Source organism: Aphelocoma coerulescens, unplaced genomic scaffold (assembly GCF_041296385.1).
Source record: "Aphelocoma coerulescens isolate FSJ_1873_10779 unplaced genomic scaffold, UR_Acoe_1.0 HiC_scaffold_123, whole genome shotgun sequence".
NCBI lineage: Eukaryota > Metazoa > Chordata > Aves > Passeriformes > Corvidae > Aphelocoma > Aphelocoma coerulescens.
In genome coordinates, this window is record NW_027183480.1 from 1 (window position 1) to 284,117 (window position 284,117).

The 284,117-nt window shown below is 46.4% G+C and overlaps 6 protein-coding genes and 5 long non-coding RNA genes across 28 annotated transcripts; 3 read left to right on the plus strand and 8 right to left on the minus strand.

The window, feature by feature from the left end:
* Positions 1–321: 321 nt before the first annotated feature.
* LOC138100635 (nucleolar pre-ribosomal-associated protein 1-like) lies at positions 322–42,488 on the minus strand. 2 transcript variants are annotated; one of them, XM_068998511.1, is made up of 39 exons: positions 42,327–42,488; positions 41,987–42,126; positions 40,630–40,781; positions 38,992–39,124; positions 36,921–37,017; positions 35,686–35,771; positions 33,698–33,823; positions 32,920–33,050; positions 32,432–32,627; positions 31,835–31,972; positions 31,288–31,461; positions 30,585–30,732; positions 28,074–28,196; positions 25,230–25,342; positions 24,272–24,391; positions 21,865–21,981; positions 21,083–21,221; positions 20,211–20,381; positions 19,067–19,263; positions 18,296–18,520; positions 17,589–17,768; positions 16,081–16,942; positions 15,013–15,214; positions 14,644–14,821; positions 13,454–13,512; positions 13,120–13,313; positions 11,320–11,430; positions 11,167–11,230; positions 10,194–10,365; positions 9,561–9,663; positions 6,606–6,766; positions 6,125–6,236; positions 5,724–5,830; positions 5,047–5,190; positions 4,298–4,407; positions 3,551–3,727; positions 2,974–3,215; positions 1,615–2,211; positions 322–1,023 (listed from the first exon to the last, which is right to left on the minus strand). In XM_068998511.1, exons 1-39 carry the CDS (start codon positions 42,463–42,465, stop codon positions 812–814), a joined length of 6,852 nt encoding a protein of 2,283 aa, XP_068854612.1. In that variant the 5' UTR covers positions 42,466–42,488; the 3' UTR covers positions 322–811. The 2 variants fall into 2 exon arrangements, with proteins under 2 accessions (XP_068854612.1, XP_068854611.1); XM_068998510.1 differs by lacking the exon at positions 42,327–42,488 and having other exon boundaries at positions 41,905–42,079.
* Positions 42,489–51,562: 9,074 nt separating this feature from the next.
* Positions 51,563–88,544, plus strand: LOC138100656 (protein eva-1 homolog C-like). Of its 4 annotated transcripts, none has more exons than XM_068998540.1 (8): positions 51,563–51,982; positions 64,664–64,887; positions 68,208–68,331; positions 71,250–71,402; positions 78,670–78,813; positions 82,109–82,180; positions 82,823–82,915; positions 83,795–88,544. In XM_068998540.1, the coding sequence occupies exons 1-8, from the start codon at positions 51,856–51,858 to the stop codon at positions 84,190–84,192; spliced, it is 1,335 nt and encodes a 444-aa protein (XP_068854641.1). In that variant the 5' UTR covers positions 51,563–51,855; the 3' UTR covers positions 84,193–88,544. The 4 variants fall into 4 exon arrangements, with proteins under 4 accessions (XP_068854641.1, XP_068854644.1, XP_068854645.1 ...); XM_068998542.1 differs by having other exon boundaries at positions 51,565–51,982; positions 64,664–64,860; XM_068998543.1 differs by lacking the exon at positions 78,670–78,813.
* Positions 88,545–88,644: 100 nt separating this feature from the next.
* Positions 88,645–95,571, minus strand: LOC138100657 (cilia- and flagella-associated protein 298-like). The gene is made up of 7 exons (XM_068998545.1): positions 95,213–95,571; positions 93,935–94,102; positions 92,682–92,749; positions 91,002–91,160; positions 90,536–90,667; positions 89,133–89,228; positions 88,645–89,043 (listed from the first exon to the last, which is right to left on the minus strand). The coding sequence occupies exons 1-7, from the start codon at positions 95,349–95,351 to the stop codon at positions 88,933–88,935; spliced, it is 873 nt and encodes a 290-aa protein (XP_068854646.1). The 5' UTR covers positions 95,352–95,571; the 3' UTR covers positions 88,645–88,932.
* A 1,069-nt stretch (positions 95,572–96,640) lies between these two features.
* On the minus strand, positions 96,641–151,736 carry LOC138100655 (synaptojanin-1-like). Of its 5 annotated transcripts, XM_068998535.1 has the most exons (33): positions 151,725–151,736; positions 147,306–148,385; positions 147,021–147,103; positions 143,907–144,052; positions 137,176–137,262; positions 136,515–136,782; positions 135,178–135,403; positions 133,863–133,946; positions 133,251–133,312; positions 132,865–132,961; positions 131,422–131,591; positions 129,596–129,677; positions 128,279–128,431; positions 125,064–125,229; positions 120,609–120,800; positions 120,148–120,232; positions 118,983–119,123; positions 118,445–118,637; positions 117,466–117,624; positions 115,485–115,641; positions 115,024–115,141; positions 114,701–114,916; positions 114,022–114,100; positions 112,858–113,020; positions 112,061–112,267; positions 111,295–111,423; positions 110,679–110,717; positions 107,575–107,622; positions 106,003–106,041; positions 105,870–105,910; positions 103,027–103,135; positions 101,881–102,092; positions 96,641–98,754 (listed from the first exon to the last, which is right to left on the minus strand). In XM_068998535.1, exons 4-33 carry the CDS (start codon positions 144,028–144,030, stop codon positions 97,903–97,905), a joined length of 4,698 nt encoding a protein of 1,565 aa, XP_068854636.1. In that variant the 5' UTR covers positions 144,031–144,052; positions 147,021–147,103; positions 147,306–148,385; positions 151,725–151,736; the 3' UTR covers positions 96,641–97,902. The 5 variants fall into 5 exon arrangements, with proteins under 5 accessions (XP_068854636.1, XP_068854635.1, XP_068854639.1 ...); XM_068998534.1 differs by lacking the exon at positions 151,725–151,736 and having other exon boundaries at positions 147,306–148,889; XM_068998538.1 differs by lacking the exons at positions 110,679–110,717; positions 151,725–151,736 and having other exon boundaries at positions 147,306–148,889.
* Positions 151,737–177,286: 25,550 nt separating this feature from the next.
* On the plus strand, positions 177,287–183,746 carry LOC138100641 (uncharacterized). 2 transcript variants are annotated; one of them, XR_011146864.1, is made up of 3 exons: positions 177,287–177,669; positions 178,523–182,447; positions 183,042–183,746. It is a non-coding gene; the product is annotated as an uncharacterized lncRNA (long non-coding RNA). The 2 variants fall into 2 exon arrangements; XR_011146865.1 differs by lacking the exon at positions 177,287–177,669 and adding an exon at positions 178,295–178,407.
* Positions 183,747–186,745: 2,999 nt separating this feature from the next.
* LOC138100654 (uncharacterized) lies at positions 186,746–192,480 on the minus strand. 2 transcript variants are annotated; one of them, XR_011146883.1, is made up of 3 exons: positions 192,173–192,480; positions 189,647–189,769; positions 186,746–187,667 (listed from the first exon to the last, which is right to left on the minus strand). It is a non-coding gene; the product is annotated as an uncharacterized lncRNA (long non-coding RNA). The 2 variants fall into 2 exon arrangements; XR_011146882.1 differs by having other exon boundaries at positions 189,643–189,769.
* Positions 192,481–194,216: 1,736 nt separating this feature from the next.
* Positions 194,217–209,515, minus strand: LOC138100634 (uncharacterized). The gene is made up of 5 exons (XR_011146863.1): positions 209,330–209,515; positions 202,686–202,748; positions 200,922–201,041; positions 199,350–199,458; positions 194,217–196,546 (listed from the first exon to the last, which is right to left on the minus strand). It is a non-coding gene; the product is annotated as an uncharacterized lncRNA (long non-coding RNA).
* Positions 209,516–215,542: 6,027 nt separating this feature from the next.
* LOC138100636 (uncharacterized) lies at positions 215,543–226,009 on the minus strand. Its single transcript, XM_068998512.1, has 2 exons — positions 225,520–226,009; positions 215,543–218,585 (listed from the first exon to the last, which is right to left on the minus strand). Exon 2 carries the CDS (start codon positions 218,580–218,582, stop codon positions 216,249–216,251), a length of 2,334 nt encoding a protein of 777 aa, XP_068854613.1. The 5' UTR covers positions 218,583–218,585; positions 225,520–226,009; the 3' UTR covers positions 215,543–216,248.
* A 16,019-nt stretch (positions 226,010–242,028) lies between these two features.
* On the minus strand, positions 242,029–243,645 carry LOC138100649 (uncharacterized). Its single transcript, XR_011146878.1, has 3 exons — positions 243,288–243,645; positions 242,174–243,207; positions 242,029–242,073 (listed from the first exon to the last, which is right to left on the minus strand). It is a non-coding gene; the product is annotated as an uncharacterized lncRNA (long non-coding RNA).
* Positions 243,646–244,240: 595 nt separating this feature from the next.
* On the minus strand, positions 244,241–245,848 carry LOC138100646 (uncharacterized). Its single transcript, XR_011146876.1, has 3 exons — positions 245,580–245,848; positions 245,372–245,456; positions 244,241–244,301 (listed from the first exon to the last, which is right to left on the minus strand). It is a non-coding gene; the product is annotated as an uncharacterized lncRNA (long non-coding RNA).
* A 140-nt stretch (positions 245,849–245,988) lies between these two features.
* LOC138100652 (thyroid hormone receptor alpha-like) lies at positions 245,989–262,551 on the plus strand. Of its 8 annotated transcripts, none has more exons than XM_068998526.1 (7): positions 245,989–246,092; positions 247,913–248,106; positions 249,471–249,532; positions 251,243–251,542; positions 251,900–252,099; positions 253,715–253,842; positions 255,151–258,110. In XM_068998526.1, the coding sequence occupies exons 2-6, from the start codon at positions 248,054–248,056 to the stop codon at positions 253,718–253,720; spliced, it is 621 nt and encodes a 206-aa protein (XP_068854627.1). In that variant the 5' UTR covers positions 245,989–246,092; positions 247,913–248,053; the 3' UTR covers positions 253,721–253,842; positions 255,151–258,110. The 8 variants fall into 8 exon arrangements, with proteins under 8 accessions (XP_068854627.1, XP_068854629.1, XP_068854630.1 ...); XM_068998528.1 differs by lacking the exon at positions 245,989–246,092 and adding an exon at positions 247,549–247,726; XM_068998529.1 differs by lacking the exon at positions 245,989–246,092 and having other exon boundaries at positions 247,859–248,106; positions 255,151–255,426; positions 256,306–258,110.
* Positions 262,552–284,117: the final 21,566 nt, after the last annotated feature.

The window sequence follows — 284,117 nt, forward strand, 5'->3', positions numbered from 1 at the left end:
TTGTGAGTCAATTTAATAAATCCTGGTTTACATTTCAAATGTTCACATTCTGGCACTGCATGGGTGCCAATCTGGACGAGCATGTTCAACTACCCTCAAGGCCACATTCATGAACAATGGATCAGAGTTCACAGGCAATTAATAAGACTCATACATAATCAATGAGCAGCAAGCAAATCCTTGCAGTTTAGTTCCATCTCTCACCTGTTCCAGGTGGAGGGAAGATAGGCACTGGTTGCACATTGCAGCAGCAGTGATGGGTCAGGGCTTTTTAATTTTTTTAATTTAAAAAAAAAGGGAAATAATATGTTCTGATATAAATGTTTTTAAAAGCCATTTAATTTAAACCCAAGATGACCACCACGATTCCCAAGTTCAGTCTTCTATTCTTACTGGTTTTGGTATCATGAAATCAACCCAGTTCTTCAAGAAATAGTAAATCATCATGACTAAACCTCTGGCTCCTCCTTAATTGCACTTACACCTCACTGTAGGAAGCTCTGGAGCCTTTGTTTCCCATCCTATATTGGAGAGAAGATGGATTTTAACAACACATGTACACAGTCTTTCTGGTTCTTCAAAAAGTTAAAAATGCCTGTAATAAAAATGATATAAGTAATATTGTGTCTCAGCCTCTTCAAGAAAAGAGAAATTGGAGCTTTAATGTCCCACTGAGAGATGTTGAATAAAATCTTCCCCGAGTTTGCACACATTAATAAAATATTGATCTTTATGACTGTATGAGAACAGCTCAGGAGGCTTTCATGGCTCAGTGATGATTGGCAGAGCACAGAACGTTAAAGATGAAGGGTTAGTTCCCGGAATTAATGCCCTGGTGTAGCCAGACACTTTTGCAAAGAGACGTAATAGTTTCTTCTCCTCCTGTCTGAGTTTCCAAGTCATCCTGTAATTCATAAGCTGCACTCTTGCAGACCAATCTGACATGGGTAAGTAACATATCTGGCTCCTGTGCTCCAAGCCACATGTCCCCGATGTAAACAGAAGTCAGGAATACAGAAACAGCTGTGGAAGAGAGACGAGAGAAAAATCAGAGCAGATATTCTTCTATTTCCACACAGTAATACCAAACCAAGCCATGTACCTCCAGGCCTATGTTTTCAAAGAGTTCCCTAACTCTTTTCCTAGATGGACAATCTGGGGTGGCTTTGCCCATGCCAAGCCAATGATCCTCCTCACAAGAAGGAACAAACCAGTTTTCTGTTAAATAAAACAGCTTGAAACTGACCTGTCATCTGCTACCATTGACCAGCACATGGATCAGCATCCAGGCCCATGCAGACTTGTTCCTTGCAGACTATCTTCCCTCTTGGAGTTCTACTTTTTTTTATACCTTTTGTTCCATTTTAGTCCTTGAAAGGGAAGTTTCTTTGAGGGAGTGTGAATGTTGTACTGTCAGAAAACCACACAGTGTGACCATGCTCTGTGCTGCTCACCCCTGTCCCCATCCCACCAAAGAAACAGCTTCTCCTTTGGGAAGCTATGAGCCTGGGTGGGTATGGGAAAACTAGTTTAATGGATTAAAAAAGCCATAGAACTTCCTACTTCCCCCCACCACTGCCTCGTCACACGAGGGATAAGAACAAGTCAAGTCACCTGTCTTGTTCGCATCCTCTTCTGTTGCTGCTGACAGGCACAGGGATTTCACAAGCTCGTGGAAGGTGCTGGCCAGGCCCTGTTCCTCCATGAGCTGGAGCATGATGGAACTGAACGCACCAAGTTCCTTGGAGAGCCCAGCTGAGGTGCTGCTGGCCTGGCAGAGCCGGGTGTAAAGCTTGAAGAGGTTGTTCCTCAGCGACTCATCCCTGAGCACCTCCCGCACGGCTGCCGGGTGCGGCAGGACGCGGCTCCGCAGCCACCGCAGCACTGGTGACACATCCTGCTCCCTGAGGAGGCTCTGCTCAGCCAGGGACCTCACCAGCCACTTAGTGACGACATGAGTGGACGCACAAGTGACAGCCACTGCTTCCCCCCCAGGCTCGCCAGGTCTCAGGGTCTCCCCTCCCTGTTTGGAGGGTGGTGCTGGGAAAGCAGGCTCCCAATGGGCAAGGATGGAATTCAGATGTTCTCTGCATTTCTCCAGCTCAGACACTTCCAGGTCTGCAGCAGTGTCATCTTCCTCCACCTTGTTCTTCTGAGTGTGATGATATACGCGAGATGAGACTTGAGGTTTGTTCTTGTCTTTAATATTTTCTGTAAGAAGAAAACCACCACCAAAACACACATCAGATACTCCAAAGGTCTTTCTGAGAAGTTTCAAAGGGTGAGAGAAACTTTAGAAAAGCTAAAGCTTTTACAGTATTCCTTAAATGCATGATACTTTCTTAGCTGATCCAGAACATTTAAACACACCTACAGAAGCTTTAATGTGCACCAAAAGCAGTTGTTGCTGCAGGAAACCAGTGTTGTTTTAAGACCTCCCACTCCCAAGCTCCTTGCACTTTTTGTTCACAGAGAGAATGAGAGAAGTCACACAAGTCCTGGTATATTTTTCCTTTCTTCAAACACTGATGACAACAAGAAAAGTCAACTATTCAGTTTTCACTTGCTTTATCTATTTATTGCTGTTACTCACACATCACTTTCAGATCCCCATCCACATGAAGAATGATTCAAACCTTTGAGCACAAAGCCTCCAGGCATGGCCTTTTGTTTCAAGATTTCATTAAAGAATACCATTTTTCAAAGCCCGACACAAGATTTGCAACTGTTTCATTTAAAGCTCTTTCCCGTTTTAAACTGTGTTTCTCCACAGCTTCCAGAGTGTGTTAAGGTTAGCAATCACCACAAGGAAGATCTGAAAAATGGCTTTCCATTTCCTTTCCTCCTCCCTCAAGCTACATCAGTCTGACACAAGGTATTAGTACTACTTCCAGAGAAGTTTGCCTCACTTGTACTGCTAGTTTGTAACAGCTGCAACAAAATATGCCTTCCTTGAAGTATTTTAGCACTTACTGAGCAATTCTTTGTTTTGGTACTTCTGAGCCAGGGCCTGCAGGTCCTCCTGCAGCTGCAGGTCTTTGCTGACAAGGCTCCACTTATGCAGCAGCAGCAGCAGCTCCCTGCTGGAGAGGACGCTGTCGTTCACCGTGAAACGCCTCATCTCCCTAAAAGCCTCAACAACCACAGCACGGTATTCCAGCACAGAGCTGAGGGTGTTGAAGAACTCAGTCAGCTTGGCCAGATCTACATTAGTCCTGTCAAAAGACAACACAAGTGCCATGTAATTTCCTGCGTGCTAATTAATAAGCATAGTTTTTAATCCTTACTGTCAGAAAGGCCAGGAATTAAGGACATAGGACTTGACAGCAACTGTGCATCAAAGTTTACTTTATTCCCCATGTACACAAACACCTAAACCCTCCTGTCAAAAAAATCTCATCCAAATTCACTACTCAACATTCAAACTGAAGGTGACAAAAGGTATTAATCTACCAGAGATAAAGAAATCCTTCTGGCCTTAAAAAAGTTCAAACTGGACAGAGGATGAAATGCAAACTGACTAAAATAAAAAGCAAAACAAGGAACTTACTGAATATGTTTGATTAACGTGACCAAAACATATAGAAATTCATTTACAAGCTGAATAGGAAGAAGTTTCCTGTTTTCCTGGGATTGACTCCTGTTTTCTCTCTTGTCTCCTAAATTTGTTAGCCACAGAGTATGGAGTAAGGAAATAATTTTATTTATCACCTTGTTTTCCAGAAACCTGAAAAACAAAACAAAACAAAAAAAGGAAAAACACATTTGGAAGGCAGATCCTCACCAGGAGCTGGTCCATCACCTACAGGGGGCCATATTCTAGTGCACTTTTGGTGCACCTGCCACAACGTGTCAGGGCACTCTATGCAGAAGAGGTTTTGTGTGTGTGTCAGGGAGAGGCAAGGAGAGAAGGAATGTTCTAGACTGCTCAAATCCATTACTGTGCCACCTCCTGTGCCGCAGGTCCTGTCACAGGATGCGAACTGAGGGTGCTTGAAATTTAAAAGGTGAAGACACCAATACAAGGTGCCATTTTGCTTTCTCGGTTTTTCAAGGAAGTGTTTTCTAAACCATGAAGCCCCTCCACCATCATCCCTCCCACCACAACCTGAAAGCATCTTGATTCTATTCTCAAAAACACAAGGGACATCTCAGAGTTCAGCAAATTCTGCCAGCACAGTCCTTGGTGCCCCCGGCTGTCTCCTTGTCTGTCACCCTTGTTTTCATACTCAGTCACATAATTATTCTACTGTGGGCAGTAAAATTGTTCCCATCTCTCCTGTACTTCTCTGGTTACCTTTTCTCTAAGCTGTGCAAGACCCACGTGAGGAGGCTATGATCCTGTATCAGCTCATAGGCAGCTCTGGTGACACGGGCAGCACTCTGTAATATCTCCAGAATACGACCCTGAAACAGAAAATGTAACTTGTTCTTTTACAGAACCAGAAATAGTCAGGATCTAACTATCAAACTTAGAACTGGCAATTTGACCGGTATCTGATCAACTTCCAGGCAAAATGAACACCACCTGTTCTCAGCAACCCCAAGGAAGAAAAGATATTCTCCTTTCAAAGCTTCATACCACAGGTGCTACTCTTACAAGAAGTCTTCAGGCAGCAAGACAATTTTATCTTTTTATTCAAGGCTTTGATACCTGAAATACTCAGGGTGGATGCCCCCAAACCTGAGAGCTCCTGGCATGTGAGTTTCCCTCCTGCTGAAGCACTGTTCAGGTAACAAATGTGCTTGTTGGGGAACAGAGATCCCCAAAAAAGAAAAGGTCCTGACTGTAGGAGCAAAACCACGGTACTCACACGAGGCTCCATGATGGCAGGAACCTGTTCCAGTTTCAGGGGATAAGGATGTGACTGGTTTAGACATAAGCAATTATTTCCCCCTCCACACATACACAAAATCAACAAGGAAGAGATTCTCAAGAGGGCAAAGGCGGAGTCAGCTGCTCCTTTCTGCTTTGTACTTGAGATCTCCAAGCTATGCAAACTGCTGTGGTTTGGGGTTTTGTGTGCTTTCTTTTTAAATTCTTACCTGGGAGCCCTCATCACACAAAGGACTGTTGAAAAAGGAAAGAATGATCTGGAAAATCCTCTGGTAGTCATAAAGCTCATAGCAGTGTTTGTCACGCAGCCCTTCCCCAAGAAATCTGAGGATCCACTCACGCTCTGTTTTGTACTGGAAGCCACAGAGAAAAATACCACTATTACACATTTAGACATTCCCAAATAATACCTGCTCCTAAGAGCACAAAACCCTAGTTCCCTGTGAGTGCCAGCTCAGGGCTTACCACAGCTTGTTCTGGACTTCTCCATTTCCATTCCTATCAAATTTAATCACTAACATCCATCAGGAACAGTCAGTCTGCAGCCCAAACATGCAGTGGAAATGGAATTTTAAATGTTGCTGTTACTAAAACACTTGAGTTGAAGTCAACGTTACTAATCTAACCTCAAAGACGAACGTAAACTAGCTGGAGCAGAACATTCTGCTTATTGTGCTCACAGAGCACACACAGCACAACTCATTGTGTGTTAGTATTAAGAAAACAACAAAAACCCCGCAGAAATAACATTTTTAATTCCAACATGAAACAAAACAAAGATGCCTCTAATTAACCACCTGTGGGAGAATGAGATTTCATTATATTTTTATGGTGTTTTACTATAAATTTCTGAAGAATTGCTGGATACCTAAAATGGGACTCTTACCTCAAAATCAAAACTGTAGAAAAGCTGGAAAAAACCTGGTACTTTCCTCAGGTCCAAATACTGGTGTGACAGAAGGAATCTGTTTACCTTTATATACATGTGCTCCTCTGTGAAGAGAAAAAGCTGTTATTGTGGAGGAGGATAACGTTCCAAATCCACAACCATGGACAACAACAAATGGAAGCTGTACTGTGCTGTAGTGTTCCAAGCTAGGAGAACAGCCCAGGAACTGCAGAAGGCCTTTGCTCTGAGGCTCATGATATTGCTGCCCATCCCTCCCCTTTTCTTCCCCAGAGTGAAAAGCTCAGTCAAGAGTGAATGAGCACAAAGCAGGTGAGATCAGCATTCCTCATGGCTTTGTCTTTCACCCTCGCAGTGACACGCGCAGGAAGTTCCAGTACCTGGCTTCAGGATCTGCTGTGCCACACGAGCAATGTAGAGGGTCAGGGAGAAGGTGAACCTGAGGTTTGGCTGCCTGATTCCATTCTGCACAGCATCCAAGAGATACAACAACTGCAAGAGCCCAGGGAGAGAAGCCTGAACCATAGCCCAAATGAACACAACAGGAGCATGAATACATAAATCAGCTTCTGGGACATTTCACAGGCCATAGGTCAAATATCAATTCCATCAAGATTTCCATTCCTACAAACAAAATTCCTAAGAATTTCTAAAACACATTTCCCACTTTCTCTCTCCATTGATTGTAACAGGAGGAAACACAAAGCACTAGAGGAGAAACAATGGGAGAGAGGATAAAAAGCTTCTTTTAGCTCTCTCACCACATGCATGTAGATGGATGAGCAAGGCAACATGTCTCCCACACACGTCCATGACCTACAAGGTCTCACCTGCCAAACTGGCAACGGAGCTGAGCCTTACCTGGCTCTTCTCTCGAAAGCGAGCCCCTTCCAGATGGGAGCGGAAGGAAGCCAGGACAAAATACGCAGCCGCTCTCATGTTGGAGTCGTAGCTGCTGAGGGCAGCCACTGTGAGACCCAGGGCATTAACTTCCACAAACTTGTGACATGCCACCACACACTCTGTGGGGGGACAGGGGGAAAAGAGACAGAAAGCACCTGGTGTGTTAGTACTGACATGTCCCAGTGTAACAGCACTATAATCCTTAACATTTCTGTTCATGAGCACCCATTTCTGGCTCTGCCCTCACAAACTACGACCTCGGTAGATGCTGAAGGCTCCTCCAGCTGATAAAAGGCTTTGGCAATTCACTCTGAACAGGAATTCTTTACCTGAGCTGAAATTCATGGGGCTGTTCTCATTTATGTAAGACAGAGATGATCCTGCCTGCTAGGCCATGCAAAGTTAGGGGTAAATTCTATAAAGACATCTTGTATCTCACTGTTTCAGGAAAGCCGAGTACAAAGAGCAACAAGAGGGAAAATTCATCTCTCCAGAGCACTTTTGGGTGCCTGAAAGACCAGCACTAAAAAGCTTCTCTAACAGAAAGGGCAGGAGAATAACACATAAATAGCCCATAAACCGCAGCAGCTGTCCCTGTGCAGGCACAAATGACTCTGATGGTAGGGCCTGTTCTGAGCCAAGTACGCAGCTGTACCCCGAGCCCTTCTGGGCAAAACAAAATCCAGCAATGGCCAGAAAACAGCCCAACAGGAAACACACCCTCCAATGTAACACTTATCTTCCACAGCACTTTGCCACCAGGATTTGGAGTTTCTCCTTTCAGGGCTTCTGTCCTGTGTGTTTTGAAGGGTTTGTGCCGTTTCTACCCACTGATGGCTAGAAATGACTTGGTACGAAACTTCCACCTTATCTCCAGGAATGGCACCTCAGTGGTATTTCACCAGCTACAAATGTACTGTGAGTTTAGAAATAATATTAATGTATTTTCTTGCAACCCACACTGAAGGTCACTGAGGAAGTTTCTAGAAACAAATATTCCTATTTAAGAAGGGGCTGCAATCTTACTGCCAAATACCTACATTTGGTCCACCGATTTCCTCCCCTATCACTGCACACACAAACTAGGGTGCATGTGTATATACATATCTATATATATATGTATGTTAAAAAAATCACAGATTATTTCTGTCTCTGCACCAGCACCTGGGCTGTTTCTCTCTTTTCTCAACTGCTAAAACTTCTAAAACTCAACTGCATGCCTGGCAGTTTCTTACACAGCTCTGCTGGTTATGGGCATGGTAAAGCAGGGTCTTCGCTTCCCTACCAGCCACTGCCATTTCTCCCAGAGTCACCACTCTGGCTCTCCTTCAGGCTGCAGGTCTGGGGAACTGCTGATGTGCACTAACCATTCACACCATGGAGTAGGGCCACAGAAAGAAATCCAAGGTTCTCACTTCAGCAGTCCACAGGAAGATTTATTTGGAAAACTTTTTTTTACTTAAAACATGCAGTGGTAATATTTTCCATCCTGCTGACCCTGGAGAGTGCATTCAACAACTAACATAAAATAACAAGCTGTTATTAAAAAAAAATCCCAATTTAATTATATGTCTGACATACAGCTTGTTTCAGGGACCTTGAGAACCAGGATGGAAAAGCTTTTCACAAGATGCTTATCAGAGCTAAAGATAGATAGAACTTGCTATCTGCCCAACTCCAGACTTAGTTTTTCCTCAGCGAGCATTAAACACCATGCAAGAAGTCCATGTTTATAAATTCAGACGGCACTGTGCAGCCAGTACAAAGAGCAAATAAATAAAGAACTGGGAATTCCAAGAGCAGCTGACATGGTTTATGAGCACCATGGGACTTGGACTCCTAAATCACTTGGGCCCTTTAAAAATGCCCCTCTTAGGACACAGACTCACACCCTCTGTGGAGCAGCTAAGAGGGCTATTTTTCTCCTCTCCAGGTTCAGATTCAGGATAGCCTCTGTCTTTCCAGCTCCACAAGAACATGATGTGCAGCAGTTCCCTCAACCTTGGTGCTTCCCACACTAGCAGCCACCACCTGGCTGCAGTGCTGCTGGGGCTGCCACAGACACCAAATCCCTCTCTCCACAGGGTGGGTGGTGCTGGCAGAGCATCCTTTTTCCAGCTATCAACACTAGGTTCCAAAGACACCAGTTGTCCATGTTCTTCATCCCTGTGCCCCTCAAAGGCCCAGCATTAACTGGATTGCCTAAGAATCCTTCAACTGCAAAATGTCAAATAGCTCTGGTTCCTTTTCTCCTCTGAGGACTTAAAGACAGTTCTTTTCCTGCTGCCAGGATTATACAGAGCAGTTCAAACCTTAGCTAAGGACAGGCTAAGTACACCCAAACAGGTGCTGTACTTGCAGGGGTCTGGGTGAACAAAGGACTGTGTGATTTCACTGACAGACACTAACAGCCTGCCAATTGCTTCCTAAATTATTGCTGTGGAAAGCCAAATCTAGCTGTAACTACACAGTGCTTAAGCATAACCCACACAGGGAGAGAGCTGGTTAGGAAATCCCTTAGGGTTCTTGTCTCCCTGTGACCTGAGGGCTCTCTCCAGGGACAGTGTGTCTGTGGAGCACAGCAGGGACGTACACGTGCAAAGCAGAGTCATGTCGGACAAGAAACTTGCTGACACTTCAGAGCCTATTTATGACACACATTGGCCTCATGCCCATCTGTCTGGTGGAAAATGAGTTGACTGAAGTTTCCCTGTTCTATAACCACAGCCTGTAACAGGCCAGATCTCCAGCCAATTCAGTCACAGCCCTCACAATAGTTCGTTTCTTTCCTCTAAAGTCAGGCACAAATTCCTTGCAGTATTAGCTCTTGGATCAGGGATAACAGAGTTTCAGGTGCAGCTCCTGAAGCAGAGCAACCTGACACTAAATACCAAAGAGAAACACTCACTTTACCTGGTCTGGTGAGTTCACTGAAGAGCTGAAGTAGAAAACAAGGATCATAGAAGTCATCAAGGCTCTTGACTGTTTCATCTTTGTATAGTGACTCTTGTATCCCCTGAGACCAAATCCAAACCAGTATTTGTAAGGAACAACATCAGTTTCCAGCTTGGTTTCAAACTTCCAAAACCACCTCATCCCATTATAAACCACTTGATACTACACCTTGTAAAATATGATGTAACACAGGGTGAGACTTGCTTGTGTTTAAACCCAGCTTTCACTATGAGGGTACATCCACAACTATTTCCCCTGACCAGCACCAACAGGTACAGAACCATGTCAGCAAACTGTAAGAAAGGCTGGAGAGCCCACTGACAGCGGATCCTTGGGCTGTCCAATCCTGGTCTCACATACATGACAACCTTTGCAGTGCACAATCACCCCTGCTGACAAGATGTGGCCCATATCTTGCAATTAATTTGAAAAGGCTCCTAAAGAACTAATTCCAGTCCTCCTATGAATTGAAATAACTCTCCTGACGGAAACAAACTGCAATGTATTACATGGATGCAAGAAATGAATGGCTCAAGGCTCTTTGTGCACATCCAAAGAAGGGTAACCATGGATAGGCTGAATCAAAAGCACCTGTGATGGCAGCAGCCGGCGATGCTGAGGGAACAACAGAATTGTCTTCATCATCTTCTCTCGATCCAGCAGACACAGAATCTCCTCCATGCTTGGCTGCTGCCACAGGGACTTGCCCAAACTCTTGCAAGTCTTGTGATGCTCCACAGCGGCTGGACCCCACAGAAGGATCCTAAAACATTGATAAAGGCATTAGGCAACAGAGCCAAAAGCAATTACAGAGGAGATCAATTAGTACTGAAATTTTGTCTTCACTTGTAGTTACTACCCTGTGGGACTTGAAACTAGAACTCGTTTCCCTGGCAACACCTTTTCCATCCATCCCAAAGCTTTTCAAATTCAGTCTGAGCATAACTCTGCCCTCCTCGCCCCCCCTGTCCATCCAAGTCAGAATGTACCTGTTCAGAAGTACCTATGGATTTAAGCTGTAAGTGCAGGTAAGAATGACAGCAACTGCATGAAGGGACATGGATGGATCCAGACCTGCCTCAGCTGCCTGAGCCAGTGCTCTTGCACTGCTGGTGATATTTCAGCCCCTACCTCCAGGACAGAAAAGGGCACGGAGGAAGGCAGACCAAACCAGAACTGTTGGCAACAGACTTTCCTGTGGACGCTTGGGCACAGGAAAGGGGAAAAGTCCACTAGGGACTTACGTTTCAGCCTCCCAACTGCAAGGAGACCCCTATAGTGGGGTCCCAATTATGGAGAATGAGGGACTCCAGAAATGAGACATCCCTTCATCTAACCCACAGACACCCAAAACAACACAAGAGAATCCTCTTGTTTAGGCAACACAAGAGAATTACACTAAGAATAGGAAATACATAGGAAAAAATGTTTCCAAAAGCAACATTCACCTTTAGGTTTGACCTTGTTCACCTTCTCCTTCATTTAAAAATGAGAGCCTGGAAAAACAGCAGTTGTGAGACTATCTGTGTGTAGTTTGCCCAAGAAAGCAAGGTGCTCACCTTACCTGGAGTTTATAAGACTTTGATTATTCTTCTCATACAACTGAAGCAGCAGCAGTATCTTCTGATCTAAAACCCAAGATTGAACCCAAAGTTAGTGACCTGTGGAGACAAGTACAAGATGCAGAAGGAAGTGCCTTTGCCAGGCTGCCACTCACCCACAGCGCTCAGTGTGGCCCCGTAGGCTCCCAGCAGCACGGGGAGGTGACTGCTCCCACAGAGAGAGGGGCTGAGCTGCACAGCTGTCAGCAGAACGTCCACCAGCGCCTCTGGAACAAGTACAGCCTGAGCCCTGCAGCTCTCAGTCGCGCAGAACACAAATAAACACTCCCAGACCCACTCCCAATGGATGCACACACGACACTGGGCGTTTTACATCAATATCTATCTCTAGAGATACCACAGCCCATTTCTCCAATACACTAAAGGGTGATTATGATGCATTTAATTCAAGAGAACATCTTAAAACAGTATTCCCAAGCTCAACACACAAGTCCCACGGCCAGGTGAGGTCCCCAGGGTGGAACACACTACTCTGCAGAAGCTTTCCATGTGTACACACCCACTCTCTGGTTAAAAAGGAGTGCTGTACCCTATCCTGCCACAGCTCCACTCCTTCCTCCCCCACAAGGGCATCTGGAATGAGCTCAGGAATTGCACAAAGGCAGACATCCCAGCAACCTCCTCAAGGACTCGAGAATTCACAGCAAAAACTTGTAAGTCCCCACTGCAGCTGCAGTAACTACCAGAATGCTTCTGCACTGTGCATTCCTGCAGGGCTCAGCACTCAGTTTGTGAGCCACAGGAACTCTGTCCTCAATTATCCACCTTTGCTCTCTAACTAACCGAGAAGCAGAGAACACAAGTGATCAGGTTCCTCAAAAGCACACAGGCTGGCTGTAACATGCTCAAGACACGACTCCAGATTTCTCTACTCTCAGTATCTGAAAAGGCCTGAGCTTTGACCCTAGTTATGTGCAGAAATATAAAATGCATGTCAAAACTGAAGAGCTCCTAAAGTATTGGCCTGAGTGAATGCACTTGTGACACTAAGCTTCTGGAATACTGCAGCTGGCCTCAAGAGAATCCATCCTGCTGATCTACACAAATACAGTCTAAAGGTAAGACACATATGTACAGCAAGCAGCAAAATCTATTCCTTATTTTTAATTTCACTAAACTGTTGACTTCACAAGAGCTTTTTTCTCTTTTCAGTTTTTAAAACTTAAAAGCTTGTTTACATGTTGCTCGCCAATAAACACGAAATTTGATACCAACATGCTGCCCTGAGAATTTTTCCCCCCCTTTTCTTACACAGCTCCTTCAATCACTGAATCTCAAACCCCTGTACAGTGGGGAAAAGCTGAGGTCTACGTAGATTAATGCGGTTCAAGTTCAGGCAGGATTTCAGTTGCCAGCAAAGAAGAAACAAAGCCAATCCTACACAGGAACTAGCATCCAATTTATATTCCCCTGGAAGGATAGTCCTCATTAAAGGCTGCAATACGAAATACACGTAATTTAAATCACCATTTTTAATAAAACTTGCAAAATCAACTTTAAATCTCCTGTATCAATCTATTTTAAAGCAGGTTTAAACATCACAGGACCTATGTGCACCTTAGTGATCTTACACTAACTGCCTCACAGAAACCAAAAGAATCAATCCAAGACTTCAACTGGGTTAAAAATACCAGAAAAACAAACAAACAAACCAAAATAAAAACCCAAACACATCTTTCCAGTAGTTTTAAAGACAGAAGTGTTTTAAACCAGCATAAGATGAATGTAACATTTGGATCCAAGCAGAGGTACAATGCAAAGGCAAATGTCAATATTCTGGAACTGTTAATAACTCTGCAAGTATTTACATAGGTGGCTGTGCTGGATGGAGAGAATATAATGCAAGAAAGGCAAGATTAACTATTTAGTACGGGAAGAAGATTATTAAAAAATACCTCTTATCTTCATGTTCTTGCCATCTTCTTCTCTTGACCTCAGGATGGCTGACAAAAATAGAGAGTGCTGTGTGACCATCATGTGGAGTTTGGAGAGCTTGACTAAGCTCTGACTAAGCAAGGATTCTTTCTTGTATAGTAACTGGATGGCAGCATTCAGGACCCTCAGGAATGTTTCATCTCTGTAACGGTACCTTTGGGAGAAGGATCACAGAGAAGTCAGATCCCAACCAAACCCAAGGAAACCTGCTTGAAATACAAAGCTGTTTAAGAAATGAGAACTTGGCAAAGAAAACTTTGTAAAACCCAAACAAGTTAAAATGAAAACACTTACTTGAGTCCTGTCTTCACAAGGCTGCACCAGTCATTTGGGTCCACCTCTTCAACCACGTACTGTGTGTAGCGAGTAAAAACAAGTGTTGGTTTACATTGGCACACAGAGCTTCTACAGCAATTTCTGTTCAAGGGACACACTATAAACATACAAACCAAAGACTCAGATGGGATGATCAGAGGCTAACAGGGGAAAAAAGCTCTTGGATCCAACAATCCTACCTCCTGGTTCAAAGGAAACTGCAAGTGTTGTTTTGTTGGTCTGGGAACAGAGGAACATATGGGCTGCATGGAACTAAAAAGCAAGCTGGGCTGTAAGTTCCAAAAACCCAGCGGCTCAAAACTCTTCAAACTCCTGAAGTGTGAAAGGAACCACAACTTGGCAAGTCAAAGCAAGAGATGGGTACCAGGCTTTCGTGTGGTTTAACTAACCAAGCTTGGCCCAGGCAGTGGCTGGGTGTATGTGCTCCTTACAACTGATGTGCCCTGAGGAGCTGGGAACCACAACAAACCCGTCAGTGCGGAGAAGACTGACAGCTGCACATACAAGCAGTCCTGAGAATGCAGGTACCAACCTCACCAGGCTGGAAACACCCTCAGGATGGACACTGTGAGGTGGCCCCAGGGCCTGCAGAGTCAGCCAGGTCCTACAAGGGAGTCTCAGCAAAAGCCAGTGAGAGGGCAAAGGCATTCACTGCTCACAGAGACCTTCAGTGTTGTGTTACAGGGATCGGTGTTTACTGAACTCAAACCAAGGGAATACTACAGAGGGAGTGATCAACCAGTGTTCTTCAGGATCAAAGTCCGTATTTCTACTTATGATCAACCAGATTTTTGCCCCAGACTTCAGATGGCATGGCAGGTGGATCTTGGCAGAAGTGTCTCTATCGCCTTTTTTTTAATAAAAAAAATAAAAACCACTGGTGACCTTTGATCTCTTACTCCTAAATACCTCATACACCTGTCTTCAAAGGGGATTCTTAGCAGAAAGCCATCATCAAGAACATAAAACTGCTTCATATAAAGGATTATCAGGGCTAAGTTAAGTCTACAAAAGCTATTAAAAGCCCATGGAAACCAGATTACATAAAACAGGAAGTCAGGTCCAATCTGTATTTACAAAATCTACAAAGTGCCCAATCACACATCTGCATGCAGTCCCACTGTGGCAAAGCAGGTAAGAAGTCTCACCAGTAATTCCTCTAGCCTCAGCAGCATGGACCTCTCCACTTCCTGCTTGCTTTCATCTTTACTGCTGCTGTACATGGCAACTAACCCCTTCATGCAGGCTGACAACAAATGTCTCCTCCAGGAATGCAGCTCCTCCGAGTTTTTAAGCACTCTGGATATGGCATCTGCCACAGCCCAACTGCAGAGAGATAGTTATTGATTTTTTTTTTTTTTAATATTTTAACTTTTTTTTTTGTGTATGTACTTTTTGCTGCCAAAGTGCAAAGCGACAGATTGTCTGAGGATACGATGCTGTTACTGCTCCCATTCCAATCAGAGTGCTTCCCAGGACAAACTGAGCCCTGAGTAAGGCACACACACACTGCCCACCTCTCTTCATTCCCTGCTCTCTCCAGAGCAGCAGGAAGCTGGTCCATCAGGCTGTGCAGCCCTTTGCTTTCTGAAGGTGGCAACAACTTTGAAAGAATTTGCAGTTTCACAGTGGCCTCAGGAGATGCTTCTGTGTCCAGAATCCCAGCGCAGAGCTCCTTCCACAGGGCTTTCCTCAGGACAGGCGTGACAGCAGACACAACTGTTGGGAGAGCAGAGGGCACAGGTTCCACCACCTGCAGGTGTTCAACAACAACACACTAATCCCAAATAGACTTTCTAATCCAGGCCCAGATTACTCAATTTAAAAGAAATTATGCGACAGCAGCTGCTAATCTGCTACAGAGAGGCTCGCTTCTTTACCCATCCTCTACTTCCAGGCTGCTGACAAGGTCTTTTCACTGCTTGACCTTGTAGGTAGAGCTACAGCCTGCTTCCTTTCCTATTTACATTTCTGGGCAATAAGAGGAATGAAAGCAAAGTGATCCTGTTCTACCGACTTGAATTCTAACTCATCGTTTTGGTGATAGAGAATTCAACACACTAGTCCATAGATGTAATGCTGCTGTGGGTTTGGAAAGTTCTGGACTGCCAGCTTAGGAGGGCATTACTGTACCCAGCCTACAGCTGGAGATTTGTTTTAGAGGAAATTTTTTGACTCTGTAAAAGTGAAAGCTCAGGTTCTGCAAAAACCATGTGTCTGTGGCATTGCACACTCCAGACACTGTTCTATCCGTGCCCGAGCAAAACGTTTTACCTCCTATACAAACCAAGAGAAGCACAATGACAGATCTTCACATGCACTAAGCATTAAATAAGGGCTTCAAAAGAGAAATCCTGGGCAGCAGTAACTGTAAGAGCACTTGGCTTCAGTCTCACAGCCAACCCTCAGCACAGCCCTTCACCTTTAGTGCTGCAGAGGTACTTACAAGAAGTCATTAGAGATCAGACATCTAAGTTTTATCACCTCTATCTGTTGTGTGGATATTGCAGTACCTTAAGGCCAGCAGACCCTAAACAGGGAATTTGGCCTCCTGAATCAAAAGCAAGGCTCAGTGGTGCCTTTACCTGCAGAAGGTCGGCTGAAACCATACTGGTCTCTGCATTGCAAATACACGTTAATGAGTGGAAGAAAGCTCTCCATGTGTTTCCTGAGGTACTTCCCAGTGGCACTGCTCAGACACCAGAGCTCGAACTGCAGCAGGTGAGTCCTGGAGTGCTGGATCAGCATGGCCACAATGGCCAGAGAGGTGCATGAGTGCTGGGCAAGGCAGTGAGCCTGCACCTCGACACCAACTGCAAGAGCCAGGACTGGCTCACTGTGAAGAGCCTGGAGGAAAACTTTCTCCAAATCTTTGCTGGCTGATGCTGACATCAATATCCCCAAAGCTTTAATGTGTTCTGTGGATAGCAGAAGTTCTCCTTGCTGGGGATGCCTTTGGTAGCTGTCTGTGAGGAGCTGCACCAAAATTTGTCCATAGAAGCTTAACTGTTTCCCTTTCTTAGGGGATTTTTCAGATTTCTGAGCAGTCAAGCTCATCTCAGGAAGTCGCAGCATGGTTAAAGTGATCTCCTTCAGCTGAGCTGCAGTCATGTACATGTGCAGCTCCTCCAGAGCCTGCAGCTGATGAGACTTCCTGGGACAGACCCGGCTTCTGCCCTTCCCCACAGCCTGCAGCTCTTCCAGGACACTTTTTTTGATAGCTTCGAAATACTTGGACAACACATGTCTGTGATCTGCTGTGATGCTCTGCAGGATGGGGGCACATGTTTTCAGCAGCTGGAGCACCCCGGAATTGAGGTGAGCTGACAGGAGCTTCACGGTGACAGGGTTCAAACCAGGCTGAGGAATAGAGCGCAATTCCAATGCCAGGAACCAGCTCTCCAGTGTAGGATGTCTGAAAATCAAGATGAGCATATCTTCCAGTGTCTGTAACAAACAGATGTAACAATATCACTGAATGGATAATCATAGTCCAGGGTAAAAAATGAACTCATCCATCTGCCTATTTTCCACAGCTTGTCAATTATAATTTTTGAACATGAAATCGTCTACTAGCTGGCCAGAGGATAAAAATATTAATGAATTACAAGCTCATAAATATCATTCTTCCAACTTTTATGCTGTGGGATTTATGCTGTTCTACTGAACATTCTAGACATGTCTAAGCACATCTCCAGAGGAAAACTGAATATTCTGGGGTTCATCAATACAATTCCATTCTAATCTCCACAAATTAATGGAACAGATGAAACGGGAAAAAATTCACTCCTCAAGTATATAATTTTCATAACAAGGCTTTACACAGGGCTGAGAGAATGTATTTTTTTCTGCAAAAGTGATCTCTTTCAGGACGTCTCCTGACTGTGTTCCAGCTCAGGGGTGAGACTGTGGGTGATGCAGCTCGGTCACATCTCCAGACAGTAGTTTTGCAACTGCTGGCCCACATGCTCTATGTTCCTAAGTTTTCCTCCAAGACCTTAACAGCATCTCTCTGTTCAGCAGAACTACTCCCTAGAGAATCAATTAAATCAAAGTTTACTAACAGGTGTCTCTGTATCAAGGGATCTGGTACCTTGTCATTTGAAGACTCTTCTGTCATCAGCGACTCCTCATCCATAAAGAGATCCGACTCAGCCTGATGCTCTTCCCGTTTCTGCTGATGATCCAGCCTTATTTGATTGCCCCGGCACAACAAGCTGCTCAGCATGTCCACATAGAGGTCAACGAGCTGAGGACCCAAAGCTTTACCAAGCTATGAAAATAAAGACATCTTGGAAGTGGAGAAAAGAGGAGGATGGGAGCAGAGGGATAATTATCCAACAGGAATGGGAGTTAACTAAGAACTACTTAAGATTACAGCCTCTTGTGGGGGAAGGAATCGCTCCCCTATGTAGAATCCTGATAAATAAATAATAATAAATATTGATAGATTTTCATTTATACAGTGACATTTGGTGTTACACAGGCCAGTGAATTTTACTCTCTGGAAAGGCTTCTTAAGGACACCCAGGAGCTGGATTAAAATCCCGAGCTTATTTGCACTCACACGGATCAGTAAGGTAACCCATGCAAAGTAAATCCAAGACTCCTCAACAGTCAGAAGAATTGACATTTGTTTACAAATTAGGTGCAGTTTTGTCTTGTGCTCTGTAGCCTCAGAGCCAAGTACAGGGAAAAGCTGCAGAACTGGAACCTAAGTTTTAACAGCCAAGTCATTTGTACCTTCTACATTAAAATAAACCAAACATAACTACAATATTATTACAATACTGCTCTTACACTGCTGAAGTTCTCCACTGTGGATTTCAGGTATAGCAGCACATGCTTTACTCCCAACAAAAGCTGTTCAGGTGGGAGCCAGGAAGCCAATTCTCTCAGTTTTGTCTGAACACCATCTTCCAGTAAGGTATTGCTCCCTCTCTCATAAGCTCTCTTTAGCAAAGTGGTGAATACAGAATCCAGTGTCACATTAGGTTCTTCGCTTACCTCCTTGTGGTTTTTAAACTGTTTAAAGTGAAAAAAAGCGTAAGAGAAAAATAATGATGACTATGGATCAAAAACCACTTCAGCCACCTTTGTTTTGAGATGAGCTCTGAGCTGAACCCAGGCTGAAGCTCCAGGAGCACAACTGTGCAGTCCTGCTAGAATAGAGCTGTCCAGCAGTGTTCCCAGGGGAATGTGTAGTGCTCACTCCTGGCCTTGCAGAAAAACTCACCAAACCCAGCCCAAGGGGCCTCTGATCCCCAACCCACCTGGGGGGAACTCCAGGCACCGTGAACTCAGGCCATGGCACACACTAGGCTCTGCTGTGCCTGGTGAGGGGTCTGTGTACAACCCCTGAGCCCTTGCACCACCTCCCAACCACCACAAAGCTCTCTTGTGTCATCGGAGGAAAGCCCTGGAGCAAATTTGTGTCCCAACGTGATCAAGAAGAAATACAGAATTAGCTCAATAAAAATGCTCCTTCTGATGGAAATGTAACCTCTATAAACTGTGAGGTTTTTATAGGAATACTGGCTCAAGAATTCAGTGACTTCAGGTATTCCATACCACAGGTTCCTGAGATTGCTGGGGTATCCAGAGTTTATAGTATTGGTTAAACTGGTAGAGCTGAGGATACTTAGCAACTTTCAGAGACTTGAGATCTTTATCATACAGCTGGAACATCAAGCAGAGGGCAAGGGGTTCTCTCTGAGAGTGTAGGAGGTCAGTGAAAACAGCAACAAGGTACTCCACAATGTGTGCTCCTAGAAAAGCAAAAATAAATGAAACTATTGACATGAGCACAGGCACTGGGGCAACCCTTCTTACTTCCGAGGCATCAGCCCACAGAGCATCACTCAGAAAAGTACTGAATAAGATCAAAAGGTGTTTATAGTGACCTAGACAAGTGTTCCTGACCCACTGAGGCACCTGAAAAATCCTCCACACATTAGTTCTTGCTGAAGTGAATAATCCACCTTCACTGTGTTGAGCTAAACATGCCTATATTTTAATAGGAAAAGACCCCTGCCAAGCACCACCTCAGAGAAGAACTGATTTGTACTGGGGGGGCTCACACCCCAGTTAACATGTGCAAGTTAAATAGAGAGAATTTTCTTTCAGAACTGGGACTTTCAGTCCACCCCACGTGCCACTCGACCGCCAAATACACAGAGGACTTAGTGAGGTGCTGTGGGGTTGGCAAATCCTGCTCCAAGCCCACCTGATGCCCCTGTGACTCCAACACTTTCCTCAAGGAGGCGGTAGAACTTTGCAATATTTGCCACCATAGCTTTATTCTGAAGAAGTTTTCTTTGGAAAATGCATCCATTTCTTACTTAAGAGTGCAGTCCTCTCTCCCTGACCTCGGGAAGAGCTGCCATGGAAACCACTTCCCTCTCATGATCTCCACACTCTGTTCTTAAAAAACTGTGTTACTGAAGCCAACTACTTCCAGACCAAGACTGCCCGCGCAGGGACAGTGTCTCTTCTTTTAAGGTCAGGGAAAAAGGGCAGAAGCACCCACTGAGCTTTAATGTCTCCCTTACGCAGGAAACACCATGGATCTGCACCTCCGTCTGCTTACGGGGAAGATAACAAAATGTCTCAAGGTAAAAAATGATAAATGGTAAAAATTATGAAAAATGGGTAAAAATGATGCCACTTTCACTCCACTGGCAGAGATGACAGATAAAACCAAAAAAGTCTGTACCTGTTCCATTTTCAGACTGAAGCAACAGTACATTCCTGGCTTCTAATGCAGCAGGTACAACAGCACTGAAGGGGAATGTTTGGATAATCGTGTCTTCATTTAAAGAGAAGCCAATTTCTTCATCTAAGCCATCACTGCCCTCGATCAGGACATCCACCATATCCAAGACATCTAATAAGTGAAGAAAAAATCTAAGCAGAGGATCCAGACTAACCGGAAAAAGAACAGAAGTAGAACACAACACTACAGGAATAAAAGACATCTTTGTAATTCCTCCAAAAAAAATCAAAAAAAGGATGAGAGCCAGATTTGTCAAGTAATAGAATATTAAGTGCAACACAAAAATCACAGCTGAACTTCACTCTGCCTTTCAATGCTGCTGTCCAGCACAGGTTTCCCAGAGAAGCTGTGGCTGCCCCTGGATCCCTGGAAGTGTCCAAGGCCAGGTTGGACAGGGCTTGGAGCAATCTGGGCTAGTGGAAAGTGTCCCTGCCCATGGCAGGGGGTGGAACTGGAGGAGCTTTAAGATACCTTCCCACCCAAACCATTCTGGGATTCCACAATTCTAAAAACAGCCCCAGAGAGAAAGACTAAATTTCCATTTTAGTTAAAAAATGCTGCTGCAAGAGCCTGAAGACAGATTTCAAATACTGTTAAAGTGGCACAACCACATCAGAAATTACTTTTGGGGATAAAGTGGTTACTTTGCAATTCTGACTTCTACTTCTGATACCAAGCACATGTGGAGGGCTGAATCCTGAAGGTTCTTACTTAACAGGATTTCTATAGTTACCCATCCCAAGTTTGCTGATTAGGGCTAGAGAATGTAGCCCCAAGTCCTGGCATTCTGTTGTTGAGGGGTTACCACATACCATCAATGTGAGAGACAGGGATGCTGATGTTATCAGAGTCTTGTTTAAACATAGTGACCTGAAGCATGCTGGCTTCCTGAACCAGGTCTGCTGCCTTGTCTGTGTAGGGATAGGGGTTTGTCACCAGCTTCAGCAGGATCTGTCAGCAAAGGTAGAGAGAAAGGTCAGTGCACAAGCTGTGGAGTGTAGGGGAACCGTATGTTGCTAAGAAAGACCATGTGCTAAAAATGGTTGGAAGCTGGGCAGGCTTTAGGAGGACAACTTCCATATCACTTCTGCAGGATTCTGTCTACAGGTTCCTGCTCTACAGGGGACACTGATGGGAAAAAAAAAGTCCACTGCAATTTGGCATCTAAATTGCTACCACAGACTGAGTCCCTGGGGAGACTGCGCTGGAAAGGAAGCACTGGGCATTCAACATCCTGAAGAGTAAACAGGAACTGTCAGCTTTTCTCGTAAAAGATCACAATTTACTGAAGTCCAATAATTCTGGCACCGAAAGAGGAGATAAAAGCTACCCACAGATACAACACTCTACCTTTATACCAACAATGCCATAATAACAACTGATCTTTTTGGATTTCATTTTCCTCCAGATCAATTTGCTGTCCTCCCATCCAAGACAAGAACGATGTCACCTTGGAAAAAGAATCCCAAACACTGCTCTTCTCCAAATTCATTCACTGATCTTTGACAGGTTTCTCAACAATAGCAACAATATCTCTAGTTTCCACTAATACTATTCTTTGCATTGTTTATCCAGCTAATTTGAACATTGTTACCCTTTCCAAAAACTGAATCACTGCTTCCTTTTGGTCTTCTTTTGTATTATCCAAGTGTTCCAGCCAAATTGAAAGTTCCTTCCATGTGTACTCAAACACTCCACTGTCACGTAAAACCTGTCCAGGAAACAAAGGGGGAGGTGTGTAAATAAACCTCAAAACACCTGAAACACAAAACCCCAAGAGACACAGATCTTTTTGTATAGTAACTTCATGACTCCTCCTTCTGGGAAAGAAAAAAAGAAGAGCATGTTGATGGAAAGAAGTGTATGTTACGCTCCTCACCCTATCAGGTCAAGAGGCCTTATTCCCACTCACTGGGTGGACTTTAACTGTACAGTGGAGAATACTTCTATCATTTTTGGAGAGCAGGTTATACTGCTTTCAGAGGGTTGTACATCTTTACACCATCACAGGCAGGGTAAAAAAAAAAAAAGGCACCTTAAAAATAGCCTGTAGGGGAGTTTTAGAAAACTACTGATCTAACATAATGGAAAATCATTGCTAAATTAAATCTAAATCAGGCTATTTGTAAATTGAATTAATCTAAAAAATTAGGCAGATGGATAAGCAGTCACATAAATGAGCAGTGGGTTGTGACCACAGCAAGGTCCAGAGAGAAGTGCAAGTTGCTGGGCGTGGTGAGGTAGACCCAGATATACCGCAACCAGGAAACAGGCTGTAACATACCTAGAAATTTTCCCTCACTTCCATGTTCTCTAAATTCAGGCCCTGACCTCAGGCACCCCAACTAGGAGCTTGGTGACCATGTGCTCCAGCTCTACAAGGAAGAAAGGAGGAGGGAGAAGAGGAGAGGAAGGAATCAGAGTGACACCACGGTTAAACTCCCTATCCCTCACTCTCAACAAGAGAGGAAACCGTGCCCAGCCTCCTGACACAGGCACCTACATTAAATGACTGCAATTACACAGGATGAATCTGTGCCTTTGCTCCTCTCCACACACAAAATACAAATGAAGCTATCACAACTCATTTGTTCTGTGTTTACTCTGTACAACACCAGCATCTCTAAAAATAACTGCTGCTTACACAAATCTGACGGGGTAATTAATTGAAATAAAGAAAAAATGAAGGAAAAAGGATTCATTTTAACATAATTGACTATTTTTGGCAGAGTCTTGAAATAGAAATGCACTTGCAGCTCTCACGAAAACACGCAGGAACAGAATGTGAAATCCAAAAACAAGCCTTCAACTCCATGGCACTGTGTAGAAAAATAAGTCCTTACCATCTATTTTTAGCAGCTTTTCTGCTGACGTAACTGCCTTAACTTCCCTGCTCCTGCATTTCCTTTAGAGAAAATGCCATGGACTGAAGTGGAAAGTGGACACAAGAACAAGTCAGGCAGTCCATGTTCCCACTTGGCAAAAGAATCTAAAACCACCAGGAAAACAACACATTTTGAGCAGTTTTTTGTTGAGACATTCATTACTGGGAGGCAGAGTGAACCTGCCTTTGATCCCTTGCAAGGATCAAGGGCAACTAAACCCTAATTCAATCACTGTAACTTTGGTCTGCTTGACTGAATATTACAATGGCACTCTGTGATTGGAGCTAAATGCAAAGATTAAATGCACAAAGCTGGGTACAAATTTGTGTGCCATGAATACTGCAGGACACTGCACGAGAAGCCCTGTTCGGGGCCAGAACAGCCTCCTGGATTTTCTCCTGGCAGGATAGTTTGGTTGCATTTCTTACTAATGTAAATCTTTACCCCTACTTAGATAACTAAAAGACATCCTCTTTTAACAAGGTGCTGAAAACAACAGCCACTGGTGTCTTGTGGACTTGTTGGCCAGTTTTTCTGAAAAGTCAAATAACTCATTTAAATTGAATGATGCCTTAGGTTTTAGGAGGATTTTAACACCAGGGGATTTCAATTTTTAAGACAAAAAGTACTCCTTGCATCAAAGCTTGTATCAGACAGTAACAGAGAGGCCTGTTCTGCAAGACCTAAAGCTGAAGCTTTAGGAAGGCTGGAGTGCTGAAGTACAGATTAAATAAACAGTGACAAAAATCAAAATCAAAAGTAATCTCTTTTTGATCAATGTCAAGACCTTTGCAGGCACAAAATACATTGACTTATTACAGTGTCAGAATTAATTCAGCCTAGGGGGTGGGCAAACATTAAAGACATTATCCTGAGTCTTTCATCAAGTGCTGCAGGAAAGTCAGTTCACAGCATTTATTTTCATAAAATATCTAGCTAATAGCCAGTTATGTGACAGCAAATTCCAACAGCAGTCACAGGAAACAGAAAAGGAGACTCTGTTGACCACACAACCATGCAGTAAAGGTATCTGCTTTAAGGAAAAATTTTACAATCCTGAAATTTCAGACCAGTGGGATGTAGTGAGTATACTGATAATTCAATTCAAATTCTTACCTTAATGATTAATTTTTTGGTGGAAATTTTCAGATGAGAATGGGTACTTGTAACAAACATTTTCATCAGTAAATAGAAGACTGATTTTTCACCAGGTATCTTCTCTGACTCAGAGATGTCCTACAAGAAAAATATATTAAAATTCCCCTGCTACAGCAACACTGCACAGGACTATGTTGCACTGAGACTGATATGTAAGGTAAGTATATTATTTTATAGACCTGCCCAAAAATCCCAAGGCCAGAAATGAATGGGATCATTTGCACTCCTTTGCATTCAACGAGCCAGGATCATTGTACCCACTTGTAAAATGCTTTCCTGGAAAGCGGAAGAAGACAGAAGTAACAGACACCGTAACTACTACAAGGACCCCAGACAAAGCCACCTCCCTCATCAATCATCTTTTACTCCCCAGTCATCCCACTTCTATCCCCGTTACCACACTCCATGGGTGTCTCTGCTTCCCCTCAAAGTCAGGTCCACTCCTTTCTCCTGACATGGCAAGCAAACTCTAGACAGAGTTCTTATTTTACAAGCCTGAAGTAAAAAAGAGAGCTGGGGCCCTGATGGTTTCCACTAATTGTGGAGAGCATTAAAAAATGTTGGAATCTTCCTTGGGAAAGGGTGGGATGGCTCCAATCAGTGGTTCATTTCCCTGGTCTGCAACCTCAGGCTTTCCAGGCAAGTGGAAACCAGCACATTCTCACTTGTGCTCCTTTCCAGAGACACAAAGAGCTACAGGAACTTCTCCAGTGTTCATCAGGGAGGCAAAAAATGATGTCCTTGTAAAAAACCTTTCAGCTCAGAAGGGATTTTTCACTCCTGCTAAGACTGTAATTCCTGTTGGTCTTATAAAAGGTCACCTCCTAAAATGACTGGACTAATTTAAAACAAGGCAATGACGGATAGATTTGAGAACAAGAGTCCAAGGAAACATAAATTTGCATCAGCCTCTTACCTGTACTCTGAACCAGGCAAATTTGTTTGCAGGAAGTTCCAAAGCCACTTTCAGTATATGGTGCTGGAGAAGAGGAGGGACCTCCTCCCGCAGGCCCTTTTCAGTGACTATACCTGAGGTGTGAAAGCAAGAAACCAACTTCAGTTTGGTCCATCTTCCTGAGATCTCAGAACACTCATCTTCTAGGGTTTAAAACACCTGGCAATTGGCAGATCTTCATATCAAAGGATCCCCAGACATACTGCAACTATGTTTGGCCAGCCCAAGGTGGGAATCCAGTGCTCAGAGGGAGACTCCATCACTTGACCCCAGCACAAACCATTGGTCCTACATGGGAGTATAAAATCTCTTATCAATCTCAGCAACCCTGAAAAGCTGTGACCTACAGGATGGATAAACTGGAGAGCAAACTACAGAATTTAAGTCAACAGGAAATCTTAACACTCATACCATGACAATATTTGCTTCAGACAATGGGACTTCACACTCATGTCTCTCCCTACATCACTTTTATCACCAGCAAAGGCATAACCTCACTTCCTCTGTCACAGGTCAGGCAGCTCCTGCAGTGTGATCAAAACCTGAGCTGCTCACACCTGACCTGCAGGTAAGTTACACGGGGACATCAGCTGTACAAAGCACTGGTGCCTGTGCCTCTCAGAGCCCATGTAGGATCTTTGTGGCCCACATTAGAGAGACAACAATACTTTTAAACAGTTGCCACCAAGGCAATCCAACAGTAAGATCAAACAATAAAACTCCACCAGCTATTTAAAGAACATATTGCTACAAGGTAGAAAAATATGCTGCCTTTGGTGTGAATGTTTCCATCAGGGTGATCAGAAAGAGCAACCGAACGCTCACACTGACACATCTGAGAAAACATGGTCTCGTGATTCATTTACACCATTTTCTACCATACCATCTCTCTTCAAAATCAATATCCAGGCTCACTTCATTACATTTGTTTGAGAATGACACTTTATTTTCCAGCCGGTTTAACTTTGTTATTTCATAATGTACCCAAACAGACCCGCAAAGAGATTTCTGCCTCACAAAAAGGCGTCCTGCCTTTTGTCCAGTTTGAAGTAAGCAGACCAGTGCAAGAAATAAAGGGCTAAACAGGGTTATGTGATCTGGTGAGTCATCAAGCACAAAAATCAATTAAACATGCTTTGACAGAGGGAGGAAAAACCTCACGCAGGAGACAGTTTATTTAGAGAGGGATTTTGTTTGAAGTCCCTTTTTCTCTGACAGGTTAATTAAGGCATTTACATAACTCCCATCCTTACACATCCCAGGCCCTGCCTAACACACAGATCGTTGCTTGAGCTGTGTGGCCCACAAACCCTGGTGGCCCACAGATGGTGGCAGTGATGCCCAACCAACCCTTTGCTCTCTCTCCCAGTCTCAGCTGTATGTGGCTGTATCGACTGTACCACGAGCAGTACTGGAGGACCTTCCCAAACTTGTCAGGCATTATCTGCCCTTAGTGAAGTCATGCTGGTTGTCACCAACCACCTCTGTGTTTTCCATGTGCCTCAGCAGAGTTTCCAGGAGAATCTGCTCCATGATCTTGCCTGGCACAAAGGTGAGACTGACTGGTCTGTAGTTCCTTGGGTCTTCCACTTTCTTCTTTTTAAAAATGAGGGTTGTATATCCCCTTTTCCAGTCAGTGGGAACTTAATCAGACTGCCACAAATTCTCAAATACAATGGGCAGTTGGTTAGCCACTTTGTCTGTCAGTTCCCTCAGGACCCATGGATGGATCTCATCAGTCCCATGGACTTGAGCACATTCAGGTTCCTCAGAGGGGCTTGAACCTGACCCTCTCTGACAGCAGCCTCAGGATCTTCACTCTCCCAGTCCCAGCATTTGCCTTTCCCAACTTGGGAGGCTTGGCTGGAGAACTTGCCATTGATGGCCAAGGCACAGAACTCATTGAGAACCTCAGCCTTCTTCATGTCCAGGGTAATCAGGTCTCCCATTTCCTTTCAGAGAGGGCTCACATCATCCCTGGGCTTTCTTTTGTTGGCAATATACCTATAGAAGCCCTTCCCATTGTCCTTGACAGCCCTGGCCAGACTCAGTTCTAACTGAGCCTGAGTCTCCCAAGCCCTACCCCTAGCTTCCCATACAATTTCCATATATTCCTCCCAGGCCACCTGTCCTCACTTCTACCTCCTGAAAGCTTTTTTTTTTTTTTTCCCTGTGATTTTGCTCATCATCTCCTTATCCATCCATGGAAGCCTCCTAGCATTTTTGCCCAATTTCTTCCTCGTCAGGACCCCCAGCTTGGAGAAGGTGATCCTTGGGGTCCTTGGGCTCTGTCCTATTGGACTCTACCAAGGCTGAATATCTATTACAAGATTTTTCAGAGGACACTGGCAAACTGGGAGGTGCTTCTCCCCCACCCCAAACTTTCTGTGAACTATCCCATTCAAAAAATTCGTTATCGTCACAGCTAATCAGAGTTTGGAAATAACTTACTGATAGTGGATTGTTGACACAGGGCTAGAAGAAACCTCATTAAGAGCTGAAGATATGTCTTCCTCAGAAAGATTAGAATTCAAAGCCCACGAAGACCAAACACTTCCAAGAATATGACACATGGAGAGGAAGACTGGAGTGCAACATAGTGCTGACAGCTGACTGTGGAATTTAACAGTGCCAGAGCACTGCAGAAACAGCAACAATAAATGCCAACACAGTGGAGAAACTAAAATGGGCTACTTTTAGAAAACAGTTTTTTATCTCCACAGAAAAGCAAACACTCCCTTCTGCTGTGGACTTTGTAAACAGCCAGAGAAAACAGTGGAGGAAATAGAAATATCCATCACATACCTTTTAGTAGCTTGCTAAAATCAAAGCTGCTCCGCGCTACCAAGTGGGGCACAACCTTCTGGTAAAGACATATGACCTGAAGCAGCGCAGCTTTCAGAAGCAGTGTCTCAGCATCATGTGAACCTAAACAAAGTGTTTCCATAATTAGTTTCTTCTTCCTTCGTAGCAAGAGAGCACAGTGTGGCACCTCCATAACCCAGCATGAGAATTACTAATTGTATTTCCAGCAGACTTGCCTAGGGAATGACCTGCTATCTTCCCAACAAGAAGAACAAGAAAAACACCCATGGAATCTCCAGTTTCCTTCCCCAGAATTCCTGTGTGAATACTTTCAAAATGAAATCTGCTTATTCAGTGCTTAGATTGAGAGCTGCGATTTCTAACTGGCCTCAGAAGTGCTCACACGTATAAAACACAACCTTGAACACTTGAACGCTCACTGTAAGAATCCCACCGGCCCTGTTGCTGTTTAATTTAAGGCTGAACAACAGGAAAAAAGTGAAGGAAAGGATATGGTCATGCTGCTGATTTCTGGCTACACTACTTTTAACTAATGTCAGGTAGGTTTGGCTGGGGAAGTGCAGGAGACCATACACTACCATTTGTTGCAAATTTATTATTTCAGTTAAAGACTTCTTTCTTTCTTTTTCCCCTTTCAGAATAATACTTTCTCAATGTGAGCTCTTGGCAAGAGGCAGACAACAAATACCTGTATGAGAGAAACACCAACAGCACTTAAGGCAACTGTTTACTTCCTAGGAAAAGCCATCTCAGGTTTTAGTTGTAACATGAGGAGGCATAAAAGCTACTTGTCATCCCATATTAATGAAAGGAAACAAAGTACGTGAAGGACGGCCAAAACATTTAACACCTAATTTTTTTCCTGTTAATTTGGTCTTCCTCAGAGAGGTAGGAAGAACTGGATGAATGCCATGGATAAACTTTCTTTGCCTGAGTCTCAGCTCCCATTAGAATCCTGCAGTGGCCACAATGCAAATAAAGCTGTAAAAAACGAGCTAGGAGTAAGTGACACAGCATTACTACCTCAGAATGCAGAGGAACTACAGTTACAGTTCTGCAGAAATTAGCTGCTCCGCCGGTTTTCACAAGCACTCTGCCAACCAAGCCTTGGAGTGTCAGTGCTGACAACTATTTTTCTGCCCAAAGGGATGCACAGAAGGACATCCACTGAAAAACCCTTTGCTCCAGGAAGTCTCTCTGTGGAATATGCCCTGTGAAGGGCAAAAGTGGCTGCAGATTCATCTCCAACCCTACAAGGAAAACTTCACAGGCCGTTGGCCAAGATGCAGACAATTCTGAGACTTCCTGCTCCCTGCAATGGGACTGTGGAAGCAAGCCCTTCAGGAGGGACTGGGTTTGAGAGAGGAAACCTGAAGCCTTCACTCCAACCTTTCTCCCTCTTACAACACTCATAATGCCACTCCTGTGTTACATCAATACAAGCGTTCGTGTAGCCACAGCAACTAACTGCTAAAAAAAAATTACCTCCCAGTAAAATAACTTGGACAAAGAAAAATTTCTCCAAAAACTATTTTTCAGGCATATAAGTCTCCCTGCCAGTTTTATTTTGTGGCTGTGAAACAACTACTAGCATGGAAAGGTCAAGGGCAGGAGGGCTGAGTTCAACAAGAGGAGCAGCAGAGCCCTGCACCTGAGAAGGAAAAGCCCCATTCACCAGTACATTCTGGAGGCCACCCAACAGGAGAGCAGGTTGCCTGGGAAGGATCCAAAGGCTCTGGTGTCAGGGCGCTGGTTCCTTCCTCTCAGCACTGGGGAGGCCAAACCAGCAGCATTGTGTCCAGGTCTGGACTCCCCGGAACATGGTGACACTGGGGAGAGCCCAGAAAAGGCTCACAAAGATTGTGAAGGAACTGGAACATCTTTCCTGTGAGGAATGGCTGGGAGAGCTGGGACTGTTCAGCCTGAAGAGAAGGCTCAGGGGCATCTCAACAATGCATGTTAACACCTGAAGTGAGGGTGCAAAGGTGACAGGGCCAGGCTCTTCCCAGAAGCACCCAGTGGCAGGAGCAGAGGCACTGGGCACAAAGTGAAACATGGAAACACTCCAAGTGTCAGGAAACACTTTCTGACTATGAGGGTGATCAAGCACCCACACAGGTTGCCCAGAGAGGTTCAGGAGTCTTCATCCTTGGGGGTGCTCAAAAGCTGTGTGAACACGGACCTGGGTAACCAGGTTTAGGCAGAGATGTTGGGCAAGATGATTTACAGAGATCCCTTCCAACCTCAACCATTCTGTGATCCTGGGACAGCAGAAAGCCAAACTGCTTAGCCTTCTAGTAGCAGTGGCAGCCTCTATGTTAAACTGTGTTCTCAGGCAATTCTAATGGCCTGAAGAGCTGAACAAAGAAAAGGCGAGTAGTAAAGGCACAAGCAAGATCTGGATTCTGCTGAAGTTAAGGCTGGGATGAGGGTTTCAAAACACCCATTCCCACAGAGGTAAGAAGGGGTAACTCCACCTGCTTTGCCTACCATGCTGCTCAGCAACTTCTGTCTCAGTCATTGCCTTCACAGTGGAGACGTCACCTTCCTTTTTCTCTGCTGGGCCATCACAGTGTTCTCTCTCTTGCTTCAGAAGGGACTGCCAGACAGCCACTATATTATTCATGTCCGGTAAAACCTAAAAGCAAAAAGGGTAAATTGCAACAGCTCTCCTTTTTAAGGCAAAGCTCCTGTGACAAAGGTTGGAACTGACCCTGCGTGCAATCAGGGAATGATCTGAAATCAAGCACTGTACTTTCACTTCTGCAGAATATGAGCACTGGAAAGAACATTTTATTGAAAAGCTTTCCTGTGAAAAATTTATGTTTGGTTCTTCTTCCTCATGGTATATTTTCAACTCAAGTGCTCTCTTGTCTAGTAACTACTCAGTAACCTCTGCTGGCTACATTGACTTGAACCAGGAGAACTTGCTTCCTTCTCTTGGAAGTCATTTGCTGCACAACAGCTATTGATGTTACAAATCTGTCTCACCAGAATTTTATTTGCATTCCCATCAGACAGCTGTGTCAGGAAACATAGGCTCCTACCTCACCATTTAATCCACAGCCTCCCCCAGGGTACCATCTCCTGGCTCCTAGGCTGCAACCACTTGAGAAGACAGTACAGAGGAGAGCAGTTGTCTGCAGCGTGCAAAACGCCTCCTGTCAGCCCCCAAGTGTCTCTTTCTTTCTACCTTGCCGACAGCTTCTCTGTAGAGCTGCACAAACTCCTGCGCTGCCGGCAGCGTGTAGATTTGTGACCTTTGCCAAGTTTCTTCAGATAAACAGTGCTCAATGTTCCTCAGGGCTCTTCTCAGCACCATGGATACCAGTGACAGGATGCTGTGCTTTACCACCGTGCTGGGCAACTAAAAGAAGGAAGCGAATTAGTGACATTTCGGTGATTATGCTTTGCACAGAATCTGTAATGTGTGCTAAAATTTGTCAATGAATTAATTATTTCCGAAATCTTGGCTAGCAGTAAAGAATCCATAGATGTTCAGATTCCCAGCCTAAACCACTAGCGGGCAGTGGCAGAACTGGTGCTTGTCAAAGGTACCTGGAATCATTATCTGTGGTTTTAATTAATTTTCCAGTGCTTCCCCAAGCCATATTTATGCTGGGGTAGACAATACAAAACACACATAATTAACCAACTTCAGAAATTTCTTGAATGATCACACACTTAAACAGTACTAACTGAGACAGAAAAATCACTGAAATACTATAGACTGCTCTTACATTTAACCCTTGGGTGAACATTATTTTATTGCACACTGCAGGGACTGTTGTTACCATCACCATAGAAAGCAACCTGGGAAGAGGAATAAATTCTGAAGTCTTAAAAGAATTGGAGATCTCTGGTTGAGCCTCATAGATCTGAAAGAAAAAAAACCAAAAATTTAGTATCTCTGATACTGTCCCAGAGATGACAGCTTCTTCTGGGGAGCATTCTACAGATGGATTTTGACTTGTCGAAAGTAATGGCAACATTAAATATCAATTTTTATGCAAAGATGTTACAGAGCATCCTCCAGATTCCTACTCAACTAAATGGACCCTCTGTAGGCAACCAGCATCCCTGCTAAAGGCCATCTCTTTTCAATAGATTCCAGATCTTACTTGCCCGTTTTAAGCTAAACAAAAAGGCAGCAGAACACTCACAAAGGACAATAGGTTTTTTTAGCTGAGCTTTGATGTTGCTGCATCTCAAAATATATCACTGACGTGACATTTTCCACTACTTTTTATACCAATTCCTTCTTTCCCAGTTCAGTTTAAATGTTTATAGAGCCTCCTGCTCCAAGCATGGCTTTTTACCATCACCCATACTCCTACCTTCTTGAGTAACTTCATGTTGTCCATCCAAGCAGACTTCACTCTAGGAACAAAGGAATACTGGGTCTCCTTGAAGTATCTATTCAACAAATCTGGGCATACTTTGAGAATATTCACCATGAGATCAGCAACCATTTCGTCTTCTGTTGCAGTTTTTAAACCAAGCAGGAAGTGAAGAAGTACCACATTTCCTCCCCTGTTGAAGATTTAAAAAATTATTTTAAGTAAGAAACCCTTATTTTGACACTTTATATGGGATGTGAACTCTGCAGCTCCTCTAACTGTTAATTGAAGGCACGACCTCTCACCCTCCTGGTGTAATTTCTGAGCTTAGAGAAGTAAGAACTGAATTTACCTCCATGTTTTCTGCATGACAGTCATTACTTTGAAATAATACCACATATTTCAGGGCACACACGGTAACTAGTAAGGTCTCTTTTGCTTCTAGCAAAAAATCCACGCACAATCCCAGCTGCCCAGTGACTTACTTGCCAGAAGTTCCAAGACTTGGATCATAGAACGTTATGCCATGTTTCAGAGAGCAGCAGAGGTCCATTAAGAAACTATGCACAAGTTCTCGTACCACTGCTTTTCCCACCTCTTCAGAACCTTGAGCCACCTATAAAAACCAAAATGGAGTACAGGAGGCATATGAGATTTGGCATCACAGATATCAGCTTCACTCTACATTTTATACAGCTCCTCTTAGAGAAATGCCAAAAGAAAATCTAGCGTTTGTTCAGACAAGAAGAGAAGCTTCAGGACTGTGATTCTATGATTCCATTAACCTTCTACATCCAGAACAACTCAAGATCTCTAAGGATGAGAAGACTCTTGACAACTGTGGCTGGGAAATCGTGAACCATATGACTTACAAGGACTGCCAGGAATTGTAAGAACTTAAAATTATTCAGAACTGAAATGCCCCATTATGAATGGGGTCAAAGATCTGCACAGCTCCAAGCAGACACCTACTAGAAACAGATCCCCTCCAAAGGGTGTTTACAGTATATCAGGATGGGAGTGGCAGGGTCATGAGCATCTGGTAGAGGAAATACAAGAGGGCAGACACAAAGGCAAAAAATCTGTAGCCAGAACCCAGCGAGAAGCAGCAGAAATCTTTTAAAATAGGCTCAGTAGATTACTCTTTTTGAGCTCATCAAGCTCAGAGCAACTGGGAGCTGTTTCAAAACATGAGCGCTGTAAGAGTGGGGAAAGAAAAGGCAGTACAAGGACTAAGAGTAACAAAGAAATAAATTACCAGACCTTTAAATCCCCAGGGCTGACATCAGTAATCCCATTCCAACGGTACAATGAAGCGATGTGAAGCAACACTTCTGCAGTGAAAAAACGCACCTTCTGCGTTTTGGTGATATTTTTGTTATGAACCACCTGAAAACAGTGAGAAAAAACAAAACTCTTCTATTTATTGCAAGTTATCACAAAATCATGGTAAAATAGCAACACACTTCATTCTTCTAGTACACACAGAGCTGGCTCTCCTCACTAGGGCAGAAAAAAGGTTCTGCCTGTCCTGTCAACACTTTCCTCACATGCTCCTGCTCCACCTTGACCCTACACCAACCTCTGCAAACCCTGCACATGCTGGACAGGACAGGCATTCACGTTCAGCTGAAGAGCACAGACCATGTTTAAGGCATCACAGCCACAGATTAGAACCACAGGAACCCAGGGGTAGACATGGTAAAGCCTACTACAGATAAAGTTTGAATGAAAGGGAATACAGAGTGGAAGAGCTTTCTCAAAAGTTCTTCTGCTGTGTTTTAATGCTGGCATTGTTTTAATTCTGATTTTTCTTGCTAAGCTGAATGAGTCATACAGTGTGCTGGGGTCCACCAATAATGTAGCAGCTCATGATGTATGACTCCCATACAGGAAAAGCTTCATTTGGAAAACAAAGTTTCAAGGAGGTTTATTTTACACTTAAATGGTAGCTTTTTTATTCTCCTTCTTTTTCGTGTTATTGCAACAGCAAAATGAAAGAACATTTTTGGCTTTAATTGGCCAGTTGTGAAAAGTCTGAGTCTGAGGCGGGCTCTTATGGTTACACTCTAAATTTGGAACTATTTTTTTCTTCATTCTCTCAACTGTTTATACAACAGCTTATGTAACATTGCTACAGTAGTTCAGAATAGATATTAAAAAGTAATAGATACTGGAGCTAAAAACATTTTTAAATAAATAAAATACATCTCAGGTGCAGCTGTTCTACAAGCAACAAGTGCATCCCAGGGAAGAGGCAGGCACATGCTCAGAAGGTAACAGCACAGGAAAGGCAGCCACCACTAAACCAACTCTCACACCTTTCAGCAATTCCTGCTTCCCTCTTTGCTGTCTCATCCTTGATACAGCACGAGGTAATTTCTGTCTCCCATGAGAGAACCAGAAAAACCAACATCAAAGGGGAGCAGCCTTACCTTTCCAGCAGTACTTTTTGACAGCGGGTGGAACGTACCCTTTCTTTTTTGCAACAAATTCTCTGTTCTCAGGAAGACAGTTTTACAAGACTTCCCTTCTCCTCCACCCCACCAAGAAATATGTGACAGAATTTATCTCCTGCAGCAGAAACCCTGTCATCCCAGCAGTGAGTCCAAAACTCAGCTAACCAGGACCACAGGATGTGGCTTCAATGGCAAGACTGGAGGGGGAACAGTACCACACACCCTTCAACTGCAACCAGCAGCTCCTGGACACCCCTTTCACATCTCAGCCCCTGTACTAATACCACACAAAATCCTTTTTCTCCCGAAAGACGACTGTACATTGTTACCCAGATCAGAGCTAACAAACCCACTCAAGTCTAGCTGAGCTCCCAATTTCAACATGAGGCTAATTAACTGAAAGACCAATCTTACTGTCACTGGAAGTGCCAAAAATACTCCAGTTCTTTTGACATTCAGGCTTGGCACTGATGCAGTCCCAACCCACAAAAAGGTGAGAATATGTTGGACACCACACTCTGAAGATGAGCTGAAATTAGCATTCAAGCACAAGCTATTGCAGTGACTTCCTTAAAACAGGGTATTGGAAAAGGAGAACGAACTTCCATCCTGCGACAGTAATAAATCCAAGCCACCAACCTCCAACACATGTGATAAGTCACAGACACTGCAGCTGCACACTGCAGGCAGCCCTAAGAACTAAACATTGTGTGAGAAATCACCGCAGAACCGTTTCCAGCAGTGAGGAAAACAGAAAACACGGGACAACACAGTTTCAAGGGTGCATCGTACCTTAGTTCTCAGCGTGGAGAGCAGAAGATTGACAGTAGAAACTCTGTCTTCCTTTATTTCAGAGCGAAGAATATCTGGAATGAAATCTAAGAGAACATGTCAAATGTTAAGTCAGAATGTGAAAGCTCCTTTCATACTAAAATGCTGCAGGGAATTCATACCCATTCCTCTTCCATGTTATCTCGCTGTTATATCCCAGGATCAACCAAAAGGCAGCAATCAGAGCTCAGAAGAACGATGTGTCTATGACTACAGTGATGAGCAAGTGCTGCTGACAAACCTACTCTCATCTTGACTGGCTAGTTTGCTAATTTGCTGATTAACACTGCTACAGCATCTGTCAACTTTAAATACATTTTGGGCCCTGAAATGCCATACTAAAATTTAAGTAAATTCATATTCTTTCCATTGAAGCACTGGCAATTGTTTCACTGCATGATTCTCAAATGTTTGGAGGTTCCACCTCCAACCACATGCCTCATCTTTTGGCTCACCGGTGCATCCCAAAGTCGGACAACTTCAGTTTATCGAGAACCTGGGGCTCTTACAGGGGAATGAAAGCCAGCTGTACTGACTGGGCCGAGGTGTGCAATCCCCAGCCTGAAAGAACTGAACAACTGCCAGCACCTAAAGGAAATCAGCAGCCCTGGGGTAGCAGGAGCAAGAGAAGTAGATAATTACAGCCAGTTCTCAGTCCCTTGCCATACGAGAAATGACCGGCTGCCAGCTAATGGCTTAAGGACTTTTTTTCAAACAGTATTTCTAGATCCCTTCTGAATTATCTCATAACTTTACCAAGGGTCACAGTTCACAGGGCAGAAAGGCAAATCAAGTACACACAGTCCTTAACACTTTTTAAAAAGAAAGTTAGTGCAGCATATGCACTGTTACTGTCTTACGAGCAAGGCCGGAGGCCATGAATTTTTTTTCTGTTTATTGACTCTATGACCTCCAAGTTTTATATTAGATTTACCTTTTTTTTCCATCTGTGTCACCAAAGACTTTATATTTTTGCAAAGCTTTAGCAGATAGGATATTGTTCTCAAGCAGAAGAGGCCTATTTGCTAGACTACCAAAGAAGTTTCAAGCTTTTTAGGTAATAAGATTAAAAATATATATTTTGCTTCTTATTAGTGCTCTCTACCTGGTTCACGTTTTTAATTAGGTCATATTTATTATCACCTATAAATGAGTGTGCCTTGAAAACAAAAACCCAACAAGCAATTATGAAGTACCTTTTAATTCCAGCACCTGTGCCAAGATTGCATTGTCACCAGCAATGAGAAAGGAGAGAGCAAACTGAATATAGGCCATGCGGACATCTGTTCTCCCCTGGAAACATAAAGATATAAAATTAAAAAATACTGTTAGCACACAGATTGTTCCCAGCTGCAAAATTGATACTGCAGCTGCTGATTATCCCTAGAAGTGCCACAAATGGGTAAATGAAACAACTTCTATAAATGCATCGCATGTAGCCTTAGACATATATTTACATGCAATTCATCCACAGCGTATTCAGCTAAAAAACTTCTTGCATTAAGCAGTTCACCTTAACATAAAAAGGAAAATGTACTAGTTCACGTGCTTTTCAATTCTCAATATATCAGACCAGGTCACAAATTTAAAGAAGAAGGAAATATTAACAGCAGTTTCATGCCAAACCCTGCATCACTGAACTTCCTCACTTGTGCACTGCTCAGTCAGTTCACAAGAATGCCCATGAAAAGGGGCTAATATAAAACTACCAATTCAGGCACAGTGGAATCAGTGAAATCTTGGCCTGTAACAGCATCATCGGATATGAACATTGAATCACAGAATGGTTTGACTTGAAAGAGACCGTAAGGATCACCTCATTCCACCCCCATGCCATGGGCAATATCTCACATGGCAATACCTCACAATATCCCAGGCTGCTCCAAGACCCATCCAACCCAGTCTTGGACGCTTCCAGGGATGGGGCAGTGACAGCTTCTCTGGGCAACCTGTACTGGAGAGTGTCTCATCACCCTCACAGCCAAGAATCTCTTCCCAATATCTAATGTAAATCTACTCTCTTTCAAATAAAAAGTCACCCCTCGTCCTATCACTCTATCACTTCCTGACAGAGCACCGCCATGATTTACAATTCTTTCAAAACCTGCTGTGCAAAATTAAGCTGTGTGTAAAGAAGCCTGAAAGAAGATTCCAAGTAGGCTAAAGATAAGGCAGCAGGGACTCCTGAAAGGGTTGAAAGAAGAAATAAAGAGAAAGAAACAAGATTTTGCTGTAAGCTTTGGGCCGAGTATTTTTGTGTTAAAAACTCACCTCTGACAGCCAGTTGTGACATAATTTCACTGAAAGCTGCGCAAGAGGAAGACCTGTTGGATGCTTGTTTCCTCGTATCTTACTCGCGTATCTAACAAGCTTGTGATCAACAGCCTCCACCCAAGCATTTAAAATAAAGGGTGCAGATACTCCTGCAGACAGCTTCTGCAGTGAGCTCAAAACCCATGGAATGCGACAGCTCCAGAACTATAAAAGGTGGTTCCAGGGAAAAAGGGATGTGTTTGGTTTTTTGCCTTCCACTTGATTGCTTTATAAAGAAAAGGTCTGAATTTTCATCTCAGATGGCACAAACCCAACATAAACGTACACATTCACTCTGCAAGTGTGAATCTGCAATCTTTAAAATCCAGAAACAGTATGTCAGCATTGAAAGTAATACTGGATTTGTTATGTGCTAACATTTGGAAGGACACATTAATATTCTGTTCTAAAGCACTGGTTTGGGTCAATCCTGACTATTTTTAATAAACCGGGAGGAAACAAGAGATAGTTTATTCTGGAAAAATGGGAGTGACTTTTTCTCCTCACTCATGTATTCTTCTTAAGGATTTCCAGCTACAGATTATTCAGAACTCTTGTTTATGCTTTCAAATGCAATTACTCTGTATTAGTACTGGGCAATATCCCCTCTCCGACTTCCACTGACTTCAGTGGGACCAAACCACAAAAAGACTGACTAGTTTTCAGGAGTTTACCATCACTTCAACTCTGTTTTAGACACTAGAAGGGCAGTTCATAGAAACCGTACATTTATATTTCTCCAAAGCTTCTTGGAAACACACAAGGCACTTCCATATGTCCAGTCAGGCACAATCAAGGACTTCAGCCTGACACAGGACGGGACGGGAGAGTTAAGTTCTTGCAGATGAAAATACAGCAAAGAAACGTTGGCAACAGCTTTGTTCTAAATAGTTGGCTAAAAAAGCTGATGGAGCCATAGTATAGCATTCCATGGCAGACAGCACCTTAACCTACCTTCTTACACCTTTTTTTCAACAATCCAGGCAGGTATTTGTTATTGAAATCAAAATGACTATATACATCCCTTGCTGAATCCGGGCCCTGAGCCACCATTGCCGACAACAACGTGAGGCACCCTCGGCTCATCCTAAAAAAAAAAAGCAGAGGTAAACCTGCAGGTTATTTCTGGGATGATGGCTATACAAACCACCAAACCAAGAGATTAAAACTTAAAGGGAAAATAGAAGGGAAGTTAAACAAACGAAATAATTCTTTTAGGCAGTAATAGCAGCAGCTGGGAAAGAGAGGAGAAGGAAGAAGGGAGAAGGAAACACCTTTTTACACTCTTCCCCAAAATTAAACCCTAACGTGGGGCTGGATATTCCCTTTATAAAGTAGTTTAAAGGGAGAAAGTGCCAAAAATAACAGCTTGAACATGACCTCTCATGGCAGTGGGGTTGGACTAGACAACCCTTAATTATTCTATGATTCTACGGACTACTAAATTCATAGAGGTTTGCCATTTATTTCAATGGGAATATGTCAGGGCCACTGGGTACAAGACTGCAGACCTCCATCATCTGAACAGCCACTATCCATGAACAGGCTTGTAACCTGTCCATCATGTTTCTGTCATGGACAATCTGTAAAAAGCCATGTGATTCAAGCAGAGATCCCATGCAGACATACAGTAAAGAAAATCCCTCTGCACATCAAAGAGGTCGCACAGAAAATGCAGAGCATCTCCCATCAGAAATCTGCAGCCTCCTCTGTGCAGGTTCTAGAAGGATTTCTCCAGAAGCTGAAATCTTTAAACATTTAATCAGAAGTGCAGATCTTGCACAGCTTCAAAATTTGTTTCCAGCATACCTATCTGAGATTGTCTATCCAGCTAAAATGCCTGCTTGCAACAAGATCAACTGTGCAGAGCAGGAAGCACAGTTGTGTCTATGAACTGGGAAAGCAGAGAAAGCTTCTCCAGTTCTGCTCAAAGACTGAAAGATGAGTCATTGGACAAGCCAATTTCAGTCTGCTCTTTTCTCTCCTCTTCCTCCCAGGTTTGCATTGAAATGTCTCGGGCGTTTGCAACGTCTTTCACCCTGTCCAAATGTGCATGAGAAATTGTTTGGTCTGGACTAGATAACACAGTTAGTTATTAAACAGAAACGACCTCAGATTTAAGAGGCTGGAAAAACTACAGAAGAAAAGCCAGCCTGAAAGAGAAAAATCCACTACAAACATGGAAACCTGACTCAAAAAAACACGGGGAAATAAACCACTCAAGAGCAGCTCTTTTTGCCATCACAAGAACACTGCCCAGCCCTGTTCCACACAGTACATTTCACCCCACAAATCAAGTAGCATTAAAATAACAAGACCCAAGGTACCACCCATGTTAGCTTTCACTAGGACAGGCCCAACCGACGAAAACTACAGCTTCAGGAAAGCAACCTACGGCACTGGATTGTTTGCTGTATCAGAGCTTGCACTTTGCAAAGACTTCCACAGGCAATTACTTTATGACAAGTGAAATAGGATTTTTAAATAAGGGTGGATTATTAGCAATAAGTCAAGATGAATTTTGCAATGTCTAGTACAGTTCCTCCAGATCAACTGACAGAGATTCTCCACCAGAGAACCAGGAAGACTTACCTGTGATTTTCAGAATACAAAGCAGCATAGACCAGTTTCATATAGGAATGAATCAACTTTTTGACAATGTTCATTCCCACAACAGAAAAATGGGAGAGGTCACTGGCTGTCCTCAGTAAAATGGCTTCTAGAGCTTGAAAGATTAACAGCATCTGCAGGATAAAGAAGTATGTTGATATCTGACAATATCATGTAGGACTTGAAATTATTAGCTGAGCAAACAGTAATAACCACCATTAATAAAAGGAATAACGCTACTCCAAGAGGAAAGCTTCCACATATGAAAGTGACATTAACGTCTAGATTGTCTCCCAAATTAATGCTTCCTCTTCGAAAAGATTACTTCTGAGAGCATGTAGTTTCAAGGAATCAATGCTTCAAGAGACAACAGCTCCTAAGTGGATGATGAAAAATGAAATGTGCCAGAGAAAAACATCTGGGCTGTTCCAGTGTTGCAATTTATACCTTCCAGAAGAATCCAAAATCCATACAGCTCTGGGGCTGTGCCCATTACAAACATCAGCCCCTGTAAGCAAAAGGATGTTGACGAAAGCCCGTCACTAAACACGACACAGGTTGTCATTACACAGACAAAAATGATACTGTAAGGCAAAGAGCAGCAAGTGATGGTTAAAAAGAACACAATACAATGTTACATTGTAAGCAGTTAGCAATGCTGCACCAGCATTCACAGTGAAAAGTTATTGAACTTTTTGTTCATTCATCATATTCTGATGAGGATAAATTGTGTCCAGCTGAGATGAGAAAAATTAGGTCAATTTTACCAGTGGCTTCCCAAAAATACTGATGTATCAGGGAGATATCTAAAAACATTTACTTTAACCTGGACCACTTTTGTTTTGCTTTCTTAACTGCTTCTATCGATCCCCTTATTTCCTGAAAGGTCTTTTGATAACATTTAAAGAACCTGAACAGCTTGATTTGGACGGGACTATTGATTGTGTGTATCATTAAATCCAGGAACATCTATGAACTGAAAAGAGCATCTCCCACTTGGCAGGTGCTTCTGCCACTGCTACTTCCAGAAAAAAAAACAAACCAAACCCATATTAAATTATCAGAGTTGTTTACACCACAAAGCATTTATTCCTAGAATCATAGAATATCCCGAGCTGGAAGGGACCCATAAGGATCATCCAGTCCAACTCCTGGTCCTGCACAGACACCCCAACAATCCCACCCTGTGCCTGAGGGCTTTGTCCAAATGCTCTTTGAGTTCTGGCAGCCATAGGGCCGTGACGATTCCCTGGTTACCTTCTGTTGGTTCTTCTCCAGGGTGGGATTGTTGGGATTGCAGCCGTCAGGCAGTGACTTTCAACCCCCACGCCCAACTCACTTCACTTTCAGGCTTCCTTTCTCCATCGAGAAGCTTGAATATCTCAGCACACTCCATGGAAATTTTCACGTATCCCTCCACGACATCGTACACTTGGGGCGATGGCAGCGTCTTGGCGACGGCCACGAAGGTCTCCAGCCCTGCAAAGCCACAGAGTCACCGGGGCACCAGCGCCACGTGTGGGACCCGCTGCGGGGGCCGGGCCCTGCCCATCAGCGCCATCACCACCGCCGCCACCACCACCAGCATTGGTGCCATCCCCGCGACGTCCCCTGGGCCGGCTGCAGCCCGGGGCCGCCGCCTCAGCACGCGCCTTTCCCGCGCAGCAGAGCCCCCTCACCCTTGGCGGCGGCCGCGGGGTCCCGCAGCAGCGCCTTGAAGCGGGTGCCATTGAACTCCTCGTCCCGCGGGCCACAGGCGCGCTTGGCCGCGGGCTCCCCGCTCCGCTCCTCGGCCTCGCCGCTCCGCTTCCCGGCCATGCCCGAGCCCAGCACCGCCCCGGAACCGCCGCCTCTCCCGCAGGAAGGGGCGGGCGGAGCGGCAGCGGCCCGGGCCCGTCCCGCCCCCGGGAGGTGGGGTGCTGCCGGCAGCCCCTGCCCGGCCTGGCCGAGCCTTCGTGTTAGGGCTTTCCGAGCCGTCAGTGCTCAAGTGGACAAAAAGAGTTAAAAATAGTTATCGCGGAGTGGTTTGGAGGGGGCCGTAACGATCATCTCGTTTCACCATCCATCCCAACCCCCTGCCACGGGCAGGGACACCTTCCACTAGCCCAGGCTGCTCCAAGCCCCGTCCAGCCTGGCCTTGGACACTTCCAGGGATCCAGGGGCAGCCACAGCTGCTCTGGGCACCCTGTGCCAGGGCCTCCCCACCCTCGCAGCCGAGAATTCCTTCCCAATATCCCATCTGCGGCAGTCTCTCATCCATCGCTGCTTGCAAGGCCAGGCAGGCTTTTGTCATCCCAGTTTCCCAGGACTGCAGCCGCCTGCGATCCTGAACCAACACGGATTAAATTTAGAGTGCAAGGGAAACACACGGCGTGCCGGGAAGCAGGGAGAGAACTTCCTCAGATATTCCTCTATTTGAGGGAAAGGGAAAGGCTTCGGGGTGACCTATCTGTGGCTTTCCAGTACCTGAAGGGGCCCATGGGAAAGAGAGAGAGGGACTATTTACAAGGGAGGGAGTGACACAACAAGGGGGAACGGCTTCCCACTGCGAGACGGCAGGGTTAGAGATTAACAAAAATCTAAACTCTTCCCTTGATTTCAGCAAGAGTTATTCCAGGACAAGCACAGTGATAAGGAGGAATGGTAAAAGCCTTGTTCCAATAAACTGTTACGTATGGAATGACAGCAGCTGAAACAGTAGTGGAAGATAAAGGAGATTGTTTCAGTAAGAAAAAATGAAAATAAAGATCTATCCAAATCCAAACTTTTTTACTTTTTTTTCCCCCATATGTGCAAGTAATAAAGGCAACATTAGTATCTTTCTGGGGTTTTTCAAACTGTTATTTTTTTAGCAAAATACTGTAAAAAAAAAAGTGATCCAGAAGAGGGCAACATTCACAGTCATTCTAAGATTTAGGATGAACAAATGCTTTCACGTTGATGGAGGGTGCTGTGATGTTTTGAGAGCAGAGGGTGGAACAAAATAAAAGAAGGTGCAGTTAGAAGACAAAAGGGTAAAATAAAAGGAGTACATGAAACTGGGGAGAAAAAGGAAATGGGAAAATAGGAATTGCTAGACACTAGATACAAGGGCTTTTTACAAGTAACTTAGGAGAACAAAGCTAAAAGCATCTTACTGCTGCTAGTGACGACATGCTCCAAGCTCTGCTAATAATTCTTGTTTCCAGGAATACTTAAATTTAACTCACTACATTCCAACTCTTTTTCTGCTTGTTTAGATGGCAGTTCCATTTGGAATTTACCATAGTATAGCAAATTCTATGCAAAAGTACAGTACAGACTTCTCACTTCTTCCATAAAACATTTTTGGTGGCTTCTTCTGGATGATTGGAATCCTATTTCAACCTTAAGGTTTTCTTGAAACTTAAATTTATGCAGGTATCCAAATACATTTGCAATTCCAGAAATTGGTAGGCACATAATACAGAAAGTAAATAACATTCTCAAGAGGGAGTTGATTTGTTATTGAGGGGATGAAAAGGAAGGCTGGAGCTAGTAGAACTAGGAAAAAATATTTGATTTCACACAGCTTTTAAAAGGCTCAAAGTACCCATACTGAGATCTTCAAGGTAAAAGTCCCAGTGACCGGACTTACTTACAATCCTGATAGTTATTACGCCATATTTCATAGGAGTTCTAGTATTTTAAGGAGTACTGAAAAATGCTACTGAAAATTATTTTTATTTCACCTTGAAGTTCCGTTATTCTCTCCCCTCACTGCCTGTGTAGAGGCTTCCAGGAGGCTGGAGAAGCAGACTGCTGGTTTCACTTCCGTCCAGGTCACGTCCATGTTCTGCTGGAGTGCACTTTGAAGCCTGTGTCCTTGTCTTTCTCTATTCTATCTGACAACTTTCCTCCCCCAAGTCTGTTTTTTTGGCAAGCTGCATTTATGGAGGGCCAGTCAAAGAGGTCAGGCTCAGACAAAATGCATCTGCTCTGTTGTGCTTACGTGTGCAACAGATGGAAGCAGCGAATGAGTCAAGTAGTAACTTCTGAGCTGCCCAGTTTTCAGAAAATCGAAATTCTTGCCAGATGAACATATCATCATATCCAAGTTACACACTGCCCCTCTGGCATTTTCTAGTCTGAAAAACAATTCCTGGTCCCTTGCATGAACCTCAGCTCTCCATCTTGTTCAAGGAACAGTTCTAGATATGAGACTAATTGAGCCAAGCGACCCTTTCCTGCCTCAGCCACAACACGACCTCTGAAGACTTTACTGCCCTGAACAGTATGTAAACAGCCAAGCTCCAGCCCTGCAGTCCTGCCTAACTTGCCTTTGCCTCCCAAACCAGAACCTTTTTCTTCTCTGCAGGATCCTCACTCATGCAACCCTGAACACAAAAATCTGATTTGGCAGATAAGGCCATTTCTTATGCAAAGGCTTCACCAAGGTTTCTGTTCTGATTTCAGCCTTAAACACTCCTGTCCTGCTTAGCCAGTCCCTATCTCCAGCCTTTAGCTGTAGATGCTTGCTGTTCTATAGCTAATACTTGCCACCCCTCCAGATTAAGTCTCTTGATATGCATTTACATCATTCCCTAAATACGTCCTCATGACCCTTCCCAAATTCAGCCTGATCTCCGGACCTACAACCTCTCCCTACAGATGAGGGACTACCTCTGAGTCAGAGTGCTGACACGCCTCTGCCTGAGCACAGCTGTACAGCCCATGCTAATCCCAGCCCAAACCTGTTCTTTAAACCCACTGGTATTTGGGCACTGGAGCCCCAGTTACAGTAACCCCTGTGGTGGTTTCACTTCAAGGCCATATGTGAGTTGTGGTCCCCTACCTTACACTACTTCGGTAGGAAATGCATTCGTTTCTTAAAATAATTTTTTCATTATATGTATAAATTAACTATAGAAAGCATTCAGAGGGAATGGATTTAATCCAAAATCACATCTTTAAAACTGTAGTTCTCAATGTTCACTCTTAGTTTACACAATTATTCCACAGAAAACTTTCCTTTCGTTTTTCCCAAAATTTCAAGTGTGAAATAGAGCTCTTTGTCAAATCTTCCTGCTTTCCTGAGGCATGGGGTCACAGAAGGAGAGAGGGTGGATGCTGCCAAGAGATGGGATACCAGGACCACTTCCTCAGCACAGCCTCCTGAGAAGGGGATGTTCCCAACACTATCACTTCTTTGTCATCACATGTCCAAATGCCCTGTGCCCCATACTCCCATGATCCTTGCTCGGATCAGCCCAGTGCTAGCTCACACACTTGGAGACAGTCATTGCAGAGCCTGAATTCCACAAGTTTGGCGTCGAGGAGTCCAGGTGATGTGCAGGTACAGTGTGTGAACCCAGGAGATGAGAGCCGGTAAGGCTGAAGTAAAACCACAACTTTTTTCACTCTTGATGCTGTAAAACAAAATCACCCCTCCTCCTTTTCCTCTTCCTCCCCCAGTCCCATGGTTATTTTAGCTGGAGTGCAAGGAGTGCATTTTAAAGGCTGACTAATGGCAGTTTATCTTCCTCCCACAAGGAATACTAGAGCCTGTCGATATGGAAGGACCTGTCCACAAGGCATTATGAGCACCAGGGGTTTGAGTCAGAGCATGATGTGAGTCTGGAATTGGGCTGTGTGCCCAGGTGCTGAAGATGGGTGGAAAGATCAGAAAAGAAGGGGAGAGAAAAGTGTGGAGGTCAATGAGCAGGCTGTGAAGAGCTAGAGGAGGTATGTGCTGAAAGCAGCTCTGAGTATCTATTGCGATGCTTGAGATATCTTCTGTGGACTGAAATCCTTCCCACCTTCTACACATGGAATAATCTTCAAGCATCATCCAGTCTGAGCTAGTTTGACACAGTCACTGAGTCACAGAATTTACCAGGAAGCCCTTACAGTCCTGATAGGAAAAGCAGGCACTTAGAATCGCTGCAATATTATTGTCAAATTCTGTTATTTGGTTCTAATTTCACAGTGCTCAGGTTGAATTAGCCTGAGGTCTGGATCTCAAAACTATTAACTTTCACTGATTAGATATTGATATGAGCTACTCTTTTCTGAAACACTACCAGTTTTCCATGCCTTTGCATACCTAACTCGAGAGACCTTGAAGCCTGATGTTTTCAAGGCTCTTGGAAAAGCCACAGCTTTTTCAGTGTTTTGACATTGATTCTGTGGCTTTAAAAAGCTTCAGTCTTGAATTTCAACTACATAACCATTAGTCATTTTGGAAAATCTTAGCTTAAATACTTATTAAAGGGGAACAGTGACAACAACCCATCAAAGGCAGGCTCATACACCCATAATAAAGCACTTTCACAAAGGAGTTGATTTCCAAGGCTGTGATCCACCCAGCCACTCTGTCCTAATGTCCTTCCTAAACTGAGAGGCAAGACACATAGTCTTTCCCATGTGTCTTTGAAGTGCCATGTCAGGAGTTTACCAGGGATGACTTGGGTGCTTTAAGAGGGCAAGAACAACAAAGCCAGGACCTTTCCCTTGGAGCATTTGTTCTGCCTCCACCTTAGGTCATGTTTTCTCTTGTTTCCAGCAGTAAGCTCTGTAAGATGGGGCATGCCTCTTACTTCGTGTCTATACAAGTGCCAGGTGCACTGCTAGAAAAAATAATCTGTGTACAGGAGAAGTGCCAGCAAGACTGGCAGCATTCAGAAGGATGAGGAGTGGGGACTTTCTGCTGCAAGTGGTGAGGAAATGGAGTGAGGTTTCATTCCAAATGAAATGTGAGGAGATTGGCTTTACAGACTTCATAGGTCACATCTTCTGTCTTGGTCTTTAAGATGTTATGACCAGTGTCATGACTGGTGTTATGACCCTTGGTCAGGGTCTCTATGGTGTTATGACTAGTTTGGTCAAGGAGCAGCTCATGAACACAAAACTCAAAACTTGTTCAGGTGAGTTTGCTCTCTCTGAAGCGAGTCAAAAAACAGCAGAAAACAGCAAATATTTCCCCTCCTTCTAAACCTGCTGGGTTAAGTACAGCACTCAATATTCATTCAAACTTCTACTTACACGCACAAGAAAGTTTCCTAACTCTGGCTCACAGAACTGGTCCTCTCAAGTTCAAATTACAGCACACTTGAAGATCTTGTTAGATCTTATTATCCATAGCACCTTGTGACAACTTACAGCCTCCAAAACACATTTAGAATTATAAAAAAACTATGGAACATGCTTCTCTACAATTATTTTCAGCTTGTATCCATAGAAGTAGAGCCTGGATTGGGAAAAATGTGCTGTTATTTTAAATAATCACCATATAGTGATTACTGTAATGTGCTATGTTTTAACTGGTCTGACACTCATTTCCATAGAAACAGAGAGGATAGCAACCCACTTGTTTGAACTGTCCTGTAGATTCTGTCTGTGTCAGAATGCAGGAATATAAAGCTTTTAAAAATGTGGGAAAAGTCTGGGGTTTTGTTCTTTGATTTTATTTTTTTGTTTTAATCCTCAAAAGCCAAAAAGAACGTCAGAGAACTCCTTTGAAACTTTATTCTGGGAGAATAGAATGAAAACTACATATATCAGCTCCTAAAAAAATTATAGGGGAGAAAGCAGGAAGAAAAAGCAGTAAGGGATATAGTGGGGAGAAGTGTACATACACACAGACATGTGCGTGTTTGTGTGTGTGTATATGTGTGTGTGAAAAAGTATTTCTGAGATATTTTTCTGACAATTTTTGTTATTGTACAATGGATCTAGTGATTTTTTTCACTAACAGAAAATTTTAGGCCATCTAACTCAACTGTCTATTTTATTCTGCATTCTTTTTCTCCCATTCACTTTCTTTTATTTCACATTGTTTACTTCTTAACTGACAGCACTAATTTTATTGGAATTTCCATACACTAAGCCATGATATGAATTCCAAATTGGCAGTTTGGCTGAAGTTCAGGGAAAAATTAATAATATGGAGAAAAAGAAGTTAAGTGCTCAGATTTTGGCTTTGCCTTTGCAAAGCTTCCATGCAACAACACAATTCCTGCATTTCTGACACTGTGAAATTATTTCTTTTCTCCCCACGTTCAGAAGAGGGAAACTGTCTGAAGCAGACATGATATCTCTCCTGGATTCTAACTTATGGGCTAACTTATGTGATATTTTTCTTTGGGGAAAAAAAGGAACCTAATTCCTGTTGCTTGTGAGGAAAGGACAAGGCTGAGATTCTGTAATTCTACATGCTGAGCATGTCTGGATTAGTTGTATTGTCTTCCAGCTACTGAGCATTGCCAGCTTTTAGGAGCTGCTTTCCAGGCTGTGGCAAAGAGACACATTCTGCACATCACGGTAAACACTTTCTCCCTTCCTGCCTTTGTGTTTCACACTGCTGTCTCCAAGTTTACTATTTAAGCACTACCCATCACAGGGAATAGTAGAGATTCGCAGGAATACTTTTTACACTTTAGGTTTATTGGGCTTAGGTTAATGTTGAATAGCAAAGTAGCCCCCATTCAGAGGGGAAAAAATATATGTTAAACAATGTCAGTGCCATTCTACTGAAAGCATGTCTTGAATTCCTGTCAGCCAGTGTCCGAAGGTTTTCCTCCTCCATAGGAAGGCTTCCCTAAAAAGCAGATTTCTACAAGCAGGAGCACCCAGCTGCCTCTTGTGCTGTCATTCAACCCTCACTGCTTCACCTCCCTGGAGGTTACCTACATTTTGAACTTCTCCCAGTTCAGTCATTCCACTTGGAAACTGCCCTTGCCTTTGAGTTATACCTGCACAGTGCCAAGAGCATACCAAGCTCATTCCTGCACTTTGGGACGGTCTTTTGCTTACAGCACCACCCGGCTAGAAAAAGCTATATTATCTTACCGTGAAGAGAAGATTCACAAGTTCTCATCTGCAGACCTTCTGATTCAAAGTCTTTCAAGCACAAGTACGGGATACTTCCCAGTTATTTTTGATGCTTTATATATTCTGCATTGATGGTGTACTTGTCACAGACCCATGAACTCAGTCACTCATAACAGAGTGAATTGTCATTATTGACATCTACATTCCAAGGATCAATGAGCAGATCTGAGAGAAGGAGGTGAAACACTTCTTGTTAGAGCTGTAGCAGGTGGCCTGAATATGAGATATCTCTCCATTGGCTGTATAGGGAGTGGAGGTTTGGCATCCTGAAGCCACAGATGGTCTGACTGCACTCACCTAAAATTATGGCAGATACGTAGTTATGGCACGTAGGAAGTTGGGATAGACAGGTAAGTTCACCCTAATCATCTAAACACCTTTCTAGAGGATCCAAGTATGGCCTCCAAATGCTTTCTTTATAAAAATCTGTGCTACTTGTTCCCCAGCATTCATTTCTGCCTTTGGCAGGACTGACCTGAGACAGCAAATGCAGGAAGTGTCAGATTGAATGATCAGGTATGGCAAGGTCAAGGGGAAAAAGTAGGGGAGTAGGGGGAGGCTCCCACAAGTCTCCTTCCAGTTACCCAGCTGGAAGGCAGAGGGTTGAGTTCAGAGGCAAACACTGTCCTTATCTGAAGCGACCAGAAGCAACGGCTTCACCTGCAGAGCTACTGTTTCTCTCTCCCCATCTGTGTTTGCAGTTGCAGATGTTTCAGGGTGATTTTATAATGCTATTTCGGCATCTTTGATCCCATTTATCTGAGCTCAGTAAAAGTTGACGAAATGCCCCTGACCTCAGACAGGTTCATGTGAAACCTGTTTTGCTCTTATCTGCCCAAGACTAAGGAAACATACTCTAATATATGTGCTACCCAGTTGTTTTTTTTGTGTCTGAAGAGGGAGAGGGTCAGGAACAAAAGTGGATTCAGATTCAAACATGAAGACCAAGTTGGTCAAAGTTCAGTGTAACCTCTGAAAAGAGGTGCCAAAGTTTGGAAATTCAAATCTGGATGCATTCCAACTTCAGTTGGAACAGGAGATGAATAGATCTAACACAATTAGTTTGGTTCCATCATCTTTCACCTACTCACTCGTGAGGTTTTTCTTCCGGAGAAAGATCAGTATGAACATGCATGGCAGGATGTAAACAGCTGGATATTTATGTTTACCCACTTTATACCCCAGCACAGCCCCGGGAAAAAAAGATGCTTTCATGCCCCATTTTCGGTGTTAGTTCTAAGCTCTCTTTCCTGGGGAGAGCTCTTATAGGAACTAGGAAATGAGTGTCCTGATATATTCCCTTGAGTCTCTCATATCATAAAAAAAGCACCAAATTATATTTGAAGGTAGTTTAGCAGGTTGCAATGACAATTAGTTTGAACTTCTCACTGGTTCACTTTTCCATATCACAAAAGATTTCAGGGAACAACTTGAACTCTCTCAAAGTTTAACTTCAAGATGTTTCCTCACTTTGCAGTGAAAACTTTAAGCCAAGCCTACACACTTCAAACTCAAGGCATGCTGAAGTAGAGTCGTAAAACTGCGGGGCTGCAGTAAGATGGTGTCACACACCATCAGAGTGAGGAAACAGAGAGAGTCCTTTTGCAACATGGAAGAGTCAGTGCTGCTTGCCCACTGAAATCCCTCATCCAGAGATCCTGCCCGGCCTAGCTCCCACCGGGGTTCCCTCAGAGACCCGTGAGCCGAGGTGTAAGAAGGGCAGGAACGGCACAAGGGTCTGGCAGGAGGGGCGACGACGTCTGCAGTAGGGAAAGCAGGGAAGTTGGGCTGCGGGGACAGGGAGTGATGGGGAGCACCTTGCACCTGTCTGGGGAAAAACACAAGCGGGGAAATGTGGCCACATGAGTCGCGGTGTGTGTGTTAAGTCCGTGACAGTCCTCCAACCATTGCCAAGCAAGAATGAGGGGGGAGACGGTGAAATCCAGCCTCTTGACCAGGAGGGAGGCGCGAACTGCCCGGAGAGGGGTGGGGAGAGCCGGGGAGGGCGGGCGAGGTGCAGCCGGGTCTGAGTCAGCCCGGCCGCACGATGTGCGCCGAGGGCAGTGCCCGCCACGGCGCCGCCGGGAGCCCGCGTCCCTTCCCGTCCCTTCCCCGCCGCCCCCGCGTCCCGAGTGCCCGCGCCGGCTGGACCCGCTCCCGCCGCGGCCGCTGGCAGGGCTGCTCCGCCCTCGCCCTCCTTCTCCCCCTTCTCCTCCTCCTCCTTCTTCTCCCGCGCGGGGCAAGGGCAGCCCCGAGGGCGCCCGGCGGCCCGGGGGGGCCGCACCGCCAGCCGGGAGCGGCTGCACCATGTGAAGCGGCGGGGCTGCCCCCCCGCCCCGAGCCGCCCTCTCCCGCACCATGAGGGACGGGGATGCGGGGCAGCTCTCACGCCGCGCACAGGTAGAGCCCGGGCGGCTCCTCCGCCTCCTGTCCTGCGTGGTCCTTGTGTGCGGAGCGGAGGTCGCGGCGCTCGCCGACTTCTCAGGTACGGGGCGGGCACCGAGTGACGGGCTCCGGGCTGCGGGCGGCTGCGGGGCTCCGAGGGGCCGGGCGGAGGCGGGCACGCCGCGGGCAGGGTCTGGCGGGGGCTGCCAGCTCCCCGCGATGCCCCGCGGGGACCCGCCACATCCAGGGCAGGGGCCGCGGGCTCCCGGCCGGAGCGCCGCACGGAGCCGCGCATTCCCCGGAGCGCTCCGTGTTCCGTATCCCCTCTGCGGGGCCGTGTCCCGGGCCTGCACCCCGGGGAGCGCAGGTCGGATGAGCCCTGAAGAAGGCAGGGAGGAGGAGAGGTTTAAGGCTTTCCAGAGGGGCCAGGTGGGAAGGGACACGAGGAGCTGAGCAGTCGCTGCGCGGTGAGAACGCTGTGCGTGGATCGGCCAGGGCCTGACCAAAAGTGCGTGGAAGTCCCTGGAAAGGTTCCCACTTTCTCCTGGAGACTTGGAGTCGGGCCCTGAGGGAGCGAACAAGTGCTGCACTTCCCTCTGCTAGGAGGGAAGCCTCGTAGCACCGGTATGAGGGGAGTCCCTTCGCAGCGAGCACAGGCACCAGCTGTCACCCAGAAATCACAGACGTGATCCTTGGGAGGGTGCTGCGTCAGCGCAAAGTGAAGTGACTGGAGGAACTGGGAAAATATCCTCGTTTCCATCAAGATGAGGAAGCAATCTCTGTTCTTTGTTTGTGAAAACTGCACTCTTGTACCTTTTCTAGTGCTCCAGGGCATCCCACTGCTGTTAGAAAGTTATTTAGAAGAGCTGCTTCTCTCCTTCCTATGTATCACAGTGAGCACAGCATATTCCTGGCAGTTGGAAGCTTAAGGAACTGCCTCTAGGGCAGAAAGCAAACCTTACCCGTATTGAACAGAGCAGAACTTCCCAAAAGCCAGTTGAGTGCACTGCAACAAAGTTAATATATAATTAATAGCCAAAATGTGTTGTTATGCATTTTAATGTAGTTCATGTTGATACAGTTCAAAATGCTGGTCATAGCTCTGTAGAAACTATTTTCCCAGCAACAGAAAAATACAGTTTGTAATTTTTAAAATTGTGTTTGGCTCCACAAGCCTGAAAATTTCTAAGCAAGCAGCCATGAAATGTAAAGACCAGAATTACGTACTTGGATAAGCTACATTTCTCATATTCAATTCCTTTCACATGTAAAAGGCTTTTAAATGCTTGCTGTCTCATTCTTTGGTGTGGTTTGTGGTTTTTTGGTTTTTTTTTTTTTTTTTTTTTTTTTTTTTGCTTAACTGCTGGTTTGGGATGTTAGTTTTGGAATCACATGGTGGTTCTCCACAATAACATAAAACAAATGTTGAAATTTTCCCTTTCAACTAGCCACTGAGTTAAAAATTATTCCCTTATCTAGGAAAGTTCCTCTCACAAAAGTCTGTTCATTTTTCAAATGATGTTATTTAGATAAGGTTATCCAAGATTAATTTCAGAAGTACAGCTGTCTTCAGTATTCATTGTGCACTGAGCTTTCCAAATAGGTAAAATGATCAGAGAAAAAAAGCTACCTCACCCCAGAGACCAATATTAAGCATGACATGCAGACATTTCAGTAAATAAGACATAGAAAAGAAAAGCAGATTCCAGAGTTCTTACCAGACTGGGAAGTTCCCAGGCCTGAACAAATTCTGCTCGCATTTTACTTTTAACATGGAGATCTAATCCAGAATAACAGAAGAGATCAAAATGTTACTGGAACCTTTAAAAAAAATGTATCCAGAGCATAGGGAGAAGTTTTTAGCTGCTTCAAAAGCAGGTACTGTGGACCAGGAGCAGCCAGAGGCGAGACGACACCCTGCAGTGCCATCCCCAGGCTGTTTAATACTGTGGAAGACCTACAAGCTCCTTAACAGCAGCTTCGAGATGAATTTGTAGAGTTGCTTGTTTCCCGTATTTGCTCCCTCCCTCGGCAGGAACAGCGACTCGATTTTCCTAAACTCTGCTGAATATTCGTGGCCACAAATCTGTCTCGTTTAAAGGGGCAGTGCCCTGCAGCTGCCAAGTGCAATCAGGCCTCTACCCCACAGCCCAAACTCTTTTCCTCTCTCCTCCTCTGCCCACCATTCTGACAGCTTTCCAGAGTTCCTTCCTAGACTGCTGCCAGGTTCCAACACCTGCCCATGTAATCTCTGTTGTTCCCTTAATGCAAGTGTTAAATCGTGCCAGCAGTTCCACCCTGCTCAGAGCCCATTTGTTCATCACCAGACCTCACTGTTGGCTTGTAACAACCCAAAGATGCACCCTCGTGGGATCTGTTTGATGTTTGGGAAAGGGGAGCTGGGAGCAGTGTATAGTGAAGGGTTATTATTACTCTATTTATAAGTTTGACTTGTATTTGTGGTCTATATCCTTTCTTCTGTCTAGAGCTGCAGGTTCTTGCTCTCATCTGTCCAGCTTTTAACTGTGAGAAAAAAATTTCTTGCTCTATTTCTTTTTTTTTTTAGAGAGGCATTTCTTCACTGTGCAATAAATTTTGTGGATTGGTATTTGCTAGGGAAGAAAAATGTTCTGAAATAAAGACACCACCAGCAGTTCAAAATTTAACTCTGTGAGAACAACTCAGTCGTGTCTCTTATTGGAAGTAATGCTGACACGATAAAAATCTGCATAATCTATGTTTCTCTAGAAGTTTGGAGAAACAAACAAGGAATTTAAAGGTTGGACTTGATGATCTTGCAGGTCTTTTCCAACCTTAATGATTCTATGAATCTATACTTATTAGTTTCATTGGTTACTGAAAGCGGAGGTGTGCTCTGAGGTCTGCAGTCCTCTGTGTAAATAATTTTTCAAAGTGGAATCCAAGTATTCATGCCCAAATTTAAACTGCAAGCTGAAGGTTTGGAAGAAGAGAGATTTAATCCACAGTCCTTTCCTTACATCTTCATGAATATAAGAGTGATCCTACAACTAGAGAATTTTCTTCCCCTCATGCCCGTTCTTCAAAACACATCTTTTAACTAAAATATATCTTTATTTTCTCAGTGATCACTTGCAGCTTTCATGTTTTGGATCAGGTCCCGTTCCAGGGGGCTGCTGTGAATTTTGCTAGTTCTCCAGTCTCTGGGAACTAAAATCCTGAATACTCTGGGCTCCCAGGAGACTGTCAGAAGGGCCGTTTTTCAGGACATCAGGGCCTCATGACAGCCATTTCCTCACAACTCCTCTATGTTCAAGGACTGGTTCTCAAAACAGGTGAAATAAGAGCTGGCAAAATCAGCAAACTTCTTTACAGTATTTCACACTGTAGGTGTTCCGGTGCCATAGAAAGCCCAGCTGCTGAGGGAGAGCTGGCTTGGCTGGAGATGGTGGCATTTTGAGGGTACCTTTCCCACAGCAGGGATCACTGCTCCTCATCCCCTCTCATCCTCTTGCTCTCCATGCTGGCAGTGGGAAAAGGCCTCAGCTCTCCATCCTATCCCCACAGCTCCTCCCACCTCTTCCCTGTCTGTTGACAAAGTCAACTGACCCCTTCTCCATCTGGGAACAAACTCCTTCTCTCTGGCAACACTGAGGAACACCCATTCACCCTTTTTTTATGCCTCCTTCTTTTTCTGTTCTCCTTGCTGCTCTGAGCTCAGGCTTGACCGCACCTCCTTGGCTCACCCACCAGTCAGTCTTCCTTTCTTTACCTGAGTCCCAGCCAGGTTTTCTGGGCAGCTTCCAAGAAATGTGGCTATAACTGAAGACTAAAAATGAAGTAATTGTGATTGCATAACTGGGGTGAGGAATGACTTTCTGGATGTGAACAGAAAGCAGCCGCTGCTTAGGGAGAACCTTTTAATCTCTGTCCTCTGGTGTCAACTTTTCTGTCTTTTCTTCCAAAACAGTTCAGACAGAACTGTGCATCACCTTAACTCCATAGACTTGGTCTCCTGACCCAACCATAGAAACAAGTGGATCTAATGAAAAAGCAAACCAGTTCACCCAAGAAATATAATCTGCTCCTGTGACCTTTCTGCATTAAAAGTTTCCATTAAGTTCTGTGGCATTCACCCATCCCAGATTCCCCCAGGTAAACGGAAAGCAAACAAACGCTTTGAGCAAATGCTTTGTTTGTAGTAACGTGGCAGGATCAATCACTACCAACCACAATGATGCAGAGGTTTTTTTGTTGGCCTTGTGTTGGCGAGATAAAAGCCTATATAAATTTCCTTGAGTCATTTCTTTTGACTCACTGTGGCAATTGCAGCGTGTCCTTCAACCAGGATATTTAAAGAAGTGCTAGCAGGAGTGATGCAATAATGCATCTTCTCTATACTGCCTTGTAAAAGTCAAGTGAAAGTGTTCATTGCTTTATTTAAAGAAAAACATTTAATTTTAGAAATGTGTTTCATTTCAGTAATATGTGAGTTAAACCTCAAAGTCAGGTTCAAAGTTTCTCCGAGTGAAGAGGGCTCTGGTCTGGGATTTGTTCTGTGGAACAAAGAGGCATGTGTCAGAACTGAGATTTTAGCTTAGATCATGGTGCTGAGACCCAAGGTTTTGTTTCAGGCCTGTCCCTGCAGTTCTTTTTGCCTTTCTGAGGAAGTTTGACTTATGAAACCACATTTTAGATTTGCTAATATTTTTTGTTAAATCCTCTGATGAGATTTAGTTATCCTTGTTAGAGAAGCAAAAGCTTTGCTCCTGTCAAGTTCTTACAGATTTTGTGAGACCTTTACAGTTACAGTAAGCTAGGTCTTCATATCCTCAAGAAGGGATGCTGCCCCCAAAGCTCTCCCGAAATGAGTTAAGGGGTAGCGTGACGCTCTTGCCCCTACAGATGTTGGGGAATTCAGACACAAGACACAAAACTTGTCCCTGGGCTCCACCACTCAGAGACCACCATGTTTGAGTCTGTCAGATTCTCACAGCTTTGGGGCAGGAAGTTTGGGGCAGAACTCTCTCTGTCCTCTCTGGGCAGATTGCTGGCACCTGACACACCATATGCTATTTTTATTAAAAATAAATAGCAGGGATTAGCTCCCCCCTGCCTTCCTGTTCCATCTGCTGCTGCTATCCTTCCCAGTAAGGCAGAGCTTCCAGCCTAAACTTTATTAAAGAAAGGGGTTACAGACTTGTTCCAAATAAATACTCAGCTTTTGTTGGAAGTGTCCCCAGACAGAGAAGGCACTGTCTGATCAGTCACCACTTACCACAATTCTGTCATCTGCCAGCCATAATCTACAACTAAAATTGAAATATTTTGATATATTACCCAACACAGAGAAAATAGTGTCTTAAGGGAACCGAAGAGCAGAAGGAGGCGTGGTTGTGCCTTATTTGTCCAACATTGGTGAGTCATTTAATATGAATTTCTAGGCATTTCAAGAGTTTGCTTCAAAGGTCTATTGTGTGGCTTCTGGCAAAAAATTAAATACCAGTGAGGTTTGGCTCTTAATTTAGAATTAATTTTAAAACATCACTCACTATATAAGACCTAATTGAAAGCCTATGGTCACTGGAAGGATTCCCAAGGATTTCACTGGGCTTTGGATGAGGGTCTCAACCCACAAATATCTGTTTATTTTTCTTCATTGTATTTAATCTTGGATGGGAAGACAAGAATTATTCTTTCAGAATTTTTGCAGGTTTTTGACTTTTCATTTCTTCAGTCTAGAACTGAGTTGAAGACAAAGAAACGTTGTTGTAAAGAAAATCATCAAGCGCTGAGAGTGAAGTGGGGAGTGTATTTGTGCTTTTCTAGCTTGGACTTACTGTACTATAAACCATCATAGCACTGCAGATGTGAGCTGCCAGATTTCTGATTTTTACTGATTTTTTCTGATTTTTTCAGATTTTCTGATTGTTTTCTGAATGTCAAATATAAGTGGGCTTACCAAAAAAAAAAAAAAAAAAAAGCAGAGTTTGAGTCAAAGTTCTGTTTGCAAAACAAAACCTGTGTTTTGTTTTCTGAGCTGGCAATGAACAGCCCCGTGGCTCTCTTGGGGAACATGAACATGGAGGTTCATGTTCATAAATCTGAGTTTTCAGAGAAATATTTTCCTCTAGTCACCAGGGTTCTCCTACTTGCAGTCTTTGGGAACATTACAAGTGTTTTGTCTTAGGGCATAAAGAGTCTCTCATTCGGTCTCCAGAAACAGTTGCTGCCCACAGAGCCTTTCTCTTGTTACTTCTTGTTAATGGCACTAGAAGAGGCTACTCTGTCTCCAGTTAAACGGAGGATTTTTGGCAAGGGCAGAAAAGAGCCTTAAAGTCACCCGTAACCCATGCCTCTTGTCAGCTTCTTTAGATGGGATGGAGAAAATCTTCCTTTTCTACTGCAGTAGTTCCATATTAGGTCCTGGGACACATGTTCGCCCTTCTGACTTCATGGAACAGCTGAGAGAAGCATAACTGACTGTAGGGTGGTGTTTACTGCAGACCCAAGATTTCGGGGATCAAGAACAACTTGCCTCTTCCTGACACAAGAAGGAAATAAAAACAGAAAGCGAGTGAGAAAACAGTAGTGCATAGGGATCTCTCCAGTTTCCTCAGAAAGCCATTGGGATACAATAAACCAGGCATCACTCCTAGGAGACAACACAAGGGAATGTGGAAGCGTAGATCTGAAGGACAGAGAACGCCCGTGGGAGGATGTGAGGAACAGAGAACAGGCATGTGGTGTGTGAGTGCAGGATTCATGGGCTTTCCCACTCTGCAAAAATGTAACTCACTTAACTGCAAGTCTGAGCCGAGTAGCACAGGGAGGAAGAGGTTGTGTGCTTCCTGGAGAAACTGTAACCAAAAAGTTACAGGCCTGTTCTTTATTCATGACGGCTTGGCTTTGTTTTTCTAGGAAGAGTTCACGACTTGGCTTCCTGTGTGTGCTGCTGCTCTCTGAAGAAACCCTGCCTAAACTGGGTGTGAATGAGGTTTTGCGTTGAATTATCTGCTGGTTACCTGGCCTTCTCTCTGGCTTAGGTGGAACCAAACTCTTGCTTAATTTGACCCTCAGATTTAAGACACAGTGATAATTAGATTCAGTAAGACGGTTATGATTCATGTTACGATCCACGAGGGGAAAAAAATGAAGACAACCTCCTCAGGAAAGCATACATGTGGATAAAGCAGTTCATGAAAAACCTGACGATGTCTCAATCACTGCTTTGATTGCCATACTATCCCAAAAGCATCCTCACTACTAAATGAAGCATTTTCTTTCAGACTTAATCCTTTGTCTCTCAGTAAGGCCAGTGGTAACAAATTGCTGCATTGGCATCAGGCTGATGGCTCTCCAGGATAACCATCCTGTCTCTCCAGCTGCCAATTCACTTGCAGCATTAGCCATTGAGACTGAGTTGAAAGTGGCAGCTCAGGCTTCAATTTCCATGAAACTTGTAGGAACTTTATTTCTTCGAGCCCCGCGCCCTTCAGGTTTGAAACCGGCCATTAAGCTTAAAAGGTGTTGAATTGAATAAGGGAATGGCAGATGGACAGAGGTCAGGATCTCATAAGCTTCATCTCCTTTAGAAATGGGCAACTGACAGCTCTCAAGGACTGAAAAAAGAAGAAGAAAAGCAACAGCTTTGGGTGCTCTGAAACCAAAGTAGGCATTTGGAAATGGAATGGGGTTTTGTGGTCACTATCTTATTAGAGAAATTAGATTATCCCTAGTTTTTCCAAGTAAACAGCTATCCTCGCATAAAAAAAGATTTAGATAATACAAAAAATAGAGTGATTATATGAAAAACATTTTCCTTGCACAGAAAACCAACCTTTTATGCTATCTCTGCAGTACAAGTGAAAGGTTGAAGTCAGTAGGATGGTAGTCACTAGCAAAGAGAGCAAGGGTTGAGAGGAACAGTGGAAAAAAGCACACTGAAAAAAACAAGCCATGGAGGGAAATTAAATCAGATTGGTGACTATGCAAGAAAGCATATATTAAGGAGTTACAGATTTTAATGTGCATCTGCTGAGTAAAACTGTTGTGCTAATTTCTGAACAGCAAAAAGAATAAACAATGCTTCTGCCTAAGTGTATTTTTTACTGATCAAAGACATGGAGTGTGGCTAGAATGAGTCAAACAGGATATTTACAAGGCACTTAGATAAAAAAGAATAAAATGATGAAGCAAGTAACATAGTGTCATGAATTTTAGAAACAGTGTCTTTCCTGGGTAACATTTTGCCCTCCGCGATTACTAGTCCTAAAAACCAGCTGCCACAGGCAGAATTTGCAGACAGCCAAGGTGAAGAGGCAGATCCTAGTCCCTGTGGACAGAATAACTCTGGCATAGCATGATCTGTGGCATAGCTGCCTCTGGAGACCACCAGAGGGTATGGCAGATGGGATGGGGATTGAAACTCAGGAGTTAATTTCTCAATGCTTCCTTCACAAAACAACGGAGAAAATATTGCTGGAGAAGTACTGCAGCTGGATCCCCAACACCAATCAATATCAGAGTTGTGCTTCTAATGGTGTTTATAGTAGAGTTTATTAACAATTCTGTTATCACTGCATGAAATCTCTTCCTTCAAACTCACCAATCTGGCTTGTGTATTTTTAATGAGTGTTGGCACAATTCTTCACATCACTGTGGGAGCTGATGGAGATTTACCAGATGGACTAGCCTTTTGGGACTCCCACAACAATACGCGTGCTATTTGGATTTATTTTGATCTAAAATAGATTGGTATGTCTTTAAAGTGATCCAGCAAATTTCTATGCTAATTAAACTAAATTGAACAATGCACAGGAACTGATGTTACTAAATCTGTGTATGAAGGCCCAATTCTGAGGACCCTCATACCTTGTGGACTACGCAGCCTCAGCCTCTAAAAATACTGCATTGCAAAGCTGCTCTCTTACCCAAAAGACATTACCTGAGCCAATGCTGAGATTGCTTTTAGTGTGTGCTGGGCATTGGGCTCACAGCCTGAAATGCTCTTCTTCTTGATCCTTCCATCTGGGGACCTCGTGCCAGGGCAGACAAGCTGAACTGAACATATACAGAACTTTCCAAGTTCCCAGATTTTCAGAGGTTTTGAGTGAAAAAAAATTCTTTCTGTACCTTCAGGTCCACTGCTACCCTTATTGCTGCTATTCAAAGTGATTGTGCCAGGAGCAAGTGGTTACATATGAGACGCTATAACCTCTTAAAGAATTCTTTTTCACACAAAGAAGTATCTGTTTATTCTCCTATGCCAGTTATTTTTGTCAGTAATTTTTTTGATTGTTTATCAGTCCTCCTTTTCAGTAAAAACTAAAGCTTAAAGCTTTGTTCAGCTGCTCAGCCTCAGTGTTTTGTGTGGTTCTCTGGTGCTATGGTTTTTTTAGCTGAAGTTCTTTGTCAACAGAGTGGATGCTGTGACTAATTTGGCTAATTCTGGAAGAAAGGATTATGCTTGGATTCTGCACTGGTGTTTTGAGTCTCAGTAAAAGATTACAATGAGTGAGTAGTCTGGGTTAGGCAGACAGTTGGGTGGGATGATACCTTCTGGCCTCCAAATCAATGGGATCTTTTTGTTCCTGTGTGCTTTAGGCTTAACTTCTGAGCCAGTCTCTAACGTCTCATACATGATTCCATATGCAGAGCACCCTATACATTGCTTATGAATGTGTGCCCTAGATAAATGGGAAAGTGCCTAGAGGGGCTTTCACACAGAGGTGTAGAGATGTTGTTGGGACATGGCAGTATTGCCAAGGTTTTCTAATTTAGACAATTCTCATGGTAGTTAACTTTTTTAGTATAGTTTCATATTGTTTTAAAGAGTGATATTTATTATTTCTGGAAAAAGAGAAACGTTACAGTCCTCCTCATTGCAGAATGACACTTGGAAAAGTGACTGCTGCAGCTGGACACCATCTCCCCCTCCATTACCCAACTCAAAAAACAATGAAAGAAAAACAACATTAGGTTTAAAACATTAAGTCATCTAAGGTTCTTATAGGGTCTGGTTATGATTCTCTTTGCTCAGGGTAAGAAACCCCGTTAACTCACAAGTCTTCTGATTGCCCAGCCCAAGTGCACACAGAACTGTGACCTCACTCCATCCATGCTGGCTGTGCTCCAGCCATCCCTCTGCCCTGCTCTTCAGGGAAAGGGAATCGCCTTGGCCATCAAGGAGCTTGTGAGGGCTTCCCTGACAGGCAGGGGACCAGGACTTGGAGGTCTGCTGTAGTCCAGGAACAGCCTCCAGCTCCCATGTTTAGACACTAAAAAATGTTTTCCCCAAATTCACAACTAACAGATACTGATGAAGTAAACACAAAAGGAAAAGACAGGAAGCTGCCCTAGGAAGAGTCCAACCCTCACAATGCCCTCACTCCTGATCATTATGGCTGTCATTACTTGTAGAGATCACACTGGATTTCCCCCCAACTTTACACTCTTGTTTGGCTGAACTTGCTCCATCTGGGAAAATGTGTTTCTGGACAGAAGTCAGTACACAACAGAGAGATACTCACGGTCTCAAGAAGGTGAAGCTTCTACCAGGGTGACTACAAGGTCAGACTGCTCAGGAAAGGAGGAGAAGCAGCAGCTGCTGAGAAAACTGCTGAGTGCAGGGCAGGCAGTGCCCCATTACGAGGAGAGGGCCAGCATGAGGACAGGAAAGAACCTGGAGTTTTTCAGAGAAGGATAAGAGGAAATTATGACTTTTGGAGTGGGAATTGTTCCTCAGCATGGGCTGTGAGCTGCAAAGGACTGACTGCTCCACGTGTGTCTGTGTGTGCAGTAATGAAAAATGCAGGTGTACGTGGTCTACCATGTGAGATGAGCAATTTAGATACTACGTCACCACTCCTGTTATCAGAGAACATTAGGTTTCAGCAATTTCCATTACTATTTTTATCCTTTATTGTGTGCAAATACACAAGGATTTTAGTAACAGCAGAGTCATGTTTAAGCTGCTTGGAAGGCTGGAGAGCAAGATGTCTTATTTTCACCAGTCCATTTAATGTCATTTTTACAAGTGAACCCTATTGCTCGTACAGAACCAGAGCAAGCTTTTTATAAAGACATTTTTTTAAAGGATTGAATAGTTGCAATTGTTGAAGAAAGGTGCTTAGATGCTGGATTAGGAATTTGCAGGATCAAAGTAGCAGTTAAGATGCCAGGGAACTCATCCAAATCGCAGCATAGCTGATATTCTTTAGGGAATACTGGACTGTTTTGTATACAGCACTCTTGGCCCCACGTAACTTAAAACCTGAAGAACTGAAATGATTAAAAACATTGGGTCCTATCTTTGAGGGTGTTGAGTGCCCACAACTCATGTAGGGCTGAATACTCTGACACTGTGGCCCTTTATGCCACAATGGTGATGGCAAGGCGTTCAGCAAATGCCACAGGAGGCCCCTCTGCAGCACTGGCCATAGCGAAGTCACTTGGGTGCAACTGGGCATCTGGCCCATTTTTCTGGCAGCACTCAGCATGTCTCAGGAGCAGGCTGAGAGGAGGGGCTCTGGCAGGGAACTTCAATTATTTGTGATCTCAATTACACAGAAAATGTAGGGGATGGATTTGGTAGTGGGTTTGGTTATTCTTTTTAACCTGTGAGAAGCTGTGGGGATTGCTGCTGGACTGGTCTCCTTGAGATCCAGACTGCAAATGCAAGGCATGAAACTTCTTCCATCCCAGCTCCAGTGCCAGTGCTCAGACTGAGGTCAGTGAGGTGGGGAACTCGCCTACAGCTCTGCTGTGCTGGAAGGTGCATCCGCCTGACTCCCGTCCTCCCCTGGGCTCTGGACCTAGGTAACAATGGAGCCGGCTTCTCCTTCCTCCAGACTTAATAACTGATAGGGAACCTGATTTTCGTTATCCAGATGCACAGCTGGAGCTGGAAAAGATGCCAGAGAACTGAAATATTTGACCCATCCCTGGAAGTGTTCAAGGCCAGACTGGATGGAGCTCTGAGCAACCTGTTCTAGTGGAAGGTGGCAGGCGGGTTGGAACTGGGTGATCTTTAAGGAACTCTCCAACCCAAACCATTCTATGATTCTATGATTTTCCTATCTTTTGCTTGGAGTACTAAAGTTTCTATTTAAAAACCTTTTTGAAAATTGCTTGTCTTTGGGGAAAGTTTATGAAAGGCAGAAGTGTGAAAATTAAATGGCACATTTTATTTAAAGGGTAAATTTTAATTAATTAAAAGGAGTGAACTCTTTCTCAGTATTTTCTTTGAGAAAATGAATTTTTGTTTTAATGATACAAAAAAGCGCCTGATTCAGCCACAATAAGAAAATGTTCCCACAAGAAAATGTGAGAGGTTTTTGTTCTCCTTTTTACTTAAGAGTTTGTGAAACACAACTGCCCACGAGCCCAAAAGTGCAGCACAACCTTTTAACAAGAGGTATAAGGAGTACCTTAGGCAGATGGAATACAAGAACCTGGCCCACAAAACCCAGTAATACCCTTCTGACTGCTGCAGACATGCCCTGGGATCGTGAGCAGCCATGACTGGCAAGGGCCTGAGCCCACGTATTGTCCGTACAACACATCCTGCTGCTGCTGGAGTGCTGGGAGGGCTCGGACTCCCTGCCACGAGACCTCGTGTTTTCCAGCCCGGAGTGCTAAGAGCATGTAAGGGGTGACCCATTCAGAGAACCGGGTGGCTGCGGGCCAGATGTATAACCTTGATTACAATGCCCTTTCCGGAAACTGATTGTGGTTTTCTTATTATCTAACGAGCTTGTAATTTCCTGTGCTAGTTGTAACAGAGCTGAATATTTTCTAGGTTACCTAACGAAGCTCCTGCAGAATCACACCGCCTATGCCTGCGATGGGCAGCACCTGAGCCTGCACTGCCCTCGGCACTCAACCATCAGTGTTCAGTCAGCATTTTATGGGCAGGACCCCCACATGTGCAGTACTTGGGAGCCTGAAACCAGGATGACAGAACCCAGGAACTGCGTGGCACCCACCTCTTTGCAGGTACCACACGTTGTAAAGGTTCTCAAGGTACAGAATGTTTTTGACAGTTTCCCTGCCGTTTCTGTGCAAGTATTCTCAACCTTGAATGAGATGACACTGTACCTATGGCAGTTTACCACCAAAAAAGCTACAGCTGGAAGGATTTGTCTGGACAGCAGAGTATTACCATAGGATTGTGAGAGCTTTGAAGATTGCCTTCCGTTGTGATGAGCCTTGCTTTGGAAACCCCATTTTTAAAGTTCCCTAAAATAGTCAGCTCCTTTCCATTCAAGGGCTGGTCATAACTGAGTTGACCAGTCTTAATCTATCACACAGGCTCTGCTTGACCCCAGGGGAGGACACAAGCATTGGACAGAGCTGGGTTACAAATCCAGTGAATAAGATGACATCCCTGGTTGGCACTGTTCCATGCCTGTCCTCCCTCACTGAAAAGGCACAGCAACAGCTAAACAGCAAATCCCAAGCATTTCTGCAGATGCCTGCATTTCTGTGACTACCTGATTTGTATCAGCAACACCCTACAGTTTGTTTGCTGGGCCTGCTTCAGTATAGCTTAAAATGATTTATACTTCATCAATTATTACTTTCTGCTGTAGAAACTATTGTAACAAGGTCTGACTTAAACTGCTGTCAAAGGCTTGTTTCATCATAGTGAAAAATACCCAGTGTTGTTCCAAATTCAGTAAATCATTGCAAAAATGAGCAGTCAGTGGAATCTGAATATGTTCTGTCGGCTAAACTGTTGTAAATGCTCTACAGAAGCTCTGATGAAGTTTGCAACATTTGTGTCTGTAGACTACACGTTCCTTCTTGGCATCAGGGAATGTCTGTTTCCACCCTTTCTGAGCTGAAGGGTATTATGAAGTGGTTTGGCAGTAATATCCTCTCTCCAGAAACAGTATTAGGGCAATTTTAGAAGTGTGGCTCATCCATGATGTACTGCAATTTTTGAGGACATTCCAGACATGACCTATGGGCCATGTGAAAGTACATCTCTCCACCAAAACCAGCAGGCCAGATGCGTCCTTGATGTTATATTACTGTCTGCAGCAAAGTGGCACCAATGATTATTTTGGGCTTGTGAGTGCCTTTGTGAGGCAGTTTTCCCCCCTGAATATAATAAACACAGCATGGGGTAACTCTTGTATGAACTACCATCATCATTCGGGCACTGTGGCTGGTCAAAGGCATGAAAGCATTTTGTCAGGGCCATCAGTGTGTGAGATACAAATGCTGTGCATCTCAGGAAGTTCCAGTTCTGTTAAGGAGAAGGGACACATCTTGTAAACTGATTTCTTAGAAAAGAGCACCAGTGACCTCATCCCTCCTCCCCTTCCCTTTGGAAGTGGATCTGCAGTCTGCACAGGCAGGCAAGATGATGCCCTGTAGCTAGGAGGAAGCATCATAGGCACGTATTACAGAGACCTCCTGTTAGAGGGACCACTGCAAAGCTGGATCTGGCTAGAGACAGTAACTGCCCGGTACTATTTTGAGTATCATTGTATGCTTTTGTGGCTGCGTGCTTTTGCACAGCAACGTGAGAGAAAATGGGACTGCTGTTTACATTAGGCAGGAGAAAACACAAACAGATGCTCAGGAGATGATTCAGCTCAGGTGCAAACAGAAGGTGACTCAGTAGGGGACAGCTATCTCCATTTACTTAAGATGTAATTGTTTCACTGGTCCCTTCCAGAACTATCCCAACTTAGGAGGAGTTATTTGTTTGACTTGCAACTCTGTAAAAGGAGAATTGACTGATAAAATTAAGTCTGCTGTACTTTCCTTCCCTTTTAAACCCTTCAGAGTGCATTTAATGCTCAAAAAGTGTTGGATGCATGTCCTTTTCCTCTGACAATGGGAGCTGTAGGATCACTGCAGTGTGCTGCCAATGTGTGTCATTGCTGCTTGGGAGGGAAGGTTTCCAGTGATGACAACAGAGATCCGGCCACTGCCAACTCTCTCAGCCTGGAAATAGGAATGCAGCTTGTGCCATTGCAGTGGTAAATTTGTGATTTGGTCTCTTGGTATGACTAAGACCTCTTCTGATGAGAAACAAAGCAAAAATTCCCACAGATTTTGAGGGACTACCTAAAACTATCAGAATAGTATATTAGTTACTCCTGTTAAGAGTGGAGTAACTGGAGAAAACACCCTCCTTGTTACAGCCTGCTGTGATTTTAAACATCATGAATCCTGTGCACAACCACACAGACTATCCAAAAACAATGACAGAAACGCCCTCTCTTAACTGAGTTTTGGAGGTGAACAAGAATTTCCTAAATACACTGCTGCATTTAAACTGGGTGTTTTTAGGTGCTTTGGCTTGTGACTGTGTTAAAAACTGGACACAGACTTGCCCTGGCAATGTCTTAATATTTTCTGCAGCTACAGTTCCAAGAGCACAGCTGGAGTGGGAGCACCAGTGTGAGCAGGAGGAGCACTCAGTCCTTTTGCCAGATGGGGAGAGAGACAAAGTGACACTTTGTGTATAGCACTGCTGGCCTGTTTGTTGTCCTCCTCTGTTCCCACTCCCAGGGAAGCCGTACAGTAAGAACAAGGATATATTGCTGGGCCAATAAATTTGGAGTAGATATGGCCTTAGAACAGCATAAAAAAACACCCCCACAAAACAAGACAAGGAGGCTGAGGATAGACTTGCATATCTGTGCTATCCAATCAAACCAGTTCTGAAATTTGCTCGTGGCAAGTCAAGCAAATATCTGGTCATGTGTGTAACTGCAAGCAAGAAGGAAGCATCCCTTAAGCAGGAGGTACTACACATGGCTTAAAGCTTGGGTTGTGCTTGTCATCAGTCAGAACTCTTTCAAGTGAAGATGATTACAGGGCATGTTAAGGTACATGTAAGTAGATCAAGAAGAAGTGGTTAAAAAGACACCTTTTAGAGTTGCCATGCTTCTCCTGGACATTGCACTCCCATAAATGTGCTCTGGAGTGTACGAGTGCCTCAAGCATGTCAGTGAGACAGCTGGGGGCTTAGTGTGTCCCCACTTGCTCTGGGCTCTGCACCATCGAGGCTTTGGTGGCACCCAGGGGAATTTGGCCAACCTCCCCAGGGGCAGAGGGAAAAGTGACAAACAACAGCAAGTTGGTAACATCCTAACTTGCCATGAGCATGGCTGTGATGAATGTGTTCCCATAAAGTTGGCCATGACTCCAATTCCAGTGGAGCTATGGCCTAGATCCAATGATACAGACGTTTCTTGCACATTTATAGCCAAAAAGTTGTGATTTCTCTCCTGTGTAGAACAAAATACAACTAAGTGTTTTCACTGCTGTATAGCTTCATACCTTGTTGTCAAGACTATCCTTTTTGCCCATTGTTCTAGAAAGTACTGGATGAATGCCAAAACCTGAGATCCTGCCAACTCCTTGTCAATAGTCGGGTTTTTGGGCCTGATCTGTGTCCAGGGACCACTAAATTCCTCCTTGTCTCCTTTAAATGCAAACCTAGTAAGTAATCTTTATCAGGCAAATGTGTTTTTCTGCATGTTTTGTTGCTTGTTTTGGTTAAAATGCCACTGCACAAGGCTTTGCATAAATCCATGTGAAGTTTTGGGGCTCTTGGATTGATAACAAATTGTTCTTTTCTACTTTACCTTAGCTCTCCATTGTGTTTGCAGCTTCAGGGTGCTGGCTGCCAATTTAATGACCAGCGTAGTTTGGCAGGGGCAGGTGTCAGACATCAGACTAGAAAGGATAAATGTTTTGGAAATTATTTTTAGTGAGATAGCAATGATGATGTCGTATTAGAAAGAGCTGAACAGCAAAACCAGATGCTTGGGGCTAAGGATCCAAATGATGAGGAAGGTATCCTAGGAAGCAATATGCAAAAATACTTAAGGAGCTGGGCCTAAAGCTTTCAAAGATTCAAAAATACCTCCTGCTTATGGAATAATGGCCAGAAGATACACGTGCTGACTTGGTTAGAGGCTTTTATTGTAGAATCACCTGTGCTCTGTGCAGGTATTCGATGCTGGTATATGAAGGAATAAATCTTACCTCAAAGAGAATCCACTTTGTAAACATGAGAAAATGGAAGAACGATTAAGACAATCCTCATGAGGTTTCCTTTATTGGTGGGTTTTAATCGTTCTCCTTGTTGCTGTGGTATATGAGAACAAGCTCCAGTAGCCTGGGGGCTCAGCTCGTCTGGCAGTGAATCCCCAGAGTGGCTGAAATGGGTCCCAAAGAAAACAGCTGAATGATGATTTACGGGTAAGTTCACCAGTCAACTCAGAAATACCAACCCACAAGCAAAGGAGACAGCACTAAGGGGGTTTTCTTTGATCAGAGCACTAAGATACACATCAGTGGTAGAACAGGAGTAGGTGGCAAGCAAACTGAAGGGCAATCTCACACTGGAAAGTGGAAGTCAGCAGAAAGATGGAGTAGGCAGATGTTACCTTTGGCAAAGCACTGACTCACAAACTCTCAGGGAGATACACAGGGCCAATCGTTAGGGGAAAAAAAGCCTGAAATTTAAAATTTTCATGATCTGTTTTATTATATCAATAGTTTAAGCCATTTTGCATATTGCAATTAGTCCATTATTAATAGTAGGTGGATTTGAATGTCATAGCAGTGTCTGTGTCATTAGAAATCTCTTTTTACTAATTAAAAGTGAATTTGGATCCTGTTTATTACTTTTGGAAGCTGCTTAATATTTTTTCCCATGGGAGATGAGCTTCTTTGAGTATATAGTATTTTCTGTGATTTGAATTTTTTAAAAGCTGGTCAAAAGTGCATTTAACAGCATATGCTGCCTTCAGGATTGAGAAATAGTCCAATTCCAGGGCAAATTACATGATTTCTTGTGACAGGAAATTTATATTTGTAGGTAAGATACCAATATTGTTAGTCTTGGCAGTGGAAAACATCCTTACTCAGGAAATCACTTCAGGATAACTTCAAATATATTTTGCAGTCTCCTTGCCTTCAAGTGGGCACTTAAGCAATTGCCTAAATCCCTTAGCTTTTCATCTATTTAGAATTATTGTTGCCGTACCCCTGCAGAGGTTTATCTTGGGCTCTTCTCCTTTTCTGATACCACTTGGGGTTATATGTACTTCCACAGCCCCTCCAGCACAGCCAGGCAGACTCAGAGCTCAGCTTTAGGCTGTCAGTCCTTGGGCAGAGACCCCAGGTTTTCGACCTATTTATTGGTGCACAGTACGGCAGGTGCTTCTGCAGAAGTCACAACCTGCAGCAGGTCAAGTATTTTTCAAAATCACAATTTTTTAGACTTAAGCTTGTAGCTGTTGATGAGCTCAAACGGAAGAAACAGGACTGTTACCAAGAACATTAACCCGTTGTTTTATCTGTTCTGTTTTGGATGAAACAATAATGTTGAGAAGATAGGTTTTTCTCTCTCCAGTTCCCCAAGAACCAGCATCCACCCTCCACTCAGAGGGACATCACTCGCTAACAATAAGGTCTCCCTTTTCTTCTGCTCAGCTCAGGAATCTCCTTTTCCTGTTTCCACATTTTTGAGGACAAAAAAATCGGAGGAGAATAAACTCTTCTCCCTGGCTTTATCTGCCGTAAAAAGGTTTGGCAACACAGCTCAACCAGAAAGACTCAAGAAGGTAAAATGTCACGGACAGAGCGGCTGCTTAGGCCAGGAACAGCCTTGTTGGCCAGGCAGCAGATTTAAAGGGTTTCCCTAGGAGTGATAAGCCATGAAGATGACCTCAGTGCCTTCCCCATCTCTGCTGAGGGTGCTGCCAGGGTGCCTGTGCCAGCTGAGCAAGGGAGGGGGGGATTTTTCTCAGGGTCCTAATTCACATCACTTCGCCAGCCAAACTTTCAGATGAGCCCCTGCTTGAAGGTGCCGCCCAGAGAAACCAACTGACCTTGGTGGAGCTGTGCAAATAGAGCTGAGAGCACTGTCTGCCTTGGGATGGGAACCCCATCCTGGCCTTTGTCCTCCCACTGTCTGTCCCTCTTGCCCAGTGCTGTCACTGAGCAGTGCCAGCCCTGCCCGTGATTGATGAGTGTGCAGAGGCAGCTGAGACACGCGTAGAATGCAACAGTGTCCTGAGGAGAGACAAAAGGGAAAGATGAAGCTTCTCTTACTGAGCAGGAAAGCAAGCCAGGAAACCAAGGAGGCTATTCCACTGGGAGAGGAGATTGGCAAAAGTTAGGGTTTTTTATTCTGTTCAACAAGCAGCCACAGGCTCTAGTCACTTGGGAGCAACTCATTTGGGGAAGCACTCTGCTCTTGACTCTGTGTCTGGCTGTACAGGTGCCACATGTCACTTACAACAGCATTTGCAGGAAAGCTGGTTTCTGTCCTGCTGCTATTTGCTATTAACAGTGCAGCTAAATAAATTGCCTCATGCTATTATTGCTGTTTGCTTCTACTTTAGCTGAATACAAAACCAAATCAGCATGTGAAAACCAGGAACTGAAGCTCCACTGTCAGGAATCCAAGTTCCTTATCATCTACTCAGCCACCTACGGCAGATGGGCACATGAGGAGAGCGTCTGCTCAACAAAGGCGGAGCACACACCCCCCTTTGGTACGTTTGGGCATCGTTGAGGGACCTTCTCCAGGCAGGAGCACAAGGAAGAGGGGACACAGGTGGGGAGAAACTTCAGATGCAAGAGCAATGGTGTTTTGAAAGCATCGGTGGTTGAAATGTGAGAGAGATTATTTCTGAAACTCAAACAAACTGCCCAGTAAGAGGGAGGAACATAGAGTAATAAATGAAGCAAAGTAATAAACTTTCATACAGCTAATCAGTCCGTAGTATGATTAGCATCAAAAACTAGTTCTCTTGTCTGTCTTGAATTTAGGTGACACATACTAAATATCCACTGTTTGCCTCTGCTTCCTCCAGCTTCTGACAATGACCAGGTGACACAAGTGTCATGATACTGTGTCTTACTGCTCCTTCTTCTCTGATACCTGTTTTTGCCAGATATTCCCTGCCTTAGCTGCAGACTGTAAGGAGAGGGTCCATGAGGCAGGGCTGTTGCTTTAGATGCTGTTGTATGGCTAGACTCCAAGGCTGTGGTGGCACATCAGAAAGTTAAACATACTTGGGACTTCTCTCTGGCACCAAGTCAGGAATGTCCTACATACATAGTACTACACTGAATAATATGTTCAGTGGTGACACTGAAGGCATGATGGTAACTTGTCATGCCATGGAGAAGGCCAGCATGAGATGAGTACTACAAAGGGAAGGGCTTGCATGACTGATGACAGCCCTGTGCAAAGGCTTAACGTTGCTCCTAAGAAACATGCTTTAAGTGTCATCTATGAGAAGCATCTCTCAAAACATCAAGAAGAGATCAATAATTAATCTTAAGAGCCCTTTTTCTGCAAGCCAATGTTTCTATTTAGTTACATAGATACTATTAAAAATTTATTGGCTGAAAATTGCAATCTGTTCTTAGACAAGAATCTATTTAATATTGCCGTGTCTGTGTTTCACATCGGCTCTCTCGGGCCTTCACATAGACTTAGCTGTGCCCGTCTGTTCTGCAGAGGAAACATTTTAGCAGGTCTCTGGCAGGCCCCCACACCCCTTACAATGGTGGCATTAACGGGTGACACAAGTCAGGGCACAGATGTCTCAGCTGATCGAGAGAGGCTGCCACCGCACTCGTACCTTGCACTTCACTGACCTCTCAAAATTACTCCCTTGCCTCTGATGTCAGCACTCACAGTTCACAGATCAGAATTCTGCAAACCTTTCCTACTGGATAAAGTCTCCCACGATAAAGAGAAAGAATTTGCAAATGCAACAAGCTCTGCTGTGGCCCCTGTTTACAAGCACCTATGCAGCAACACCCTGGCTGACACTGGTTTTGTGCTCTATAAAGCAGCCTAAGACACCAGTGATAGGAGAGAGCATAAAACCTGAGACAAATACAAATCAGATCTACAGAAGGTAGATCCTTGTATAGATTTCCTACTACTTAATGGATGTGCTTGGCCTCTTCCTGTGTGGTACCAGTGACCTTCTGCAGGCAGTAGAATTTCCAAAAGCCCGTGTAGCATGGGAGTTCACACTCAGTTATCACAAAAGACTTGGCACTTAGGAGCCAGATCCAATTGACTCCAGATCTATCTGTCTCGAGCCTGAATCTTATTTATGTGGTTATTTAAGCACCTACAGATATGAGTGCACGATTAGATTTCTGCAGTGACTGTGTACCTTTCTCTCCGGGAAAACAATGGTAATTTGAATGTAATGACTTAAGACAGCTCTTCCTTCTCAAATCAGAGTCTGTGTACCTATTTATGTTTATACCAAAAGCTAAATTGGCTCCAAAACACATCCATTGCTGTTTCTGCTCGCATGGGTGCAACTCAGCCTAAAGGCAGCGCTCAAGCCTTTCCAGTTCTTTCACTGCCTCACAGAGAAACTGTGAGGTGATTTTTTTAGCGCTTCGCAGAAGAGAAGTCATCTGAAGGTCCTAATGACAGGCATAGAAAGTCTCTGGTGAGCTCAAAAGCTTTGCATCTTTCCATACTTGATATGGTCCTGTCAGGTGTACTGGGTATTGAATTGGATGCACCTCGAGATCTTGGCTACCTGCTGATATGTGTGATAGCAATGACAAACAGCAGCTTTGGGTTGGGACAGATGTGTTCTCAAGCACTGCTTTTCTGTGAACCACCTGTCAAATCAGCTAACAGATTTTCAGAGCTTTGCTTCAAAGGGAACCCAGGAAAACATGACAATTCTTTGGCAAAAAGCTCTTCTCCATATAGGAAATAAAGTATATAAATCCATCTCTGCTATGGGAGATATCTGTGTGGCCTTGAGCACTTGTAGGATCCTGACCCTCACCTCCACATCTAGCATGAGTACCTACTCATGCAACTGGTTTTCTGAGCCAGTTTAATAGTAAAAATCAGCTTCTGAAGCTGTCCAAATGCCTAGCACTGTTAAGACTGCACAGAACTTCCAGCAAGCAACCTCTCTGCTTTACTAAGACTATCAAAAACTTCACAAGAAAATTCTGGGTGTGGTTTTGTAGCAGATGGTTCTGCCTAGAGGAATCCACTGTGCCAAGCACCAAAGCAGGAAACTATAGCAGTTTGTTCCTGTGCGACTTGTTGCCTTTTCTGACCCATTATCTCTTTTCATATTTGTACTAACATGTGCATGAGGAAATAGAAAATTTATTGGCCAGAAGTTGTTAAAGAATTGTGCCAAAACAGGTTACCATAGAGAGCACCAGGAAGATTCAGGTCAACAAATACCTCTCAAATAATAAATTACTCTTGTTAATACATGAAAATACTTGAAAGAGATCTTGGTAGTGGGTTGTCCCTAGGTTCAACTTGCAAGCTAGAACACTGCAATATCCTTCCCAGAAATTCCTCTGGATGCACATTGCCTGGTCAGCTGTGCATTTCCTCAAGCACCAGGGACCAACACAGCCCTGAATTACACCCCTGCCATGGTTCTCATTGCTGGAAGGTGGGGTTCCTTACAGTGCAGCCCTTTTATCTGGCCCCACTTTTGGAGGGTTGAGAGGGGAGGTGGAGAATTCACCAACTCTCATCACAGCTTGCACTGTGCCAGCCATGACATACCCTGGGGTTAGGCTTTGTTGTAGTCTCCTCTTCCCAGTGGAATTCAGCTAAGAGGAAAGGGTGAGCAAGTCAAGGAAGAGGGATTTTCAACATCCTGTAGCTTCCTTCCAGTCCAACTAGGTGTCATGATTTTTTAATGTAACAGGATTCTATGATGCTGTGATTCTTTTTTGTTTGTTTGTTTGGATATTGCAGCCAATTCAAAGGGCCTTACATCTCTTATTCACTGACCGAAAAGCTTTTGGTTTCTGTCTCTTACTAAGAGATGTACTCTCTGCCTGGTGTGAGCCAGTCCTTTGGGAATGTCTCTTGAGATCAGAAGTAACAGCAGCGATGGCACAAGCAGCTGTAGGCAGATCTGGAAATGTTTCCTCACAGCCTTGGCACTTTGGGCGTGGGAGACAGGAGTCAAATCAATTTTGTGGATGCAAAAGTAAGGATAAAATAGTTCCGTTTTCCTTCTACCACAAAACCCCTTAAGTCAGCTCTCTCCGTGTGCAGACACCAGATATGAAAAGGTCCTTGCCTGTGTAAGCCTGAGAAAATGGAGAAGCTTAGTAGGTGCTTTGGGCCTCAAGAGGTGCCAGTAGGAGCCATTGCACCCCTTGGCCCCAGCAAACTCCCTTAAAAGGAGAGGTTTTCAGAGCAGTGGCAGGATGAGGAGCAACTGAAGGGAAAAAAAGACCAGCCACCACTTTTAGAGTCCAAGTAACTTTCTTCTGAGATGAACAGGGAAGATCAGATTTGTCTGGTGGAAGTTGCTTGGAGCACTCTGAGACACACATCACTTCATCCAGTAATGTTTTCTTTACCAGCAGATCAGGAGTTTCTTGGGTCTATTTTTTCATGGCTCAAATTTGTGAAAGGTTTGGAAAAGTACACTTGGCCCCCAAGTCTAAAAGGAGCCAAGGAACTCCTGCATGTGCACATGCAGGAGCAGGGATTCTGGTTCCTGCTGCCAGGAAGTGGAGAGCCCCACTTGTCTCTTGCCCTTGGTGTTTGGTGCGATGGATCCCCCACTCTGCACATGCATGTGCAAGGAGGAAAGAGAGACCAAGTTTGGTGGTTTTTTTTGTACAAAAGTGCTGCTGATCACATTGTGTGTTTCTGCTGGAATCAGCAGTTCAAGTGGCCCTTTTCTGATGCATAGGCAGGACCTTGCGTGCCATGCTCTTGCATAAATTACCATATTATTTCAGCAACTTTCTTTAGGATCCTGCAGCCTTAGCTTGCTCCGAACTCCATAGCTTCCCCCTGTCAGTTCTTGTCCCCACAGCTGATATTTGGGCTCCACAAAGCACAAGGCATCCTGATTTGAAGGTGTGAAATCTTTGCTTTCAGTTTAAAACCAAAGCATTTCTTTGCTTTGATTTTAAAAGCGAGCTCCTTATTCTTCTGTGGGTGAACACAGCCCAGGACACATAAAGCGGCATAAGGAGCAGTTGGGGATGAAAGCAGCTGGAAACGTTTGGAGAGGGTGGGACAGGATGCTGTCCCTGGAGCCTGGCACAAGATGCTCCATCACCTGCAGGTCTTGTGTGGCAGGGTGGAAAGAAAGGGAGGGAAAGCTCCTCCTGTCTGAATTGAGAGAAGTTTTAGAAACCAGAAGACAAATTACTTCTCATTAAAGCCTGCATGATTTATGGCATGTCATTTGCATGCCAAAACTTTCCCAAACAAAGCTAATTAGGGAGCTGAAAGAGCCTTTCCTGCAGAAACAAGGCTTTGTACTCCAACTGTTAAATAGCTGCAGTCAGATTGGATAGTTTATTACTGCATTAAGAACGTCGTCTTGACACCCGTGTCCCTGTGCCATCCATAGCAGTGTCTGGTACAAAAGATCCACCGACAGTCTTGGTGTGGAACAACCAACTTCGGGAGAAAGGCATGGAGAATGGAGTGTTTTCCCAGCCACACATTGCTGCCTTGTCCGCCACCGCTGGATGCCACCAGCCTTTCAGCACTCTGGGAACGTGCCTTTCCAGAAGCAGGTTATTGAAAATGTACAGTACCAGTCTAACAAGCCCCAGGGATATCTGTGCAGATCGAACAGCACTTAGCCAGAAAGAAGCCACATTGCATATTTATGTTCATCTCCCAATTAATGGTTTCTCTGGGGCCATTCCATGGAATTCCTTTACTCCAAACACAGCACTGACCTCTCCTCATTCAGTCACTGGAATAAGGTGTTTCACCAGGAGGAGGGTGAAGGAGAAGTTATTCAAGTTATTCCCATCATAGCTGCTGGGAGAACTACTGGGAAGGTAGCAAGGATGCATATAAACCAGACAGGATTTTGGATTGAACCACTAAAACCCAAAATCTTTTTAGAAGGCAGGAAGTTTTAAATAGGTTTTTTTAATGTTTTAAGTCTTTCCCGGTAACGTCTGTCCTGTCCTGCAGAAGAAACCAGCTACAGTTTGCATTCACTCACCTGTGACACCAGGCAAGCCTTGGAAGGTTCTCCAAAAACTGGCCTGCCAAGAACCTGCAGGCATATGACTGGTACAGGAGCCAAATCCAACATGGATAGAGATGATAAGAAGCTATTAAGTCCCACAGAAACATGAGCAAATGCCTACCAAAGCTGAAATGAAACACACACTTGCCATATCACTGAATATGTAGAAAACCATCAGCACAGCATCTTCCTGTTTTCATAAGGCATGAGCCTTATAAAAGAAAATTCTGTAGAAAACATAATTCAGTTTGCTGCTGTGCTCCCAATCCATCCATTCATGAGTCACCCGGTAATTCCTCCTGATATTCTCCAGTTGGTTTTGTACTTGCCAAAGTAAGCTATTGGCTGCCTAAAATGTCCATCTAAATATATCTTTACTTATCTGAAATTGCCAGGGAGGGAAACTAAAACTGCTGAGTTACTTAATCAGAACTACCCACTGCTTTAGGTCAGCTCTTCCCTGCCTTCCAGCAGTCTCTTGGGAAACACAGGTATGGGGATTTTAGGTCTCTGAAAAGTCAAAGGAAGAGCTGTCTCCTAAAATCCATGTCCTAAGTAACCCACGAGCCCTTTGCCAGACGGATGAGCCCAATATCTCCTGATGACTCTGCCCATGTATATGACTTACTCAGTGCTTATTCAGGGAGTTAACTCTAAAAACCACAAATCTGCCCCATTTTCACACATTAAATGTCAAGAACTCAGTCTCAAACCTTCTCTTCTTTCCAAACAGATTTGGGGAACCTTTGGAGTGTCTTTGCAAACAGTGTTTGTCCTTCCCCTAAAGAGGCACAAATGAGCTTCAGCAGTTGGCAGCTGACTGGGTGCCATCCTTTATTGCAGGAAGAGGGACTGTTTTAATGTCCAGAGAAATATGTTTCAGACCTCTACAGTGCCCTCGCCCCAGAAGCCTGGAGCGAGACATATCTGTCCTACACAGAAAGCCACAGTGTGTGCAGTGATGCAGAAAGATTCAGAGAAGTATTACTTGATCCAGACTTGTCCATTCTGCATCCTTTCTATTTACAAACCAAAACTACAGGGTGTTTCTTGCTTTGTGGCTTGGAGTTTAGCACATGTGGATACAGAGAACTTAACCACATTTAGAGATGTTCTTTTTTTTTAAAGCAGAATGTGACTCACACACTTTCCCAGTCAAATAATTTCAGCTCCAGTGCAAAACCCATTTTTGGAAGCCACATGCTTCCCTGGTTAAATATTGAGCCCATTTTGACCCCTTCACTGTAAATCAAAAGCTGCTTTTTAATACCCTGAACTTCCCTGCAGCCTAAGCTGTTGCAGCACATAAAAATTGATCTCACCTGACTTGAACTGAACTTGGGTGTCCGGTCAACTCATCTCAGTAACCCAGGGCTGAGAGACAGACTTGGAAACAGCATTTCATCTCTCTTGATTTGAGATGGAATAGATAGAGAGCGATTTGGATGTGCTTATTGTTTCCAAGACATCCTGAATGGTACATCGAGACCTTATACTGGGCACCTGTTTGCAGCTCGACAGGACTCTTCCTGCAGCCTTAGTATGCACCTGGACGGCAACATGGGAGAGTTAACTTGCTGCAAGTTCACATTTTTATTGCAGCTGACTTCCTTGCATTGACAAATCTTAATATTTAATGCTGAAATCCTGCTTAGGCAAAGTTATGCCTGAGATGAGATGCAGACTTGTATCTCTAGTCTTGCATCCAGCAGCTCTCATTTCAGCTAACACCAGAGTTGTATATTTATTGTATGTGTTTTTCTTTCAGACTGTTTGTCTTACACTGCGCTGGAAGTGTTATCAAAAAGGTGTTATGGGAAGCAGAGATGCAAAATCATTGTCACTAGCCGGGATTTTGGAAGTCCATGCCTACCTGGAGTGACAAAATACCTTAATGTCAGCTATGCATGTGGTAAGAGCAAATGCACAATCATTTTCAAGCCCTCATTTCTGCTTGCAAAGACACACGCGTGTCCACATACGGGCACTGAGCCTTCCTAAATACCCACTTCCCTTTGACATAGGAAGTTTGTGACACAGACACACACAATATGTGAACAATCCCCTGGGCACAGCGGCACCTAACAAAGACTCTGGACTTAAGGGGTTTTTGCTACAAAAAATGGAACCTACAATAAAATATTAAGTATGCAGTTCAATATTTTTGAGAAAGACTATCCAGATAAGAGTCAGTTCCACAGAATTCACCTGCAACAGAGCTAGGAAAAATAACCTGGCATTGCCTGGCATCAGTGCAGGTAAAACAGTCCAGCATAATTGAAGCACTGTGTACAAGCCCAGTCCTGAAACCTGATTCATGTGAGCACATCTACAGCTTCTCCCTCACAGAGGGGTTTCCCTTTTCATGGAAAGGGAAGTGAAGGTTTATGAAAAGTAAAGATTTGAGGTTATACATCCCTTGCAGGATTGAAACATACTTCAGCTCATTCCTCAGACAAGAGGGAACAGCTTTTCATATTGTTTGCTATAGACTAATATATTTTCATAAGAGGCGAGCAGAATTCCCTAAAATACTTTGTTAGGAGCAGCTCTACAGCTACATACTGCAAAGTCCCTTGGCTGCATCCCTAGTGAGTAGTGGTCAAAGGGCACAGGTTACCCGAGACATGCTTTTGAGAACAGCAGTGTAGGATTGATGGCTAGATCACCTCTACCTGAAGATCAGAGGAAAATGAGCCCTGAGAGATTTTCAGTCTCCCCAAGCATTGGTTGTCAGCTGTGAAAGGCGGTGCAGTAATTCAGCTTCCTATTACTGGAGAGATACAGGAATCTGCCAATTGCACCAATACATTAGATTGTTGTGCAGCTGCCTTTATGAATGAGTTAATGTAATTCTCTCTGGTTAGCATGAGCATAACTACAACAAGTCATTCCTCTTTGCACATCTGTGTATCAGAAAAGCAGCGTTATGGAGTTATGCATGCTGTTATTTAGGGATGAGGTTTTGCAAAAACATGTGGGTAACAAATAGTGTTCTTTTGTGCTGCTGGCACATTTGGAAGATTTTTTTCTTCTGCCAAATCTTACTGGGCTGTGCAATGTGAAGCACTAGCCAATGATTTGCAGATCTGATTATTTTACAGATCATCTAATCAACATGGGAAGAATTTGGCATATTCCAGAATCACAAAATTTTACATTCATTCTCCTCACTAGAAGATGCCTGCTAGTCTGATGCTTCCCAAGATAATGCAAATAGACCTGCCCCTGTAATGACAGGAACTCAGCAGACCAGAGCACTTTTGTTCTCAGGGCTGTGTCACACTTCAAAGTATTTCTATCATAGTCAGGAACGTGAAAAAAACCCATGCTGCCACACCCAGCGGTCAGCAGCCATTTAGGGGTAGTGAGTCTGGCTGCATTTTTACATTTGCAGTTCATTCCTGACAGTATAAAAACATGGCAGGAGCCAAGAGGTGCTAGTTTCTTGAAGCCTCAGTGCCCCCAGTGATCTGCTCAGCATCATCTCCTGTCTGCGCAAGGTGGCTCTTGGTGAGCCCGCGCTTCAGGATCATGGAATCCTCTCTCAGGAAACACGGCTCCTGTGGTCCCACGAGGATCCGCACTCCCTGGATGCCAGAGTCCCTTTGTGTGCTGCCTTTGGCAGCCTGCAGGAGGTGACTGACTCCTACTTGCCAAAGCAGTGCTGGCACAAGTTGTAGTACAGATGTGATTATCTTAATAAGAATTCCTCATGCTGGTAGCAGCTGTTCTGTTCAGCAACTTGATGTAGCCTATCCTAATTAAGGTCCTTGTGTCTGAAAGGCACCGTAATGAAAATGAGCACTGCAAGGAGCCAGGAGCTCTTTCTGTCCATGCAATTTTGAATTAAACATTCCCCTACAATAAACATTTGAATGGTAGAGGGGAAGAAGAGCAAGCAAAGCCTTGGGGAGCTCCCCCTGCAGGGGGAGCAGGAGGGACACCAGCACAGGTGAAGGAGTCCCAGGCCATGCGACAGGAGCTCTAGGTCCTGCATCGGCGCTGGAGACTGAGCATCCTCCCAGGACATTGTTCACAACACAGGCATGTTGTGCAGAACAGCCAGGCCTGCAAATGCAGACTGCAGGCTGGAAACAATCCTGCTCCCTGTCTGCCCCACACACCAAGGAAAGTATTCTGCCACAGGAAAACAGCTATAAACTACCATGAGGTTCAAGACAAAATAGAAATGAGCTTATTTACCCCTGTATCTGTTGGCCTTCCACTGCAAACAGGAGCCAAGAGTCCCAAAAGTATTCCTTCATGAGGAAAGGAAACAGCTCTGACTTTGAGCCCACAAGGAAAGAAAAGTTATGCTCACAAAGAAGTGCTATTTTTAGTTGTTTTCCAAATGAAAACTATGCTAAGCTGCAAACCTCAGCGTCTGTTTAAGCTGCAAACCTCTGTTCCATTTAATTCTCTCAACACTGTTTCTTGGCAAATATTTCTATGTGGGATAGAGGTGAGTGTCATACTTGAAATTTCTTCCTTTTTTTCTCTCACAATCAGTCTGAAAATCAATCAATCTGGCTTCACATAGTACAGGAACAGGTGCCAAGATCTGGGTGTCAGAAGGGCCCATTCATCCAACACAGAATATGTGAACCATCAATGTCTGTACAATGCACCTGCTTGTAGTTCTTCTATTTGAAGAAGACTGTAAACACTTATCAAGGGAATAAATTAATGAAATGAGAGAGATGCAGCTCATTTATTCCCATCCTCCCCCCTTTCCTCCTCAGCAACTCAGAGGCTTCGCAAATGACATCATGCAAGACTTTTAACATTTATCTTAGAATTACAGTGAATTATCCTCATCCAAACCCAGTATCTAGATGCAACCTAGCACCTGGCTGTAGCCCAATTTATGCTGAAGTTAGAGGCCAATTTTGTCTCCATCCACTGGTTGGCACACCCTTGAGGGGCTGAAAACAAGGGGCAGGTTGCCAGGCTGTATGGAGTTGCATGGATGTTCCTGGAGCAGGCTGGTGTGTGTAAATCCAGTCACAGGCCCAGAGCTGCCCTGACTTTGCAAGAACCATACAATCATTAAGGTCGGAAAAGGTCTCCAAGATCGAGTCCAACCTTCAATAACACTGTCAGAAACCCAGTTAATAAACCCAGAGTTAGCAGTGGGATTTGTAATTAACTGGGGAGAAGGTTCTTAAAACTAACAGAACAGAATTTGTCTTTTGTCTCTGCAGTTCCGAAACTTATCCTCACGGCTGTCAACCCCCTGGTCCCCGATAACAAGTCTTCCATCAAACAGAACGATGGTATGTACCACCACAGAATCAGGGTTTGGGATTAAGTAGTGGAAACCCTGCTGAAAGAGCTGCTCTTCCTGTTGGAGAGCAGGGGGACAGGCTGGGAGTGGGATGTGAGCACAGTCCTGCAGTCACAGCAACACTGCAGGAACAGTGACCTGCCCAGAGCCAGCATGCTGGGAAGAGCAAAAGTGAAATTGTAGTTGTTTCAAGGTGAAGAATCTTTTACAAGTTCTGCCAACACCTGCTCTTTTCAAAGGCCACAAAGTTAAGGATGACGCTGATGTGTGTACACTATCCCCAGTAACAGGAGCACATGGCATGGTTGGGCTGGGAAGGCCATTGGAGAACTGTGAAGCTTCATGAAGTAAAATTATTTCAGAAAACCCAATGGGAATAGGCACAAGGGGTTTCACTTGGCAATAGGCTCTTTTAAATGAACTTGCCATTTTCTAGATGTTTGATATTTTCAATAATTTGTTCATTATACTTTATTCAACCTATCAACCATTGTTTGGTCAAGTGTTCTGCAGCTCCTTCAGCACAGCACTGGCCTGCCTGTGTTTTGGGTGGACTCATTAGCTGGAAAGTTACTGGGTGAATATGAGTTTAGTAGATTCATTGAATTTACCTTACCTCCTCGTGTCACAGGTGTCAACCTTGATCCAAGGGAATCAAGACTTCCGAAGAAAGATGGAACTATTGTTAGCTCTAACTACTTGGCTACATTTGCATACATTAGAGGTAGGAAAATGAGGCTGATACTGTTTGGCTCACCAGATCATGGCATTATGGGAAAAGGGAGGACCAAATACGAAGGTTACAACTAGTAATCCCACGTTTATGGTAATGATATTATTACAATATAATCAGAGTCTTGTTGATGGGACAATCCCAGCATAATTGATATTTAGGGAATATTTCCTGCCTTGGAGGATTCAAACTCTCTAAGCAACTGCAGCCAATATATTTTTAAATTAATATTTTCAATGGGGACTGTTGGATGTTCAGTAGTTTTGTACACCTGGCCCTGACCTGTGAGAGCATTGGAAACACCTGTCTTTGGAAATGTTGGGCTGCATACATACACAGATTGTCAAGGGGAGGGAGGGAGGGAGGGAGGGAGGAAGGAAGGAAGGAAAAGGAAGGAAGCCATCCCAAACCCAAGCCGTCTCTGCTGTGCGACAAAGCACGTTTCATGACTTAGCAACACTAAGTGCAAAGGAAGAAAAGTGCTACCTACTCACCCTGGCCTGGAGATGCTGCCAAGGCCCTGCTGAGCCCACAGTCACTCTTCTCATGAGCCCTGTTTGTGAGGGTAAGGCCTGTTTTGGCAGGATGGCTGGAAAAACCAAAAAAGGTGTGCAGAGTTCTGGTAGCTGGCTGACAACAGCAGTGAGCTGGTCGTAAAGGGTTGGGGTCATGTTGTTATTTTACGATGTTATAACCAAGCTGCATTTTTGCCCAGCAGTTTGGAGAGGCAGAGCTGGCAGGGTTGGGCTGTGAGTGTTGGGAGGTTTGGATGCTTTATGGCTATGGAACACTGCGGGAATGGCAGCTGGGGGTCTGTAGCCAGCCTTGGCAGTTTATAAAGTGATTAAGCCCTGGCTTTCTTGCCTGCAGATCACCCCGAAAGAGCCGCTCTCCTGTTTGTGTCCAGTGTTTGTGTAGGATTATTCTTCACGCTGTGTGCCTTGGTGATCCGCATGTCGTGTGCTAGTGACATCCGGAAATTGCACAGAAAGAGGGATCAGCTGGTGCCAGAGAGTGCCAGAGCCTACGAAAGCAGTGAACAGGAGGAGGAGGAAGAGGAGGGGGAGGATTCCTCCCTTTCAAACACCCAGGGTGAAACAGACGGACTTTACAGACCTTCTTACTCAGGTTATAACTCAGCAGAGGCAGCAGAACTGGCCGAAAGGATTGAACGCAGGGAGCAGATCATACAGGAAATTTGGATGAACAGCGGTTTGGATATGACACCTCCTAGAAATATGAATACATTTTATATTAATGAACAATAAATGGCTTATTTTGGATGACACCCTATCCCTTAAAAAAAAAAAGAATGTACCTTCTGTGAAGGAACATTTGTATCAGTGAATATAATATTTGTAAAATAAAAAGAAATATATGCAATAAAAAGAGGGTTTCATACCCTTGACTATCTATAAATCCTTCTGTGAAAAACACTCCACAGTTTTAATTCATGCTACAGATTACTTTTCACTGTAATTTGGGATCAACTGCCAAATCCATATTCAGGAATATCAAAAAAGGTGGAAAATATTTAAGCAGATGTATTCAGCCATCAGAACAGACCTGCCTGAGGTGTGCTCCAGCTGCTATCTGTGCTGGCAAATCTGTGAATGACAAGCTGCTGCTTTCATAAAAGACTCCTGACTGGCCCATGCTAAGAACACTTAAGGGAAACACTGATTTTTCTGATCCTAAAGCAGGGCTAGAGCCAGCACTTGAACACAGGTCATGTTCTCAGGATTTTTTATCAGTTCGCAATCTTCACTTGAAAATTTTTAGACTAGACAGATTTGGTTTCAGTTGGACAGAAAATGAAATCAGTAATGTATCTAAGCTGAAACCACAACAGCCTTCCTGTCTTAAAAACGTCTCCAATATTTTAGCTGCAGCCCACAGGGAATTTACTGAACAAAAGGAGGAAAAATGTCACTTCCTATTGGTAATACTTCATGGGTTCATTGTGCTTCCCCACTGAGATGCTGTGTGTCCAGGTAGAGTGTAGTATGAAACACTTGGAAAGAAAACAGTGACATGACTTGTCATTTCCTACTGATACAAAGTCGAATTAAGCCTGGAAAAACTTTAAAGGGAGGAAGGGAGCTTGCTCAGATGACTAAGGCACAATCCTGTCTGTGCTCAACTGGAAAAATCTCACCACCAATTAGCATCCTATCAGCGGAAGGAAGAGAGGCTAAGGAGATGGACAGAGGGTTGAGGTCATCCAGAGCACTGGGAAACTGCAGGAGAGGCCAGGCACAGTCCAGGAGCCTGGCTGCATTCCCTCTGGGACACTGCTCTCCCCTTTCCAGTAGGAAGTCGTCATAAGCTGTGCTATGCACGACATTGATAGGTGTTGGTTTGGAGAAGCCCATGCCTTGGTTCTGAGGGTGGAAGAACGCAAGTTTGCCTTTGGGGAGGGCTCTGGGCCAGAGCTGGCTCCTTCCTCCTGACTCATGGGGCAGGTGCCACCCATTTCCTGGTCAGATACGAAGGGACTGATCTACATCCCAACAATTCCCTCTGCTGACAGACCATACTAGTGAAAAAAACCTGATCCTCCTCTTTTACTGGAGCGGGCTGGGCTCTGACCTGGAGCAGGCTGAGGGCAGGGGCTCCAGGGCCCCCTGCTCTGGTGGGCTACCCAGAACTCTGAGTCCTGGTGAAACTCCCTCCTGGAGAGCCTGAGGCCCATAGGCCACTTGACACCCAGCTGGATCTTTTCTGGAAGTTATCTGTCTGACAGTTAATGCTTATAGCCACTAAAATTTATGCATTTTCTTCCCTCATTTTTATTGGAAAGCCTCGGATGTCAGAAGCTGCCATCCTAACAAAAGCTGGGAATTATCTTTCCTTCCGACTTCACTTTGCCCAAGGCTAGGTAAAGTCAGTGTGCCCTAGGGGTGACCCGCTGGAGAACACCTGGTCCAACCAAGGACGGGACTCCACAACCTTTCTGGGCAAGCTGTGCCAGTGCTCGGCCATCCACACAGTGACAAAGTGTTCCCTGATGTTCAGAGGGACCCTCCTGTGTTTCATTTTGTGCCCAATGCCTTTGCTCCTGCCACTGGGCACACAGGTCCTCTCCCTGTTTTGTTCACTTCATCCACACAACCACCCATCTGATAGCCCTCCTTGGGATTCCCAGATGAAACCAGGGTCTACATTCCTGGTGACAAAACAACTGCAGTGCAGCAGATCAGCAGAAACCAGTTTGCAAACTCGGAAGTTAGTCCCTTCCTTGGGGCAAAACGTTTAACTTTTCCCAACTCCCATTCCTCTCCTTGCTTTTACAGCCTCGGAGGAAAAAGACCTTTCGTATTGAAATAGTGATTTAACAGACCTGATCCCCTCCTGATTTTCCTCCCTGCCTGCCACCACATGCTGTGGGCAGACAGTAAAAAATTCCTGCAGGTGCCAGAGAAGCAGCTGCTTCCCAAGATTTCCCAGCTGCTTCCCATTTCCCAGCCACTGGGAATGTGTTTTGAGGAAAAAGAAGTGCAGTGCTTAATAATGCGTACTCATTTAAATGGATCCTCCAACGTAGTGACAAATCATGTCCAAACCCCAGCTCCACGAGCAAGTCAGCAGGGCAGAGGAAACAGCTTTTGCTCCAGGCTGGGAGGTCAAGCTTCACTCAGGATCTGTTCCTCTGACTGAACTATTTATAGTCTGAATTTGGGTTGCTATTTTATTCTTTTTGCATAAACTTTCCAAGTCTAATTGGGGAAAGCTGTCAATTAGTGGTTCACCTCATTCCAAAATATTCACTGTTCACAGCAGTCTGAAAGTCAGAATGAAAAAAAAACATGAGAAAACCTGATAAACAGACATTGAATTATTTGGATCTTTCTGAAACAACACCCTCTGCAGAAAAAGTATCCAGTAGAGAAAACAGAAAATTAATGAGGTATGCACTTACCTGTCCCAAGCCCTGAAAAAGCCAGCAGCTGAAGTGCCATAGCTGGAATCTACTCCCCCTCTAGGCTGAGGGCTGATGTATCCACAAGGAGGGTGCCATGGGGCAGCAGCAGTGATGCTATGGGAAGGACACTCAAGGCTGGCAGTGGGATGGAGTTTCAGCAGTAAAATCCCTGCAATTTCCCAGGAGAGCAACCTAAGGAGAAAATACTGCAAAGGAGAGCTTGCAAGTTGTTTGGACTATTTGGTTTGGGCCCCACACAAGGCTGTGGGCACGACACACATCTGGAAATGATTATGACCCAGCATCAATATCTGAACTTGCTGGAAGGCAACATGCAATGCTAGTGTAGCTGTTTGAACTCCTCACTCCTGCCTTGAAAATAGTCTCGAGTTTGTCGCCAGGAATGCTGGGTGAGGTTGCAGGAAGCAACAAATAAGTCCTTTTTATTTATCCAGAATCATGGGTGAGGCAGAGAACAGAGCAATGTGGGAAAGCAAAACCGTGAAAAGGAGAAAAGGAATGAAACCAGGTGTGGAAACCATTTCCACTCATCAGGATGGTGATAAGGCGACAAAACAAAAGGTTTAGCAATATTCTGCTGTGTATCTCCTCTGAGAGAGAATGGATTTTCCCTCTAGAAGGGCGTGGCTTAAACTTCTAGAAATAAGTGGTTTAAAAGAAAGACAAAACACTCACAAATTTGCAAACCTACGTGTGGTGTTTCTATCTCATTATCTCCTTGCATAGTTAAATATCTATAGGCTTTCCTGGGCTCCTGTACTCTTTAATCTTTGTCCAGTGAGTCCATTCAATTTCAGTCACAATAAATGAATCCAGCAGATCAACAAACACTGTTGTGGGAACTCCAAAAAGCATCAATGCTACGGAAAGTTTGCTCAGCCAAATAAAAAACCAGCACCAATTAGAGCAGAGAACAGCAGTCAAAGGAGTGCAGAATCTCTGTCAAATATTTCCTACGCCTTCTTTTCCCTTGCTTTCAGAGAGGAGATGAGAATATTATAAGCTCCAGGACACTGATTTTCCTCTTAGGAAGTGGTAGAACAAGTGTTTTGTTAGAAAACTTTTTTGCCATGTGAAATAATTCCAAATAAATTTTAAATAAAAAATATTTGAAGTTTTGCAACTCAGAAAAGCTGATTTTTCTTGTTGTAAAAAGCCACGTTACTGTAAAGTTGAGATTCAAGAAAAACTACCAGACACAAAACTTCCCTAAAAATAAAAAAATCAGCGATTTAAGTAAAACCACCATTAATAATTCACTGAATGGCATTACTTATCTTTTCTGCATCCAGTCTTCAAGCTGCGAGTTCAGCAAACACTCAACTTTTAACTTGATCTGTGTCTCTTCAACCATACTAATATGGAAAGTGATGATTTTTTTACTTCCATCTTAGAGATCTGGTCCTATTAAACTTGGGTTTATTTATTCAATCTACCTGCAAATGATGCTCACTTTTGTATACAAATTTCTTTCAACCTCTATATACCAGCAATAAAAACTAAATGCAAATAATGAAAATGAAGCAGTCCACAAGGATGTTACTTGTGTTTATACAAAAACACTTCCTTTAAACAATTATTAAGAGGCTACCTCATTTCAAAATGATGGTTTGGAAACAGCTATGTTGAAATGTGAACAAGCACATAAAAAACCTTCATTCTCCCTGGATTAGTTGGGGGAAGCTCATTTCCTGTAAAATAAATTACCTTCTCCAGAGCACACCATCTAACAGTAAGAATGAGAAGAGAGTAAAAAGACCACTGAACACCACCAAACATTCCAGTGCATATTTACTAGACCTATTATCTATGAAATAGATTGACACTTCCATATCCAAATTACAAGTTTCTAATAAAATACCAAACTTCAAGAGAATTGGTTCAATTCTTTGCAGAGGAAAGTGCTGCTGCAGTCACAGAGAAATATGAACATTTATTGAACACCTAAGGCCACAGAAGTGAAAATTTCAGCTGCTGTCAGAAGAATCTACCACACACAAAACAAGTCTTTGCTGCAAACAAGAGCATCAACTGAGCAGCTTAAGAAGGGGTTTGCAGAGCTTCATCTTGGACCCCATTTGATGTCTTTTACACCGTGAAATTGCCTTTTCAGAGCATGGTTGTCTGCCCACTCAGCATTTAGAAATGAGTCGTCGTCCTCCTCCTCCAGTTTCTGTGGCAGAGAGGGGAGGGAGGTGGTGAGGGACACAGCCTGAGCTCTATCGGAGCAGCTCAGCTCTCAGGCTCCAAAAGAACACTTACCTTCAGCTCCTCCTGCTTCCTGTAGTAGTACAGCATCATCTCTTTTTGCTCCTCATGACTGATCACAGGCTCCCGCCCTGGAGCTCCTTGTCCTTTCTGGAAGGGAAATTGTAAACGTTGCCGATGGCATTTGTGATACAAAGGAGAAGCTGCTACACAAAGACATCAAAAACCTTTCTTCAGACAACTGGATTGTCAAATTTAATAAAGTCCCTCAGGACAGGAAAATAAATGCTGAGAAACTGCTTCTGCATTCATAGAATCCCAGAACGGTTTGGGTTGGAAGGGACGTTGAAGATCATTTAATTCCAAGCCCCTGCCATGGGCAGGGACACTTTCCACTAGCCCAGATTGCTCCAAGCCCTGTCCAACCTGGCCTTGGACACTTCCAGAGATCCAGGGGCAGCCACAGCTTCTCTGGGAAACCTGTGCCAGGGCCTCACTACTCTTGCAGGGAAGTAAGGGTTGTTTTTTCAAGTGAGGTTTATTTTTTCATCTCTGTATCTGAATCATGCTGTCAATTTTGTGGACATCAGTGGAACATGCCACCAGGATTGAGTCTATTTTACTTAAGTTTCCACTCTAAAAGACATAATACATCTGTTTTAATGTCACTCTAGACATTTCAGGATGTGCCCATATCTTTAGCGCCCCTGCTAATACAGACACAGGATGGCTTAGCACTCAGTAAGGCAGGGAAGTACGGGAGTTACAAACCACTACATATAAAAGGAAATTGCTTATCCAGGCTACTGGGCTCCTGGAAGAAATGATGGACCAAGCAGAAAACACCTGCTGTCAGCAACTGCAAACACAGCATCTTGCACGGAGATAGTGGATGCTCTCAAGAATGAACAGGGTCTGAGGCAGTTTAGGCAGAGAGAAACTCCTGTACTGCACCGCATTCTTTGAGCGGTTCCTTCAGCTAATTAAACAGACAACATTCCTGGGACCCCAGACTTTAGTGGCTACTGAGATGCCACACCATTTTCCAGTGACCCTGAGAGGAAAGAGAAAGCAATTCTGATCTTCTAAGTGACAAACACATAAATCACCTGACTTACCCCCTCTCAGGGATGCACTGCAGAACCTGCAGGTGGCAAGATTGGCCATAAAACTTTTCAGTTTGTATTTCATCTATTCTTTAAATACCTCTTTGTACCTGACAAAAACACTATGGAGCAAGAAGTAGCAACTATAGTACATGACTGACAGGCTAAAGAATTACTGAAGAAAAACCCAAGAGTATAATCCATTCAAACCATAAAATAGATGTACAGTTTTAAGATGCTCAAGCTGGAACTAATCTAATCCATTTTATATTCCTAGGGATAGTTCTCTCCCACAGAGAACAGACAACCAAGGGTGAGGAACTTGTAGAGAAATCTCCAAGCAATACTCACTTTCTGGATCTTGACAATGATGGTTGTTTTCTCATTTTTGCCTACGTAGTCAGAGAGCAACTTTGTTTCTTCCAACTGCTTTCCTGCCCACCACAGCTGTGCTTCCGATTCTTTTATAACTTCGGTTCCAGCCTGTGACAAAATAAATAAGGTGAAGAGTTGGGGAGTGTTGTTTCTTGCTTTCTATTTTCCAAAACCAGATTTTTTTTTCTGGGAAAAAAAAAAAAAATCATTCTGGAATTCCTTACATGAAGTGTAATTTTACACTCTACTTCTAGATCTTTCTCCTCATACTCATCTATGGCATTTTTATTTATATTCCATTCAATCTTGGTCTAATAGAAACATTTTGGGCAACAAATTCTCCATATTGGAGGTGAAAACAGCCTTCACTGATATGATGAAGAACAGCATAGCCCATGTTTAACTCAGGGACTACATATAAAGGGAATACATCACTGCATACATGAGTTCCTGACAAGTCTTCTTTATCTTCGAACTCCATCCTAATTGGATCATGTGGAGGCAATCCCATTGGATACACAATCATCACAGCCCCTCGGAGCTGCTCCAACGCATCTTTCACCGTCTCCATATTAACACACACATTGGCCTGAACTTGTTTCTGAAATACAGACAAGGATCATTGGCAATACAAACAAACCTGCAGAGAGACTTTGCTTTGTGCCCAGTTCAAAGGTTCAGTGATGGGATATCTGAGCAGAGCTAACAGGCTGCCCAAAGATATTAGGAGTGCAAATTTCCTCATTGGAATACTGACTCAGGAGTACATCTCTCACCTTTGGTGCCTCTGTTTAGCCTGCTTACATGGGATGGGGGAGGAAACAAAAAAAGGACATCTTCACTAAATTGTGCAGGAAACAACGGCCTGTGGGACACAGGACTCAAACCAGGACACATATGACCACAGATACCAGACAGGAATGCTTTGGCTCCAAGCACTTGTGACTCATGAACATGATTCAAGCCAGCAGAATTAAAGCAAGGGATAGAGAAGGGGCTTAAAACTTGAGAAAAAAGTAAAGCACACATGAGAAGTGTAAAGCTTGGCAAATTGCACAGCTCATGCAGAGACACATAAGACCAAGTACTTGAGATCATTCTAAATCCTACTGCACGGATAAAGAAGAAACATGACACATCTGGAAGAGAAGAAATTAAGTTCTTCCCAATAGATTTAAGAGTTTCTTAAGTACTAGGGTAAGGGAATGTTGCCTCCTTGTGGACGTTCTTGATCTGGCTAACTGGCCAGTGCAACCACAAATACACAGGCACATTTCTTCTCTTTTGTCTTTATCAAGTGGTGAACCAAATAAACCACTTCCCAAACTATCCTTAACTCCATTCACAAATTACTAAATTTGTGTTGCAAAGTCCTACTACAAAAGCTGAAACACAACACAGAGCACCTACAGACCTAGTAATGTGAATTTGAATACCTGAGAGCACCATGCCATCAGGGCAAACCTTGTGCTTGTCTTTGAACGCACACACTCAGCAGGACTGAGCATGAGTCCAAGTGCTTGTCAAACCAAGGCCTAATCCCTGCCCCATCCCTGGAAGTGTTCAAGGCCAGGCTGGATTGAGCTCTGAGCAACCTGGTCTAGTGGAAGGGCATCCCTAACCATGGCAATGGGGTGGGACTGAATGACCTTTCAAGCCCCTTCCAAACCAAATCATCTGTGATTCTGTGATAATCTAAGAGATTAGAACACATTTTTCAATTAATTACACATAAAAGTCAAAAAACTTCATGAACTCCAAGAACAGCACAGAATGCAGTTAATTTTTCACCAGAAAGCATGACAAGCATTCACCCAAAGAACGTATCGATAGCAAATTGTGTGGATGCGTTCTTTGGGTGAACGTGCTTTAATCATTCCACACGGGCTAGGTTGCCAGCATTCCCTTGGAGTTTAGTATCTGATTCCTTAACCTGTTGAACCACTCACCAAAAGCCTCAAAGAAAATCATTAACCAAAATGTCAGATTTTATTATGCTATTCACTTCATGGCATTTCTCAACAACTGTCAGTCCTTGCACTGAAAAGTCTGGTTTCACTTAAGATGCCCAGCTCCACAGCACTTTTTAGGAAAGCCCCACACACCACTTGAGGAAACTTACCTTAGAGATTAATGCCTTGGCTTCCTCTATTGTCTTCTTTATAACTTGCTGCATTTTTTCATTTGGAGCTAAAAGTAAGATACATATTTCATAGTCTACACTTACTGCCAAGAAACCAAGCACACAACCTGTCCAGACCCCACTGTGAGCAAACGAAACAGTATGAAATTGTAAAGCAGGAGAAACACCACTACGCTACAGCCTATTTGCCAGTTGGATAGTTCATTCCTGTACTTCTTACTAACTTAAGAAACAAGCAGTATTTTTCACAGGACAAACAAACTCACTTTTCCCCAGAGATATGTGACTGGTATTTGCCCCTGGACCCCTGGAAGTGTCCAAGGCCAGGTTGGACAGGCCTTGGAGCAGTGTGGTCTAGTGGAAAGTGTCCTTGCCCATGGCAGCGGACTGGAACAGGATGAGCTTTAAGGTCCTCTCCAACCCAAACCATCCTGTGATTCCATGGTTCTATGACTTGGAACTTCATTTGGGACACAGGTACTAAGTAGAAAGCAACAAACATAATCCCATACCCTCCACAACATAAACCAAGGCTCCTTCCCTGCTGGCCTGTTGTGGGCTGTACTAGCAGATGTGCTTTAAGTGGGCGTAACAGCTTGCAGTTGTGTTTTGTTCTAATTAAAATCTCAATCTAATAGCAAAGACAGTTTTGCAAATACACTGTACATTTCATATCACAGTTACCTGTTTTAGTTGCTATAACAAGCCTGTCCTCAAAAACAAAAATACAGCTAAAGCATACTCATTCCCAGCTTATGTCCCACTTAAGTGCATCATTTGACAGTACTCGGTTTGGCTTACATATACACACTGTTCAATACTCCAACTTCATCAATATCATAAGGCTGTCCTCCCACTTACAAACACATGTTCAGTGAATCTGAGCCCCAGGCAATGAGAGAAAAGGAGAAATATTAGAAAAACAACTTGTTAATGTATCTTGGAGTCCCCGGAGAAAACCAGTTCTCAAGTATACATTTACAAATGGGGAGAGTAAACTAAACCGGAACAGTCAAACTTGCTCCTGGTGATTGTTTATGTGCTGAAGAGAGATACTGCTCTTTAGGCTTGTAAATCAGCATTACCCCAGGTTGTAACCCAAGACAGAATTCCTGTGTGTATGACCATTAGTTTGGCTATCCCATTCCAGAATTAGGGATTTGTTGTTCCCTGTTATATTACAGATTATCTGTGTCTGAAGGGAGAGAAGCAAGCATTTACATTTGACTTACCAAATCCATTTCTTCGCCCCATTTCATCCTTCCTGAAGATGCTTCCACCGCTTGGGACACACTTCTCTGCCCACTCATCCTTTAACTTCAGCTCTTTGATCTGCTCATCTGCCAGTCCTTGCATATTGTATGGCAAGGAAATACCATGCTCTGCTAGCTCCTCCATCTCTTTAGAGTGTTTAGAGAACGAGATTAAAAGTCTCTGTTACTATAGTCCATTTCCAAAAGGCTTTCACACGATGTACGTGCAGGTAAACTGTGCCCCTAGCTTTCAGTTTTTCAACAAGTAAGTACAGGGAATAAATAATGAGGGCTATAAACACACATATAGATACGGATGCTGTAATAATGTTGAAATGTATACATTTCACATACCCATAAAACAACATAACAAATGACATGTGCAGGGACGCAAACCCGCATGGTACTTTCTAGCCATAAACCTTTTCTTTTTGGTATTTCCCTAGTCAGATTTTTTAAATTTCAGAGCAGCCTCAGTAGGGCCTCAGACACCCCACAAACACTGTGGCTGGTGCACAGCAGGTGTGGGTCAACTGCACCCCCAGGTCAGGCTCACCTGACAGGAATCTCTGCTCTGACAGCCCTACGGTGGGGCAGGAAAGGTTTTTTAAGGCTGCCTCAGAAGTGAACTCAGTGCTAATTCAGACACATCACAGACTCCATTGCATGTCAGGGGATGCATGTGGTGGCCAATGTAACCTCACACACCTGTTGGGGGACTGCTGGTCATAAGGGAGCACTTCACAGTGCCCTGAAGGAGGACTTTGGACAGGGGTCTGGAGTGACAGGACAAGGGGGAATGGCTTCAAACTGACAGAGGGCAGGGTTAGATCGGATATCAGGAAGAAGAAATTCTTCCCTGTAAGGGTGGGGAGGCCCTGGCACAGGTTGCCCAGAGAAGCTGTGGCTGCCCCTGGATCCCTGGAAGCGTCCAAGTTCAGGTTGGATGGGGCTTGGAGCAACCTTGGGATAGTGGAAGATGTCCCTGTCGACGGCAGGGGGTGGGACTGCATGAGCTTCCAGGTCCCTCCCAGTCCAAACCATTCCGCGATTCCGTGACTTAAGCAGCCGCTGCCGGCACACACAGCGAGAGAATTTTCAGCGCTGTGCAGTGCCCTCACTAAAATACCAAAGGCGGGAATTCACATGCGGTGGCACTGTGCGATCACGGCCCCGTTAAGTGCGGAGGCGGCGCGTTCCCGCTGCCCGGGCGGCTCCTGAGGGCCGTTCCCGCCCCCCGCGGCCCCCCAGCGGTACCTGAGCACAGGCGCTGCACCTTCAGCCGCCCGTTGTGGATGCGGGCGGCGAGCGGCGCCAGCTCGGCCAGGCGGGCGCTGCCCGGCGTCTCCAGAAGAAACTGGCTCTCACCGCCGCGCTTCACATGCAGCCGCACCATGGCCGGGGCGGGGCGGCCCCTCAGCAACGGAGCCGAGTCCTTGGATACCGGAGGCAGGGAGGGAACGCGGGGACCGGCCGCTCCCGGCGCTTCGGGACGCCCTGAGAGCGCGGTGGGGCCGCTGCCGCCCCCGCCGGCAGCACCAGGATCCTTCGGGATCCGCCGGGACGCTCCGGAGACGCCGCCACCGCAACGGCGCCTCCGCCGGTCCCGCGGCCGCTTCCGCTTCCGGCCACCCCGTGAGGGCACGGGAGCCGCTTGAAGGGCTCGCGCGCCCGGCCCGGTGTTGGAAACACTAGAACGTCTCAATAATTGCAGTTAAGGAGTTTAATTGCCGCTTAAATTAATTATTTTAATTAATCATCACCTACACGTATATAAATTACAAATAGCGGACTATTCTTAAATTACTCTCAGCCAGCATTTAGAAAAATTGTCATAAGCTATTTTTGTGGCAACAGCTTGGGAAAAGTACTGAAACATTCAGTTTCGAGAAACTAACTCTGATATGCTCCAATGAACAAAGCCCGGGAGAGAAAGAGGGAGTGGTGAGGTTGGACATTTAGAATGCAGAATTTATGGATCACAAGGACACTGCAGAAACTACCAGGTAAAGACTCAGCATTGGAAATTCCCTACTAAAGGGAAATATAGAAAAAGACTAAAAATATGGACTAATTAGCATAAGAAGTGAGAAATCAATAACCATTAAAGGACAGATTACTAATGAATGAAAGATAATTATGTAATTTAGAACCAATAAATTAACGTCTTTGTTTACTAAAATGTATCAGTAAGTGCAAAAGTTCTGTGTCAGGGTCTGTGTGGAGGCTGGAATTTTGTCAGCCACACATCCCCTGGCCAAGAATAAAGTAATGCCTGACTCACTGACACTAAAAAGACGGTCTTAGAGGGCTTTATTTATCCTGACAATTTTAGAGGATTTGGTAACACAGGGGCACAGACAGAGAGGAACCACTGGGATCATAAGGGCAGGAATATTTCACGCATACCTGGGTGTCCCAGGGGAAACAGCCATGGACAGGTGAGTGGGACCGGGACAGGGAACACCGGGAACAGAGTCCAGGGACACGTGGGGAGTGGGTCCCACCTCCATCCTCTGTGTTTTCACAGCGTCTACTGCTGCTCATTGCCCCCATCCACACATGGCAGCACCTTACTACAGCTCATATATATATATATATGTATATTTATACAGATACTGGAATTCTGGAGCATTCCCCGCGGTCCCCACAGTCCTGTGAAGTGCAGAGGTGCCGCACACCAGGTACAGTTCAGACAGATAGTTTTTAATCACTGCAATTAAATATTTGACAACATACTGATCACGTGACTCCCACTAGCAAAAGTTCCCCCCCCAATTTGGTTTGCTAATGTAAGAATATACCAAAACATCAACCACACAGATGTTTGCAGCAACAGCATAAAACAAGGTAACTCACACACTGAAGCACAAGTAGTACCACTGCTGTTCCAAATGTACAACTTGAATGACCTGAACGGAAAAAAGCGCAATAGAAAACTCACTGTCACTCCTCTAGGCGGCTGCAGCTCGTGGCTGACCAGGGGCTGTCCGAAGGAATAGTGGATTATTTCATGGATCATACTGTGAGAGCATTTGAGGATGTAAAAAGCGTGCTGCCCTGGGGTGTTTCACTACTCTAAATACAATCCAAGTGTGTTGTTTCACCCCCTGGCTGGCACGCTACATAGGCTGCAACTGGTAAATACTGCTTTGTATCTCAGAAGCCAAGGGGATTTTTTTTCCAGAGATTGAGGAAAAGCTTGCTGTATCAGCTGTTTCCAATTTGTGGGAAAAAAAAAGAAGCATAGTTAAAATAGTAATGAATAAATGGAAGATATGGAACAATTATTCTGAATTAGTGCTAGTGAGTGTATGTCACAATAGGATTTAATAACTGAAATGTACTGACGCAGGAGAGTAATTGAATATATTAATATGCAAAGTTTTGTTTCTATTCTGAAAGTAAACTATTTTTGTTGTGCCTCAAATTCAAATATAAGCTTCACAAATATCCATAGCCTCTGTTATAAATTAAACAGCTTCTAAACAATACTTGTCAACATTCAAATCTCAATAAACTTTGGCAGCTCTTTGGTAAATACTTATAAATATCAACTAACAAAACAGTCAAAAGGGAGGGGGGGAGGCTACCAGCAGGGAGCCTCTTCTTGTGAAATTCCACAAAGGGGAACAGAAATGAAAGAGCTCCCTAAGCAAAATCTATGTCCAGGATTGATAGATTTTAGTGAGACAGTAGCTCACCCTTCTCTTTTTGTCTATTCAAATACTATTACATCGGGATTTTAATAAACTTCAGACAATTTTTTGTGCTCCACCATATATACACATTCAAAATTTATACACAAGCAGAAGTGGCTGTTTATGAGCAGAGTTAAGTTTCAGTGCATTTAACAATTAATTATTGCACACAGAATAATCTCAAATGCCCAATTATTCTACTGGATAAATGTAGCAACAAATATTACCTCATGTATCTCTGACCATCTATCTTTCTGTAAAATCATGAGTTGGTGACACCTTGGGTGCCGGGGAGGGGAAGGGGTCTGCGGGGGACCTGTTGCTGGTTGCTCTGGATGGTACAGGGGGTGCAGGTGGTTTTCTTGCTGGCATTGTACAGAAGCAATCAGTAGAACTTTTATTCCAGTCACCATCAAAGTTAAAGTCTGAACCAAGGAAAGTCTTCTGTTCAGTTCCCAGCAAACTTGGGCATCCAGCTGACTTCCTGGAGCCGAGTCGCTTAAAATCCGGAACACTCGCAGATGGCTTCAGCTTCATGTTGAAGTTCTCGTCCTCATCAAATGTCACCCACCCTTTGGGCTGTATGTTTTCTACCTTGAGAGATTTACTTCGCAAGCAAAATGTGTTTTCAGTCACATCTACAGGAAATACAGGCTTGCTTGTGTTACAGCTGGGGGGGGGCAGAGAAGGGAATGGGTGGGAAGCAGAAGGTCCTACCAGTACCTGTGAGGTTATCCCAGACTCCCGCACTTCTGTCCTAAATGGGTTCCCAGCGTTAGGAGCTCTTTCAGTGAATGGATTTGAGCAGTTCAGCCCAGTAATAAATGGATTTGGAGAGCTGTGCTGATGCTCCTGGGATGAGTGAAAGGTTGGAATAGGAGGCATTGCTGGCATGCAATTTACAGTTTTCGAATTATCAGCACTTGTTTGTGTTGCTGAAGGCAACTGTATCAACTCCTTGTGGTTTAAGGTTGGAGCAGGTGATGTTCGGACAGATGTCTGCATCTTGGACACGAGCAGCTGTAATGACAGGTCTTCAAAAGGGTCACTGTTGAGCTGGGGTTCAGGGTTAGTGATGCATGTCCCGTTGGGATTCAGCTGCAAAGGAAACAACGTGCTCAGGAATCACAGCTGGTTCTGGGTTATTCCTACCTCCCCCATTCTCACTCGTCAGCTGAAACTTCAACCCAATTTTGCTTTAACTAGAACAGAAACAACAGCCTGAACCCCCTGCCTAACAAAAAGCCTGTAAGTTGTTAAACACCACTTCCTCCCCTCAGCGGCTGATGCAGCTGGAACCTGCTTCCTGCAGGTCACAATCCCAGCAAAAAACACTAAGTGAAAGTTGGGTAAGAAAATGTTCGGGAAATGCTACTGTACAGTAAACAAGGGATAGCCCAGCACAACTATGAAATGAAAAGCTCCAGGTTACATTGTTTGGGAATTTATCATACTGATGTTACAAGCAGCATTAAAGCACCACAATGAAAGGAAACATTAGTGTTATTAGAATATGCAGTCAGACATTTCTATGTAGACAGGCATCCGTAGGCATCTCCAGCACTTCTTGGCATGGAAAGGGACAATCACTGGTTTCACATTTAAAATAACAAGTTACCCTTGGAGAAGATCATTTTCTCCACCTAATTTCTCAGCTTTTAAAACCAAAATATTCCTGTTTTTATACATTGCTTCAAACAACAATGCAACTTTTTTACCTTGTATGAACTGTCCAAAAAGGTGGAGTACCTACTTTGTTCAGTACGCACACCGACAGAACAGAGTTTGGAACTTCCCCCTTATCAAATGAATTAAGCTGAAGTTAAAACAGCTTCTAAGAATTCAAATGTTACAAGAAGATTTTATGATTTCAACAGATAAACTTAATATACCCAAACAGTTGAAATGGCCATCTATAGTTGAAGTCTTTTGCAAAATAATATTAAAACAAAGGCATTGAGTAACTTAAGGGAAAATGTGAAAAATTGAACTGTAGAAGGAATAGAAATCAAATGCAGCCTGGCACCAGCTGGTTAAATTCTGTGGCCATTTAAAAGCACAAGATCCCAAAGAAACTATGAATCCAAATTGCTCCTTATTCTAGGTAAAAATTTGTTCTCAGTAATTCTGGAACCAAATGCTTTTAGAATTGTAACAAACAGTTTATTTTACTTTGGGTCATAGTAAGTTCTCTGTTCCCTGAGAAATGTGAAATATGGGGTTTAGTTTGAAAAATATTTTGACAGTGCAATAGCATCAGGATTTATTTGCTTTCAAGAGGACATTTATTGCCAACGCTGATCTTTTTTTCCCCAAACAGACCGAGACCAGGAGGTTCAGCACTGAGTAAGCAACACAGGTGAGGGTCCAATTGTTTCACAAAAGATGATGATGCAAAATAGTTTCTCTGGCACTAATAAATGCAGTCTCATTTTTAAACGCATTATGAAAGGAAAAAGCAAACTATGGTATGACAGTCAATCCATGAATGCAGACAGGTGGTTTTTAACGGGGATGGGACTGCAGATGTATGAAAACATCATTCATACATCTTTTCTGCTTGAATAGATGGAGACCACATACAAGGTTGGTAAATAGTCAGATACCTGTTACCCTGACGGTTGCTCCTGCTTGTGAAAGAGAAACAGACATCAAAGGAAAGAAAGTTAGGAAGAAAATCCAAGAAACAAAGCAACCTCATGTTAAAAATACTTTCAGAAGTTTTCACAAAGCCATTTTTTGAGCCATGAACACAAACCACAAGTATTTACTACACACACTACACAAAATTTTCAATTTCTGTTGCATTCTACTGTAAGCTTGACCATTAAGAGTCATAAAAAAAATCCAACTCAAGTCCATTCTAATGATATTTCCATACAGACATTCATTGTGCAGCTGATTGTGCTACTTTTTGGAGACGAATGATAAGGATCTGAGCAGGCATGGTCTCATTCTAGTAACCTGTTAACATGAAAAACCCATAGCTCTCATTCTGGGAGCTGTGTTGGTATGATCCCTCATCTGTAGTAACTGTTTTGCAAGCCGAAAAAACCATAATGCCTCTCATTCTATGAAAAACTAGAATCTGCTTTCTTTACAATAAAGACGATCTATTTACAGTAACTAATTCTCTTTTTCAATGTATGGATGCAAACAGAGTCCTGAATATTCACACTGTACAAGCAATTGTTTTTATAAGGAGAGATTTAGGTTCTTCAGTATTACAATCAAGATTTGCACAGAAGGATGGGCTTGGAATTCACTACCTCTCAAAAGACCTTGTATTTCTTTAAAGACCTTTCCTCAAAAAGTGCATTTTTTTTGTCTAAATTTCCAAAATGAAAAGCAGTTCACAGGCAAAGAAAGAGGTTCAGGAGAAAGAAAGGAAAAGCATTTAAAGATATTTTTCAATTTGAATTCAAAAATCAGCTCACTGAGGACTGAATTTGGCTGCTTCCCTGTGGTACAAAATAGGCATTAACTGCTGTAGCAAAAAAATGGCTTCAGACGTAGGCATAAGGAAAAACCTGAGCAGCACTGAAAACCTGCATCTGCATTTTTAAGCAGTAGTAAGAAACTATGGCTTTTCCTAGGAAAAATTGGTGGTTTTTTATTTTAACAGTCTAAATGGTCCCAGAGAACACAATGTTAATGTTGCTGTATGAATTTTTCACATTATTTGGATAGGTTTCTATATTTTAACTGACACTGGGGAATGGGGAGAATTCTATTTGTCTTAAGTATTTATTAATATATTGATTTAATTTATTCATTTATTTATCATACAGTGATAAATAATGAATGATCACCAACATAAAGCACCACATCATGCAGTAACTATTTAAAACCTGTGCTAGCTACTTACTATACAGCTTGTCATGCACATATCATTATAAAATTTAATTTTTTAGATTGAGTGTTTTTCCATTCAAAGTTGCCAAATGACAACATAATTTTAAGAATGAGCTGTCCATAAGTTGTAAGCCCATCATAAGAAATCCTTAATTCAATGTTTAGTATTTAAGACGTTATTCATGGACAATACATAAGCAATTAGTACTCTCCTAGGGCCCCATGACCATTGAATCCAATCTTTGGACCCTTATTTTTGTTTCTGTGTTTGCTTTAAGGGTTCCTCACAAGTCTGCAGCATTCAGTACAAGCTGTGTTAACTTACATAGTGAAAGAATGTATCTACGAGGGTTTTTTTTTTTTACTTACTTGCTGCTGGGAAGGAGCAGGTTCAGAAGGCAAACTGTGAGATGAGCGGCTACGGGGCGGCGGCTGGGGGGGCTCCAGACTTTGTGGGGCACTTGCCTGAGACGGATGCGGTGCCACAGGGATCAGGGGCTCCTGCATCCTGAGCACGGGAGCGCTGGGCTGAGCAGGTCCAGCAGCCTGAGGCTTTAGCGGTTCAGGAAGCAATGGTGAGCCTGGAAGTACATTTCCAGTGATTTTCAGGGTAACTAATTGTAACAAATCTGAAGGATGGCAGGATGGGGAAGCACCAGAGCGAACTGCAGAGGAAGGGGCAGTAAGAACAGCAGGTGATCTTGGCAACAAGACTAGAAACCATCAAAAACTCAGCAGATCTCCATTAAAAATTGTTACTAAAGTTTAAGCTGGCAGAGGGCAGAGTTAGATGGGATCTAAGGAAGAAATTCTTCCCTGTGAGGGTGGGGCGGCCCTGGCACAGGTTGCCCAGCAAAGCTGTGGCTGCTCCTGGAACCCTGGAAGTGTCCAAGGCCAGGATAGATGGGGCTTGGAGCAAGCTGGAATAGTGGAAAATGTCCCTGCCCACAGGCAGGGGCTTGGAATTAAATTATCTTCAAGGTCCCTTCCAACACAAACCATGCTGTGATTTTACACAAAACAGAGAACCAGAAGCCACGTCACTCATAAATGTACTTCAGTTGTATCAAAAAGTATTTTGGAAGTCACTTTTATAAAATGCGTATTGATATGTTTATAAAGATAAAGGGTTTTTTTAAACTGTAAGTTTAGGAAGCTGCTTTGAGAGTCAGATATAAAAGCTATTCCAAATCAACAACCAGTGCATAGAGTGTCTGGTCATCAGTAGCCACAATGGCACACACCGGCATGCTCAGACCAAAACCATCTTTGCAGAGTTTCTCTGCTACCGTGAAATCTGTGGGTCAAGATCTCACATGATCTTGAGATCAGCATCTAGAAAGGGTCTGCAATACTTCTGGATGCTTAACACAAACTGTGAAATGTTATTACACTCAAGAATCTCAATTTCTAGTGAAAAGTGGAGACACCTGTTGAAAACAAAGCATTCAAACCACAGACCATAGCTCTTGACTGAATAGTGACATTTATATTTAACTTCTAAAGGAAACTTACCCCTTGGTGGTTCGACTGGTTTGGTCTGAGTTTCAGGTGCTGGCCTTGCCCCCGAGGGACGGACATGGCTTTGTGGGGCGCTGATAACTCCAGCTCGAGGAGGAACAGTCTGACAGGAAAGTTGGTGAAAAAAAAAGTATTTTAGTTCTACTTTGGATCTCTAGTCATCTACTGCTAAATGATTCAGGATAATCAGGATTCTGTGAAAAATAAATTCTTTGGTAACAGCTACTGAACCAATTTTTTTATGCACAGGCAAAAACAAAGAATGTATTTTCAAAACACGATGATGGTTCAATTCAAAGCAAAGGATTTTTACAACCATTTTCAACTTCATAGAAATATTTACCTGTGCAACGATGTTAGAAACAGTTACTATTTTGCTAGTATTAATAAGATAATTTACCTAAGTCTGTGAATTGTTGTAAGCAACAAAACCAACGAGCAACTACTTTATTTGGAGGTCTCCTGTTTCTCAACAAGCACTATTAATGAAACACATTCTGCCTCATCTGAAGGCTGAAGTCTCCCTAAAGTTGATGGAATAGAAGTTAGTATGTTCAGAACGTAAATTTAAAAGTCTATATCAGTACTTAAAGAGACACAGGAAGGTATTCCAGATTACAGTTGAAGAAGAGTAAATTACACACACCACACTGAAAGCTGAATAAAAGGCCCTGGGATAAAAATGCCAGAGTTCAAGGGCAAAAAGACTGTAAGATGAGATAGTTTGTAAGATTTGTTCCCTGTAAAATGTTGTGTACCAGAAGACGTTCTAGGAATGGTTTTCAGAGCAAATCCTATTGCGCAAATTAATTAGAAACAAGCAAAGAAACGTTCCCACTATAAAAAAGGTGTGATTTGTGATCTTAGTTTTACTAGATACATGTCTCTGACTTTGTATATCATTCGACTCCTTATACTTGGCCGAGTCCATTTACCAATGTTCCAAACTCTTTCAGCCACCTGATCTCAGAAATTCCTGTCTGGTCTGAGATTGCCAAGATCTGTTTTGTTATTTCTTTGAATACTCTGATAGTAGGCAGGAAGATGATTGGATTATACACCAAAATGTATTAAAAAAAAAAAAATCAAACAGGAACAGGAAAGAAAGAAAGTATAAACCAGCCCTCAGGATCCCTCAGTGGGAAGCAGCACCCACTGCAGCTACTGTCCCTGGTCCTGAAATTCTTGAAATGAAACCCAAAAATTACCTGAGACAAAGGAAAGAAACATTCCTAGAATCCACGAGTGGTTAGAGTTGGGAGGGACCTTAAAACCCATCCAGTTCCTGCCACGGGCAGGGACACCTTCCACTAGCCCAGGCTGCTCCAAGCCCCATCCAATCTGACCTTGGACACTTCCAGCGATCCAGGGGCAGCCACAGCTGCTCTGGGCACCCTGCGCCAGGGCCTCCCCACCCTCACAGGGAAGAATTCCTTCCCAATATCCCATCTAACCCTGCCCTCTGTCAGTTTGAAACCATTCTCCCTTGTCCTGGCACTCCAGACCCTCAGAAACAGTTCCTCTTTCTCCATTTCTCTTGTAGCTCCCTTCAAGTCCTGGAATGTTAGATAGGAAATCCAAACAAGGGTTGAGCTAAGGCATCTTAGATGTTTTTTCAGGCCTTCTATTATGTTTGGGTTTTTTGGGTTTTGGAGCCTTTTTTGGTTTGTTTTGCACTTTCTGTTTTGATAATATGGACAAAAAAATGCTGCTCTTATGCCAGTTCCAAGACACTGGTGAAGACTCTTCTGTACATCAGATTTTCTTCTGATTTAAAAATGGCAAATCCTGTGCTAGCTCCACATTATGAGGAGAAAAAAATGGAAAAAAAGGGAAGCACACAGTGATAAATGAATACATTCTTTCCTATATATATATACACACCAGTTTTTCTTTATCCAAATTTTAGAAGAGGCCGTTTTACACTTCCGGGAAAATAAAGAAAGACCCAAGATCACGAATTGTTCACTGTGAGAATCAATCTCTTTAAGAAAAATCAATCAGTAAAATTTATTTCAATGGAGACTTTCAACAGTAGTTTCCAGCAGTTCCAATACTGGAATACGCTGCAAAGTCAAAAAATTATCACCAAACAATCCCATTTCTCCGTAATTCTTTAAGAAGACCTGTACCTATTAAAACATTTTCCTCTTCCCTCTCGCAAGGCTCCTACTTGCTACTGTTAAGAAAAATTAGGCAGATATCTTCCATCTCTTGATTCCCTGCATGGAGTGAAGCATTTGAATGCCCATAAATTCCTTCATTCCCTTCCTTCAGTTCAGTTCCACAAATAAAGGAATGAAATGCAGAACTAGTATTTGTTGAAACAGTTGAATGTTTCATTTTTACATGAAGACCTTTATGAAAATTAATCTTTAACACGGTACAAAATTCCATAACACACCAAGTAATCATAAGATGTCACGCATTTATGTAATCCATCTGGCCTGTAACCAATTAACTACTGTCACAATCTACGTTCCAGTACAGAAGAGAATGCATTTTATCACACCAATCAGTAAGAATGTACAATAAAAAGAGTAACTTCGCAGTTATTTGAAAGGAGATGTCAAATGTCTACCTAGGAGCCTATTATGTGATTGCAGAGTGCAAAACAATCAAGTTACATCCAGTGTGTGTATATATATATATATACATATACATATATGCTGCTTTTTTACCCCCGTAGACAGGAATTGCTGAGGTAATTAACTTAGAGAAGCTGTAAACTGACCAGCCAATTTTGCAGATTTCTAACGTCTGTTATGACTTACAGACACCTTGATGTAATAAAGAGCAGACACGCAGCAGGAAAATGACTTGAAAGCAATACCTACCGGTCTGGTTGTACCCGCTGAATGTGGAGGCTGATTACGAGCTGTAACAGATAGTAGAGATAACTGACTTAGCACTTATTTAAAAATCAACTTCTGTCTGTATCGTAATTAGTACAAAGCATGTATCTATTACCTAAGTTATCTTTTCTTTGTGTTCCAGGGCTTTTTTGTGCTTTGAAGCATGGAAAAAAAAGTAGATTATCTGTGTTAGATAAGCCACAAATAGGTATTAGATGGCGATGTCACATTACTACTACTGAGAATGGAAGCAAGGAGATACCAGTGATTTTTTCAAAAGTTATTACATACCCACAAGCTGTCACTAACACACTCTTACCCACGGCACACATGAAGTCATTTGACCCTTTTTATTACAAATTATTCAAATCACATCCTATTTGTTGCAAGCTAAAGACACCCACTTGTACAGGTACCCTCTGCTCTCAGTTATGCCTAAAGTTGTTTTTTTTTGTGGTGTATTCTGTAGATGTTCTACCAGCAGTGGTTAAAACAAAGGGAACTGATGTAACACTTCCTGACCCCACTCTCTGCGTTTATGAGATAAATCTGTTAGAGCACCAGCTTTCACCCATGGCCATACTGATGACAACCTCAGATGCAATATTCAAACTGGGAAGTGCAAGAGATGAAAAAATTAGCTTTAGCTCAGACAAGTGCACAATTTTTAACAGGCAGAGAGGTTCAGGATTCTGGCTTGTGCCTCTGCTGCTTATTTCCCAGGAAGGCAAAGTCACCATGTCAGTGACAGTAAGTTGAAGGAACTCTGTGGTGCATCACACCATTTATCAAATCAGCTCCCAGCTATCAGACTGCCCTGGAATCAGTCAGAATGGGTTTCTGGGTACTGTTCTCAGTGATGCAGCTCCCACTCTGAGCACCCTGGTGCCGGTTTACCCTCCTTGGAGCAGGAAGCTGGAGTGGATAACCACCAAAGGTGCCTTCCAACCTCAAATATTGTAGGCATAGAGTGATTTTGCCAATTTAGAAAAATGAACCAGCAATGTGGCCAAAATTAATTGCAGCATAGAGGAGGAAACCCTGCCAGTGACTCTACTAGGACTTGTATTGCTATTTGCTGTGAAGGATGCATTCCTGAAGGATGAGGAAGAAACCCAAGCCTGTGAGTCTGCTGGCATGGCTAAAGCACGACCCATCCAGCAAAAGCCCCATGTACTCCAACCAGAATGGTGCAAGAGAAATGCTCCTCATAACCGTGTTACACACAGCTGGCTATCAGAATCAAAATACCTACATCGTGCTCTTTAGAAAGAGGCAACATTTTAAATTACAAACCAAATGGTTTAAATGGAAGTTTCTCTCCCCAGAAGATGTAGCTCTTTATGAAAAGCCAGGGTCCCTAGATTCCTGACTTAGTTACAGGTATAACAGTCACTCTGATGACCAGTCAGCTACAGCCTCCTCTGAGGGTCAGCCTTAAAAGCCTTCTGGATTAGGGCACTCTAAGTTTTCACTTAGTTTTTCATAAATGCCTTCTGTAACAATTCCCACCATCATTGAAAACCAGGAAGCAACTTGGCTGTGTGAAAGCTACACTAAATAAAAGAAGAAAGAGCCTACATGACAAAGACCTTCATGGAACCACCTTTAGTATCAAAAGGGTAATAATATTGCTCAGGTGTTAAATTAGAAACCCATTTATAGAATACAAAAATCATTATGTTACCTTCTACTTCTCTCCTAGCTACCCCAGGACTGGGAGGAGCTCCAAGACCTTTTCAGAGAAAGAAGAGAAGCTGTACATTGCATAAGAAAAGCAGTAGATTGAGAAAGAAAAACCAGAAAGAACACTGCCACAAGACAGCTTTACACACTTTAACTCTGGTCTAGATAGATTACAGTCACCTGTAGGAAATAACTGCAGCAGCATGGGGAACCAGACCAGTGGGAATTACAAATCAGCAAGTACCATTGTGTTTAGTAACATCTATTATTTTAATTCTACATTACAGCTGAAAGAGAATTTAATTTCTTCAAAATGTTCACTCTCCACAAACCTTTGGCTATCCAGTGTGATCTGACATGCCTGTCTTGAACCTCTCATAAAGCAGAGCACAGACCGGTACTCAAACATGAGGGAATAAACGAGCACGGCACTTACACCCTGTGACATTAAGCCTGATCCCTGTCACTCAGAACACTGAGTAGTCTGTTTCTGCCACGGTACATCTGAATAAGCAATCTGATGCAAGCAATGCTTCCCACTTTGTAGAATGTATTGTATCCTGCAGAACTGTATCACTAAATTGCCTCCACGCAGCACTGTGCACCTGGGACAGCTGTATCAATTGGTTTAACAGTTCAGATTGAGAGAAGATTTTCAAACATGCATAACCATGATGAATTATTTTATTTCTGCAATATCATCAAGCATATACTGGGTTCCTAAAACTATATGGAAAAACATGGCAGGACATAGACATGAGAGAAATACTGAAGGCATCCCTTAGCTATGACACAGCCTCCTGCTTTCTCACCATGTGCCCATGTGTGGGATCTGCTCAGGAGCTGTGATCTGTGAGTTCTGTCACAGAGTGGGCAGAGTGAAGGCTGCACATGAGGTTGAAATGGGACTGTCTCCAGAGATGTCAGAGCTCTGCTTTGGCTGATCATCTGTTTCAAAGATGCTAAATCCTAGCATGTGTTATCTCTTCTGGCTGAGATCCAGCCTCTGCCAATTCCCATCACAAGTTTGTGACCATGAACGTCTCTGAGAGAAGCAGCAGTGAAGCTGCACAGGGGCAGGGCACTGCCCAAGAACATTCCACTGGCTCTTGTTTCATGCAGGATGATGACTACAGCCAGCTCCTTTCAGCAGAAGGGAGACACAGGGACACGTTCCTACGTTGGGGCACCAGATGGAGAGAGCAAGATCCCTGGGCATGATGATTTGGCAAGTTTAAAAATATTCACTACATGGGAGAGAAACAGCACAGAGGGTAAATACCTGAGATTTTACTCATTCATAATACTCTTCAACAGTAATAAAGCAAAATTGTCGTGCTGCAATAATACTATCACAATGGGCAGCAGAGGAATATTTTAATCTTACAGACAATGAAAAATAGTTTAAACTGATGATAAAACCTTTACCACAACAATCAGGAAAACTCTGACTACTAGTATTAAAGGAAAAAAAAACCCACAAATGTTATTGTCCTGGTTTATTAACTTCAATTGAAAATTAGCAGCCTTTATAGTTTTTAATGTTATCTGAAAATTTAATCTGTAATGTATTAGAAATATCTTGTGTAAACAGAATGCAACATTTTAATTTTTAACTAAAAACAACTGGAGCTTATGGAACCCTCAGTAAAATTTTTTTTTACTAGCATACAAAAGGTCTACACTTTGTAAAGCCCTGCAACGAGTGCAGAGCCTTGTTCACCTGAATTCTGAGTTGCTCCTGATACAAAATATGAGCAAATTAAAACACTTAGATGCCCAAATCCTCCTCTCATCTTCAAAGCATACTGAGCCATTAGAAAAAGTGCCATAGGCATTGAAGGGACTGAAGCACTTGGAGGAAAAAAGGTCAAAACATGTGAGGGGAAAAAGTAATATTTAAAAGGCAGAACATTTTAAAGACACAATCAATGTCCCTTTGCACGTGCTATGGAAGTCTAAACCCAAAGTCTGATCCACTTACATACTGTACAGGGATATTTTCACAGAGCTTTAGGAGCCTTCCTTCTAGGGAAGAGAAACAGGTGCCTTTTCCCCACTAAAGTAACCCATAAGGACATTTATTTTGGTTCCAGCCCTGTGCTACCTTGTTCAGAGCTGAGCTCAGATACCCCTGAGAAGCAAAGTATTCATACTTATACATGTGCACCATGAGTGGAAAATGAAGAGCAGAAAAAAAGTGAAGAGCTTTAGGTTGGAGTAATACATGAAAAAATACACTCCAGTCTCAAATGATTGCATAAAAAGCAAGTTTTATGCAAGTTACAACTCTATGGAAAGCTATGTTGGGGAAGAGGGTAAAAGAAGATGACTAGTCTTTGCACAATTGAGACAAACTAGGCAAACAGGATTGTGTCAGTGCACAGAAGACTACACAGGACTGAAGAACACAATTAAATCTCAGCTACACTGAGTGTGGTCTATCAACTGCTTTCTAAAGCTTCTGCATTTTAACTCATTTGAAATATTACACTTTTGGCATGAAAACTCCTTGTCTCACCAGTATCTGAGAGCCAAGTGCATTTTTGCCTGACACCAAAGTTAGCTGATAGTTAACAGACAATGTAAAATTAAAATAGTTTATGTATTTTCTGAGATTTCTCAAAACTTTTCAAGCATTTTGTCAAAAAACCCTCTTTCCTACCAACTGAGGGGCAGTGCCTGGAAGTATTTCAGAGCCACTAACAATTCTCATCCTCTCTCATGTATTGATGAACTGAATTAAGTCCAAGCAGATCAGCAAAACATATGACAGAGAAGGACAAAGACTACTATGAAGAAGCACTTTACAGGAAAGATAGCTAAATGTATTCACCCAGGACAAAGTAATAAAAATGTGGAACAACTTTCACCTCTGACTTTAAAACACCAACTTCTGGAGAAATACTATTTCACTGAAAAGTCAAACATAGCTCAGAGGGGGAAGAAAGAAATGATATTGACATTCATGAATTATCCAATTCTGTAACTTGGAGAATGGCCCATTTTTATACCTTTGGAAATCATCACGTTAAGTATTGCCAGAACAGATCCCCACAGCAGTTTTGCTATGCAGTCATATTCAAAAACAATTAAAAGCATTACCTCCAAATTCTTTTCTAGCAGGTGCAGGACTCCTACCGCCTGACAGTATTTAAGAAATGAATGCAGCAATAATGAAAAATATCAATATAGTAGGAGGGAAGAAAAAGAATGAGAAAGTTAAAAATCACAAGGGTCAGTTTGTTATTAACTAAGCTGCTCAAATGCTTCTGAATATCCCGTTTCTCTTAGTGCTCAATTGTTCACATCGTCAGATGATCCAAATGAAGACTACATTAAAAACTTGGACATGATAAAACGCATATAGACTGATGCCAAAAGGAACACCAATGAATCAATGAATGCACAAGTTTATTCCTATTTTAGTTCAAATTAGATGCCATAAAAAATGAAAATGTTGAGTAAAATCTGCTGTAAAACTTCACATTTTTAAAACTGAAAATAAGTTTTTATAAACTTATCCAACTAACAATATTTAAATGGTAAATATGCCATTATTTCTCATACTGTTATTGCTTTTAAATGTACCAATTTAACATTTCAGTTAAAAAACAGTGAGCCCCAAGTGTAATATGCAGTTTGGGTTTGCACTTTTCAAGTTCATCACACAGACTTGAAAACAAATCTTCCTGAGTACCTGAAAAGGCCCCCACATTACCTGAGGGTGGAGGTGGCCGTTGTGGAGGAGCAGGACGTGCAGGAGGAGCGACGGGGCGAGGAGGCGGAGGACGCTTTGGCTCCAGGCTCTGGGGAGGCTCCTTCTGCTGGGCACCAATCTGGAATTCAGCTGAAGGATATGACAGACAACAACACAAAAATTAATCTCTTGGACATTCTAATCCCAGCAAAGCTTTTCTAATAGCAAGTTCTTCTCACAGAGAGGACAGGCAGTCCCCAGCCTTGGAAACAACGATCCAGAAGTTTTTGAGAGAGGGAAAACGAGGAATGAACCACTGATGAAAAGAAGCAGATTTCCTAAACCAAAATTTTTGTCTCGTGTGTTTTAATAAATTTATGCTTTTCATGAAATCCTGAACAATCTTACCAATTGCAGCATCTCAAACTTTGATTTTGACCCCTATCTGTGAACTACGTTCTCTGGAAAAAAGTGCTACAAACGGAATTCTCAAGGCATTTGGGCAGTTAAAATAAACTCAATTAGAAGCCATTCCAAACACCATCATTGTGTTCACAGGTTCACTTCATCATTTAAAAAAAGGCTGTGTTTAAACAGAAGTTTTCTTATGGTGGTCCCAATTTACAAATGTGCTGATTACAGTTTATATCTTGGAGCTGACAAGAGCAAGGGTTGCAAGGGTCTGTATTCTGGGAGCATGACTGGAGTGAACCAGGATTCTACAGACACTTCGCAACAGAACTTGTGTGTAGGAGTTCCAGAGGCAGTGGAGCCATGCAATACACACCATGTGTGGAAACAGGTGGTCCTGGAGTTTTTCCTGGGGCTCGGCTGGGTCTCACCGGGAGCGCGGGTCCGTCCGACAGCGTTGGGGACTGGCAGGGGCTGGAACGTGGGGAAGAGCTCGGCGAGGTTCCAAGCCCTGTACTTGATGCTGGCTGTAGGTGCTGAGGAAGGATTTCTTCTACTTCAGCACTGTAGTCATCGATGTCTCCTGAAGAACAAGCCCCAGAAAAGAAAAGTACGTAAAAACTGATTCTGGGCATGGGATTTCATGCAAAAAAAGCCCCAGAGTTCCAAGGAATTAGCTCAGCAACCAAAGTATGATTCTTGCATCCCAAAATTACACATGAAGAATGCATATGTATTCAAAACAGCTGAAAATACGTCAAATGCATAATATATACAGTGGCAACTGTGAAATTGATTAATCTAAGAAACAATCAGCTTTACAGGTTATTTCCTTGGTTTGCAATATGGAAAGCTTCACTTGTTCTTCACAAGGTTGGGCAGGGGATTGCAAGATATCTGCTATTTCTGATAACTTCTACTTGCAAAAGGTGGAATGGTGTTGAAAAAAAGGCTCAACGTGGATGTGCTTTTGAAGAGTAAGCTGTCAATTAAGAATATATTTAAATGTAGATGAGAGTGAAGCAGATTGTCAAGATACTGTTGGAAATAATGTGATTTCTAATCTGTTTTAGATGGGCATAAACTTGTTAGGTATTTATATATGCATTAAATTAACCACATTATTTAGGACTGTAAGCATTTCAAAATAAGGAGTGCTTTATCTCAACAAACCTTCCATATCATAGTCTGCAGTAACCTCAGCATCTTCACAAAGCAAAGTGGAGCTTGTTGATGAAGGCAGCCCAATATTAATCTTCTCTAGATTCATTTCATCTTCCAAACTTATGATCCAATCTGGATTTTTCAAGTTAATGTTTATAATCCTTCCTTGTAGCTGAATTGCCAAAAAAGGTATGCACAAAATAGAAGTTTTTAAGAGTAGGAATATTAAAGCTCAGCATTTTAGATTTAAAATGAAAAAAAAATTCCTGAAAATATCACAAATAAGGTTATCAGAATTCCTGCAACTAAACAAAAATCATTCTGCTTTTCACTTCATTTTGGTAAGTAACTACATTTATGTAGTTTAAACTGTTCATTACCACCATTTAATTTTTTTTTTTGTAGAAAAACTAACAACTCATCTCCTATGGTTCTCTTTTTCAATTCATCAGGAAGCTTCCGGTTTCTTTACTCTGACAGAAACACTATTCTTCATAATGAAAAACCGACTTGCTTATAAACAACATGAATAAAGTCATTTTTAGAGGCTGGCACAGAGCAGGTCTTCATTCTGCAAACTGACATTCTACCCTGCGCCCCCTTCCTTTCTGAGCCTGCCAGTGACACCTCAGCACATCCAAGGATCCATGTGTAAACATCACACGTTCCAAGTCTACCAGCCACAGACGAGTAAAAATTTGAACATCAGAAGTTAAATTTTCACAAAGATTAAATCCTGGCCCCATAGAAATCCATGCGAGCTGAAATTTTGACATTTTTCAGAGTTTGCAGTAGAGAAGTGCTAAGTTTTTAGTAACTGCAGGCTATGAATATGTTAAACTGGTTCATTCTAGAAACTGGACTCAGGTTTTTTTAAATCTTAAAAAACACCCCTCATTTGATGAAGGTACCCCTCAGTAGGAGATCTTGATTTGTCTAACAGTACTTCTCCTAAAAATAAATTGAGTTTGATACTTCTTTTATATGGCTTTCGAAACTCAATATACTGGTATGAGGCTATCAAAAAAAAAAAAAAAAAGATGCAACAGTCTAGTACAGAACAGAAAAAACTTCTAAGAATTAAAGACAAACAAAAAATCCAGTCCACACAAGAAGACTTAAAAAACCTGGATTTTCTCTTGCTATACAAAGGTTCAGTCATGTTTACGTTACCTCAATGCCATTCAAATTCATAACATTCAAAGCAGAGCTTCCTTCCAAAAATGTTGCCCACATCTTGTCTTCCACAAACCTGCAAAATTCATTGGAAACAATAACCAGCAAAGTATCACAACACTTAATAGTGCAATTACCAGCTTAGTGAAAATGCAACACCCTCATTTTCAGTTCATTTGAAACTACTAACCTAATTCTAGAATACAAAATTTATATGAACTTCTCAAAAATAAGAGTACCTGGGAGAATCATGTCTGAAAACTGAGACACATACAGGTATGTAAAATGAATTCTAAAGACATTTAAGTTCAAATCCAAATGTTAAAAATGAAAGAGATCATCTAAGGAAGTAACTGTTTTCAGGATATTGGTGGGAACAGTGAAGATGTACTTTGGACTTGCTCCAGCAGTTCCAAGTCCAGATAGGACAAGGAGGGGGAGTAAGATGGGATACTGGGAAGAAATTCTTTCCTGTGAGGGTGGGGAGGCCCTGGCACAGGCTGCCCAGAGAAGCTGTGGCTGCCCCATTCCTGGAAGTGTCTGAGGCCAGGTCGCAGCAACCTGGTCTAGTGGAAGGTGTCCCCATGGCAGCAAGTGTGACTGGATGATCCCTTTCAACCCAAAACATTCCATGATTTTCTAAGTAGAGATTAAAAGTAAGAAGTTCTTTTTTAACCTTATAAGAATAACTTCACCATAGCTTGCAAATTTTTGAAGAAGATCATCAATCAAGTTATCATCAAAATAGTTTTCTTCTGCTGAAGAACTTCTGATGGAGACCATCACAGTACCATCAGGTGGTCCTTGCATTGCAATCACCTCCTTATACACTTTTTGTCTCTCTTCTGCTTCAATTTCAAATATGTCGATGTCAATCAGTGCAACCACAGGCCTTGGAAAAAACAGACAAGAAAATCCTATCAGCAGGGGATCTGAGCAACAAAATACACAGCACAAAGATTAAATCTTAGGAAGTAATGTATAAAATTAAACTGGAACCTGTGATCAGATGTTTTCAGCTCTGCTCTTCCGTAGTGCAACAAAGTGCCAGGATTCCACGTATAAGGGACATTACTGTCACTGTGAAAACTTGCATTCAGGAGATCCAGGTCTTCAGCTACAATCAGCAGTGAAAACAAAAGAGGAAAAATACAGAGATTGAAAGGATGTGCTACTTGTAAAAAGCAAAAACATAGGAAGTAAATCCAAATTGAGTGCCTCCTACAGAACCCCCCTCCCCACCCCAAGTTCCTTTTGCAGTCCTCAAATGACAGTAATTGGGATCTGATTCATGGCCCTTTGTTCAGCCTCACTGCATTTACTGAAGGTCTGTTACAAGTGTTCTGTCTCCTAACAAGTCAGGGACAGGAGCTCAGCATCACCGGCACTGTTAACATCACTAAATGGATCCTCTAAGTCACTTAAAGAGCATTTTAAACAATTGAAGGAAACCCTCAAACCTGATCTGTCAAACGGCCATTTTCTTCTCCTCCAAAGGATCCGATCTGTCCACGCTGGTGTGCGACACTTTTCACTGGTGTCATAGTCATCAGAGAACAGATCATATTTGTATGTAGGGGCAAAATTGATTTTCCCTTCCAGAAATCCCCTAAAAATCTGTAAGCAACAGAAGACAGAAACAGATGGGAAACAGCTTGAAACGAATCAGAATTCTCTATTCTAACACTGAGAACCTGTATAAACACCTCAAAACAAAACAAAAAAACCTGTTATTTGTTAATATGGATTCTTCTCCACATTTTATCTACCTTAAAACATTTGACACTATGACTAAATAGTGACCCAGACAATCACCAATGAACAGAAGTATGCCGGCAGTTACATCTTTAAGCCCAGGCCCACAAGCAACCTACTGTTCCTTCAATGTCATTACCAACTGGAGGTCACCCAGAACACCCATGTTTTAACACGGCATTTTAATCTGGTGCTTAGATGTTCCTGTGTCAGCAAAAGTTGGGGATTAAGGTTTATATTTTATCTATCTGAACATGTCAAATGTTCTCGCAAATTCACAGACTCACACCCTGGTTTGGGTTGGAAGAGACCCTAAAGATCATCCAGTTCCAACCCCTTGCCATGGGGTCACTAGACCAGGTTGCTCAGGGTGCCACGCAACCTGGCCTTGAACACTTCCAGGGAGAAGTTGACACAAGATGCCCCCTCAAATAAGTAGGAGGTTAAAAAAAAAAAAAAAAAAAAAAAGGAAAAAATGGAGTCCTTAATACATTCAATGTATTCAAAGTGAGCTTCTCAGTCATTAAGTGTTTAAACTGGACACAAGATAAAACCCTTTAGCTAACTCAGCCAGCTCCATTCTTGAGTTCAACCTTGTATGAGCAGCTTTCCTTCACTTCAGAGATCTGTAAAATAGAAATCTAACTTGGATCTTACAGTCGAATCTGCATCAAGTGACAGGCTAACCTGCTTTTCTTGTCAGAAATACAATTTGAAATCCAGTGAATTTGAAAGCCAACGTCAGAAGATCAATGTCAGAATGCGAGGAGTTCCACAACTTCTGAGACAATTAATTTGTTTGCCTTCAGTAATTATTTTCTAACCTACTTTTACGGAGCAAGTTGCTATGTAAACACCTTTCCTGAGCAGCAGGTATAGGGGTGAATCTGCCACAGCCATGGAGCTCCCCCAGGGAGCTGCTTCTACCCAGCCAGCAGCTTCTAAATCATGGAATATCACCCCAACAGTGCAATGCTATTCCTGCTCCCCAGGCAGGAGTCCTTTTCATATTCTGGTAGCTTCCATAGATTTCTCCAGCTTTATAACTGCTGGAGGTGTCTCCAAAACCTTTACACCTCTTGTTCTGATCCACTTAACAGACAATCAATGCCGTCTGCCCATGTGAACGTACATCTTGCTTTCTCTAGGAAACAGCTGTTACCAAAAAAAAAAACCAAAACGAAAGAGAATAAAAATATCCAGTGTTTTGCCTCCTGTTCTGGTGCACAAGATACCAGCACAAATGGAAGGGAACTCTAAACCAGCAAAAGCACTGCTTGTGATCAAAGCGCTGGCGAGCAGACTGAACCAACAATAGAGGACTGTCGCTCCTTTTACCATCTCCAGCCTTCCCACACAGAGCTGCAAAGAGAGAACAAGAAACCCTACAAATCTAAAAGCTGTAGCTTTCTTCAGACTTTGTTACTGTTTTTTCTTTGCAAATAAGAAGGCTGCCATTTGGACTATTCCCAACAGTAACAGCATTAGACTTATTACAATTGAACTAAAGAGTAACATTGCCACACATGACAAATATTCTTTTAAAATAGTTGCATCTGATAAAAAGAAAAATATGGTAATTAGAAAACTCCATGCTGAGGATAGAGATTTACAGGAACATCATAGAATTACTAAAACCAGTAGGAAAAATGAAGTATTCTCAAGCATGGTGACATTTGAACATACCTGTCCAGAGTTTTTTTGATTGATAAGCTGGTCTCCTGCTATGAGGGGATCCCAGTTCTGTTGTCGTATTAGGTCCTTCACCTCCTCATTGGGCAAATCTATTCGATAATTGAAGTCCCCACACCAAAAAATATAGTCATGGGAAAAGAGCATCCTTCCCTATACAACAGCAGCACACACTGGAGTTAAAAACAACCGAGTGACAAATTTACTACTTCCAGATTCAGAAATTCAGTTTTTAGCTGTGAAGCATGTATAATTCCAGGGTTTAGAGTTAGAACTTTTACATCCCCCTTTGTTTTGATTTTTTCACTGCCCATAAGTAAAACCAAGCAGATACACTGGCAGCTTGAAATAGCAGCATTTAGGAACAGTTGGATACGGTACTTGCTAGGAAAACTGAAACACGACAGTGGGGACAAATTTAGGAAATAAAAAACCCCTGTAAAATAAGATGTAAGACTCCTGCACAGTGCCACAGAAATTAACAAACAACAGTTTGATGACAAAATTTAAAACAGCTTTAAGTCTCAAGGAAGCATTTTGTTGCACTGCTAGAATCTTCAACTTGGTGTTTATGAGAACACGGCATAGAATCACTCCTGTGTACTAAGAACAGGGCTGTTTCCCAGCGATTTTTTTCTCATAGGTGATTGTCTCCTGGGCCTACAAAAGTTCTACCGCATGTCAAGGATCTACAAGGTCTCTTTCCTATGCTAAGTCCTTGATTTCAAATGCAAGTCCACTCATGTTCCATCATCTCCATCATTACACTGGAAAGGTCTATTCTTTCTGCAGTCTTCTATTTTGCTGAACATTGTGGGAACTCAATTATCTCTGAGATCTCTAACCCAAGGAAATCTGATTTCCACAGGAATCTGGGGAGGGGAGAAAATACAAATGGAGCTTTAGGATGACACTTCTGGAGCTCCAAGCACTTCACTTCTCATTTGTTATGGAATTTGAACACTGTGCTTACCATCGGAAAACCAAGCTTGCGAGATATTTCTACAAAGTCTTCATTTCTCTCCTTGACTTGGGATTGCCCTGCAGCAAAATGACTACACACAAAGCAAAGACTGGAGGTATGGAACAGCATCCGAATGGCCACTGCACCTTTGTTCCCAGTGGCTCCTCCCATGCCAGTCTTGACAGTATCAACAGCAACGTCCCTGAAATAGTGAAACAACTATTAAACCTTCCAGTAACCTGGCATAGACAGCTCTGAGTGTGACAGTGGGCTGGGAGGGACACATCGTTCTTCCAGCCACAGGGCTAGTTTTAACGTGTTCCAACAGCCACTGAGCAGTAACAGGATAAAACCTCAGCTTTTCAAGCTCCCTGGGCAACCAATGAGGCATTTAAAAACTAAGATAAAAGAACTTAAACAACTACTTCACCAGAAGGTGGAACAGCTCTTTTAGAGCCCCACATGGCTCTGAGGGCATTTAGGTGTTATCCTGCAACAGAAAGCAAGCTGACGGTGACCCAAGCTGGAGCCAGCTGTGCTCACTGACCTGATAAAGGGAGCATGCTGGGGCCTGATGAACACGAAGAGGCAGACGCCCACCAGCTGCTCTGAAGCCAGCAGCACGTACTTGTAATCTCTGGAGATGGTCTTCTGCAGCTCAGCAGCCCAGAGCTTCTGATTGGTGGTGCTGGCAGTGAGATTAAAAACACCAGGTTCGAAATAAACAAAACTGAGCAGGTTTCTAGCTGGTGATTGAGCTGACTAAACTACATTCAAGAACCTCAAGTAAACCTTGAGGAAGTAAACCAAAGCCAAGTTGCGAATGGCGCTCAAATCCCTCCCCAGCAGAGACACAGGTTCTAGACTGTCATGACGTAATTGTTTCACATTCAGCCTCTACAAATGCTGCCTCACTTTTCCCAACACCACAGACAACTTTAGGAGCCATGGCTATCTTTCCTGTATTTATGAGCCTAGACTAGAGGAGCAAAACCTAAGAATTGTTTTAGGGAGTTACTTCCCAGCCTAGAGCTCAATCAATAAAACAGGTGTCCACAGTCTCAGATCAAGAAGAAACATCCTTAGAGACCTAACAGACTATGGCTTTCAGAGCCAGCACTGGACAGAAATGAAAAATATCAGGCCTGGAAACAGCATTAACTACATGTACGGTGAAATCAGGGCATGACAGGCTGACAATTGGTACCCAAAAGACAAAAATCCACACAAAGGCTACAGCATTATAGGCTTCAGGTGCTCTTCCCAATGAGTTAAACCTTCCCTAACACCAGGAAATAATGCAAAACAGGCAGAGAAAACAATGGACAAAGGGAATATGGTGCTAGGACTACACACACATTTATCATTGGTATCACCCACCACTGAGAAAAATGTATTTCCATGACCCAGTCTGCTAGGAGTGAAAAATCCCAACTCCACAATAACATATCCGTGCAATATATGGAATGGCAGTGAAAACTAACAGTGTGGAAGGAAGCCTTCCTTTAAACAGATCACAATCTGATACAGAACAGCATACCAACAACACGTGCTTTTGAGAAGATTTTCACGGGATTTGTTGTTCCCAGCAATACAAAACACAGGAACTGCAGAATACTGTAAGCACGGGAGAAACCAAAATTTTAAATAACATGTGACTTAAAAAAGGTGATTATCAGCCAAACTAGTACTGTGTGGATTGGATCACCCACCTGGCGTTCACAATGTTTCCTGCATTTAACTCCACCATTTCTTCAAATCCAATGGCAAATATGTCCACAGGTTTGCTTTTGCGATCTCGAGGTAAATACAGAAAGAGTTAATTCTTGTTTCCAATTAACTTAAGAATGAAGACCTCACATACATATTCATTTTAAGAAAGAAATTCCTTATTTGGGAAAAAATTCCTCCCTGTGAGGGTGGGGAGGCCCTAGGCTGCCCAGAAAACCTGCGGCTGTCCCATCCCTGGAAGTGTCCAAGACCAGGTTGGACGGGGCTCGGAGCAACCTGGGCCAGTGGAAGGTGTCCTTGCCCATGGCAGGGGTTGAGACTGGATCTTTAAGGTCCCTTCCTACACAATTTTACAATTCTGTGATATCTGTTTCGATGTTTGTGATCTACTTAGAAAAATGAGAGTTTTCAAGAAAAACTCATGACAGAACACAAATCCTACCTTGGAATTCATGGATCCCAGCCAACTTTGGTGCATCCAGAAGCCAGTCAGTGAGGGTTTGATTTCTGAAGGCAATACTTCGAAACTGCTTCCCCCCATTGACGTTCCACGTCCCAACGCAGACTCGGATTTTTTTTGGTTTTGCATACTTGTAGAAGTTCTCACACATGCTCTTCAGTACTTTTACAGATGCTGCAAAAACATTTGAAAAGACATTATTTTCATAGTGAATGATTCTTCAGAAAACTCGGCAGTGAGATCTTTCCAAAGTAAGTGCACAAAGTTAAACTGTGAAAGCACATGGAATGCAGCTTTCCCAGGGCAAAATACCTTTAGAGACACATTACTTGTGTGGGTAAGACACTGACTGAAAAACAGCAGCGATTTGTTCAAAATTATATAGAGAGAAATAATACATGAAGGAAACAATCTCCATGTTTTACAAATATCTGTTGTTCTTTCACCTCATCTGTGACTCTCTAAGGAAACCATAATTTTTCGTATATACCAACAAGGGTATCTACCGCATTTTCACAGATTAAATTTATGAAATCCAATCTCTGTTACAGAGCCAACTTGCAGATATATTCATTTTTGGAAGTGTAAAAGTGGCTGATACACTACAAGTAACAAAATAGAGAAGGTACATTATTTCATCATATCACAGTATGCCTATTTAAACCACAAATCTCAATTATTTTTAGGTCAGTTGAATTCCTAAAGAGTTGCTTTAGTGAGGACAGTAGGCTGGGATTTAAAATAATTAAACTCACTTCTCTGTCCCATCAGCCTTTACCTGTGCCTTGTTTTTATCTGCCAGATGGAGAGAGAGGAACAATCCATCTGTACGGGACATTGTGAGAAACACAGAAAGAAAAAAGCTGGTTCAATGGTCAGGTACTTTACCTAAGTGATATTAATTTACCTATTTTGAACGTTCTCATGGTTATCAGACTCCAAAAGAACAACATAAACAATATTAGATGGAATTCTTCCCTTCACTTGTCACTGTCTAGAAAAATACTCAGTTACTGGAAACAGTATTTTCATTTAAATCCCTGAAATAAGATGATTAGTGAGCTGCTGTTGTCTTTTCAGTTATTCTTTCTAAGTTTATCATCTTGGCTACCTGGTTAAAACAAAAATCAGGTATTCTCTCTCCCTATTGGGTTTGACAAAAACTGGAAGCAAGAGGGGAAAATATACTGTGTTGGCTGTGAACTCTTTCCCTGCTGAACAAATCATACACCCATAAACGGGCCAATCACACAGAAAAGACAGTGAACTGGTTGGTGTCTCCTTGGGGTGCTCCAAGCAGATCATACTTGGGATCATGCTTTCCTCATGAAAATACAGGGAAATGCAGTCTAGAAGACAGTAAGGAGCCAACAGGATACTTGAGCCCTTCAGGCAAGAGCCAAATACCACATCTGCTTCTGACCCACACCCCAGGTGACTCCAGCCAGGAACTGCAGCACATGCCCAAAAGGCCACAGAGCATCAAGGACAGGAGCTACCTCAGCACCCGGCCACTGAAGGGAAAACAATCCCAGAAATGCTGTCACCACAACACATCCAAGAACCCAAATCATCCAAAGGGCTGGCTGAACCCCAGGAACCCAAACTGGTGTCGTAGGCAGCTGTGCAGGCCTGCAGAGATGAGCCTTTGCAGCACTCTAAGCAAGTTGAATAGCAGAGCTTGGTGGTTTCTCATCTCTGGTTCCTTCTTTCTCTTTTGAAAATTTAGTAGATTTCAGCTTCCTTTTAGTTACTCCAAATCATTCAGTTGCTACACAGAAGCCTTTAAGAAAAGCTGCAAAACTGAATTATTGCCTATTTAACTCCTGATGTTGTTATGAGACCCTAATGTGAAAAGCCTTACCGGGTTAGACTCTAACTTTAGAACTGAACTGACAACAAGCTTATTACAAACAAAAAATTGATATCTTTAAACTAGCAGTCTTCCTAAATTGTAGAATGACTCTTTTTATAAATTAGAGTAATCAAAAAGAAAAATTTCTACTGCTTTCCAAAATATCGAGTGAACCAAGTGCTTTTCAGGGCTCCTGAGACCATGATTTTTCTACATATTTCTAGTTATTTATCTCTTCAGCTAAATTGTGCCTCACTCTCCAACATCAGAAATCCAATCAGTTACATTTTCTGTTATTCTGAAGCAAAAATACTTCGGCTGCTGCTCTTACTAGGCAAGCAGAAATTCGGAAATCAGTTCTACAAAGGGAACGTTAATTTAAAATTCTGTTTGGGATATTCCATGCAACTGAACTTGATGGAACTGTTTTACTGCTACATCCAAATTCCTGTAGGAATATTTCAATATATGTAATTTGTATCCAGGTGATACCCTGAAATGCTAAAAACCAGTTGATTTATAAATCTTACAAAAATAGGTATTCTAATAAATAATAAAAATATAAGAATAACAATAATGATTTATAAATGAATAAAAATAGTTGACTCCTCTTTCGGAGTTGGAAGGTAATACCCTCAGTGAGAGTGTGGCCGGTCATTCCAATAAACACTTGGTTACACTGACAAAATGCCAGTGAATCACTCAATTTCAGACAGACATTACTTGTGACTCAGATTTCATTCTTTAGATACTCTCTAAGAGTTAAGTAGGTAGAGTAAAACACATATAGGAAAAGCAAAATTGGCACATGTAAAGGCCATTTAAATTTGCTCAACACACAATAAAATGTGAATAGAAGAGCATTAGAAATATTTTATTTTAAATAATGTGTTCTGGGAACAAGAACACGAGGTGCTGCACAGCTGACTAGTTTCCTGCACGAATACGTGCATGTGGAGCCTTCTAGCAGCAATTAAGATGAAATAAAGAATTGTACTGAAGAATTTTACCTCTTACCCTAAACAAAGCAAAAAATACAGAAGCTTCCAAATAAAAAGGCAAATTCCTTTACGGCCAGAGCATTTGCAAAAATAAACCCCTGCAAATTGGTTACCTCATTTCCTAACTTGCACCCAAGTTCAACTGCAACATTTTTCAGCTCCTCGATTCTCACTTTCTTGGATTAAAGGATGTTACGACACAGGAATGTCAGATCCAAACACCACCAGGAAAATGTGAGCCCACAGCCAAATATTACACAGACACAAGAAAAGCCAGAGGACAACGACTGCTAGTCAGGTATTTACAGCTTATTTTACTGTACTATACTATACCTGATTGTAATGATTGCTCTGAAACTACGGATGCAGTAAGAGGGAAACAAGAAAAGATTAGTCAAATAAGTCATTGCTTTTCAGGATTTTCCAGCAGTGTGTGAGAAAACATGCTGTTAATACACAGTTTATTACACATAACCATTTGCATCAGTTAAAGCACGTTTTATGCTGCAAAATCTACAGTGTTTCACAACAGGATTAGCAAATTCTCTTTTCCTTCTTTATTAATAATGGATTCACACATGTTGAAGTACCCCACTAGTTAACTTGACACCTAGCAGAGAATGCAGAGACATCTCAGGGAAGAGGGATTAACGCTCCTCAGCTGTCAGGAGCTGCCAACGTGGAAAGGGTAGCTCACATTCGCAGGAAAAGTGAGAAGAAATGAAAACAAATTTTATCTAATTTTGAGGTAAGGTCAATTTAGCAGGTTTCAGATATAAGAAAAGTTACAATAACACGAAACCTTGTGCTAAACAAATGGGACAAAACCACTCAGATTCCACATCAGATGAAGGTGTGGACTCTCGAGATGAAGACTACAACTAGGCAATGATTTGCTTCTAGAGACAGAGATTTTCACTGACGCTTTGACATGCTCTTCCTCATTCTAGGTTGAGATGGGTCAGGGGGAAGGAAAAAAAAATGAAAAGGAAAATTTAAGAACGTTATTAACCCCTAAAAATTGCAGTAACCCAGAACATTATTACTCGGGATCTTGGAAACAAGACTCAAATTTAAGTTCCTTCTTTGCCCAAATACAAGCTCCTGTATTTTTTATGTCCCAGGAGAGGACTGAACGCAGCCCTACAACTGAGCCACTGTCTTCTTGTCCACCAGACCTGCCGAAGATGGGATTGACTGCAGTCCGGGGGACCACAGAGGCTACATATCTCTTTGGGGATGTAGGATTCTGGTTCAGTACCCTGTTCTCAGGAGGGGAACCACCTTCCTGGTACCAAACCCTCAAGACTCATGTGGCTGCTCTGCACAAGCAGAGTTTCTCATCAAAATATCTCTGGTTTTGATGCAGAACTTCACCTGCAAATCATACACAGGTAAAGAAATTTCTGCAGCACATTAGTTTGCCACTATTAGTAAAGCAGAAGTAACTTTCGTCTTTTAGTAAGCCAAGAAAACATAAAATAGCATTTATACTTTCCAACAGTGCTTTGAAAACAAACTCTATACAGCTTTTTTTACACCAAATAGTTATCAGAGATTAAAATCCTGAAAGACACATACCGCGTAAACTGCTGGTGGTTAAGAGAGCCCGTGCTTTATCTGCTAAATCACTATTTAGGGTATTTCCCAATAACAAAACATCAATGGCCTCCTGCTTGGAGCTATCAAAAAAGTTATTTTGGATCGTTCTGGTCACAGAACGAGCACCATCCTTCAGCTTTCCAGCCTGTTAGAGAGGAACACGTATAAAATATTTTATGTTGGACACTGCTCATAATACATTGGCAATATTCAGTCACATATATGTAAACTGTGTTAATGATTTTAAGGGCTAAGGTAATTTTCTTCTTTAAGTGTTAAATCAAGTTGTCTGAGCCTACTGTGCTACATGTGCTTCCCCCCCCCCCAAATGGTAAACAACACAGTAACACCTACAAGGGGTATCTAACAAGCAGATTTAAATTAAACTAAATAAAATAAAATACTGCAGGGAGGGGAATTTTTTTTTTTTCCTAAACCCATGGTCTTTAAAAATTAATTTGATACAGTGCTATGTTTAGACCACGACAGGGATTTTGGGCTTTTTCCCAAATAGTGAGAGATGAGCAAGCGCTCAAGTCCAAATGCCATGATACATGAATGTATATGTTTATGCACATAGGAGTTCGGAAGTCACATTCTGGAATAACCATGTTAAAAAAAACAGAGAGAGCTTCGACTTAAAACCCCTTGTTGAAATAACATGCAAAGTCTCATGCAGTATCCCAGAAGGAACACAGACACTAATCCATGGCTACAGACACACCCGGACACCGTCTCCGCACACTCTGGCCTGACTAATTCGCACTGCAGAGGAACAGTGTCCACAGCTGGGCTAAACAAGAGTCTCCAGAAAAATGTGCTGCTGCTGCAGATGTACCCGAGGGTCACACAGACCTAAAGGATAACGTAACTAACATGTAATGCAGCCTCATACTCAATTCCAAACCTCACAGTGTTGACGTGGGCACACAAAAGCACCATTCTGATTACACATGCTGTTGCATGTACTTTGCCTGTGAGGTGTCTGTAAACACACACTACTGCAGGTACATGAAATACAGACTGTGATCCATCAGGGATGCTGCATGGGATTGTGTCATTATAAAAAAATACTCCCAAGTTTACAGCTTGCATTGTCCATGAAAGCCTATTAAATGCATGTGAAAAGAAGGCAAAAGCTTAATAAAACTACCATAGGATTTAGTTCTATGACTTGTGCTAGACAAGACAGAAGCTACTCTTTTGGCAAGGCTAAGTGGAAGTAAATTGACACCACGACTTTGGCAGACAATGGGGATGAGGTGCAGAGAGCACCCTACTGCAACAGGATTTTGATAGGATGTGCTCCCTTCCTGGCAGACAACATACAACTGATGATCCAAAACCACACTCACCATTCACATATCAGGCAATTAATTGAAAGGAACCCAGAGAAAGCAAAAAAAAGAGCAGGTAAGGAGTTAGATGTAACAAGCATTGAAATACTTTAAAAAGAACTGGTTTTCAGTATAGAAATGTATACTAACATGTTTAGGGTTAAAATAATTTTCTCCTATGTGAAATTTCTGCAATTTTACTTCTAAGTACCCATGGGCTTTGAAGAATCAAACTGACAAGTAAGAAATGGAACAATTTCAAGTATCAAACTTTTCATCTGAGAAACGAGAATGCAATTTAAAAACTGCATTTTGAAGTATATACTGAGAGTACTCAAAAACATACTGCATCATGTGCATTGAAACAAGAGCAAGTATTGTATGGCTTTGCAAGCATTAAACATCCTCTTTGAATAGAAAGGACTTGTGTCAGAGATGCTGGGTCTGATTTATGAGATGTGGTACTAATTAGAGGTGTCCCGGGGCAGGGATCCAGCATTATTCTAAAGACAGCAGAGTAAATGTACTGTCGTGGTTTAACAGTCTGGAACCAGGACATCTACTCTATGTTTTAAACATTAAAAATGGAAATGTAAATACATTAAATGCATTTTTAAAAGTAAAAAAAAAAAAAAAATAGCCAAATGAACTAGATGAAATAGAAAACTATTAATTTAGGAAAAGGAATGAAGAAGGTTGAATGGGAAAGTCAAGACAAGGGGAGACACTCCATAAAATACTTACTGCTGTTTTCCTGGCAGTCTGGGTGACATTTTTGTGAGAAAATAAAACTAAACATCTTGAACCAAATTCCACTCTATAGTAAAATACAAGCAATTCCCAAATGAAGAAGTCTTGTATGCATCAGTCAAGGGGCAGAATAAGCAACAAGTTTATCTGAGCTCTTTTGTTCTTATGTGTTTTGCTGTGATACCTCCTACATGAGCAGAGAAGGACCCTGGCACAGTGTGAATGAACAAATGATGGAAAATCCAAAACAGTTGGCTATGGGTACATCGGCTGTAACATGGAATGAAAAGCAGCACATTCTTCAGCAGAAAGAACAGTGTGAAAAGATGTTTTTGAAGTAACTAAAGGCAAAAATTGCTACAGTCCAACATTTGTTTGTCTTGACACGTATCACTTGGCAAGGGACAGGATTAGGGAAACAAAAAAGCAACATTTTGAGGAAAAAAACCCAAAAGACAGCATTAGAACATGGGAACAACCCAGGCATCAACCAAGACAAAACAAGCTGAAGAGAAACATTACACTGTCATGGAACACAGAATTGTCACAGCGTTAGAAAGCAGGGTAGAAACGAAATTTGTGGTTTTTTTCAGTAACTGCAGAACTAAAAAGAAAAAGCTGGACAAACATTCAAACAAAACCCACCAGCTACAACTTGTTTAGCATTAACACTATTAAACACTAAAAACACAAACAACATCATATCAAACACACTTGAAAAGGAGATACAGTGAATGAAATAACAGCAGAGGCACAGAGAGACACGTGAAAAGGATCAAAAGAAACTAAAGCCGATTTGAATACACACTTTTCCAAACTATGTTCTAAAGAAATGGAAGATTTGAGCCTTATCCTTTACACAGAATGGTGTTATCTGGGAGGCAGGAGCACGCCTAGGAAGGGATGTACAGGAACGTGACCTGCTTATCAACAGAACCAACCATTTGAAGTTAATTTTTTCGGTTGGTTGCCTTTTGTTTGGGATTGTTTTAGGATTACAAAGAACACATTTTTTAAAGAGAGAATCTCACCATTGCTATATTAATGGCAGAATTTATTAAAACCCAGAGTGAACACTGCTAAAACATTTGAAAGGATGTACTTTACCTTGGCCTTTCCTTCAAGGGCTCCAGTTCCAGCATAAATTTTACTGACAGAATCACCATTCACAGACCACATGGATCGGAAAACTTCCTGAAAGCGAGTAACTAACTGAGGCTTCTCAGCTAATCCTAATACCTCCAGCTGTTTTGTCAGCATCTGCAACAGGTGAAGACAACATCAGCAAAAAAAAAATAAAATCTTTAAATATATTTGTTAAAAGGCACATCCTATTTTTCAGCATATATGCATAAAACTCCACAAATCTTGGGTTTATATGCATCATTCCAAGCAAACTGTCACCATATCACGCTTGAAAGGCTGCATCATACATGTAATTAGCACCAACACCTCATTTTCTTTTGAAGATAGGTAGTAAAAAAGGAAAATAATTATCTAGCGGATTTGTACATATTTTCATCTTAAAGTTCACCAAACTAAACACAAAAGCTATTTTCAAGAGCTTTCAAAAATCTTTAAAACCTCAGGGTGTCTGACAGCAAGAATGGACACACGAAAGCAAAATTCTGAAGGCTGGACAGGAATCAACGAAAGATACAAAAGGAAACTTACAAGACAAAAACAGGAAGAAATAAGCAAGACGTTTTAGAAATTGGGTGCTTGCTCTTATTTCAGGGGGTCATCCAGAGTTCAGTACTGTTATTTTAAGTATCTAACTGTACTAAATAAAATAAGAATTCATATATCTCATTTAATAGAATTTTAAAATTAAGTAAGCAGTTCTTCAGGATTAACCATTTCCCTTCTTATTAATTAGTTTTATGCTTTTAGCTCTCATACTTTAGCTGAAATCATATTTTAATTCTCATTGCTGAAAAATCTGGCACAATGGGTTTAAAAAGTTATCTTTATCCAGTTCTTAGAAGGGTGAGAAAGGAAAAAACAGACCTACAAAGCTAAGTTTGACGTGTAAGTACTCCACACATCAAGAGTGTAGAAAGATTTATTCTTATGCCATAGAAAGCTTGTGTTAATGCAGCAGCCAAGCACTACATATTCCAGAATCAGATATGTCTGTTTTACAACCAATGCCTTGTACAACTCTCACAGAAATTCCTCTTAAAAAGAGCATTTTAAATAACTAAAATTCAGAAAACAGAAGAATCATGACTTTTCTAGGTTTGGCCTTACAGCACCCATACTTTTTCACTTTCAAACATGCTGAAAGTCTTCTCTCAGAAGTCAGAGCATCTCACTCTACAAATTCACCCATGAAAAGTTCATTCACCTTTCCTAGGGAATGTGACACTACTTTTACAGCCTAAGTACCCCAGAAACAGCAGCTGGATGTGAGTTTCCTACCTCCAAGCCAAAGAAGGCCTGCACACTGTTTGTTCTATCCAGACAGTCCAAGCAGTTGGTCCTGACAGTGCCGCTCTGGGATCTGTGCCAAGGACAACGGGAGAGGGAAAACAACTGAAACAACTCATCTAACACACATCTCCTCAACAGAGGCAGGAACAGGGAGATCTGAACCAGAGCAGTAAATCAGGGCATTGTCAGTGCGACATTCCTGCCCCACAAGGATATTTAAAAACGTGTCAGCAACAGAGGGTGATCTTCAAGTGCTCACTCAACACAGCTCAGGCATTTTCTGCAAATAACAGTAGTCCTTCTGCTTCAGTTTCTCCCAATCCTCCTTGCTTGGTTGGTTTAAGTGTTATGCAGGATTAAGTTTTCTTTTCAAACAATTCAACTAACACACTTACAAAGAACCTCAGAGAGAAGTAACTCTTAAGTTACAACAAAAATGGAAAAAAAATTACTGAAACAGCTATCAAATTTGTTTAACTAAAAGTAACAAGAATTTGTGATATAACTAAAGCCAATTCCAACTCCTCATTACTTGCTCACAAAAATTAAAAACAAGCCTCTCCCCTTTAGCTCAAGTGATGTTTGAGGCCCTCAGGCACTCAGAACTGCTCCACTTCCTTTGGGAGAAGCCCAGTTAACTCCTGCTAGAAACCTCTCAAAAGGATCATGTCAATCAGCATCCATGTGCTGCTTGCTCAGCCAGGAGTACAAAATTCCAGTGACTCTCCCAAGGACACACACTTATCCCTTACTTTTGTCACTCCCACTACCCACTTCGTGCGTCAAGGTCAGTATGGTTTCAGCACCTTTACTTGGAGAACTAACCACAAGCTGCAGCAAGTTCTGAAGAACTTTCTTCAAGACTTTTTTTTTTTCCTTTGGCATTACTATCTCTGCATTTGATTTGAAGTACAAAGCAAAAAGCCTGACATTTCCCAAAAGAGACGGTCCATGAACTCACAAGCATTTTAACTGTATATTTTATAAACACAAGTCTTTGAGCTGTCACAAGCCACCATTTTTTGTTTTGCTTTCAGTCTGTTGCATTTTGATTTATGATGGCATTATTTGAATCGCCCAATAAAAAAACACATGCCACTTTTAAAGCTGTTTGGAGCTCATCCCCTCATCATTCAGCAACTCTTTCTCAGGGAGAACCTCACTCAGCACTTTGCTCCGCACGAGTTAAAAGGAGGAAGGGTGTGGAAGGGAGAAGAGAAGGAATGTTGCCTATTTCTTGCCCTGCTTCTCTTTTCCTGTCAAGATAAGCACAGCCTTTGCTCCAGGAATCAGGAACAAGTACAGAGCAGAGCAGGAAACATGCATCTCAATCCTGCCTTGAGAGAAAGGAATCTCTCAAGCACGGGATCCAGGTGCAAGTCAAAAACACTGCCCTGAACACGAACATTCACAACACACAGAAAACGGTATGTTCCATCACTGAGGGGAATACTCAGCATGTTATACAGGAAGGTAGAAAAATAGTCATTAATCCCATGTGGCTGCTCGCCAGAAAAAGGACAATTGACCATTTTCACAAAATTGTGAGGTCAAAGGCCTGAAATTAATTCTTGCTCCTTGAATGTCTCACAGAGATCTTCCTTGAAAATTTTTAGAGCATACACAGAATGAAACAAGATCTTACCAGAGTAAAATAAGTGACTCATATTTCAGCTGTTAAGCATCATCCAGGATACACTAAAACCACAATAACAGAAGCAACATTCTTTCTCTTATCTTCTTGCTGAGGGGTGAAACACATCCCAGCACCACAGTTTAATCTGAGGAAATGTACGGAAGTTATACACACAAACCTTTTCACTTCCTTTCCATCAAAATAAAAAAATCCACACTCTAAGAATTTCTGGACTTGAGGTTTAAGCACACTGTGTAGTTTTTCTGCCTTTCCACCTTTAACCATTTGATGATAGTCAAAGTTCACCATTTTGATATCAGCTGAATGTTCAGATGCTTTCAAATGGCTCTGGCATTGTAAACAGAAAAAAAAAGTATAAATATACCAGTACCTCAACATACAGAAGTAGGAGCTAAACAAAAGACTACAAATATTTTTAAAGTTGTTTTATTTGCTTTCTATTAGGTAAAATGAAACCATTTTTACCACCATTGAAACAAATCACTCAGAACTGATTAACATTCCATGTGTATTTTTGTTTCCCTTGTCACAAAGTCAGGTTTTTCCCTTACTACCCCAGGGGTCACCAAGGCAGCCCACAGCCTCTTCTGCCGTCAAATGCTTTCACCTGCACAAGGTTGTTTCAGTGAAACCCCTTTTCACCAACAGTCACTGACATGCCTATCAGCAATGGGGATTAAGTAAACACTTCAACAACTACTACTGATAAAAAACCCACCCAAATTATTTAGGTTGCTGTGGAGAGTGGCTTGAGCAAAGCTTTCCCTAATATTTCCTGAAAAACCCTTAAGTGCTCAGACAGTGTTGGCAAAGCCCTGTGTATCGATGCACATCTGGGAACCCTCCTGTATCCTACCAGGAGGGCTGGATACAGGAAATAGCCCAGTGAATGCCCCAAGCTATTCAATCACTACAACACAGAGGGAAAAGGGAGAAGGATGGCTACTGCCATGTTCTCTGGCTTCAGACAGAGCTCCTCAAATGGTTGGTATTTATGAACTGCAAGGTTCAGGCAGAGAAAGCGTAACAAGAGTGTTCCGACGTTGTCTTTTAAACTAACCAGTGGGATTTAATGAAAGCGGCCACTTATAGTTAACATCTCCTGAACCAACATTTCCTGCTAATCACAAAGCAGCATCCATGTTTAAGGTGACAGATTGTGTTTTTAAAAGAATATTAAGGGATTTACCCATTTATTCCAAAAGAAATATCCTTAAAAGAAATATCACAGCATTAAATATCATAAAGTATAATGTATTTATTCATCAATTTTATAGGGTAAAAAAGACTTATGTTCTCAATAAGACACTAGTAAGCATGAAATATGAAAATAACTTAAAATCCCTCAACACTGTCTATGTTGCTGTTAGTAGTTTTTCAGTACAGTAACCAATCTGAACAGAATCAAAGAGGAATCATGTAGAGAGCTTTTAACAATTCATTTCACATCATGTATCTTAAGCAGTGCTGTTATGATAAATCCAATCTTAGCTCCCAGAGCACAGCATACCTGGGATTTGGTTCCAAACGCTATGTAAAAGCTTCATTGCAAACAAGCAAATTCCAAGGATATGTACAGCGAAAGAACTGTCACACTCACCTGGAAAGCTTTGCTGAGCATGTGCTCCCCTTCTTTTGCCCCAAGTAAATTTACAATAATTTGCTTGCCATATAAATTTTTAAGGGTTTGGAAATGCCTGTTAACAGAAGAAAAATTCCACAGTCATCTTCTGGCATGCAGAAAATGAACAGCAACACCTGCAACACTGAGCGAGATGTTGCAAAGTATTCAATATAAATTTTATTCACACTTTCCAATGAAGCATTCAAAGGCATAAGCAATCCCCAGGCAGTTCCCAGCTTTGCTGAATCCCACTTTTGTACAGACAAAGCCTCCCCTTTGGAATAACGTATCCCATCTCTGTGATGCAGGAGAACTTATGAGAGGTTTGCAGTGCATTAACAAAAGCTTTAGACATTTTTCACCTGTCAAAAGCTGGTGCATTCGCCTCGAAACCCCTTGACATCCTGACACGATGGGATCCCACCTACGACACCGAGATGACATTAAATTGTAATTTTAAATAAAAGGCATGTAAACGTTTCAGCAGTTCTATTGCAAAATACTGGTATGTCTAAAGAACCTAGAGTCCCTGTAAGGCACAAACTTTTTTTTAACCCTTCCTGTAAAAAATGAGTCATCGTAGTAGCTGCTGAACCAGTCCCTCTTTCAAGAAAATTGTGATGAAAATCTACTACAGTAGGTCTTGATCCTTATTGACTTCTTGAAAAGACTTCTTCTCAAGAACAACTCAGAAGAAAACAGTCTTTGGACACCCTTAGATAATCCATTTAAAAGAGGGAAAAAGTCAGAACTTCAAAGAGAAGACATGGAAAAAAGAATGGACATTCTTTTTGCAAAGCAACTTTTGGATTTGAGAAGAGCAGGCTTGGTGAGTCACAACAGCACCAACGTGCTCCCAAAGAATCACCTCACCCTCACAGGCAACTGTGAAGAAGAGCCCAAAGGCTAGAAGATGATGTTTAAAAGGACACGAATAAGAATTATCTGTATAATTAAATCTATCTCCTGCTTACCTGCAGCCCTGGCTGTTCCCAGAATAATGGAACAGATCCTCGAATCTGTATGAAAGATGACACAGAGTCATCTAAATATATCACCTGTTAAGGGAAGTAAAGCATAGTATTAGTAATTATCACAGTGTAAGATTTTAGACCTCTTAGCCTTAACTAAACGTGGAGCAAATAAAATATTTACGTATTACACATTCCACACTACAAGCTAAAATACTGCGTTTCCGAGACTTGTCTTCATCCTCTCTGAACAATTCCTACAAAAAGTTCCATCGCTCTCACGCTCCCTTGCAGAATCACAATTCACAACGTGTAAGGAAATACAGCTTTTATTATTTGGGCTTGAGTAACTTCTGCACTAGGAGTAAGATGTTTTAAATAACTTGGCAAGACTTTCCTGCAGGAACAGTTAAAATAAACACCAATGCACAGAAAATCACCATGCAGCCTACTCAGAACACTTGCACAGATTTCCTGCATCAGAAACCAACATATCACTGTCCATGAAGTATCCAGGAAAGGACACCTGAAGTGGAATAACACGCCACAGCCACTCAGTGACATTGGCACACCAGGAAACTCGGGCAGAGAAAGTGTAACAAGAGCGTTCTGACTAAACTCCTTAAACTGGAGGTGTAGAAGCAGAGCTCTTCCTGGACAAAGCCCTCCTTCAGTCACCTGGGTTCTGGAAGGAGTCAGTGAGTCAGCCAAAGAAACCTAGAAGCATGAATACGGCTGCAGGAACAACCCCTCGGGAATAGGTTATCATGGAAAGTGAGCCAAGGAAGGCCAGCAAAGAAAGATTTAGCAGGTTCTCCCATTTCTGTATAATGAGGGCAGAGCTATGAAATCCAAGGGAGCAGAATTACAGCGGCTTTACAAGCTGCCTTTCAGAGGAGCTGTGCTAAGTGGAACGCTTTTATCTTTCCCGAGCCACCAGACACCAGTGTTTTGGTATTTGCCAAAAATCCCTTTTGCCCGTTTCTTTTACTTTAGATTAGCTCAGGCCAGAAGCAGCACATGCTGCCATGCGGCTCAAGGGGCTCAGGGGAAGCACGGCTACCCACAGGAGTTCAGCACCTTCTTAAGCTACTGCAACTCAGACCCAGGCATGCCCTGACCATAAGCCACACTAAAAACCAAGATGATCAAGTTATGTAACCTACTTAGCTTCCTAATTTAGCACCAAAGAAACGATTCCAATATCTGCTGGTGTCAGGCTTGACTTGAGATTTGTCAATTTAGAGCAAAAAATCTAACCACACGCAGGCTTATACTGGCTCATCAGCCAAGCCATGGGCACTGGAGCATAACATACCTGCTCTGTTTCAACGAAATTGGCAACGTGACCATCATCATTTGTTCCCCGGACGTTAAATCTGGTGCCAGCCCGTTCACAGCTTAGTCGTGAAATGAGACATGCCTTTGCCTGCTTGTGAGCTGCATAAATTGTCCTGATCTCCACTCCTCCACACATGAGACGTAACAACCAGTCATCACAATTCACACCATAGTGCTTCAGATGTAAATGCAGTGACTGGTTCCTATCAGGGAGAAAACAACCATCAAATAAGTGGAAGGAATTACAATCCAGCTCAAACTGTTAAGCCAACTACTAACTCCTTACAATTTACATCTACTAGCACAAATAAGAACAGGAAAATAGGCATGTGATAGTTTTGTGATGTAACTCTCATTTAAATGTCCCTGAAATAGCAAAGTTTACAAGAGACCTGAGCTTACTTTCTACCTTCATAATTTTGTCTTATACTTGATCAGATTCCTCTACCTGACTGAAATAGCGGCAAAGACTAGAGAAGCATTGGCTCATATGCCAGAGCTGGCTTGGTGTATTTTGGCCAGAAGAGAGGGAAGGATGTAGCTTTTCACCTGTTCTAACAGTGTAGAGCCAAGCCTTCAGCACCCTTCTGAAGTTCTTGGACACACAGAGTGTTTTTAACAAAGGTTGAAGGGACCAGAATTTCTGACATGACAGTGTGCATTACTGGCATTATTTAAGCTGTTGATTGGCAGAAACAGCAGGATTCCTTCTACCAAAAACTCTTTATGTGAAAACTTATACTTTATTCAAAAATATCCAGTAAAAGAATAGTGAGTGCAGCAGCCAAGCAAAGTGCACTTTGTAGCAGAGCCTACCTGCCGTCTCAATAAAATCAGCAATTTTCTGAGTAACAAAACTCTTGAAGTGCTTTCATAAGTTGAAAACCCCCTTGGAACCTACCTATAAATACCACCATTTTAGAATCCAGAATGTACAAAACAGTATTTTTTTTTCTTTGACGCTTCATTACCACACCCATTTAAGAAACTGGCACGACTGATGAAGAACTAAGAGGCACCAAAACTGAAACACTACAGCAGATGTTCAGATGAAAATACAATATAAGCAGTAAAAAAATCTGTCTTCCAATTAAGAAACTCAAAGCAGTCACAGAAACATCCTGTCATTAGTACCATACTTCTGCCCTTAAGAGTTCAAGTAATGCTATTCTATCTCCTCAAGATTTGTGGGAGAAGGGTTCCACAGTGTACATGTAAGAGCTGGGAAAGACAAGGACAAAAACTTGCCAGTCATTACTTTGTAGAAGGATTCATTACTCTACATAACATCTGCTGAACCAACTCTGAACTCACCAAAAGAATCTATTGTCAGTACTGTGCTCCTGCATGCTGCGGTGAGCACTGAGACTCAGGTCTAAGCTGACACCAGTTGCAGACCATGCAAAATAAAAGTTCCCGGAGTTCAGCACTTTGCGCACTTCTGAAATACGATCCTCATCTGTTGGGTCAACTCGCAATGACACAAACTCAGTGGAAGTAACTCGGAAAACTTCAGAGTCCTGAATCTTTCCCACAGACATGCATCCTGTTACCAGAACCAGATAATGTAACAGTGTGTCTCCTGCAAAACAAGGAAAGGCACAGGTAAGAGAATGGATCTTAGCATAGTATGATGTTGATTCATTTATGTGCTAAAGGCACGGAAGCCCACCTCAGTTTGCCTGAAAAAAGTACAAAAAGAACCAACACCTAGAATATGTTCCCAAGTACAACAGAAGAAAAGGAGAAACTACACTGCAAAGAACAGGGATTGCAAAACCAAAAGTTATTTTTGTCCACTACCTCATTTGTGGGAGGGCTCCAAACTTGTAAGTTACTCTACAAAGAAAAAACCAAAACAAAAAACCAAATAGAAAAAAATAAGCCCGGTTCCTGTTGCAAAGATCCAGTTTTACAGGAGCAGCACAGTATTCTTCCCCAAATGAAAAATTCAAGTTCTACATATTTGACTCACCAAGGTTTAATCTTAACACCCCCAAGAGGCCATACGCATCCATGACTTTGGAGTATGTATTCTTGATTGTGTCTTTTTCTGCAGAAGCTGTGGAGAGAAAGCCACAGTAAGATTTGCTGATGTAAAAGCCCCGATACTATGGCACCAAGAACGAGCCACTTCAAACTGAAAACCTGAGGGATTTCGAAAGCAGTGTTTACGTGACGCTTCTGGAAAAAAAAAAAAAAATCAAAATGTATGAGCATATGGCACTTTATAATGGGAAATGAGGATGTGATTCTATGACACAGTATGATCACGCTATCTCTTTAAGCAATAAAAAAAGGACTTGCAAAAAACTCCAAGTGGTATTAAAGAAGTACACTGGCATTTTTAACATCATCATCTCCTATAAAAAGGATCTACAACACAGACAAATAAGATGCCTGAGAATGCTCTCCTGCAATTAAAATTAGTGCTAAATGTTGCTTTTTTCCTGAAAAGATTACCCTTTTTCTCCAAGAATAAAACCATGATGTGGCAGTATTATCTCTAAAAACATTATCACAAGCGCATTTTAACTATCTTAGATACATTCCAAGCAAATCCAAACTCTTTCAGGTTCACAAAAACTGATATTTAAAAGCCATGTCATAGATGAATTAGAAAGACAACAATTTTCACAGTTTTGGGAAAAAAACCCAAAACAACCCTGTCATATTGTAGAAGAAATTGAAGTGTATCTGCCATTGCTCTCCTGGGAGTAAAGTGTACATTTTAGCCCTTTCATCAACACTAGAACAGCCCGGCCCGCAAGCTTGGCTGCAGAGCCAGCTGAGAGACGCTGGAGAGCAGCAGGATCCCACCCATCCTGAGCTTCTTCTCGTGACCGAGACTGCACCAGAAGGGCAAGACCGACAATTTCAGCTTTGCCACTGGATCTATAGGGATCAAGATTCTGTGGGTACCGAGAATCAGCACCACTTCCCTTTGACCCTAAAAACTGCAGAATATGACATGAAGAAGAGTAAATTGAAATGCCTGTTGCCCTGGCATTCTGCTGTGCTCTCTCTCTCTCTCACACTAGCTATGTCATTTAGAATAAAACCTATATTTTCTTTAGAATAAAAAAAGTACTCTTTTGCTTAGAATTCTCTTCCTAACAAGTATTCCCTAATTTCAGTATAGCCCTGCCTGTGCACAAGCCCACCCCTTCTGTTCCACCAGCTCTTTTACTGAAGTGGATCAGACAATTTAATATAGATCAAACAATTATTTAACCACAGCTTGATAACCCCATTCAATGTTTCAGTAAGTGGATTTTTAAAAAGTTTCTTTACCTTATTGCACTGATACCTATTGCACTAATATTACTGTAATACAGATGTAATAAAAAAGAGTTATAGCAGCAGGAGGATTTATTTCCAAAGTCCTCACTCAGGGTAAGTGTTAAGAACCTGCAGCCAATCTAAAAACATTTCGTCAGCATCACCAAACCGTATTTTTCTAAACCAGAAAACCACTGGGCTGGAAAGAACTTCTTAACTTCAGACCCTGATTCTTTCAATCTGTTTTTTAGAAAGGGTTTAAAGATGCCAGTGTACTCTTCTAAACTCAGCTTTCCATAACCAAAAAGCTGCCGTGAGCTTCCTCCATATTTGAAACTATTATGGAAATATCAGGTTTTGTTTCAAACCTCTTGCAGGATTTTTCTTAAAGGTGCCTGCTGAGATTTAATGACATGTCAGAACAATGCCTTTTCTGTCTTCTACGGATTTATTCTCTTTTTCCATTGCAGAGAATGCTGAATATCCTCATTAAGCCCTACTAAGTAAACACCCAAAGTAAATGAAGTAACATGGGCTTTGCAAATTCAGACCAACAAGAAAGGCCAACAAAGGCTAATAAAGCAGCAAAGGGTTGCAAAAGCAACCAACCAAATAAAAATAGAGAAACTTATCGTGGCTAATGAATTCTTATTTTCTTAAAGTGCCCAAGAACCAACCAAAAGCATTTTATGCCATGTTTTCAGTTACACTGGACTTAATTCAGTGTGAACTCCAAGCTTTTCCACAGTGACCATCTAAGTGTTTCCATCTTACACTGCCTGCTCTTTTCCCACCTCGATTTGTTTCTTAAGGCCAAGATTCACAGGGGAAAATGGCAAATATGGCATCCCTTCCTCCATCCTGCCCTGGTCCTTGCTCACCGACTCCAGGCTTTTGCTTTCGGGGCAGCATACAACAAGGAACTTTCAGTGGTCGGGAGTGTTACAACACCGAGAACAAGCACTAGAAATTTCTGAAAACCAAGATGAAATAAGGAAGACATAGCTACACCACACTCCTTTCCATTCTCTTCCCAAGGGGCTCTATGCAGTCTCCTCAACAGGCCAAAGTCTGCTCTCCAGAAGCTCAAGGCACCAGTCCTACTGACCCCTATCCTTAGTCCTACAAAAATGGAAAAATGTTATGCTTTCATGATGACTATCAAGCAATATTAAGAAACCTAAACCAAAGTAACAAAAAACTCCACAAAACCACAACACCTATGAAGTGATTTTCAAATCCATTTGTAATGTACCTCTGAAAAAAGCCAGAAAGCCCCATTTGCAGTATCAAGAGAAAAACAACAAAATTTCAAGTCAGTATTTATTAAGGATTAACAGATAACAGCATTTAAAAATGTCATCTGTAATCAGCACACCTTATCAATCACAGAGTCATTTAAGAAAGGTGACCGATTCAATTATTTTGAAGGCAGTATGTCAACCCTCCCAGGGTGACCCAAATGGAACCCCATCAACAATCCTGTTTGCAGGACAATCTGGTTCAACATGTATCCTGCTTCATTCCAGATCCAGAAATCAGTTTCCCAGTTTTAACAATTAAAAGGCTCAGATCACATTAAAAGTCACCATGCAGGCTTTCTACGGTTGGGTTCTCTTCTTGGTGGGCTCCCAGGCTGCCATGAGACAACACATTCCAAGTTAGTGGTTACAGCTTCCGGGTAGAATATGGGACTCTGAGATGGGAACAAAACCCCAATCCTGAAATTATGTGCATTTCCTTCAGATCCAAGACTTCTCACTTACATTAGACGAGAAAAAGTCCACACTACTGTCACTTGAAAAGATGTAGAATCTGAAAAATCTGAAAAAAAATCTGAAAAATTTATTAACACAATCTGGTTTTGAGGCTTTCAAGGATTTTGACAAATTAGGACAGTGAAATTTTTGGTATTTAAATTAAAGCTAACACCTAAATATTACCACAGAGGTGACATTAAAATCAGAATGGCGTCGCCACCTTTCATTTATTAAATTAACCAACCAAAGAACTGTTTAATTAGTTTTGATACCTCTTTTATTGACACACCCCTCACACTGGCTCACATCAGGATGCTGGGGATGAGGGGACGCCACGAGATTGCTTTTCAAGGCCTGGTGAGATCACCTTGATTTAAATTCCTGGAATAACTTTCTTACTAAGAAGTGGTCTGAGTAGCACTGCTAACCATGGCACCAGGGTGCCTGCTGCACACAGGTTAATACCGCTCTTACTTCAGCTCCAGAGAGGCCAGGTGGGCACTGTGCCTCCTCCTGCTCCCACCCACTCTCTCCTCAGCTTTCCTCTGACACCGAAGTCCAATGATGTGCGTGATGCTCCTGCTCGGCATGCTCACGGCTCAGTGTTTTCCCAGACAGAATGTTCTCCACGGCAGCCGACAGGAGTAAAGACAGCTTCCCACTCATTTTGGGATGACTCACCAGCAGGAAGAGGGAGAAAGAACACACTCCTGCCCAGTCAGGGAAATCTTTCCAGGTAAGACATCTCAGAGAGTCCTATTTCAAAGAATAAATATACTGCCTATTTCATATGGAATATAAGAAAAATAGATCTATGACATCCTCCCTCTAAATTCTAAACAATTCTAAACAAATCAGCAGTGAAGCTGCTGACATTTAAACCCAGGTGCTCTCACCAGGCTTTGAGAAGGATCCCCTCAGACTCCAGCTACCAGGGCCGTGCTGACCAAAGAGGTGTTGAATGTACAAAAGAAAGCAAAGTGTTGCTAAGGTATTTTGGTCACAGCAACATTAGTCAATCCACACAGAACACTTCCAGCAGAAGCATGGCCTGGGCTGCTTCCACGTTCAGACTGAACAGCTACACAACCACCACTTCTGAACTATCCCTTCGACCCTTTTCCCTGCTTCCCTCCAACTTGGCTGACTGGAACAGCACATGGCACGCAGACCGAAAATCACCCACCATCTGAGCTGTGCAGCATTTCCTACCAAGGCTGAACTAAATCCTCTGAATCATCTTGCAGTGCCTCACCGAGGGCACAGGGGAGGAAGGTTAATGCAGTTATCCTTTCTTCAGCAAAATGACAGATGTGCTTCCTTTAAGATGACGTTTAAAGGATCAATAAGCTTTCATTCCTTTCTGTTAGCCCACTTCAAAGACAAGTTTCTGTACGTGGATATTCCAGGAGGTGCAGTTCACTAAGGCTCTCAGAACCAAGTGAGATGAATCAGTTTTAATGCTAAAGTGTATTTCACTAGGCTCTGCATACATTATACATTCTACATACAGGTAAGAACTATGATCAGGTATAAACACCTTATTTAATCTCCAGTATTTATTAAAATATTTGGAAAAATGTCTAACAGTTTTGAGGTCAGTATTGTCAATTTTTGAAGTCTAAAAAGCAGTAGCACCATCATCAAAACTCAGAAGTTTTTGACAGTTTAAAGTGCCGCTGTTCTGGATTTAAACTGATATATACTTCATCTGACCATTTTTCTATCTATCCACACAGATTTTACAAACATGGGAAATCTTTCCCAAGGGACAGTATTTAATTAACTTTGTCTATTATCTGTACCAATACCTGGAAGTTTGTACAGCGACAGACTGGAATCTTCTGGCTGGATTCTGTGACATGACTAGCGAGACGGAGAAGTAGCAATTCACAGATCTTCCCTGGGTACTAATAATTGTACTCCTTTAAATACACATTGAAAAGAACAGATACCAGATGGGAACAGCAAGCAGAAAAAGAGAAGGAAAAAAACCTGACCTAGGGAACTTCTGGGCATTTCCTGCTGTCAGTTAAGATTGTGATCTTACAACCATTAAGAAAAGTATCAGAACCTAAAGAATTTAGGGAATCCAATGGAAATAAAATAGAAGGAATTAAAGAAAAATGCCACTGCTGAATATTCATTGGAAAACTATGCCCATGTACCAGACAGAGAAAGAGTAAGCAGTATCTTGATTAAGGTTACTGAAAACAATACTCAGTGACTACTTCCACCTGAGTATGAACATTTTCTATGGTGTAACCTTCCAATTAGAATTCCAGGGACAGTGCTTTGCAGATTAATAACCAGCTATCACTAAGTACAGAACCCAGGGGGAGAGAGGCTTTCAAATTTCCTTCAGGTCTGGCTTCCTCTGCTTGGTAACAAGGCAGAGAAGAAGGCAAGAACTTTAACATGGGTTTTATGTTTAGGGAAGGACGTTTATCCAGGTGCCTGCAGTGTATTCCAGCACGAGAAGTGACTTACTGCCCCTTCTGAGCATAACCTTCAGGAACAAGTAATTTTTCATCTGTTGGCCCTTAAGTAGCTTATGCAAGTTCTGTAATTACTGAACACAGGCTAAAACAACCTTTCCCACAAATCTTCAAAACATTTTATGGCTTGCACTAAACCTGTTCACTACCTTTATGACTGGACACTTATTCCCAACCCACACAACAGTGCCTTACACGGATACTGCTACCAAAGTCAAGGAGATTACTTAAAGACATAGTAAGAAGAAACCGTGCCAGAAAAAAAAAGAGAATTTCAAAAATAGGAGAAGAGCACCCACTGTTCACCTGGACCAACATAAGCTGCAGCAACCACATCAGTCAGTGCCAGGCCTCTAACAGGTGCTGGCTAAAGAGAAAACTACTTTCATGGTATGAAAACTTTCTATAAAAGAGCCAAAATCAAGCTCAGGAATGCTGTGCAACAAGGTGCTTTGACTTCCTAAAGAACACAAACATATTTCATCATTTTATGTATTTTAAAAGCCTATGTACAGGCCTTATGGTTCTCTTCTGCACATCTCATTTTAGCGTACTCCAACAAAGAAAAAAGGGAGGGCCAAGAATTTAAGGGAAATATCTCCTGCATTTTTCACTTAGAACATGTAAAAATAACTCTGCAGTGCAAGACGCCTTGCTCCAAATATTACTCATTTTATTACGAGAAAAATCAATAGAGACTTTTGACCTAGGTTAAAAAAATACAGGGACAAAATAAAGCAAAAATCAAAAAGCCATCCAAAAATCATACAAAATGACATAAAACCAAAATATGATATAACATTTAAGAATATAGAATTTATTATTATGAAATGCAACACAAGTTAGCTTGTAAGTGAATTCCCATGTATTCAAAATGCGGTTGTTGAGAAACAAAGAAATAAGATGTTGTTGGAAGCTATTATGAGAAAATTTAGTGGACATGAAAACATACATGCATAATAAAATGCAATTAAATGTGTAAAATTCTCTCTCAACTGATGAAGATAAGAAAATGTCTCTTTTCCTTTTCTCATTTAAATCAGAAGCCTCTCCATTAGCAAATAGGAAAAGAGAACTGCTGCTTCTTTACATTGCACAAATAAATGGCTCACAGTGTCAATCTGCCACCTTTCTAACACCGTAGTTATCAAAACAGATCGACTTACAGAGGACAGCCACAGCTCCAGACTCAAACATGAGACATTCTTCTCTGTTTCTGGTTTCCACGATCACACTGAAGGGAAGTGGATCCAGCTTGTGATAGACACGGTATCCTTTACTGAAAGCCATTTTGCCTCGATCACAGGCAGCCCTGCCCAACACAAGATGATGTTAGTGAAACTTCCCCGTACTTCCAGACACCTCCCGCAAAGCGGGTTTGACTCACATCCTTTCCTAGGGATTTTGTGTGCTCAACAAAAACAAAAACCTCCGCTCCCTCTTTCTACCACATGAGACTTAGTTTAGCTACGTTCCAAAACAAATACAGGGATTATCTAAAGATGACATAACAGTGCTTCAAAACCAGAACTACACAGAGAAACACCTTTCAAAATATGGATTTATTTAAAAGCTTCTTGGAGACAACTAGAATTTTGCAGAATCCCACACTGGCTTCTGTTGGAAGGGACCTTAAAGTTCATCCAGTTCCACCCCCTGCCCCTGGGCAGGGTCACATTCCAATATCCCAGCTTGCTCCAAGCCCCATCCAACCTAGCCTTGGACACTTCCAGGGATCCAGGGGCAGCCACAGCTTCTCTGGGCACCCGGTGCCAGGGCCTCACCACCTTCCCAGGGAATATATCTAAATCTAATCCTACTCTCTTTTAGTTTAAAGCAATTTCTTTCCCAATATTTAATAAATATAATTCCTTCTTAGGGAAATAGAAAAAGAAAAGAAGGTTTTCCAGCTACCAGCAATATGGAAGAGAAGCAACCACCTTCATGGTAAACTAATGCCAAAAGCAGAGGGGCAGCCTTCCGGTTTTTTTAGATATATTTTACTAATTCTGACTTTGTACAGAAGGTCAGTATATTTTAAACACTGAAGCCATCAAGATGTTTTAAAGGATCGTTCAAAAATGTCAACCTATTTTCGGCGCTTTTTAAATTTTTTTTTTTCATTTTAAACGAAAGCAGGGTTTGGTTTGGATTTAAACCCTGCCCTGCGGCGGCTGAAACATCGCAGTGTCGTACTGGTGACGCTGCCCGCCAGCGACACACGAGTGAGATCTTAATAAAAACCCACGAAACTCGCACACTGCAACAAACCATAAACAAATGCGAGAGCAGCCAAATTTTCCGTGCTAAGGCTCGGGAAAACGCAGCGAAGGAGGATTGCTCCGGAGCGCCTGGAGCGGGGCTTTCTGCCCTCCCTTCCCGGCAGCTCCCTGACCTCCAGAGCGGACACGCACTTCCCGCTCCGGCCTCTCCCCGACCGCTCCGCGCCCGGGCGGGCTCCGGACACGGCCAAGCCAGGAGGCTCCCACCGCCGGGCCGGAACTTCCCACACAGCGCAGCGGGACACGCCTGGCAGCGCCCGCTCCATCGCGCCTGGCACCCGAGCCCGTAGGAGACTCCCCCCGGCCCCACGATAGCCCCCGCTCACCGTCCGTCCGTCCGCCCGCCCCGCCCGGTGCCGCGGAGCCGGCGGGATCCGCTCCCTCCCGGCCCCGCGTCCTTCCGCACTGCGCCGCCCGCCCCGGAAGGGAGGGGACGGGGGCGGGCACTGGGGCCGCGGTGGGACGGAGCTGTGGTTTAAACAAACCGAGCCGCGCCTTGAGCGCAGCTAACCGTAAGCCCAGCTGCGGGATTATTACGAGGAACAAAACCTAAGGGACAGGCTCAGGAACAGCCGTGCAGACCGAGCCACCACTGAGTCACCGCGCTGGGCAAAGAGCTGCGATACTCACATCGCCTCGGGTCGCGTGGGAGCCGGCTGGAGCCAGCGTCTTCCCGACAGCAGTCGTGGAATAGAACCATGGAATATCCCGAGTTGGAAGGGACCCATAAGGATCATCAGTCCCGCCCCTGGCCCTGCACAGACACCCCAACAATCCCACCCTGTGCATCCCTGAGAGTGCTGTCCAAACGTTCCTGGAGCTCTGGCAGCCTTGGGGCCGTGCCCATTCCCTGGGGAGCCTGGCCAGTGCCCAGCACCCTCTGCGGGAAGAACCTTCTTGCGATATCCAGCCTAACCCTCCCCTGACACAGCTCCAGCCGTTCCCTCGGGTCCTATCACTGGTCACAGAAAGCAGACATCAGAGCTGTGCCTCGGGAGGAAGCTGCAGACCCCTTAAAGAGTTCTCAGCTCAATCTCTTCTCCAGCTGAACAAGACCCGTACCCTCAGCCGCTCGTATGGCTCAACATGGTCTTAGTGAAGAGCACGGAGTTTTCTACTGCGGAGGCAGACTCCAGAGCTGCCCAAGCCAAGGGGATTTTCCCCGTTCCTGGCGCAGCTGCCGGTGGCACAGCGGGAACAAGGCAGCCGAAGGAGAGCGACCCACGCGTTCCGCGCCACGGGGCGCGCTCAGGCGGACACGGGGGCGGGCGGGGGCGGAACCGCAGCCGCCGGTGCAGCGCCTATCGCGGGGCCCCGCCCCTGCGGGTACCGCCTGCAGCTTCCGCTGCATCATCCCCACAGCCCCTGCACTCCCCGCGCCCCGCTGAGATGCCTCGGATTGCGCCGGGGGGGGTCCTGTGCAGGAGCCGCGCGGCGTGGCCGGGACAGAGCTGGTCCCGCCGCCCGCACGCCTCCCGCCCGCCCCCGGTGCCACTCACCCCCCCACCCGCGTCCCCACACCGGGAAACGGCGCAGAAAATCGCGCTAAAACCGCGGGGTCTGCTGCGTTGGAGTCGGGGTCGGGTTCAGGCAGCCAAATAGACGCTTTTCTGAGGAGTGACGTTCCTCCGGGTACCATTTTGTCCCTATTCCAAAGGGGCGGATGCCGCCATCTGTAGTGTGGTATCACGTGACTTTCGACCGCCCCCGCCATCTTGGGTGCTGGCAGGAGCCACTTTCGGCCAAGCCGCCGTCTTTGGTGCGGTACCACGGAACGAGCCCGCGTCTCAGGCGTGGTTTTGGCTGCCTGAACCCGACTCCGACACCGACTTCGCGCTTTCAGCGCGATTTCCCGCGGCGTTTCCCGGTGTGGGGGCACGGGTGGTGGGGTCAGCGTCGCCGGGGACGGGCGGGAGGCGGCAGGCAGCGGTCGGGCCGCTGTGTCCCGGCCGCGCGGTGGAGCTGCTGCTCTTGGCTGAACACGTGCCGCTGATTCACCTGTAAGGTCCTGGTTTCTTCACTGCTTCTCGCTGCTTGTACAGTAGGTGGAATCCCAGTTGTGCATTGCCGCATTGGAACTTCTGGGTGAGAAAGAAGAATTAATGAGCTGAATTTTTAGCAATATAATATTGAACATTTATTAGTAGAACAAAGGTATATCACAGCGCTGGAGCGCTTGGCAATATTACCGGAGGCGCCCTCCATTCATTTTACTGTGGGCTTAAGTACTCTCAAACTGTTGCATATTCATTAAGTCCAGAAAGTAATTTACACTTCACTCACCTTTCCCCCCCTCTCCGGTCTCTGCTCTCTTCCGTCAGCATTGAAAACAGGCACCCTCTCTCTGGTGCCTCCCCAGTCTCCAGCCTAATTTGTAGCTGACAGTTTCCTTGGGAAGTGTAAGTTTTGATAACAGACTTCCTGGGATACATGCGGTTTATCTTCTTTGTTCCTCTGAGAGGTCTTGGTTCCTGGCTCCGTAGTTTCTCAACTCAAAAGACATTTATTACCATGTGTTTATTACTACATTTCTTAACATATTACAACTATTTTGAAGTTACAATTTACCTTAATCTCCTTTCTACTTAAGTACATTTTACCTTAGCACTATTTCTACATAGTACATTACCACTTAAAAATGTTAAAATCCAATATGCGAAAGACAACATTCATCATTCACTCATTTATCACATGGGTTGATGTTAAGTCTTGCCAGATGTTTTTTACAAGGCTAAATTCCAGTGAGTCTGTACCAAAAAAACATTTGTCAAGATAAGATCCTACAGGAATGACCTTGGTAGAAGGAAAATAGCTGTGAGCAGAAGCACCAAGGAATTGCTGCTGGCTCCCAGTGTCCTTTTTTTTTCCAGGAAGGTATTGAATTTAAAGGTGGTTTTCTTCCCTCTAGGGAGTAGCACCCACATCCTGCTGGAAGGAGAAAGTGGGGAGACAGACAGTGCCAAGTAGGAGGAAGGACCATTTTTAAATCTGCCTTTGGATTCCAGTTCCTCATGGTGGCATCTGTGCAGTTCAAAGGAAGTAAATCCTGGAGTACCTGTTTGTTCACCTGTTGAGCTTGGAAGAGACACACGCTGGACATGAAATTCCAGGAAAGCTGCAATTGCAGTAGTGGCTGGAGTGAGAAGCAGTGGAAGCTGTTCACTGTCTGCTGGTTCCCTATCTTTGCCTTAGTCCTCTGGAGCTCCAAGGTCACCTCATGTCACCTTTGCTTTTCCAGCAGCTTTGCTGAAGGGTTTCTGAATGTGGCCGTGGGCTTTGCTGCAGCTGAAATTTATTTCTGTTTCAGGAAGCATCTCACTGTAGAGTCTGTGATTTAACAGTTCCTGTGCCAGGTTAATTGTACTGGAAGAAGGCAAATGAAGCCAAGAGGCTCATCTAGGATGTCCCAGACCCCTGCCAATCACACGTTACAAAATACCAAATCCCCGGGTTACAAAAATACACACACACACAAAAAAAACCAAAACAAAACAAATCACCACTACAAAAAAACCCAAGAGCATACAAAAAACTAGGTTCCAAAATACCAGAATAACCTAGTTGCAAAGTAATAGAAAACCAAATTTCCAAATACCCAAGAAAACCAGGTTTCAAAATCTCAGCTTTAAAATACCAGAACAGCAAGTTCCATAATACCAAAGTAACCCAGGCTCAAAATACCAGAAAACCAAGTTCCAAAGTACCAGAATGACTCAATTTCAAAAGATCAAATTGCAAACCACTAACTTTTAGATGTCTTACACAGGCAGGATTTCCAAACCCAAAAGAATGAAATACTGTCAAAATGGGATCTGTGATACCAAAATGGATATTTTCTCCTCTGAAAAGCTTTCCCACAATGACCATCAACACAGGTATTTATTTTAATTATAAGCCAGATGCAATAAGAATTTTACTTCAAAAGCAAACTCTCGCAGTAGTTTTCTGCTTAGACTGTGTCCACAAGGACCGGCATTTGGGCCGGAGAGCTGCGGGTGGGATCAAAGGGCAGAGTAAAGCTGCTCCCTGGATGCACGGGGAAAGACTGAGTAGCAGGCAGAGAGAGTATTTATAAATGATATCAATATTTATTTCACTGAAATTCAGGGTGGACCAGCAATGGGGGTGCTCAGGTTCAGTCTGGGCCTGTCAGGATTAGCCATAAACAACCCAGCTAAACCCCTGACCCCTTAAGGAGTGCATCAAACACTTCCACAGAAACACAATTCAGTAATGGTTACAGAGGAAAAATTACCAGTAGTTGCTTATGATCTGTGGGGAATTTCTTCAGTAATTACAAACTTAGGACATAGGGACGTTTGAGACAGAATCCCAATTTTGGCCACAGGTACCCAAATGAAAAGGTCGGTCCTTTTCCACAGAAAGGAAAGCCTGGATCCCGGTGTTTCAGGGGTGGACAATGGGCCATGCAGGGGAGGGAACAACCAGCAGTACCTTTCCACACCTCACCTCCCACCCCAAGGTGCAGCAGCCCCAGGTGCAACCAGTGAGGATGAGGAGGGAGCAAATCCTGCCAGAGGCTGCTTTCAGTGGTTTCCTGGGCATACCTATGCAGGGAGCTGCTAGTTGAGAGGGGTTGGGGGAGGCATCCCAAGTGTCCCTCCAGGAACAATGGCTGGAGCATCCAGCAGGGGCTGGGGAGCAGCCAAATGCACCTGGGCACAGACCATCGCCTCAGTAAAAAGCCCAGGGAAAAGCCCTTTTGCCAAGGGGCAGCACCTGAGCAGGTGGGGCAGCATGTAGGGTCCCGGGGGAAACTTTCAACTTTTCCCCTTTCAGCTTGTCAGTCCCTCCCCAGAGCCCCCAGAAAGGGGTTACTAGGAAAAAAGGGGTTTAAATTGAGGGAAAACACTTCCTTTTCCATAATTATCAGTGTTCAACTTGAGGGGGAATCTACTTCCCCAGCGATTCTAATAATATCAGTTGAAGGAAACCCCACGTTTTCTGTGCTGTTCGAGATATCAGTTGACAGGGAATCCCTACTTTCCAGTTTAAATTTAAGAGGAAAACCTTGATAATACTATTTTATAAGTTTGAATTAAGGTAACTGCCACACTTCCATCATCCTAAGGCTTAAATTGAGGGGGAAGCCCAATTGTCCCTCCTTTTTAAGGGTTTGAATTGAGGGGGAAAAATCCCTCTTTTTCCAGCATTTGAGAGATTTAAAGTAAGGCACACCCCTTGTTGGCGTTTTAGGAGCTCTCCTATTTTTTTTTTGTTTGTTTGTTTGGTTTTTTTTTTTTTTTTTTTTTTTTTGTTGTTGTTAAAGGAATCTTCTCCATTCGTGTTGCTAGGGGGACAAATTGCTAGGCATTTAAGACAAAGGACCTAGCCTCTGGGGGAGGGGTGCATCTGGCTACTCTTTTGTTTCACCTGGGTGTGTGGATGATCAGTTCCTGGAGTTGGGACGGAGAGGGAAGGTGTTTCGTCGGCTGCTTTTCCTTCTGCCAGAGAAGGCCCGGGATCCCAAGCCGGCCTTCCCTGCCCCGCTGGGAGCCGGGCCGTGGCTTCGACCCTTCGCTGCTCTGTAGCCCTGCACGCCCTGCCTGCCCAGGCCTCTGGGGGGTTCCCAGCGCAGCTCGGCAGTTTGGATACATCTCGTCAGCCACCCGGGATTTGTGGTCGTCCCTGCCGTTCCTGAGAGTCCGGCCGGACACCGCCGGGATCGGCTGCCCAGGGGTTTGTGAAAATTTTTTTGTTCCATTCCTTCCCAGGATCCCAGGGCACCGGTGCCGCGTGCTCCCCGAGCTCGCTCCGGAGCGCCCCCGGGTTCCCCCTGGTTCCGCGGGGGAACCATCGCACCTGCCCTGCTCACCGGGAGCCGGCTGCGAGCGGAACTGCACCCGAGGGGAAATAGCGTGACAGCCGAGAAGGCTGGGACTGGGTTTGTGATCGTTTGCTGTTACTGCCAGAGTTTTTGTTGTTTGTTTAGCTGGCTATACACATATAGGTATATAGTAGTAAAGAACTGTTATTCCTATTTCCCACATCTTTACCTGAAAGCCCTTTGATTTCAAAATTACAATAACTCCGAGGGAAGGGGGTTACATCTGCTATTCCAAGGGAGACTCCTGCCTTCCTTAACAGCCACCTGTTTTTCAAACCAAGACACCCCTCTTATTTCAATAGCTTAGAGGATTAAAGTAAAGGGGAGAAACCATTTATTTGCCATTATATTCATCTAAGTGGAGGCAAACACGCCCTGTTCCCTCATTTTAAGGGGGTCAATTGAAGGAAGATCCCCTTTTTTTGGTATTTTAAGGGCTTAAACCTGCATTTTAGGGCACTTCTACCCATGTCCCAGTATCAAATATCTTGTATAGGAGCAACCCTAGCACATATATAGCTCTAATACTACCCAGGAATCTATTATTTTTCTTATTTTTATTTATAATGCATATAGCCCTAATTAGAAACTCCTATGAAAGTGACACCATTCATATAACTACTATTGTTCTCCACCCTCCTTAGCCACATACACAGTGCTACTTGGCAATACTACTAAGGACCAATTAGGCAAATTAACAACAAGTTATCTCACTTATCTACCTATGCCACTAAAACATAAAGTTTTATTTCTTACCCAGTCCCTGCCCTTTTGCATAACAGAGTTGTAGCAAAAAAGAAGGTGTTATTTCTTTCCCCTAAAGAGCTTTCTTCTCTATTCAGTATTTAACTCACCTTGAATTTAAGTCAGAAGAACCAAGTAGCTACACTTCCTCTGAGAGCTTTTATACCTAGTGAGATTTGCCACCTCCCTTTTCCCAGGCATTGTGGGAATGAGAGGTGGACCCGGCCAGGGGTATATTAACTCCAGCCCTCAACAAAGCAACTTATTCCCTTTCTGGGTCTGCCTGGGGTAAGAGCTTTTATGTTATGTTAGTGAAGGGAATCTTTCAGGTTATTGCAGATTTTTTTCAGAAAATGCTTTTGGTAACTAAAGTAGTAGAAGCTTTGAAGACATTGTGAAGAAGATAACATTCAGCACAGGGAGTATTTAAGTTCACAATTTTGGGTTGGATGTTTAGGGGCAGCAAGGTGCTTTTGTAATTTCCATTTCTGTTCTTAGTTTTTTTTAATGACTGTTCCAGGTTCCTGAAATTCTAGATTGTGTCAAGTACAAAACGTTAAGTTCTTTTAGCAGATTCATCGTATCACAAAACAGACCTTACCCATAGCAAAGATGGTGTCTGAAATTCAGGCTTCTGATAGGTAAGTCAAGGATTGTGATTGGGACAGGGAATAAGAGCAGGGTACTGGGTTAGGAATTACTGTGAGGGGTTTTGAAGGCAGCACAGTGAGAAACAGTATCCATTTGGGTGGCCCCCTAAGGTTTTTCTACCAGCATAGCAGATGTGTTTATGTCTTTATGTGTTTTAAAGCATGTGAATGCATCCACTGCACTCACAGAAATGCTGGTTTGTCTCTTACTAATGCAGGGGTCCATCATGATCATGGCCCCAGTCTTTGATTTGGGACAAAGCTAGACACTTGAGGACCTGGGTGCACTTAAGAGATAGCAAGTAGCTGGATTGTTGGGGTTTGGCCCATGTGCTAAACTCATGCATTCATTTTGATTTTCTTTATTGTAGCAAGCTGAGAGGCTAATGTAGCAATCTTTCTCTGAAACGGCCGAGGTGGACTCATTTTGTGTGCAATGTGGAGTCATGTTGGGGGCCATGACCTGGAGATGGGGCAATAGCAAGGTAGCAGGTTGGAAATTCCCAGGAAATATTTAAAAATTAGCAGAGGGGAAAGGGATGTCCTCAAAGGGGCTTTTTGAGACAGCTAAAGGGAGCAGCTCTCCTTTTGACTGTAACTGTAGGGCATGCAGCGCAGAGCAGTTCTAGTCGATCTCGTGTTGTCTAGTGTGTCTTTGGGATCCTTTGGATCAGATATTTCTGCCTTTTTTCCTCATGGGCCTTATTGCAAGTGTCAGCCATCATCTCTAGATTCTTAACATTTGCATTTCTCAGCAAGACACCGGTACAGTTCGTTCTTTTACTGGCAGGTTCAGCCATGTCTTGGAATTGCATCTTGGAAACATTGAGTCAGAGGTCTCTTGAAGCCTTGCTCCTCGTTGTATTGCCATCCATTGTTTCTAGCTGTGAGTTGTAATGTTCTGGGGCTTGTAATATTGTAAGGATATAGGGAGCATTCTGAACATGGTATTGTCTCACAGCTGCCTATGTGGGTACACACCTTTCCATTTTGTTTTGCCCCTTTGTCTCTGGGAAGGTCTGTTGTTATTTGGCTTTTCAGGAGAGGTGTAAATGGTGGCTATATTCCAGCATTGTTCTTTTTCTTTATTTTTAGGAAGTAAAGCCAGTTATCAGCAGTGAAGGTCAAGTGGGCGAGGTGAGTGGCAACTGATGGACAGAATGAGTTGTTATGCCTTGGGTGCCAAGTTCTGGTGTGGCTCTAAGAGTCTGTTGTTGTTTGTGTATTTTAGTGGGCCACTTTTACTATGCTGAATCTCCTTGCCAGCTGGCCCACAGACCTGGCTTGCTGCCCCTGTGAGCCCTCCAGAAGTGTTACAGGACTCTGCAATGAAGCCTTTACCTTTTCCTTTAGAAGGTACCATCCGGGTAGCCTTCAGCAACGGCTGAGGAGTTGCGGTGAGTCGGGGAGGGAGGGAGGAGCAGCGAGGGTCCACTCAAGTTTCAGCAGTGCTGCATCACCTTGTCCCCTCTTAACCCAGGTATACCCTGTGACGGCGGCCTCGGAGCGCAGCCGAAGTGTGTGGCCCAAGGACCTGGGCCTTCTTAGGAGATGGAGAGTAGCACAATTGTCGGGTTTTGGTCGATGTGCCAATAAGTTCATGCACTGATGTTTGGTTCTCTTTACTGTAGCCGACTGAGAACAGCCTGGCAGCAGCATGAACTTCCCAGGTGGCGAGGCGGGAATCTTCTTTTGCGCTGGATGCAGATTTACATCCCCAGTTGTCCAAGAGATAAGTCGAGGGTTACGACCCACAGAGGGGATGAAAGGGGGGTGCTGGGTCAGGCTTGCTGGGAGGGATTTTTAAATCAGCTTTGGAGATGGGGATATCCAAGAAGGGGCCCCTTAGGCCACATAAAGGGACAGTCTTGCTTTTGGTCACAGTGCCGAGGTGTGCAGGGCAGAGCAGTCCCAGTGTGTGTGGTGTCTTTGGTGTGTTCTGTGGCTTTTGTCTTACCCCTTCGAGGGGCTTATAGGAAATGCTGGGCATCACCCTTAGCATCTCTGATCTCTGCATTTATTGGCCTGGTACCAACACTGTCCAGCCTTTGACTAGTGAGTTTGGACATGTATCAGAATTACATCTCTCTTTAGAGGTGTTCATTTGGGTGTCTTTTATGGTCTTGTTCTGAGCTGTATTAACCGCTGTGCACCACGATAATCCTTTATAGCAGCTTAGGGCTTGTAAGATGCGAAGATAGGTAGAGGATTCTGACTGTATGATTCTCGGGCATCCATCCTTGCAGTTTTGCGGTTCTTGGAATAAGTTGTTCTGTTAGCATCTTTTTGCTAGGGTTCTTCGAGCCTCGTTGGCTCACCATCAGTCTCACCTAGGTCATCTCATTCTGCATTCTTTCACTCCTTGCGGTTGTTCTTGTTGAGGGTTTTCTCTCCTCCTTGCATTCCCTTGTTTGTCATCTCCTGTGTAATGGGTGTATTTGGCCTGGGGCTGCTCTGCCCTGCCACATAGTCTGGTGTGTAGGTGTAATAGAACTAACTATACTGTTAATTTGTCCAGCCCACAGTTTTGCAGTTATCCCACACCTCCTGGTCAACAGCCTTATGCTTGTGATCAGTGGGAGAGTTGTGTGCTGCGGACTTGAAATTTGTGATGTAGGGTGTAGTTGGACTTCAAGATGGTATTTCTAGATTGATGCAAGATGTTTGGAGCTGTTAAGTTATGATGCAGCACTTTGACTTTTGTCATAAGTTTCTTTCAGATGCAGATGGATTAAATCTGTGGCAGAGCGCCCTGTACCAGGTGAGGGGATTCCCACAGGAAGATCAGTCACTGTTTGTCTTTGCAGGGTAAGTGGTGGCTATGTTCCAGCATTGTTCTTTGTCTGTTTTTAGGAAGTAATGCCAGATATCAGCATTCAAGGTCAATGGAGCAAGGTGAGCGGTGACCAGTGGACAGAACCTGTTGTTATTGCTCAGGTATCAATTTTTGGTGCAGTTCTAAGCATCCATTGTTGTTTGTGTATTTCAGGTGATCCACTCACAAGATGGCCTGACCCAGATGCTGGAGGCCAGGAGGGTGCAAGCTTAAGGTAGAGGGGTAGTGTACCTCAATTGGAGTGGGGAGGTTGTGGTTTCACAGTCTCTCAGCAGGCTTTTTTGCTTTGTTGCTTTGCAGGTGCTGCCGCTGCCCTAGGGGTGCCAAGGAGCAGAGGTGAGCAGGTGAGTCGGCATTTAGGCAGGGTGACTAATAGGCGAGCGGTGTGTGGCAGCGTGCTAAGCGTGTCCCTTTTTGTTTTGTAGGTGTTGTCCCGGCCACCTCCGGAGTTGGATGAAGATATGAGCTGAGCCCAGGGCAGTGGTGTGGAGTAGTCTGGGGATTGCTCTTCTCAAGGGTGATTAGTGACATTTTCTGTTTTGTTGTCTTAGGTACTGTGAGCAGGTGTGGAGCTGAAGTTTGGAAGCGGCAGGTAAGCAATGAGCCTCGGCAGTTAGGAGAGAGGGGAGCATTGTGGAAGGGGTCTCTTCTGGCATGTGTTGTCACAGTCTGAATTTTCTCGTTTTCCATCTTCTGCAGCCGCCGAAGTGGACTGCAAAGAACGTATCGATATCCATGGTGCTGATGCACTCTTTTCTGTTCAGGATGGGGTTTTTTCACTTGTCTTCAGCGAGCTAAGTGTTGGGACCAGTGGTTGGGATAAGGGAAAAACCTTGGGAATCGCAGGAGGCAATTTGAAGTTAGCTGAGGAGAGGGGTGTAGTGGGATGGGCCCATTGGAACGAAAGGGAGAGGGTTTCTCCTCAGCATCACCTATGTGTTTGCTGGTCAGCAGTTCCAGCCCATCTCTGCGTTCTCCTAAGTTTTGCATCATTGATCTTCTTTGAGTCTCCATGTCGTCGTGGATCTTTTCGCCTTCGGAGCTTGCCTTTGGGTCTGGCGCAATTGCCACGCTCTGTTTTACCTGCTCATCGGCGTAGCCACCCTGGAGCGCTTCCGAGCATAGCATGTGTGCATCTCAGCCATTTGTCAGTCACATTTTGCGGTGTCACTTTGGCCTTTGCCGGCAGAGTTGTTCTCTATTGGATCCCTTTATCACCTGGCAGTCATGGCCTTGGTCTCTAGGCCTTCCAACCTTCTCAGGCATCGTCTTAACAGCTTTGGCACTAACTTCTCATAAGGAGTTATCTTTCACTGTCAAATGCTGCTGCCATAGAGTCTTCTTTCCTTTGGCATCATCGGCCTCTGGCTCATGTTGTACTAGGAATCTTGGATCTGTCACTTGAACCTGCTGGGCAGTTTCAGCTTGTGTCTGTGTTAGGTAGTTTGTGTTGATGTTGTGTCTGTTGTCTTCTGTGTCACAGGGCTTTCTTATGTCTCAATGCTTTATCAGCATTGTTCTGAGCCATATTGGCAGCGGGGGTCTCTGAGAGAAGAGTGCGTGTGTGGAATGCTTCTAACCTTGTGTGGGTGTGAGTTTTGCCTTTCAGGCTTTTCAGCTACTTTTTAACTTAGAGTAAAAACAACCCAGCTCTGCTGTCTGGGGTTTTTTTCCCTCCCAGCTGGGTTTTTTTATCTGGGCCCCGGCCGCTCTGTGAGGTGACGTTCATCGCCAGGGGTTGGGTGCTGACCGTGCCGGGGCTGGGCATTTGTCAGGCGCGATGATTTTGGGGCTCCCGGGAACCGCCTTCCCATGGGGTGCTCTCGAGACGAGAGCGAGGGTGGGTTTGTGTGGAAGCTGAAGGAGGTGGGTGGTGGGTGAGTGTTTTGTTCTCTGTCTGCTGCTGTTGTTTTGGGTTTCCTGGACCAATAAGATGTCATACATTTTCCAGAAATAGAACAATTGTTAGGTTGTACTGTGATGGGGTTGGCTTGTGTTGCTCTGTGTTCGTGTTTGCCGCTGCACTTGCACGTATTGCTCTGGATGTCACTTGGACTTTGACCAGTGTGCAGATGGATTGGATTTGTGCTTGTGCACATTGTTGTTTCCACTTGCTTTGCTGAAGTGTAACTAAAAAACCCTTATTCAATAAAGTTGAAGAAACCCTAATAAAGATACCCCCCCACCCCCCTTTTGGTTGCTCTCTTCCTTTGGTGTGCTTTAGTAATTTTTTGCCCTATTTCTTGCTTTGCTACTCTCCTTTGCTTTACTTTTCAGTCTATTCCTCACTTGACTTTTTACTCTTTCTCTTTTTCTCACTGTTTAACTCTTTCTGGATGTCTCTGTCACTCTAGTTCTCAGTTGCTCTTTTTCTCTTCAACACTAATTCTCTTTTAAACACAATTTCTTTTTCTCTCAAACCCTATTCTTCTCTTTCTCTATTCCTTTTTCTCTCTATTTGCCTGCCTCTCTGCCTGCCTCTCTGCCTGCCTCTCACTTTCAAACTACCTTTCTCACCTTCCTTCCTTTGTTCATTTTTACCTTTCTACCTTAGTTTGTTTCTGTAGCAGCTTGGAAAAAAACAGAGACCATTCTTTCTTCAGGCACAATCTGCCCCAGGCTTTGTGTTGCTATTTTGGGCAAGTTTGAAGAGAGTTTTGGGAATGGGCACAGGGCAAGACCAAACAGATCCATGCCCACACACTTGTCAGGGCAGACTTTCTGCCCCTTTTAGGCCACTGACTCAAACATGAAAGCTCCCAGCTTTCTGGGAGGTGAAGGAAAAGCATTCCCACCTGCTGCTTCTAGCTGGAGTCATGGCCTGGTCTGCATCTTTCCCAAGAGAGCAGAAGGCCCTTCTCGAAGTGAAGATCAATGGAACAAGTTGCTCTTCTCCACAGGGCTCTCCTTAAGGCTGGAATGGCTGCTGCCAGCCTCTGCACTTTCTGCCTCTCCAACTTTCTACCTTTGTTCATTTCTACCTTTCTGACTTTCTACCTTTGTTTGTTTCTAACTTGCTAGATTTGTCCCTTTCTGCCTCTGTTTGCTTCTAACTTTGAAACTTTCTACCTTTGTTTTTCTCCCCATTTCTACCTTTCTGCCTTTGTTTGTTTCTAACACTCTACATTTCTAACTTTGTGCCTTTCTAAATGTATTTTTTGCTTTCTAACTTTTACCTTTCTAACCTTGTTTCTAACCTTCTTAGAGTGGAGGCTCCTCTGGCCTCAGGCCCAGAGGGAAGCCAAAGCCTTAGGTTTGAATTGAAACCTTTGGACAAGCTGGCATCCATGAAGCCACAGCAAAGTGCAATAGAACTACGGATTTTTAACTTTTAGTAGAAATAGATGCCAAGTGCCTTAGTCATGAAAAAGCTGTAGCAGAGATCTTCAACACAGCTCTTGCTTCAGCAGTGTTACCTTTTCACAGAATTCTTTACTTTAGACAAAATCTAGATTGAATGGCACTGTTGCCATTTTTTAGATGGAGTGTTCACATAAACACTAAGAGCTGATAGAAACTGTAGATGCAAATCTGTGTAACACAGATGTAACACTTGTGTGAGGCTTACGACTGTTGGAATTAGACCAGGATGGCTTAAGAACAAGAAAACTAGTATTGTGTGTTAATCTTACTGGTCAATTAACAAATATAATCCACGCTTCTGTAAGAAAAAATATAGTGTATGGAGCATATAGAAGAAGCTGTTTTTGCCTGCTGCTGCTGCTTGGCTTTATCATGTAACCCCATTCAAGCTCTGCCTTGAAGACAGCTGTGAGACTGTGAAATCAAGAACTTAGCAGAACAGCAGCCTCCTCTGCTCTTTCACCCTGGTCTGAGAAGGAAGGGTACCCTGTCAAAAGCTCAACACTTGCCTTTTTGACTTTGTTTCTAAATTTCTACCTAACTTTGTTTCTAATTTTTTTTGTTTCTACCTTTGTTTTTAACTTCCAACCTTTCTACCTTTAGAAATTTGTTCGTTTCTTGTATTTTTCCTCTTTGTTTGTTTCTAAATTTCTGCCGTTGTAACAAATTTTTTTACTGTTTAAATTTCATTTGTTTTTAACTTTTTACCATTCCTCCCAGGGAGGGATGTGTGCAGAATACCAAAACCTGTTAAGGTCTTCATTTTTACATCTATAGGCAAATGCTACTAATTTAGATGTAGATTCATTTTGAAATAAGCCAGCCCTCTCTCTCTACTCTGTTGCATGTAGGAATATAAGAAGCTGGGACTAGAGATGAGCAAGTTTTGAGAATAACGAGCCGGCGTTTTTCTGTAGGAAGGGAAGAAGCGAGTGCCTGGCGCCAGGAGCCGAGAGGCTCGGGCTGCAGGAGCTGCAGAGCGCCCTGAGCCGGCTTTTGCCTCTGCTCTGTCCGTGCCCCGCAGCGCGGCCCGGCCCCGGGCTGAGCTGGGCGGCGCTGCTGCCGCCTGGTGGCGAGAGCGCGGCACTGCCGGCCCCGGCACGGCGCCCCGGCGCTGCTGCCGCCCGGGGCCGGGGGAGCCGAGAGGGCGGCGGCCTCGGTGGCTGCCGAGCGTGGCAAGGGCAAGGAGCGAGCGGGGCCGCGTCTGGCAGCGGAGGGGAGGGGCGAAGGACGGTTCGGAGCGCCAAGGGACACGGGCGTGCATGAGCGGGGCCAGAGCGCTGCAAAGGAGCGGGCGCCGTGCGGGGCGGTGACCGCGACGAATGACAGCGCGGGGGGCGGCCCGGCGGGGCCGGTTTTGCCGGGCAGCAGAGGCGCGGTCACAGTGCAACCCGGGGCGGGGAGCACCGGGCGAGCACGGTCGGAATAGAGCCGCCCGCGTGCCGCTCTCAAGGGGGCGGCTCGGAAAGGAAGGCGCAGTTCGGCGCTTTCGGGACGGCGTAAGTGGCGTTTTTATTCCAACCTGCCAGGACCTTGCAGAGGGTGGGTGACACTTCCGCCACACTCAAGATGGCGGACGCAATAGGCCCCTGGGAGAGGTGTCCCCACCGATGCCTGCCGCCGGTCGCGGGGCCGTCGCCCGCCTCCGGCGCCGCTGACCCCACCAGCCGTGTCCTCGCACCGGGGACCACCGCGGAAAATCGCGGGGAAAGCGCGGGGCCGCCGTCGGAGTCCGGGCCGGATTCAGGCAGCTGAATAGACAGAAGCCCTTGTGAGGGGGGGGGGGGCCTTGTGCGTACCACACTAAAGATGGCGGCTCGACCGGAAGTGGCTTCTGCCAGCACCCAAGATGGCGCCGAGAAACGGAAGTTAGATCATCGCCACACTAAAGATGGCGGTTCAACCGGAAGTGGCTTCTGACAGCACCCAAGATGGCGTCAAAGGGCGGAAGTTACGTCAAACCCACGCTAAAGATGTCCGCTCAACCGGAAGTGGCTTCTGACAGCACCCAAGATGGCGTCGAATGGCGAAAGTTACGTCACAGCCACGCTAAAGATGGCGGTCGTTTACGCTGTTTTTGACCTTCTCAAAATGGCGACGGGGAATGCCCCCCAGGTGCGTCTATTCGACTGCCTGAGCGCGACGCCGACGCCAACTTCGCGCTTTCCGCGCAGTTTTCTGAGACGTTTCCCGCTATGCGGACACCGTCTGTGGGGTCAGCGGCGCCTGGGGTAGCCAGGAACATTCAGGCAGTTGAATAGACGGAGCGGGGTCCTTCTCAGCCGCCATCTTGAGAAGGTCGAATAGCCATTGGCCCGATCGCCATATTGCTGCGGTACCGCTGACTTCCGTCCTTTGTTGACGGCTGCGGCAATGGCGGGGAGCCCGGGGAGCAGCGCGGCCGGGCCGGGGGCACCGGGCGGGTGCTCCGGGCTCGGAGGTGAGCGGGGAACGGCGACAGCCCCCAGCGGACGGTGGGGGCCGCGGGGGATCGGTACTCCGGCCCAGGGATGGGTGTCCTGGCAAAGGGAGGGTGTCCCGGGACAGGGATGGGTGTCCTGGTACAGGGGTGGGTGTCCCGGCACAGGGGTGGCTATCCTGGGACAGAGGTGGCTGTCCAGGTACAGGGGTGGCTGTCCAGGTACAGGGATGGGTTCCTGGGCTATCTAATAAGATTATATAACGATCATACAAGGAGAACTATGTAAAAAATCCTCCCTTGTTACCCTTCTCCCAGCCCCGCTGTGTTTTCAGGATCCTGGGGGCAGAGTTTGTGTCTGGACAAGGCTCTCGGGCACAGGGTGGGATTCTTGGAGTGCAGGACCAGGATGTGGACTCGATGCTCCCTGCGGGTCCCTTCCAGCCCAGGGAATGCTGCGATCCTGTGCCTCTGGGGGTGAAATAAAGGGGATCGCTGGGGTTTTTGCCCGCTGTGTTCACGGCCCCGCCGGCTCCGGGCGGGTTAAAGGCGCAGCTGCCCCGAGACAGCGGGACCGGCCGGGGCTGCTCGCTCCCGGTGCTGCCGCCTTGTGGGGAGAGCCCGGCACTGCAGCCCGGAACGGCGCTGGACACGGGATCGGCGTGGAACAGCAGCCCAGGGAATGCTGAGGCACCCCAGGGAATGCTGAGGTATCCCAGGGAATGCTGAGGCGTCCCAGGGAACGCTGCGGTCCCAGGGAAGGCTGAGGCGTCCCCTGCCCGGGGCACTCGGCAGCAAATCCCTGATGTTGAGCGGAAAAAGGAAAGTTCTGGGTTAGTGGGAGGAGGTTTCTGGAATGGAGTTGGGACAGGTGCTGATCCACGCATGGAATCACGGGGTGGTTTGGCTTGGAAGGGACCACCAAAATCATTTACGCTCTGTTTGTTGTCCGATTCCACAGCAAAGAACATCCAGAACTGGCACCTCACCCTCACGGACAGCAGGAATGCTTTCCATAGCTCTTGTTTAGGAATGGCAATGGCTGGTGGGAGCTCTGGCAGGACCAGGTAAGAACAGAAATGGGATCATTCCGGCTGCTGCTGGAGGTGGTTTTCTGCTTTCAGGCTGTTCTTCTGACTGATCCTTTCACAGCAGTGTTCCAGGGCACATTTGAGGGTAATTCCAGGAATTTCAAAGCAGATGAAAACTGGTGGGGAAAAAATGTGAACCTGATCCATTTCTAGTAATTCCAAGCTTCTCCCACAACACTGTTGTAGAGGAAACCTGATGAAAAGGTGAAGATGCAGAGGAGCAAGTGCTGTAAACCCCCCTGGCACTCTGACAGAGCAAAGCTTGCAGTACTCCCAGCAGATCTCTTGGAGAAAGTGTGGGATGGCAAGGTTTTCCAGGGAAGCAAAAGGAGGGCAGAGATGAGGGAATAGGCTTCCAGTTATTCCTTTAGTAAATTGTCTAAATTTGGGGATTTAAATTTGAGAGGGAACAGTGCAAAATTAATACAGGGAGAGGTCATAGAATCATGCAGTTCTGGGTTGGTTTTTTTCCCTCTTTGCCTTTTGGGCCGGCTCAGAGAAAAAGCTGAAAACCGAAGAAGCTGAGGGGGGTTCCCAAATTCCTTTCCAGCCCTTCAGAGGAGGCACAAAGCCACGTGCAGCTGAGGAAAGGGATGTGAGGAGAATGGCAATAATGGAGCCTCGGGACTCTGCACTTCCTTCTTTTCACGTGTTTGGAGGTGCAGGAAATGCCAAACCCCACAGGAATTCTGTGTCTGTAACATTGGGTGCAACCTCTTGAAACCCAAGTGCTCAGAGTGGGGTTTTCCCAAGGGTAAATCCCGATGTGACATGGCAAAGCTTCAGTGAGGATTTCCAGGCTTGACTGCACAGCTTTTGGGAAAGCTCAGGAGCCAAACAATATCAGATTTCTATGGGATTTGGATCAAACGTGGCGTTTAAATGTGGGACAGCTCAGCTCCCCGGGTGGGAAAGTGCTTGGAGTAGCCAGGCCGAGCCGTTTTTGAGAATTCCAAGCATTGTGTCCTTACGCTCCTTAATACAACATTTAAATAATTGATACAGAATGGAGACAGTATCAGGGGGATTTGTTAGAGTGGCAGGGATGCTTTTTCACCTGGCAGTGTGTCGGGATAGTCAAGACTCCTTATGTCAGAATTAATTGGTCTTCCTTCTTTTCCCTTTTGTTCTTTCTAGATTGTGGCTGAGTGGGGAGAATGTTTGGGATAAAGAAACGAAATGCCCGAGGGAAGCTTCGTGTTCCCGTGGGGCTGCTTTAGGTACGTGCAGGTTCTGAGCTGCACCGCAACTTGAGGCTCCCACAGAAGCCTTCCGAAGCTGGAAGGGCCGGGAAAGAGAATTCCAGGAGAGGTGTAGGAAGCGCTTTCTGCCAGGTCTGGGCAGCGTTGAGGTGGGAATGACTTCGAAGTGTTCCTTGTCCCTGTCCTGTTCCCAGCCCAGGACGAAGTTGGTGTTCCCCGAGCGGCTGCAGTTCCCTGGATGTGGCGGGAGGAGGTCTCTGCTGGGGAGTGGGAGAAATGTCCCTGCCCGGTGCCGTGTCCTTGGTGGGCAGAGAGCGCCAATCATGGCAAGGGGGGTTTGTGAGTATGGAATCAGTCCTGCCTATGGTGCTGACGGAAGAGAGAAGCACTGGGGCAGAGTACGGAGAAACTTGGAATTTCAGGTGTGGCTTAACAGAAAGCTCAGGGTGCAAAAAGGGGGGTTTTGTGTGCCCAAATTGCCTTGAGACGGCTTTGCTGTCTGTTCTCTGCAATTGTGCCTTCTGAACACGAGAGCGTTTTACTCGTGGTGCCGTGCGCAGCAGTTCCCACAGTGCCGGCCGGGAAACAGACAATGCTGAAAATTGAAGGGATTTGGACGCGTAAAAACGAGCTGTTCGTTCTTCTCCGGTGCGAGGGGTTTGATGTTGGTTGGCAGCAAAGTTTCCTGGTTGTCTTCTGCTCTTCTTGCTCATTCTTAAAGTCAGTGTAGGATTTCCAAAGAACCTGCAACAGAGAAACCTCTCCTCGTGTTTGTTCCGGGCACACAGAGATACCGGGAGGGGAAGAGAAGGGGTAAAGGCGAGATTTCCCTGAGAGAAGGTTCGGAGATCGGGGTGCGTTCACTGGCGCCACGGGCTGGGATTAGGGCTGAGCGGCACCAACCCCGGTGCGCATTATCCCCTCGGCTTTCCCCTCCTGTTCCAGCAGGGGATTCATGGCCCTGCCGAGAGACAGATGTTAATTAGTGAGTGCCGGGCCGAGCCGTGCCAGCAGCAGGTTCTGTTCGAGCCGGTGCTTTACTGGCACTTTCGTCAGCCACACTCTCTAATTAAAGTCCTGGCATTTGTTCCTGATTTTCTTTCACTCTTGCATCCAACTTTCCAGCTCTTTTCTTCTCTCTGTCCAGTGTGTCTTTTGTGTTGCTTTCTTGTCCTGTGTGCTCCCCATGCCATTGCCTTTCACTGCCTCCTCTCTCTTGTTTTTCTTTTAAGAAATAAATACTCACTCTTTATTTAATAAACACCGCAGAGAGGAGAGGGGGGAGAAATGTTCCCTTACAGCTGTGAAGTTGAAGCAGACAGCAGAGTTCCGTGATAGGGATGTCCTGGTGTTCTTTTAAGAAATCGATACTGACCTTTATTGAATAAATTCTGCTCAATATCTCTCCCTGTTCTGTCTCTCTCTGTCTCCCTCGCCGCCCGCATCTTTCTCTTTCCTTCTTTCTTGCTCTCCTTTTTCCTTTGTGCTGCAGTGTGACTGTATTTCTTTGTCCCTCTCACTGTCCTTTTGCCTGTCCCTGTCTGCATCGGCTGCTCGGTCCCTCTCCCTCATGGTGCCCTTCTCTTGAGGGCCCCCTGTCCTGCTGCCCATCCCTCTCTTTCCCCATCCCTCTGCTGCGCCTTCCCCATGTTTCCAGCCAAGCCCCTTTTTGGGGGATGTATGCATGGAAATGGCTTTATTAAAGTGCTGTTCTGCTTTTTTATGAAAGTTTGTCCCGTTTTGTGCCTTCTTCGGGGGTGAGGAAAAAAGGCTGGGGGCGGGGGTGGAGACTCGGGGGCTCTGAATGTCACTTGGGGCACCCCAATGTCCCTGGGAGAGCCACGATGCAGTGGAGGAGCAGGTGAGTGGGGAATGAGGGGGGCCATTGCTGGGTGCCCTCCCCCAGAGGGGCCCAAAACTGCCAGAAAGTCCACCGGGAGGGATGTGTGTATGACAGTGTGGAATCCCCAAACCTGTCAAGTTCTTTGTTTTTACATCTATAGACAAAGGCGATGGATTTAGATGTAGATTCATTTTGAAATAAGCCAGCCCTCTCTCTCTACTCTGTTGCATGTAGGAATATAAGAAGCTGGGACTAGAGATGAGCAAGTTTTGAGAATAACGAGCCGGCGTTTTTCTGTAGGAAGGGAAGAAGCGAGTGCCTGGCGCCAGGAGCCGAGAGGCTCGGGCTGCAGGAGCTGCAGAGCGCCCTGAGCCGGCTTTTGCCTCTGCTCTGTCCGTGCCCCGCAGCGCGGCCCGGCCCCGGGCTGAGCTGGGCGGCGCTGCTGCCGCCTGGTGGCGAGAGCGCGGCACTGCCGGCCCCGGCACGGCGCCCCGGCGCTGCTGCCGCCCGGGGCCGGGGGAGCCGAGAGGGCGGCGGCCTCGGTGGCTGCCGAGCGTAGCAAGGGCAAGGAGCGAGCGGGGCCGCGTCTGGCAGCGGAGGGGAGGGGCGAAGGACGGTTCGGAGCGCCAAGGGACACGGGCGTGCATGAGCGGGGCCAGAGCGCTGCAAAGGAGCGGGCGCCGTGCGGGGCGGTGACCGCGACGAATGACAGCGCGGGGGGCGGCCCGGCGGGGCCGGTTTTGCCGGGCAGCAGAGGCGCGGTCGCAGCGCGAGCCGGGGCGGGGAGCACCGGGCGAGCACGGTCGGAATAGAGCCGCCCGCGTGCCGCTCTCAAGGGGGCGGCTCGGAAAGGAAGGCGCAGTTCGGCGCTTTCGGGACGGCGTAAGTGGCGTTTTTATTCGAACCTGCCAGGACCTTGCAGAGGGTGGGTGACACTTCCGCCACACTCAAGATGGCGGACGCACTAGGCCCCTGAGAGAGGTGTCCGCGCCGATGCCTGCGGCCGGTCGCGGGGCCGTCGCCCGCCTCCGGCGCCGGTGACTCCACCACCCGTGTCCTCGCACCGGGGACCACGGCGGAAAATCGCGCGGAAAGCGCGGGGCCGGCGTCGGAATCCGGGCCGGATTCAGGCAGCTGGATAGACAGAAGCCCTTGTGAGGGGCGGGGGCCTTGTGCGTGCCACACTAAAGATGGCGGCTCGACCGGAAGTGGCTTCTACCAGCACCCAAGATGGCGGCCAAAACCGGAAGTTAGACCATCGCCACACTAAAGATGGCGGTCGTTTACTCTGTTTTCTGACCTTCTCAAGATGGCGGCAGGGAAGGCCCCCTCTAGCTGCGTCTATTCGGCTGCCTGAACGCGACGCCGACACCGACGCCAGCCCAGCGCTTGCACGCAATTTTCTGAGGCGTTTCCCGCTATGCGGACACCGACTGTGGGGTCAGCGGCGTCTGGGGTAGGCGGGAGCATTCAGGCAGCCGAATAGACGGAGCGGGGTCCTCCACCGCCGCCATCTTGAGAAGGTCGCATCGCCACATTGGTGTGGTACCGGTAATTTCCGCCCTTCTTCGCCCGACGCGGCAATGGCGGGGAGTCCGGGGAGCAGCGCTGCCGGGCCGGGGGCACCGGGCGGGTGCTGCGGGCTCGGAGGTGAGCGGGGAACGAGGACAGTCCCGAGCGGACGGTGGGGGCCGCGGGGGATCGGTATTCCGGCCCAGGGATGGGTGTCCCGGGACAGGGGTGGGGGTCCCGGCCCAGGGATGGGTTGCTGGACTATCTAATAAGATTATATAACGATCATACAAGGAGAACTATAAAAAAAATCCTCCCTTGTTACCCTTCTCCCAGCCCCGGTGTGTTTTCAGGATCCTGGGGGCAGAGTTTGGGTCTGGACAAGGCTCTCGGGCACAGGGTGGGATTCTTGGGGTGCAGGACCAGGATTTGGACTCGATGCTCCCTGCGGGTCCCTTCCAGCCCAGGGAATGCTGCGATCCTGTGCCTCTGGGGGTGAAAGAAAGGGGATCGCTGGGGTTTTTGCCCGCTGTGTTCACGGCCCCGCCGGCTCCGGGCGGGTTAAAGGCGCAGCTGCCCCGAGACAGCGGGACCGGCCGGGGCTGCTCGCTCCCGGTGCTGCCGCCTTGTGGGGAGAGCCCGGCACTGCAGCCCGGAACGGCGCTGGACACGGGATCGGCGTGGAACAGCAGCCCAGGGAATGCTGAGGCACCCCAGGGAATGCTGAGGCGTCCCAGGGAAGGCTGAGGCGTCCCCTGCCCGGGGCACTCAGCAGCAAATCCCTGATGTTGAGCAGAAAAAGGAAAGTTCTGGGTTAGTGGGAGGAGGTTTCTGGAATGGAGTTGGGACAGGTGCTGATCCACGCAAGGAATCACGGGGTGGTTTGGCTGGGAAGAGCCACCAAGATCATTTACGCTCTGTTTGTTGTCCGATTCCACAGCAAAGAACATCCAGAACTGGCACCTCACCCTCACAGACAGCAGGAATGTCTTGCATGGCTCTTGTTTTGGAATGGGAAGGGCCGTTGGGAGCTCTGGCAGGAGCAGGTAAGAACAGAAATGGGATCATTCCGGCTGCTGCTGGAGGTGGTTTTCTGCTTTCAGGCTGTTCTTCTGACTGATCCTTTCACAGCACTGTTCTAGGGCACATTTGAGGGTCATTCCAGGAATTTCAAACCAGATGAAAACTGGTGGGGAAAAAATGTGAACCCGATCCATTTCTGGTAATTCCAAGCTTCTCCCACAACACCGTTCCAGGGGAAAGCTGATGAAAGGGTGAAGATGCAGAGGAGCAAGTGCTGTAAACCCCCCTGGCACTCTGACAGAGCAAAGCTTGCAGTACTCGCAGCAGATCTCTTGGAGAAAGTGTGGGATGGCAAGGTTTTCCAGGAAAGCAAAAGGAGGGCAGAGATGAGGGAATAGGCTTCCAGTTATTCCTTTAGCTGAAAGCCTGGGGGAATTGAGAGGGGCCACAAGAACTGTTTGTGTAGGAAAATGGGAGTTTGGGGGCTGAATCGGAGTTTCTCTCTGGGGCATTTTTGAGGGAAAAGCTGAGGTGCTGTTTAAGGGAGGGAATGCACATTTTTGGGGTAGAAAAGGTTTAATCAATATTGTAGAGGAAGTAAAATGTTGGGGGTAAAAGTGGATGCAATCTGGAGGGGACAGAAGGAATATTTTGAAGGCAAAATGGGGAACTCAGTAGTGGAGAGAGGGGGAACATTTTGGAGGCAACACTTGACAAACTCTCTGGGGTGGAGAACGAAGACATTGAGGGAAAAATGAGGTGGTGAGCAGTGGGCACGTAGGGAAGGTTGTGGGGGTAAATCTTGAGAAAAGCCCCGTGGTATTCAAGAAATTCTTGGAATCAGGACGGAGGAATTCAGCGGTGGAAAACCAGGGGAATTTTGCGGGGGTAAAACTTTAAAAGATCTAAGAGTTGAGAGTGAGTGTTTTTAGGTGAAAAGGATGTCTTGGTGAAGTTGGGCATCTGGATTGTGGCATTTATGGATCAGAGGGTGTGTTTCCAGAAAGTAGAAGATAAAGAAGACTCCCAAAGCCTCGGTAGCTGTGTTAAGAAATCCCTGCCAGGGAAGAAAGGTACCTAAAGCTCCTAGAAGTAGGGACTAATTAGCATGGGAAGGGAAAAACCCAGCCCAGTGGGAGAGAGCAGGCCGGGTAAGGGAAGAGAAGGATGCCCTTAAGAAGAAGCAGGGAAGGGGAATTTCTCGGTTTGCTCAAATGTATCAAAAAGTTTGGAATCTGGGTCTGTGTGGAGGCCGGGATTTTCTCGGCCACATCCAGAGCCCAGCACTAGGAATAAAGTGATTCCAGGCTTTACAACGCCAAAAATGCAGTACCAGAGAGTTCTGTTGTCCCGAGGACTTGGGGGATATTTGGCAAAAATTTCTGGGGGCCCAGGCTGGACCGAGCTTTGCACACTGCCCGGATTCACGGGATCGGGGATTCCAGCGTGCCCTGCACGGGTTTTTCAGGGAAGTCCCAAATCCGTGTGGGCACGAAGCAGAATCCCCTGGGAGCTGAAGGCAACGGGATATTTCTTGGGAATTTTGAAGGTTTAGGTGAGTCCTCAGTGTTAGGTTGGAATGAACGCAGATTGTCCGGGAGTTGCTGGTTTAGGGATGGCCAGGTCTGGATTTGGATTTGTGGGCACCGAGCGTTCCTTGTGTCAGCTTTGGGTCTGGGTTGGTGGGAATTGTCGGAGAAAAGAGAAGGGAATTGCAATGCACAGCTCCATTCCTGGAGAAAGGATCAGGATGGGAAAGGAAAGGCTGTGGAGCTGCTGGGAGCTCCTGGAGACCAAAAGGATCTGAGGTCCGGAGGCAAAAGCTGTGGAACAAAGCCTGAAAAGGGTGCGGGGTGGGGCGGGAGGGGGAGGAGGGCACTGCGGGGGGTGGGGGGAAAGAGGGAAAGGATCCCTGCTCCAGGAATCCAGCAGGGACCAGGAGAGGATCATTTTCCATCCACTGCTCTCAGTGGAATCCTAATAAGGAAGGTCGAAGGAAAGTGATTCATTTGTTTGTTCTTAGGTTTGGAATGAAAGGTGCTCTTCCAGAGGGGAATATTCACCTGTTAAAATTCTGTTGGATCCAGGAAAAGAGGGAGGCAGCAGCTGGGGAATGAACGGGTGGATTTTTGGTGGATACAGGCAAAGGCATGGGCAGAGGCACTTAGGTAAAATACACTTCATGGGCAGCACCAGGAAAAGCCTCAACTGCCCTTTTTTTCCAAGCTCTGACATTCCAGAGGAGTAAGCAGTGGCCAGCACATCGCTCTCTATATTCCTTGGATGGCCAGTGCTTTGTTGGGAAGAGGTGACATTTGGAAAGGAACAAATCCGGGGATATAATTCCTGATAGTGAGGCCCTGGTTTTGCTATCCTTCCAGCACCCGAACACGACAGAGGGAATCCTGGAGGAGGAGGTGGAAAACGCTGTCGCTCCGTTGGTGGAATTCCTGGGAAATGGAAAGCAGCAGAAGCAGCAAGAACAGAGTTGGAAGCAGGCTCCAGCCGGGTAAGGCAGACACCAAATCCTTTGGAATTAGAACTGGGCAGGGGTGGGAAGAATTAATTCTTCAATTTGTAGCCCATGGATTCCTGAGCAGGATCCTGGCAGGGAAGACTGCAGGGATCGGCCTGGGGACTGTTCCCGGCTGGGGGCAGCGAGGCTTGGAATTGGCTGAAGGGAAGAAAGAGGGATCCTTTGAGCACAAGGATCAGCTGTGAAATGTGGAGATGGCATCAGACAATTCCTCGGGAGGGTTCGGTTCCTGGGCCAAATGGATCTCCTGCCTTGTGAAGGAGCTCAGAGATCTGGGAAGAGCCCAACCAACACAGGGAATGCACTGGCAGATAAAACTACTGGGGAACGGTGGGGAAAAGCATCCTAACAGGGGGCCTCGTTTTGTACAGGAATGGTACAAAAAATTGTCTGAAAGAGTAGGAATCCAATGGGATTTACATGTTCCTTGGAGACCACATTCCAGTGGGAAGTCTGAGAGACGGTAACAAAACCTAAAAAGGCAAATGAGCCCAATCTGCCCAAAGCCTCCAATGGCAACATTCCCTGGCATTGCTGAGGAATTCAGCCGAGCTCCAAGCAGAAGGTGAGCCCCTATGGAATCCTTTCTGGGAGACCATATCCAGCTGGGACTCTTCCTGGAGAAGGCCATGGGATATGGGTTATCCCAGGTCCAGAGAATATGTCATTTCCTTGTGAAAAACACTTGGATCACTGCATCACTTATTGTTTTAGGCTCACCAGTCACCCGGGCTATCCAAGTCCGTCCTCCCCAGCGGGGAGAGCGGGAGCGCGTCCGGACATGGAGAATTTCTGGGAGAGCCCGGGAGAAGGAAGAAGGCTCCAGCTTCACAGATCTGTGTCATAACCCATCCTGTCGGCCGCTCCTGTTTAAACCTGGTGGATTGGGCCTCTTGGATTCAACCTGAGCAGCGCTAATTGCTGGGAATGAAGCAGCCTTTGGTACTTCTTTTCCACAAAACCTCTCCATCCTGCCCTTCAATCCTGTTGCAAACTCGGGAAAAACCTAAAACTCTGGGGTTTTCCCCCTCACTCCTTTTCACTTTGCCTCCTCTTTTCTTGCAGGCTTTGGGCTATCCAGGCTTGGATGTGGATTAGGCAGAGCACCCTGTAAGCTCAGCTCCAGGTGGGATTGCAGCGGTGTTGGAAGCACCAGGGATTCTCCCAAGGTTTGGTGTGAGGAGCTGCATCTTGGGAGGGGCTGGGATTTTGTGCACTTCTGGCTCTCCAGGTACAGGGATGGGTTCCTGGGCGATCTAATGATATTATATAACGATCGTACAAGGAGATCTATATAAAAAATCTTCCACTGTCATCCTTCTCCCAGCCCCGCTGTGTTTTCAGGATCCTGGGGGCAGAGTTTGGGTCTGGACAAGGCTCTCGGGCACAGGGTGGGATTCTTGGGGTGCAGGACCAGGATTTGGACTCGATGCTCCCTGCGGGTCCCTTCCAGCCCAGGGAATGCTGCGATCCTGTGCCTCTGGGGGTGAAATAAAGGGGATCGCTGGGGTTTTTGCCCGCTGTGTTCACGGCCCCGCCGGCTCCGGGCGGGTTAAAGGCGCAGCTGCCCCGAGACAGCGGGACCGGCCGGAGCTGCTCGCTCCCGGTGCTGCCGCCTTGTGGGGAGAGCCCGGCACTGCAGCCCGGAACGGCGCTGGACACGGGATCGGCGTGGAACAGCAGCCCAGGGAATGCTGAGGCACCCCAGGGAATGCTGAGGCGTCCCATGGAAGGCTGAGGCGTCCCCTGCCCGGGGCACTTGGCAGCAAATCCCTGATGTTGAGCGGAAAAAGGAAAGTTCTGGGTTAGTGGGAGGAGGTTTCTGGAATGGAGTTGGGTCAGGTGCTGATCCACGCATGGAATCACGGGGTGGTTTGGCTTGGAAGAGACCACCAAGATTATTTATGCTGTTTGTTGTCTGATTCCACAGCAAAGAACGTCCAAAACTGCCACCTCACCCTCACAGACAGCAGGAATGTCTTCCATAGCTCTTGTTTTGGAATGGGAATGGCTGTTGGGAGCTCTGGCAGGAGCAGGTAAGAACAGAAATGGGATCATTCCGGCTGCTGCTGGAGGTGGTTTTCTCCTTTCAGGCTGTTCTTCTGATTGATCCTTTCACAGCACTGTTCCAGGGCACAATTGAGGGTCATTCCAGGAATTTCAAACCAGATGAAAACTGGTGGGGAAAAAATGTGAACCTGATCCATTTCTGGTAATTCCAAGCTTCTCCCACAACACCGTTCCAGGGGAAAGCTGATGAAAGGGTGAAGATGCAGAGGAGCAAGTGCTGTAAACCCCCCTGGCACTCTGACAGAGCAGACCTTGCAGTACTCCCAGCAGATCTCTTGGAGAAACTGTGGGATCACAGGGTTTTCCAGGAAAGCAAAACGAGGGCAGAGATGAGGGAATAGGCTTCCAGTTAAGAATGGTTTGGTGGGTGTAGGAATGATTCTTGTATGTGTGATGCTTCCCTTTTTATTCCTGAATAATTAAAAAATTCTTGCTTTAATAAACCATTTAAATTTAGGAATTTAAATTTGAGAGGGAACAGTGCAAAAATAATACCGGGGGAGGTCATGGAATGATGGAATGGTTTGGGTTGAAAGCCCCATCTCTGAGCCTGTTCTGGGCAAGCTCGTGCCCATCGGCCACTCGGTGCAGGTGGACATGGAAGTCATGGAGGCGTTCAGGGAACGCTGATTGTTTTTCCCTGCCTCTGGCAGTCAGGTCATTACAAAGACTAATTGACCTCTTCCAGTGGGGAGACATTTGAACAAGAGGTGCCAAAAAGAATTGGAGCTTCTGCACGATGAAATCTGCAAGAATCCAACTTAAAATCCCCCCTGGATGGTCACCGGTGCGATTCCCACGGACTGGTCACCTTGGCCAGGAGTGTCCAATCCTGCTGTCAATGCACTGGACCAGGATGTCATTTTCATTTCATGTAAAGACCCTCTGGGTGCCCCCCAGTCACTGGAAGGACCGGACTGGGCTCCCAGGGCAGTAATTCCAGGTGTTCTCTTCATGGGAATAGCACAGGGGCCTTCCCCTTGCCCAGAGGAGCAGCCAGTGCCTCCCTCAGTCCACAAATCCCCAGGACAGAACACAGAGAAAGTAACAGGAATATGGAAATCCCCCACAGTGGGAGATTCTGGTGCTCTGGATTAAATTTTGGATTTATAATGTTAAAGGGAGGGGGGTGTGGAGGGGTTTTTCTCCCTCTCCTGTTCATTATTGTTACCACTGCTCTTGTTGCTCTCACTGTTATTATGTGTTGTCATTAATCTCAAATGGTTGTATTTGTCTTGGTTTCCATTCTTAAACTGTTCTGAGCTGGAATTTTGTCTCTGGTCTCTTCCCCATCCCACGGGGGGTGAGGGAGCAGCTGCTGGTGCCCAGCTGGGGTCCAGCTGTGGCCCCGGGCACTTCTGGGGGCTCCGAACCCGAGGGACAGGAGCGGTTTTGGGCTCACAAAAAGAGACCCAGTGCTGCGTTTCGGGGGCTCAAAAGCAGGCGCAGAGCTTAAAAGCAGAGACTAAATCCTGCATTGTGGAGTCCTATTACCGCAGGCCGAGGCCCTAGGGTATATCACTGTGTCCCGCAGCCGCAGGGAGGAGGAGGAGGAGAGAAGATCCAGCAGGCAGGAATTGTGCAGCAAGATTCATTTCTTTAATTATTTTACAAACTCTATTATAGACTTTTTTCTTCATAGTCTAATTGGACAAACGATCAGCCTCCCCTTGGGGGTGATTGGCTAAAATCCTAAAACATCCACTCTCAAAATATTTTTATACTGTACCATTATCAAGACTTTTCAAGGTTGCAGGTGGTGGTTTGGTTGTTTACATTCCCTGCCACCTCTTCTGTGAGAGAGAGAAGTCTCTCACAGACTTAGAAAATAGCAAGAGAACCCTTGCTAACAGCATTTCTCTATCTAAAGAGTCCTGAGAGCAGGCTGGTATGGCCAGAGCTGGGACTCAGAAACAGTGACTAAATCCTGTTTTCAGGGCTTGAGGAAGAGAATGAGTCCTGTGTGTTTGGGCTCACAAAGAGAAACTGAAGTGCTGCGTTTTGCTGGACCTGAATTAAAGCCTAAATGCCGTGTTTTGATGCTCAAAGCGGGCTCTTCGGGCCAGGGCGAGTCTGTGTCCCTGAGCTCCGAGTCCTGCCTTAGGCACAGCCCGAAGCCGGGCTCCCCGGCCTCACGCAGAGCTCGGGAGCAGCGACTCAGCGCCGCGTCCGGGGCTGGCGGCAGAGCCCGGGGCCGCGTCGTGGGGCCCAAGGCGGGCTCCGGGAGGGGCTCAGGGCTGAGCGGAGCCCGGCCCGGCGCGTCGGGCCCGGCTCGGGATCCCGGGGCTGCCCGGGCGCTGGCACAGCCCCGGCTCCCCGCGGAGAGCCGGCCGGAGCAGGAGCGGCAGCGCCGGGCTCGGCCCCAGCGCCCGTCCCGGAGCGGCTCCTCCCGGTCCCGATGCCAGCCCCAATCCCGCCGGGGAAGAGGCGGCGCCGCCCGGGACCCGCAGCGGCCGCCGGCAGGACCCGGAGCCCCGGTCCCGGGAGCGGCCCCGGTGCGCGGGGCGGGCCCGGCCCGGGAGAGAGAGGCGGGGCCCCGAGCGATGGAGCCGCCCCCGTGCCGGGCAGGGCGGGCCCCGGGGCCGGGCGGGGCCGGGGCTCTGGGGCGGTCCCGGGCGGGGCCGGGGGCGCGGCTTCAGGGGCGGCCCCTAATCCGGCTCAGGTGCGCGGGGCGGGGTCCGCACAGGTGCGCGGGGCCCCAGCGCGGCTGCGCGGGGCGGGGCCGAGGGGATTTAAGGCCCGGAAATCGCCCCCGCCGCCATTTGCGCGCTCAGAAGTCGGTGAGGCTGCCGCCGGGCCGGGCTCCCCCTCTTTCCTCCCCCTCTTTCTCCTGCCCCTATCCTCCTCCTTCTTCCCCCGCTTATCACCTCTTTCCTACCCCCCTAGTTCTTTCTCTCCCCCACACCCTCCCTTTCCCTCCCAGCCCCCCTCCTGCCCTCTCCCCAGCGCCCCCCCACCCTCTCTCCCTGCTCCCCTGCGCATCCCCGACCCCCCCAGCCCTCCTTTGTCCCCCAGCCCTCCTTTCTCCCCTCTCCGTACCCCGCTCCCCAACCCGACTCCCCTCTCTTCCCCTTCTCCCCCTCCTCTGACCATCATCCCTCGCCCTCACCCGGCCTTTCCCTTCCCCCCTCGTTCTCCCCAACGCACCCCGACTCCTCTCCCTACCCTATCTCATTCCTTCCACCTCCCCGTGTTCCTGTTCCCGCTTTCCCCCTCTGCACCTTGACCCCCCCCCCACCTGTGCTCCGTCCTCGTCCTCCCCCCCCTCCTTTCCTGTCCCCCCACCCCGCCTCTCCCTGCACACCCCGAACCCCCCACCTGCCCTCCTTCTTTGACCCCCTCTGCTCCCTTATTCCCGTCCTCTGTCCCGTCTTTCTCCCGCAGCCGCGGGGCTCGGGGCGCCGGAGAATAAAGCCCAGAGGGCCGGAGCCCGGCGCCCCTGCCCTCGCTGGAGCCCCACACGGGGCCGGACCCGCTCGGCGGGTCCCCTGTGCAAACAAGAACACCGCCGGGGCTCCGGCTTTCCACACACACACTGGGGATCCCCTCCTCAGGAGGGGGTCCCGGGAGGGGGGGGTGGGTTTCAGGGAGGGTGGTGGGTTGGGGTGGGCCCCCTCCGGAGGAGGGGGTCCCGAGGGGGGGGGTGGGGGGGGGTGGGGGGGGGGTGGGCCCCCTCCGGAGGAGGGGGTCCCGGGAGGGGGTCAGGGTGGGCCCCCTCCGGAGGAGGGGGTCCGGGGGAGGGGGGTGGGGCGGAGGGGGGACTTTCCCCCCCTCCAGTCCCCGCCCCCTCTCCCGGACCCCCTCCTCCGGACGGGGCTCCCCCGGGGCCCCGGGGGGGAGGGAGGGGGGCGGGTGGGGTGGGGGGGAAGCAGAGGGGGTCATGTCACTCTGCAGCATGAACAGACATAGAGACCACAGGCCAAACCAACAGCCCCTCCCGTCGAGCCCCCCCACCCCACCCGCCCCCCCCCTCCCTCCCCCCCCCCCCGGGGCCCCGGTCCGGAGGAGGGGGTCCCGGGGAGGGGGCCGGGGGGAGCCCCGTCCGGAGGAGGGGGTCCGGGAGAGGGGGCGGGGACTGGAGGGGGGGGGAAAGTCCCCCCTCCGCCCCACTCCCCTCCCCCGGACCCCCTCCTCCGGAGGGGGCCCACCCTGACCCCCTCCCGGGACCCCCTCCTCCGGAGGGGGCCCACCCCACCCACCCCTCCCCGGGACCCCCTCCTCCGGAGGGGGCCCACCCCAACCCACCACCCTCCCCGAAACCCACCCACCCCTCCCGGGATCCCCTCCTCTGGAGGGGGCCCACCCCAACCCACCACCCTCCCTGAAACCCACCCACCCCCCCCCCGGGACCCCCTCCTCCGGTGGAGGGGGCCCACCCTACCCCAACACACCCCCCTCCCTGAAACCCACCCCCCGCCCCGGGACCCCCTCCTGAAGAGGGGATCCCCAGTGTGTGTGTGGAAAGCCGGAGCCCCGGCGGTGTTCTTGTTTGCACAGGGGACCCGCCGAGCGGGTCCGGCCCCGTGTGGGGCTCCAGCGAGGGCAGGGGCGCCGGGCTCCGGCCCTCTGGGCTTTATTCTCCGGCGCCCCGAGCCCCGCGGCTGCGGGAGAAAGACGGGACAGAGGACGGGAATAAGGGAGCAGAGGGGGTCAAAGAAGGAGGGCAGGTGGGGGGTTCAGGGTGTGCAGGGAGAGGCGGGGTGGGGGGACAGGAAAGGAGGGGGGGGAGGACGAGGACGGAGCACAGGTGGGGGGGGGGGTCAAGGTGCAGAGGGGGAAAGCGGGAAGAGGAACACGGGGAGGTGGAAGGAAAGGTGGGAGACAGAGGGGGAGGATTGAGGGCAGGTGGGGGAAATTGGGAGGGGAAGGGGAGCAGGGTGAGGGGGCAGGGGGGACGCGGGATGGGGGGGGGGAGGAACGGTGGAGGAGGGGGGGGGATGGAGGGGTAGGGCAGGGTTGAGGCGTGTAGGGGGAAAGGGAGGGGGGATGGGGGGGACCGGGCCGGGGGGGAGGGAGGGGAGGGCTAGGGGGGAGAGGGGGGGGGGGGGTTGGGGGGGGGGGTGTAGGGGGTGGGGGAGGGGAGGCAGAGGGGGAAGAACAGAGAGGGTTAGAAGAAGAGAAGCAAACACAAATATAAAGAAAAAGAAATACAGAGACACAGAGATATATAGAGATACAGAACCCGGTCCGGCCGCAACCTCTCCCACCGAGCACCGAGCGCGCAAATGGCGGCGGGGCCGATTCCCGAGGCTTAAATCCTCTCGGCCCCGCCCCGCGCAGCCGCTCTGGGGCCCCGCGCACCTGTGCGGACCCCGCCCTTCACACCTGTGCCGGCCCCGCCCCGCCCCGCCCGCGCCTGTAAATGCCGGCGGATCCGCGCCCGCTCCGCTTTGTGCGCTGGATGCTCATTCTGCTCGTCCCGGGCTGCGGCGGGACCGTCGTTCGGAGCGCTGTGCGGAGCCCGGCCCCGGGGGCTGCTCCCGGCGCTGCGCCGAGCCCGAGGCGCTGAGGTGGGACCGGGAACGGGGTCCGGGGATTCGGGTCCGAGTCCTGTCGGTGTCTGCTGGGGGTCCCGGGCCGAGCCGCTTGTCCCTCGGCGGGCGGGGTGTGGCTCCCGGGCTCGGAGAACTGAGGTGGGATTGGGGATGGCATTAGGGATCGGGATCGCCGCGGCTGGTTAAAAGCCGCTCCGGGATTGGCGCTGGGGCCGAGCCCGGCGCTGCCGCTCCGGCTGCGGCCAGCGCGGGGCTGCGGTCCCGCCGGAGCTCCGGCTACGGTCCCGCCGCGGCCGCGGGGAGCCGGGGCCGTGCCGGGCGGGCGGCGCTTCCCCGGAGCAGGCGCTGGATCGCGCCTGGAAGCGGGCGGGGCACGGGGACCGCCCGTGCTGGCCCCGGCACCCCCAGAGGCCGCCGCTCCCGCAGCGCCGCCCGCCCCGTGGGGCGGAACCGGAGCGGTGGCGCTCCCGGCCCGGGCCCGCCCGCAGCCCCCGCGGGGACGCGCAGCTCCCCCAGCCCCGGCGCTGCCGAGGCCGCCGCACCCCCTGCGCAGAGCAGCGCCCGCCTCCCCCCGCCCCGGGGCCGCTCCCCCGGGGGCCTCCCGCCCGCCGCGCCCCCGCCCAGCGAGCGCGGCTGCAGCGCCGCGGCCGGGAGGAGCCGCTCCCCCGGGCCGGGCGCTGGCGCCGAGTCCGCTGCTGCCGCTCCTGCTCTGACTGCGCCCGCTCTGGGGCCGGGGCTCGGGCCGCTCAGCCGGTACCTGATGCTCTCCTTCCCCCCCCCCCCCCACTTTCTCTGCGCCTTGCACTCTCCAGTGCAAAAACCTCTGGCTTTGAAAGTCCAGTGGAAACTGTTTCTTCTTTATTTCCAGAGCACAGCATCTCCTGAGTGGGAATGGATACACAAGGAGCACCAAGTCGAACCCTTATGTGAATGCCTCATCTGGGCCTTGAACCCACACCTGGCCATTCTCAGCACCCTGCTCCAACCAAGCCAATCTCAGCTCCTGCCAATGTCCTGCCTGGCATGGCAATGCCAAGTGCCAGCAAGGTAATTCCTTTGCAAATACAGCTCCTTCTTTTATGCTAATGCTGCTTTACACCCCAGCCCCTGCCATGGCCACAGGGCAGAGCTCCATGGCCAGCACCTGATCATGGAACACCACAGGTGATCGCTTGGGGGACAGCACAAAACTCTTCCCATAGCCCTGATTTCCTGCCCTTTCCAGGATTTCCCCAACAGCTGTCAAGGTGCTCATTCCATGTCCCTTTCCAGGGAGAAAGAAGCAAGGCAAGTCCTGAGGGTTCACTTGCTCCATGGCCAAAGTTCTGGAGAGTGTCAGAGCTGCTCCTGCCTGCAGAGGGGCATTTCCCGCAGGTGAGTGTTCACAGGCCAAAATCACAGTGGCGGCTGAGGCAGCTTTTGTGGCCCAGAGCTGCACAGAGCTCTCAGTGACTCCTGCTCATTGCCAGGAGTGTTCCTTGGTGCTCCTTCTGTGTGTCCCAGCTGGCAGGGAACGGGGGGGAGGGAGAAGGCCAGCAGCCCCAGGAAGGGAACCAGCAGCTCTTGTGCTTTGGATTTGCAGAGAGGAGCTGTGCCTGCAGTGTCCTGCCTGTGGCACACAGCATGCCAAACACACATCCCGGGAACGGGCACTGGGCTGCCTGGGCAGCGCTGGGATGGACATGGATAAAGGGCGGCCCCTCGGCCAGGGGCTGCTCTGAACAGGCACCCGGAGATGCTTCGGCCCCGACAGACCCCACTGACGCCCCAAAAATACCCCAAGGAACAGCTGGCACCGGGGAATGTCGGCACGGGCTGTTTGCAGAGGGGCTCAGACAGCAATTCCCGCTGCCGACCTCCCACACACCTGCCAGCTATGTCCCAGCCACCCAAAATGCCTTCCCTTCCAGCCTGAGGACATCATCCCTCAGCAGCGTTAAAGCCAAGGCAAGCTTCCCCCACAGCAATGAAATGCCAAGCAATGCCCTCAGAGATGCCTTCAAATGAAAGGTCAGAGGCAGAGAAATCTCTTTGGATTGAGTTGGCAGTTTTTGGGGAACCAGCTGGAACTGCACAACTGATGGAAAGCTTTCACAGGTGGCTCACACTGCAGGTGCCCTGAAGGCAGGGATGTGCATCCCTTTCCTGAGGGAAAAGAACTTCCAGAGGCTCTGCAATGAAATAGCTCCTGCAGGGAGAGAAGTCCTCCCGGGGGCACAGGGGCTGCCTCAGCACGGGCTGGGAGCGTGTCCGGCCAGCGCCTTCTCCTGCTTCCAAATATCACCTGGAGCCCGAGCTCGGGGGGTGCAGGCAGCTGAATTCCAGGGAACTCTGTCAGGTGCCCCAGGGACATGGTGGGGGGGGCTGGGGGATGAGGGTTACAAACAGCAAATTCTATGGAACATGAAGCTGTCCTTGCCCTGACCCTGCTGAGCTTCCCTGGAAGCTCTGCTGCTTCCTGACACCTGCTGTTAAATAGGCAGCTCTGCATGGGAATATCCATGCTCCAGGAGGCACTAGGAGGCTATTCCAGTGGCAATTCAGGGCTTTGGGTAGAATTCATGTGAACTAGCAAAGCCTAACCCCAAATCTGGGCACCACACAGGGAACAATCTTTGTGCTGCCCTGGCAGCCAAAGCCCCTGGGCTGGGAAATGTCAGCAGGCAAATGGATAGAATGATTTAAATCCCAGCATCCCCCAAAGGGACAATCCACTCACCTCCCTTTGCTCCCAAAGTGTCCACTCTGTTCCCCACAGGTGCCCTGGGGATGCCAGGGAGGTCCCTTTGCCCACAGTGCCTTTCTCCTGCCCCTCTCCAGCCCGAGGCCTCTTCTCCCTTCCCTGCCAGCTGCTGCCAAGGAAGGAGGACACAGTGAGTCCTGAGTTCACCTCCAAATAGTCCTTCCCTCACCTTGAGATGATCTGAGACTTTACCCCCAAAATGTCCCCATCTGTCTCCTTCTGAGTTCCTCATTTTTTACAAGGAAGCATTCTTTCTCTGCTCTGGAGATTACCACAAGATTTGCCCCCAAAACTTTCCCCACCTGTCCACTACCTCTTTCCTCATTTCCACCTCAATATTCTCATTCTTTACCCTACAGACACTTTCAATTTTTACCCCTCAGAACTTCCCTACCTGGCCATAAAACCTCAGTTTACCCCATCAAGTGCATTCTCTCTGCTACAGATCACCTCAGATTCTACCCCCGACATTTTCTGTACCTCTCCACCACGGAGTACTTCATTTTTACTTCAAAATACTCCTTTTCTACCATGGAGATTCCCTCAAGTTTTACCCCCCAGATTTACCCACCTGTCCACAGCAATTCCCTCAGTTTACCTCAGGATGCTCCTGCTCTCTCCTAGAGATGACCTCACATTTTACCCCCTCAATTTTCCCTACCTGCCCAATTCTGATCACCTCCTTTTTACCTCAAAATAGGAGTTCTTTCTTCTACAGATTAACTAGGATTTTATGACCAAAATGTCTATTTTGTCCCCTGTATACTGACCAGATTGTAAAACCAAAACCACGCAAGTTCTGTCTGTCTTATCCCCAAAATGTTCATTCTGTCCCCTACAAATTAGGTCCGATTTTTTCTCAAAAACACTTACTGTTCCTCCATAATTACCTCAGGGTTTGCCCCCCAAATTCTACCTCCTCTTGACTACTGGTCACCTCATTGCTTCCTCAATATGTTCATTCTCTGCCCTACAGATCTTCCCATGTTTTACACCCCAAATTTCCTTGCCTAGCCCCAGTGACTGCCTCAGTTTATGTCAGTGTGTCATACTCTCCCTAGAGATTACCTCAAGTTTGACCCCCAAAATTTTCCTTAACTGTCCACAACTTATTACCTCATTTTTACCTCAAAATATTCATTCTCAACCTCTAGATTATTTCAAGTTTTACCCCCCCAAAATTCCCCTACCTGTCCACTACTGATTCCCTCTTCTTCCTTCAATATTTATTTACTTTCTACCACATAGCTTCTATCAAGATTTACCACCAAAGTTTTCCATCTGTCTACTACTGATGACCTCATTTTTACCTCAACATGTTCTTTCTACAGCTTATTTAATGTTCTTTTTACACAAGTTTCCCTACTTGCCCACAACTGATTCCCTCATGTTACCTCAGTGTGTTCATGCTCTCCCCTAGAGATTAGCTCAGATTTTCCCCACATGCTCAGTACTCATCACCTCATTTTTCCCTCCAAGTGATCATTCTCTGCTCTTGAGATTTTGTCACGCTTTGCCTCCAAAATTTTCCTTATTTGTCTACTCCTCTATGCCTATGCCAAAATATTCATTCTGTCCCCTACAGGTTACATCAAGTTTTACCCCCCAAATTTTCCTTCCTCTACAATATTAACTCTTTTCTGCCCCAAAAATGTGCATTCTCTCTCCTAAACATCACCTCAGCTTTTCCCTCAAAAATGCCACCTCGCTCCCCTCGACATCCCCTCCTATTTTCCTACACAAACAATTCTTGTGTCCCCTCTCAGTCACCCCAGGTTTTCCCAGTGAGGAGCTGCAAGGAATTCAGGCAGGGCCAATGACACCAGGGAACAGCTGTAAATTCAGAGGCAGAGAGAGAAGATCTACCAGGAAAGGGGAAAGGTTCAGAAGACATTTCTGCAATTAATTAATTAATAATTATTTCCAGTTCCCCACTGAGAAGAACACAACCTCACAGCTGTTAAGGCCTGACGGTTCCCTGCAGGGAGAGCTCAGCACACGTGCCCAGAGGCAATCCCAGCATCTGAAAGAAAGAAAGAAGCAGCAAAAGGTGATTGCTTCTCTTTCCAAGTTATTTCAAGTGCTCACACCCAAACCAACCTTTGCTCTTGATTCTGGCCGGGTGCATGGTGAGCGGTGGGCACAGGTCATGTCATCCATGCTGATGTGAGTGATGCTTTCTGGGGGAAATCAGCTGATTTCCAAAGTTCCCTTCCTGCCCTGTGCCTGATGTGCACAGGAGAAAACCCCTTCCCTGAAGGGACTTGTGCTCCCTCTAATCCCATTTGCCCAGTCTGTTCCATGGGGATATTGCCAGCCTGGGGCAGCAGAGGCACCTGCAGCTCTCAGCACTCTCTGCTCCAAGCACAGCTCTGGGCTCCTTTGCAGACTGCCTCTGCCGTGGGGTTTTCTCCAGGAGAAGCCAAGGAATTGCTCATGGAAGGGTGGAGATTAAGTTAGCCCAAAGGGAAGCAAAGAATAAGTACTCCAGGAAGAGCCCTTGGGAGCTGCTGGGCTGAGGTGGGAAGGGGACATTCCTTGCCTGCAGGGCCAATACACAACAACCTCCAACCCAAAGCACAGAGTGGCAGGTGGGGTCTGACAGCACCACTCTGACAAACCTCCTTGTCATTCTTCCCTGCAGTGACTTTTGCAATCAAACTCTGAAGCTGACAAGCCCAGCAGCTCTGTCCATCCACTCTGGAAGGAAAGGATACTCCAGGGATGAGGCCCATTCCCAGCAAACGCTCCCAACACAGCCCGGAGGCACCGCTGGAGCTCGGGTGTGGGGCTGGGAAGGGCTGCCAGGAGCACGCAGCCCCCAGGTGGGGTGGCAGCGGCAGCAGCAAATTCCCACAGGCTGATGGCACAACAGAGAGACAAAGGCCAGCAGTGGCCACGGAAGGTGCAGGGTTAATTCTGCTCCCTGCCCTGCCCCATCCCTGCAGGAAAGCTCCAGGGGGGAGAGAAACTCTCAGGGTGCCCAAAATGCAGCATCTGTCACCCTGATCCCGCTTCAACTCAGAGTGTGGGGCCAAGCTCCCCCCACAGGTAAACACTGAGCTGACCTGCTCAGGCTCAAACACAGCCCCAGTTCTCACCTCCAGCCTGCTCCTGGGGCTGCTGCCACATTCCTGACAAGGTGCCAAAGGCCCCTTTGGACAGGGCTCTCTCTGTCTCAGGTGCTGGGCACTGCAGGGACCAGGGCAGCCCCCTCTGGGGACAACTGGGGATTCATCCCACACCACGGGCAGGACCAGGGGCCCTCCAGTACAGGCTGGTGGGGCCAGAGCTCCTTGGGTTTGGCTGCTCAAACACCAAAGCTTTTGGCAAAGATGGGACAAGTTAAGTGGGTTTTCCTGCCCTGAGAGAGAGAGGAAATTGTTAAAATTAAGCATGGAAATTAAGTTCACTGTGGAAGTCAAAGGCTCCTGGCTTTCCCACTCCTGTTCTGATTGCTTACTAGAGGGTTTTATCCATAAAAAAATGAGAGGTGGCACCAAATAAAAGAACTCTTTTTCAACATTTTTCCCCTACTTTCTTTCACACATAAAAAGGATGTCCATTTTTACTTAGTGCATTCTTTGCCTAATTTTAACAGAACTGTTTTCCTTCCAGGCCCCACTTGTGGGTTCTTCACTCCTTTGCCATCGGACTTTGGACAAAGGAAGAGAAGGATCGGCTCCACACGGGTGTCATCCAACGGGGAACACCCCCTGTACCAGCCCCAGCCTTCTCCAAGCACGCTGCCTCACTTTCCCCATTCTGGATGCTGGCTCCAATCCAGTCTGAGTTCTCCCCTGTTTTCCATGTCTAAGGACAGGAACTTGTCCTGGTCAGGGTGTAAGGCCTTAAACTGCACATTGATCTGGGGGGCTGTGACTGGGATTCCAGCAGGGAATTCACTGTTTTACAAATAAAAATTATTCCAGGGAGCTGCTGCTTCACCACACAGTGTCAGCAAAAGAGAGAAAACACTAAAGGTGTATCCAAAAACAAGGATGAAATGATTCCTCCTGCTTTTAGTGGGATCAGGGCTTATGCTGCCCTGGAATGACAAAGAACTTCTCCCTCAGCCCCCCAGAGAGCCCTTGAAAAGCCAAAGTGCAGCAGGGAAGGAAGGAAGGAAAGGCACCTGCTGGGGCAGCACAGGTCCAGCTGCTCATGGGGACTGGGAATGAGTGCGGAGCCAAAAGCACCTTCCCAGGCTGGAGGGGCTTGCCTAAAGCACCACCTCTGGGAAGCAAAGGGCTATGGAAGAAATGGAGTGGGAATTTACAATAATAATCATCATGTATCGGGAAAGAGCAACAACAGAAGCAACAATCATTCCAAGGGAGCAGGAGGGATGCGGAGCTTGAAACGAGGTTTGAGTGAGGCAGCAGCTCCTGGGAGTTCTAACCCACAGCTCCAGCTCTGCGATTCCAGGAGCACTGCAAGCTCCTACTGCCCCGTCCCCGGCTTTGCCTCCTGCCAGTACTCGGCACCTCGGGCACGGTTGGGTGCGAGTGCTCCAGTGCTGCTGCCCCGAGGGAGTGGGAAAATGGCCATTAAACCACTTCCCACTGGGCTGGCTCCGAGCTCGGGCTGGGGAAAACATTTGGCACCCCTGGCATTTCAATGAAATCAGTTTCCATCACTTTGAAGAGGCACTGAATAAACCCAGGGCACATAAGTAAACCTCTCCCCATAAGGACAGCCCCAGGGAATACACAATTATTCCTATGCCTGGCCAAACAAACCAGCAGCCAGGTTTTGGGAAGAGACTCCAGACTCTTATCTCCTTCCCTGGCTGTAAAACACTTGCAGAGGCTTTGGAGTTCATACAAGCTTGTCAGGATTTGGATACTTCATGTAAATTCCATTCAGATACTGGAATGGAAGTGTCCTAAAGGCACCTCCACTCAGACTTTAATTTTAAGCCCTCTACCACCAAAGAATTTAGATGTTCTTTTCTTAGGAACACCCCACCTCTGCTTCTTTAGGTGTCTCCACGTGGGACATAAATTAAATGTGGACAAATTTTAGAATGCAGCTTCCAAGTCAAGTTACCTGCTAGGAAATTACTTCAGCTCTCTGGTACCTTGGGCTGTTTTAAACACAGCCTGGCCCTTCATGGCTGAGGCTCTGAGCTACACAACTTGTGAGTGGGCAAGTAGCAGCAGCTGAGGTCTCATCCCAGCTGTACACAAAGGGAGTGGGGGCTGCACTTGGATACGTGCAGGCAGGGTTGGGCCCCTTCTGAAAGCTTCAATCCCTGTTTTCCAGAGATTCAATCAGGGATAATGACATTTTCACAAAGCTCTCTTAAGGCACGTGAAAACCCGAGTAAGAAAATGGAATCAAACCCTTTGTTCCACTGGCCTCACGCCCCAAATTCCAACGGGACAGACAAGTCCCTCTCCTCGGAAGGCAACGTCTCCTACCTGGATCTGTGCCTTCCGCAGCCTTTGGTGGCCGCTGTCTCCATCCTCCCACACCTCCTCATCTTCCTCCTCAGCAGGCCTGGCTTCCTCATCCTGCAGAGCAAGCACAGGGACAGTCACCAACCTGCTCATCCCAAACCTGGCCAGCAGGGATGGACTGCTGGGACCCCCTGGACGGTCACCCCTCTGCTGGGCACCATCCCTGCTCTGCAGTCCATTCCCGTTCCTGGCCTGGCATCTCCTTTGAACGGGATGTTAAACCACAACCACTTGCTCGGCTGGGTTTTGGGACAGCAGAGACTCCCCCAAGGCAGTGGACAAAGCTCCTGTTCCCACACCCTCTGCCTCCCAAAGCCCTGCTAGGGCCAGGCAGAGCAAAGGAAATCCCTCACTTCCTGCTGGAAATTTCCTCTTGTGCCCATAAACCCAGGGAAATCGTGGCTGCCCCATCCCTGGAAGTGTTCGAGGCCAGGCTGGCCGGGGCTTGGAGCACCCTGTGGATGGAATGAGGTGATCCTTAAGGTCCCTTCCCACCCAAACTATTCTGCCATTCCAGGATGATTCTGTGATCTCTCCCTGCATTTATTTTGCATCGCTTCCTCTCTAATTTGAATTCCCAAATCAAAATGAGTTTTTAAAGAAATCATTTAAAATTATCCCAGGAATAAAAAGGGGTGCATCAAACATACAAGAATCATTCCTACCTCCATCAAATCATTATTAATTGGAAGCCTCTTTCCTCATCTCTGTCCTTAGTTTTCCTTTCCTAGGAAACCTTGTGATCCCATAGTTTCTCCAAGAGATTTACTGGGATTGCAGAAAGCTTTGCTCTGTCAGGGAGGCAGGGGGGTTGACAACACTTGTTCCTCTGCATCTTTATCCTTTAACCAGCTTTCCCCCAGAATGGTGCTGCAAGAGAAGTTCAGAATTACTAGAAACGGATCAGGTTCACCTTTTTTCCTCACTCTTTTCCAACTACTTCCAAATTCTTGGAATTATCCTCAAATGAGGCCTAGCAAGCTACTGTGAAAACATCGGTCAGAGGAACATCCTGCAAAGAGAAAACCACATCCAGCAGCAGCCAAAACAATCCCATTGCTATTCTTACCTGGTCTCCAGGTGCTCCTGCCAGAGCTCCCAACACCCATTGCCATTCCATGAGGGTGAGGAGGCAGTTTTGGACGTGTTCTTTGCCATGGGATGGGAAAACAGAGCCCAGAGGGTCTTTGTGTCCCTTCCAAGCCACCCCATGATTCCATCAGCACCTATACCAATTCCATTCTGGAAAGCCCAATTCCATTCCTCCCATCAACTCAGAATTTCTCCCTTCCTCTCTCTGCTCCACATCAGGCATGTGTTGCCACGTGCCACAGGCATGGGATGCCTCAGCATTGCCTGGGAATGCCACTCAAGGCTGCCCTTGTGGCCTCAGCGCTCCAAAATGCCCAGCTGGCTCCCGTTCCAGCTGGGAATGTCCCAAACAGCAGCGTGGGGTGTGCCATCTGCCATCCCACCATTGGGGCAGCTCCCATAGAATGTGACTGACTTACTGGGTTTGCAATTCCTGGCTTAAAAGTCAGGTGGTGGAATATCCTCTCCTGGGAATATCCAGAAGACCAGAAGGCTCCCTGGAAGCCACAGGTCAGGGACAGAGTCAGATGAACGATCCTGAACTGGTTTTCAGGGGATGCATCCCCAGCCTGTGGCTGCAAAAACTCCAGAGCTGTTCCTTCCCCTTGGGACAGCCAGGGAAAACATCCCCAGCATGGATTTCTGACAGGAAAAACCTCACTGCTCCAGGCTACTTGGCTCCTCCCAAATCCAGGCCAGCACTCCAACAGGCTCTAAGGACAAAACAACAGGAAAGACCATCTCAGGGCACACGCCACAAGCTGGGCGTCACATTCCTCACTGGAACTGGGCTGTTCCCACATCCCTGTGACAGTTGGGAGCATCTCCCGTTCCTCGCTCTTCCATTCAGGACAAAGAGACAACAGAGCTGTCAAACAGCCAGTGTGTAACCCCAACAATCCAGGGAAAACCACCTTGCTCTGGGGAGAAACATCATGCCCAGTTATGGAAAAAACCAAAGAGCGGTACTGGAAACACTCCCAGGCATGGAGGCTCCCAGCTCCGGAAATGCAGCTCACAGGCTTCTTCCCATGGGAACCCCAGTATTGCCCGGGATTGGGCTCAGGGAAAAAGTCCTGCCCATTCCACCACTCTGGCACAGACACCCCAGGAAGGTGTCTCTGACCATGGCAAGGGGCTGAACAGGATGGTCTGTAAGGTTCTTCCCAGCACAGACCACTCCAGGAGTTTAAGGTGGATTCGAGCAGCTCCTGAGGACATAAACACCACCCACACCTCCCACCTGGCTCAGCCCAGAGTCCATCCAGCACTCACAGAGAGCTGCTGGGAGCTGAAATTCTCCCTGCTCCCCCTGCCTGGGAAACCCTGCCTCCAGCTCCTGGGAAAGAGGAGCTGCATCCTGCTGGGTGCTCCCGGCTCTGGGCAGCTGCCGCCTTCAGGCGGGGGGATGGCTCGGGCAGCTCCGGTGACTGTTCCACCTCGATGATTTTGTGTTTTCCTGCATTTCCCTGGGCTGGAGGGGAGCAGGGGGTGCGGTGGGAGTGCGGGAAGGCAGCGGCAGGGAGGGCAAGGAGTGCGGCCGGGCACCGCACAGCGCAGGGGGGCTTCTGCTGGGAGTGGAGGGGCGCGACCTGGACGGAGACGTCCCCGCCGCTGCCGGCCACTGCCCATGGGGCTCCTGCCCGCCCCCGGCGCCACTGACTCCACACCCCGTGTCCCCACACTTGGAACCACCATGGAAAATCATGCTGAAACCTCTAATCCTGAGCCTGAGCCTTGACCTTTTACCCCCCTGACCTTTGACCCCTCGACCCATTCCTTGACAACCTGACCTTTGATCCCTGACCCCTGACCATCCACCTTTACACCTTGAGCCCTGCCCTTTGACCCCCCCCAAACCTGAGCCCTTTGACCCTTGCCTTTTGACCCATGACACCTGACCCCAGGACCTTTGACCCCCCTGAGCCCTGTGACCTTTGCCCCAACTTTCTACATGTGACCTCTATGCTTTGACATTGACCACCTTGACCTTCGACCCCTGGACTTTCACCTTTGATTCCCTGACCCCCCAACCTATGCCCTGACTTTTGTCCCTTTATCCCCTAACCTTTAACCCCCTCTACTTTATACCCCTCACTGCTATTGCTGCCTGGAACCCCTCACTCCTGCTCTACACGCCCCAGCCCTCAACCCGTACCTGTCACTCTCCAGCCTGCAGCTGTCATCCCTAACTTTTTGGTGTGGGGCTTGTCCTCCTCTGAGGGTTCCAGGGTTATCCCAGCACCAGGGTTACTGAGCTCTGCTGCAGTGAGGGTTCCAGGGTTGCTGCACTGTGCTGCTGGTGGGGGGAAAATGGTGCTGTCAGGGGTGGTATGAGGGCTGGTGCACCTTTTCCCTGTATTCCTAACCTCCACTGGGTACTCTCCACCCTGTTAGGGAGGCTGTTTGTTTGGCTGCACCCAAACCTTGGCGATGAACATCACCTCGCAGACAGGACGGGACCAAGGAAAAACAAAACCCAGATGGGGGAAAAAAAACCTCACAGCTGGCTGTTTTCTTATTATAAAGTTAAAAATCAGTTGAAAAAACTGGAAGGCAAAAATCCCACACACAAGGTTAGAACCAGTCACACACGCTCTCACAGACTGACACACGCAGACACAGACAGACACACACTCTCACAGACAGACACCCTTCTTCAGCTTACACACTGACTGCAGCCCTTACTCACAACACTCCACCGATGAAGACGCTTCAACACATCTTCCAACTGCTGCTCCCTGACGTGGAAGGGTAGATTCTGGGAAAAGCGGTAGCATCGGTGACTGCAGGGATCAGAATCGGCCTCGGGGACCTGCAAGACAACATGAGACAGTCTACAAGTAGCTGACAGCTCGGAGTTATCCCCATACACCAGGCCCATAAGTTTTCTACACAAAACCCCACAGCCAAGAGATGAACCACAAAGTTTTACAACTGTTCGACCCAGCCACGACTCTACGTGCCAGGGCAGGGCAGCTCCAAGTGTAAGCACACCAAATAGAAGCAAAGATGACACGAGGACTTGAGATAACTCTCCAGAAGATAAATTCTAGACCCGATATGCTCTGAGGCAATGGAACCTATGGAACTACCACAGTGAGGAGGGTCTAATACACTTCATAGAGAAGTCCATGGCCCATGAAAGAAAAGATACTACCAAAAGTGAGAAGGAAGATGGAGGAGAACATCTTGTGTACTTCTCCTGGTCTCCAAAAGCAAAACTGTAAAGATGCCGGAATGAGCCCGATCTGGGAAAGCACGCGAGCAGAGACCCCCGCTGCCGCTACGGCCCAGAGCGAGGCCCATAAAGCACCGAGATGTAACAAAGACCTGTGACACGGGAGAGGATGGACACAAACTACAGAACACAGACACCCATGACATAGCACAGACACGAGCTGAAACTGCCCAGCAACGGGCACAAGATTGCTAGTGATGCCATGAGGATTTTTGCCTTTTCTTTTATACCCCTGTTGTACCTTTTTACAAATTCTGTATTCCTAGTGCTTTTTGCCTACATTCTTGGACTTGTTTGTCAAGCTGAGAGACTCAACATTTTAGAAGCTTCGTAGCTAGGGATCAGTGTGCCCCAGACCCCACGGTCCTCTCCAGAACACATTCTGTAAACCAAGATAGAACCATCCAGGGGAAGGTTCCTTGGGGAGGGGGGCTCACTTGAGCCTCTCATTGGGGAATCTTTGATAGATATGCTAATTAGTAACACCTATAATGTTACACCTAATGTTGGGGGAGAGGGGGGGACACAGAGACTCGGCGGGGTGCATCTCGATGCATATGACCTGGACGTGTGCACCTAAGGATCCTTAAAATAAATACCAAGGTAAAATCCCTTTTCCCCTTCGAACCGTGTATGACTCTTGATTTTAAGGCCAGGAAAAGGCATCATTTAATCACGTTTCCCTCATTAGAGGAGACAATTAAATGACCACTCAGGTGCACAACCACTCCTGCAGAGCACTTCACTAGACCCCGTTTTGCAATAACTCCCCCAGGCTGCAAAGCCCCGTTTGCCAGGGACCTGAGAGAAGAATTCGGTAGTTTTAAAGGAATGTCAGCAACTAGGAATACACCTGAGAGGAGTTCAGTAGCTGGGAGGGAGCCCAGGTGACAAATAAACACACAGGCCCCAGCAGAACCAGCTCATTCCAAAGAGTGGCACTGAGGAAGGGCCTGGGCAGTCCCACAGGGGCAGGTGGGTGCCTGGCTGCCAGCACTGGGAACGTGGGAATGCTTCAAAGCACCGGCACTCCTGAGAAAATGACCAAACAAGGCCGTCATAAGGCAAGAGATGAGCCGGGGGGACAGTGGGTCCCACACCTGCCCCTTTTCCCTTTCCACTGTACAGCATCTGCCCAGGCTGTGAGCGAGCTTTGGGCAGAAGCACTCAGTTCTCCCCCAGAATCCAGTGAACCACTTGCTCATCTCCAGAAGAGAATCACAGGCACAGCACTGAATGCACCGATACCCGGCTTACACCTCTCAACACTTTCTCGCTTTGGTTTGTTCATTGAAAAATGGCAAAAAAGGAAAAAAGTCAGCCCAGAGCCCAGGAACGTTAAGCGACTGCTCTTTTACAAAGTCCAACACAACCCCCCCCAAGGATGAGGCTTTACGTAAGAGCCACCCACTCAGTCCGGACGGGATTGTGTCCGGACCCGCGACTCTTCCCTCGCTGACCTTCGGCAGCAGCCGGCGGAAGCCAATTCCCCGAGCACGGCAGCCCCGCGGAGCCGCCCAGAGCCGCCGGCCGCCCCCAGAGCCCCGCAGCCCGTGCCGGTGCTGGCCCGCTCCATCCCGGAGCGGCTCCGGCCGCAAACCGGGAGAGCAAAGGGGAAGGAACAAAGCCCTGACAAAGCCAATGAGCGGAACACCATTCAACCCATCAGCGGGGAGGGCAGCGCAGCGGCCCCGCCGGCCCCGAGCCCGCCCCGAGTCCCCGTTCCAGGGAATGCCCCGGGTTGCGCTGCCCGGGGAGGGACCCCCGCCCTCCCGGGGTGTCCCCCACCGCGGGGCGCGAGCGCGGGGAAAGCCGCGGGTCCCGGCGGGAGCTGCGCCTGGAGCGGCCGATGCCGCCCTCGGGCCCGCCGGTGCCGCCCAGGGGGTGCCGGGATGTGCCGGGAGTGCCCGGGGCGGGGACGGCGCGGCCCCGGCGCTGCCCCGGTGCCGGCGGGAGGCCAGGCCCGGCCGCGCTCACCTGCGCTGGTCGCTCCGCTAGGCCCGCACCATCTCTTGGCTGCCGCCACCGGCGAACGACGGAGGAGCCGCGGAGCCGCCGGCGAGTCACGGAGCGCCGGGGGGGGCGCGGGGCGGGCCCGGCGGAGGGAGGGGGGGGCGGCTGCCAAGCGGGCGGCCGATCCGGAAAGGTCCCGGCGGTCCATGGCGGGCTGGCGGCTCGCAGGGCTCGGGCAGGGCTGCGGCTGCGCTGGGCCCGATCCCGGCCCGGTCCCGCCTGGCGCTTCCCGGCGGCTCCCGCGCCGCCGCCGCCGCCCCGATCACGTGACGCGCGGGGACCCACGTGACCCCGGCGGAGCGCGCGCGCAGGGGGCGTGGCGCGGGTCAGGCCCCCCCTCCCCGCGGGGCGGTGGGAGAGTCACGTGGCGCAGCGCGCGCGGAGCGACACGGGGAACAGCGGGACAGACCGGGAAACACCGGGACACCCCGGGACAGACCGGGACGCACCGGGACACACAGGGACACACAGGGACACACCGGACACCCCGGGACAGGCCGGCAGAGGAGCAGCTTCGGGGTGACCCAGCGGGGGCCGCCCAGTGCCTGAAGGGGCCGCAGGAAAAGATAGAGAAAGGATTTCCAAGGGACGGAGGGACAGGACACAGGGAATGGCTTCCCAGTGCCAGAGGGCAGCGATGGATGGGAGATTGGGAATTGGGAATTCCTGGCTGGGAGGTGGGGGAGACCCCGGCAGAGTTCGCCCAGAGCAGCTGTGGCTGCCCCTGGATCCCTGGCAGTGCTCAGGGCCAGGCTGGACATTGGGGCTGGAGCAGCCTGGGACAGTGGGAAGTGTCCCTGCCCGTGGCAGCGGTGGCACTGGATGAGCTTTAAGGTCCTTCCAAGCCCAAATCGTTCTGTGAGTCTTAGAGCCCTGAAATTCTCATGACAGAGGTGGAACTGCAAGAGCTTAAGGTCGCTTCCCACAAAAACCCCATTGCACGACTCTGCAGCTTCTGGAGCCCTCGGTCCATTGAAATGCAGTTTCAGAGGAGCTCCGAGGAAATGGTGCTTTGGGGAGAGCAGAGCGGCTGGAACAGAGGAACAGGAACAGTCTCCTGGAGCGAGCCCTTGTGTCTCAGAGAGCGGGATCGGCTCGTTCCTAACGCACCTGGTGACTCCCAGAGCGGAGGATGGAAACGCAGCCCTGGTCCGAAAGAAACCCTGCCCGGGAGCGCGGGCTGGGATTGGGAGCCGGCAGAGGGAGCTCGGTGTTAAAGAGGCTCTTTTGGCTGTAAAGGTGCGCCTTTGTCTCTCTGCGAAGCACCCGGCCGTAGCGGCGTTTTTGCTGCTGTCTCCTGATTTTATTAAACTTTCATTAAACTGTCCCTTTTCTTCAACTTTCCTTCAAATTCTACGAAGAGTGAAGCTCGTTTTTCACGGCCGCGCGGTTGGAGCGGCACCAGCGCTGATCCCTCCGCGGGCAGGATCGCATCACAAATAGTCCCTCCTGGCGGATCACTCCGCGTGGGGCCGCATCACCGGTGATCCCTCCGCGGGCAGGACCGCATCACAAATAGTCCCTCCTGGCGGATCACTCCGCGGGCGGGCGCCATCACCGCTAATACGAGTATTTATAAATTCCAAAGAACTCGTTAACGCAGAAGAAAGCAAGTACGCTTCATGCTGGGTGGGAAACATAGGGTCTAAGGGATAAGAATTTTAAAGCTGTCAGAGACCCAAGGAAAGGAGCAAAGGGGAAACAAGAAAGAGAAGGGCTGGGACCCCTGGAAGCATCGCCCCCTCCATTGCCGCCTGCCCCCCCCAAGCCCAGGCTCCTGTGGCGCCGCTCGCAGCTGCAGCGCCGCTCCTGAGCCCGAGGTCCCGCCTGTCCCGGCCCTCAGGCAGCGCCCGCGGCTCCACCGCTTGTCCCAGCGGGGCGGCTCCGCCGGTAGCCCCGGTGTTCCCGCCGCCCCCTCCAGCCCCTGCGGGCCCAGCGGTAGCCCAGCCCCCCCTTACGTTGTCCCTGTGCCCGTCCCTAGCCCAGGGTTTTAAAAATCCTCAGGATATTAACTGTGAATTTACGTTTTGTATTAAGAAGACTAAACATCATGGAAACAGCTGAATTTAGGACAAACAATAGGCCAATAAATACAATACTAGTGCTTTAAAATAATTAAATAACCATTTGTTCTTGCATCTATGTTGCTTCCAAATACTGGCAGAATTCCTTCAAATAAACAAACTGCTAGTTTTTTTGTTTTGTTTTGAATTTTTAAAGATTGCATTTTGGCAGTCATTCAGGCAAATCTGGACATTTGTTCCATTCGTCTGAAGTGAAAAAAAGCGATACATCTATCACATTGCACTTTCTCTCTTAGGAAGCCAAAACTAGGGCCCTCCAGGGAACAAGAAGTTTAATTACAAACTATCACTGTACAACAAGACAGATTATTGGGCAATAGTGCGTTCTGAAAGGTATTTGTCATAATGAGGAATGGGCAGGGTAATTGGTGTTTGCCAACTGACAGGCACTCGGTGATCGATGCATCTGAAGGGCCAACAGAAATTCTCCATCCTTGCTTAGGCTCTGCTGACAAGGCACTTTCAGCACTTCTCTCAGTGTTTGGTATCTCTCATTCCAAGTTCCTGCTACGTCCTGAACAGTTTTGGTGAGTGGTAATTTGTAATAGAGGATGGATGATCAGCAGGTGATTCTTCAGTCAAAAGGACTAGTTTTTCCAATTTATCTGTGGGATTTACTTGAAGTGATATGTCATGTAGTACTCAGATGACCTATTTCTACAAAGAATGAAAATTACTCAGCTGCATTAACTTACATATATGAGTGAAAATACAGTTAGATATTACTTAGCTCATAAATGTATAACTGAATAAAAAGTGTTCTCTGAAGGATACAAGTAATCTTTACTGCCATTTGGCGGTAGACAGAGAGAAGTGACACACCAAGGTTACTCTGCTCATCAGTGGCAGAGATGGGAAATGATCTCACCTGAGCTCCAGGGCAGCATCTTATGCATGAACTGTACTGCTCTCCTCGTTCATTTGGGAATAAGGTTAGCATCCAAAGATAGAGCAGAAACACATTCTCTGGTCAGGCCTGTAACTCTTTACAGTGCTCCTTGTACATTATTGTGAAGCACTTGACACCAGGCACAATCAAAAAAGGGATACTAGAATACCCTGACCCTTAATTTTATCTAGAGCAAAAAATTGTTACGTAGCAAAGTTCATGTCTTAGGTAGCTAAAGGAGAGCAGCTTCTTCATTTCACAAGATTTAATAGAACAGTCAAAGCACTAGAATGCTACTGAAATTAGGAAATGCTGCAATAAATCACAGAGTTCTACTGCTTGCATTAAAAAAAAAAAAAAGTTAAAGTTTCTGGATTCCCATTTTAAAAATAGACTTCACAGTCATTAAAGAGTACTAGGGGTCTCTGAGAAGAATAAGCACAGGCTTTAATCTATTGTTTTTAATAAAGGAAGTCCTGCCCCATCTGTAGGGTCAGAATCACAAATCATCTATCTTATTATCTGAGAATAAAGACTGAACATTAGTCATATTCCTTTTATAACACAGAGTGACCGATACTTCAAAGCATTGTCATCACTGCTCTCTGGCTGTAAATGAAAACGTCATGGTGCTTCACTCTCATCTTGTATTCATATGCTTGACAGACAAGTTAAATGAGAATTGTCCAAAGCTATGAACCAAACCATGACAAAAGTAGCTCTTAGAGTGGTTTTAAATCACTCAAGCTGACATTCCTCGGCCCCAAATGTCACACCACACAGTGCTGCGATGCACGCAGCAGGCAGAGCGCACTGTCCTGTTCCTCGGCTCCCAGCTTCAGAAGTGGCTACTCGAGTAAATAGAAACCTCAGAAACGTAGTTATGGAAATAGTGCATGTCAGCAGACTTCAAAGGGCAGAACATATTGATAATTGCAGAAAGAGGCCCAAAAGGGCTTCAATCACTCCCTGTCCCTGCAGGTTTTTTTGTTGTCCTCTTAAAGGAGCAATGACTGGGTGAGGATGAAACTGCCTTCCTGCCCAGCTGACAGAGGCTTTACAGGCATTCTAATGCTTCTGTTTGCACGGCTGCCCTTCCAGCTCTGTGCTGTCTGCAGCCTGAAGGCTTCCCCAGCTCTGAGAGCACAGACCAGCACTGGAAACACGACCAGCGCCAGAGGAGCTCCAGCGGTGACATCTGCTGAGCCCCCGGGCTCGCATCCTGAGCCATCGCAGGTCCGAGGGAAGCACCCGGCTCTGGTGGCTCCTTACCTGCCAGCACTGAAGCAAACGGCTGCTGGGGATCGAACGGCATTTCAACCTGCCAGACTCCAGGTTCTGGGTATCCAAACGGAATACCATTTCCTGAGAATAAACACAAATTCATTATCCTGGTGTGGCTACAGAGAAAAACTCACTTAGACAGCCTGTTCTGCTAATGTACAAAGTAAAGATGTGTTAGATCGTGCAGCTGTCATCGCAGCATTGATGTTTACAGTCTGTGTCTGTTTTACATCTGTATATTTTCATTCAGTGTTTTACTGTATCCTGGTCACTCTATAGGGAAACACAAATCTTAAAAAAATACAATTATTTTCAAAAAAAAGGAGATGCATTGTTCATTTCTACTCCAGTGAAAAGCTGGATTGTACTTAAAAGGCATTGGCTTCTATTTGGGAAAGTGCTGATAGACTGTGTTGCAACAGGAGACCCTGAAGGGATTCTGGCTGACTCAGAAATTTCTCCAGGGACTGCTGAATAATGTTCACAGCAGACACAGTTCAGACTCTTTTAAAATGAAAGAGCATATGCTCTCTCTTATTATTTTTAACAAGGCTAACGATACAAGAGATATCAGAATAGATTTTTCCTTGTCGTTTCCAAATACCGTGTGATTAATTCCTGGGCCACAGAACAAGGGCATAGAGGAAGATAAAGAAAATAAATTATTTAAAAATTATTCCCTATGTTTTCAGTGGGTAATCAACAAGTCGATTCCTGTAAGCATCCATTTGAAGCTTTCTTATAGTTCAGAACTGCCAACAAGGGCTCTTTTACTTGCCCCTTTCAGTGGTTTCCTGAAAGCACACTTAAGCTGAAATCCACTGTGAGTCCTGCTGAAGGCAAATTGATAGCTCAGAGGAGTAAAGTGAACTCTCTGCAGGTATAGAGACTTGATCTTCAGAATTGTCCTGCCATTAAGAGAAGGGAGATTGCCTAGAGAATGGCTTTTAACATATTTTCATTCACCATGCTTTCCTATCTACTGTGATACTTAAAATCCCTCTAGTACTCAAAAACCCATTCAATGTGGATTTAATGTCTATTGTAGAGAAAAAACTTTAGAAGCTAGTTTAAAAAAAAAATCAAAACACCTCCATGGTTTAAACGATTAAAAATAGGTGAAGTGATTTTAATTATTTGTTTCCATACCTCTGACTTGCAAGACGCCTGGAGAGTACAAATGACAAGCAAGTATGTCCAAAGATGGCCACATAGGATTAGACTTCACAACACATTAATTCAATTCATCCTTAATGGACATCAGATTATAAATGACCAAACCTTTCTATGTTATTGAGGTGCCTCCTAAACTCTCTAGGCTCAGAAGACAAAAGCCCAGGATATTGAATAATTAAGCTCCTTAAGAGAAAAGAAAAATCAATTCCAATCCGTGAACATAAATTCAATTTCCTCCAGCCGTCCTAGCTCATACAAGCAGAATTCAACCAGCAAAAAACTCGTTACCTTCCCAAACCTGTGGAATATCCAGCAAACCAAATTCTCAGGCTCCTACAGTGAGCAGAGCAAGGACAGAACTAAACTGATTTTTTTTTTTTTCTTACAATGCTACGCTGGTGTCCAATTGTCCTTAGTTCTAGGATGTGCAACCCTGAGCTGCTCAGGGAACCCTTGCCTTATCACATGCGAAGAGGCTGTCTGCAAGTCCAGCAATACTCAGGGGACCAAGGGAGTTACAGATCAACATCAAGTATTTCAGGCTTCACCCCGACAAACTAATGGACACTACCAAGCATTCACACAGAATTAACCTCCTGCTTTCACTTCGGGCAAAGCTTTCAAAGAAAAGAGCATCCCTTGGAGAGCTGTGGCTAACAGCACCAACCGGGCCAAGCCTCTTCTTCACCAGCCAAGAGAAGTTTTGGCAGCGACTCGAGCAATAACAAGACAAGGACTTTAATCCCCTTTAATTGTGTGATTCTGTTGGGGATTTGTGCTGCTTCAAAAGCAGTGTCTGCTGTGGTTTTGAGTCACCTGATCCACACTGTTTTTCTCTCTGTTTTCACAGCTCTGGCATTGGCCAGGAGAGCACTGTGCAGATCCACGAGCAGCTTTCAAAGGTCAGCAGAGCACTGCCTGGTTTCACAGCCTCTGTGAGGCTATCTCAGGGCCTGGCTCTCCCAAGCATCCCACAGCTTCCTGGAGAGGTTGCTAATTACCAGACATTCATTATCTGTTCTTATAACCCAGAGATTTAAATTGAAAAAAAAAAACCAAATTAAAAAGGGGAGGGACGGAAGAATGAAAAAATACTAAGAGAATGGATCTGCACTAAAAGTGCTTTGACTTATCCTGTAGGACTCCTGGCTTCAGTTCCTACAAGGAGACATTTTCAACTGCCTGTCAAATTCACATCACTGGGCCTATCCTCAGCACCCTCCAGCCTTGTCACATTTATATGGAGAGGTGGTGGAAGGATGGTGGCTGAAGGGTGTTTGGGGCTCCAAGAAGGAAAGGGAAAATATGCCTGATGCCATTCAAGGCTGATAACTCAGTAGGAGGCTGTAGAAGAGCTTCTCTGTCAGAAGAGGCAGGAGCAGTGCTGAACACTGCCCAACCTACCACTGCAGCTGAGCAACCAGGAGGAATGTGGGAGAGGCAGGACTGGGAGACAGTGAGGGGATTAGGAAACACGATGCCAGGATTCTTCTTCCATTTCCTTTCTAAGGTAATTGGTCCTGTCTAACTGAGACAGACCCCTTGTCTAGACTGGCTGCCGGACTGAACAGTCAGACCAAATCCATAATTTCATAAGGTCTGGTGAAAATAACCTTCACAAATGAAGTAGTTGAAATGAAGTAGGGCAATGGTAGAGTGAATAAGGAATCTTGCTAATGAGCCAGAGGTAAACCAGAGCCTTACTTACACTCTTGCTGAGAGCTGTTCTGTTCCATTCAGCTGTGTATTTGATCATTCAGCTAAGAAACCAGCATGATACAAGGGATCTAAAATTTCAGTTGCTTCAACCGGAATATCTAAAGTAGCAAAGCAAAGAAGCCAACAAATTATTTCATTGTAAGCCAAATTATACAGGATATACCAGACAATACCAGGAGCATTAATGGTTTATTAGGGAAAGAACACCACCAAGTAGATCTCTCATAGCTTCAGTTTTCTGTTGCATAGGCAGCCCCTCTGGGTTGGTCATCCAACACACAGATTGGGGGGTACATAATTATGGGTCTCAGTCTGGGCAAGCTTAATCACTTTTTTTTCCATGAGGACCTTCCCTCGATTCCATGTGTCAGTGATAGAACAAGGGGGACTGGCTTTTAATGAAATATGGTAGGTTTAGATAAGATAGCAGGAAGAAAATTGTTTCCTTTGAAGGTGGTGAGGCCCCGGCACAGATTGCCCAAAGAAGCTGTGGATGCCCCATCCCTGGAAGTGTTCAAGGCCAGGCTAGATGGGGCTTTGAGTAACCTGGTCTAGTGGAAGGCATCCCTGTCCATGGTAGGGAGGTTGAAACGAGATAATTTTTAAGGGCCCTTTCAACCCAAACCATTCTATAATTCTATTATTCTGTTTCAGGTTATTGCATTTATTAACTTTAAACCTCATTTCCTATATTCCTATAGAATTTCACCAAGCCCTGAAGAAAAGAGAAAGCTATTTCTATAGCAGCATAGGAAGCCTGCACCACAGGCAAGCAGAGGGACAGGTCACACACATCTCAACACTGTCTGAGAACAGTATCAGTGGGATAAATACAGCCAAGGTGTGATACATATAGGAGTTAAAAAGAGACTTGTGTACTAAGTGGCTGCTTGACACAACACTAAAATTCTTCTGTTGTGGGGGTTAGGTCTCAAACATTTACCACTTAGGATAGTGATTTCTTTGTCACCAGTAAATGAAGACCAGTCAGCTGCTAACTTCAGCTCAGGAATATGCCACTAGTGATGGAGGACATCCAAGACCTGCTTGGTGACCAGACTGCAACACACTGCAAAGTCCTGAGATGCTGTCTCTGGACTCAGGCTTAGAGAACCTTTTCAAAGTGTTTATTACTCTCACGCACAAGGCACAGGAAACCCTCTGCGGTATATGTACATTAAAGACAGAACCACAAGTTTCATCTTGAACTCTGAATGTGTGTGCGCAAGGAAAGTATGTGCAGAAATGACTTACTAGAAAGGAAGACATCTGGGTCAGATGTTCTCTTCACTTAGTTAATCACATGGAAGTGTCATTCTGAAGAACTTTGTGTATTAAGCCTGAGGAAAAGTGCTTTGTTCAAAAGCGATATGCACATAGCAAATGTGAGAACAAGAGTTCCCGTCTGACCCACAGAATCCACCACTTACCCTGTTATTTATGCAAGCTGCTGTCAGGTCATTTTTTACACACTCACATAGTATTTTCCAATCTATGATGAATGCTACACAAGATGAGGGCTATTCCTTGACATGTCAGACTAGTGAGAAAGTTAAATTACCTCTTTGTGAGTTCCAAGCTCAATGTATCCACAGAGAGGGTGAAACGCTCCTGTGCCACAGACATAAACATGGGTCCAGTTGTACGGCTGAAGAACTCGGATAAAATTGGCACACTCTGTCTGTTGGGAAAAGAAAGATAAAGGTTACTTTTCATGTTTATTCTTCTCTTTCACATTATACATAGAATATAAGTTACAGCCATATAAGCTTATATAAGTTACAGCCATAGCATTGGTGTATTTAAACTCAGAACTACTGTAGCAGAAACTGTTTACAAGTAGTTCAAACCTGTTAGGACTATAACTTGACAGTGGCTATCTACCAGGCAGTTCATCAATCAGACTTGCAAACCTAATTCTGCTGTATGCTTACAGCCACGAGAAACTGTCTGCTCACACCACGGTTTGGAGGGAATCTGTTCAGCCAGTGTTGTAGCAAACACCACCCGTCAACAATTGGGCAGAGGTCGCAGAGCCACTGGGTTTGTCTGGCTACCAGTCTTCCTGCCTTTGCTCCCAGCTCAGGGTACTGCACATGCTTTAATACCAAAGATCACATGATTAAAGCGACTGCGGTGGGCTGAAAGGCTTCAACACACTTCCAAGGGCATGCTTTGTCTCTGCACCAACCACATCTTACTGGTGACTTTTATTTGGTCATTTCTGAGTCCAGTGGGACATCCTGGCTCTAGCTGGGCTTGCTCCATGTTGTTGTTGTTGGTAAGTAGCACAGGCATGCTTGCAAGGATGATACATGGGGCTGGGGGAAAAGCCTTGATTTAGCCTTGCCCAGAACGAAATGAACACAAAAACACATAACATACTTCAGAGGGAACACACAGGATTTGTTCATATGTTCAAGCCATCACCCTGCATCTAAGTGAGAGTCCGAAACAACTATTTCCCTCTCAGGACCTTCTCCTTTTTCTCTTAGTGTAGAAATAGACCAGCACAAATCTTCCACATGCACCAGTATCAGAATATTTCCAATGCTCAGCATTGTTTAGGTTCTGACTGCTGTAAAGGTAAGGGTAGTAACAAGTTAGAATAAAAAGCTAAACTCTTCAGGCAGAGAGCTGAGAGCATTTTGAGCTGGAAGATACCTTGGTAACCGACATGCTGGAGATTTTTTTTGGAGAGAAAAGGAAGAAATTTTATTTTACAGCCAGGAAATGTTTACATTTAGAGTGGGCTCTAGACACATGACGTAATCTGTGCTGCACAAAACATATAAAAGTTGTATTGTGTACACGTATGTACCTTAAATATACTTCCTAAAGAAGATTTGTGGTTTCTGGCAAAAGCCATTGAGTCTGAGATTTTTTTTTAAACCCCAACTGCAGCTGTCTGCAAATTAAGTTGATTTGTACACTGCTCTACTACTGTTTCTTTAATGAATTATAATGAAGTTAAATTCAGGATACACCCAAGAAAAAAAGAAGCATTTTAATGTGAGAAAAGAGGATTCCAGGGAAATACTGCCTGGTATACATTTTTGAGGAAACGCCATTCATCTCTCAGCTGCATTTATTACACAAAAGAACAACATATCATGATTGATGCCTGCAAGATTGAATTTTTTTAAGTATTAATATTTAAAAACCAACAGAAATGTAACTTTGCTTTTCAATTAAGAAAAAACACTTAGGACATTAGTTCAGAAGAAGTGTAACAAGAGCTTACTAAAGCATTTTTTGCATTTAATAAAAAATACATAGATATGCATAATCCTCAGCCATAATAAAAAACATACATCATACTTACATGGGCATCTTTCCCAGCTAATTTGCATAATTCTACCTTTTCTTTTGCTGCAGGCCAGTAAATCTGTAATAGAGTTAAAACAAGACAAAGATGATGAAGATTATACACTGTCCTGTGACTGTAGATTATTCCAGGAATAAACAGTTAAAACAGATTTATGCATGTTGAAGGACCTTGCATGTAAATTGAAATGAACATGACTTCAAGTACAAGATCCCATTACAAAAAGTTAAGAGGCTTTAAATCAACCCCCCTGATTCTTGTTTATTTCTTCATTGGCTACATGTACTTTTAAAAAGCATTCAGTTAATCTGGCCGGGGCACCTTGTCACCATTATGTGTTTCTCTCAAAGTTATGATGAGCCAAATCATCTGGAAACTAAACTGATTGCAAAGCCAGGCAAATTACATTTGTAAGAATTTGGTCCAGTGGACTTGGCAGAACTGTTATAAAAAAAACACTTAGCTCTTTCTGCCAATTTTCAAATGAAAATAATTAGGTTCAAAAAACTAAGGACAGCTGGAGGGAAATTTGTAGAACAAAAAGTACATTTGGCAGGAATCAACAGTGCATGGTTTAAAAACATCAACATTAACTGAGTTTACTGAGAAAATGACACAGAAGTTTAGAGAAGAACTGTGGACCTTAGATAATTGCCAGTATATATTGATACTGTTTCTCTTTCTTTTTTAATCTGCCCTGCAGAATTCTACAAAATAGGTTTTGATGTAGATAAATCCAGATGACAACATACTATCAGTTACTGTAATCCAAATTGTGTTGGTGAAGAAATGTCAGTGAACAACAGTGCAGGTTCTGCCTCACTGATTTCAATTAAGCAGTCAAAACTGGATATGATTGAGTACATCTGATTCTATTAAATTTAAAATAGAAGCTAAATACAGATTCTTCTCGAATCACTGTGTTAAATATGGATATTTTGTACTTCTAATTTTGACAAGAAAAAGCAATTGTTATTTCTCATGACTAGTAATAAAAACACCACAAATCACACTACTTTTTAAGCAAATATTGATTAGTAAATTGCCTGAAGTCCCAGGCACCAGTCAGCAGGTCATTAGTAGTCACAAATGCTTTATAGTAGTCTCCAGTCATGCTTTACAAAATCTTAAATAGCAAATGTATAGGAATGAAGAATTATTATAATATGCACTAGAAATAAAAACAACATCAAGGAAGGACGCACAACTCAGTGGCATGCAAGAGGAGTTGACTGCTGTCATATTCCCCTTCACCCAGCTGTTGGCACCTTACTGGAAGTGGCTTGACATACCCAGGCTCAGTCCCACACAGGTAAGGAAAGCAAAAAGCAAGTGGCCTCCCTCAAGTACCTTTATCACTTTCCAAAACCTACAGTCACTGTTTCTCTCAATCTGGAAACAGTCTGGATTTTACTTCTTTCTCTTTCCTTCCCAGTGAAAATGGATGTATTGGATTTCTGCAAGGAAATTAATTTCCTCTCAAGTGAACTCCGTTACCTTCCTGATAAAAAACCTCTTAGCAGAGACAATGTAGTTTAAGTTACTTAAACCTTAACCCTCTGCAACAATATTTACATGGAGTCAGAGATAAGACAGTGTAACAGCATTGCAGCACTGGAGCACAAATTTGCTTTCCCAGAGCATTTTCTCGGAAAGATCTGGTCAAAGCACCCAGGTATGGAAATGCAATCAGCCATCCCAGGGATGTGTGGATGGCACAGAGCACAGTGCCAGGAAGCACAGAGGAAAGTACTGGAAACATCATGAAGGGCTGAAGGTAGGTCCAGTCTGGTCTCCACTGCAACACAGAGAAGTTTAAGAAGAAAAGCTGATGAAAAGCGACCCGTGAAGAAAAGCTGATGAAAAGGAACAGATAGAGGAACGTAAGATCATGGATCTCCAAATACATTTGGCCACGGAGATTTGTCTGAGATCTGATCCTCAGTTTTCTTGTACATAAACTTTATGCCCAAGATCCCTGAATCACTTACAGGAAAGCCTCGAGGTCTTCAAGGGGTTTGGGAGATTTTTGGCCAAAGTTTAGTTATCCAATGAGGTAGACAAGATGTCCCTTTGTAGGCTTTTGAAAATGCCCACCTGTCCTTGCCAACTACACAGAAGAACTGGAGGAGTTAAAAACAGAGACATCTGCTTCAAGGCTTCAGAAGTGTTAATGGACTTGAGTTACCCTCAAATCTTCTACAGATTCGTTCATGGGAATCAGTGTTTGTCCTACAAGGCTGAAATACACACATCCCCCCTTCTATGATAATTGACCACAGACAATTATTATTTAAAAAATCAATTGTTTTACTCTCTAGTTACTCAACAGCCTCAGTATTTAGCATTATATAAGGCCACATTAGACAATGAAAAGTGAAGCTAAGTGATCTAACTTGGAAATCAATTTGCAATTATATATGGGGGAGCAAAAGTGATATTTATTAGCTTACCATATGAGAAATGAGAGATTCCCAGAAACTGTCAGTTCTAAATCGTAATAGATCAAGAAAATTGCATCATTTGATGAGTTGCATCATAAAAATTGCATAAAATAATGAGTTGATGTGCTGAGCAAAAAAGCATGAACTTCATTTTTTATTACAGGACATGCTGTGTAACAGTGCCACAAGCCTGGTTCCCTCAAACACTGGCACAAGCAACATTATACATGTGTACTGACTTTTCTGTAGGGGGTGAAATTAAATTGTACCATTATATTTTATTCCAATGTGTTACTTAGTTTCGCAATATGCCAAAAAAGTAAGACTGGAGGCTCCTGTAGTTTCTTTCAGATTTAAAATCATTTAGCTTGTAAATGGTTTGAAGCTTTGAAGTTCTTTTTTTTTTTTTTTTTTCTATTTATATGCTTTATTCACAATGGTAACATCTTATTAACAAAATCTCTTTTATTCCCAAATTTCTCAATAAGTAAAAACCTCAAGGAATGGAAAAAAACCCCCAGATAGCCAGGCCTTATATATTAAAGGTGACAACAACATTGACTTGTAAAGTTACAATAATGTTGTGTTACAATCAGTACAAATTATATATTTAATATACTTTATAGTTGTATGTATCTGAAATGTCTGGAGAAATCTTAGAATAGCTAAGTGGAGTTACTGAATTTAAGGCAAGAATGCAACTAGTTGGAATATGTGAACTGTATACTTAAACAGGATTCTTTTCTTTTCTTAATCTTCGGTTTATTTTCCTTTTAAAATAACCATATCAAAATTCCAAAGGTCAACTACTGTCATGATTTCTAGATTTTCTCTTCTATTGCCCAATTAAAAGAAAAAAAACAACCTCACCATTACTTTTAAATCATTCTTCAAATATTTTCTTAAATTTAGGAATGGGAAAGAAATTAAATTCTCCTAATAAATGGAAGTTAATAAACTCTTTTCTATCAGAGAGAAAGAAGACCTCCCAGGAGTACAAAATTAAGCAGTACATAAGTGTAGGACAGATAAGGTATCACTTTAAAGGGTAGCTGGAAATTGATTTCTGATTAAAACAAAACATTTAAAACCACAGAGGTCTTTTCCAGATCAGGAGCAGTGAATTTCTAAAAGTAACATTTTCCCTTCCTCCAAATATGCATTTTACTATAAGAAAGGAATGAAAAAGGAAGTAATTTTTTTTAATACATTATTTATATATAAATAAATTGGTATGTGAATGCTATATATACATATATATATATATATGTATGTATGTATATATATATAAAAATAATATCTGGATCCACCACTAAGAGCCAAATTTCAGCTGCCATCTGTCATGAATTAATAATACTGGTATTTTACTCATTTTTATGTATGCATCTTTCTCTATCAGATTTTGTTCCTAGCCTAACACTTAAGATTATAAATCTTCAGGAGAAGGGGTGCTCAAAGATAAAACAGTGAAATCTGATTACAAAAAAATGTGTGAAAGTACAGCTTTTTCAAGAATCACTTCTAATTAGGCTACTAAATCTAGGATGGTGCAGAACTTTGCAAAATGAGTGGAAAATGCTATCTATTGTCACAATACAAAAGAGGAAGATCACAAGCTATCTAAACAATTTAGAAGCCCACTGGTCTTTTTTCATCTGTTTTTAAGGTTTCAGAACAAGTTTTTAGTTAGGGAAGAAATAATACAAGTTTCCAATGAAAACGGAGTGTGGCAGAGAAGACAATAGAACTTGGTAAACAGCCACTATCCCACTCTAATATTGTACTTTTCTTAAATAACCTAGCTGAATTACATTAAGGTGGTAGAGCTGCTCTTCATCAGGGCTCCATTTAAGTATTCACTACATTGTCACATGGAAACTGATTAGCTCAGCTGCCAAAAACAGGCATTAGTACAAGAAAAAAAAATGGTCTGATAAGTAAAGAACTTGAGGTACAAAGTTACTCGTGCAGTTCCCCAAGAAACAGTGTCAGAGCTCATCCTATTTCATGCACCCTTCAGTAGCTTTGGTAAAAACCCAGAACTCTCCAACAACCCCTGCAGATGACACAAGGTTGGGAAGCATCACTAAAACAAAAGAAGTTAAATTATGCAGGAATAATCAAAGGGCTCTGAAGACCAGAATTATCAACAGCCAGAGGAAATGGGTATAAACTGCTAATAAATAAATATAAATAATAGATTGTAGATTTGAACAAAAATCAAATCTGAAACATCGGCGTAACAAGGATCTGTTCCACAGCAACAACATTCCTAAAGAAGTTGCATGAAGTATCCCAAAGGGCCGCTTACAACAGATGATGATTTGGGACCCTGAGCCAGTGCACGCTGGGACAGATGAAAACAACTTGTTCCAAAGCTGCTGCTGGGGATCTGACATGTTTATCTATTTGGCCCACATGGGGCTGTGTCTTCTAGCACCCACAGCTCCTGCACGTTGGCAGCTTTTCAAAAGCTTGTCAGGCCTTGACAGCATTCCTATTCCTGCGGAGCTGGGCGGGTCGCGCTGCAGATCACACCGCGATGATCGCGCTGACGTGTAACCCCGCGGGCACTGTTAGCACAGCCACAGAAAGGGGCACCATTGCTTTGCAGCTATTTACCCACTGTTTACCCAGCTGACAACATTTTGTATTTCGTATTTATTTAGCGCAAGGAGTAAAATAGAAAAGGCTTTAGGCAAACTCACAAGAAACTTCGATGTACTGACGTCATGTTTCCAGCAGGATCTCAGAGGTTGGTGCTCCTATGGAATTTCTTTGCCAGCTTTCCAGCCTCTCATGCTATTAAACATCTCTCCGTTTTACACTGCACTTCTGGTGGTAATGGCACAGAGGCCTTCAGTAGAACTACTTTCCTTTGCTGACCATCTTTATTTTACTCACAGGAAGAAATCACAATTTTTCCAGTTTGCAAATAGCTTGCAGAATTTGTCAGGGACACTTCATAATGCCATTCCTGCAACAGGAGCTAATGGCTTCTGTACAGGAAAACTTCAGAGAAAATACATCCCTGTTACAGAAAGAAGATTATCCATTGCTATATTTTATATATTTATTGACTATAATCACTTTCGCTTTCTGCATTCATCTGTCATTCTGGAGGACTTGCTCATTACACTGTGGTACTTGCTGTTGTTTTATAATGAGGTTTACAAGCACTGGAAACCAGACAGATTTTTTTTCAAGCTGCCAGCTAAGGAAATTTTCAACCTATTACACAATACATTTCATAAAAACTACAATGATTTAAGAAATTCTGACTCCAGCAGAACTACTGATTTATTTCATCAGGAAAAATACACCAGGAAATAAAGCTATAACTTAATATATGGAAGTCAAATTAACTAATTTAGGTAAATTAATAGGTTTTAAAAAGGAAGTTATTAAATTATATATATGTATACATTAGAGAAGGGAGCAGGGTACAATGCTTTGGATCCTTCTTTGCCAGAAATGTCTTAATAGAGAGCATTAGACTCTAAAATATAATCTTGCCAAGTAATTATATCTACACATGAGAATAAATTGTTGGGGATCCTGACTTAGCTTTTGGAGGTATCAGTAGCTCCTAACAAAACAAATATCTGAAATTGAGAGCTTTATCAAAGTAAGAAGTTCATGTTCAGCTTTGTTTTAAAGAACGGAAACCCCAAACTATGCACAATCTTGCACTGCAGTCTCAAAGCTGTTATGCCTCTCTCGCCCCATCAGCGTGCTTTTAACACTCCTTCCACAAAGTCCACAAATGAACACATCATTTATCGGCAGAAACTTAATATTCTAATCAATTTCTACTCGTTTTAGTAGCTGTATGTAAGCAGATCATTTTTTCCAGATGACTCGTACTCCAGAGGAGTACAAAGGACACACTTCAGACCCTTGTAGTCCCAACATGTGTGGTTTCCCCCCCACACTGGGAAGGCCTGGAAGTGAGCCGCCTGGCCCAGTGCCAACCCAGACCACGCTCAGTCTAAACACAGCACCGGCAAGTGCTACTTTCTGACACTTCACTGCTACTGTAGAGTATCCTTTAGCTTCCTCCTCAGGGGCTGAGATTTTATACACAGCTCCTCACGCAACTTCCTTCATCTCATCCCTTCCCTCCACTGCAAGATTCAACCAGCCAAGCACAGTGGAATTAAAGAGAAACACTCATGTGACATTGCCTTGTGTTACCTGGGCATTTAAGCAAGAAGATACATTTATAAAGTTGTTGAATGCCCATGGAGACCTGGGAAATCAGCACACCAGGACGTTCTGCAAGGCTTCTCAGTCAGTTCTACCCATTTAAATATATTTTGCCTCAGTGCTTTTTTGTGAAAAGTTAAATATTATCTGAATAGTTAAACTATTATTTTACTACTAAAAGAAGTATTTGAACCTGCACACATATTTAGTCCAGATACGCAAGTGGTTAGGAATTTTATTCCCTCCTTTCTGGTTACCACAGATACGTAAGCATGCATTCTCTATTCATCTTAGGAAATCCAAATTTTCTTTCCAATACAAAGTAAGTCTTTTCTCTACCACATCTATACCAAATGGCACTGTCTGACTGCACATTAGTGCTCCTGGCTCCATCTGTGTTCTGCTCTTCTTGGAAAGCACAAGGTCCGTAATGAACAGCGCTGGTTTGGCCAAAGGGAAAATGTCACCAGCTTGGACTGAGGGGTGGCTCACACAGAGTGCTGCCACCTCCAGAAAGGTCTGGGCTCAGAAAGCCCCACTGAACATAATGGGAGGTGACAGCACTCAGCATCTCTCAGGAGGCAAGCAGAAGCCCACAGAAACAGAAGTCTGCTTTTCACACAAACAAAATCTGTCTTCTACAGAAAGCCTACACCAAAAATCAATTTGTGGTCTGAAAATTTGCAGTTGTGAGTAGTGCTGTTATTAATGCAATATCCTGGGAGGGGTAGTGGATTTTGAATCAATTACTGAGATGACAGAAGCAAGGTAAGTGCTTGATAAAGCATGCCAGGAAGAAATTTCCTGAAATACCCAGAATCTGAGTTTTACAGAAACTGCCATGTGCAGCATTGCTGAAGTCCAGATAAGGAACAAGATATTCAGACTGGTACTGTATCTCTTCTATACAATGACAGCAAGCGTTGCTCTCAAACGTGAGGGCAAAATAGTCTCTTGTTCCACCTGTTCAGCTCCTGCCTGCAATCACATTAATTCAGGGTCAGTTACCTCTTCAGAGCTGGCAGCAGTACGTAGTAATTTAAAACCACCCTCTGGTGCCTAAAGAAAATACCAAACACAGCTGAGAATTCAGATTTTCTTCCTATCTGGGACAAGCAGGAAACCAGTTTTCATGTGTTCCTGTTGCAAGCATCTGGTTTCCACTCATAGCAGTCAACTGTGCTTACAAAAGCTCCAGTTCACCATGTCTGCTAGAAATATCGAAGGCTAAATTGGCATCTTATTATCTCAAGTTAACACACTGTCACCGGGCACAGGCAAGGGACTACAGCAGATCCCAGTGGAAGCTTTTCCTAAAACTAGTCATTCTAGATATTAACCAAAATGTTAAAATTGCCACTTATATTTTACTATGATTTAAACCATCCAAATTGCCTCTGCTCTGTTCAGTATTAGAGTAAAGTAATCCCAGGGATGCCAGGAAGCAATGAAAGAGCTGTCTTCAGTTATTTCCTTCCAAATGCTTTGAAATGAGGAGGGTAACCATGACCAGAGGAATTGAGAAGTGAACACTCTGAGCTGCATTTTTCCTGTCTGCTGATATTTTGATGCTATTTTCATGCACTGCAGGGCTCTTCCACACAGCTGATCTCTTGCAGGTCATCAGTCACAAAGGACATCAATCAGCACAAGAAACTCAATTGATTAAAGATAATCTGTATAACTACGGCAGGTGAGATGATCAAATCTTGGTAAATTTCATTGCACAACGAATCTGCAGTTACCCAGAGAAGAAAGAAAGAAAGAAAAACACAAAACCAACCAAACAAAAAGAATTTAACAAAATTTAACTTAGGAGATAAACTCCGTGGAAAAGGCACTGACCTTTTTTACATTTTTGTTTACATCAACCAAGTTGAGCAGGAAGATGTGGTCCTTTGCCCCGACTAGTAGCCGGCCCCTCTCCTCATCCGGCAGCAAGGTTCGAAAATCAAGCCCCTCTGCTGAGCCCAGGAATGGGATGCAGCTGTTTGAAAGCAGCAAGTCTGTGGGAAAACGAAGAAAATCTTTATAATCAAAATGTTTATATATGACTCATCAGTGTCTTTTATAAATACATGCAACCAGCATGGAGTGTACCAGGGAAATGAGTGCAGTCTTGGAGCATGTCTTTCCAGAGTCATAATACAATTCCTGTTAACTTCGGGTTCTCTGGGGTTTTTCTTACTTCCAAATTGGGCAATATTTACTTGCACAAAATATTTTTCTACATAAAATTTTCTTAACAAATTATCTGTAAGGCATAAAGGAATGAGAAATTCAACAGAAATTAGAAACCAAGAAAGACATATCTTTGCAAGATGTGTGCTATATCTTTCCTTCATCCCAAGAAAACGAATTCTGTTTATATCACCATACTCATGGATACACATGATCAAGGATCAATACCTCACCGTATTTGGTGCTCCAGATATAAAGCAGCGAAGAAGGTCAATGCCAGCCAAGAATAATTAGGAGCAGGAAACAGTGGGTAGGAACATTTGAAGATCATCCAGTTCAACTCCCTCACTATGAGGAGGAACATCTTTCACTGGACCAGCTCGCTCAAAGTCCCACCTAACACAGCCTTGAACGCTTCCAGGGATGGGGCATCTGCAACTTCTCCGGGCAACCTGTATCAGTTTCTCACCATTCTCATCATAAAAAATGTCTTTCTTCTATCCAGTTTCTATCCACTCTCTTTTAGTTCAAAACTATTGCCCCTTGTCCTGTCCCTAAAGGCTTTGGTTAAAAAGTCCTTTTTTCCTTTTTTACATCTTTTTCACAAGCCCCTTTTATATATTGAAAAGTTGCAATAAGGTCTCCTCAGAGCTTTCTTTTCTCCAGGCTGAACAACCCCAAACCTCTCAGCCTGTCTTCATACGGAAGGTGTTACAGCCCTCTGATCATTTTCAGGGCTCTTCCTTCCAAGGTCCATGTCTTTCTTGAACTGGGTGCCCCAGAACTGCATGTAGGACTGTAGGTAATTAAGAAAAAAAAAAAAAGCTCTATGAAACTAATGAAAGAACCTATACTGTTGCAAAAAAGCTAAAAAAGCTGTAAAATAAAAATTCTGTAGCATTTTGCCTAATGAATACTCTGCGGACGTAATTCTGGACGAGGACACAAACAACATATAGAAAAGAGCACAAGAATATTTAAGTCTTGTTGGGTAGTCATTACTTTGGGGAAAAGAAAATAAACATGTGAATCAGTTCTTCCACAAGCAAACTCTCCAAGCTAAACTATTTGGAAATCTTCAGACAGAAAGGCAAATCCTGTATTTAACGGGAAGATAAAATTAAGGGTATTTCCACCTTCCTGGCACTGGATGGACAATGTAACATTCCTGCTAGAAAACCCAGACTTACCGCACAAGTTATTGGCATATCCTGATCATGATGAAAATTTGGGCCAGTGTTTTGGAGAAAAAAGTCCTGAATTAAATAAAGGGAAAAAAACCCCACCCAAACATTTTTCTCCAAGGTCTTACACAAACCAAGTGACAGGCAAGAAAAGATTAAGTTCTAGTCCTGGCTAATGAACAGAACCATGGGAGAAAAATATTTTATCATTATTAATCTGACTACCTGGTATATAATTATGACAATTATTTTTTGGCTCAGTCACTTCTACTTAAGTTTGTGTACTTTTGTCTGGCTCAGTGCAGGATGTTGTTATGGTACAATCTGAAAACAAATTGTCATGCATTGCAGCTCCTATTCCCCTAGGTGAGATTTATTTGGCAGTACTTTGGGAAAAAATCTTGCTTCACACTGAAAAATTTTATCTGATGCTGAGCATTACATTACTATACACCAGCACTGTCCTTTCCCACATACCTTTCGTGAAGGCAAAGATGTCAGGATTTGTTTTCTAAACCAGTAACACTTTAAAAGATGTTTATTAATTGCCAGCAAGACCACTTTGGAAGCAGCTTATGGTTAACATGGTACTATAAAAACCTCAGTCCTCACCTGCAGAACACAAGTAACTAGCATACAGAATATGAGGAAAAATTCCTTCTCCTCTGCAGTCACAGGAATTTGATCTAAGGATAAATTACATGCTTGTGCAAATGCTCTAAAGCACTTTCAGCACTTAAAGCCATGCAAAGCATGGGCCTCTGCAAGAGTGTCAATTGCAAAAATATGTGGATTTGATTCTTCTCCACATACATGAAGGACGATGACTGAGACTGCTGTCTACTTCCAGTTTCCTTATTTGAAAGGAATGATCTCTGAAGAGACCATCCCAAATGGACATTTGTCATCTGTTGTTTAACAGTTCTAGAATTTCTCAGTAAAAAAAAACCCACCTAGAACAGCTACAACAGTGAGGGAAAATGCTGCCTCATGACTGAAATGCCCAAGTGGGAATGAACCCTGCCTGATGCCTTGTACAATCATTTATTTCACTGCATCGTAAGGAAAACATCTGTAGAATATTCCAGATTGAAATGACAACACTGCACACTCCTTTCTTACTGGTGCAAATGACAACACAAGCTGCAAAGTGGTGAAGAATCATGTTTGGTACCTACTATTGAAAACAGCTTGGAAATAAGACTCTGAGCATGGCCACTGATAAGATTATAACTGTAATATGATCTAATAAAACTTTACCAGTAAATATTAACAGAGGGTTGATTAAATTTCAGCTAGATTAATAATTGTTCTCAGTCTATAAAACAACGCATTTTATTCTTACGCATTGAAATTTCCCTTCACAGCGAGACATATTTACTATCACCAAGGATATTGCACTGGAAAAATTTACTGTGAAAAGCACATTTCCCAATGATTCTCAAGCTTAGAGCAAGCTGTTGATTTGAATCACTGCATCTCTGCAGCCTGGCTAACACAGAACCAGCATTCTCACAAGGTACAGTAACAAAGTTACAGGGATGGTCTTTCATGAGTACGCGTTCAGCACTCAGTTTATGGTCTCTATTTGCTGTTTTCCTCAAAATTAAATACTTTTTTCCAGCCCGGTGATTAACTAAGTATCCAGCTAACTCCCCTTCTGGGTTAATATTTCACTGCTGACTGATAGAAGCTGGAATAGTGACTGGGTTTTATTCATTTCACACAGTATCTCGGTGGACTTGGCTCAAAACAGCATGATCATTGCTTACTTATAAAATCTCCAGCAGCAGAGCCACAGCAAAGAGACTTCAAAAGTAAAAATCTCATTCTGTTCTGATCATATGTATTTGCATTTATAAAACATATTTACACTTGTTAGCATCAAGTCACATGTGTGGTGACCATGTTGCCATTCCTCAACTCCAGCATGCTGTCACAATGCAGCAATGTAGAACCACTTGGTTCAGAATCAGAATGCCCTTTGTGACTAGGTACAGATTTTTTTTAGTGACAAGCCATGCCTAAATTAGCAGAAAGGGAACATCTCAGCCACTTTCAAAACAGTTACAGACAACTTTGAAGGACTCTGAAACTAAAGGCTGTATAACTTTCATATACAGGAAAGAACAAAGGTTGCATCACTTGCCTTTAGGGAGGAGCAAGTCCTTTCTCATGTTGGAGAATACAAGTGAAGGTTTACATGGGCATTGTAGAAACTCAAGCAAATTTCTGGGATAAAGAAAAGTATTTCTAGCATGACTGCAGCAATTTATCCAATTCCTAAGGTATGCTGAGTTTAAAGTTGACCAGTTGACCCCAGATGTATTGGTAGGAAGGCAAAGAGAATAAATACTTCCGGACTACTACCAATCTCTACAATGTAGTGCAAGAAGTAAATTACATTTTGTTTAGCTGCATGTCACCATGGACAAAGCTGTGCATGTGAAGTGGCTCTCATTGATATACAATACTATTAGGCCTGGTGAAAAACGTAATATTCATAGAACAGTAGGGCCTCTCCAAAAGGATACAGACAACTGGGAATAGAGAAAACATGACTTTCTGTGTTCACAGTTTTGTGTTAAAACCTTGGTTATGAGAAGCCCAAAAAAGAGCTGTGTACTAAACCACATGTTTTGCAGTTAGGGACTTCTCTGTTCATCTTTCAGGACGGAATTGTTCCCCAGGAGGGTATTACAGTCATAAAAGTGACTGTGAAAAGAACACTTTTCCAAAGATTCCTAAAAAATTCAGGAGTACTCTGCTGTAGAATTTCAGGCATTTCAGGGCATTTTCACATCAACCTTCAAGCATCTCTATGGGTTTGCTCAAGAGAGAGCACACGCAACATATCCAACATCTCTGTTTGCAAAATGGCATTATTTCAGGCAGGTATATAGGAACGACGTTCTCTAAGATACAGAGGCTTAAATATAAAGAATGTCACGTTTCAGGCAATTTGAGACACTTCTCTCCTTTTATTAATTTTCCAAACATAGCTATCCAGATATTACTGAAAAGGAGACAATCTACTATAGTAGGGTAGCTCAATTTCCTAAACTAAGACCAACTTTGCAAAATAGTTGTACACTGATAATAATAAAGGACCTCTGGAAGCAATGCTAATAAAGAATTCCTATTATAAAAATTTGGACTACCTATTCTCCTATGGTAAAGTGAGCTACAGGTCACTGAACAACTACATCAAGTCCCTAACAGGCCAGTTTCATGTCTTTGAGGTGTGTCAAGCAACCTCTCTCAGTTCGTAGTCTTCTGTAAGGATGTGCAGGTGGAGCCAGTTTCTGCCTCGTAGACGTAGGAACATCACAACAGCACCGTGGTAAACTGGAAGGTGAAGGGCAGGGCAATGCAGAGATGTGTGTCTGCACAGTGAATCCGTGTGCCGCAGCATCTTCCATCCACGGGAGCAGGAAAGCAGCTTCAGGATTGCCAGTGAAAAAAGGAAGAATTATGCAGTGCTCACGTGGCTGCCATCGGGTGTGAGCCCCCCCAGCACAGCTCTGTGCAGGGAATTCCTCTCAGTGGCCGGAGAGCAGCATCCAGAGGCGAAATCGCAGCTGACCGTAAGCTCGCATCGCCTCTGCGTGGGCGGCCGGATCTTGGGCCAGGTGCTCAAAGAGGTTGAGCGGCTCGACCGCTCGCATTGCCGGCGGCAAGCTGATCTCTGCAGGAAGCCTCTGGTTGCCTAGGACAAAGTGCTCCAGGCGTTTCAACTGCAGGCAGCGGCGCAGGTATGCCATGATGTCCCACAGCCGCCGTGCAAATTCCCTCCTGCGCCACTGGGACAGCGGTACGGTGGTCAGCACGTGCATGACCACAGTCTTCCAGGTCAAGCTGGAAAAACCTGTGCCCCTCAGGATGCAGGTGAAGAGCTGCAGGCATTTCAGGTGCAAGCTCTCACACGGCACCTGCCTGGCGACGTGCTGGAAGAATTTTGCCTCTGCCACAGCGTACGTCTCAGGCCACGCTGTGCTTGCGATGGAGTCGGCGGGCTGGCTGCTCACAAAGATGCTGGAGCCGCCTGTCTGGGCCTCTGTGGGCTGGCTGACCACAAAGATGTCGGAGTCCCCGTGGCGCACCCCAAACAACATCTCCACCACCAGGCTCTTCTTGCCTTTGCTCAGCCGGAATTGGCAGGACCGGCTGCGGGGCTGAAACACCAAGTGCCATGAGTACGACTGAGGCAAATGCAGCCACGAGCATCTCACCAGCTGGTAGAACCAGTGGGAGGTTTTCTCCACGTCCAGGTAGGAGCCGGTGCAGAGTGTCTCTAGGAGGCTGGGCTTCTGCTTCCACCGCAGCTCCTCCTGCGAGTGGTGCAGGAAGCACAACAGCTTCTCGCCCAGCTGCTCCCTCTCGCACGTGCACACCAGCTCCACACGGACGCAGAAGGTCCTTGCTGCCATCTGCCCTGCACTGTTCAGCTCCAGGTGGAAGGCGTGTCCCGGTGGGGGATTCAGTGGGACCAGCACGCGGTACACCCCATCCTGCTCACGGGGACTCCAACCCTCAAAGGCACTGCCCACCCCGATGGCTTCTTGAGGCACCGGATAGAAACTATTGCTCACGCTGTCAATAAAGACACGCGTGAAGCTCTCCATCAGCTCAGCTGCCACTGAGCGACCTTTCTCCACGTCCTCGACGGGACACTGTATGCGATCCACTAATAGGATCCCTCGCTTATTCCCAGCGTCACGGGCGTCTTCTTCAATTCCACCACGGCTGCCTTTGCCCTTGCCAGCATAGCCTTCTTTTTCACTGGTAGCCACATGACCTTGTTCTCCTTCTTTTGCATCTTCATTCTTCTCTCCATTCGCATTTGCATCACCCTGTTTCTCATCTCTGTTTGCAACACTGGTCTCTTCATTTCCAAGGTGAGTGGTTTTTTCCTCAGTTGCAGCAAACCCACTGTGGTCTATTGCCTTCCCACCATCACTGGTGTCTTCCTGCCCAATCCAATCACTGCTTTGTTGTTCACTGGCATCACTGCTTTCCTGCACCTTCACATCTGCTTTTTCTTCCTTTCCATCTACCTCGTATACTCCTTTATTTACATCATCACTGTTGCCTGCCTTCATATACGCATCATCGGTTTTTTCTTCATTTCCATCTCCGTCTTCCTTTCCAGCATCCTTGTCTGGCTCCACCTTCACATCCTTGTTTTCTCCTTCATTTACTTCATCTAGGTCTTCCACACCTCCAGTAACATTGCCAGGTTCTTGTTCATTTCCTTCGGCAGTATTGTATCCTGGCATATTCCCATCACTCCAGCCTTCATCTTTCTTTGCATCATGGCCATCGTCACTTTTAACATCACTGTCTTTCTTCAACTTCACATCTTCATCTCGTTCATTGGCATCATCATCGTCTCCTTCATTTGCAGCCACAGGACTGCCTTCTCCTTCATTTCCACTGCCGCTGTCATCTGCCTCCACAGTCACATCTATGGTTTCTCCATCTCCCTTGGAATCCAAACTGTCTTCTTCCTTTTCTTTTTCCTTCTCCTCTCCCAAGGTCTTGCAGGAGCTCTGGTCCTTGCCGCTGCTGTTGGTTTCGCTGGCTTCAGGACTCCTCCTGCAGCTAAACCACAGGCCCAAGAGGAGCAGGAGTCCAGCAAGAGCCCAGAATGGCCACTGCTGCAGGGCACCAAAGAGCAGGGCTCCCCAGCCCTCGTCCTGCTGCTCCAGGGGCCCTTGCTCCAGCTCCTGCAGCAGCCGAGCCATCTCGCGGTCAAGCAGCTCCTCACGCTCCTGCATTCGCCGGTGCGTGGCCTCATCCAGCCCATCCCCAGCTGGCTGGGGGTACTGGATCAGGCTTTGCACGAGCACGAAGAGCAATGACAATAAAGCCATGGTCTGCAAGAGGACACACAGAAGGGGTTCAGTAGGGCCAGCATGGAGGCAGCCAGTGGGGGGCAGGAGCCACAGGGACGTGGCAGCAGGAAGGAGAGGGCCCCCGGCAGCTGGCAGGAGGCAAGGCCTGCACCGCTGCCCCAGCAAGCACCGAGCCTGAGCAAGGCACTCCCAACCAGGGGCTGGGCCCTGGATGCAGGGACAGAACACACGCCCCGGGTGCCGGCGCTTCTGCCCCAGCCCTCCCCCAGCCCTGCCTCCCCACCGCCTGTGTGCACTCACCGCTTGCCCAGGCTCTACTGGGGCAGCGGCAACCCATGGGGCCTTTAATAGCTGCCCCCATTGTGACACGGCCCCTGTGCTGTCACAGGCCCCAGAGCGCATCACAGGCCAGCCCCACCCACCATCCCCAGCCCGGGAACTCATCATGGCCCTGGGCACCCAAAGCCTCAAGAGACGCAAAGTGCAGACCCATCAGTCGTGAACCTGGGAACCCCAGAGCTTCCCTGTACAAAGCAGGCACAAGCGCCCTCCCACACAAACCCTTGTCAAATATAAATATGGGTGACATGATCCATGGATGCTCTTGGTATATAGGTGTAAGCTTTTATTTAATCTTGGAGGGGGACATTTTTTATTAATAATATTTATATTGATTACTTTTGGGGCAGTATGTCATATAGGCTAATGTTTTGTTACAGATTTAGTGAGAAATCTTTCTGAAAGAAATCCAGGCTGCTTGAATGATGCACAGGAAGATCTAACACCCTCCTTTAAGAGGCTCAGTAAGTTAATTACAAAATTTTGGTGTCTTCAGCAACCTCTCAGCTCTTAAAACTCTATGGTTCAACACAGTGCAAAATTCTGGGATAGCCAGGATTTTGTTCAGAAAGTAGAATGTCTCCTTTTTCAAATTTGTAGCAAAGATGTACATCTGTCACTCCCACCATCTTCAAAATTGTCTGCCTTAAACAGAGTTAACCAATCTCTCTGACTTGTTTGATGTTGCGCTGGTTAAATAAAGGAAATTCTGACTCTTTCTGCTATCTCTGTGTATTTATCTCCAAAGGACTGTGAGTACGGAAGAGTCATCCCCTATATTCCTCAGCTCTTCTTTGGGGAACTCACCTAGAAATGGAACTGCAGAAATGGGGAGGGAGGAAAAAGAAACAGGATGTGAATCGAGCACCTGCATAGTGACCACAGATGTCCACTGCTAGACAGACACTGACGTCAGGCAGATCGTGCCCTCCAAATAGTGCTCAGAAAGAGAACAAGTTTGGGATTTCTGAAACTGCTCTGAATTGGATTTGCTTAAACAGATGTCATTAGTAAAAGTAATCAAAGAAAGAGTTTTGATCCCTCTTCCAAGCTGATGCCACTTATCATGTCTCTTCCCTGCATTCTTCTAGGGAAGCTGTTTTTGATGTTGTCCCGTCCTTCTTTTTATAAGAGAGCAAAAATCCTTTGTTAAGTATTACTCTTTCAGTTTTGTTTCCTCTCATCTTCTGAGATATAGTAAAGTGAACATTCAGCAGAATAGTTTCGTATTTTTTGAACACAATTCTTCTTTTATCCAATTGAGGCCCTTCTGTGATCATGAAAAAACAGCCTCCAGTCAGTGACATCAACAGTTTACACTCATAAGAGCTTGACATGGGTCAGTTCTCCAAGGTTATTCTTAGTTCAACTGCTATGTAAGCTGTTGATGTCACTGACTGGAGGCTGCTCTTCAGGACATGATATATATGATAATTATATGACAGAAAATGCAACATAGAGTTGAATCTGACCTTCAAGTTCACTAGCTTAAAAAAGGAAAAAAAATGTCTGCAAGAAATTTGCTGCTTTTCCCATTACTAAGATGTAATAAATGCCTTCAAGTTTATACTCGGTCGACGGCATATACACATGGACAGCAGCACCCATCCATCTTCAAGCTAGGGTACATTTTAAGTCTCAATGATCACTGCCTCCAGAAAGCATTTTTGAGACAAAACAGGCAAAGTCTTTTGCATATCTAGACAATCATCCAATACTAGGATCTTCACTCTCACATAAACACTTCATGTTTTTCCATAGAGGAATCTGAGATAGATTTTTCTGACAAATAACAGACCACCAAAAATTAATTAAACGACAAACAAGGGAAAAGCACCACTTCCTCACTCAGCACATTTTCCTTGATTTTCATTAAGCATTCAGATTTACAGACGCTGATATTGCCACAAGAGCAGTTTTTTTCTGGTTTTACTTCCTCTTCTAGTAGAGCAAGCACAGCTGCAAAATGCAAGCTCATTTCTAGGCTCTCTTACACATCACCAGTTTACCACATTCCAACCAGTCATAGCTGTGCAACACCCCGTCAGGGTACTGGGATTACTGCAGTGTCACAGACAGCTTAAGTGAGCTGTACAGTTTTAACTACGTTTTAGATGTATAATTAAATGATGCATGACATGGAAATAAGCCAGCTGTACTGAAACTGAACAAACTAACTGCTGTGATGCAACAGTTAAGCATCTCATCAGTTATAAAATGAAACAGGTTTAAAGCAAAAGCAATATAGAGAACAGAATGCTTGACACTGTTAAATAGCATGTTCAAAGGATAATTTTTGAACATTAAGGAAATGTACTCACCCAGTCAAATTTTCAAAAGAATTCCTGGCACCAAAATGTTCTCTGTTTGCTTTTTCACCATGTTTTAAGAATGGATCACTCTTAGGGGGAAGAAAATCCTGTGTGCAAAACACTGCGGGAAACTAAACAATCCTTAAACATGGCTAATTGCCACGTGGAGCTGATGGTTTAGCACGGTCATCCTTCAGCAGAGGAGAAAGAACTGCCTGTCTTTAGTTTACTTAGGTAAGATGAAAAAAGTGAGGAGTGTGAATTTGATCTCGCTTCAATTTACTTCAGTGGAAAAACTCTTGCCATGACTTCAGTGAGAGTGAGACTGCACCTTAATTCATTCTATATGGAGAAAAACAAACCAGCTGAGAATAATGCTTTTGTTTATTAGATTTAAATTACTACCATAGTCGTTTTGAACAGTGCTAAGTAAATCCTGCTTTAAAAGCCAAACCTTGCCTTCAGTCGTGCTTATTCCTCTGTACTGTGTCACAGTGCAGGATTCCTGGTCCTCTGACCAAGTCACGGCTGTCACAGTAAGCATGGTTTGCTCTGGGGAATGGCCACATTCCCACACGGGAATGATACATGTTTGTGGATATCACTGGTGACAATGCCCAAATCTGGCCTGGTGCATGCCCCCCAGCCAAGAAACTAGGGTGCACGCTTTGGTAATATAAATGCATTCACTGAGAACACAGACTACACTTACTGAAATGTCCATGAAAAGCAGCCAAGTAAATCAAATCAATAGGGTTAAATTTGCAATTTCTCTCTTTCTGCAGGAAAATTTTAGGATAGCCACAAATTGAGAAAAATTTGATTTTTTTTCTTCTTTTTCTCAGAAGGCAATCAACATTCTGGGTCTGGCTATTCTTTACTTCTCCCTATGAAGTAAAATCTAAAAAGACACACACGATATTTATGGAAGGACCTCCCAATGAATTAGGAAAAATTATTACTCAGAAGATAAAACAGAAACAAGACTGTCTACACCGTATGAATTAAACATACGAGAATTAGGACACAGAGCCTTCCATTCTTTAGTAACAGAACTGATGCTGTCCTGAAAATGACATGAATGAATTAGACTGGTGTATGAAAACCTTCTGCATCTGCTCTAGAGGTTGGAATGAGGATGTTAAATGAGGCAGCAGACAACAAGGATGTGCTGCTTAGGGAAGCTGTGGTTGTGGAGTTCTGCAGTTTGGATGAAGGTCACAGGTTATCTCCATCTACATGAAAATGAGTGATAAATACACACTGTCGGTCTTAAGACTGAAAGAGTACTAGGCAAAGAGAGTTAAAATATGGAATATTACTCAAAATCATCCCCTGGTTTTCTAAAGATCCTAATCTTCTATTAGAAGACAGTTTGTTACCTTCTCCTAATATTAAAACTACAGTAATAAAAGCACCTCAATCTTGTAGAAGTATCTAAGATACACAGATTAAGTAAGGTATATGCACTGAGAGCACCCTAAAAACATCACAAGAGGAGTGACAATTTCTGGGATAGTAATGACATGAACAAGTATCTAACTTAAGTCTGAGTGAATAAGAGTATTTTTCAACTAATGGATATGGGAAAATGTGAAAAGATGAGATACGTGATTAAAGATCATAGTGGATTTGATTAACACAGGTGGAGAATATATGACTTTGACTCTGTACTACAACGTATTTTAATTGATTTGTGTGTAGTTTTAGTTTTATACATGCACAGTTTTTTAGAACACATCTTTAGACTGGGACAAACAATAAAGGAAATCCATTGTACGACTTTACATTGATCCCGACATCACTCACTGGAATATCTTAACATTTCCTGCACAGATTCCCATTCGTTAAGATGACGACCTTGAGAAGAAGGAAACCTATAGCTGCCATTCAGAGAAGGTCTAAAATTTTAATTGCTGTTTGAACACAAAGGAGCTTTGACATGCTGTGGTTTATTGAAGCACTCCTGCAGTTATAGACACATCTTTAACCACCCTACCCTCTCCCTCTTCCTCCATCCACCACTGATTGATGCAACTGGAAAATTCAGTAACTGCAAAGTCCTGCTTACTTCCAGCTCTCCTGCCCCAGCAAATGCTCAGCTCTTCTGGGAAGATGGAGCTATGCCATAAACTCATTGCACATGAAAGGAGACGAAACCTTCCCTTCAAAGACACGTGTGACCAGGTTTTTGGAACTGCCTGACGTGGCCAGTTCTCATCTGTTTTCCATAAAGAAGGAGAAGAGCCCTGTATTCTCCTCTTCATGATAGTTCAAGTATTAATTCCAAAGAACAGAGATGCCAGGACTTGTCAGTGACATGACTAACAATTTTATGACAACTGGCAAAACAGTTCATTTCTCCTACATCTTATTCTCAGAAACCTTGGAATTGTTTTGTCTGAAAGATTTGGGGGGAGGAAGGTAGACTTAATTCTCACAACTATATTAAATACTCAGTATATGTGATATCCTGTTGTCAACACACAAATATATAGTTTGATTATGATAAGCCATACTGGAATCATTTACAGTACATAAGTGTGAAAAAACAGCATTAAATTGTTTCTTGTTCCATGTGGAAAAATATACACCTTCCAACCCCCCAAGAAAGTAAGACAAAGCACAATAAATTCTGGTAATTCTCTTTCTTCCGACTTTTCAGTTCCATCACAGCTCTCAAAATTAAGATTTATGTGCTATTTTGCATCTGCATCTGTTGTTGATTTTCCCCCCCTACGGGGATATAGGTGAATAAGTTTGGACAGGAAACGGTATCCCTCAAGCCAAACTGAAAGGTTTATAAAGTTGCTAATAAAAGTTTGGGTCAGGGCCTAAATATCAATCATCTGCTCATCATCTTTTTAAACGAGCTCAGGCATTTCCCCAACTGTTCCCAGCAGGTCTCTGCCACTATTTTAAACTAAGATTTCAGCCATTTTTTTTCCCCTGTGTTGACCTCAATAATTTTTCTTTCTCCCCCTCTTTACCTGCCAAAGGCATCCATCAGGATTTTGCCAAAGGCTATCTGCTTTTGAAGTTGAGAGGAATTCACTAATCGTGAGTGTCAAATCCACAATAAATGCCGTCGCCATGTGGTACATGCTGCTTTTGGGAATTATCTCAAAAGGCCTGGCTGTGAGAAGGCCGGCTGTATGTTAGGAGGGTTTTACTGCTAACTTTCGTAACTCACGTCAGGTCTTTCAGTTTCTCTATTCATTGGCTTCAGTGAGTGCAACTGTTTCCCAAAGTAATAAAAATGTTGTCAAGATCCCTTGATCTTGCTTCCTCTGTCTCTCTCACACAAACACATCCAAACACATTTATATACACAGTGGAATAGCATGCCCAGTGGCACGCAAATCTAGCAAAAGAGAAGCTTGTAAATAAATAGCAAGTCATTCTGCTTACTCAATAAATTTCTCTGGGTGTTAAACTCATGATAAACATATCATAAGCCCCAATGAAGGCTTTACAGCCTGTCCCATCACACCATCCTGAGTGTAACTCTGCAATGCATAGGAAGACATAAGTTTGAAAAACAGAGCAGAAATAGCTCCCATAAGGGCAAGGTGCTGACACAGCTGAAACATAACTAATGGGAGAGCATTTGTTTTCACTAAAGAAGAAAGTATCAGTGACACACCTCTGTGCCTGTGCAGGTGTGCTGTACATTCAAAGCAAAAAGAAATCTACCTTCTTTAAAAGCTTGTCCATTAATACATAAATATGTCTGTGTTGAAATCCCTCGGTACCATTCTTAACAAGAACTACACACAAGACTAAGAAATTCTGCAGAGAAACACGCTTTTGTGATCCAAAGAGGCAAGGAGAAAGAAAACCACCTATGAAGAGTTTAACATACCCACTTAGTGATAGAAAAAGAATTATTACAAAAATAAATGTCAGTCCCCTTGAAACACTTGAGTCAGCTCTCTCAACTTCCTCTGATGCTGTAGGAAGGTGTGAACGTCCTCCATGTCTCACATCATCCCCACCAGCCACATAGGAATGTCTCCAATGCACCTCAGAGTGTTTCAAGTACCACTCCCCTCTAATTTATGTAGAGTCTGTTAACATCCTCTTGGAGCAAACAGAAATAATACTTTTAAAAGACAGTTATACTTCAGAAACATGTGCCCCGACACAACAAAAAGCCCAGATTTTAATACTGCCCCGAGGCAGAATTCATCCATCTTTAAGGCTTCTATTATGTATTTCCTGGTTAGTAATACAAAAGAACTGCTGGCAGTATCACATCAAAACGAAAGTGGCAGAATCAGAAAAACTTCTGAAAAGTTTACCTTTATAGGAAAGCTTCAGTCTTGGGATATTTTGTTTTGACATTCCAGTGACTGGAAGGAACAGCATCACTAAAGACAGCAGGCTGCAGGCACGTGGCACTTGCAAAGCTCTCATTCTGCTCTCCTCTTCTGTATCTTCTTTTGTACTATGGTGAAGTATCTCCCCACTTTTCAAACAATCCAAGTTTGATCTGGAAGAAAAAAAGAAAACATCTGCAGATCTGCTTTACTGCATAAGTAACAATTCTGTAAGCAAGCCAGACCTATCTTTAAGGAGCACCTCAGTTAATTTCTTTGCTACAAAAGTATTTTTCCTCTAGTACAAGTAAATATGTTTTGTTTCCTTAATACTAAACTTACACATTTTGACATTGGAAAAATATGTAAACTTTTCAGACACCAGTGTCTAGCCTAGCTAAAGTTTAAGCACAAATTAAATTAATGCAGTATCCATAAAAAGAACATCTGACATTCAAAAGTGACCATGCAACTTGATAGTTAATACCAGTCCATTGGATATCTTATATGTTTTATAGCTCTTTTTGTCTCAGTACAACAGCTATTGTGTGTTTATGCTATGACTAGAATGAACTGTAATGTCTCAGATGCCATGGGGGTACAAGCTGAGTTAACAGTGAGTACATATCCATATCCATCAAAAACTTTTCATAAATAAACTAAGAAAACTGGACAGAGCAAGCAGTTGTGTTTAGTTTTAATAGAGAAAAAAGTCAAAGCGGATGATGGATTTAAAAGTGCTTTCAGTATGATATTTCCAGCAGAATAACTGCCTCAACTCATCCACCAAAATGTCCTATAAACTTTAATGAGTGTTTCAGGCTGGGGTCAATAGGCTGATATGGGATTTTGTTAGCACAGTGTGCAACTAAGCCAGCTTTGCAACACTTTTCACTTAGTAAGAATCATTCGTAGTCCATAAATCTTAAAGTGTTTTACAAACGAAAGCAATTATCACTGCCCTTATTTTCCCTATGCAAAAACGGAACCATAAAGCTGCAATGAACCTATTTCCTCAAGGTCACACAGCCAGCACAGGAGTTGAAAAGAAAACAGCAACAGCAGTCCTGCTGTCCTTTGTACCCAGCTATCAAGGATCCCTTTTGCCCAATAACTCGACTTTTGCACGTGAAATTATTTGAAACGGCATCTTGAGTTCTGAAGGCAAAACTTCACGGTTAATAAATCACAGAGATCAGAGTATGAAAATATTTGTGAGACCAGATCCTTCCCCCTGCAAGTGCCTGATGCTAGAGGTCAAGGGAGATGGCTGGTGAAATGACAAATGTCAGTGTTTGAGTAATGCTGGAAAACCAAGGAGTAAGGAAATGTTATGGTTAGTCGAGAGATTAATGGCTCATGATGTGCCATGAAAATTCTTTTCTGAAAGGTACTGGAGCTGCCTGATTAAAAGAGCAATCCTAGTGCCCACAGCAGCCAGCACTTGCACAGACACCAAAGGAGAGGTTCCTCGCAAGTCCATGAGAGATGCAGCACAGCTTGTGGCCCCTGAGCCTTTCCACTGGTCTGTTATTTGAACTCCTGCAGCACTAGGTCTTGCAATTCTGTGAGCTACAGCAGCACCCAGAACCAATTCAGCACCTCCTGATACAGGCAGTTCATCCTTCCTGGCATGAAAGGATGGAAACAGAATCCCTTCAGTTCTCTCTGACACAGGAAATCTTGCTCAGATGGGCTTTCTGAGCCTCCAGACTTTCGCTCAGTAGCAAAAGACAAGGAAGTGTGCAAGAAAAGCATGATGGTGAAAAAGAGGGAAACAATCCGTAAAATCCCCAAAGCATAATTCCTATTGCAGAACACTAAGCTTCTTTCTTCTCAGTCCCCTCTTCAACACTCATATTCAGTGTCTGAATGCACTACTCTTGGCCAAGCGTGAGTACACGTTCATGAAATGACATGGAGAGAAAACAGACAAACATGAAATGCCTGTTTCATCTTTCTCTTCCCTTTATTACAGTATCAGATCCTAAGAGAACACCCTTAACTTCTTCTGTGCCAACACATCTATTTGAGGGTGGACCACGAAGGACGGAAGTGGATTAGACCATCCCAGGGTTAAATCGCCTTTAAGAAATTTATTTAGAGGTGAAAAAGGGGAAAAGAAGGAGAGGGGAGGAGGGGGAAGAATATGTGAAAATGAGACACCAGCCCTGTTCATCTTCAGCAGGATGATAGTGACAAACCATACTTCAAAAAGAAGCAATTAAGAGGGAGCCAGTCTCACTGCAAGTATGTTGAGAAGTCATGGCCTGAAGGACTGGGCCTCAGCCAACAGGGAACTCACCAAAGGATATGGGGCTCATTTTCTTGAGGCAAATTACTGTGAAGAATCAGGACTAAATTTGACTAAAAAACCAGTTGTGTCAATGCACTGTCATTTGCTGAATTGATTGAGAATCAGCACCAAACTCGGGCCTTCGGCCATAGCTCACAACCTCACTTTTTCATGTAGGCTTTTTTTGCTAATGGGAACCTTCCTTTGTTTTGGTTGGGTTTTTTTTTCCTTTTCCCCTTTTATTTGAATAAAGTCTGTGAAAAACCATTTGCTTTCACAAGGCAGTTAGTTTACACTCGAGGCAGCTGCTCTGTGAGCTCGAGCCAACCCTGTCCTGTCTTTAGATTCATTGCAATCTGGCCAGATTGTCACATATATTTTTAGTTTATGATGATCCTCTAATACAATTCCACACAGAGTCCTTCCAACAGTCTAGCTCAGGTTAATGAACTTCAGGCCAACTAACTTGCCATTAATCGTCAGGAAATGCCCTTCCTCTCTGTAACACATGCAATGTCAATCAGTGTCCTGTGCTGAAAAGACCCACGGTCACGCAGCTCAGTAGCAAACAGTTCCACGGGCAGAAATAAAACATAAAACCTAAACGCAAATTTGACTCCCCCATTCCTTCCTCCCCTCAAAAGTAAGAAGAATTTGGTCAGAGAAGGAAAAATTACTGGTTTGTTCAGTTCTTCGATACTTCAGCTAAGGACCAACACATTGTAAAACCTCCTCACCATGAACAGATCCAAAATAACTGAGGAAAAAGAGTCTGAAATGAAAAATGCTGAGGCTAAAGCTGGTTTCCCACCTTGGCTTCAGCTAGGAAATAGCACCGCACTGTGTTCATTATCACCTGCAAGACCGACCAGGGAAGGAAGCCAGGCATACACCTCGCTGAAACAGGGGCATTTCCAATGGAATAAAGAAGCTTTTATTTGCCCCATGTAGGGGTGGGAGGCACAAGGCTGAGGAGGGGCTGAGCAGCCTGGCTCCATCCTGCTAGGACCTCCCTGCGGGGCCCATAAATTGGGAACAGGCCGTAGGTTAAATGCCAAAAGACAGAAAGCTGAACTGCTGGTGCCCGGCCATCCTGACAGAGAGAGGGGCTGGACCTGACTGGCACATGTGGGATGCCACGTCTCTGAAATGAGGTGTCACCTCCCTGCAATTGGTCAGATTTAGTGGAGCCTATAAAACAGATTGCTCTGAAGCTACTGTCTGAAACAAGAAAACCTGGGGCCAATTTACTAAACATAATTTATTCCAGGCCCTTTGTGGCAATAAACAGAGCTCTTCAGCCTTCTCAAACACACAGACAGTAAGGAGTTCTGTGCTTATGGGAGCTTTTTCAGATCGTTCAGCTCAAACCTATCTAAATGCAAAGTCTTGCATTCACAAATACTGTGTAGTTTCCGACTTCTCCTGGCATCATGAAGTCCAGAGCTGAAAGGACTGTGACCCATCTGCAAACACACGCTTTATAAACTGTATTCGTGTAACTCTTGGTTAGTTCTGTAAAATAAAAACCTTTATGGAATTGGAGGATAATTTAAAACCTGTTTCCAACACTAGGTTTCCGAGGTCATTTTGAAATTCAGAATTTTACATTCAAATAAAGAGTTACGGCTCAGTTTTAGTGAACCTAACAGCAATGCTGCAAATTGTGACAGCTGAAAATCTAGAGCAACCCAGTCATCATAAGCTTATAAATTCATTATAAACTTAATGAGTAAGTTGCCTAGGCCACGTAGCCTCAATATCTAATTTACTATCACTGATGCTAGAGTTTTTCTTTCTTTTCCTCATCTATCCTTGTTTGAGATGATCTCGAGGTTTTATTTTGTCTATGGAGTCAGAAGCCAGCAAAAGATGTCCCTTCTAGACATCAATAAAATAGCATGAGTGGCCTGTCAGACAAACATACTGCTTTAAAAGATTTAAAACTAATCACCTACAAGAAGAAACAAAAATTACCCCGCCTACAATTCAAATTGATTGAAAGGTACCTTATCTCTTTATGATCTCTTCCTTAAGTATATGTACTTTATATACATGCACACAAATTTAAAGCATGTTACTTTAACTGCAAATATACAAATACGTGTCCAATGCATTATGTAGATGTCTCACCTTGAAATTATCACACATATTCCAAAAGAAAAATTACTATTGAGTGGTTCAAAACTATACTATAATCATGAACTGGATATTGAATTGTCTTTGTTAATAAGAGAGAAAACTATAAGCATACATGACTCAGATTAGTAACTTATAAAATCAAATAGACTAAAAATAAAATTGCATCATTAGACTTAATATTCTTAACTTAGTTCTGCAATAACAAAGATGACATTCATCCAGAGCACAATGAAACTATGTTCTTGTACCACTTAGATAGATGGTCTGTTGATATATTATTTGGCAGAAGATGCTTTTCACTTTACCGTGTTCTATTTTATTTCATTGGCACCTCGCCGGGCGTTGCGCCGGGCGGCTCATTCGGGGACATGCGCCGGCTCCCACAGCGCCCCGCCCGCCGCCGCTCCCCGCTGCTCTCGGGAGATCGCACACCGCAGGCGGCCCAAGCCCCGTCTCGCCGACGGCCCTCGCCACCCGCCGCCCGCCGCCGCGTTCTCCCGCTCCCTACCGGCACGAAGCGGCGCCGGAATCCCTCCTGTCCTGGAAAAGGTGCGCTAAAGAAAAAAGAAATGAACTCCGAACTTTCCACAAACGTCCCAAAAAACGAAGCCGCTGGGAGGGGCTTCGAGCTGGGCCTGGTCCCTCAGGGAACGGCGCTTTCCATTGGCTGCCGGAGTAGCCAGGGCTCCTATTGGCTGCCGCACGCTGCGACGCTTCCGATTGGCTGCTGCCCGACCCGCCGCCCCCGGGCCGCTGCTGCTGGGGGTCTCGCCAGGCGGGCTGCAGCCAGAGCAGGACACAGCGCAGCGCCAGCAGGCGTCCGGCGGTGCTCCGTGTCTGTCGGCGTCTGCACTTCAGACAGACAAATTGCATCCAAATTGCCGGCGATTTCCACCACCTGCTATTTCTCCTCTCTTTTCCTGGATGGATTTGACAGCGCTTTCTTTCCCCCCACAGAGTGGGAAAGCAAAATGCTCAGCTGCCCCTTGGCCATCTCCGCTTCCTTCCCAGCTCCAGCCTTGTCCCTCTTTCTCTCCCCTTTCCTTTGCACTAGGTTCTCCCTCCTCCTTTCCCAGGCAGCTCGCAGCAGAGACATTTCACCCACCGGCAGCACCTGCTTCCTCTCACTCCGTCCCAATTTGCCCACTTTGAACTACTGGAGCCGCCTGCCCGCGGAGCCGGACCCGCCGTGCGCCTGGGTAATGGTGGCGTGAATGATCGCAGGGATTATTGGGGTGGGCTGGGCCTGGCCAGGTGCCTGGTGCCAGCAAAACCGCTCTGTCCCTCTCCTCCTCACCCTGGGCAGGGAACAGAATACATCAGGAAAGGCCCGAGGATCGGGAGAAGGGCACAGAGAGATCACTCACCGGTCACTGGAATAAGAGACACGACTGGGGGGAATAAATTGAATTTATTGTCAAACAAATCAGAGCAAGAGAATGAGAGGTAAACCTGCAGGGCTTTAAGCCTAGGAACGAGGACTTTTTCCTCGGCAGCTCGCAGCTGTACGAGGGGGATAAAGGATCCCCCGAGCAGCGGCTCTGCCCCCCCTCAATGGGGATGTGTCCAGACCCGCCGGTCCATGCCGGGCTTCTTTTTCAATTTCTTAATGAATTAAGGGAAAACTCCCTTTAGTCACCATTTCAAAGCCTTGAATCAAGGGGAAAACGGAGCTTCCCTCTCAATTTAGACCCGTAATTGATGCATAAGGAGGGTCTCCCCTAAATATAAACCCAAAGAAAAAGTGAATCAAGGGGGACTTTTGCTCAAATTAGCCTCCTAAAATGAGGGAAAATGCAGCGTCCTCTTCACTTTCCCTCAAGAAACACCATTTTGGGGGCTTTTGGACACGTTTTTCCTCTATGAAGGTCCCTTCAAATGAGGGTCCCCCTCGATGGAACTCTTATAATGGCACATAAAGGGCTTCCCTTTAAAACCAGGGACGGTGGTGTTTTGCCCTCAGTTTTAACCTTAAGATTATGAAAATGGGGCGGTTTCCCTCAATTCAAATCCATCAAACAGCACCATAAAGGCTTTCTTCTTCCAATTAGACAGGAAAATTAATGCAAAACAGTGATTCCCAGCCAACTGAGATACAAAATCATGAAAACGTTGTGTCAATTGAGACCCTCCAAACAGTAGATGAAGTGGGATCCTCCTAAGTTCAAGCACAATTAAAGAAATGGAGTGTTTTCCCCTCAATTAAAATCCTTTTTCTTCTCGTAACCCCCCCCGCCCCCCTTTTTTTTGGGGGGGGGGGGCGAGGCACTGGGAGCACTTCCTCCTCCTCACTGGTCGCACTTGGGGCTGCTGCACGTTGGAGAGTGGTGGGAAGTTTCCTCCCAGTTCCCTCCCAGCGTTCCCAGTATCTCTTCCAGTGCTCCCACTGGCAAAACACTGGGGGGCACTGCATGGTCTGATGATGGAGGGGTGCATTGTCGAGGATCACAGAGGGGCCCGGGGGGTCCCAGGCATCCCTGGGGGGGTTCCAGATTCAGCAGTAGGATTTTTCAGACTATGAGTGAGCTATGTGGCCTTTGGAGGTGTCCCTTCCTCTCCTGCTCACAAGAGAGCAGCTCAGAGGTGATTTGGCTCCTGAGCGTTTCAATTTAGGCCCCCAAAGAGAGGAGGAGCTGCTGCCCACATTACACCTTACAGCTCTGCCAAGGGGCATCTAACCCCATGTGTGCTCAGGAGGTGGGGATGCAAACCCCAAATCCCATCTCTGCCTCCCGCTGCAGTCCTTCAAGGGGTTCCTCTAGTCTGGAAAACCAGTTCCATAGCTATAGTAAACCCAGAGTCTCCTGAGTGAGAAACCACGTACTTGTAATTCCTCTGCAATAGCCTCATCCCACCTCCAGCAGCCCCTGGGAAGTTGCAGGCAAGAACACCTAACCTGGTAAGCAACTCCAATTCTTGGCAGATTTCCAGGACAATGCAAAAACATTTCAAAGTATTTTTTCAAAACATCTGCTTATTGTCCTTTAATGCAAAATAGTGATTCCATACCAGTCCTAAGAAGAGCAGGCCCAGAGAAGACCTTGCTCTCTACAACTCCCTGACAGGAGGGTGTAGCCAGGTGAGGACTGGCTGCTTCTCCCAGGCAACCAGTAACAGGACAAGAGGAAAGGGCCTCAAGCCGCACCAGGGTTGGGCATCAAGAGGACTTTCTTCCTGGAAAGGGTGGTCAGGCCTTGGCAGGGGCTGCCCAGGGAGGTTTGGAGTCCCCCCGTTCCTGGAGGTGTCCGAGGAACACCTGGACATGGCACTCAGTGCTCTGGGCTGGGTGACAAGGTAGGGATTGGGCACACATTGGACTCGATGACCTTAGAGGGCTTTTCCAACCTCAGTGGTTCTGTGATTCTCATGATTCCAAATTCATTTGCAAAAGTTCTCACACCTCTAGTCACACCTTAGCAGGTGTGTAGGCCCAAGCTCATACATTTGAGAGATTTACTGCCTCCAGTGGGATCTACACCGCAATTTCAGGAAGAGGCAGGACTTGAGCCGTTACGAGAGAAAACTTTGCAAAAGCATTCCCTGGAGAGACATCCTGAAGGAAGGTGTCTCCCCCTCTTCTGACCATAGAGGGAGCTGAGTCTCCAGCGTTAATTCTAAAACTTTCGAGCTCCAAGTCTGACTCCCAGAAATTTTATTGGCCCCGCTTCCCAGCACAATACTCAGGCCTCACATGTCGAGGAAAAAAGCAGTGCAGATTAAACAATTAATGCTTCTGGGTACTGTTCTCCCTCTAAACTACACACAATCCCAAAGGAACAAAACCCTTAAAGAAGATGGATTGCTCTCACTAGCACAAGAAGGAGAAATCTGACAGGGATCTACTTCATCATTCTGCCAAGGCTTTGTCAAACACCTCAGCTCCTGCACTTCAGGGAATAAGAAGTGGCTTATAAGAAGTGACTTTTATGTCAGTGAGCATGTTATTATGGATTAATCTCGCACTGGAGAACAGTCTTCATACCCTACTGCATCACCCAAAGAGTCTGGAGGCTGCTGCCTAGTGAGCTCCTGAGTTGTATCTTCCTTGTCAATCTTATCAGCCCCTTGTTTGATTGTAAAAACGTAAACAAAATGCAGCAAGCATTGGCCCAACGGCTCAGGACTTGCATATCTCTTCCAAAGAGAGGGAGAAAAAAGAGTGTTTCTCCCAAATCACAGAGTTTAAAAGTTCATGTTATCTACATATATTTTTAAAAGAAAAAGAGGAACAGTAAAATATCAGGTAATATGCCAGTGGTGCTCCACTCTATTTCTGTTCTCTTCTTCCACTTGTAGCATCTCTAAGAATACTTTAAAACCAGCCAACCAACCAAAACAACAAAAAAACGACGTTGAAATGAAGCTGAACAAGAAGCAACCGGGCTGCTGGCTTGTGGGCACTCCACTGCCTGAGTTCCAGTAAGGGAGTTTATCCTCTCCGCAGTTTTGAGCCAGATCCCAAAGTACTGAGCATCAGCTTCTAGCTTTTTTAAGAATTTAACTGTAAGAAAAGCTGCTGGGGAGGGCCATGCTCCAGGCATATTCATGGGATTTCACCCGTGCAGCTCTCTAAGCTGAACTTGTGTCTGTCTTTTCCTCTACCTTGCTGGGCTTGGCTCATGCGTTTCTTGAGGGGAAGGCCCTGCACTGATCAAAGCATGTACTGACCTCAGATAAACAGCTTCTGTCAGTGTAGATCTATCCTAAATGGACCATTTCCCAAAGTAATTCAAGTACCTGAATTTCACTTACTCAAAACTGCTTTTAAAGAAACCTGGTTTAACACATTCCGTTTCTAAGCAACTACTGGGCAGCGCTCCTTCACTCCCTGTCAGTGTTATTCTCTGACCCTTGGAGAAAGGCTTTAAAGCAACAAAGGGCTTCTTAAGCACCAATAACTTACTCAGTCAAGAATTCAAATCAATAGCAAGGGCAGAGCCTGACTTCAAAACCTATTTTAAAACAGAATTTAAAAGCAGTTGCATTGCCAATTGACAAGATTAGAAAGGTTTCCTTAGCAGTTGTGATTACAAAGGAATGAACTGTGCAGGGAGAGGACCGAGCATGGAGCAGGTGGGGGGTAGGGGGGAAGAAGGGGGAAACCTTCCTTTGCACTGTGGGTTTTTAACCATCATGGTCATATCTCAACCAGTCTAATCCCAAAAAAGGAAAAGCTTCCTGGACATTTTTCATTTCAGCAAGAGCCTAAGGAAGCCCTCAGCAGCAGGAGATTGGAATAACTGCAATCCCTTGAGCAAAGGGAGCAGGGCGTGCTCCTCAAAGCCAGACCTTCATCCACAGCACCCAGAAGGTAGCAAAACAAGGCTACAACAAAGCCTTAAGTGGGGAATGGGTTATCAAGGGTTTTATAAGGAAAGGTCTGAAAAACAGGACCTGGACGGTGAGAGAGGAAAGAAATAGCAAGATAGCTGAGGCCTCTTGGAAAAAAAAAAAGGGGGGAAAGGTCGGGATTAAATTCTAACTCAGCTGGAGCTGATCTTAAATGTAATAGGGGGAAATTGCAGCAAGAGGAGACTTCTTTATAGCAGCCAAGTACTGGGATAAATTCACTATAGAAACAGAGAAATCTACATCAGCAGCAGCTCTCTGCAAAGAGGTCAGGCATCCGTTCCTCATGGCAAAGCAGGGCACAGGGAATTGTGCCAGACAACCTCCTCCCCAGGTTGATCCCAGCCCTAATTTCAAAAAATTGCACAAAAATGTAATTATGCATTAACACAGCAAAGTCTTCTTTCCAGCTTATCAGGCTTTGAGATGCCTTAGATTGAGATGCAAACCCAGCTCCTACCACTGTGCTGTGCTCGGACTCTCCCCCCCTTTCCCCAACCCCATCTGAGCAACCAACAGCTCGCAAGGAGCCGGCACTCCTGGAATTTCACACTCGGCATCTCTTCCAAGCTCAACAGGTGAACAAACAGGTACTCCAACACCTCCTTCCTTTGTACTTCGGGCAGCACAGACCCACTGGGAGAAACTGGAATCCAAGGGCAGATGTAAACATGGGACTCCTGCTTGCCACTGTCTCCACCCGTTCTCCAGCTCAGCCCTGGGCTGGGAAACAAAAGACAAGAAACATTTAAAAAACATCCTTGAGGTGTCTTGAGAATGCCCAGGCCTGGAAGAAAGACCTTCCCATCGCTCTCTTGGCCTTTTCCCACTCTGAGGAACTGTGCAAATGCACAGCCACACCCAAGCTGAACAGCCTGGGATGTTTTCTGCACACCAAACGCCACGTCCCAAGCACCAGGAGCCTGAAGATGCCCTGGATTGCAATTCACAGCATCAGTGAACCCTGCACAGGACAGCCAAGTCTGACAGGAAAAACCTCACTGCTCCAGGCTACTTGGCTCCTCCCAAATCCAGGCCAGCACTCCAACAGGCTCTAAGAACAAAACAAGAAAGAAGGGAAATGATGCTTTTTGTTTCAGTTGAGCTGCACATTTATCTTTTCCCTTTTTGCATTTCCAGGATGCAGGAAGTGAGAAGGAACTTGAGGAGATGTGCTCGGTCCGAGAAAAATAATTTTGAAAAAACTGTGCCTGCCTGGGCAGCTGCAGTTATTGCACAGGCATTCAGGGCTGACAGTTCCCTGCGGGGAGAGCTCAGCACATGTCCACAGAGGCAATCCCAGCATCTGAAAGAAAGAAAGAAGCAGCAAAAGGTGATTGCTTCTCTTTCCAAGTTATTTCAAGTGCTCACACCCAAACCAACCTTTGCTCTTGATGTGAATTATGCTTTCTGGGGGAAATCAGCTGATTTCCAAAGTTCCCTTCCTGCCCCGTGCCTGATGTGCACAGGAGAAAACCCCTTCCCTGAAGGGACTGTGCTCCCTCTAATCCCATTTGCCCAGTCTGTTCCATGGGGATATTGCCAGCCTGGGGCAGCAGAGGCACCCGCAGCTCTCAGCACTCTCTGCTCCAAGCACAGCTCTGGGCTCCTTTGCAGACTGCCTCTGCCATGGGGTTTTCTCCAGGAGAAGCCAAGGAATTGTTCATGGAAGGGTGGAGATTAAGTTAGCCCAAAGGGAAGTAGAGAATAAATATCTCATTTTTCCATCAAAATGCTCATGCTCTGCCCTACAGATTATTTCAAGTTTTTCCCACAAGCTTTGCCCTACCCATCACCTCATTTTTACCCCAAAAAGTAATTTTCTATATCCTCAAGAATGTCTCAGTGTCTATCCCCAAAATTTTCACTGTGTCTCTGCAAATGACTGCCTCAGTTTACCTCATTATGTTCATTCTCTTCCCTGGGGATTGCTTCAGATTTTCCTTCCGAGCTGTCCCTGTCTGTCCACTTCTGATTTCTTCTTTTTTACAAGAAAGTATTCATTCACTACCTCTGGAGATTATCTCCAGTTTTACCCCCCAAACTTTCCCTAACATTCACTCTTCATTGCCTGATTTTTACCTCAGTATGTTCATTCTCTCCCCTAGAGATAACCTCCGATTTTACCCCCAGTATTTTCCCTACCTGCCCGCTAACTATTTACTCTTTTTGACCTATAAATATTCTCTTTCTGCCCTGGAGATTTCATCAAGTTTTACTATGAAATATTTCACTATCTTTCCAGTACTGTCTCACTTTACCTCACGATGGACACTCTCCCTGCCACACATCCCCCCAGATTTCACCTCCAAAATTATTGCTACTTGTCCACTACTTATTACCTGATTTTCACCTCCGTATGTCTATTCTCTGCCCAACAGGTCATTTTAATTTCTACGCCCAAAACTTTTCCAACCTGTCACCTAGTGACTGCCTCAGTTTAGCTCAAAAATGTTGTCTCCCCTAGACATTAACCTCAGACTTTACCCCCAAATTTTTTCCCTGTCTACAAGTTACTACCTCCCTTTAACTTCAGTATGTTCATTCTCTGCACTACAGACTCAAATTTACTCTCAAAATCTCCCTGCCTCTCCAACACTGATGACTTCCTTTTTACCTCAAAACACTTATTTATTTTCTACCATGGAGGTTACATCAAGTTTCACCCCCAGAATTTACTAATACTCCCACAACTGATTCACTCAGTTTACCTCAAAAAGTGTTCATTCCCTCACCTAGAGATGACCTTGTATTTTACCCCCAGAAGTTTCCCTACCTGTGCACAACTGATTGCTATAGTTTACTTCAAAATCTTCATGCTCTCCACTACAGGTCACCTCAAGTTTACTTCAAACATTTTCCATACCTATCCATTACTGATTATCTCAATTTTTACCTCAAATAAGTCATTCTCTACCTACAGACACTGGATAGTAAATCATACAAAGATCTAAAAGTCTGCACAAGAAACAGCAGAAGGTTTTCCATGAATAACACAAGTTCCTTTTTTCCTCTCCTCCACCTAGGACTGCTACCAAGAGACAAGAGAGTTGTTATCAACACTCGAACCTCCCAAGCGTTGTTACTGCTCAGAGAGCTGCGCCGGCACTGAGCTACTCCCATGCGCCTGCAGGGCTTTGGGGAGGGGCAAGACCGTCCCACTCCTGCACTTTCCTGGAGAAATTTCAACGCCCTAAAAAGTCATTTCCCTTCTCTCTCTCTGACCCAGGGCCAAAGCAGCTGTGTAGAACAACATGGACTATTCATGGAAAGGATGAGTCAGTTGTGGGAAAAACACTAGAGAAAGACTATCACCCCAAATTTCAGGGTGAAAACACACTGCTTGTTAACAGGAGCACACAAACTCAGTTAAACCAGAGAGGAAACTGCACACCAGGAAAAGAGCTGAAAGATATGCTCTGCCTTGGTTGATAATTCCAAAGGAAATTCCCCACCGATCATAGGCAATTACCTATAATTTTACCTCCATTATCACTGGATTTCTGACTTGGGTTTCTGTGGAAGTGTTTCACAGATGCCTTGAGGGGTCAGGGGCTTGGTTGGATTCTTTGTGGTTAGTCCTGACAGGCCCAAGCCAAACCCACCCACCTACATCAACGCTCCACCCCAAATTTGCATGAAATACTGATAACAATTTATAAATACTCCCCTTCCCTGTCCTTCCTTACACATCCATAGAGCAAATGTACTCTATCCATTGTTCCCAAGAGCACCTCTCCAGCCCAAATCCCAGTTTTCACAAACACAAACCAAAGAGACCTAAGACAATTATTCCATCAGTGCCTGCAATTCTGAGCTCCCTGTTCCCTGCCACTCACACAGCAATCTCACCTCAGCCCAGAGACTCCCTGTCCCCAAAGGGAAACACAACCTGATGGGGCACAGCTCTGGCACCACATTTCCCCTTGTTCCTGGAAAGCCCCAGGTAAATCCAGTCCCTCAGACCTTGCATCCCTGAACACCAGGAGAGCTGGAGTTTTACCCAGATCCCAGTGCCCTGCACAGCTGCACTGACACGAGCACAGGCTGATCGCTCTGCCCAGCACCATCCCTCATTTTCCTCCCATTGCTCCCCAAGCGTCCCCAAACCACCCCGTGTCTGTGCCGGGGCCAGTGCCTGCCCCGAGCCCAACCAGAGGCTGTCACCCAGCCCTGCACCAGCTCCCACCCCTGGGAGAGCTGGGAATGCACTGAGAGCTCAGCTCCCTGGGCTCCCCAACACCCAAACCAGTCCTCAGACACACAAATAATGCCCAACCTGCCGCTCCGGGCACAGCCAAACACCACAACTCCATCATCCCCAAGGAACTCTGGCAGTTACCTCTTCACCTCTGCCCTTTTCCAAAAGACACAAGTAGGACTGGGCTGTCAGAAATGGTATTCCCTAGGCAGTTCATCCCAGCAGAGAGGAGAAGAGGAACCCTGTGTCCCTCTGACTAACCCCACAGCATGGGCAGGACCGGCTGGGCTTTTTGTATTCAAAATTTTAAAATGAACTGAAGAACCTGAAAGGCAAAAAACACCACACACATAAGGTTAGAGCCAGTCAACACACACACAGACAGACACACTCTCAGACACCCCTTCTTCAGCTTACACTCTGACTGCAGCCCTTACTAGAAACACCCCTCCCAAAGAAGATGTTAAAGCATCTTCCGTCTGCTTCTCCTTGATGTGGAACAGTAGACCCTGGGAAAATTGGTAACATCAGTGACCATAGGGATCAAAATCTGCCTCGGGGACCTGCAAGACAGCATGAGGCAGTCTACAAGTAGCTGACAGCTAGGAGTTATCCCCACACCAGGCCCATAAGCTTTCTACCCAAAAGCCCACAGACAAGAGAGGAGAGTTTTAAAACTGTTCAAATGAGCCACGACTGAATGTGCCAGGGCAGGGCAGCTCCAAGCATAAGTGGCACATGGACACACAGTGCATCAAATATAAGCAAAGATGACACGAAGACTTGAGAGAACGCTTCAGAAGATAAATTCTTGAGACCAGGATGCTTTGAGACGACGGAAGCTATGGAACTACTGCAGTGAGGAGGGTCTAGTACACTGCATATAGAAGTCCAAGGGAATGGCACATGAAAAAAGATACTACCAAAACTGAGAAGGAAGACGGATAGGAACATCTTGTGTACTTCTGGTCTCAAAAAGCAAAACCATAAAGATGCCAGAATAAGCCCAATCCAGAAAAGTATGCAAGTACTCCCGCTGCCGATATGGCCCAGAACGATGCCTGTAAAGAACTGAGACATCACAAAGCCCTGTGACACTGAAGACAACGGACACAAACCACATCACATAGACACAAATTGAAACTGCCCAGCAGTTTCACCTGATGGGCCCAAGATTCCTAGTGCAAGATGAGCCAGAGGCCCACGATGCCGAAGGAAAGAAGGCTCTACGGCAGTAGTATGTGACAGTGAAATGTAAACTCCCTATGAGAAGTTAGTGCCAAAGCTGGTAAGAGGATGCTCAAGAAGTGCAGCAGGCCTAGAGAAGGAGGCAACGACTGCCAGGTGATACAAAGGGTTCCCTAGAGAAGGATTCTGCCGCCAAAGGCTGAAGTGACATCACAAAGCATGACCGACCGACAAATGGCCAAGATGCAAGATGCCCACGTGTTATGCTCAAGAGTGTGGCTACACTGAAGAGTAGGCAAAATTTAGACCATGGCAATCATGCCAGACCCGAAGGCAGGCTCCTCGGGTGAAAAGACGGACAATGACATCAAGACTCAAAATCCAGTGATGCGAAGCTCACGAGAACATGGAGATGGGTTGGAACTGCCCGGCCCGGCAAAGGCTCGAGTGATGCTGAAGAAAAACTCCCTTAACCTCCAAGGGGCCCGGCCCAATACAGCCCTCTCCTCTCAGCTAACTTCAAATTGCCTCCTGTGATTCCAAAGGTGTTTGCCTTCTCCCAGCCAACAGTCCCCACACTTAGCTCTCTGAAGACCAGCAGACGAAATCCATCCTCGACAGAAAACATTGCTTCAGCACCGTGGACGTCAATACATGGCCCACAGTCCACTTCGGCGGCTGCAAAAGACAGAACAATGACAAAATTCAGACTGTGATGACACGTCCCAGAAGTGACCCCTTGCACAACGCCCCTCTCCCTCATAACTGCCGAGGCTCATCGCTTACCGGCCGTTTCCAAACTTAGGCTCTGCACCTACTTGTGGTACCTAAGACAAAACAAGCTGTGACTATCGCCCTCCAGAAGAATAACACGCGGGCTCCCTCTGCACCGCTGGCCCAGGCTCACCTCAAATCTTCATCCGACTCCGGAGGTGGCCCGGACGATGCCTGCAAAGCAAAAAGGGACACGCTTCGCATGCTGCCACATACCTCTCACCTATCAGTCGCCCCACCTAAATGCCAACTCACCTGCTCGCCTCTGTCCCTTGGCATGCCTAGGGCAGCAGCAGCAGCACCTGCAGAGAAGCAAAGCAGAAAAACATGCTGAGAGACTGAAACCACAGCCTCCCCGCTCCAACTGAAGTACACCACACCCATACCTTAAGCTTGCACGCACCTGGCCTCCAGCATCCCCAGGGCCAGGACACCTTCCCAGTGGACCACCTAAAATGCACAAACAAAAACGGATGCTTAGAGCTGCACCAGAAACTGATACCCAAGCAGTAACAACTCATTCTGTCCACCAGTCACCGCTCACCTCGCTCCATCGACCTTGACCACTGCTATTCAGCATTACTTCCTACAAATAAAGATGAAGAACAAAGCTGTAACACAGTCACCATTTACACTTGCCCTGCAAAGACAAACGGTGACTGACCTTCCTGTGGGAACCACCTCACCTGGTATGGGGCACTCTGTCACAGGTTCAATCCCTCTGCAGCTGAAAGAAAGTTACGACAAAAGTCAAAGTACTGCATGAGAACTTACCAGCTCCAGACATCTTGTGTCAATCTAGAAATACCATCTTGAGTCCAACTAATCCCTACATTACAAATGTCAAGTCCCTAGGACTTATCCTATTACACCTACACCCAGACCATGTAGCAGGGCAAAGCAGCCCCGGCCCAAACACACAGACACCTGTGACACAGGAGATGACAAACAAGGGGATGCAACAAGGAGAGGAAACTCTCAGCAAGAAGAATTACCAATGAGATGACCTAGATGAGGCCGATGAGGCTCAAAGAACTCCGGCAGAAAAAGACCCTAACAGAAGGACTTATGCCAAGAACCGCAAAGATGGATGCCCGAGAACCGTACGGTTGGAATCCTCCACCTATCCTCGCATTCTCACAAGTCCTAATCTGTTATAATGGATCGTTGTGGTGCACAGCTGTCAATACAGCTCAGAACAAGACTGTAAAAGGTGTCTGACTCGATATTGCTAAAGAGAGATGCGATTCCGATGCATGTCCAAGCTTGCAAGTCAAAGGTTCAAGAGTACCAGCGTCGGGCCAAGGAATGCAAAGGAGACGCTAAGGATGATGCCCAGCATTTCTGATAAGCCCCTCAAAGGGGTAAGGCAGAAGACATGTGACACGATGCCCAAAAGACACAGAACACACAATAGACAAGTGACACAACACGCACCGAGACTGCTCTGCCCTGTACACCTCAGCATTGTGATCAAAAGTGAGACTTTCCCTTTACACGGCCTAAGGGGCCCTCTCGTGGACATCCCCATCTCCAAAGCTAATTCAAAAATCCCTCCCACCAAGTCCTGACCCAGCACACCACTCTCATCCCCCTCCCTGAGGTGTAGCCCTCGACTTAGCTCTCGGATATCCAGGGATGCAAATCCTCATCAGGTGCAAAAGAAGGCCGCCTCGTCCTCTGGGGAGTTCCTGCCCTCAGTGAGCTGTTCTCTCTTAGTCTACTACAAGAAAGAAAACCAAACATCAGTGCCTGAACTCAGCAGCACATCAGCCAAAACCCAACAATTCCACTACTCACCGTCTCCTGAGAACGCCCCGGTCCTCGGCTCATACACCGTGGCCGCACTCCAAGGCTGCCGGCGCAGGGTATACCTGGGTTAAAAGGAGACAAGGTGATGGGGCATTGCTGAAACTTGAGTGGACCCTCGCTCCTCCCTCCCTCCCCGAGTCGCTGCAACTCCTCAACCATTGCCAAAGGCTGCCCAGATGGCACCTTCAAACAGAAAAGGTACAGGCTTCATCGCAGAGTCCTGTAATAGTTCTGGAAGGCTCACAGGGGCAGCTCAAGGGTGATAAACTGGCTCCATCAGCTGGTCCATGAGGGGGTTCAGCCCCTGTAGGCATAATACGAGTGGGCCACCTAAAACACACAAATGGATGCTTAGACAATGCATGCTTTGAGCTGCCCCAGAATTTGGCACCCAAGCAATAACTGGTTGTGTCCACTGGTCACTGCTTACCTCACTCACTTGACCTTGACTGCTGATATCCAGGTTTACTTCCTAAAAATAAGGACAAAGAACAGCCCTGCAACATAACCACCATGAAACACCACCCCTGAAAAGCTGAATGATGACCAACCTTCCCAAGGGAGAAGGGGCAAAACAAAATGGAAAGGCACATACCAATGTAGTGTCCAAAAGTGCTGCATTGCCGAGGCAGGTTCCACCTGAAAGTGCTCGACTGTGACCTCTGTCTGGAAGGGTGTCTCTCATGTTGGAGTAGCAATTTGAATGCTGCAGACCACCTGTAAAACACAAAAAATCAAAGGCTACTTATAGTTTCATCACTAATACAACAACTCCAGTAACATCCAGTTCTGTGCTGGAATCAATACTCATCCAGCTCATGGTCCCCCCGGTGCCAATACCCTGCTGCTTCAAGCACTTCACATCTTCAAAATGAAAGTCCCAACAGTGAGGTAAACGTAGAGCCCAAAGTCAGGCCATAGCTTGGACTTCAGGCACCGACCCACCTCGTTGCTGTGCTCCTCTGGCCTCCTCTGTTCATATCAGGTTTACATCCTATCCATCTGCAAAAGAATTATTTGTCAAAGTTACCCAGACAGACAGGGAAAGCTTAGCCTTTCCCAAGTTCTCATTCCTCAAAGCAAACTGCCTAGGATCCCACAACAGTGGGCCTTAGGACAAACTACTATAAAACTGCAAGACACCACTGCACCACTCCCACATCTCCACTGAACACCACACAGACTGGCCACAGTCACTCTGTCCGAGGCATGGCTCAGGTGGCTAAGCAAAGCAAAAGGTTCCCTCTAAAGTCTCCTTTCTTCTCCACCTACCCCCCCTCAGGACTACTCTACAGGGCAGAGCAATTCCAGGCGAGACACAAACTCAACACATTATACTACAAACAGTAGGACACAAGGATGATAAAAAAAGCTCTCGGCAAGAAGAACGATGGCAAGAAGAAGAGACGACGCCAAAAGAGACAACCGAGGGTGTGGCAATGGTGGATGAAGGAGGCTCTAAGGAGCAGAAGAAAAGACTGTAACAGTGACCTCTTCTAAGAACTGTCAGTCACAGTGATCAAGATGGCTGTGAGAGACAATGCCACATTTAGAATGCTCCCATCTCCTGACAATCTTACAAGCCCCAGGACATTACAGCTCACGGCTGGAAAGGATGGATGGCAGTACAGCCGGGAACAAGGCCTCAAAAGACATCTGACTCAATGCTTCCAAGATGTGATTCCAAGATGCGGCCAAGCCCACTGGTAAAAGAACAAGTGACATTGGCATCCTACCAAGAAGTATCAAAGTTCAAGAACCTAGAGATGATGGCCAATGCTTATGATAAGCCCCTTAAGGATAAAAGGCACAGAGATCTGATCCGAGGGATGCCAGAAACACAAAACACACACGGGACGAGACAACACACACTGGAACTGCTCTGCGCTGCACACCCTACAGTTGCAATCAAAAGTAGGGCTACTCCCTTTAGCTTACCTAACAAGCCCCTTGGAGAGCATCCCTTTCCCCTACACTAATTTTTACATCTCTCCCAGGAATTTCCAACCCACTACCCTGCTATCATCCCATCTCTAGGTCCTGGCCCCCAACTTAGCTTTTAGGTGACCAACAATGTGAATCCACACTGGATGCAAAAGGAGTCCACCTCAGCCCTCTCCAAAGGCACTGTGATCACCAGGTTGGCATCTTAGTCAGCTATGACAAAGAAAACCAAAATCAATGCACCCGTGGAGTGGCATACAAGCCAAATCCCAACAAGTCAGCTACTAACTGGGACCCTGCTCCCACTCCCACTCATACTTACAGTCCTTAGCTTACCTATCAGAAGCCTCCATCTCCAATGTCATCTTGGACCCAGGGTAGCTTCCTCTTGCAGCAAAATGAATCTGCTGAAAAAACTGAAGTATCGTACCTGACACAATCTGGAATTTCAGGAAGTTGCCATGAACCATGCACTTAATGCTATCTTCTTCACAGAGTCTTCAAAGCCTCTATTACTTCAGATACCAAAAGTACCTGCTGAAAAAAAGCTGAGAAAACCCAAAAGACCCCCTTCACAGAAATAAGAAGACACCCTTACCCCAACTAACCCCACAGAGGAAATGGGCCTCTTTTACCCAGGACTGGGGTTAATATACCCCTGGCCAGGCCCGCCTCTCGTTCCCACAATGCCCGGGAAAAGGGAGGAGGCAATTTTACCATCAGGGATAAAAGCACTGGGAGGAGTTGTAGCTGTTTGGCTGCTCTGACTTAAATTCCAGGGGAGTAAGGGGCTCTGTAGGTGCCTTCTTTTTTTACTACAGCCACACCTGCCAAAAGAGTAGATAACAGGTAAGAGAAGAAGCTTCTTGTCTCAGCAGCATAGGCAGGTGAGTTGGGTAATTCCTTGTTAACATGTGTAATTGTTCATTAGTCATTCCTGGGTAGTATGCTGTAGGCAACTAAGTAGGCAAGAGAAGAATAGTAGTAGTATAAATGGTGTAGCTCCTGCTGGGGCTTCTAGTTAGGGCCATAAGTGTCATGAATAAGAACAAGAAAAGTAATGGACTCTTGGGCAGCATTAGGTTATATATGTACTGGGCTCGCTCCCTTGTGAGAGATTTGATGCCAGGGCATGGGTAGAAGTGTGGATTTAAACCCTTAAAATGCTGAAAAAGGGGAGTTTGCTTCAACTGAACCCCTTAAAATGAGGGAATAGGAGATGTTTGCCTTTACTAATGCTATTGTAACTAATGGGTTCTCCCTTCTGAATCACCTGAAATACTGCAGCCTTTGGTACTTCTTTACCTCTCTATCCTGCCCTTCAATCCTGTTGCAAACGCGGGGAAAACCCAAAACTCTGGGTTTTTTCCCCCCCTTTCCTTTTCATTTTGCCTCCTCTTTTCCTGCAGGTTTTGGACTATCCAGGCTTGCATGTGGATTAGACACCTTGGAAGCTCAGCTCCAGGTGGGGTTGCAGCGGTGTTGGAAACACCAGGGATTCCCCCGAGGTTTGGTGTGAGGAGCTGCAGCTTGGGAGGGGCTGGGATTTTGTGCAGTCTCTCACAGACTTAGAAAATAGCAAGAAAATCCTTCCTAGCAGCATTTCTCTATCTACAGAGTCCTGAGAGCAGGTTGGTACGGCCAGTGCTGGGACTCCGAAACAGTGACTAAATCCTGTTTTCAGGGCTTGAGGAAGAGAGCCAGTCCTGTGTGTTTGGGCTCACAAAGAGAAACTGAAGTGCTGCATTTTGCTGGACCTGAATTAAAGCACAAGGGCTGTGTTTTGATGCTCAAAGCGGGCTTTTCGGGCTAGGGCGAGTCTGTGTCCCTGAGCTCCGAGTCCTGCCTTAGGCACAGCCCGAAGCCGGGCTCCCCGGCCTCACGCAGAGCTCGGGAGCAGCGACTCAGCGCCGCGTCCGGGGCTGGCGGCAGAGCCCGGGGCCGCGTCGTGGGGCCCAAGGCGGGCTCCGGGAGGGGCTCAGGGCTGAGCGGAGCCCGGCCCGGCGCGTCGGGCCCGGCTCGGGATCCCGGGGCTGCCCGGGCGCTGGCACAGCCCCGGCTCCCCGCGGAGAGCCGGCCGGAGCAGGAGCGGCAGCGCCGGGCTCGGCCCCAGCGCCCGTCCCGGAGCGGCTCCTCCCGGTCCCGATGCCAGCCCCAATCCCGCCGGGGAAGAGGCGGCGCCGCCCGGGACCCGCAGCGGCCGCCGGCAGGACCCGGAGCCCCGGTCCCGGGAGCGGCCCCGGTGCGCGGGGCGGGTCCGGCCCGGGAGAGAGGGGCGGGGCCCCGAGCGATGGAGCCGCCCCCGTGCCGGGCAGGGCGGGCCCCGGGGCCGGGCGGGGCCGGGGCTCTGGGGCGGTCCCGGGCCCGGCTCAGGTGCGTGGGGCCGAGGTGTTTGAAGCCCCGGAATTCGCCCCCTGCCGCCATTTGCTCCCTTAGAGCCTGGGGAGGTTGCGGCCGGGCCGGCCTCCCCGGGCGTGGCCCAGGTGAGGCCCCCGCTCCCCCTCTTTCTCCTGCCCTTATACTCCTCCTTCCCTCTCTTCTTGCATGCTCACACCCAGTCCTCCCTGGTGGCCACAGCTCCTGGGGGTCCCTTATGGCTTCACACCCCTCCCTGGGTGTCCCCTCTGTGTCCCCCACGGCTGGTCTGGGCTGACCCCCCTGTCCCGCAGGATCCAGCCCGGGATGCTGCGCGGTGCTGAGCACTGAGGGGCACCATGGGGTGCGCGGCGTGGCCCCCCAGCCGTGGCCCCCCGCGTGGCGCCGGAGCCCCCTCGGTCGGTGCTGAGCGCTCCTTGATGGAATTGCAGTGAATGGAACAGAAGCCCAGCACCCTGGACCCGCTGTTGGAGCCAGAGGACACCCGGTGAGCTCCCACCCCAGCACGGGGACATGCGGCGGACACGTGTGGCACCACGCCTGGCGTGTCCCAGCACATCCCTGTGTGGCCCATACCTGGCTGTGCCCTCTGTGTCCGAATGCCGTGTGTGTCCCCAAGTGTCTCCATGTCCCAGTGCCCACTGTGTCTCTTGCGTCGTCGTGCCCAGTGTGCCTTCATGCATCCCTGCGTGGTCACGTATGTGTCCGTGCCCTGGGTACCCCCTGTGTCCCCATGTGTCCCTGTGTGGTTGTGTATATGTCCATGCCTCGTGTGTCCCTGTGTCCTGGGTGCCCTTTTTGTTCCTGTGCCCATGTCCCCGTCCACCCCATGTGTCCCCATTCATGTTCCGAACCTGGGTGTCCCCATGTCCTGTACATCCCCGTACCCCAGGTGTCCCCCAGCCCCGCTGTACCCCACATGTCCGCAAGTGTCCCTATGTCACGTTCTGGGTATCCCCACACGTGCCCATGTCCTGCGTGTCCCCCTGCCCCCCACATGTCACCGGCTAGGTCCATCCCCTGGTGTCCCTGTGTCCCCACGCCCACATGCCCCCACTCGTGCCCCGCCATGGTGTCCCCCCACTCGTGCCTCTCCCAGCCGCCCCCTCCCCTCACCCCCCACCCCCCCCCGGGACTATTTCGGGCCCCCGGTGGGGGGTGGCGGCCCGGGGTCCCCTTGGGCTGGAGCGGCCCCGGGGGATGCGGGGTCCCCGGGGCTCCCCCCCCGCAGGTGCCGATCCCCGCGGCCCCGGGCCCCCCCCCGCGGGGACGGGCGCGCGCGGACCCCCGCCGCCCGCCATTGGCTGAGCCCCGATGACGTCACTTCTCCGCTCAGCCAAAAGGACATTTTGTCTTTGACTGGGAAGGAGCCCCTCCCCCACCCTTTTCCTTCCCCTCCCCCACCCTTTTCCTTCCCCTCCCCCACCCCCCTTCCCTTCCCTTCCCTTCCCTTCCCTTCCCTTCCCTTCCCTTCCCTTCCCTTCCCTTCCCTTCCCTTCCCTTCCCTTCCCTTCCCTTCCCTTCCCTTCCCTTCCCTTCCCTTCCCTTCCCTTCCCTTCCCCCGCTCGCTCCCAGCCCCCCCAGGGCGGTGTCGTGTCCCGGAGGGGGGGGTCCCGACAGGGGTGTTCTGGGTGGGGGGGGTCCCCAGGGCCCTCTCCTACCCCCCCCATCCCGCACTCCCGGGCTGGACCCCGCCTGTGACATCGCTGCACTGGGACCCCTGGGTGGGGGCTGCCCATTTCCCAGCAGAGAAGGGGGTTCGAGGGGGGTTTTGGGGGAGCTGTTGGAAGTTTGGGGGGGTGCAGCGGGAATCCGTGGGCACCCTCTCAGCCTGTCACCCCCCTCCCGTAGGTGGCTGGATGGGAAGCGCAAAAGAAAGAGCAGCCAATGTTTGGTGAAGAGCAGCATGTCAGGTACGGGGACCCACGGCACCCCCCGAACCCCCCCGGGCACCCCATGGCCCTGCTGGGCACCCCCGGGTCCCCCGAGTACCTCATGTGCTCGCCGGGTTCTGCAGGCACTCCGTGTGAGCACTGTAGGGGCCTTGAGTCCTTACCAGGGACCCCTGGATACCCTTCGTGTTCCTTGTGGACATCTTGGGGTCCCCAAGTCTCTTCAGGCAAGTCAGGGTGCCACGGACACCCCATGTCCCTGGCAGGCACCCTGGGGGCCCCAAGTCCTTGCCAGGGTCCCCTGGCCACCCCATGTATGACCTGGGTCCCCCAAAGTCAATGGACATCCCTTGTCCCCCATGGTCACCCCAAGATTCCTGTGTCCATGCAGGTACCCCAGGGTCCCACGGACGCCTCATGTCTCGACCGGGTCCCCTGGAGTCCCACGGACACCCCTTATCCCCTGTGAGCACCCCAGGAACGCCAGGGTCCCGTGGACACCCCATGTCCCTGGCAGACACCCCAAGGTCCCCATGTCCCCCAGGCACCCCAGAGTCCCATGGATACCCCACTCCCATGTCCCCCCCTGCACCCCACATCCCTGCAGGGTCTGCTGGGGTCCCAGTCCCCCACATCCCCCTCGGCGCCTCGTGGGTCGGGGTGCCGCCATTGGGGCGGCAGCGCCCTGGGGTGGGCGATAAGGGGGGCCCTGCGGGCACTGCCCCCCGCCCTGCCCCATTCCCGGCGGGGAGCAGCCGGCGCCGGCGGGACCCGATGGGGGGCCAGGGGGGAACCCAAGCGTCCGGCTCCCGCCCATCCCCTGCACCCGCCCCGCTCCCGGAGGGAGGGAGCACCCAGGGACCCCCGCATCCGGCACCTGCAGAGCGCCAGAGTGGGCTCGAGGGGTGCCCACGCCTGGGTTTGTGGGATCCCGGGTGGGTGCGGCGGTCCTGGGGTGCTGGGGACACTCCCCTGAGTTACAGGTGCTCCATGCAGGGGGGACCCAGGCATCCGGTCCCTTTCCCATCCCTCTCACCCTTCGGGGATCCCCAATTCTAGCCCCCCCAAAACACAAGGGTGGGCTCCCGGGAGGGACATGAGGGGCCCAGGGTGCTGGGGACCGCCCCATGCATCATGGGCAATCTGTGCCTCAGTTTCCCTGAGCAGTCGGTGGTGGGGAGGCTGGGGGGACTCTGGTGGGGGGCTGGTTCCTGGCCTGCCAGGCGGGGGGACCACGGACAATGACAGGGACAGTGGGTCTCTGTGTGCCAGGGGGACAGGGACCCCCCCCGCTGCCGGTTCCCGGCCAGATAATGGGATAATGGGGGCTTTATTGGCGTGGGGGGCTCAGGCACCCCCCCCCCACACCCCCAGTGTTAACCCTTCCCGTGCCAGGGCAGGGGTAGTGGTGGGGCAGACAGTGGGTGCAGACAGAGGGGAAACTGAGGCACAGGGAGGGGAGGGCTTACTGGGGGTCCCTGGCATGGGGTGTGTGGGGTGTCCCTGATGTGAGGCATGCAAGGGGGTCTCTGACTCAGGATTCCTGGAGGATCCCTGATGTGGGGTGTGTGGGAAGGTCCCTGCTACAGGGTGTTCCAGGGGTCCTTGACTTGGGGTGCCCTGAGGGTCCCTGTCATGGGAATCCCTGTCATGGAGCACCCCATGAGTCCCCGCTGTGGGGGTCCCTGCTCTGGGGTGCCCTGGGGGTCCCTGACCTGGGGGTCCCCGCAGGGTACATCCCTAGTTACCTGGACAAAGATGAACAGTGCGTGGTGTGCGGGGACAAGGCCGCCAGCTACCACTACCGCTGCATCGCCTGTGAGGGCTGCAAGGTGACTTGGGGCAGGGGGCTAGGGGGGCTCAGCAGTGCTCACTGGGTCACTCCCCCATGCCCTCCCCAGGGATTTTTCCGTCGGACCATCCAGAAGAACCTGCACCCCACCTACTCCTGTGTCATCGACAAGATCACCCGCAACCAGTGCCAGCTCTGCTGCTTCAAGAAGTGCATCTCCGTGGGCATGGCCATGGACTGTGAGTTGGGGGGCGTGGGGGGGCTCGGCTGGGGGGCAGGTTGGGGTCCCGACACCCTGGGGCACATTGGGGTACCCGGAGTAGCTGCAGGACTGGGCTGGTATGTGATGCAGCAGTGGGGTAGAATGCATGAATGGGGGGTCCTAGCTGACTGGGGGGCATCCCAGATGATAGTGGGGGGCTTTTGGGAGGTGGGTTGGGGTCCTGGTGCTATGGGGCAATTTGGGATGCCCAGAGCAGCCACAGGAGGAGGCTGGGGGGGGTCACCATGGGGTGCTATGCTGCAGCTGTGGGATGCATGGATGGGGGGTCCTGGCTGATGTGGGGGGATCCTGGCTGATGCTGGGGGTCTGGCAGTGGTGCTGGATGACTCGAAGCGGGTAGCCAAGCGGAAGCTGATCGAGGAGAACCGGGAGTGGCAGCAGAAGGAGGAGATGATCAAGTCCCTGCAGCATCGCCCCAGCGCCGAGGAGTGGGAGCTGATCCGCCTTGTGACAGAAGCCCACCGCAGCACCAATGCCCAGGGCAGCCACTGGAAGCAGAAGCGGAAATTCCTGGTGAGGGGATGCAGTGGAGGGACTCTGTCACCATCTCGGTCCCCCACCCTGGCCCCCAGCCCTAGCCAGGATCTGCTGAGCACTCACACACTCAGCACACACATGGTGGCAGTGCCAGGGTTTGGGATGTCACCGGTGTCCTTGGGCAGTCGAGGGGGGTTGGGACATTGCCCAGTGTCCTTGAGCTGGTCACCCCTAAAGGGTTCAGGGGTGAGCAGTGACCAAAGGGGACAGCTGTGCCCGCGGGTGGCCCTGGCCCTGCCATTGGCCCTGTCACTGGCCCTGTCACGCAGCTTCCTCTTCTGGCTGCTGCACTGGCCCTGCCACGAGTGTTCCCCGGTGACATGGAGGCCCCAGAGGGGGGGCAGGGTCACATCACACCCCCCGGGGTGTCTCAGGGAGGGGGGACAGGGTCACACTGCACCCCCTGCCACTGTCCACCGTGGGGGTCCCAGAGTGGGACACGGTCACACTGCACCCCCAAACCCCACTGTCCATTACGGGGGACACAGTCACACCACACCCCCCCAATGACCCATCTGCTGTGGGGGTCCCAGGGGTGACACGGCCACACCACGTTCCCCAATGCCACCGTGGCAAGTCCCTCTCTGCCTTCAACCTGGATGACACCGAGGTGGCCCTGCTCCAGGCTGTGCTGCTCATGTCCTCAGGTGTGCGTGCACACCAGTAGTGGGGGAATGGGGTGGGTACCCCATGCCAGAGGAATCAGGGTTGGGTGTTGGGTGGGCACCCCAATGCCCAGAGTTCTCACTGTCCTGGGGAGGTGTTGGGTGGGCGCCCTGATGCCAGAGATCCCCAGCAGCTTCAGGGGGAATTGGGAGGGCACCCCATGCCCAGAGGCTGTGCACGGGGATTGTTGTGTTGGCACCCCCTTGCCCACAACCCCCAGCACGTGGAAGTGCACTGGGTGTGCACCCTAATGCCCAGAGTCCTGACTGTCTTGGGGGTGTGTTGGGTGGGCACCCTGATGCCAGAGCCTCACAACATCTTCAGGGTGTGTTGGGTGGGAAACCGTGCCCCCCCTGGATTTTGGGGGGGTTTGGAGTGGGCACCCCAATTCCCAGAGCTTCAGGCAGCTGTGCCAGGCTGGGAGGGGTCCCAGGAGCATGAGGTGGGCACCCCAATCCCTGGTACCCAGGAGCACAGGTCCCCTTGGTGCCCTGGGGCCCCCTGCCAGGCTGACGTGGGTCTGTGGGGTGGGCACCCCAACACCCAGGGGGTGCATGGGACACTCAGCCCTGTGGGAGGGAGAATCCCTGCAGGTATGGGATTGGGAGAGGGACTCTTCCATGGGCAATGAGTGCCAGGACAAGGAGAGGTTTAAACTGAAAAGGGGAGATTGTGATGGGGTATTGGGAAGAAATTCCTCCCTGTGAGGGTGCTGAGGCCCTGGCACAGGCTGCCCAGAGAAGCTGTGGCTGCTCCATCCCTGGAAGTGTCCAAGGCCAGGTTGGACAGGGCTTGGAGCACCCTGGAATAGTGGAAGGTGTCCCCGCCATGGCAGGGGGGTGGAACTGAGTGAGCTTTAAGGTCCCTTCCCACCCAAACCATTCCATGATTCCACAATCCCCTGATGATTCCCTGATTCCCGCAGACCTGACGGGGCTGATCTGTGTCGAGAAGATTGAGAAGTGCCAGGAGATGTATCTGCTGGCCTTTGAGCACTATATCAACTACCGCAAACACAACATTCCCCGCTTCTGGCCCAAGCTGCTGATGAAGGTGATGGATCTGCGGGGGGGTAGGAAAGCAGAGACCCCCCCAGTTTCTTTCTCTCTCCCCCACACTCTCCCTTTCTCTCCCAGCCTCCCTCCTACCCTCTCCCCAGTGCCTCCCACCCTCTCTCCCAGCTCCCCTGTGCATCCCCGATCCCCCCAGCCCTCCTTTCTCCCTGCTCCCCAACCCGACTCCCCTCTCTTCCCCCTCTCCCCCTCATCTGTCCATCATCCTTTCCCCCCCTCGTTCTCCCCTGTTATCCATAGGAAGGAAAGCCCGGTGCCCCAGTGTGTCAGGTGCAGAGGATGAGCTGTCCAGGTGCCGGGGGCGGGCGGGGCTCTCCCGGCGCGGGGCCGCCCCCGGGCACCGAGTGCCGCCGGTGCCGTGGGTCGCGTGGCTTCTCCGGTCCCCTCGCACCGTGGAACGGCGCCAGCCCGGAGCGAGTCCCGGTAATGGGCGCTGGGGAACACGTGTGGCTTGAATGGAAAAAAACCCAACCCCGACCTCCCAGGCTTTTTGCCTCGGGGCTTTGTTGCTATTGCCTGAGCCACGCCTTTAAATACCGACGAGGGCGCCTGCTGGAAGCGGTGTTCCGTGGTTTTTGTACTCTCTATTTGTGGTGTTCATTTTTATCTGGATGCACAGTTGGGCTTTTTGGGCAGAAGGTGCCCCTCAAACCACAAGGCTCGTTTCAACCTTGTATTCTATTGTTTGGACGATCCAGGGTGGGTGAGGACTTTGTCTTGTTACCGTACTAGGGAATGGAATGCAGGAGGTTCTTACAATTTTGGTATTGAAGTTGGAGTGTTGAAGGATATCGGTCTGATGGTAGTCTTAACCTATGAGTTACAGGCATTTGTAAAAAAACTTCAGCCTTTCCTTCCAGCAGCCCTATACATCTAAAAGCACGTGCATTTCTTAACAAGTCTCTGTGTCATAGTGACTTTAAAAATTAAAACACGTGTGTTCTGCCTTACCTAGGACTGGGGCTTTTTTCTACAAGTTCAGTTTGAGCAGATGTTCTTGTCTGTGCTTTTAACGTGAATGGCCTTGATTTTGCAGCAAAGTCAGTGAGATGGCACCTGAATGCAAGGGTTTGGGTTTGTGAAGCTTTGCAGAATGATGGCCTATATTTATATTTCTTTCAGAAACTCTCCGTATGCTGCACACAAACCTAATTTAGAGAGTTTTACTGAGACAGCAGATTCAAGCCCTCATTGTTAGGGGACGTCTGTAATGCCATTGTCTGCTTGACATTAATTCTTCCAGCTGTGCATCTATGTATTGTAATTGCCCTGACTTTTTTGGTCACAGTTTGTTTTCTGCAGTGCCCTCGTGCCTGCGCAGCACTCGCGATGCTGCCGTTGAACCTGGGCTGTGTGACAGATGGGGCTGTCCTGTATCAGAAAGTTACGGGAATGTATGTAGACGTCAGATGGAATGCTGGTCTCTCTGCTCACCCTTGGCTCTGTAATTTCGTCATCCAGCCATGGAGGACCTGTGCAGCCATAACTGGCCAAGGTAGTGGGGGAGCACAAGCTGCAGCTCTGCAGGAGATAAGGGACCTCTTGCCCACAGCAGAAACAGCAAGTAAGTGCAATTCTCAGAACTCTTTACTGCGCCCTTAACTGCAGTATTTCCCTGCTCTATAATCTGGCCAAAGTTAGGTAGGTTTTAATAGGGATAGACACATTTCTACCACAAAGGTCACCTCTCTGCCAGATTTCAAAATTTCCCTTCTGAAGCTAGAGATCCTCATGTAAAAGGTTGCCTGAATTTATGTAACATGTGCCAAGCAGTCTATTTTTCCTTTAATAATATTCCTGGAAATAGTGGAACTGTTTTGGCTAAAGCAGATGCTGAACTGTTCAGAATGAAATTCTCAGAGCTAAAATCTGGCCAAGTAGAGTAACGTGCCATTTTGTTAACACTGGGGAAGGCTGAGCTCCATGGCAGCAGGGAGGGGAGGTGGCACTGCTGGTCGGCAAACCAAGGAAAGCAACAAGCACTGCTTTTAGGAAACTGCCAGCTTGAAGCCAGTGAGGAACATCCTTGGGCTCCTGCACTCTGTGTTTTTATGTTCACCTTAAATAACGAACAGAGAAACCCAGAGGCACCAGCGCTACTTCCAGTTACCTTGAACTGCTTAAACACGTAGTTTAAATCACCCAGGCTCCGTTCTCCCCACCTGTATTGCTTCTGGGCTTAAGGCTGGATGTATCTATGGAATCTATAGTTATGTATTGGAGTTTGGCCTGAAGTAATTTGTGTTGCCAACTTGGTACTCTTTCCCCGCCCTGGAAGTCCATCTGCAGAACCCCTCTGTGCCAGACAAGAGAGTCCCCCATAGATGTTTCACTATACAGTTATATCTTTTGGTCAAAGCCTTACAGGGCTATGATGTGAATGAGGACAAAGCTCTGTTTTTCTTCTTTGCTCTCTGCCCTGTCTTCTTTCTCTGTATTTTAGGACCCAAGTAACAGGGCCATAAAGCTCCTGTTCTGCTTCCTGGTTGTGTCACCGAAACTGCAGGAAAAACAAAAAAGCCTCCAGCAACATTTTTAATGTTAGAGAGTCAAGGCACTACTTTATTCTCTGGCCAGGATGTAGCACAGAAATCATCTCATCCACACATAGCCCGGGTGTGCCGAGAGAATCATTCCATGACACATGACCTTTACTAGAATTTTCAGATCTTTTTTACAGTCAAAACTCATAGAAACGAATTGGATCAGTGTTCATTGGTCTCAAGTTGTGTAGTTCCTAGTATCTGGTCTCCTATTAGATCTGTGTTTCTTCGCTTCTGATGTTAATTAGATCTTCAGGGGTAGATGTTCTTAGATGGCCGCTGACATCTGTTCTGGTGATGTTCCCTCAATGGCTTTATCTTATTGGGGCTACTCCTAGTCTTTTGAAATGCTAAACCCATCAGGCCTCACCTAGAGAAACAATGCCCTGGAAAGAAGCTTCAGTTCCCTTTCCCTGAGGCAAAGATGAGCAAACCTGGCCAAAGTCATATATAAAAAATTTTTAAACTGGTATGTTTTCCAACAGTTGTATATAATGCTTTATTACATAAATGGGCTGGGAAAAGCTCTGGTACCCCTTACCAAGTTGGCTTTGTCTCAGACAATGCTGTTATTTTGGGGCTAGACATGAAGCTCCTGTCTCTGGAATTGAAAATGAATATAGGAATGACTGAACAAACAAACCTGGTACACTCTTAAAAAATTGTGTGCCCATTGACCTCAGCACCCCAAGCTGGATTCCCATGCTCTTTCCAAATTCTTGCCGTTCAAGTCCTTTCCATGCGCTCACTTGCTACTCAAACTTTTTTTTTGTTTTGTTTTAAATGATACTGGTACCAGAGCACGGGCACAGCACTTCTATGAGCTGCACAGCACTTCTATGAGCACTTCTATGAGCTGTGAATATCTCTTTTTATGGATACAGTGTGTGCATGCTGTGGCTTTGGGCACAGGGTATGTCAGTGCTAGTGCAAGGCTAATAACAGCCTCTAAAGATAATTTGAGAAGTTGCTTACCTTTCCCCAGGGAACAGGACATGTCTTTGTATTTCCACCTTCAGATACACAACCCACTTGTGGGCTTGACTGCATAGCAAATAGAGTGTGAGAGTCATCCTTGTTTATATGGATTTTTTTTTCCCCCTCTCTCCTTTATGTTTTGCTTTGCCCTCTCGTTTGCTTTCTGCCTGTTTTCTCTGAGGCTAGTGATTTCTTGGCAAGTTATTGTTCATAATCAAAGAAAGGTAGTGGGCAAGCAGCAACTGCTGTCTTAGGTAGCCCAAGCTGATCCTGCCGCTGCTTCGGCAGGAGAAAGCAGCTGTTTGAGAAGAGCACAGCTGTCCTGGGCTTTGTGCACACACGGGCTGCTCAGAGCAGCCCCTTGACCCCATGCTGGCTCTGTGACCTCTGCCACTCTGACTGGTAACAGTGATGGCAGTTTGTGTTGAGGCTTTGTTCTCTGCTCCACAGAGAGAAACATTAAAGTGCAGAGTAACTAAGTGGCTTTTCAAAGGCTACAGAATGAATCAGTGAATGAATAACAACCCCCAGCGGCTCCAGGCCCCCTTCTCTCTGCAGAACAATGCCTTTCTCCCTGTGTGAAGATGTGCACGTAGGATAGGTTGCATACAGAATTATGTATTTCAAAAGAAATTTGAATATTAATATTTATATTGTAGTGATGCCACTGTCCTCTAGGCTCTGTAAATAGCAGCACCACAACAATGTGAATTATTCCTTTTATGCAAAACCCTGCCCAGTGAAATAGCTTGCCAATACAAAATAAAATTGCTGCACAAAAGTTTGACAGCTACATTCATTATATATGTCAATCAAAGGATCCTAAAAGCTTTATTGTCCCTGTACAGAGTCTGAACAATCTGCTAGCCCAATATGCCGCAAAGCTATTTTCTCTCTACTCCTTTCATTTAAAAAATAGCCACCAATAACTTTTGACAAACAGTCTGAGAAAACTGCATGAGCAGCAAGGAAATCTTAGATTTTCTTGGCTATCTGTGGGCTGGAGCCTTCCACTCACTGGGCTCTTTCAGATGTCACAGTAGATGAGATCTGGTCAGAAACACGGAGCCCTAAAATTACTCTACAAAACCCAGGCTGGCTGGGGTCGTGGGGAGGGCATGGGGAGGTAGGGAGGAGAACTTAATGCTGAATATAAATGAATTAAATAATTTTTGGTTAAGGCTTTTTGTTGCTTTCCCAGGTATGGGACATTCAAGCTCCTCTGTCCCAGGTCTCCCCCAGGTTAGGCTGGACCTGTCTTGATGAGCTCTTGCTCTCATCAGACCACCCTACAGCTTGGGAGTGTGAGGCCACGTGTATTTCGGCTGGATTCCCTTTTTCCATCGCGCTCGGTCCTGCGAAGCCCAGCTGTCACTTATGGCTCGAGGTGTTGTAAGCGGGGCAGGGGTCGGGCGGGAGCGGGGCTGTGTCCCGGGAGGCGGGTCTGGCGGCCGGTGCTCCCGCACGGGCGGTGGGGCCCAGGCCGGGCCCTGCCGGGAGCGAGGGCCCGGCAGCCGCAGCGCTGCGAGCCCAGCGCGGCCCCGCGAGGGAGCAGCCGGCGCGCCCCGCTCCTGCCCGGCCCTCACGCAGGCCGCCAGAGCCTCCCCGGGAGGGACGGACCCCACACCTTCGCTCGGCCCTGGGGAGGCCACATCTGGAGTGCTGTGTGCAGTTCTGGGCTCCTCAGGACAGGCGAGACATGGAGCCTCTGGAGAGGGTCCAGCTTAGAGTAACAAAGATGATTAAGGTGAATCTCATGTATGAGGAAAGGCTGAGGGTGCTGTCCCTGGTCAGCCTCAAGAAGAGACGCCAGAGAGGGGAACCTCATCAAAGTCTATCAGTATCTGAAGGGAGAGTGCCAAGAGGATGGAGCCAGGCTCTGGTTGGGTTTTGCCCAACAATAGTACAAAAGGCAGCGGGCAGAAACTGATGTACATGAGCAAGAACTTTACTGTGTGGATGACCAAGCACTGGAACAGATTGCCTAGAGAAGTTGTGGAGTCTCCCTCTTTGGAGGTTTTCAGAAGGTATCTGGACACAATCCTCAACAACCTGCTTTGGGGGACCCTTGCATGTCTGGGAGCTAGGTGACCTCCAGTGGTCCCTTTCCAATCTTTAACCATTCTGTGAAAGTGTGACATTGTAATCTTGTGCCATGACAGACCAGACTAAATCTGATTTAGGAGGGTGTCATAACTTTGATGTCTTTGTTCTGGGCTGTAGCTTAAATTGTTTCACAATTCAAAATATCTTGGAGGTTGGTTGTTTCCTGTAAGCCCTCAGCTTGCTTCTTAGCATGTGCTGGTGCATGGCTTTGCTCTCAGACCCTGGTCATGGGCAGTGCAGCAGCAGTACCTCAGGAGGTTACTTCCTGCATGCATATCTGCCTGTGCCTTTCTGACAGCTGCTTTTGGGAGGAGATGCTGCTCCTGGCCTGTGCTAAAGGGCTGACCTAAAAGTGTAAAGAATAGCCTTGCTCTTGTGTTTGGGAGCGAAGCATGGGGATGCTCTGTGAGGATGCGTGCAGAGGAGATACTGCAGCAGGACTGCTGATCGTGACAACTAGTGCTTCTACTGAAAAAGCCTGGTGAAGAAACTGGTAAAATGGAAACTTTTAAAGAATTGAGGTGTTAATTCATGTGCTGAGAAAGCTGTGCTGCCCACTTACCATCCCAAAAACTGTGTAACATTTCCCTGAGGTGCACTGCTTGCTGCTGCATCATTGCTATGTCTTTGATCACAGGCAAAATTACCATGCTTTTGTAATCAGTAGACTCCACAAGTAGTTTCAAGATACATGGGAGTATATGGGAGTAAAAAGACATAGACTGACACTTCTCACAGTGTTGAAGTTTACATGGTGTGGTGTGTTCTCTCCCCATGCAGCATTGCCCTCCTGTACAGAGCCCTTTTATTCATGTTTTAAATAATTACCACTGTTGTGGCAATGGCATAGAAGTTGTTTCAGTGCAATTTGTGGCGAGCACCAAATATTGTGCAACAGAATGTCTGTTACCTGTGACAACAGCTACCTTTCATAACTACCTTTGATTTCAGGTTTGCAAGACTGGACTAAGCTGAATGTAGGTGGTGCTGACAGGATGCAAAAAGGCTTTCTGTAAGCAGAGTGGGCTGTGCTTTTCTCGCTAGTCCACCTCTGGCCAAGGACGTACTTTGTAGTGTGTGGGTGCAATGGTAAGGACACTGCAAATACTTTTGCTCCTATGGTAAGGCTAGGAGCTTGGTGTTGTACGTGGAAAAAAAGCCTTCACAAGTCTGAAGCTTCTGCTGTGAGCATCACTGCTTCATCTTGTTATTCTGGCCCTAAAGGAAACCCTCCTGAAGGAATGCTGTAGCCAGCCCCTCTGTTTCTGTGAACAGGAGGTAGCGGTGGCTTCCCAGGGGGGATAAACCAGTCTTTGGTGCTTGCCTGTCTCACTTCTCTGCCTTGTGGGAAAGCGTTATGAATCCCTCTGTTTGGGTGATTGCTCACGCTTCTGCACCCTCAGACTTCATCTGTAAACTTTTAGCAGAAATTATGCACTGATGCTGGGATGGTTCTTGCCAGCTAGGAACTGTTTTCCAGTGTCACTCACTTGTAGTTGGCATGGGGAACTGCTGTGGCATTTTCTCGATGTTTAATGTGACCTAATTGTGTACTTCCACTGTCTGGGAGGATCAGCTCTTCTGGTGTGACAGCTGCCATAAAATCAGCGGTGCGTCTCCGGCATTTGCAGCTGGTTGCAAGGCACAAGTTCCTTGATTTTGCTGCATCAGCCCGGTGAAACCTTGCGGGGCTGTGTGTGCAGCCAACTGCCTTTTGTTACGCCTGGTAACAGCTTGGCAATATTAAAAAAATGTAACCTCCAGCTGTTTAATTGGCTCTAGGGAAATAAAAAGGCTTCCTAATAATCTTCATATTTACTTGGCACGTTTGGTTTGAAAGCAGATGGGTTGATTTACGAGATAAATGACAAAGCAAGAGGAGAAAAAGTGTGTCAGTGGCTTTACCATTAGAGAGGAAGGCATTTCTGATATGTGGTTAATCACGATTAACCTTTCTAGGTTTTGGTTTTTTTTACAAGTCAGCTTCTTGGACCTTCTGCCCGCCAGCTTGCTCAGCCAACTGATTCCCTCAGTGCCCATTGTCACCTCTCCCTATGACCTACAGGTAGGGGAAGGTGCAGAGCTGTAATGAAGGAGAGGGGCTGAGGTGGCCATTCCTTCTCAGTTGTGCCTTCTTTGCCCACTCCAGACTTGTGCAAGAGCCTCCCCCTTGCAGCACTCACCCCCTCCCCGTGGCCAGACCAGTAAATCCCTATGTCCTTTTGGATGGGCTGGGAATGCTCCTTCCTGAGGCACTGCTGCTTGAGGCACTGGCACTGAGCAGAGCAGGTTCTCCAAGCAGGCTGGTGCTGAGGCTGTGCCCTCCCTGCCAGAACCATGCACCCCTCTGCCCTGGCAGGCAGCTGGCAAGTTGTGAAATATGGTTCAGCACTTTTTTTTTAATATTAACTTGTGCAGCTGTCTTGGAAAGGATTAGAAATCAGTTCTGGAAAAGACTATGGTAGATTTTAGTGAAGAATTCTGCTGTGTCTTTAATTATTTATAAGCATCAGGATATAAGGACACCGTGTTAACCCTTCAGCAGTGAGAAAGATTACAAATAATCTAATCAATGACATACGCAAATTTACAGATTGAGTAGGTTTAGTTGCAAGTTCTGAGACTTAGAAGTGAGGAAATACCAGAAATAAGGTTTCTGCTTATTATTTTGTATGTCAGCGTGTTTGGTGAGGCAACTGGATTAGATGAACACTGTATGACCCTTTCGACTGAAAGACACCATTCTACATTTCTGATGGCACAGGCCTCTCCTAAGGGCTCACAGATTTGCTTACCACCCCTGCTGGTTGCTCTCACCACCTTTCACTAGTGGGTTTTGCTCAGGGGATGCATCAAGGGCAGGTTCATGCCCACAAGGCTCCTGCTCTATGGCCCCAGGGCCAGGCAAGGCTGCAGCAGCACTGTGGAGGGGTTACTGGTTTTGGCAGCTGAATGGTGGCAGGAAAAGCAGCTTCCCTCCCTGCCACGTGTTTCTAAAAGGCTGCTGAATAAGTCAGGGAAGCCAAAGTAAGGCTCCTTTTTGGGCTCAGAAACCTCTGTGCTAGAAGAACCTGTCCCTGCCAGCTAGGGCCCCCCTTGTCCTGCCCATGGTGTGGGTAAGTCACAGGCTCCTCTTCTCTGTGTTGGGATGAACTGCCTAGGGAATGCTGTTTCCAGCAGCCTGGTGTGCTGGAAAAAGGGAGAAGGGAAGAGGGAATGTGGTGCCAGAGCTGCGTGCCATCGGGTTGTGTTTCCCTCTGCGGACAGAGAGTCTCTGGGCCGAGGTGAGATTGCTGGGAGTGCTTGGATGAGCTGTGCAGGAGACAGGGAGTTGGGGATTGCAGCTGCTGCTGGAACCATTGCCTTAGGTCTGCTTAGTCAGTGTCTGTGTGAAGTGGGATTTGCGCTGGAGAGGTGCTGTCGGGAACAAAGAGCGGAGTAAATCCTCTCCGGGGATGCGCAGGGAGGGAGTGAGTTGCAGGGAAGGAGAGTATTTCTAAGCCGTGTCAGTATTTCCCTGAAAGCGGGGCTGGAGCAGTGAGGGGGGTGCTTGGGTTTGGCCTGGGCCTGTCAGGAAGAGCCATAAACGAGCCAGCCCAGGCCCTGACGCCTGCGTGGATGTTTGACACACTTCTACAGAAAGCCAAGGCAGTCATGAATGCAGAGGACAAATTGTAGGCGACTGCTTACGATCTGTGGGGAATTTCCTTTGGAATTACCAGTCAGAGAGTGCATGCAAGCAGAGCACATCTTTTGGCTTTTTCTGGTTTGTCGTCTCCTGTCTGGCTATAGAGAGTTTTGTGCGCTGCTGTTCAGGAAGCAGCGTGTTTTCAGCTGGAAATTTGGGGTGGGTTTGTTTCCTCAGGGTCTGGGGTCTTTCCTGAGAGAGTCACCCTCCCATAAATCCCCCGGGTTGTTCTACACAGCTGCTTTGGCCCTGGGTCAGAGAGAGAGAAGGGAAATGACTTTTTAGGGCGTTGAAATTTCTCCAGGCAGGAGTGGGACGTGGTCTTGCCCCTCCCCAAAGCCGTGCAGGCGCATGGGAGTAGCTCAGTGCCGGCGCAGCTCTCTGAGCAATAACAACGCTTGGGAGGTTCGAGTGTTGATAACACCTCTCCTGTCTCCTGGGGCCCAAGGTTCGGTCTCACGGCCCCGGACCGGTGAGGGAGAAAAGGAACTTGGGCTATTCCTGGGAAAGCTTCTGTTATTCCTTGTGCAGCCTTTTAATTCCGTGTTCTGATGGACTGTCCGCTGTCTTTCCAACAGGACTTGTCAGAGATTGAGATTTGGGAATTGAATTTGGGTCCGTTCACTACAGAATCTTGCCAAGCCTGAAGGCCTGGGGCGATGACTGCTCTCAGCGAGGGCTCTTTATGAATCCTCTGTCAGATTTCCCTCAGTGCTGGGCAGGGCTTGGAGGTGGGAAAAGAAGATGGGGAGAGGAGTGGGGGCTGCTCCTCGTTGTCGGGGCGCCGCGGGCGCTGCGCAGCCTTCCTTCCCCTTTAACTTCCCAATTGCTCCTTTTGTGCCTCCTTTTCCCCTGGGGATGCGCCCGGGCCGCCGTGTAGCGGCCGCCGTGGGAGCGGTGCCTGCGGGCGGCGGGGTTTCCCGCGTGATTGACGGGGCCAGCGGCCAATAGGAAGGCGGGGCGGGCCGAGGGCTGGCCAATGGGGAGGCGTGGCGCGGCTGCCGTGGCCAGTTTGAGTGGGCAGGCGCGGTCGGCGGGGGACAGGCGGGCATGGACGGGCCCGGGCGGTGAGCGAGGAGCGGGGGAACGGGATGGGGAGCGGGGGGAACGGCATAACGGGACGGGGAGCGGCATCGGGGCGGGCCCCGTCCCCCGGAGCTGTGCGGATGCCGCGGCCGTGGGGGTGGCAGAGCCTCCGCCCACCCCGGGCGCTTCCCACCCTCTGCGATCCCGGCCTGAGCCGGCCTCTTCCCTGCAGGGATTACGAGGCTCAGATCCGGAATTACCGAGGGCCCGAGCCGCTGGAGCCGTGGGACGGGGTGTTGCCCCGTCCCTGGCTCGGAGCTGACTCCGGAATGGTTTGCAGGTCCCTGCAGTGGGCAGGGCAATGCCTCCTGCTCCAAGAGAAGCAGAGCCGCTGGCCCGGGCTCCTGGAGGAGTGGGTGAAGGTGTTCGTGGGTGACAAGAGGTACAATGAATTGCTGCCAGGCAGTCCAGGATTGTTCCCAAACGTCATCCCCTGGCTCTGTAAGTTGGTAAGGTCTTGTTCTCCCCAAGCCCATATCCAGAGCCTCGCTCTGGGAATAAAGTAATTCCTGGCTTTCCAATACTAAAAACGCAGCACCAGAGCAGGGTTCTGTTAACCTGATCATTTGGGGGATAGTTGGCAAAAATTTATGGTGGGCCAGGTTGGACTTAAGCTTTGAACACTCCCTGGATTCACGGGATAGGGGATTCCAGCATGCACCACACAGGTTTTTTTCAGGGAAATCCCTTGATCCCCTAATCCGTATGAGTTCAAAGCAAAAACCCCAGGGAGTTGAAGGCAACAGGATGTTTCTTGGGAATGTTGAAGTCTTCAGTGTGTCCTAATTGTTAGGTTTGAATTAATGCAGATGGTGCAGGATTGTGTGTTCAGACTTGCTGGTTTAGGCATGGCCAGGTCTGGATTTGCATTTGTGGGCACCGAGTGTTCCTTGTGTCAGCTTTAGGTCTGGATTGGTGGGAATTGTCGGAGAAAAGCGAAGGGAATTGAAATGCAGAGCTCTGTTCTTGGAGAAAGGATCAGGATGGGAGAAAAGAGGGTGTGGAACTGCTGGGAGCTCCTGGAGTGAGGGAAAGGATGCAAGAGTTGGAGACAAGAGCTGTGGAACAAAGCCTGAAAAGGGGGCAGGGCAGGGTGGTCACTGCGGGGGGGGGGGGGGGGGGGGGGGGGGGGAGAAGAGGGAAAGGATCCCTGCTCCAGGAATCCAGCAGGGGCCAGGAGAGGATCATTTTGCATCCACTGCTCTCAGTGGAATCCTAATAAGGAAGGTCGAAGGAAAGTGATTCGTTTGTTTGTTCTTAGGTTTGGAATGCAAGGTGCTCTTCCAGAGGGGAATATTCACCTGTTAAAATTCTGTTGGATCCAGGAAAAGAGGGAGGCAGCAGCTGGGGAATGAATGGGTGGATTTTTGGCGGATACAGGCAAAGGCATGGGCAGGGGCACTTAGGTAAAATACACTTCATGGGCAGCACCAGGAAAAGCCTCAACTGCCCTTTTTTTCCAAGCTCTGACATTCCAGAGGAGTAAGCAGCGGTCAGCACATGGCTCTCTAGAATTCCTTGGATGGCCAGTGCTTTGTTGGGAAGAGGTGACATTTGGAAAGGAACAAATCCGGGGATATAATTCCTGATAGTGAGGCCCTGGTTTTGATATCCTTCCAGCACCCGAACGCAACAGAGGGAATGCTGGAGGAGGAGGTGGAAAACGCTGTCGCTCCGTTGGTGGAATTCCTGGGAAATGGAAAGCAGCAGAAGCAGCAAGAACAGAGTTGGAAGCAGGCTCCAGCCGGGTAAGGCAGACACCAAATCCTTTGGAATTAGAACTGGGCAGGGGTGGGAAGAATTAATTCTTCAGTTTGTAGCCCATGGATTCCTGAGCAGGATCCTGGCAGGGAAGACTGCAGGGATCGGCCTGGGGACTGTTCCCAGCTGGGGGCAGCGAGGCTTGGAATTGGCTGGAGGGAAGAAAGGGGGATCCTTTGAGCACAAGGATCAGCTGTGAAATGTGGAGATGGCATCAGACAATTCCTCGGGAGGGTTCAGTTCCTGGGCCAAATGGATCTCCTGCCTTGTGAAGGAGCTCAGAGATCTGGGAAGAGCCCAACCAGCACAGGGAATGCACTGGCAGATAAAACTGCTGGGGAACGGTGGGGAAAAGCATCCGAACAGGGGGCCTCGTTTTGTACAGGAATGGTACAAAAAATTGTCTGAAAGAGCAGGAATCCCATGGGATTTACATATTCCTTGGAGACCACATTCCAGTGGGAAGTCTGAGAGACGGTAACAAAACCTAAAAACGCAATTGAGCCCAATCTGCCCAAAGCCTCCAATGGCCACATTCCCTGGGATTGCTGAGGAATTCAGCCGAGCTCCAAGCAGAAGGTGAGCCCCTATGGAATCCTTTCTGGGAGACCCTATCCAGCTGGGACTCTTCCTGGAGAAGGCCATGGGATATGGGTTATCCCAGGTCCAGAGAATATGTCATTTCCTTGTGAAAAACACTTGGATCACTGCATCACTTATTGTTTTAGGCTCACCAGTCACCCGGGCTATCCAAGTCCGTCCTCCCCAGCGGGGAGAGCGGGAGCGCGTCCGGACATGGAGAATTTCTGGGAGAGCCCGGGAGAAGAAAGAAGGCTCCAGCTTCACAGATCTGTGTCATAACCCATCCTGTCGGCCGCTCCTGTTTAAACCTGGTGGATTGGGCCTCTTGGATTCAACCTGAGCAGCGCTAATTGCTGGGAATGAAGCAGCCTTTGGTACTTCTTTTCCACAAAACCTCTCCATCCTGCCCTTCGATCCTGTTGCAAACAGGGGAAAAACCTGAAACTCTGATTTTTTCCCCCTCACTCCTTTTCACTTTGCCTCCTCTTTTCTTGCAGGCTTTGGGCTATCCAGGCTTGGATGTGGATTAGGCAGAGCACCCTGTAAGCTCAGCTCCAGGTGGGATTGCAGCGGTGTTGGAAGCACCAGGGATTCTCCCAAGGTTTGGTGTGAGGAGCTGCATCTTGGGAGGGGCTGGGATTTTGTGCACTTCTGGGGTTTTTTTTTTCCTGTTTGCCTTTTGGGCCGGCTCCGAGAAAAAGCTGAAAACCGAAGAAGCTGAGGGGGGTTCCCAAATTCCTTTCCAGCCCTTCAGAGGAGGCACAAAGCCACGTGCAGCTGAGGAAAGGGATGTGAGGAGAATGGCAATAATGGAGCCTCGGGACTCTGCACTTCCTTCTTTTCACGTGTTTGGAGGTGCAGGAAATGCCAAACCCCACAGGAATTCTGTGTCTGTAACATTGGGTGCAACCTCTTGAAACCCAAGTGCTGAGAGTGGCGTTTTCCCAAGGGTAAATCCCGATGTGACATGGCAAAGCTTCAGTGAGGATTTCCAGGCTTGACTGCACAGCTTTTGGGAAAGCTCAGGAGCCAAACAATATCAGATTTCTATGGGATTTGGATCAAATGTGGCGTTTAAATGTGGGACAGCTCAGCTCCCCGGGTGAGAAAGTGCTTGGAGTAGCCAAGCTGAGCCATTTTTGAGAATTCCAAGCATTGTGTCCTTACGCTCCTTAATACAGCGTTTAAATAATTGATACAGAATGGAGACAGTATCAGGGGGATTTGTTAGCCTGGCAGGGATGTTTTTTCACCTGGCAGTGTGTTGGAATAGTCAAGACTCCTTATGTCAGAATTAATTGGTCTTCCTTCTTTTCCTTTCTTTCCTTTCTAGATTGTGGCTGAGTGGGAAGAATGTTTGGGGTAAAGAAACGAAATGCCCGAGGGAAGCTTCGTGTTCCCGTGGGGCTGCTTTAGGTACGTGCAGGTTCTGAGCTGCACCGCGACTTGAGGCTCCCACAGAAGCCTTCCGAAGCTGGAAGGGCTGGGAAAGAGAATTCCAGGAGAGGTGTGGGAAGCGCTTTCTGCCAGGTCTGGGCAGCGTTTAGCCAGCTTTAGTTAAGTTCCTTTTGCACAGGTTTCGTGTTGCTTTGATGGTGAAGTCACCAAACCCTGAAGTTTGCTAAATTACCCCTGAAAAGCTTTAATGAACCAATGCTGAGGGAACTGGGGATTGGATATCTGGGATCTTATGGCCCTTTGAGGCCATGTTGGGTTTACCCCCTGATTTTGGTGCCAAGGGAAACTCCCAAGTTAAGAATAATCCAAATATGAAGCACTTCTCACAAAACTCAGCTTTGCAAACCTTTATTTGGGCTAAAAAATAAGAGATGGGAATGCCCCTGGCAGAAAAGCAGCTGTGAGGCCCAGCAGGCTTCAAATGCCTGTCAGCTTGAGCTCCAGGAGAAATGGCTGCTGGCTCTGGGCATCCTGGGCTTCCCAGGCAGGTTTTGTACTGGATTGCAAGGCAGTTTTCCTGCCTCTGGGGGGTGGCACCTGCATCCACTGGAAAGGGAAAAATGTGGAGAGAGCGCCAAGCGGGAAGGCGGTTGCTGATGTGTGTCCTTGGATTGCAGTTCCTCCCGGTGGGTCTGTGCTGCTGGAAGTACAAAGGAGATCAGTCCTGGAGTACGTGTGGGTTCGCCGGTGGGGCTTGGGAGAGACGCTGGACGTGAAATTCCAGGGAAGTTCCCCTTGCTGGAGTGAGAAGCAGTGGAAGCAGTTTGCTGTCTGCTTCTTCATCCCCTTCACCTCAGTCCCCTGGGGCTCCAGGTAATCCCCTCTCACCTTTGCTTTTCCAAGGGTCTCTAAATGAGGGCTTGAGCTTTGGTGTTGCTCCCTTTTACAGGGAAGATCTGTTCCAGGAAAGGTCTCCTGGTCTGGACTGATGGCGTTGCAGGAAGAGCAGGAAACCCCACAGCTCCTGTGGCTCCCTCATCTGATTTGGCTGCAGGCCGCAAGGCTCATTCCCAAGTGTCATCCCCTGGCTCCGTGACTCGGTGAGGTTGTGTTCCCCCAAAGGCCAGGGGCCGCTTTGTGTTGCAGTTCACGAAAGTCCAGCTCGGTGGTGCTGGGTTTGGTTTTTGTGTGCCATGAAGGCACTAAAACTTCCCCTCCTTCACTGGCACAGCCCTGGAGTGGGAGCAGATTCCCCTTATCCCGGAGTTATCCCGCTCCTGCCCTGGATCCCTGTGGTGCCGTGTGTTCTCCAAGCTCACAGCACTGCTGGCTCTAAACAAGAAAAACAATCCCTGTTCCTTCTCTTCTCCGTCCTTGATGTTCCCAGGCCCTGCATCTCCCTGGCTATTCCCTGTGTGAGTCTTCATCCGCATCCGACCTTATCCTGATCAAATAAGGGCCTGAGACGTGTTTAGCAGCAAATGCATTCTTGTAAAGAAAGCCAAGTGCAAAGAGCATCCAGATGCAGGGAAGTCTTTAGAAAAGCACTCCGGACGTGCAAATGAGGGATGTGTCTTCCTGCATCTCCTGTTGTTTTTCTCTGTCAGGTTTTGGAGGGGTTTCTCTCCGTGATTTCCTGCGATCCAGGTGCGTCCCTTCTTTTGTCCAAATCCAGTGCCAGAGGATTGAACAGCTGATGAAGGGGGTCTGGGATGAAGACGGTTCTGCTAAAATGAGGGAAACAATGCTGGAAGAGAAATGAGCATCTTTTTAATGCTTGGAATAAAAGTGCTGGAGAAGGGCACTTTTTATTTGATATGGTGTCATTCTCCTTTTTTTTCTATGGATAATACTCTGCGGTGAGCAATCAGGGCAGAAATATGAAATGCAGGAGTCTTGCATTCCACAGTGGGATTAACTTCGCTTTTCTGCTCTCTTTCAGGACAGGAGCAACCACTGAACTCGTCCTATCTTTGGCACCAAGAGCTTTGGATGTTGGAGCAGCCAAAGCCAGCTTGGGCCCCCCTTGTCCTGCCCGTGGTGTGGATGAGTGACAGGCTCCTCTTCTCCTCTGTGCTGGGATGAACTGCCTAGGGAATGCTATTTCTGACAGCCCGGTCCTAGCCATGGCTGCTGGAAAAAGGCACAGGTGAAGAGGCAACCTGCCAGAGTTCCTTGGGGATGATGGAATTGTGGTGTTTGGCTGTGCCCGGAGGGGCAGGTTGGGCATTATTTGTGTGTCTGAGGACTGGTTTGGGTGTTGGGGAGCCCAGGGAGCTGAGCTCTCAGTGCATTCCCAGCTCTCCCAGGGGTGGGAGCTGGTGCAGGGCTGGGTGACAGCCTCTGGTTGGGCTCGGGGCAGGCACTGGCCCCGGCACAGACACGGGGTGGTTTGGGGACGCTTGGGGAGCAATGGGAGGAAAATGAGGGATGGTGCTGGGCAGAGCGATCAGCCTGTGCTCGTGTCAGTGCAGCTGTGCAGGGCACTGGGATCTGGGTAAAACTCCAGCTCTCCTGGTGTTCAGGAATGCAAGGTCTGAGGGACTGGATTTACCTGGGGCTTTCCAGGCCAGCAGGAACAAGAGGAAATGTGGTGCCAGGGCTGCGTCCCATTAGGTTGCATTTCCCTCTTTCCCATTTCCATTTCCTCCTCCGTGCAGGTGTCCCCTACAGCCCATGAGCACGGGGCCGGTGACAACTCCCTGTCTGTAGAGGGATTCCTTATGGAACAAGGGCATATGATACCCCTGGAAAGATTGGACAACCCAGGGTTGCTGAGGAAAAGCCCCTGAACAGGCCCCTGACTGCAGGCAGCCCTGAGAGTCCTTGGCAAGGTATACAGCTGCCCAGTTCCCCCTCTGATTAGAGGCCATCTAGAGGGACTGGGCGTGAATCTTTGCAAAAGTAGATATAAGTTGGCATAGTTGAACAATAAGGGGAGAAGGATGCTTAATCGTATCGGGGTACGTGTCGTTTATGCGGCCAGCCCTCCGGACTCGGTCCCTAACACCTGTCCTCCTCCTGTCCCCCCGTGCCCCTTTTGTTGGACAAGTCTCAAATGGCAGCGCACATTCCCAAAGACTGTCTGCTTCCTTAAATCCACGGACCAGCTAGTGTTGTCACTCAACAGCTGAAATGAGCTTTCAGAGCCTAGAAACTAGCAGGAGTGACAAACAAAGGGATTTGAATCTGGAAATAGGTGAGTTCCACCCACCTGCTGCTGCTGCTGATGCAGAGACTGGGGCTCAGGGCGTCTGCGCAGCCCTTCCCTTTGGCACTGATCCTGCACTAGAATGTTGTGTTGTTGCCAAACCGGGCCTCAAACCAGGAGAAGGTAAGGCCTGACCGTTTGCCCCTGAACCTGGCACACCCACAGTGTGTTATCTGGAGAGTGTGCCTCAGCTGGTGTCACTTGAGTTTCACCAGAGTTGCAAGTTGGCTCCTGCTCTGGGCAATTCTGAGCGACCATCGCATCAGTTCTGCACTAAACACCGTTTAGCCAGACCCAGAGATTTGGCCACACAGTGACTTCTGAACAGAAAATCCAAATGCAGGAAAAGTGCTTGGACCATGGACGGGCCTGGGTCTTTGTGGGTCACTGTCAATCCCGGCCCTTACAGTCTCTCCTCATCTTTCTTGTAGGTTCCCTTCAGGCACAGGAGCCCTTGCTCACTGGTGTTTTTGACTATTCTCTGTCAAGGAAATGAGTTGAATTTCCTTGTCAAATCTAGTAGGCTTTTATACTCGGGCTTCTCTGCTGTGGGATTCATACTCAGAGACTGGTGTTTGTGTCTGGACACTTCCAGAAGGTGGATGTTATCCCTGGATGTATAAAGAAAACGCCTATCCATCATCTCTTAGGCAATGAGACTGTGCAGGTGACTGGCATGGCAGCCTTTCCACCAGTTCACCGGTTGAGCTGGTGCCAAGGTGAGCCCAGTCTCTAAATTTCCCTTGCATGCCTCAAGGCGTGCATCGTAAGATTCGTGCTTGTTGGAAGGACAGGATTGAGCCGGTCTCCCGTGCAGTGAGTGTCAGGCGACGTTCTCTTTGCTGCACATTGGTGACTCCAGGGGGTTCTGGAGTAATACAGACATGCTGGCTAGAGAAGGCACAAAAGAGTGCTTTCCTTTCAAACACGGGAACTGGTGAAAAAGTGTGGTTTGTCTCTCACTGCCTGCGTTCCTTTCAACCCAGGGAGGCCGTATGGAGCCGATGACTTCCTGCCTGTGTTGACACGTGTGCTAGCCCAGTGTGATGAGCTGGAGACTGAAATCGAATACATGACAGAGCTGCTGGATCCATCCTTGCTGTGTAGAGAAGGTAATGGATTTTTTTATTTTTACTAGAACTGCCTGAAGGACCAGCGAGGGGACGTTCTTCCTCACAGCACAGTTGCTGTTCCCCTTGTTTGAATAAGAATGCTGTTAAGGGGAGACCTAATGACAGGGATGTTGATAGTGTAGCAGGAGAATGTCCTCATCATTTGCACTGCTGGGTAGCTCGCAGAGCACAGGCCCAGCGGCCTAAAAATGTGCTGCTGTGCATTGCTTTAGGAGCAAATAGGTTGTAGTAGTTCTGATGTTACACCCTTCTTACAGATAACAGAAGTTTCCCAAGAACTCTCCTGGAACAGGGGAAGAAGAGAAAGCACACAGACTTTCAACGCAATACTCTAAAACCAGCAAGAGATTTAGTCTTGTCTATCAAATGTCAAAAATCACACCCATAATTATGGAATGCTAATGATATAATAATTATGCATAATTGTAATTACAGTTTAAAAGATACTTCAAAAAACACCCCTGACAGTTTACCTGCAATTGGCATCAAATATCTATTATCCATAGGAAGGAAAGCCTGGTGCCCCAGTGTATCAGGTACAGAGGATGAGCTGTCCAGGGAATGAGCAGCAAATGCTTTCTGCACCTGCCCTCACCCTGGGACCAGCAACAACCCCAGGTAATGCAGCGTTTGGTGCTCGAGGCACGAGCTCTGGCGTGCCCCAGGTCAGAGAGAGTCCAGCTGCGTTACTTCTGCCTGTCGCAGAAGCAACTTCGGGATCAGGAAGAGAGCTGCTTGTTGGGCAAGCTAGCTGGCTTCTCGGCAGAGGGAACACAGCAGGAGCCGACGGGCTCGGCTCACGTTAGCTCGGAGACAAAGGAAAAGAGAGGCTGTTCAGGTCTGGCTTCTAACAGGTTTAATGCGATGGGATGATGATGAGGTCGGTCGGAGGGAAGGGATCGGATCGCTCCTTGGACCCTTGTCCTCAGTTTTATAGGGAATTTGAAAACCCCGGTGAAAGGGGAAAACAAGCAATGAGTTACAAGCCAGGGGGAGGATACAATTCAACAAGAGCCACTGGGGTAAACCGAGAGGCGGGAGGTATAACAGAACCAGTGAACGACCGAGTAACCGAGAATTTTCCCGATCCGGGGGAGGTGGCTTGGACCCGGGCACAGCCCAGGGGGTGCAGCTTAGGCTTCTGAGCCGCCCCCTGAATCTGACTCTTCGGGGGACTCGATCCAGGGGAGGGGCTGGGATTGATTGGCACGCTGCCCCAGCCCTGCAGTGGGCTGGGTCACCCCAACACCCGGGTGTGAGCTGTGACGGTGAGGAGAGGGCAGCTCCTGCCGGGGGCTGTTTTAGGATGGGTTTCCTCAGCTCCCTTTTGCGTGGCGCTGCTGGAGGAGAGGGGCTCGTGGTGGGCTCCTGGGGGTCTCTCACAGAAGGACGGTGGGAGCATCTCCCAGCGTCTTGGGGGAGCACTTGGATGTGGAGCATTGCTTAAAGGAGGTGCCAAGGGACGAACCTTTGTGCCAGGCAGCAGCAGGTGAGCCACGGTGTGGATTTGCAAGGGGGGGGGTGGGTGTCTTTCTCCTTTTCCCTTTTGATTTCATCTTGCCACACCTTCCCCAAGTGCCCCCAGAAAAAAGAGGAGTTACGAGGACAGAAGGAGTTTAAATTGAGGGAAGAAGCCCCATTGTCCCTGCTTTTTAAGGGTTTTAATTGAGGTAAAAATCGCCCTTTTCCCATCATTTGAGAGATTTGAGGAAAGCCCCTCTCTTTCTGATATTTCAGGGGATTAAATTGAAGGGGAGAACCCCTTTATTTGCCATTGTATTTGCTTAAATTGAGGTAAACACCCCCCGTTGCCTCAGTTCCAGGGGTTAAATTGAAAGAAACTCCAGCTTTTCCAGCATTTGAAGGGTTTAGATGGGGGCGTGCCGCTGCATTTGAGGGCGCTTCTGGCTGTGCCCTGGCACCGAATGTCTTGCGTGGGAGCACTCCCGGCCCCTGGGGAATTTCTGAGGAGGAATGGCAATTTGGGGGCTGGGCTGCCGACAGGGACCGACGGAGCCGCGCCGGTCCGAGCCGTGCGGAGCCGAGGCGAGCGCAGGCGGGAGGCGAGGCACGGAGCCGCGCCGCTCCCGGCCGTCCCGCCCGCTCCGTGCCGTCCGTGCGCGGGGCTCGGGCGCCGCCGGGTGCCCCTCGGCCCGGTGCCTCGCTTTTGTCCGGTGAGGGAATGCTTAGACATTCAAGGTTGTTGGAGAAATCCAAACTGTGGCACCGAAGCAACAGCGGACGCGTTTCTCCAGAGAGCTGCGGCAGCGGTTCCATCTCTGGCCTCTGGTTGCAGACTCAGCGCTGCGCTCGCTGCTGTCAGACGGGGGCAGTGGAGGAGTGGTTTGTGAGGCTTCAGTGAGAAATTTTCTTAGTTTCAGTGCAAAGCTGAGCTCGCCCAGAGGAAAGGGTGTCGCTTTGTACAGTTTAGGACAGGGGGACTGGAAGACCAGTCACTAAGTCTTGAAATAACAGGATCTGTATCAGCACGCCTGCGTTTCGTGGTAATCACTTGTAACTGGTAGATGGTTCAGAGGTTCAAGACAGCTTATCTGCTGTGTTGAACGGCGTGTTTTGTTATCTTTTGATGTGTAGGATGGTGCTAGGTTTGGATGGCTTTATCTAAGTTTCAGCTGGCACTGGGAGCGCTGTATAGAAGTATTTTACACACCTTTTTGGTCAATGGTTAGTCTTTTCTTTGTGCTGCAAAAATAAGGTTTCTAGTATGGCTTAACTTATAATGCAATCATTTACCAAATTGATGTCGGTGCTGTGGATTACTTTTTATCTTTCTGATTTTTGTCAGCGAATCCATTTTGTTGTTACAATAGGCTTGTAAGGTCTGGGGTTTTTGTGTCAGGTAGAACTGGACTTGTATGGATCAGAATCGAGACAACCATTGAAGCTTTTTCTTGCTGAAACTTCTCTTTTTCATTCACTTGCCACTCTAACACTTTCAGCGATACAATCATCATGTGGCACCAGCCCAGATAACCATACAAAATTAGTCATACAGTGTTTGTCTTTCTTTTTACTACCAGTGCTTGTAATTCTTCGGCTGGTACACTTCCTAGTCTTTCTTTTATCACTTGTGCTCTTGTTTCAACATTTCGAGCTATTGCCCTGTATTTCTATAACTGCAGGAGTATTCATTATAACCAATTTTGCTGTAGGGTGCGATATCACTGGGGTTGGCTTTGCCTTTGGTATTTAAATTTCGTCTTTGCGAGCAGGCAGAGCTTGGGGGGTTGAGGGACAAAGGGAACTGGTTTAATCTCTCCCTCAGGCAGGAGGAGTTTCTGTGGTCTATCTCTTTCTTTAGCAGTGTTAATGTGTATCTCCTGAAGTGGTTCTCTTGATTGCCACACGTACACACAGAGGTAATTCACATATAGGAACAGAGTTTTCAAAAGGGAAGTTAAAGCATCTGAGCGAACTCTGTGGCTATCGCAGGAAAATCCAGGAACATTTCTTTTTGGTGGGGAGTAGGTAGAGCATCTGCTTTTGTAGTTACAGTTTGATTCACTGGTTATCAGTTTTCAGGAGTTTCACCTTCGAGAGGGAGTTTGGTGTTTTGCTGAAGGCAGCCACTCCTACAAACTGCCCTTTATTTATGTGTAAATGCATTTGGGACGGTTGTAGCGACAGGGTTTTGTGTTAGGATTCGGTTTTGAGAATCAATTTTTAAACACTGGCTTCTGCTTGCCTCTTTGATTAGTCAAACAGAAGAGTTGTAAGTAGAATGCGTTCTAAATATAGTGCTTCTTAATGATATCTCAACAGATTTTAGCCGTGTAAGAGATAACACTTTTTATTAGAGTTAGTTTCATCAATTCTAATTTTATTTTTCTAAAACTTCAGTTTAGTTTTTGGCTTTTGTAGGAGTACAAGGGGCAATCAGAAGCTGTTGAAATGCAGGAATGTGGGGAAGCTGGCTCATGGGTCATCTAGCCCTTAGGATGTGTGGCCTTTGCTTGCTGTAAAGGAGTGTTAGGTTGATGGGTTGGTTGATTTTAGTTTTTTTGTGAGGTGTTTGAATTGCTGCTTTCCCCCCCTACCACTCGGAAAGCAGGTTTTGGCACTTGGAAACTCAAAATAGTTGTTACCTGTTTGTATTTCATATTTATGTAATCACAAAAAGCAAGGAAAGAGTCAATGTGACTGGTTCCCACTATTGCAATGTGAAGGTTTTTGAAAGGCTGGTGTATTTATGTTCTATTTCTCCACTCCAAGCTTGGCTTTTTCCCTCCTTTTCCAGTGTCTGCTGCATTGGGTGTCCCAAGGAAGGCTGGATTCCTCAGCAGCAGTCTTAGGAATTGGTGCTAATTCTGCTTTTTCTGAAGGTGTATCCAAGTATGCTACCAAAATGGCTGTTTTCTCCGCTGAAAAGCGTTCCCTCTATGACATCAGTGCATGCACGTGTTTTAATCATGTAGCCAGATGTGCTAAGAATTGTACTTTCAACGCAAACACCTGCAGTAGGTTTCTGTTTGGTTTGTGTCTGTGAGAGGTGGGATTTGTGCTGGAGAGGTGCTCTTGAGTACAAAGGACGGAGTAAATCCGCTCCCTGGATGTGCAGTGAAGGACTGACTTGCAGGGAAGGGGAGCATTTATAAACCGCATCAATATTTCCCTGAAATTCTGGGTACTTGGAGTTGGCTTGGGCCTGTCAGGGTGAGCCATAAGCAACCCGAGCAAGCCCCTGAACCCTCAATGGATGTTTGAAACACTTCCACAGAAAGCCAAAGCAGTAACGATTCCAGAGGAGAAGTTATAGGTGATTGCTTATGATCGGTGGGGAATTTCCTTGGGAATTACTAACCTTGGACATACAGCATTTTGGAGGTGGAATTTCAGTTTCAGCCACAGGCACCTGGATGAGAAGGAGAGTTCTTTGCCAGAGGAAGGGGAGTGTTCTTTTGCTAGTTAGTGCTATTAGTGAAGTGATCAGAACAAAAGAATGACTTCTTTTGGGATAGGCTTATTTATTATATGGATGATAAGCAAGTAAGAAGAATGAACTACATGGATAAGAAGCAGTAACAGAAATCAAGGTAGAAAGGCAATGCATCAAATCATTATTATGTGTTACAGTAGCGATTAGGAAGGGATACAAGAGCAGTTACCCTAAAACGTTCCTGTCATCCTGGTCTGAACTTCAGCTGGGGAGTCCCATTGCAGAGAAAGAGCAGAGAACCCCTCCTGGTAACCCTTATGGGAATGATCCAGACTTGCTCCAAGTTGGTCTCACTTTGATATTGTTTCTTGTACAAGGGTATGTGATCACATGTTTTGCTTTTCTTTTTTGTGACCTGGGGCTCTGTCACACCCGTCCACTGGCCAGGAGTCCAGGTACATTGAGCGCGCAGCTCCTGTTTTCCTAAAATTGCAAATCTGGGTTTGAAAAGACATATGTCTTTGGAAGTTAACATAGGGTTCAACTTGAGTTGATGTAGTGATTGACTTAGGTTCAGCTTAAAAAAGGCCCTACCGACATTTTATTGTATCTAATCCCTGCTTTCCCCTGCGTTTTAGTTCTTGCCTCTCTGTTTCACAGGTCTGTACATCGTAGAACACTTACCTATGTGCTGTCTGGGTTTGAGCTGCCCTGCCCCGGCACGTAGGGTCACGGTTAAGTAGAAGAGTTACAAAACTTAGTGGTTCATCTCTTTTCTATGGGTTTTTGGGTAGAAGACTTATGGGCCCGGTGTGGGAATAACTCCTAGCCCTCGGCGGCTCGTTGGCTGCCTCACGTTGTCTCGCAGGTCCCCGAGGCCGCCTCGGATCTCTGCGGTCACCGACGCTACCGATTTTCCCAGAGCGCCCCGTTCGGCGTCGAGGAGCGGCATCCAGAAGCTGCGTCGAAGCATCTTCATGGCTGGAATGTTTTGAGTCAGGGCTGCAGTCAGGGTGTAAGCTGAAGGCTGTGTGACTGTGTGTGTGTGTGACTGTCTGTGTCTGTCTGCCTGCGAGAAGAGTGCGTGTGTGGAATGCTTCTAACCTTGTGGGTGTGAGTTTTGCCTTTCAGGCTTTTCAGCTACTTTTTAAACTTAGAGTAAAAACCACCCAGCTCTGCTGTCTGGGGTTTTTTTCCCTCCCAGCTGGGTTTTTTTATCTGGGCCCCGGCCGCTCTGTGAGGTGACGTTCATCGCCAGGGGTTGGGTGCTGACCGTGCCGGGGCTGGGCATTTGTCAGGCGCGATGATTTTGGGGCTCCCGGGAACCGCCTTCCCATGGGGTGCTCTCGAGACGAGAGCGAGGGTGGGTTTGTGTGGAAGCTGAAGGAGGCGGGTGGTGGATGAGTGTTTTGTTCTCTGTCTGCTGCTGTTGTTTTGGGTTTCCTGGACCAATAAGATGTCATACATTTTCCAGAAAGAGAACAATTGTTAGGTTGTACTGCGATGGGGTTGGCTTGTGTTGCTCTGGATTCGTGTTTGCCGCTGCACTTGCACGTATTGCTCTGGATGTCACTTGGACTTTGACCAGTGTGCAGATGGATTGGATTTGTACTTGTGCTTGTGCACATTGTTGTTTCCACTTGCTTTGCTGAAGTGTAACTAAAAAACCCTCATTCAATAAAGTTGAAGAAACCCTAATAAAGATACCCCCCCTCCCCCCTTTGGTTGCTCTCTTCCTTTGGTGTGCTTTAGTAAGTTTTTTGCCGTATTTCTTGCTTTGCTGCTCTGCTTTGCTTTACTTTTTAGTCTATTCCTCACTTGACTTTTTCCAACTCTTTCTCTTTTTCTCACTGTTTAACTCTTTCTGGATGTCTCTGTCACTCTAGTTCTCAGTTGCTCTTTTTCTCTTCAACACTACTTCTCTTTTAAACTCCATTTCTTTTTCTCTCAAACCCGATTCTTCTCTTTCTCTATTCCTTTTTCTCTCTATTTTTCTTTCTTCCTTTCTTTCTCTCTGACTTGCTTTCTGCCTTGCTTTCTTTCTGCCTTTCCCTTTCTCTGACTTTCTCTCTTTCTCTCTCTGACTTTCTCTCTTTCTCTGACTTTGACTTTCGAACTACCTTTCTCACCTTCCCTCCTTTGTTCATTTTTACCTTTCTACCTTAGTTTGTTTCTGTAGCAGCTTGGAAAAAAACAGAGACCATTCTTTCTTCAGGCACACTCTGCCCCAGGCTTTGTGTTGCTCTTTTGGGCAAGTTTGAAGAGAGTTTTGGGAATGGGCACAGGGCAAGACCAAACAGATCCATGCCCACACACTTGTCAGGGCAGACTTTCTGCCCCTTTTAGGCCACTGCCTCAAACATGAAAGCTCCCAGCTTTCTGGGAGGTGAAGGAAAAGCATTCCCACCTGCTGCTTCTAGCTGGAGTCATGGCCTGGTCTGCATCTTTCCCAAGAGAGCAGAAGGCCCTTCTCGAAGTGAAGATCAATGGAACAAGTTGCTCTTCTCCACAGGGCTCTCCTTAAGGCTGGAATGGCTGCTGCCAGCCTCTGCACTTTCTGCCTCTCCAACTTTCTACCTTTGTTCATTTCTACCTTTTTGACTTTCTACCTTTGTTTGTTTCTAACTTGCTAGATTTGTCCCTTTCTGCCTCTGTTTGCTTCTAACTTTGAAACTTTCTGCCTTTGTTTTTCTCCCCATTTTTACCTTTCTGCCTTTGTTGGTTTCTAACACTCTACATTTCTAACTTTGTGCCTTTCTAAATGTATTTTTTGCTTTCTAACTTTTACCTTTCTAACCTTGTTTCTAACCTTCTTAGAGTGGAGGCTCCTCTGGCCTCAGGCCCAGAGGGAAGCCAAAGCCTTAGGTTTGAATTGAAACCTTTGGACAAGCTGGCATCCATGAAGCCACAGCAAAGTGCAATAGAACTACGGATTTTTAACTTTTAGTAGAAATAGATGCCAAGTGCCTTAGTCATGAAAAAGCTGTAGCAGAGATCTTCAGCACAGCTCTTGCTGCAGCAGTGTTACCTTTTCACAGAATTCTTTACTTTAGACAAAATCTAGATTGAGTGGCACTGTTGCCATTTTTTAGATGGAGTGTTCACATAAACACTAAGAGCTGATAGAAACTGTAGATGCAAATCTGTGTAACACAGATGTAACACTTGTGTGAGGCTTACGACTGTTAGAATTAGACCAGGGTGGGTTAAGAAAAAGAAAACTAGAATCGTGTGTGAATCTTACTGGTCAATTAACAAATATAATCCACACTTCTGTAAGCAAAAAATATAGGGTATGGAGCATATAGAAGCAGCTGGTTTTGCCTGCTGCTGCTGCTTGGCTTTATCATGTAACCCCATTCAAAGTCTGCCTTCAAGACAGCTGTGAGACTGTGAAATCAAGAACTTAGCAGAACAGCAGCCTCCTCTGCTCTTTCACCCTGGTCTGAGAAGGAAGGGTACCCTGTCAAAAGCTCAACACTCGCCTTTCTGACTTTGTCTCTAAATGTCTACCTAACTTTGTTTCTAATTTTTTTTTGTTTCTACCTTTGTTTTTAACTTTCAACCTTTCTACCTTTAGAAATTTGTTCGTTTCTTGTATTGTACCTCTTTGTTTGTTTCTAAATTTCTGCCGTTGTAACTTTTTTCCTAACTTTTTACTGTTTAAATTTCATTTGTTTTTAACTTTTTACCATTCCTCCCAGGGAGGGATGTGTGCAGAATACCAAAACCTGCTAAGGTCTTCATTTTGACATCTATAGACAAAGGCGATGGATTTAGATGTAGATTCATTTTGAAATAAGCCAGCCCTCTCTCTCTACTCTGTTGCATATAGGAATATAAGAAGCTGGGACTAGAGATGAGCAAGTTTGGAGCATAACGAGGCGGCGTTTTTCTGTAGGAAGGGAAGAAGCGAGTGCCTGGCGCCAGGAGCCGAGAGGCTCGGGCTGCAGGAGCTGCAGAGCGCCCTGAGCCGGCTTTTGCCTCTGCTCTGTCCGTGCCCCGCAGCGCGGCCCGGCCCCGGGCTGAGCTGGGCGGCGCTGCTGCCGCCTGGTGGCGAGAGCGCGGCACTGCCGGCCCCGGCACGGCGCCCCGGCGCTGCTGCCGCCCGGGGCCGGGGGAGCCGAGAGGGCGGCGGCCTCGGTGGCTGCCGAGCGTGGCAAGGGCAAGGAGCGAGCGGGGCCGCGTCTGGCAGCGGAGGGGAGGGGCGAAGGACGGTTCGGAGCGCCAAGGGACACGGGCGTGCATGAGCGGGGCCAGAGCGCTGCAAAGGAGCGGGCGCCGTGCGGGGCGGTGACCGCGACGAATGGCAGCGCGGGGGGCGGCCCGGCGGGGCCGGTTTTGCCGGGCAGCAGAGGCGCGGTCGCAGCGCGACACGGGGCGGGGAGCACCGGGCGAGCACGGTGGGAATAGAGCCGCCCGCGTGCCGCTCTCAAGGGGGCGGCTCGGAAAGTAAGGCGCAGTTCGGCGCTTTCGGGACGGCGTAAGTGGCGTTTTTATTCGAACCTGCCAGGACCTTGCAGAGGGTGGATGACACTTCCGCCACACTCAAGATGGCGGACGCACTAGGCCCCTAAGAGAGGTGTCCCTGCCGATGCCTGCCGCCGGTCGCGGGACCGTCGCCCGCCTCCGGCGCCGGTGACCCCACCACCCGTGTCGTCGCACCGGGGACCACCGCGGAAAATCGCGCGGAAAGCGCGGGGCCGGCGTCGGAGTCCGGGCTGGATTCAGGCAGCTGAATAGACAGAAGCCCTTGTGAGGGGCGGGGGCCTTGTGAGTACCACACTAAAGATGGCGGCTCGACCGGAAGTGGCTTCTGCCAGCACCCAAGATGGCGGCGAAACCGGAAATTAGGTCATCGCCACACTAAAGATGGCGGTCGTTTACGCTGTTTTCTGACCTTCTCAAGATGGTGGCAGGGAAGGCCCCCTCTAGCTGCGTCTATTCGGCTGCCTGAACGCGACGCCGACACCAACGCCAGCCCAGCGCTTGCACGCAATTTTCTGAGGCGTTTCCCGCTATGCGGACACCGACTGTGGGGTCAGCGGCGCCTGGGGTAGGCGGGAGCATTCAGGCAGCCGAATAGACGGAGCGGGGTCCTCCACCGCCGCCATCTTGAGAAGGTCGCATCGCCACATTGGTGTGGTCCCGGTAATTTCCGCCCTTCTTCGCCCGACGCGGCAATGGCGGGGAGTCCGGGGAGCAGCACTGCCGGGCCGGGGGCACCGGGGCGGGTGCTGCGGGCTCGGAGGTGAGCGGGGAACGGGGACAGTCCCGAGCGGACGGTGGGGGCCGCGGGGGATCGGTATTCCGGCCCAGGGATGGGTGTCCCGGGACAGGGGTGGGGGTCCCGGCCCAGGGATGGGTTGCTGGACTATCTAATAAGATTATATAACGATCATACAAGGAGAACTATGTAGAAAATCCTCCCTTGTTACCCTTCTCCCAGCCCCGCTGTGTTTTCAGGATCCTGGGGGCAGAGTTTGTGTCTGGACAAGGCTCTCGGGCACAGGGTGGGATTCTTGGGGTGCAGGACGAGGATGTGGACTCGATGCTCCCTGCGGGTCCCTTCCAGCCCAGGGAATGCTGCGATCCTGTGCCTCTGGGGGTGAAATAAAGGGGATCGCTGGGGTTTTTGCCCGCTGTGTTCACGGCCCCGCCGGCTCCGGGCGGGTTAAAGGCGCAGCTGCCCCGAGACAGCGGGACCGGCCGGGGCTGCTCGCTCCCGGTGCTGCCGCCTTGTGGGGAGAGCCCGGCACTGCAGCCCGGAACGGCGCTGGACACGGGATCGGCGTGGAACAGCAGCCCAGGGAATGCTGAGGCGTCCCAGGGAATGCTGAGGTATCCCAGGGAATGCTGAGGCACCCCAGGGAATGCTGAGGCGTCCCAGGGAATGCAGAGGTGTCCCAGCGAGGGCTGAGGCGTCCCCTGCCCGGGGCACTCGGCAGCAAATCCCTGATGTTGAGCGGAAAAAGGAAGGTTCTGGGTTAGTGGGAGGAGGTTTCTGGAATGGAGTTGGGACAGGTGCTGATCCACGCAAGGAATCACGGGGTGGTTTGGCTTGGAAGAGCCACCAAGATCATTTATGCTCTGTTTGTTGTCCGATTCCACAGCAAAGAACATCCAGAACTGGCACCTCACCCTCACGGACAGCAGGAATGTCTTCGATAGTTCTTGTTTTGGAATGGGAAGGGCCATTGGGAGCTCTGGCAGGAGCAGGTAAGAACAGAAATGGGATCATTCCGGCTGCTGCTGGAGGTGGTTTTCTGCTTTCAGGCTGTTCTTCTGACTGATCCTTTCACAGCACTGTTCTAGGGCACATTTGAGGGTAATTCCAGGAATTTCAAACCAGATGAAAACTGGTGGGGAAAAAATGTGAACCTGATCCATTTCTGGTAATTCCAAGCTTCTCCCACAACACCGTTCCAGGGGAAAGCTGATGAAAGGGTGAAGATGCAGAGGAGCAAGTGCTGTAAACCCCCCTGGCACTCAGACAGAGCAGACCTTGCCGTACTCCCAGCAGATCTCTTGGAGAAAGTGTGGGATGGCAAGGTTTTCCAGGAAAGCAAAAGGAGGGCAGAGATGAGGGAATAGGCTTCCAGTTATTCCTTTAGCTGAAAGCCTGGGGGAATTGAGAGGGGCCACAAGAACTGTTTGTGTAGGAAAATGGGAGTTTGGGGGCTGAATCGGAGTTTCTCTCTGGGGCATTTTTGAGGGAAAAGCTGAGGTGCTGTTTAAGGGAGGGAATGCACATTTTTGGGGTGGAAAAGGTTTAATCAATATTGTAGAGGAAGTAAAATGTTGGGGGTAAAAGTGGATGCAATCTGGAGGGGACAGAATGAATATTTTGAAGGCAAAATGGGGAACTCCGT

Coding starts and splice junctions, on each gene's coding strand:
- LOC138100635 (XM_068998511.1), bottom strand. CDS start 42,465: ATGGCCGGGAAGCGGAGCGGCGAGGCCGAGGAGCGGAGCGGGGAGCCC. Junction 37,018..38,991: donor TGAAAAAAAGGTGTAAGAAG/GTAGGTTAAGGT, acceptor TTATGTTTCCAG/GGGAGAACAGATGTCCGCAT. Junction 13,513..14,643: donor TGAGGCTAGAGGAATTACTG/GTGAGACTTCTT, acceptor CGCTACACACAG/TACGTGGTTGAAGAGGTGGA.
- LOC138100656 (XM_068998540.1), top strand. CDS start 51,856: ATGAGGGACGGGGATGCGGGGCAGCTCTCACGCCGCGCACAGGTAGAG. Junction 51,983..64,663: donor GGCGCTCGCCGACTTCTCAG/GTACGGGGCGGG, acceptor AATATTTTCTAG/GTTACCTAACGAAGCTCCTG. Junction 71,403..78,669: donor GGAGCACACACCCCCCTTTG/GTACGTTTGGGC, acceptor TTTTTCTTTCAG/ACTGTTTGTCTTACACTGCG.
- LOC138100657 (XM_068998545.1), bottom strand. CDS start 95,351: ATGGTGCGGCTGCATGTGAAGCGCGGCGGTGAGAGCCAGTTTCTTCTG. Junction 94,103..95,212: donor GGTGCAGCGCCTGTGCTCAG/GTACCGCTGGGG, acceptor AACACTCTAAAG/AGATGGAGGAGCTAGCAGAG. Junction 92,750..93,934: donor GGGGCGAAGAAATGGATTTG/GTAAGTCAAATG, acceptor TCTTACTTTTAG/CTCCAAATGAAAAAATGCAG.
- LOC138100655 (XM_068998535.1), bottom strand. CDS start 144,030: ATGGCTTTCAGTAAAGGATACCGTGTCTATCACAAGCTGGATCCACTT. Junction 120,801..125,063: donor AACCACCAGCAGTTTACGCG/GTATGTGTCTTT, acceptor ATGTTTTTGCAG/CATCTGTAAAAGTACTGAAG. Junction 111,424..112,060: donor ACCACCTGTTTCCACACATG/GTGTGTATTGCA, acceptor CATATCCTTCAG/CTGAATTCCAGATTGGTGCC.
- LOC138100636 (XM_068998512.1), bottom strand. CDS start 218,582: ATGGCTTTATTGTCATTGCTCTTCGTGCTCGTGCAAAGCCTGATCCAG.
- LOC138100652 (XM_068998526.1), top strand. CDS start 248,054: ATGGAACAGAAGCCCAGCACCCTGGACCCGCTGTTGGAGCCAGAGGAC. Junction 248,107..249,470: donor TTGGAGCCAGAGGACACCCG/GTGAGCTCCCAC, acceptor CCCCTCCCGTAG/GTGGCTGGATGGGAAGCGCA. Junction 249,533..251,242: donor GGTGAAGAGCAGCATGTCAG/GTACGGGGACCC, acceptor GGGTCCCCGCAG/GGTACATCCCTAGTTACCTG.